This window comes from Salmo salar, chromosome 19 (genome assembly GCF_965601325.2).
Source record: "Salmo salar chromosome 19, fSalSal1, whole genome shotgun sequence".
NCBI classification, from domain to species: Eukaryota; Metazoa; Chordata; class Actinopteri; order Salmoniformes; family Salmonidae; genus Salmo; species Salmo salar.
The window spans coordinates 29,175,187-29,463,544 of NC_138309.1; the positions used below are offsets into that span (position 1 = coordinate 29,175,187).

The 288,358-nt window shown below is 43.5% G+C and overlaps 5 protein-coding genes, 1 long non-coding RNA gene and 1 other non-coding gene across 13 annotated transcripts; 1 reads left to right on the plus strand and 6 right to left on the minus strand.

Moving 5' to 3' along the window:
- Nucleotides 1-13,349: 13,349 nt before the first annotated feature.
- Nucleotides 13,350-168,932, minus strand: LOC106578706 (voltage-dependent L-type calcium channel subunit beta-1). Of its 7 annotated transcripts, none has more exons than XM_014157831.3 (14): nucleotides 168,384-168,932; nucleotides 165,714-165,806; nucleotides 50,266-50,385; nucleotides 42,943-43,065; nucleotides 42,551-42,687; nucleotides 39,356-39,432; nucleotides 38,348-38,367; nucleotides 32,659-32,739; nucleotides 31,403-31,461; nucleotides 30,397-30,506; nucleotides 20,048-20,199; nucleotides 18,892-18,987; nucleotides 16,975-17,157; nucleotides 13,350-15,792 (listed from the first exon to the last, which is right to left on the minus strand). In XM_014157831.3, the coding sequence occupies exons 1-14, from the start codon at nucleotides 168,459-168,461 to the stop codon at nucleotides 15,016-15,018; spliced, it is 2,106 nt and encodes a 701-aa protein (XP_014013306.1). In that variant the 5' UTR covers nucleotides 168,462-168,932; the 3' UTR covers nucleotides 13,350-15,015. The 7 variants fall into 7 exon arrangements, with proteins under 7 accessions (XP_014013306.1, XP_014013300.1, XP_014013299.1 ...); XM_014157825.3 differs by lacking the exon at nucleotides 38,348-38,367 and adding an exon at nucleotides 38,631-38,770; XM_014157824.3 differs by lacking the exon at nucleotides 38,348-38,367 and adding an exon at nucleotides 38,631-38,770 and having other exon boundaries at nucleotides 20,048-20,202; nucleotides 168,384-168,931.
- On the minus strand, nucleotides 71,623-82,509 carry LOC145862294 (uncharacterized). The gene is made up of 2 exons (XR_014381610.1): nucleotides 72,861-82,509; nucleotides 71,623-72,456 (listed from the first exon to the last, which is right to left on the minus strand). It is a non-coding gene; the product is annotated as an uncharacterized LOC145862294 (long non-coding RNA).
- Nucleotides 168,933-180,973: 12,041 nt separating the features above from the next.
- Nucleotides 180,974-182,239, minus strand: LOC106578724 (zinc transporter ZIP12). Its single transcript, XM_045702889.2, has 3 exons — nucleotides 182,084-182,239; nucleotides 181,703-181,878; nucleotides 180,974-181,468 (listed from the first exon to the last, which is right to left on the minus strand). The coding sequence occupies exons 1-3, from the start codon at nucleotides 182,214-182,216 to the stop codon at nucleotides 181,340-181,342; spliced, it is 438 nt and encodes a 145-aa protein (XP_045558845.2). The 5' UTR covers nucleotides 182,217-182,239; the 3' UTR covers nucleotides 180,974-181,339.
- Nucleotides 182,240-197,489: 15,250 nt separating this feature from the next.
- On the minus strand, nucleotides 197,490-197,545 carry LOC123729058 (U7 small nuclear RNA). Its single transcript, XR_006760841.1, has one exon. It is a non-coding gene; the product is annotated as a U7 small nuclear RNA (small nuclear RNA).
- A 6,171-nt stretch (nucleotides 197,546-203,716) lies between these two features.
- Nucleotides 203,717-209,267, minus strand: LOC106578723 (transmembrane protein 236). Its single transcript, XM_014157850.3, has 4 exons — nucleotides 208,671-209,267; nucleotides 208,192-208,264; nucleotides 205,771-205,894; nucleotides 203,717-205,230 (listed from the first exon to the last, which is right to left on the minus strand). The coding sequence occupies exons 1-4, from the start codon at nucleotides 209,078-209,080 to the stop codon at nucleotides 204,491-204,493; spliced, it is 1,347 nt and encodes a 448-aa protein (XP_014013325.2). The 5' UTR covers nucleotides 209,081-209,267; the 3' UTR covers nucleotides 203,717-204,490.
- Nucleotides 209,268-214,193: 4,926 nt separating this feature from the next.
- On the plus strand, nucleotides 214,194-231,594 carry LOC106578705 (very-long-chain (3R)-3-hydroxyacyl-CoA dehydratase 1). The gene is made up of 7 exons (XM_014157823.3): nucleotides 214,194-214,418; nucleotides 221,964-222,081; nucleotides 222,285-222,303; nucleotides 222,867-222,955; nucleotides 223,259-223,380; nucleotides 229,850-230,028; nucleotides 230,689-231,594. The coding sequence occupies exons 1-7, from the start codon at nucleotides 214,300-214,302 to the stop codon at nucleotides 230,769-230,771; spliced, it is 729 nt and encodes a 242-aa protein (XP_014013298.1). The 5' UTR covers nucleotides 214,194-214,299; the 3' UTR covers nucleotides 230,772-231,594.
- Nucleotides 231,595-233,354: 1,760 nt separating this feature from the next.
- On the minus strand, nucleotides 233,355-284,521 carry LOC106578704 (collectin-12). Its single transcript, XM_014157822.3, has 10 exons — nucleotides 283,977-284,521; nucleotides 277,213-277,263; nucleotides 253,840-253,962; nucleotides 236,858-236,944; nucleotides 235,593-236,636; nucleotides 234,980-235,477; nucleotides 234,714-234,850; nucleotides 234,500-234,609; nucleotides 234,189-234,334; nucleotides 233,355-234,040 (listed from the first exon to the last, which is right to left on the minus strand). Exons 1-10 carry the CDS (start codon nucleotides 283,981-283,983, stop codon nucleotides 234,021-234,023), a joined length of 2,223 nt encoding a protein of 740 aa, XP_014013297.1. The 5' UTR covers nucleotides 283,984-284,521; the 3' UTR covers nucleotides 233,355-234,020.
- Nucleotides 284,522-288,358: the final 3,837 nt, after the last annotated feature.

The window sequence follows — 288,358 nt, forward strand, 5'->3', positions numbered from 1 at the left end:
TGTGCTAGGTTGAGAAGACTCAAAGGAAGCACTAAGGACTGTTATTATAAATTTGGGTTGGATCATTTATAAAATGTTTAGGTTATGATTTGGATACAGCGAAAAGTAGTTGCTTTCGAACGGTGAGTGGTGGAGGCGCTGCTCAAATTTATGAGGCATAGGGAGGCTGTAGAAACCTTAGCTACGTATCCTGAGACAGGGGGGTTGTTTGAGAACTCACTGGATGAAGGTTTTTTTGGTTCTCTTTGTTTTACCATGTCATCAGAATTGTAATGTGTAATCGCATGGATAAATGGAGATGGCTGGATAAAACGGTACAATTAATTGCATACAAGGCTCATAGTTTTGCGATAACACCCAAGGATGAAAATGAAGGAGAGGGCATGGAGACCAGCATAACCTGGGCATTGAATGTAACGGAGGGACGGTTCTTTCCCCAATTTTAGTAGCATCAAGGGTGGTGTGAAGTTATTAAACATGTACTTTTTTCTCTGTCCTTTTCAAGTGAATATGTTTTTAAGTTTCGTGGAACATAAGAGTGATCATTGTTCCAGAGGAGGGACTGATGTACAGTAGTGGCCAAAAGTGTTGAGAATGACACAAATGTTAATTTTCACAAAGTCTGCTGCCTCAGTTTGTATGATGGCAATTTGCATATACTCCAGAATGTTATGAAGAGTGGTCAGATGAATTGCAATCAATTGCAAAGTCCCTCTTTGCCATGCAAATTAACTGAATCCCCCCAAAAACATTTCCACTGCATTTCAGCCCTGCCACAAAAGGACCAGCTGACATCATGTCAATGATTCTCTCGTTAACACAGGTGTGAGTGTTGACGAGGACAAGGCTGGAGATCACTCTGTCATGCTGATTGAGTTCTAGTAACAGACTGGAAGCTTCAAAAGGAGTGTGGTGCTTGGAATCATTGTTCTTCCTGTGTCAATCATGGTTACCTACAAGGAAACATGTGCCATCATCATTGCTTTGCACAAAAAAGGGCTTCACAGGCAAGGATATTGCTGCCAGTAAGAATGCACCTAAATCAACCATTTATCGGATCATCAAGAACTTCAAGGAGAGCGGTTCAATTCTTTGGAAGAAGGCTTCAGGGTGCCCAAGAATGTCCAGCACGCTCCAGAACCGTTTCCTAAAGTTGATTCAGCTGTGGAATAGGGGCACCACCAGTACAGAGCTTGCTCAGGAATGGCAGCAGGGAGGTGTGAGTGCATCTGCATGCACAGTGAGGCAAAGACTTTTGGAGGATGGCCTGGTGTCAAGAAGGGCAGCAAAGAAGCCACTTCTCTCCAGGAAAAACATCAGGGACAGACTGATATTCTGCAAAAGGTACAGGGATTGGACTGCTGAGGACTGTGGTAAAGTCATTTTCTCTGATGAATCCCCTTTCCGATTGTTTGGGGCATCCGGAAAAAAGCTTGTCCGGAGAAGACAAGGTGAGCGCTACCATCAGTCCTGTGTCATGCCAACAGTAAAGCATCCTGAGACCATTCATGTGTGGGGTTGCTTCTCAGCCAAGGGAGTGGGCTCACTCACAATTTTTCCTAAGAACACAGCCATGAATAAAGAATGGTACCAACACATCCTCCGAGAGCAACTTCTCCCAACCATCCAGGAACAGTTTGGTGACGAGCAATGCATTTTCCAACATGATGGAGCACCTTGCCATAATTCAAAAGTGATAACTAAGTGGCTCGGGGAACAGAACATTGATATTTTGGGTCCATGGCCAGGAAACTCCCCAGACCTTAATCCCATTGAGAACTTGTGGTCGATCCTCAAGAGGCGGGTGGACAAAGAAAAACCCACAAATTCTGACAAACTCCAAGCATTGATTATGCAAGAATGGGCTGCCATCAGTCAGGATGTGGCCCAGAAGTTAATTGACAGCATGCCAGGGTGGATTGAAGAGGTCTTGAAAAAGAAGTGTCAACACTGCAAATATTGACTCTTTGCATCAACTTCATGTAATTGTCAATAAAAGCCTTTGACACTTATGAAATGCTTGTAATTATACTTCAGTATTCCATAGTAACATCTGACAAAAATATCTAAAGACACTGAAGCAGCAAACTTTGTGGAAATTCATTTTGTGTCATTCTCAAAACTTTTGGCCAAGACTGTATATTGACTAATTGATTTAAGAATGTTTTTGTATGTTTATAACTATAGAAGTGCATTAGGAGTAGTGACTAGTGTGTTATGGGATAGATGCATTGATATATGTGCAGATGTATCTGTAGCAAGAGGTGAGGTGTTTGAGATAGAATGTTTACATAGGGCTGTTAAAGCTCTCTGGGATATGTGGGACGCTAGCGTCCCACCTCGCCAACAGCCAGTGAAATTGCAGGGCGCCAAATTCAAACAACAGAAATCTCATAATTAAAATTCCTCAAACATACAAGTATACCATGCGATTATGTTAGGTCAGCGCCTAGCCACAGAAAACCATACAGCCATTTTCCAAAGAAGGAGAGGTGTCACAAAAGACAGAAATAGTGTTAAAATTAATCACTAACCATTGATGATCTTCACCGGATGGCACTCCCAGGACTCCATGTTAGACAATAAATGTGTGTTTTGTTCGATAAAGTTCATCTTTATGTCCAAAAACCTAATTTGAAATTGGCGCGTTATGTTCAGAAATGTATTGTCTCAAACAAACATCCGGTGAAAGTGTAGAGAGCCACATCAAATTACAGAAATACTCATCATAAACATTGATGAAAGATACAAGTACGATTGAAGATAAAAAAAAGTATTTGATCCCCTGCTGATTTTGTACATTTGCCCACTGACAAAGAAATGATCAGTCTATAATTTTAATGGTAGGTTTATTTGAACAGTGAGAGACAGAATAACAACAAAAAAATCCAGAAAAATGCATGTCAAAAATGTTATAAATTGATTTGCATTTTAATGAGGGAAATAAGTGTTTGACCCCTCTGCAAAACATGACTTAGTACTTGGTGGCAAAACCCTTGTTGGCAATCACAATCGTCAGACGTTTCTTGTAGTTGGCCACCAGGTTTGCACAGATCTCAGGAGGTGTAACGGGCATCGTATAGAGGGGACCAAGGCGCAGCGTGTTGAGTGCTCATAATTGAATTTTAATGAAAACGAACACTTGGACAAAAGAAACAAAATGACAGCCAACAGTTCTGTCAGGTTACCTAAATGAAACAGAAAACAACTACCCACGAAAACCAAGTGGGAAAAGGCTGCGTTTGTATGGCTTCCAATCAGAGACAACGATAGACAGCTGCCTCTGATTGGAAACCATACCCGGCCAAAACATAGAAATACAAACATAGAATGCCCACACCCTATCACACCCCGACCTAACTAAACAGAGAAAACACAGCTCTCCTAGATCAGGGCGTGACAGTACCCCCCCCCCCCCCCCCAAAGGTGCGGACTCCCGGCCGCAAACCTGAACCTATAGCGGAGGGTCCGGGTGGGCATCTGTACTTGGCGGCGGCTCTGGTTCGGGGTGTTGCACCCCCACTGCCTGCTGATCCCCCCGCTTCTGTGTGTCCGGAGGAACCAGACCGTGGATCATCGCCGGAGTTCGCAGTGGTGGGTTGTGTATGGGGCTTTGGTGACAAAACGGATGGCGCTGTGATAGACTCGATCCAGTTTGTTGAGTAGAGTGTTGGAGGCTATTTTGCAAATGACATCGCTGAAATCGAGGATCGGTAGAATGGTCAGTTCTACGAGGGTATGTTTGGCAGCATGAGTGAAGGATGCTTTGTTAGCAAAATAGGAAGCCGATTCTAGATTTAATTTTGGATTGGAGATGCTTAATGTGAGTCTGGAAGGAGAATTTACAGTCTAACCAGACACCTAGGTATTTGTAATTGTCCACATATTCTAAGTCAGAACCGTCTAGAGTAGTGATGCTGGACTGAAGGAGGCTATAGTCATGGGCCATGTTAGTAGTAGCAGGGGTTACTTCAGTAGCATTGTTGGGATATCAGTTTGTAAAGACTCATGCCACATGGCTTGGTAACTGGGAGACCGATGGGAGTACAGGGGGGGCTGTTAATCAAATGTCACAAATAAGTGATCTTGCCATAAGAGGAGAGTCTTTGTTGTCAGGAAATGCCCCATGTGTTGCAGTGTGTATATGCTCAGCTGAAAGCAGCACATGAGGAGCCAGAGATAACTGAGGGCACGGGCTGAATTCTGGAGATTGAGTATACATCAAGATACACCAGGCGGGGTGTTTAGGACAGTGTTGGTCTGGTCCACACACAGTACTCTTTACAGCACCCGCAGCGGTAAATATAGTCATGTCTCTCCTCTGTGGGTGCATAGTTCTCATGTGAAGTGGGGTCCAGCTGCATAATGGGAGAGCTTGAAGACACCATGGCAGAGAAAGCGGAGCTAAAGAGAGAGAGCGAGAGACTAGATTCCACAGTAAGACATGCAGATGGGCTGAGTCTAGGAGCTACTTTAAACATCATAGTTGGGTTGGGGTAGCTGCTTTATTGGTTAATACATCATATGAAAGAGGATAGATGTTGGGGTAATTGTACTCTAAACAACATTTTGAAGGCATTGACGTGAAAGCATATACAGTGCTGAGTTACCTCAAGAGGATGTAGCGTTGATTAGGGATACGCACTTGCCTATCAGGTGACGTGCCTATCAGCTGGCAATGGAGGAGATGGGGAACAAAGTGAAAATTACGTGGCTTGGGAACACCTCTCGGAACCTGGGGCCGGAAAGGGGAAGACTGGGTGAAAGCATGAGGAGGCTTTTTAACCTGTTAGGGCTAGGGGGCAGCATTGACACGGCTGGATAAAAAACATACCCGATTTAATCTGGTTACCACTCCTACCCAGTAACTAGAATATGCATATACTTATTACATATGGATAGAAAACACCCTAAATTTTCTAAAACTGTTTAAATGGTGTCTGTGAGTATAACAGAACTCAAATGGCAGGTCAAAACCTGAGAGATTCCTTTACAGGAAGTGGCCTGTCTGACCATTTGTTGAACTTCTTTTCCATCTCTATCATTTACTAAGGATCTCTGCTCTAACGTGACACTTCCCACGTCGTCCATAGACGCTCAGAGCCCGGGAAAAAACAGAATGTCGTCATTCCAGCCCCAGGCTGAAACACATTATCGCCTTTCTCAAGTGGCCGATCAAGGGACACTAGCTTATGCGCGTGACCCCGACCGCCCCCGCCTTTGGGATTTTTTCCTCTGTTTGCCGAAAAGGAGATTCCCTGTCGGAATATTATCGCTTTTCTACGAGAAAAATGTCGTAAAAATTGATTTTAAACAGCGGTTGACATGCTTCGAAGTACGGTAATGGAATACTTAGAATTTTATTGTCACGAATTGCGCCATGCGCGTGACACTTCTTTACTATTTCGGATAGTGTCTGGAACGCACGAACAAAACGCCGCTATTCGGATATAACGATGGATTATTTTGGACCAAACCAACATTTGTTATTGAAGTAGCAGTCCTGGGTGTGTATTCTGACGAAGACAACAAAAGGTAATGAAACTTTTATAATAGTAAATATGATTATGGTGAGTGCTAAACTTGCCGGGTGTCGAAATAGCGAGCCCGTGATGCCTGGGCTATGTACTTAGAATATTGCAAAATGTGCTTTCACCAAAAAGCTATTTTAAAATCGGACATATCGAGTGCATAGAGGAGGTCTGTATCTATAATTCTTAAAATAATTGTTATGCTTTTTGTGAACGTTTATCGTGAGTAATTTAGTATAATGTTAGCGAATTCCCCGGAAGTTTGCGGGGGGTATGCTAGTTCTGAACGTCACATGCTAATGTAAAAAGCTGTTTTTTGATATAAATATGAACTTGATTGAACAAAACATGCATGTATTGTATAACATAATGTCCTAGGGTTGTCATCTGATGAAGATCATCAAAGGTGAGTGCTGCATTTAGCTGTCTTCTGGGTTTTGGTGACATTATATGCTGGCTTGAAAAATGGGTGTCTGATTATTTCTGGCTTGGTACTCTGCTGACATAATCTAATGTTTTGCTTTCGTTGTAAAGCCTTTTTGAAATCGGACAGTGTGGTTAGATTAACCTCTTGGGGCTAGGTGGGACGCTAGCGTGCCACCCGTGGTGCACTCCATCAACAGCAGGTGCATTTCAAGAGCGGCAAATTTGAATCCAAATAAATGTCAAAATTCAAATTTTTCAAAAATACAACTATTTTACACCATTTGAAAGATAAACATCTCCTTAATCTAACCACGTTTTACAACTTCAAAAAGGTTTTACGGCGAAAGCATAAATTTAGAGTATGTTAGGACAGTACATTTACAAGAGTTGTGTGTAATGTTTTGTCAAGTCAAAGACAGGGTCACCAAAACCATAAAACCAGCTAAAATGATGCACTAACCTTTTACAATCTCCATCAGATGACACTCCTAGGACATTATGTTAGACAATGCATGCATTTTTAGTTCTATCAAGTTCATATTTATATCCAAAAACAGCGTTTTACTATGGCATTGATGTTGAGGAAATCGTTTCCCTCCAATAACCGACAGTCAAGTCAGCGTAACAAATTAAATAATTAAAATTAGAAAACATTGGTAAAATATTATATTGTCATTTAAAGAATTATAGATTTACATCTCTTGAACGCAATCAACTTGCCAGATTTAAAAATAACCTTACTGGGAAATCACACTTTGCAATAATCTGAGCACTGCGCCCAGAAAAATACGCGTTGCGATACAGACTAGACGTCATGTTGGGGAGATCTAAAATCGAAAATACTATGTAAATAATCCATTACCTTTGATTCTCTTCATCAGATGTCACTTCCAGGTATCACAGGTCCATAACGAATGTAGTTTTGTTCAAAAAAGCTCATCATTTATGTCCAAAAATCTCCGTCTCGTTAGCACATGATGTAAGCCAGCCGGACTTCTCGTCATGAACGAGGGGAAAAAATATATTTCCGTTCGTTCAAACATGTCAAACGTTGTATAGCATAAATCATTAGGGCCTTTTTTAACCAGAACATGAATAATATTCAAGGTGGACGAATGCATACTCTTTTATAACGTATTGGAACGAGGGTACCCAACATGAACTCGCGCGCCAGGTGTCTAATGGGACATCATCGTTCCATGGCTCTTGTTCGGTCAGATCTCCCTCCAGAAGACTCAAAACACTTTGTAAAGGCTGGTGACATCTAGTGGAAGCAATAGGAAGTGCCAAAATATTCCTAAACCCCTGTGTTTTTCAATGGGATAGGTTTAAAGTCAATACAACACATCAGGTATCCACTTCCTGTCAGAAAATGTCTCAGGGTTTTGCCTGCCAAATGAGTTCTGTTATACTCACAGACACCATTCAAACAGTTTTGGAAACTTTAGAGTGTTTTCTATCCATATATAATAAGTATATGCATATTCTAGTTACTGGGTAGGATTAGTAACCAGATTAAATCGGGTACATTTTTTTTATCCAGACGTGCAAATGCTGCCCCCTAGACCCAACAGGTTAACGAGAGTCTTGTCTTTAAATGGCTGTAAAATAGTCATATGTTTGAGAAATTGAAGTAATAGGATTTTTAAGGTTTTGAAAATCGCGCCACAGGATAGCAGTGGCTGTTACGTAGGTGGGACGAATTCGTCCCGCCTAGCCTAGAGAGGTTAAGGCTTTCATTTTTGTGGAATCCAACAGAAAAGTATCCTGGAGGCATACAGTCAGGTGAAGAGAGAATGGGAATTGTCATGGTTTCAGACTTTGGTTTTCATGCATATATAATTATGCATAGCTTACCACATTGTTAATAGTGTTATGTTTTGTGTGTCTTTGTGTTGCTTTCCAAGTCTTATGCTATCAGTCTCTTGGGAACCAGAAGGAGAAAGTGGAGAAACTAAAAGCAGCTCCAGCTGGAGGGGAGGAAGCCAACAGATTCAGCTGGAATGGCATTCTGTTGTGTGATGAGAGATGGAAATAAGACTGTGCATTTAGAACAGAGGCCATAAGCCAAACTGTGAATGTTAATCATGTTTTATTTTTTGTTCATGTTTTATTATTATTGTTTGTCCATTTAGAAGTAATTTCCAAGTGTATGTAATGTTGAACAGAATGGAGTTAAAATGTTAAAGACGGGGGACTGTTAGATTCTGTGTTAAACTTGGAACATTGTTATACTCAGAAGTATCGTATCTAAGGAGTGATAGAGACTGGTTATCTGTAGGAGCCAGATGGCTTTGGAATGTGTTGGGTGGACGGGAGGAAGTCACAGGATTGCCATAGGGGATACAGTTGGACATCTGTGGATTAGGCAAATGAGGGGTTGAGGTCAGGTCAGATCCACTTAACCTCTTACATCTAGACGTTCCGCTAGCGGAACACCTGCTCCTATATCCAATGATAAGCGTGGCGCGAATTACAAATTCCTCAAAAATACAAAAACTTCAATTTTTCAAACATATGACTATTTCACAGCATTTTAAAGACAAGACTCTCCTTTATCTAACCACACTGTCCGATTTCAAAAAGGCTTTACAGCGAAAGCAAAACATTAGATTATGTCAGCAGAGTACCCAGCCAGAAATAATCAGACACCCATTTTTCAAGCTAGCATATAATGTCACAAAAACCCAGAAGACAGCTAAATGCAGCACTAACCTTTGATGATCTTCATCAGATGACAAATCGGGTACGTTTTTTATCCAGCCGTGAAAATACTGCCCCCTAGCCATAACAGGTTAACCTCTATGGGCTAGGCGCGACGTAATCGTCCCACCTACGTAACAGCCAGTGTAATCCAGTGGCGCGATTTTCAAATACCTTAAAAATCCTATTACTTCAATTTCTCAAACATATGACTATTTTACAGCTATTTAAAGACAAGACTCTCGTTAATCTAACCACACTGTCCGATTTCAAAAAGGCTTTACAACGAAAGCAAAACATTAGATTATGTCAGCAGAGTACCCAGACAGAAATAATCAGACACCCATTTTTCAAGCTAGCATATAATGTCACAAAAACCCAGAAGACAGCTAAATGCAGCACTAACCTTTGATGATCTTCATCAGATGACAACCCTAGGACATTATGTTATACAATACATGCATGTTTTGTTCAATCAAGTTCATATTTATATCAAAAAACAGCTTTTTACATTAGCACATTTTACTAAATTACTCACGATAAACGTTCACAAAAAGCATAACAATTATTTTAAGAATTATAGATACAGACCTCCTCTATGCACTCGATATGTCCGATTTTAAAATAGCTTTTTGGTGAAAGCACATTTTGCAATATTCTAAGTACATAGCCCAGCCATCACGGGCTAGCTATTTAGACACCCGGCAAGTTTAGCCTTCACCAAAATCAGATTTACTATTGTAAAAGTTTGATTACCTTTTGTTGTCTTCGTCAGAATGCACTCCCAGGACTGCTACTTCAATAACAAATGTTGGTTTGCTCCCAAATAATCCATCGTTATATCCGAATAGCGGCGTTTTGTTCGTGCGTCCCAGACACTATCCGAAATGGTAAATCAGGGTCGCGCGCATGGCGCAATTCGTGACAAAAATTTTCTAAATATTCCATTACCGTACTTCGAAGCATGTCAACCGCTGTTTAAAATCAATTTTTATGCAATTTATCTCGTAGAAAAGCGATAATATTCCGACCGGGAATCTCCTTTTCGGCAAACAGAGGAAAAATCACAAAGACGAGGGCGGCCAGGGCACGCGCCTAAACCCACAGTCCCTTGATCGGCCACTTGAGAAAGGCGATAATGTGTTTCAGCCTGGGGCTGGGATGACGACATTCAGGTTTTTCCCGGGCTCTGAGCGCCCATGGAAGACGTAGGAAGTGTCACGTTAGAGATCCTTTGTAAAAGATAGAGATGGCAAAGAAGTTCAAGAAATGGTCAGACAGGCCACTTCCTGTAAAGGAATCTCTCAGGTTTTGACCTGCCATTTGAGTTCTGTTATACTCACAGACACCATTCAAACAGTTTTAGAAACTTTGGAGTGTTTTCTATCCAAAGCCAATAATTATATGCATATTCTAGTTACTGGGCAGGAGTAGTAACCAGATTAAATCGGGTACGTTTTTTATCCCGCCGTGAAAATACTGCCACCTAGCCATAACAGGTTAAGGGAGAAATTATGGTTTATTACCCTATTCCTTCATCTTCCTGTTGAACCGTAAAAGATGTAAGGATTAGAGAGAAGGAGGAGTGCCTAAATTATAGTGTATATATACTTCTGGTGGTGGAAACATGTTTTGTCTGAATGCAGCTGTATTGACCCTCTGGGAATAATTAAACTTGGTTAACTTCTTATGGGTACCTGGGACGGTAGCATCCCACCTGGCCAACATCCAGTGAAATTGCAGAGCGCGAAATTCAAAAATACTCAATTCAAATATTCTTGAAAATATATGTGTTATGCATCAAAATAAAGCTTAACTTCTTGTTAACCCATCCGCCGTGTCAGATTTCAAAAAGGCTTTACGGTGAAAGCAAACCATGTGATTATCTGAGGACAGCGCCCCGCATACAAAAGCATGAAAATCATATTTCAACCAGGCAGGTGCAACACAAAAGTCAGAAATAGCGATATAAAAAATGCCTTACCTTTGATGATCTTCATATGGTTGCACTCACAAGACTCCCAGTTACACAATAAATGTTTGTTTTGCTCGATAAAGTCCCTCTTTATATCCAAAAACCTCTGTTTTGTTGGCGCGTTTTGTTCAGAAATCCAATGGCTCCAAGGCAGTCACAACAGGCAGATGAAAAATCCAAATGGTTTCCGTGAAGTTCGTAGAAACATGTCAAACGATGTTTATAATCAATCCTCAGGTTGTTTTTTGCCTAAATAATCGATAATATTTCAACTGGACAATAGCGTCGTCAATATAAAAGAAAAACAAGAAAGGTGCGCTCTCGGTCGCACGCAGAAAACAGGTCTGGCGACTTCCCAGGGTCCACTCACTCAGAGTGGTCTTACTCCCTCATTTTTCAGAATACAAGCCTGAAACAACTTCTAAAGGCTGTTGACATCTAGTGGAACCCATAGGAAGTGCAATTTGAGTCCTAAGTCAATGGATACTGTAATGGCATTCAATACAAAACTACAAACAAAAAAGATCCCACTTCCTGGATGGATTTTTCTCAGGTTTTCGCCTGCCATATCAGTTCTGTTATACTCACAGACATTATTTTAACAGTTTTGGAAACTTCAACTCTATCTATTATATGCATATCCTAGCTTCTGGGCCTGAGTAGCAGGCAGTTTACTTTGGGCACGCTTTTCATCCAGAGGTGAAAATACTGCCCCCTACCCTAGTGAGGTTAAGCTTTCATAATGAGTGAGTGTTTTACTCTGAGAATTAGAACCCAACACTGGTTAGAAAAGAAAAATAGACATATTTCTTGAATTGTGTATAGGAGAGTGGTGGTAATCCAGCCAACTTCTGGAAAGTGGTCAAATCTTTTAAACAAAACTCAGACTCACATACTATATTTTAATTTCAACGAATTATTAAGTGGTTTGCTAAAGATTGAGGTTTAAAAAAGCCGTAAGGGCTGATTCACTTGATCACTTCTTACTGCAGCTCTCTGCCCCACTTATTGCAGAACCAGTGACCTATATTTTTTACTTGACAATTGTCTGTAGTGTTATCCCTACAATCTGGAAAGTGGCACATGTCCTTCCCTTACATAAAGGGGGAGATTCTCCTGACTTAGATAACTACAGTCCAATTTCAAACTGATCTTGTCTTTCAAAAGTTTTAGAATTCCTGGCCAACTCTCAGCTAAGAACTTTAACTTTCACTCTATTCTTAATGTGCACCAATACAGTTTTAGACCTTGACATAGCTCCGGTTCAGCTGCTACGCTTGTTTTAGATATATTAAATTGCTTAGCTCATGAAAATCATTGTGTTGCCTTATTTATTGACCTTTCCAAAGCCTTCGACACTATTGGCCATCACATTCAAAGGTTGACTGAAGTAGGCCTGGATCAGGCTTCTCGCAAGTGGTTTGAGAATTATCTGTCAGACAGGATAGGATACAATGTGTGATTTCTGATGGTGTTAAGTCTAATTTCCTGGATATTATGAAAGGTGTGCAGTACAGGGGTCGGTTTTGGGAGCTGTCTTTACTATTTATAGAAATACTATTGGTCTATCTGTTAAAACTTGTAATATTCATCTGTATGCAGATGATACTATTATGTATGCCATTGCCCCAACTGTAGACCAGGCGTTGTTAGAGATGCGATCTGACTTTGTTGACTTACAAAAATCACTGGTTGGTTTAAAACAAATTCTCAACAACTAAAAATCAGATAGACCACATAATTATTAATTGAATGGTTCTCCCATCGATCGGGTTCCCGCTTATAAATATCTGGGTATTTGTATTATCAAGGATTTGTTTAAAAAATATACTGATGAGCTAGTAGTTTTTTTTTTAAGTGGGCTTCTTTTTTAGAAATAGAACTTGCATCTCCCTCAACAGCAGGAAGAATATTGTACAGTCAACTTTCCTGACAGTCATTGACTATGGTGACACCACTTACCAGAATGCAGCAGCTTCTACTCTTAAACCTTTGGATGCCGTCTCCCATAGCACCATTCGCTTTAGCACAGGTGACAGTTTTAATATGCATCACTGCATCCTGTATCAAAAATTTGTCTGGCACTCATTAAAGTCCCGTATATCATTTCACTATTCCCTTTTTTGTTTACAAAGCTCTATTACAAAAGCTTCCGACTTAACTTCGTTGTTGAAGTATAAGAACATGGGTTACCAAACCCGTTCCATGGGGTTTGAGGTTTCTCGGGTCTCCACCGAATGAATAAGTAAATCCCCCCCATTTTTGGAATAACCTGCAGATCTCCCTGCATCTTGATTCCCTGGTGCCACTAAGGCAGTTTAGTAGTCCAATGTTGATTTAGTTAAATGAGAATTGCATTTGTCTTGATTAAATGTGAAAATGTATTGTAGTGTTGAAATTGTAGTTTTTGAAAGTGTAACCTGTAATTTTTAAATAATTTATTGGCATTTTCGTGTTGAATTTGTTGTCCTGAGGGCACCATTGAAAATGAAACTATGGTGTCAATGGGCTCCCTTGATTAAATACAAGTTTAATAAAACATTTATAAAAATAAAACATTCCTGGTCAGAGTACTAACGTCAGCTACGAATGTCATTCTCAGAGGGAGCAGTTACTTTTAGACACACACACGCAGACAGTAAAGACAGACAGCACAGCTGTGTAAGAAACAGCATTTCATGAAAAATATTTCAAATAGATCCAAGACCAATTGATTTTCTTGTACATCAATTCTTTGTTGCCAAGTTTATTTTTTGTATTTATACATATGTACATACAAATGTACACTCTTAAAAATGTGTAGTGCTACTAAAGTAGCATATAAATGGATAATCATAATATTTTAGGCAAAAATAAAACCAAAAACTGAAAGATGTTCTAGGGGACTGGCTGGTTGGTGGTAATGTAAACAGAGGGCCAGAGTATGTGACCTCAGATGCATCTCAAATTGTACCCTATTCCCTAAATAGTGCACTACTTTTGAGTAGATCTCTGTGGGCCCTGGTCAAAAGTAATGCACTATATATAGGGAGCAGAGTGACATTTGGGGCACATACCCCTAACCTCCTTACAGAGGGCAGCCTGAACTAAGAAACCTCACTAGGGATCTAATTCTTATAACTCAGACATTCACCTAAATCAGACACATTTCCTCAAGTAAGGACTCAGCCCTAACCTCATCATCAATGCAAACCATATAACTAGCTCTTGTCCAGTGCGTTATGTGGGGCTTGCTGACACTGAGGCTCAGCGTTAGAAAGCCACATGTAACGCCCTGGACTGGAGCTATGTTATAACTAGGTTACTACAACTGTTCTTGAGCACCATAGCCTAGCAGAAAGGCTAACCTTTAGCATCCAGTTGATTTCACTCAGTGGTTGTGATTGATTTTCAATTAGACATCAAAATAAATATAATTCAAGGAAATATGTTTGGGGTACTTCATAACGCACATTTATAGCTAATTGGACTGTACTAAGTGCATGGAACTGTCCTTAAAAAGGGTTACACTTAAAAAGACATACCATCATGGAATAAAGTGGATTGATTTTACCCGATAACTATACTCTAAAATATAAAATAGTTGTACATCTGACACCAACAATGTGAATCAGTCTACAGTATGTTGTACTAAAAGTGCTAAACAGAGTGTGTATCAATGTTACAAAATGTTTCTGGACCCTTTATAAATTGAACAACAGTACTGTAATGTCATGTCACTATTATTTTTGTCTTGTAAGGCCAGACTAAGGTGTGCCCAATGGAGAGGCAGCATCAACATCAGAGGACCAAACACCGAAAATGAACAATGCAGAATTTTTTGAAATGCAAGCAAGAAAACAAGAACAATTAAATTAAACAAAAACAATTGCAAATATATAGCATTTAACCCAGTTACCTGGTTTCCCACTTCTCAGTCATTGCTAACAGTAGTCTGAATGAACAAATTCTTCTTTAAGTGGCAGCATACAAAAAATAAATAAAAAACCCTGACAAATATTGAAATACTTTTTTTAAATGCTAGTCACAGAAAGCACAGCTCAGTACAGAAGATAATTCTGCTGTTGTGTCATGCTTCATCAAACACAGGTTTAAAATATGCATATTTGAGAAGATCCACGCATATCCACACATAAACGACAATGTCTATGTATCGATACACACACACACACACACACACACACACACACACACATATATTTATTTACTATATATAATAAAAATACTGCCATTGCTAAGGATGCAACGGCCTTTACAAAGGAAGCATACATAAACGGGTGTAGCAGCAAGATGGGACAACAGAACGGTTTCAGAGAGGGGGGGGGGGTGAGTCCTACCACTGTCTCAGTGTGTGGGGGTTGGGGTCTCGGGGCTAGGCTGTCACTGGTGAATATAGGGGTCTCTGGCCCAGTCCTCTGTGTCACCCCTCTTTTTGAGGGCCACATTCCCCTCCCTGTCCCGGTCATAGCACTGGTGGTGGTGGTTGCGAGCCGGTCGTTGATGGTGGTGGTGACCGCGCGGCTTGTTGCGCTCGTTGTGGTCCTGCTCGTTACGCTCCTTAGAACGGTGGTGTCCTGTTGTGCCGTGGCCCGCCTCCTCGCCAGCGCGGTGATGGTGGTGGTGATGATGATGGTCCCTGGGTTGGGGCTGGGCCTCGTAGCGCCCCTGCTGCAGCTGCTGGGGGTGCCCCCCCTCTCCAAGCCCCTCCTCGTCATACTCCTCTCCAAAATCATCCTCCTCCTCCTGGTGTAGGAGCTGAGACAGGGGCTCTATGTACGCTGAGTCTCTGCTTTCTCTGCTCTCCCGGCTCTCTGGGGTCTCTGAGTCCTGTGTCTCCCCCCGGGAGAGACCCTTGCCCCGGCCACCACCACCACCACCATGATGATGGTGGTGGTGGTTGTGGTGCTGCTCAGTTCGCTGGGAGGAGGAGCGGTGGTGGATGTGCTGGGGTCTCCTGGAAGACTCTGTCCTTAGGGGCCTCTCCTCCTCCTCCTCCTCCCTCTCCTCCTCCTCCTCCTCTCCCTCCCCATCTGGCTGCTCCTGGCTCTGATGCTGGCTGTGGTGGTGGTGATGGTGGTGCTGGTGGTCCTCTCTGGAGCCCTTCCTCTCCCCACCTTGTCCTGCCTTGTCCCCTGCTTTCTCCTCTGCCCCGCTGCCCTGGGGTTAGCAACACAACACGCCTGTTAGTACAGTTAGACACACCAACACGCATATGCAGAGTAAAAAAGACAAACACACACCCTCAAACACATGCAAATCAAACACACATTTCAACCACTTCCAGACAATATTTCAAATTCACACACACGCAAACCCACATGCATGAAATTCAAACGGTACACTTGTACACATACACACATGTGCACTGCACACTCAAAGCTTGAATATAGGTTATCAACCAACCATTGAAGGTTGACTATGGTCCTGGAGAATACAGTTTCCCTAAAAATCCTCATATCCGTTTGCTTTCAGATTAATTTGGCCTGGTTTATTATTTTAAGTCTCCAGAACCAAGGCCGAATCCCCATGGTATACTAACACTTGGTCCGAGTCCCAAATGGCACCCTATTTCTTATTTAGTGTACTACTTCTGACCAGAGCCCTATGGGCAATGGTCTATAGTAGTGCACCATATAGGGAATAGGGTGCCATTTGAGACGCAACCCTGAAGTCCACACAGCTCTTATGACGGAGTATCTCACTCACCACAATCACAGACATGTTAACCTCACTCATCAGAAGCATTTTCATCAGCATTTTCAAGACTTTCAAAAGGACTTTCATTGTCAGGAGTTTCAGTCTTACATTTCCCAATGGGGAGCAATGGATGGGGAAAGACGTGGACATTTTAAATACAACTGAAACAGATCTGAATCAATCAAATTACCTAAACGAATTGTTCGCTGCTCAACATTAAATACAGAACCTTCAAATAGATCATTATTTTCAAACTGACAAATGTGCATAATGTAAAACACATCATGATCACCCTATTCATTCCTTTGCCTGTAAGTACTAGTTATTTCAAAGGAATTCATTATAGCAACCCACCATGTTAAACCAATTCAAATGACAAGCTCCTGAGTTGTCAGCGTACTTTCCAGACTTAATGATCTTGACTAGTCATGGTTAGCAGGCCCACCACCAGTCATGTCTCTCTATTCCTATTACTCTCTCTCTCTGCCCTGCTCTTTCCTACCGTGGTCAGTGTGTCATGACTCTGACTCAGTGGCAGTACAGGCTGCTCATAGCCAGTGAGCTACTGGTCTCCCTGCTCTCCCTGGCTGGGCCCTGGAGCAGGCTGCACATGTTGGCCTAAAGCCTGGTCAGCACCTGTACCTGCATGCTGGAGACGGGAGCGGGGCTGGAGGGCAGGGCGGCTGTGGCCAGCTTGGCCAGCAGCGGGTTGGGGGGGTTGCAGCTGGCGGGGTGGGTGCTCTTCCAGTAGGCCTCCAGGTAATCAGCCATGTGCTCACATGCATCCTCCAGTTGGTTCTCATCAAGGATGATGTCAAACATCTCCTATATGAGAGATAAAGAGAGAGATAAACAGAGGGAGGGAGGAGGGGAAAACGGTACACTCTTAGAAAAAAAAGATGCTATCTAGAACCTAAAAGGGTTCTTTGGCTGTCCCCATAAAATAACTCTTTGAAGAACCCTTTTTGGTTCCAAAAGCGTTCCAGGTAGAACCCAAAAGCGTTCTACCTGGAACCAAAAATAGCTCTCCTATGGGACAGCCAAAGAACCCTTTTGGAGCCCTTTTTTCTAAGAGTGTATTGTTAGTGTTTTATGTGCCCAAAACAGAGAGATAAAGAGAGGAGGATAGGAAAAAACTAAATTGTTAGTGTTTTAATGACTGAAAACAGAGATAAAGAGAGGGAGAAAGGAGGATAGGAAAAAACTCAATTGTTAGTGTTTTAAGGGCTGAAAAACAGCATGTGTATGTGCAATGTATGGGCGAAGAATAGCATCATAGCAATTTTAAAACAGTGGATCTACTTTTTCTTAGTGATAAAGAAAGGACAGACTTCGGGATTCTTTGGGAATAAATCCAAATTAGTTCAGCAAGAAACTGACCCGCTTCTCGGATTAAGAAAGTTAGACAAGAAATGTAAAAAAAACAAAAAAAACATTTAATAGCATTAAATATTAATTGGCAAGAATTTTCTGATCAGTGAGACTGTTAAACTAGGGATGCAATGGCGCTACAGAGGGTAGTGCGTACGGCCCAGTACATCACTGGGGCCAAGCTTCCTGACATCCACGACCTATGTACTAGGCGATGTCAGAGGAAGGCCCAAAAATGTTTGAAAGACTCCAGTCACCCAAGTCATATACTGTTCTCTCTGCTACAGCACGGCAAGCAGTACCGGAGTGCCAAGTCTAGGACTAAAAGGCTCCTTAACAGCTTCTACCCCCAAGCCATAAGACTAATTAATCAAAAGCCACCCAGACTATTTACATTGACCCCCCCCCCCCCCCCCCTGTTTTTACACTGCTACACTGATGCTACTCGCTGTTTATTATCTATGCATAGTCACTTTACAAATTACCTCGACTAACCTGTACCCCTGCACATTGACTCAACCGCCACCCCCTGTATATAGCCTCATTATTGTAATTTTCTTGTTACTTTTTTTCTCATATACATTTTTTTCACTTCAGTCTATTTAGTAAATATTTTCTTAACACTATTTCTTGAACTGTATTGTTGGTTAAGGGTTTGTAAGTAAGTATTTCACGGTAAGGTCGACACCTGTTGTATTTGACGCACGTGACAAATAAAATTTGATTTGATGCTATTGGATGTACATTAGGGCAGATTTTCCACAAGCCTGTAATGATTGCACTCATATTCTAAAAGAATATCCAAGAAGATCACAGAAGGACGGAAATAGAATTGGCAGGAGATATGAGTCTTTCTGAAGCATTCCACAACAGTATTATTAATATAAGGGCAGAATCCTACCGGGAGACATACGCACACGACTCAAAACCTCCACGCACATCAGTGGCAATACACATAAGACTTCAAGTAACTCGAGTGTGTCTTTTCAGTGTGAGTTCGCAAGTTAGGATTCAGCCCTCGATACTCTCCTTTACAGTATCAATAGAGGCTTGATGCACGGAAACACAAATCTTCAATCTGCATACAGAAACAGTATTACGAAATGTCCAGGATGTATTAGATGTGGTATGTGGTGGGTGTCATCCAGGTAACAGTGATCTCCGGTCAGGTGGTGTGGCTATACTCACGGCAGGGCATTGGGCCAGTTTGTCTGCGGCAACCATCTGGACGTTGAGGTGCTTAGCCTGGGACTTCCCTCTGGACTTGATGAGCCTCTGCAGGACCTGTGGGACATATGAAAGAGGGACATGAGAGGCATGGCGCCATCAGCACCATAACAAAGTCAACTCGATCCCATTAAAGCGTTGTCAACGCCGTGACAGAGTCAACTCTATAGCGTGAAAGCAGGTCAACACCGCAACGAAAGTCAACTCCATCAGATGGAAGCGTCGTCGGCACTGAAACTAAGTCAACTCCAACACATCACAGCATCATCAGCACTGTAAGAAAGTCAACTCCGATGTAGCAGCAATGTGGGAACTTGAACCAAACATCAGCACTAAAGTAGAACTGTGATTTTACTGATTCACAGCAGCAGTAGTTGATAAAAGGAGTAAAATAGACCCAGGTTTATCCCATCGAGGTGTGATTCAGACTGCCGACACTTTGATTTAGAGCCATAATTCACAATCCTTCAGCTACGCCTTCTTTCCCTTTCTATCTTACTCAAATGCCAGAGTTTTTTAAGGATATTTGAATCATGGGTGTTATTTACACTAAGGCTGAAGGTCAGCGTGATGAATCAGTCGCCTCACGCACTTCACTCTCTCCCATTCAGATGAGCGGAGTAGTCAGCGCTGACAGGCCGTATTTAATAACCCGAACAGGACACCGTTCAGTTAGAAAAATGCGATGTGAGCAGTGACAAGACATCCATACACCAGTTGCTCCCCAGTGCATCAGGGACATCCATAGACCTCCATAAACCAGTTGGAGACTACTTCCCTACTCAGGAGACTTTCACTTCAGCTCTGTTTACTTCATCAATCTGTCACTCACTCACCCAAAAGGGCTCATTCACACTGGACCATTTACCAGTGTTCTCCTGGCCTGCATCTACCTTTACACAATTACACATAATATTACTATGTGTGAGATGGAAGGTCGGCTGAATACATTACTAGAAAATAAAAGTTAGTATTAGAATATGAACCATGTAATACACCTGGGCACACTGTACACTAGTACACTGCAATTCAGTTTGACATGTCAAGTTTAAACTACCAAAGTGCATTTTGTGGAATGGAAATGTAAGTTGCCATTTTTTGCATTGCTTGGCCTCACCTTAGGAGAGGAGATCTTGACGTAGACGATGATAGGAGCCAGGGATGTCTTGCCCAGTTGGGCCGGGTGGTTGATGGTGTCTGCGTCCAGAACCACCAGCTGTAAGGTTCGAGCCAGTTCAAAGATACGCTCTATCTCACTCTGCACTTCAGCTACTAAGAGAGAACGAGAGGGGCAGAGGGAGGGACAGACGAGTCACAGACAGAGAGAGAGAGAGCGAGAACGAAAGTAAAACCATAGATCCACTTCCATTCTGCCCTTCAGTTAGGTGGCAGTGAGAGAAGGAGAGATTAGCAAGACAATGGAAATAAATAAAACATTTAAGTGAAATATTAGCTTTTCCCCCAAAAAAAGGAAATTCAAAAGCTAATTTGACCTATGTACTAACAAGGATTTTCAGCATAAGCAGCTTGACTACTGCTAGACTACTGCAAAATTGGTGGACCAAGAGTGATTGGTCAGATTAGGAAGGAAGAGGTTGTGTTTGCTTGGTTGCGTCTAGGACACTGTACAATGAACTCATCATTACATCTGGTTGACAAGCATGTGAACGGCTTGTGCACGGAGTGTATGGTTGATGAAACAGTGAAGCATGTGTTTGTTTCTTTATTCATTTAGATATCCTAACCGCCATCGATAAAAGACAGTACTGTGCAGCCGTCTTCATCGACCTGGCCAAGGCTTCGACTCAATCACTGTATTCTTATCGGCAGACAGCCTTGGTTTCTCAAATGACTGCCTCGCCTGGTTCACCAGCTACTTCTCAGATACAGTTCAGTGTGTGAAATCGGAGGGCCTGTTGTCCGGACCTCAGGCAGTCTCTATGGGAGTACCACAGGGTTAAATTCTCGGGCCGACTCTTTTCTCTGTATATATCAACGATTTCGCTCTTGCTGCAGGTGATTCCTTGATCCACCTCTACGCAGATGACACAATTCTGTATACATCTGGCCCTTCTTTGGACCCTGTGTTAACAAACCTCCAAATGAGCTTCAATGCCATACAACACTCATTCCGTGGCCTCCAAGTGCTCTTAAATTCCCAAAAGGGCTCATTTACAGTGCATTCGAAAAGTATCAAGACCCCTTGACTTTTTCCACATTTTGTTAAGTTACAGCATTCTTCTAAAATGGATACAATAATTTTTTCCCCCTCGTCAATCTACACACAATACCCCACAATGACAAAGCAAAAACAGGATTTAGAAATGTTAGAAATGTATTAAAAATAAAAAAACAGATACCTTATTTACATTTGCTATGAGACACATAATTGAGCTCAGGTGCATCCTGTTTCCATTGATCGTCTTTAAGATGTTTCTACAACTTGATTGGAGTCCACCTGTGGTAAATTCAATTGATTGGACATGATTTAGAAAGGCTCACACCTGCCTATATAAGGTCCCACAGTTGACAGTGCATGTCAGAGCAAAAACCAAGCCATGAGGTCGAAGGAATTGTCCATAGAGCTCTGAGACAGGATTGTGTCGAGGGACAGATCTGGGGAAGTGTACCAAACCATTTCTGCAGCATTGAAGGTCCCCAAGAACACATTGGCCTCCATCATTATTAAATGGAAGAATTTTGGAACCACCAGGACTATTCCTAGAGCTGGACGCCTGGCCAAACTGAGCAATCGGGGGAAAAGGGCCTTGGTCAGGGAGGTGACCAAGAACCCGTTGGTCACTCTGACAGAGCTCCAGAGTTCTTCTGTGGAGATGGGAAAACCTTACAGGGAAAACCTTACAGGAGGACAAGCATCTATGCAGCACTCCACCAATCAGGCCTTTATGGTAGAGTGGCCAGAAGGAAGCCACTCCTTAGTAAAAGACACATTGCCAAAAGGCAAACTCCAAGTGGAGTTTCTGGTCTGATGAAACGAAGATTGAACTCTTTGACCTGAATGCCAAGCGTCACATCTGGAGGAAATATGGCACCATCCCTACGGTGAAGCATGGTGGTGGCAGCATCATAGTCAGGATCGAGGGAAAGATGAACAGAGCAAAGTCCAGAGAGATCCTTGATAAAAACCTGCCCCAGAGTGCTCAGGACCTCAGACTGGAACAATGGTTCACCTTCCAACAGGACAATGACCCTAAGCACACAGCCAAGACAACGCAGGAGTGGCTTTGGGAAAAGTCTCTTAACGTCCTTGAGTAGACCAACCTGAGCCCGGACTTGAACCCGATTGAACATCTCTGGAGAGACCTGAAAATAGCTGTGCAGCAACGCTCCCCATCCAACATGACATAGCTTGAGAGGATCTGCAGATAAGAATGGGAAAAACTCCCCAAATACAGTTGTGTCAAGCTTGTAGTGTCATACCCAAGAAGAATTACTACCAAAGGTGTTTCAACAAAGTACTGAGTAAAGGGTCTGAATACATATGTAAATGTGATATTTCAGTTTTTAAAATGTATTTAATTTGCAAAAATGTCTACCTGTTTTTGCTTTATCATTGTGGAGTATTCTGTGTAGATTGGGCGGCAGATAGCCTAGTGGTTAGAGCGTGGGGCCAGTAACCGAAAGGTTGCTAGATCGAATCCCCGAGCTAAGGTAAACATCTGTCACTCTGGCCCTGAACAAGTCAGTTAACCCACTGTTTCTAGGCCGTCATTGTAAATAAGAATTTGTTCTTAACTGACTTGCTTACTTAAAGAAAGGTTAAATAAAATAAAAAATTCATGAGGGAAATAAAATAATTGTATCCATTTTAGAAGGCTGTAACAAAATGTGGAAAAAGTCAAGGGGTCTGAATACTTTCCGAATGCACTGTATATTCCTACATTTGCCCATAGGCCTACTTCTATGTGTGTGCGTCCTTACTCAACATTGACAGGAGTGCTCCAAACAAAAGACAATGACTAAATTGACAAAACTCGTAAATGGAATTTAATAAACCAAAACATGTTTCTCACAAGTGTAGCATAGGTTGTGCACTCTGCAAACAATGTGTCCACTCCAACAATGAGAATGGGAAGACTGGAATAATAATATTGAATGCATTAAAATTAATTACCGTAACTAAAGTAACAAACGTTGTAGATTAGGAATTATAGGAATTAACGGTAAATGAACTACTGGTGATATACACTACCGTTCAAAAGTTTGGGGTCACTTTGAAATTTCCTTGTTTTCCATGAAAAAATACATTAAATGAGTTGCAAAATGAATGGGAAATATAGTCAAGACGTTGACGAGGTTATAAATAATGACCTTTAATTGAAATAATAATTGTGTCCTTCAAACTTTGCTTTCGTCAAAGAATCCTCCATTTGCAGCAATTACAGCCTTGCAGACCTTTGGCATTCTAGCTGTTGATTTGTTGAGGTAATCTGAAGAGATTTCACTCCATGCTTCCTGAAGAACCTCCCACAAATTGGATTGGCTTGATGGGCACTTTTCACGTACCATACGGTCAAGATGCTCCCACAACAGCTCAATAGGGTTGAGATCCGGTGACTGTGCCGGCCACTCCATTATAGACAGAATACCAGCTGACTGCTTCTTCCCTAAATAATTCTTGCATAGTTTGGAGCTGTGTTTTGGGTCATTGTCCTGTTGTAGGAGGAAATTGGCTCCAATTAAGCACCGTCCACAGGGTATGGCATGGCATTGCAAATTGGAGTGATAGCCTTCCTTCTTCAAGATCCCTTTTACCCTGTACAAATCTCCCACTTTACCACCACCAACAAACCCCAGACCATCATATTTCCTCCACCATGCTTGACAGATGGCATCAAGCACTCCTCCAGCATCTTTAAATTTGTTCTGCGTCTCACAAATGTTCTTCTTTGTGATCCGAACACCTCAAACTTAGATTCATCTGTCCATAAGACTTTTTTCCAATCTTCCTCTGTCCAGTGTCTATGTTCTTTTCCCCATTTTAATCTTTTATTTTTATTGGCCAGTCTGAGGTATGGCTTTTTCTTTGCAACTCTGCCTTGAAGGCCAGGATGCCAGAGTCACCTCTTCACTGTTTATTTATTTTACCAGGTAAGTTGACTGAGAACACATTCTCATTTACAGCAACAACCTGGGGAATAGTTTCAGGGGAGAGGAGGGGAACAAATTAGCCAATTGTAAGCTGGGGATGATTAGATGGCCGTGATGGTATGAGGGCCAGATTGGGAATTTAGCCAGGACACCAGGGTTAACACCCCTACTCTTACAATAAGTGCAATGGGATCTTTAATGACCTCAGAGAGTCAGGACACCCATTTAACGTCCCAGCCGAAAGACGGCACCCTACACAGGGCAGTGTGTACTGCCCTGGGGAATTGGGATTTTTTTTAGACAGGAGGGAAGAGTGCCTCCTACTGGCCCTCCATCACCACTTCCAGCAGCATCTGGTCTCCCATCCAGGGACTGACCAGGACCAACCCTGCTTAGCTTCAGAAGCAAGCCAGCAGTGGGATGTTGACGTTGAGACTGGTGTTTTGCGGGTACTATTTCATGAAGCTGCCAGTTGAGTAGTAAACAGCGTTGTATGAGATCTTCCGTTTCTTGCCAATTTCTCACATGGAATAGCTTTCATTTCTCAGAACAAGAATACACTGACGAGTTTCAGAAGAAAGTTCTTTGTTTCTGGCCATTTTGAGCCTGTAATCGAACCCACAAATGCTGATGCTCCAGATACTCAACTAGTCTAAAGAAGGCCAGTTTTATTGCTTCTTTAATCAGGACAACAGTTTTCAGCTGTGCTAACATAATTGCAAAAGGGTTTTCTAATGATCAATTAGCCTTTTAAAATTATAAACTTGGATTAGCTAACACAACGTGCCATTGGAACACAGGAGTGATGGTTGCTGATAATGGGCCTCTGTACGCCTATGTAGATTTACAACATTAACAATGTCTACACTGTATTTCTGATCAATTTGATGTTATTTTAATGGACAAAAAATTTGCTTTTCTTTCAAAAACAAGGACATTTCTAAGTGACCCCAAACTTTTGAACGGTAGTGTATGTAATGGGGAATTGATATACACTAACAATCAAAGCAAACAATTCACACAATAAAGTTATGGTGGAAGAGAGCACATTTTGGAGGGAGAAGTGCATTGTGCATCCGGGCGAATGATCAATCCGACGTCTGCATTGGCCATGCAGAAGTCAGGGCATACATTCTTGTGCTATCGCAGAGCAGTGCAGAGCCGTTGTCAAGGAAGTGAGTTTGTGTTTATACAGGATGTACCGCCCCCACCTACCGTCAACCAATCATCTCAATGCAGAGCTATACAGCGCCCTCCGCATTGTTACATTTGGGAGCCGCATGGCAATATGGTATGGGAGCTTGACTTGGCCTCTGCGTATCCCTGGAGGCTCCGCAATTGCGTCACACCCTCCATGGAGCCTCCGACCACATTTTCGAATCAAGCATAGAAATTGGCTTTTAGCCTCCGCAGTGGATTAATTAGTTCACTGAGATGGATGCAAAATATTTGTTACTGCTCGACTAAAACAATCTCAGTCGACCAACAGCCTAATGACCAAACAATCGACCTGTCAACTAATTGGGGTCAACCCTAGGCCAGATTGTTCTTTAAGATGGTCAAGCGTTCATAGATGACCAGCAGGGACAAATAGCCCAACCAAAGTTGCTAGCGGCCAGTCGCTAATGGCCTAGTATTCAGCGCTTTATTGTCCCTCCAATCACTGACATCAATGCAAATGCAATCGAAAAGCAAATCAATCAGTTCATGAGAGCCCTGGCATTCAGAGTTTGAGCGGAATAGGATCACCTGTTGCGCAGCGACAGCCAGCTCCTCATAGTTGGCTGAATCATAGAATAAAATGTGTTCCTGTTGCTCAACATTTCTATAGGCTATGCTATGAATTGTGTGAGAAAACAGAATTTTGATGGCCTCTATTAAAAAGAGGATCCACCAGCTTTCTGTAGGCTAAGCCTACAGTATTTATTTCTCAACTTTACATATATTTACAACCGGAGTAGCCTACCTGGCTGGTATGAAAATTAACTGGGGGAAAATCATCCTCCATTTGCTATTCAAGTGCCTATAGATGACATGTATTTTTTTTTACCCTGCCCCTGTTCCGACAGGTGCATGATAATGGCCCATTCTAAATCAAAACTAATTTCACAAATATTTGATTTAGTATATGTAGACAAGATTAAATTGAGAATAGTCTGAATGGCGAGAATATTATCACGTGTGAATGATGCCCAGCGTGTACAATCTTAGGCAAGAAACAGCGTATGCATGTTACGCTCGTCGTTTGAATGAGACCAAGGTGCAGCATGGTAGGCATACATTTTATTTTATTAACAATGACACCGGGAAAAACAACACAATACAAAAACGAACGTAAAGCTACATGCAGTGCAGAAAGAAACTACACACAAACAAGATCCTACAATCACAGGTGGGAAAAAGGGCTGCCTAAGTATGATCCCCAATCAGAGACAAAGATAAACAGCTGCCTCTGATTGGGAACCATACTAGGCCGACAAAGAAATAGAAACATAGATATGCCCACCCAAGTCACACCCTGACCTAACAAAATAGAGAATAAAAAAGGCTATCTAAGGTCAGGGTGTGACAATGCATTTTTTTTTTCAAATCCTAGTCACATGCATCATATTGCATAGCACATAGGCCTATACTGTATGTTTTGATAAGGTTTGTATCACAACTAACGTGGACAAATAACTTCAAACATAGCCTATAGGCCCAAGACCCCTTGAACACGGTTGGAGAGCCCATAGCCAACAGAGCCTAGTGAAACATTAGTTATTTTAGTCCCAGTCATTGTGCAATTGCATGTGAAAACAGAGTTTTGACTAGCCACTATTTAAAAGCGGGTCCCAGGTTTCTCGTGCTGCTATATTTATTGCTCAATTCTTAAAAATAAATGATTTAAGTCTGCTAAATGACTTAAATGTAAATGTAAAATAAAGCACATGAATCCGCTTTACAAACGATGTAGCCTACCTGGCATATTACAAACATAACAGCGCATAACCTCCATTCGCTATTCGAGTGCAGGCTGTGGATGACATGGTTTTTTTGTGGGCCATTCTAAATACAAAATAATTCCACACATACAGTACCAGTCAAAATTTGGACACACCTACTCATTCAAGGGTTTTTCTTAATTTTTTGACAACTTTTTACATTGTAGAATAATTGTGAAGACATCAAAACTATGAAATAACAAATATGGAATTATGTAGTATCCAAAAACGTGTTAAACAAATCAAAATAGATTTTATATTTGAAATTCTTCAAAGTAGCCACCCTTTGCCTTGATGACAGCTTTGCACACTCTGATTCCAAGAGCTCAGTGGTCTCCATCCTTGGGAAATGGAAAATATATGGAACTACGCAGACTTCGACTAGAGCTGGCCCAGGCTTCCGACCAAAATGAGCAACCGGGCAAGAAGGACCTTGGTCAGGGAGGTGACCAAGAACCCAATGACCACTCTGACAGAACTGCAGAGTTCCTTGGGTGAGACAGGAGAACCTGCCAGAAGGACAACAGTCTCAACAGCACTTCACCAATCTGGGCTTTATGGGAGAGTGGTCAGACGGAAGGCACTCCTGAGAAAAAGGCACATGACAGTACATCTGGAGTTTGCAAAAAGGCACGTGAAAGACTCTGAGATCATAAATCAAAAGATTCTATGATCTGATGAGACAAAAATTTTACTCTTTAGCCTAAATGCTAAGCACTATCTGGAGAAAACCAGGCACAGCTCATCACTCGTCTAACACCATCCCTACCATGAAGCATGGTGGTGGCAGCATCATGCTATGGGGATGCTTTTCAGTGGCAGGGACTGGGAGACTGGTAAGGATATAGGGAACAATGAATGGAGCCAAATCCAGGCAAATCCTTGATGAGAACCTGCTGCAGAGTGCAAAGAACCTTAGACTGGGGGGCGAAAATTTACGTTCCAACAGGACAATGACCCCAAACATACAGCCAAAACAATGCTGGAATGGCTTCAGAACAAGAATGTGAAAGTCCTTGAGTGGCCCAGCCAAAACAGAGACTTCTGACTTCTGAAATCTGTGGAAAGACTTGAAGATTGCTGTTCACCACCGCTTCCCATTTAACTTAACAGAGCTTGAGAAAATCTGAAAGGAAGAATGGGAGAAAATCCCCAAATCCAAATGTGCAAAGCTGATACAGACATACCCAAGATGACTCAAATCTGTAATCGCCGCCAGAGGTGCTTCTACAAAGTGCTGATTCAGAGGTGTGAATATTTATGTAAATTAGATATTTCTGTATTTCATTTTCAATACATTAGCAAACATTTCTAAAAACCTGTTTTTACTTTGTCATTATGGGATATTGTGTGACACCAAAAAGTGTGACACCAATCAGACCCCCGAGGGCTGGAGTACCAGATCGAGATGGAATCAACAGCCTCGACACAAGATCCAGCATGATCTGATGCAGGGCTCCCCTGGAGAGTTAGCGTCTTGTAGGTTTTTCTCCAAACCTAATCTAGTGCACCTGATTCTAATAACTATTTGATTGATAAGCTACAGGAGGGTAACTCTCCATGAGATCTGAACCTCCACCTAGTCCCCCCAGCCTTTTCTCTTGTAACCTCTCTCCCTCTAATATAGCTGTCTTTGGTGATTGAACTGAGAGAGATTTTAACACAGACAGCCGGCAGCTACGACATTTAACAATGTGCCATTCATTCGCCATTATATCATCATGTAAAATCAAGTGAATCTTTGTTTCATATTCTTGTTTGTTTGTGCTAAGGACGTCCAGTAGGTTAATCTGATGATTGTATTACAATCATGTTGGTAAGGTATTGTAATACTTTCTGTAACTGGTCTAATCACCTGCTGCTTGCATTTCAATAGGTAATTTGTTTTTGAATTATACAATTGCCAGAAAGTGAGAATAAATCAGGCTAAGAGCCATTGTTGCTCTATGGTGAAGTAGGTCAGGGTGTGACTGGGGGGTATTCTAGTTTATTATTTCTATATGTGGGGTTCTAGGTTACTATTTCTATGTTGGCGATTTGTATGATTCCCAATTAGAGGCAGCTGGTAATCGTTGTCTCTAATCGGGGATCATATTTAAGTAGTTATTTTTCGCACCTGTGTTTGTGGGATCTTGTTTATGTGGAGTTGCCTGTGACCATGCCATAGCGCCACGTGTTCTTTGCGCTTTATTGTTTTTGTGAGTTTCATTTAATAAAGATGTGGAACTCTACGTACGCTGCGCCTTGGTCTGAGTATGATTACAACGACGATCGTGACAATGAGGGGACCAAAGAAGTATGCTGAGGGTCAATGTTGTCACAACGAGTTAGCTAGCTAGCCAACTTGTGCCATAGTTGGGCTGCTCAGACGAGATGTGAACCCAGGAGCCTGGAAAGCAAGCAAGCTATCTAGCTAGTAGCTAACGTTACAATGTCAACTAATTAAACAGATACAATTTCAATACTTCGATCCCTGAAGTGACAAAATAATTATCCAATTGCATTGGCTTCAAGTTAAAAAGCTTTTAGTCAAAAGAGGAGCACAAAGATTAAAGTTGTGCAGTGTTTTGAGTGTGTCCCAGTGCTAATGTATCTTTAAAGATGAGTGGGTTTATCCCATAACTACTCTCTTAGAAAAAAGGATTCCACCTGGAACCCAAAAAAAACATTTTAGTTTTCTAAGAGTGTAATGGAGCAACCGGTACACCAGGTTGCATCCCAAATGGCAGCCTACTCCCTATTAAGTACACTACTTTTGACCCGTGCCCATACGTCTCTGGTCAAAAGTAGTGCCCTAAGAAGTGAATAGTGTGCCATTTGGGACGCAACCCACGAGTAATGTTACAGAGCACCACGGTGATCCAACACAAAGATTAGCTACATGGCTTCCGTAGTTTCGTTGGCTCTCCAGGCCACCACAGTGAGGTCATGTTTCATTATCGCAGCTTGTAACTCAAGCCTGGTTAAATCAGCTGTGTTCTTTACTTTGTTATCTGGCAGCAGGTATCTCTCCTTTCTTTCTCTCTCTTTTGTCCAAAAGGCAAACATTTTTAATCACAGGCCTGGCCAGGTCATTCTTCGCCTTCCAACATCTGTAGGTCTGCATTATAACTGTAGGTCTGCATTACAAATCTCCAAGGTTGCGCCCAAAATGCACCCTATTCCCTATATAATGCACTACTTTTGACTAGAGCCCTTTGGGCCATGGTCAAAAGTAGTCCACTATATAGGGAATAGGGTGCCTTTTGGGAAACATCCGAAGACATTCTTTTACTCTTTCCCTTGTCTCTATGCAATGAATTAGTCTCTCTACATATAATGGGCTCTAGAAGAGCACAGAGGTTTCCCAGCCTCATACTTCCAAACTTACCAAGGTTGGAGCGTGTGTTGGATCGCTCGATGATGGCGTGTTTACTAGGGTTGTTGAGGACAGAGCGTTTGGCAAGAGAGATGTCTGCAGTGACTCGAGTGATTGATATTCTGATAGGAAGGCAGAGAGAAAATAACTGGTCACCGAGAGACTAGAGTGTGCTCTGATTTCTGAAACAGCCTTATCAATCAAATATTTAACACTTGGAAAAAGTGCAGAATTAGAAACAAAAAGGCATAGCAGCAAAATCACAGTCCATAATGAAGAGGGGAGAGTTTTGTGATTTCTAAGCAAGGTTTGGTAGAAGAGGGAAGAGAGTGGTGAGAGTATGCTTTGTAAAACTCATTGTTGGTTATCAAAAGAGTTGCACTTTGAGAGGGATATAAAACAATGCATAGTATATGCTAATGATCCTATGTTTTGTAAAATAATTTCTCTACTGTGGATGGGAAAGTGGCCAGACAGCCGGAGAGGAGAGGAGCTGAGGAGAACCCTGCACTGCACTAGGGCCCACTATAGCCTATTAAGGACATGGAGAGGGCCTATTTAAAGTAGCAGCTAGCACACATCTCCAGGCCAAACAAACTTGTTACACACTCCCTCTGCAAAACATCTTTCGGATGGGACGTTAAAACGGGTGTCCTGACTCTCTGAGGTCATTAAAGATCCCATGGCACTTATCGTAAGAGTAGAGGTGTTAACCCCGGTGTCCTGGCTAAATTCCCAATCTGGCCCTCAAACCATCACGGTCACCTAATAATCCCCAGTTCACAATTGGCTCATTCATCCCCCTCCTCTCCCCTGTAACTATTCCCCAGGTCGTTTCTGTAAATGAGAACGTGTTCTCAGTCAACTTACCTGGTAAAATAATGGATAAATAAAATAAAAAACTCCAGGGATGACTAAATACCAGCCTATAGGACTCAGGCAAAGCATACTGAACAAGGATACAGAGATGGCGAGAAAGAGGGAGGGAAGAAAGGAAATCAGGGACAGCTCAACTTACCTTCCCTCAAATCTGTGTTTCAAAAAGTCAAACAATGCTTTTTGCATCATATCTGTCACCTGAAACCAAATGGGACAATAAAAACCATAGTGAACATTTTAGGAATCGCCATCATGAAAACAGACAATATGTGTGTGTGCATGGGTGGGTTAATCAAAGCAACCTCTTTGTTGCTGAAAAAGGGAGCCCCACAGCACAGATTGTTATTTCAGTATTGACTGAGGGCACTTCAGCCTTCCCCTTGTAAACAACTGTGATCCTCCTCAGCATAGTGTGTCCTGTTCTCACCAGGTTCCAGATACCCCTGCCCCTGTCCCTGTCTGCCTCCCACTAATGCACAGAGACAAAGCTCAACTCTGTCATTGTATCCATGTGTCCACAATGTAAACTAGTAGTAGAATTGTAGTTAGTTAAACAGTATGTATTAGTGAGTTGAGTAGTGGTGCAAGTAGAATGGAGGCAAAATTCATTTTCCAAAATGTCTAGGTTTTCCAGAAATCCCATTTGGCAGATTCATGGAAACAGGAAGGAATAAGCAGGACATCCAGAATCCTCCAACCAGGCTTTCTGGAAAACCTGGGTAGTTTGGGAATGTTACACATTGGTTTCCTTACCCTGTAAACAGTCTATGGACAAGGTATGACAGCAATCCATCGTTTGGTTTCGTTTCCCTGGCAGCAGCTTGCACAAGTCCCATTGAAGTCATGGGACCGATATTAGCATTTTCCAAATCATATATAAGTGACATTGTTGAGCTTCACAAAAAAATTGTAGTTACTTTCGAATGATTTGGACATGATGCGTGAAAAAAATGATAATATCAGTCCCATGACTTGAACGGGATTTGTGCCACAAATGCTAAAACGTTAATATTTGGAAACAGTGCCAGGGAAACTTAACCACCTCATTGGATTGCTGTCAGACCTTGTCCATAGACTGCTTACAGGGTAAGGAAACCAATATGTCATTTAAACATTTGGGTGAACTATCCCTTTAACAAGTAGGTCACATTCCACTGCTTAGACATTGCATGCATCAACCAATGGTTTCGTGCCACGTCATCAACTGTGTCATTGACTGACAGATTCGCTAACATATGATGTGGTTAGCTGATAGGTAAAATGCATATTCAGGTGATGTAAGATCTGGCAAAATAAGTAGTGATCTAAATAGAATGTCCATGTGAGTGTAGTAGTGGTAGTGTCAGTAATAACCGCTTATAAAAACCGTACAGCAATTTATAACAATTCTGTTACCTCATAGCCCTTCAGTGACGGTCCAACCAGGACCACAGGTCGCATGGAAGGCACAACGTCGTATGGAGGAATGTGTTCCGTCTGCCCAACGAGAGAAAACAAACCATCAGCTTCACATCCAGGGAGATTATTATACAAAGGATGCATCCCAAATGGCAACCTAATCCCTACACAGTGTAGGGCCCTGGTAAAAAGTAGTGCACTCAATAGGGAATGGGTGGCATTTGGTACGCATACACAGAATTACACACTATGTCCAGCAGGGAACCGCAAAGCACAACCCATTAGACCAGGGTTTCCCAAACTTGGTCCTGGGGCCCCCCTGGGAGACAGTTTCGGTTTTGCCTAGCAAAACTAACTCATCATCAAGCTTTAACTATATCAGCTGTGTAGTGCTAGGGCAAGTAAGAAAACGTGCACTCGGGGGAGGGGCAGGACCCAGTTTGGGAAGCACTGCACTAGACCATTTAATAGAACTGAAAGGAACTATGAAATTAGTTGTCCTAACTGCGAGTCCCAGTTTACACTCAACACACAAGGATGCCAGTTAGAATGTTCGGACCCATAGAGATGTTCTGTTTTCAAAAGTAACAAATGATACCAAATTATTTCACACACTGAGCAAATATTAAGATAATCTGTTAGTATTTGCTCTTAGAATACAACATTCTTATCTTCACCCAACCCCTAAATGAATTGACAAGAAGCTTAACATGAACAACAATCAATCAATGTGTGGAAGTCAAGGTATACAGTGGCTTGCGAAAGTATTCACCCCCCTTGGCATTTTTCCTACTCTGCTGCCTTACAACCTGGAATTCAAATCGATTTTGGAGAGGTTTGTATCTTTTTTTTACACAACATGCCTACCACTTTGAAGATGCAATTTTTTATTTATTGTGAAACAAATAAGAAAAAGGCACAAAAACGGAAAACTTAAGGGTGCATAACTACTCACCCCCCCCCCCCCCCCCCAAGTCAATACTTTGTAGAGACACCTTTTGCAGCAATTACAGCTGCAAGTCTCTTGGGGTATGTCTCTATAAGCTTGGCACATCTAGCCACTGGGATTTTTGCCCGTTCTTCAAGGCAAAACTGCTCTAGCTCCTTCAAGTTGGATGGCTTCCGCTGTTTCAATCTTTAAGTCATACCACAGATTCTCAATTGGATTGAGGTCTGGGCTTTGACTAGGCTATTCCAAGAAATGTCAATGTTTCCCCTTAAACCACTCGAGTGTTGCTTTAGCAGTATGCTTAGGGTCATTGTCCTGCTGGAAGGTGAAACTCCGTCCCAGTCTCAAATCTCTGGAAGACTGAAACAGGTTTCCCTCAAGAATTACCCTGTATTTAGCGCCATCCATCATTCCTCCAATTCTGACCAGTTTCCCAGTCCCTGCCAATGAAAAACATCCCCAAAGCATGACGTTGCCACCACCATGCTTCACTGTGGGGATGTTAATCTCGGGGTGATGTGAGGTGTTGGGTTTGCACCAGACATAGCATTTTCCTTGATGGCCAAAAAGCTCAATGTTAGTCTCATCTGACCAGAGTACCTTCTTCCATATGTTTGGGGAATCTCCTACATGCCTTTTGAAGAACCCCAAACTTGCTTATTTTTTCTTTGAGCAATGGCTTTTTTATGGCCACTCTTCCGTAAAGCCCAGCTCTGTGGAGTGTACGGTTTAAAGTGGTCCTATGGACAGATACTCCAATCTCCACTGTGGAGCTTTGCAGCTCCTTCAGAGTTATCTTTGGTCTCTTTGTTGCCTCTCTGATTTATGCCCTCCTTGCCTGGTCTGTGAGTTTTGGTGGGCGGACCTCTCTTGGCAGGTTTGTTGTGCTGCCATATTCTTTCTATTTTTTAATAATGGACTTAATGGTTCTCCGTGGGATGTTCAAAGTTTCTTATAACCCAACCCTGATCTGTACTTCTCCACAACCTTGTCTCTGACCTGTTTGGTGAGCTCCTTGGTCTTCATGGTGCCCCTTGCTTAGTGGTGTTGCAGACTCTGGGGTCTTTCAGAACAGGTGTATAAATACTAAGATCATGTGACAGATCATGTGACACTTAGATTGCACACAGGTGGACTTTATTTAACTAATTAAGTGACTTCTGAAGGTAATTGGTATTACCAGATCTTATTTAGGGGCTTCATAGCAAAGGGGGTGAATACATAGGCACGCATCACTTTTACGTTTCTATTTTTTAGCATTTTTTAAACAAGTAATTTTTTTTATTTCACTTCACCAATTTGGACTATTTTGTGTATGTCCATTACACGAAATCCAAATAAAAATCCATTTAAATTACAGGTTGTAATGCAACAAAATAGGAAAAATGCCAAGGGGGGTAAATACTTTTGCAAGGCACTATACTTGTGTGGAGTGTGGAGACAGCAGAATCTCTAATTTCACAATTCTTATCTATTCAAAGGGGAATGTCAGTAGAGGAACTCGTTCGTCAGAACAGGGATAATCATAACAGAAGGCTAGAAATGCAAACTAGAGAGGAGCAGACTAGCAGAATAAAAAACACACAGTCACACAGTGACAGAGTAGGAGCTCAGTGTATCTCAGTGACAGCTTCAGAGGGATCTGTCTGTGTGTGTGTGTGTGTGTGGTGTGTGTGTGTGTGTGACAGTGAGGCAGTAGACCTCTAATGCCACATCTGCGTGTGCTGTCACAGTGGTGTGACAGTGCAGTATGAGGAACACTTCGACAGACTGACAGACAGACACGCCATTGCTTTGCAGGGAAATGAAAGCAGAGAGAGCAAGCGAGAGAGAGAGAGGCAGACGTTGCACTGAGTCGGTTTGTCACACTTCTACCTTCTCTTCTGTGCAAAAGTAATGGACAATAACGTTTTCAAATGTAATTTAATCTTCTTTCACGGCTCTGTATTACTGCTAACTACACTGAACAAAAATATATACGCAATTTCAAATATTTTACTGAGTTACAGTTCATATAAGGAAATCGGTCAATTCAAATAAATTAATTAGGCCCTAATCTATTGATTTCACTTGACTGTGAATACAGATATGCATCTGTTGGTCACAGATACCTTAAAAAAAGGTAGGGGCGTGGATCAGAAAACCAGTCAGTATCTAGTGTGACCACCATTTACCTCATACAGCACGACATCTCCTTCACATACAGTTGATCAGGCTGTTGATTGTGGCCTGTGGAATGTTTTCCCACTCCTCTTCAATGGCTGTGTGAAGTTGCTGGATATTGTCTGGAACTGGAACACGCTGTCGTACACGTCAATCCAGAGCATCCCAAACATGCTCAATGAGTGATGTGTCTGGTGAGTATGCAGGCCATGGAAGACCTGGGACATTTTCAACTTCCAGGAATTGTGTGTACAGATCCTCGCGACATGAGGTGATGGTGGCGGATGAATGGCACGACAATGGGCCTCAGGATCTCGTCACAGTATCTCTGTGCATTCAAATTGCCATTGATAAAATGCAATTGTGTTTGTTGTTCATAGCTCATGCCTGCCCATACCATAACCCCAGCGCCACTACTCTGTTCACAATGTTGACATCACCAAACCACTCACCCACACAACGCCATATACACTGTCTGCCATCTGCCTGGTACAGTTGAAACCGGGATTCATCCGATACTCCAGCATGCCAGTGGCCATGTAAGGTGAGCATTTGCCCACTGAAGTCTGTTACGACGCCGAACTGCAGAACTGAGGTTCTGGGCTGGCGTGGTTACACGTGGTCTGCAGTTGAGAGGCCGGTTGGACGTACTGCCAAATTCTCTAAAACTACGTGGTTGAGAAATTAACATTAAATTCTCTGGCAACAGCTCTGGTGGACATTCCTGGGTCAGCATTCCAATTCCACGCTCCCTCAACACTTGTGTTGTGTGACAAAACTGCACATTTTAGAGTGGCCTTTTATTGTCCCCAGCACAAGGTACACCTGTGTAACGATAATTCTGTTTAATCAACTTCTTGATATGCCACACCTGTCAGGTGCATGGATTCTCTTGGCAAAGAATACATGCTCACTAACAGGGACGTAAACAAATTTGTGTACAACATTTTACAGATAAGCTTTTTGTGCGTATTGACCATTTCTGGGATCTTTTATTTCAGCTCATGAAACATTGGAACAACAATTTACATGTTATATTATATTTATATTTTTGTTCAGTGTACCTATTGCTCTTGCAGTTTTTTTCTCCATCTCACCCTTTTTCTATATCTTAAGTCTCTCTGCTGTCTACCTGTCTTTTCCTCTCTCCATCTCTTTTCCTCTCTACATCTCTTTTCCTCTTTTCATCTCTTTTCATCTCTCCATCTCTTTCCCTCTCTCCATTTTTTTTCCTATTTTCCTCTCTCCATCTCTTTTCATCTTTCCCTCTCTCCATCTCTTTCCCTCTCCATCTCTTTTCCTCTCTCTCTTCCTCTGTTCCTCTCTCCATCTCTTTCCCTCTCTCTCTTTTCCTCTCTCTCTCTTTTCCTCTCTCCATCTCTTTTCCTTTCTCCATCTCTTTTCCTCTCCCCATCTCTTTCCCTCTCTCCATCTCTCCATCTCTTTTCCTCTTTTCTTCTCTCCATCTCTTTCTCTCTCTCCCCCCTTCCCCTCGCTCTTGTTATCTTTCCAGCTCTGTCTTTCTAAGTCTCCATCTCTTTTCCTCTCTCCATCTCTTTCTTTCTCTCTGTCTCTCTCTCTCCCTTGCTCTCTCTCTCCAGCTCTCTGTCTTTCTAGGTCTCTAACTCTGTCTCTCTCCCTGTATCTGTCTCTCTCTCTGTCTCTCTCACTTTCATTTTTCTTCTGCTGCCGTCATTGACGGTCCCTGGGGAACTCCCGTTACATCTGAGTGGGGAAAGTGCTGCTAGATGCAGGCCAAAGCTGACCACTTCTGGAGAACTACCGGTCACTGTAGTCACAGATATTTTAGGCCATATTTTCCTGGCCTAGAATACAGGGTTATTGTTACAAAAAAATGCATGCTGCTAGATGATTGAAAATGGTGGCTATTGTTGCCATAGTTGTTGTAGTTGTTTGGTCTTAGAAAGGACATTAGACGGTACCTCTGTCTCCATTTTGTATGCTGATTATTGTAAAAAGAAAACTAAATTTTAAAAATGGTTTAAAGAAAGAGAATGGAGATGAATTGGGGTTTGACAAGATTTGCTCCAAGTCAAGACATGGAGTGCACACTAGGACTGAGAACGCTTGTGTTTGTTATGTGTATAAGGTATGCCTACACACACATCCCATCATGTGCCAAGAAAGCCCTTACAGGATGTTCCTAACTCCTTTTGAATGGTGTATTAAATATAGCAGTGCTTTACATAAGAATAGATTTACGTAAGTCGTTTCATAATAAGAAAAACACAAGAATAGTTGTTGTATTTATTCTAAAAGAGGTCACACTTGATACATGTTGCTGTGTGATAAACACAACCAAACCAACATGAGGACAGCAATAGCTGTTACTGTGCATATACACTTCTGGTTTAAGAGCTGGATACGCTGAGTTCCCACTAAATTTGCATCACGCACGTACACACGCACACACAGAGACCACAGCAACGACAGTGAGTAAGAGGGGAGTCAAGAACAACCACAACCACTGCAGAGAAATCACAGAGGCACATCCCCCAGACGCCCAAGGCCCTGTTGGGGGTTTGAGGTGTGCTGCATGCTAACTTAACTTACCGACTTCTGCTTCTGCTTAGCTACAGCCCAGATGGAAGAGGAGAGAGAAAGAGCGTTAAGAAACAGGCAACATGCATGCTAATGGCTCAAACGCCCAGCGGGGGGAAGAGACACGGACTGCGGCAGTAAGACACGTAGGATAAACAGAACGGACAGACAAACGGATTTTGGACAGAGTGATGCTGAGCAGCCACAGTCAGGCAGTTGTCATGGGTAGCCGTGCGGACGGACGGAGAGAGGAGATACAGGTAGAGAAAGAATACCAGCGTAGTGCCATGTTTACCTTCTTAAAGAAGGGCATTCGTTTGTCTTTGGCTAGGGTGGGTGACATGACAGTATTTGGCTGACTGACTTTAGAGGAGCGAAGGTGGACTGGAAGCTCATTGTCCTCGGGGTCTAAGCCTGTGGCGTCTATGTCAACGGCTATGCAAACAGACATACAAGGCCACCGTCACACAGAGGCAATACACAGAAGGCTACAGAGGTAACAATGAACACCTAACACTGAACAGATACACAGGTTATTCCAGCACATATAAAAACTATACAAACCATAAACAAGCCATAGCCAACTATAGTCATACTATGGTTTGACTATACAGAAAAAGAGCACTGACAGTAACGAATAGCACATCAGTAAAGCAAACATTTAAGGCCACAGTAAAACAAAAATACCATTCTAACATTTTTACTATGGGCCTACATCCTGTTGATTTAACTACTGATTGGTCAAATTTCCTGAAGTGTACTAATGACAGGTCAGCAGTAAAGTCAAAATAATGACCTTACTAATAAAACTTACCATCGTCTTCTATTTCTGTCCCCCTTCATACTCAAGCCCTCTTAGAGGTTGATGGAAGTTTGATAATACTCAAGTGTTAGAGTAAAGAGTTTGTGTTAGTGGAAAACATGTCGACCACTGTCAAAACCCTGCTCCAAAACCCTGCTCCAAAACCCTGCTCCAAAACCCTGCTCCAAAACCCTGCTCCAAGGGCCTCCTTTACTCACCAGAGGAAGGGGGGGTGGATTTCCGCGAGTTAGGAACCACTTCACCTAAACTGGTAGAGGAGTTTGCTCCCGATTTACTGCGAAGATAAATCATTCATATCAGTATATCATTCATATCAGTATATCATTCATATCAGCATATTTGAGGTGTTGCTAGTTGATAGTGTGGGATATCTCAAGCAGGGCTTGACATTAACTTTTTTAGCCACTTGTCTTTCGGACAAATAGGACTGATTTTTTACTTGTCCGAAAGCTGAAGTCACTTGTATGGTCTTTAATACCATGGGCCAAACAGTGACTGAAAATGGTGTTCTATGATGCAAGGAACCACTTCACAATATACATTCATTATTGTCACTGGTATGGAATGGAAGGCTGCTGGTTTCTGATCCCATGTATTACATCTCCTGCCGTTGTGGCCTTGAGCAAGGCACTTAACCCCCCCACAAAATAAAATACTTCACTGATAGGCTACTGTATAAAGACACGTGTGGTCCGTTATCTGGAGAGCTACTGGGTGTGCAGACTTTTGAGCCAACCCTGCTCAAACACACCAGAGTCAGCTTATCAAGGTCCTGTTGAGCAGCTGATTTTTTACAATGTGCTGTGTTCATGCAGGACTGGAGCAAAAGCCTAAAGTAGCTCTCCTGGACTCTCCAGGAGGAAGGTTGGCCACCCTGAAACATTACAACTATCACCAAATACTTTTTATGTCTTTATAAAATAATTCCCTCACTCACTGAACCAGGGATCAGATGGCTAAGGTCGGTGAGGTAGCTAACTAAGATGTTTTTCTATTTGTAAGGCTAACATATTCAGTGTTCAGGCCAGGGAGATATTGTCACGTCCTGACCAGCAGATGGAGCTGGTGTAGTAGTTTGGGGGTCAGGACGTGGCAGTCTTGTGTGTGTGTCTTGTGACTCCTGATCAGGAACAGCTGGGAATCGTTGTTCCTGATTGGGAGTCATATATGTAGGAGTTGTTTGTCACTGGGGTTTGTGGGTAATTGTTTCTATTTTGAGTATTTTCCTAACAGGACTGTTTGCTGTCATTTTGTTCATTTTGTAGTGTTCTCTTGTTTTTTGAATTAAAATTCTAATGATGAACACATCCTCTGCTGCACCTTGGTTCCCTCTTCCAGACAGCCGTTACAGATATTGACAGCATAGGAGTTAGGCTACTTGTCAATTAGGCTATTCTTTAAAAAAAAATACTTTGTCAGAATGACATGGCCAGTATTGAATAGAGGCGAATCCTAGACTATTTTGAGTGCTTGAGAGACTGTTTTACAACCGGGGTATTCGGCATTGGTTTCATCAACTGCACACCTACAAAGTATGCGGACACTTGCGCATCGAACATCTCATTCCAAAATTATGGGAATTAATATGGAGTTGGTCCCCCTTTGCTGCTATAACAGCCTCCATTCTTCTGGGCAGGGTTTCCACAGATGTTGGAACATTGCTGCAGGGGCTTGCTTCCGTTCAGCCACAGGAGAATTAGTGAGGTCGGGCACTGATGTTGGGGGATTAGGCCTGGCTCGCAGTTGGCGTTCCAATTCATCCCGATGGGGTTGAGGTCAGGGCTCTGTGCAGGCCAGTCTAGTTCTTCCACACCGATCTTGACAAACCATTTCTGTATGGACCTCACTTTGTGCACGGGGGCATTGTCATGCTGAAACAGGAAAGGGCCTTCCCCAAACTGTTGCCACAAAGTTGTAAGCACAGAATCATTTAAAATATAATTTTATGCTTTAGCATTAAGATTTCCCTTCACTGGAACTAAGGGGCCTAGCCTGAACCATGAAAAACAGCCCCAGACCATTGTTTATCCTCCACCAAACTTTAGTTGGCACTATGCATTGCAACAGGTAGCGTTCTCCTGGCATCCACCAAACCCAGATTCGTCCATTGGACTGCCAGATGGTGAAGCGTGATTCATCACTCCAGAGAACGTGTTTCCACTGCTCCAGAGTCCAATGGCGAAAAGCTTTACACCACTCCAACCGACGCATGGCATTGAGCATGTCGATTTTAGTCTTGTGTGCGAATGCTCGGCCATGGAAACCCATTTCATGAAGCTTCCGGCGAACAGTTCTTGTGCTGACGTTGCTTCCAGAGGCAGTTTGGAGCTCGGAAGTGAGTGTTGCAACTGAGAACAGACGATGTTTACGCACATCAGCCTCAGCGGTACCATTCTGTGAGCTTGCGTGGCCTATCACTTCGCGGCTGAGCCATTGTTGCTCCTAGATGTTTCCACTTCACAATGTCAGCACTTACAGTTGACCGGGGCAGCTCTAGCAGGGCATACATTTGACCAACTGACTTGTTGGAAAGCTGGCATCCTATGACGGTGCCACTTTGAAAGTCACTGAGCTCTTCAGTACGGGCCATTCTACTGCCAATGTTTGGCTATGGAGATTGCCTGGCTTTGTGCTCATTGTATACACCTGTCAGCAATGGGTGTGGCTGAAATAGCCGAATCCACTAAATTGAAGGGGTGTCCACATACTTTTGGCCATGTATGGTATATCAACTGCGTGTTGGCCATTTGCGGTTATAGCCTACACGAGTGTCGGTGGAAATTTATTTTAGGACATTGGACATGACAATGACATTAATACATTCCAATAGCGAAATAGTTAGTCTGTTATTTTACCTGCTGCGCAATGTCTCTCGCTCTCCCTCTCCTTTGACAATGGCCCACTGGTAAACAGGTGATGCACACACCATGACTTTTCCAGGACTTCAGTGCTGACCAAAAATGGGCTATAACTGTGCAAATAACTCTCTAACTAACAATGAATATCAATAAATGTGCAAATGCAGCTAGGCTCACTTTGATCTCAAAAACGCATCTGGCGACTGCATGATTGAAATACCGCTCGGGCCTGTCAGAGCAGGCCTACAATAATTATACCCCAATGCGCTCTGCAGAGATTGGGAGGTAAGTGCGTAATTTACCTCCCAATCTCTGATACAATTCTCATAGAAGTAGCTTAATTGCTTGATATTGTGATTTTTTCATGATTTTTCTGTACTTGTCCATGCGGACAATTTCATCTATAACCTGCTTGTCAGGCAATTACTTCTACTTGAGTCCTGTCAAGTGTTGGCTCCATGGCAGCATCATGATTGGGTGAGGTGCATGTTCGTTTCCGTGATGATTTCAATGAGCGAGGGGGCTGGTAGCTACCTGGAGTGGAACTTGCCCTGTTTGGCTCTCTGCTCGTGTTGTACCCGAGTGTTCTCGATCTTCACAGGACTGGGGATGAAACCGATTTCACAGCCTTCCTTCACCAGACGACCTATCCACCAGTCATTATTAAATTTCTACAACAGTGGGACAGATGTAAGGGGTTAATAAATCAGCCTTCTTCTTTTGCTCATCATCACCAACATCATTGTTATCATTGTTATTGTCATCATGGTTATCGTCATCATTGTTATCATCATCATCACCACCTTTATCAATCATATTTAACCCCACCCTCCTCCTCATTGTCATCATTGTTATCGCCATCATCATAATCATCATCATCATCCTTCTCCACCACATCATCATGTGATATTACTTTGACCCCTGACCTCTTTGACGTGGAGGAAGTCTTTAGCTTCAAAGGAGATGGCCATGCCCGGCACGGGGACGCCATCATCATTGGTGGCGCAGTAGTTGACATTTGTGCGGACAGCAAACGCAACTGGTTTAGTCTGCCAAAGAAAGAAAACGGAGAGGTTAAAAGTTTTGGTTACACAAGACATGATACTTATGGGTGTGCATATCGATTAACGATTAAAGTAAATTGGGATCCTTAACTTTAAGAAAAAAATCCCTAACTGAAAAATTATGTTAGTGGGTCAATTTGTGGGTAAAAGTGGGTCGAGTTCCTCAACAACTAAGAGTGTTGAAGCGCGAGGCTCCACTTCTCTGCTGTTTTGGTGCCCTGGCTACCAAGCTGAAGTGAACCTGTGCACATGCGTACATACTGTGTGTGACTGTGTGAGAAAGAAGTGTTGCATCTCGCTCATCTCAATATCCTAGCCTATTAATTGAAGTTGAGAGACATTGCAAGCAAAGAAATTACAAGATACAGCATTCAGATACAGATAGGCATAGTGCACGGGTTCAGACTGTCTGTCTGTTGGCGGACCTGCCTATACTGTGCTCCTTCCCTCTCTCTCCGTCCCTCGCTAGCTTGCTATGAAAGTTGCAAGTGTTTGCGTTCTCAGAAGTACGACAACTAATTCGTCTCCTCAGTTCCAAAACTACTGAATCTTAGGAGTCGATTCCTAGCGGAATCCAATCTTAACATTTAGAAATGGGAGTCGACACCGGAAGTCAATGTGCAAGGAGTTGAGGAATCAATTATAGAAAAGAAGGGTGATATGCACATCCTAAACTTGAGAATACCAGTGCTGGACAAAAAAGTTCTACTGAGATATACACTAGAAATGAGAGGACTGTACACATAATTTTGCTGCTCTGCAGTGCTTTATTCCTGCACTCAAATACAGTACACAACATTTCCACTTCACATAAGTCTTCATCAGGAGACAAAGCTGAATTCCACGGAATCGGGAGACGGCAGCGTTCGTTCCCTGAATGTAATTCTGCATGATGTTTTTTATAGCTGAGAAGAGAGTTGTGCTATTCGCGGGGCTATTTTCTCCCCCATTGTGTGAGGTGTAAAAATAACTGCAGTCAGAGATGCTGCCTGGCAGGCAGGTTGTGACTCACGCACACTCACTTATTTCTTTATCAATGACCATGCTGATGTGCCGGTTGCGTTCCAAATGACACCCTATTCCCTATATAGTGTGTTACTTTTGACGAGAGTCTGGTCAAAAGTAGTGCACTAGATAGGGAATAGAGTGCCATTTGGGATGTAGAGATTCTCTGCCCCTTCCTCTATCACCCTGCTATAGCAGGGTGATAGAGATTCACAGCCTGGATGACAATCAATTGGAGAAAAGCAACACAACATGAGTTAGTGACATAACCAACATACTGTATGAGCAAAAAGATCAACTAGGGTTGGAGCCTTGGAGTGATTAGACAGTTTCATAACTAAGCTTTGTTTTTGTCTTGTGTTTCCTTCTGACTAACAATGAGCCAACTGTACTTGTGCGAATGATCGGTAAATATAATCTGTACAATGGCTGGATCAATGTGTCCCAACATGAAATCATTTATGACTTTTCCCCTCTGGGACCGCCATTCATCCAGGGTGTGTCCCAAATGGCATCCTATTCCCTTTTTAGTGCACTTCTTTTGATCAGGGCTCATAGGGCCAAAAGTATAGGGAATAGGGTGAGATTTGGGATGCAATGCCAGTCCATCTGAATAAAACAAACTGAATAAAATGTTTTCCCTCCTAGGGCCTGACATAACCGCTTTAAGACAGAGAGAGATCGATCCAATGCAAGAGAATGCAACGAGGTCAAATCCCCCCCCCCCCAAACTTTCTAAGAGACAGCAACATGTCGTGCAAATCCAACCCCACCGTAGTAAGGCATTACACTTTCTGCAAAAATGAATTTAGAACATAAAGACTTAAAACATAGGTCACTGACAACAGAAAAGAGACAGAGAAAAAATCGTAACCTGACCGTGGCCTTAAAGAATATCCTTTTTTATAACTTGTTTGGAGAATTACATAAAATGTTATTGGACATTATAGTAATCTGTGCTGAGTCTGGCCGTGGCAACGGTAGCGGCAGTTGGTAACATGGACATGGCCCTATCCGGATTACATTTCCTCTGCCTGTGAAAGCATGACAAGCCCCTCGGCCACTGGCGGTCGACAGAGAGCCAAGCCAAATGCACAATGATACAACCCACATTAATCTCCACTGGCCCTTTGCTAAATGTTTACCTGAAGATGAAAGGTAGAGGGAAGGGGAGTTGGAGTGGGAAATGGATGGCTTAGCCTACCACTAGTCAAAAAAATATCAGAGATTCATACAGCATAAACCCAAAGTAAAACCTTGAAAAAATGTTATGCAAACACCAAAGGAATGATAAAGCAAAATCTGACTAGCCATTGTGCAGTTTGGGAAAATCCCAGAAGGGCTGGTCAATCTATAGCACAGTGTAACTGACTAAATGTAGTTTCTTTGCATAGAATGATAATTAATTTGCTAATAATTGGGGCCTGCATGGTGTGTACAGATGTTGGATCATAATTTGAGCCAGTTTGCTACAAATAATCCTGCAGCAACAGGAAATGTGAATTATTATGTGTATTATAATTACTGGACATTTTTGCAAGGGTTGATACATTTTTCTTAAGGGAAATTTAAAAGTGGAAATTACAAACTTCAGAAGCCTTTTTAAGCCTCAAATACACTACACATTTTAAATAGTTCTCCTGCAACAGGGCGACCCAATTAAGATCCTACATCTGTAATGCCCAGACTCATTTCTGGTCCCAGTCCTTCCCTGTGTTGAAGAAGCCATACAAATGGCCCTGGAAAGCACTAAGCCTGTATTAAAACCCATAGATGTTGCAACGACTGTTAGGTAAGAATCCTCCGCCAAGAAAAGGGGGCATCAAGAACACTTGGAGGAGGGAGTGTAATTCTTCCCAGTCACCTTCAGCCTTCACCTAGCTAATGGGACCCAGGGCCGTCACCAGGGTTTGGTAACATTCGGGGCTCAGTCTTGAAGACCAGGGGCTGGGGGGTTTGTGGGTCCAAGAAAATAAGTGCCTTATCTAAAGTCATTTCCTGCAATTCTACGTCATTTTACATGACTGGAGACATTACAAGGATATTTATTTCTACCACACAAATGATCCAAATGACAAGCTACTCTGACACGTACATACTGAGATCAATAAAACGAACGACCCCATGTCTTAAACGCAACCAATAGCATAGGCCAATGAAAACAGTGGCTACACAGCTTTTAGGCCTACAATATGAGGAGGAAATTTTAGTCTACCATCTTCCCAGTGGCACTCACTTATTCTAGCAGATTTTTCCAGCCTTTGTGTTTTGAAATATTGCGAAATACCTTCTAGCTGCTGCCTGCTGTTTATTGACAGCCACAACTCAACAATCAGCTGTTTTATATTTGCTGCCCAATTGCGGGATTCCCGACTCTACAGCAATTTGTAATAATAAGCTAGTGTTCCTCTGTGGCTAAATTCTGCTGGTGTAGTATTTTCAATGATTTCATTTATTTTTACAGAGAAAGGAGTAGTTAGGTAATTTGGCAAATGTATTTCAATTTATCTGCACCCCTTCCTGCAGCGCTATGTTTTCTTCCATGTTCCAAGGCCAAATAAATGAATCAACACTTCTTTATTATTCATTAAATCGATTGTGGTCAGTAACCCCATATGAGGTTGTGTAGGTAGGCCTACTGTTACAATTATTTAAAATAATCTATCCGCAAGTAGCCTAGCCTACAATTACAAAAGAATAAATTCACTAAATCAATGAAGCCAATAGTGGTTTGAGCTATATTGTTATTGAAACAATGTAGGCCTTATGAACTTTTTAAACAATGAAACTAATTTGTGTCAAATGACTTGAATAGTCTATGGGAAAAGCGCACAAAATGTGTATTCGCAAAAGTAGACTAAATGACCGAAATGCATCATAAAAGTATTCGAAAGTTCAGGAAAACATCAGGGAAGCTTATCAGGTAAGCTATAGGCATAATGTGTGTGTGTGTGTGTGTGTGTGTGTGTGTGTGTGTGTGTGTGTGTGTGTGTAGAGAAAATCTGTATTGCTGTCAATTGCTAGACTAATGATCATGAGCACTCACCTCAACTTAGATAACAGTTCCCAGTCTAATTGTGACCAAACATCCAAGCGGAGATTCAGTGAAAACAGAAATATGAGTTCCCATGCTTGTCTCAAAGCAGCACATTGAAGCTGTCCCAATTAAAACGGTGCTCGAAATATCAGTTGACCGCACATGGCAACTGCTTAATGTTTTTTTAGGTAGGCTACCGGAGCACCATTTTCATATTGACATGGGGTTTTTGGTATAACAGTACCCAGACATTATCATGCTATTATATTCGGTTTGTTACGTAGAATACTAATTCATCATTAAGTGATCTTGCGAGACATAGCACCATTATGAAAAGTGGCGGAGCGTCGCTCTGCTGCGCACCGGCAGCACCTTACCCTACTTCGGGAGTTTCACGTAACCACAGCTCTATGAACTAAGTGGCGCATTCAGTAACTACAATTCGTTTTTACACCATTGCAGCAGCGCAAAAGATTCAGGGCTGACCCAAAATCATTAGGGAATAGTGCCCCGAAAGCCATGTCCTGGTGACGTCCATGATGGGACCATCTACCATTAATGAGCACCATTAGACTGATTGCCCAGTTTTATCTTGATCTGTAAATGGGTTTTTCCCCAGTAACAAACATGTTTTTTTCCCAAATGGCACCCTGTTCCCTATATATGCACTACTTTTGGTCCTGGTGAAAGTAGCACACTATAAAATGGAATGAAGTACCATTTAGAACACAGTCAAGGAGTGTGTGCCTGTGTGGTCTGGAGAACTGGGACTACCTTCCTCATGCTCCACTGCTTCTCTCCATGCAGGGATCAATTACCTGGTCTGTGATGTCAGTAGCCCATGCTAGCCCAATCATATGATGCAAAACTCTTTCTACCAGCTGTATTTCTGCCTGCTTGAGCAGCAACAGCTCAGATACACATGAAAACATGAAATGACCCCGGAAATCGATGGAATATCGTTCAGAGATGCACAAAAACGATATAGCATTCAAAATGTGTGAATCTTTCTTTTAATACAGATACCTGTGTGCATCTCCCTGTTCCTCTCCCCTCCTATCCATCCCCCTGTTCCTCTCATCTCCTGTCCATCCCGCTGTTCCTCTCCTGTCATCCCCTTGTTCCTCTCCTGTCATCCCCCTGTTCCTCTCCTGTCCATCCCCCTGTTCCTCTCCTCTCCTGTCCATCCCCCTGTTCCTCTCCTGTCATCCCCCTGTTCCTTTCCTGTCCATCCCCCTGTTCCTCTCCTCTCCTGTCCATCCCCCTGTTCCTCTCCTGTCATCCCCCTGTTCCTCTCCTCTCCTGTCCATCCCCCTGTTCCTCTCCTGTCATCCCCCTGTTCCTTTCCTGTCCATCCCCATGTTCCTCTCCTGTCATCCCCCTGTTCCTTTCCTGTCCATCCCCCTGTTCCTCTCCTGTCATCCCCCTGTTCCTTTCCTGTCCATCCCCATGTTCCTCTCCTGTCATCCCCCTGTTCCTTTCCTGTCCATCCCCATGTTCCTCTCCTGTCCATCCCCCTGTTCCTCTCCTGTCATCCCCCTGTTCCTTTCCTGTCATTCCCCTGTTCCTCTCTTTATCTCCTCTCCTGTCCATCCCCATGTTCCTCTCCTGTCATCCCCCTGTTCCTCTCCTCATCTCCTCTCCTGTCCATCCTCCTGTTCCTCCCCTCCCCTCTCCTCATCTCTCCCCTCCCATCCATCCCCTTGTTGCTCTCCTCATCGCTCCTCTCCTGTCCATCCCCCAGTTCTTCTCCTCTCCTGTCATCCCCCTGTTCCTCTCCTCATCTCCTCTCCTATCCATCCCCCTGTTGCTCTCCTGTCCTCATCTCCTGTCCATCCTCCTGTTCCTCTCATCGCTCCTCTCCTGTCCATCACCCTGTTCCTCTCCTCTCCTTTATGTAACACAGGAAGACCTTCATTAGGCATGCAGTATTGACCGCAGCTAGAGGGAGGGTGGGAGAAAGGAAGGGAGGGGAAGAGAAAGAAGGCTGGTGAGAGTGAGTGAGGGGAGAGAAAGAGAGACAGGGATGAAGAGGGAGAGAATAGGATAGAGGGAGGAAAGGCCGGTGAGAGAATGAGGGGTTGGAGAAGAGCGAGTGAGGGTATAGGAAAAATAATAGGGAAAGAGAAAGAAAAGAGGAAGAGAGTGGAATAAAGAGTGGACCGACGGAAAAGAGAAAGCGAGATAGCAGGTTTAAGAGGAGCCAGATCTTTAACTGGGAACCCTGGCAGGTTGTGCTGTGGTTGACGGCCAATTAACACCACAGAGACCTCTCTCTCTCTTTCTCTCTCTCTCTCTTCCTTGTCTTTCTCTCTCTCTCTCTCTGTCAACATGACTCTATTTTATGCATATTTCATTGGCTAATAACCTGAAGCCTTCTCTGTGCCTGTACTGACAGTGTTATTAGACACCTGCTCTGTGTGTTGCTGTGCCCACCTTGTAGCTTGTAATCTGGCACCGTCATTGCATAAGCATGCAACGGTGGATCTCGCAACATAAATAAAGATTCTCGTATCATTTCACCCTGCACAGAGCGGGCACAATGTGCTAGCTGTGAAGTAGGAACCCGTAAAATGTGTCAAGGTAAGGTCCCCTTAACCTTCATCAATCCAGCAATTTATTTTTTTGGTTTCATAAATGAGCAGAGCCATATGGCCATTTCAGCACTGCCTATGCATAATGCAATAGATAATGAGGACAGTTTTCTGAAGTCCAGACAATTGAATATTTTACATTCATATTGTACGTAATTGGGTGACATTGATTGATTGTTGGGGGTATTTTTACAGAGGAAAAGAGAGGTCCGCCTTGGTTTGAATCTGGGGTTATGTCTGAGATTGAGCCTCATTCCCTATAGTGCAGTACTTTTAACCAGAGCCCTCTCTCTTTAACACTATCATTTTCACTCTCCCTCTGTCACTCGCTCTCCCTCTGTGTTTTACTCCGTTTTGCTGACTCCAGTGTATCACTGACTCCTTGGTATTGCTCTGAGGTGATGGAGGGCAGACAGACAGTGTTGGTTTGCTGTCAGAGTGTGTTTTGGGAACAGCCTGTAGAGATGATTAGAGCTGTGCAGTCAGATAGAGGGGCTCAAAGGCATGTGAGGGGCTACTGATGAGAGATAGAGAGAGAGAGTGTAGTACCTTGGCCTTCTCGAGCTGTGCCTGAGCCTGCCGCTCTGCCTCTCGTCGCACTGCCTCCTTATCCTCCTCCAGGGAAACATCGGAGTCTGATGGACGGCTGGTGTAGGAGTCCGCCGAACCCTGCAGAGTAGAGGGAAACACACATTAAGGAAAGATACATGACAGATTAACGCTTCCGACCTCAATAACACACAACAGAGACTAACTCTTCAGCCCTCAACATCAAACAACAGACTTACTCTTCAGATCTTAACATCAAACAACAGACTTACTCTTCAGATCTTAACATCAAACAACAGACTTACTCTTCAGCCCTCAGCATCAAACAACAGACTTACTCTTCAGATCTTAACATCAAACAACAGACTTACTCTTCAGATCTTATCAAACAAAAGACTTACTCTTCAGATCTCAACATCACACAAGAGATGAACTCTTCAGACTCACACTCATCATACACACCAACACTCACTGTCACAGAATCTATACACCATGTCCCTGCTGTCAGTGAGGCACCATAGTTGAAAGGTCCAGATTTGAAGACAATTGCTGGTAAACTAGTTTGCAATGGACATTCCTGCCTTGTTCAGCAGTGTCTCACTGAAACTCAAGCAGAAGCCCTATTTTTTGGAGAGGGGTTCTGTCAAAAACAAAAAACTAGTACAAAACACTATGAGGCCACAAATAAAGTAATGGCCACACTCAACTCCAGAGGTACAATGAATCTTTGGAGAGCATCAGAGCCTAGTTAGTGAACTTAGTGAACAGGCACACACGTCTCAATCACACAATATTCAAACCCAGAGGGAGGAGAGGCAGAAATAAATCACAACAGCTAATTGGATGCATGTTTCAAATGGACATTCCCGTGCTTCTCATAAAGCAGCGGGACACCCACTATCTCACATAGCCTCAGGATACATCAGTAACTATAGTGTACTATAGCTGTAGGTTTGTCTTCCATGATGTGAGCTCAAAGGTTTGGACACACCTACTCATTCAAGGGTTTTCTTTATTTTTACTGTTTTCTACATTGTAGAATAATAGTGAAGACATCAAAACTATGAAATAACACATATGGAATCATGTAGTAACCAAAAAAAGTGTTAAACAAATCAAAATGTATTTTATATTTGAGATTCTTCAAAGTAGCCACCCTTTGCCTTGATGACAGCTTTGCACACTCTTGGCATTCTCTCAACCAGATTCATGAGGAATGCTTTTCCAACAGTCTTGAAGGAGTTCCCACATATGCTGATCACTTGTTGGCTGCTTTTCCTTCACTCTGCGTCCAACTCATCACAAACCATCTCAATTGGGATGAGGTCGGGTGATTGTGGATGCCAGATCATCTGATGCAGCACTCCGTCACTCTCCTTGAGATGTGTTTTGGGTCATTGTCCTGATGAAAAACAAATGATAGTCCCACTAAGCGCAAACCAGATTGGAAGGGGTATTGCTGCAGAATGCTGAGGTATCCATGCTGGTTAAGTGTGCCTTGAATTCTAAATAAATCACTGACAGTGTCACCAGCAAAGCACATCCACACCATAACACCTCCTCCTCCATGCTTCACAGTCGGAACCACACAGTTTATACACACAGGCAGGCACAGACAAGCTGGAACACGCGCACACGCTCAGCACACACACACACACACACACACACACACACACACACACACACACACACACACACACACACTCTGCAAAGCTACAACGCGGGCAGGCAGCCCAGTATGTTTATAGCCCTGTTTTGTTATTGTCAGACTCAGAGGGGCTTTTTGAACAGAAGGAAGGGTGATGCATTCTTTTACCTGCACAGAGAGGCATGCCACTGCCAGCCACACAAGATCCTCACTGCACCATTACACTGCTCTCTGTTCTCCTCTGTCTGGGTTCAAAATAATAATAAATAACCTCAAACTCTACCAGGCTGATTTAAAACTACCCAAGCATCCCGTAACCCCTACAAAAAATATCCATGTATTATAATCCACTTAATAATTGACATTTCCTGTTGCTACAGGATAGTTTTACTGCTATAGCAAACTGGCTCACATTAAGATCCTACATCTGTAGATGAGATTCTGTGTAACGGCTGTCTTCTGTAGAAATGGACCAAGGCGCAGCAGGTATGTGAATACTCATCTTTAATTAAAATAAAGGAGTAGAGCATCCACTTAACAATTCAAACAATATATACGACAGGAACAGTTTTGCAGGCACACAACACGCAGTGCAAAAACAACTACCCACGAAAACCAAACAAACACACACCTACTTATGGGACTCCCAATCAGAGGCAACTAGAAACACCTGCCTCCAATTGAGAGTCCAGCACCCAAAACTACACATAGAAAAACAAACCTAGAACCTATACCAAACTAATACACCCCACTACACCACACACAAAACCCCATAATACAAAACAAATATACCTCTGCCACGTCCTGACCAAATATAATAGAAATAATACCTAAATATTGGTCAGGACGTGACATTACCCCCCCCTAAAGGTGCAGACCCCGGAATGCACCTTAAAAGAAAACACAAAAAATCCCCATTACCCCAACAAAACCAAAAAGCAATACCCCCTAAACAATAAGGGAGGGAAGGGAGGGTGGCTGCCGTCAACGACGGCACTGTGCTACACCCTCCCTCCCCAACCCACCTATCCTGGAGGTGGCTCCGGTGCAGGACGTGGACCCTGCTCCACCCTCGGCGTCGCCCACTTCGGTGGAGCCGATAGCTGCGCCAGGCAGACGGACCCCTCGAGCCGGGCCGGAGGACAGGAGGGCCCCTCGGGCTGGGCCGGGGGACAGGAGGGCCCCTCGGGCTGGGCCGGGGGGCAGGAGGGCCCCTCGGGCTGGGCCGGGGGGCAGGAGGGCCCCTCGGGCTGGGCCGGGGAGCAGGAGGGCCCCTCGGGCTGGGCCGGGGAGCAGGAGGGCCACTCGGGCTGGACCGGAGGGCAGGAGGACCACTCGGGCTGGACCGGAGGGCAGGAGGACCACTCGGGCTGGACCGGAGGGCAGGAGGACCACTCGGGCTGGACCGGAGGGCAGGAGGACCACTCGGGCTGGACCGGAGGGCAGGAGGACCACTCGGGCTGGACCGGAGGGCAGGAGGACCACTCGGGCTGGACCGGAGGGCAGGAGGACCACTCGGGCTGATCCTGACAGGCCGGGCACCCTGGCAGATCAGGGCAGGCGGGCACCTCTGGCAGAACAGGGCAGTCCGGCCACTCTGGCAGAACAGGGCAGTCCGGCCACTCTGGCAGAACAGGGCAGTCCGGCCACTCTGGCAGAACAGGGCAGTCCGGCCACTCTGGCAGAACAGGGCAGTCCGGCCACTCTGGCAGAACAGGGCAGTCCGGCCACTCTGGCAGAACAGGGCAGTCCGGCCACTCTGGCAGAACAGGGCAGTCCGGCCACTCCGGCAGAACAGGGCAGTCCGGCCACTCCGGCAGTTCAGGGCAGTCCGGCCACTCCGGCAGTTCAGGGCAGTCTGGCCACTCCGGCAGTTCAGGGCAGTCTGGCCACTCCGGCAGTTCAGGGCAGTCTGGCCACTCCGGCAGTTCAGGGCAGTCTGACCTCTCTGGCGACTGTTGACTGGCGGGCAGCTCTGACGACTGTTGACTGGCGGGCAGCTCTGACGACTGTTGACTGGTTGGGCAGCTCTGACGACTGTTGACTGGCGGGCAGCTCTGACGACTGTTGACTGGCGGGCAGCTCTGACGACTGTTGACTGGCGGGCAGCTCTGGTGATGGTTGACTGGCGGGCAGCTCTGGTGACTGTTGACTGGCGAGGCTGGGTTGACACACTAGACTCCTGATGCGTGGGGCTGGTATAGGACGTGCCAGCCTGGAGACACGCACCTCCATGCTAGTGCGTCTGGCGGGAAACACCGGACCGAAAGGGCGCACTGGCGGTCTTGAGTGCAGGGTTGGCATCACCCCTTCCGGCTCGATGCTCCCCTTGCCCTGGCACCTGCGGGGCGCTGGTACTGGGCGAACTGGGCTGTGCGTCCGTATAGGCGAGATGGTGCGCACCTCAGCGTAACATGACGCCCTCCACCTCGTACGCACCTCCCTGTAGTCACGGGTAGCTGGCTTACGACTCTTCCCTGGCCTGGCCAAACTACCCGTGTGCCCCCCCAAAAAAAAATCTTGGGGCTGCCTCTCGGGTTTCCTAGCCAACCGTGTTCCAGCGTAACGTTCCCGATGGTTCCTCTGTCCAGCTGCCTCCACTCTCCTGAGTGCCTCCACCTGTTCCCATGGGAGGCGATCCCTTCCGGCCAGGATCTCTTCCCAGGTGTAGGCTCCCTTGCCGTCCAGGACGTCCTCCCATGTCTATTGTTCCCTTTTTCTCTCCTGTGGCTTCCTCCTCTTCTGCTGCTTGGTCCTTTGGTGGTGGGTAGTTCTGTAACGGCTGTCTTCTGTAGAAATGGACCAAGGCGCAGCAGGTATGTGAATACTCATCTTTAATTAAAATAAAGGAGTAGAGCATCCACTTAACAATTCAAACAATATATACGACAGGAACAGTTTTGCAGGCACACAACACGCAGTGCAAAAACAACTACCCACGAAAACCAAACAAACACACACCTACTTATGGGACTCCCAATCAGAGGCAACTAGAAACACCTGCCTCCAATTGAGAGTCCAGCACCCAAAACTACACATAGAAAAACAAACCTAGAACCTATACCAAACTAATACACCCCACTACACCACACACAAAACCCCATAATACAAAACAAATATACCTCTGCCACGTCCTGACCAAATATAATAGAAATAATACCTAAATATTGGTCAGGACGTGACATTCTGCTCATTAATTAACTATCCATGTTTCTTCTCCTACGTTGTACCTGAGACACCGTCTATAAATAACTCTCTACTCTTTATCTGAAACACAGCTTATGTTTCATGCATTTTTCTTAATGCTTTGGATGTCGGTGTCTTACCTCGTTCATTAAAGCCTACCTAAAAATACTTTTAGTACCCACACCTCACCATCACAGTAGCTATGCACACACATGCACACATAGTCGTGCACTTAACCACGCACGCGCCAACTGCACATGGTTGTGTAGGTTACTTTCCAAATATATTCTGTTACAGTTACTAGTGACCTATGATTACCCTCAGTTACTTATGGATTACTTTCCCCTTGGAACGAGACAAAAAAAGGATCCATCAAACACATGTGGTGTGTCATTAGAGTGGTCTCTGGCTTGTGGTCAGACTCGTTCAGGCTGAACAAACTTTGCGCTTTTTTTCAATGCTGAATTGAATGTCATTGAGAAAATGACATTCCTTTCTGAATGTAAAAGTAATCCAAGAAGTAATCTAGTTTTTCAAAAGTATCTGTAATCTGATTACAAAATATTTGCTGGTAATGTAACTGATTACTGTAATAATTTTTCGGGTAATCAGTTACTCCCCAACCCCTAGTTTTTCAAAAGTATCTAATCTCATTACAAAATATTTTCTGGTAATGTAACCGATTACTGTTAGCGTTTTTTAGGTAATCAGTTACTCCCCAACCCACACAAACACTCGCACACATGCACACACACATGGACTAGGCTACAGTTTAACATACAACCACACCAACCTCATGTATACTTGTATTCTCATGTGACTGACACTGTTCAATTCATCATTCCATTATGTCCAGAGTAAAGCAGGGGTCTGACCAAGAGAGTTACTGCACAATGGGTCAGAGAGAGGTGATGACATAATGAGGACTCTGACAGTGATGACGGACAACCCACTAACCCTTATCATCACTAACTCAGCATGACAATACCACCCCCTGACCCCTATACAGGCACGCACAGGTACATGCGATGATGTCCATTCAGTACACACACCCACAGACACATACATTCACGCACACACAAATGTGTGCACACACACACAAACAGGAGATAAGAAAGCATGTTTGAATAATCGGCTTACACAGTCATCGGAGCTCTTGACACGACCTCCCTTGGATCTTTTCAGCAGCCGAATCCAGGTGGCCTTCATCAGTCACACTTGTCATTCAGTGTCCTGGGCCACTGTTAAGTATCCCTACTATGACTAAAGATACCTGGACTGCTATTGTTACGAATACCTCTACAGCTATGGCTACCTTTGCTGTGAAAGCTACCTTTGTTAGGGCTACCTTTGGTGTGGCTGCCAATACTGCAGCAACAGATGTGCTACCTTTGCTCCTGCTACTGCTGTTGCTACAGTTAGGTCAAAAGCTACTGATACATGTAATGCTCCAACTACCGTTAATGGTGCTGCTACGCTGTCCACATGAGCTCTCCAATCTCAGTAGCTGCCTGCCTCTCCTATAGCCTAGTCTATCTGCCGGCGTCGGTGCTGAAGCCGCCTGGCCAGTGTGAGCTGAGCGGCCGCGATGCTGCTCCTCTCCCCTGCTTCTCATGCCTCAGTCCCCCAGCCCCAGCTCCAGCCCCAGCCCTGTTGTCCTTCCTCCACAGGCTGGGCTGCCATGCTCCTTCCTCGGGGACAGATAAGAGCACGCCTGCCTGGATCCTGGATGATCAGTGTGAGGATGCTAATTTTAATGCTACTGCTGCTACTTAGGTGGTGCCTGCTGCATGCAATCTCAGCTCTCTTTAGCCTATAAATATATATATCCCACACTCTCTCTCGCTTTCTCTCAACAGATTTTTTGCATTTTGTTTCTACTTCTGTGGTTCTGCCTGTCACTCACTCTCTTCCCCCCTCTCTCTATCTGGCTCCCTTCCGTATCGCTCCCCCTCCTCCTTGCTTGTTCTCTCATTTTCCCCTGTTCCTCCTCACAGTTCCTCTATCTGTTCGGGTGTCTCCGCTGTGATTATCGCTGCCCAATACAGAGGGCCTGTTTGTGTGCGTGTGTCATGTTTGTAAACTATGCATTGATTTATGCATAGATGCAAACATTAAATGTTGCAAAGATATTTCAAATCAAATCAAATTGTATTTGTCACATGTGCCGAATACAACTGGTGTAGACTTTACCATGAAATGCATGCTTACGAGCCATTCCCAACAATACAGAGTTTAAAAGTAAAATAGCAACACGAGGAATCAAATAAAATACACAAGAATGGAGATATATACAGTTGAAGTCGGCAGTTTACATACACTTAGGTTGGAGTCATTAAAACTCGTTTTTCAACCACCCCACAAATTTCTTGTTAACAATCTATAGTTTTGGCAAGTCAGTTAGGACATCTACTTTGTGCATGACACAAGTAATACTTCCAACAATTGTTTACAGACAGATTATTTCACTTATAATTCACTGTATCACAATTCCAGTGGGTCAGAAGTTTACATACACTAAGTTGACTGTGCCTTTATACAGCTTGGAGAATTCCAGAAAATTATGTCGTGGCTTTAGAAGCTTCTGATAGGCTAATTGACATCATTTGAGTCAATTGGAGGTGTACCTGTGGATGTATTTCAAGGCCTACCTTCAAACTCAGTACCTCTTTGCTTGACATCATGGGAAAATCAAAAGAAATCAGCCAAGACCTCAGAAAAGAAATTGTAGACCTCCACAAGTCTGGTTCATCCTTGGGAGCAATTTCCAAATGCCTGAAGGTACCATGTTCATCTGTGCAAACAATAGTACGCAGTATAAACACCATGGGACCACGCAGCCGTCATACCGCTCAAGAAAGAGATGCGTTCTGTCTCCTAGAGATGAACATACTTTGGTGCGAAAAGTGCAAATCAATCCCAGAACAACAGCAAAGGACCTTGTGAAGATGCTGGAGGAAACAGTTACAAAAGTATCTATATCCACAGTAAAACGAGTCCTATATCGACATAACCTGAAAGGCCGCTCAGCAAGGAAGAAGCCACTGCTCCAAAACCTCCATAAAAAAGTCAGACTACAGTTTGCAACTGCACATGAGGACAAAGATCGTACTTTTTGGAGAAATGTCCTCTGGTTTGATGAAACAAAAATAGAACTGTTTGGCCATAATGACTATCATTATGTTTGGAGGAAAAAGGGAGAGGCTTGCATGCCGAAGAACACCATCCCAACCATGAAGCATGGGGGTGGCAGCTTCATGTTGTGGGGATGCTTTGCTGCAGGAGGGACTGGTGCACTTCACAAAATAGATGGCATTATGAGGAAGAAAAATAGGTGGATATACTGAAGCAACATCTCAAGACATCAGTCAGGAAGTTAAAGCTTGGTCACAAATGGGTCTTCCAAATGAACAATGACCCCAAGTATACTTCCAAATTTGTGGCAAAATGGCTTAAGGACAACAAAGTCAAGGTATTGGAGTGGCCATCACAAAGCCCTGACCTCAATCCTATAGAAAATTTGTGGGCAGAACTGAAAAGTGTGTGCGAGCAAGGAGGCCTACAAACCTGACTCTGACAGGAGGAATGGGCCAAAATTCACCAAACTTATTGTGGAAAAGTGGGGAAGGCAACCCGAAATGTTTGACCCAAGTTAAAAACATTTTAAAGGCAATGCTATCAAATACTAATTGAGTGTATGTAAACTTCTGACCCACTGGGAATGTGAAGAAGGAAATAAAAGCTGAAATAAATCATTCTATCCACAATTATTCTGACATTTCACATTCCTAAAATAAAGTGGTGGTTCTAACTGACCTAAGACAGGGAATTTCTACTAGGATTAAATGTCAGGAATTGTTAAAAACTGAGTTTAAATGTATTTGGCGAAGCGGAATGTAAACTTCAGACTAACCCATCTGTACAAGGACTACCAGTATCATATCACTGTAGAGCTATATACAGGGAGTACCAGTACCAGATCAATGTGGAGCTGTATATAGGGAGTACCAGTACCAGATCCTTGTGAGGATACATACAGGGTGTACCAGTACCAGATCACGGTGGAGCTATATACAGGGAGTATCAGTACCAGATTACTGTGGAGCTATATACAAGGATTACCAGTACCAGATCAATGTCGAGCTATATACAGGGAGTACCTGCACCAGATCAATGTGGAGCTATATACAGGGAGTACCAGTGTAACCGATGTGAAATGGCTAGTTAGTTAGCGGTGGTGCGCGCTAATAGCGTTTCAATCAGTGACGTCACTCGCTCTGAGACCTGAAGTGGTTGTTCCACTTGCGTTGCAAGGGCCTCGGCTTTTGTGGCGCGATGGGTAACAATGCTTCGTGGGGTGTCAGTTGTTGATGTGCGCAGAGGGTCCCTGGTTCAAGCCCAGGATGGGGCGAGGAGAGGGACTGAAGCTATACTGTTACACCAGTACCAGATCACTGTGGAGCTATATACAAGGAGTACCAGTACCAGATCACTGTGGAGCTATATACAGGGAGTACAAGTACCAGATCACTGTGGAGCTATATACAGGGAGTACAAGTACCAGATCACTGTGGAGCTATATACAGGGAGTATCAGTACCAGATCACTGTGAAGCTATATACAGGGAGTACCAGTACCCAATCACTGTGGAGCTATATAGAGGGAGTACCAGTACCAGATCACTGTGGAGCTATATACAGCGAGTACCTGTACCAGATCAATGTGGAGCTATATACAGGGAGTACCTGCACCAGATCAATGTGGAGCTATATACAGGGAATACAAGTACCAGATCACTGTGGAGCTATATACAGGGAGTACCAGTACCCGATCACTGTGGAGCTATATACAGGGAGTACCAGTACCAGATCACTGTGGAGCTATATACAGGGAGTACCTGTACCAGATCACTGTGGAGCTATATACAGGGAGTACCAGTACCAGATCACTGTGGAGCTATATACAGTATAGAGAAGTAGATATACACATGAAGGCATCAGGATAGATAATAATAAGAGTAAAATAAAGAACAGAGCAGCATCAGCAAAAGGTGACTGTAAAAGTGTGTGTGTGTGTGTGTGTGTGTGTGTGTGTGTGTGTGTGTGTGTGTGTGTGTGTAACGTGTACGTATGTGTGTTTGTGTTGTGTCAATCTGCGTGTGTGTGTTGCGTGTGTGTGCTCCTTGGTCTTACTGACATTGAGGGAGAGGTTGTTGTCCTGGCACCACACTGCTAAGTCTCTGACCTCCTCCCTGTAGGCTGACTCATCGCCGTCGGTGATCAGGCCTACCCCCGTCGCGTCGTCAACAAACTTGATGATCGTGTTTGGAATTGAGCGTGGCCACACAGTCGTGGGTGAACAGGGAGTCCAGGAGGGGACTAAGCACACACCCCTGAGATGCCTCCGTGTTGAGGGTCAGCGTGGCGGAGGTGTTGTTACCTACCCTCACCACCTGGGACCGGTACATCCGGAAATCCAGGATCCAGTTGCAGAGGGAGGGTTTCAGTCCCAGGGTCCCTAGCTTAGAGATGAGTTTGTAGAGGAATATACTGTTGAATAGCTGTAGTCTATGAACAGCATTCTCACATAGCTATGTCCCCTCTTGTTCAGGTGAGAGAGGGAAGTGTGAAGTGCAATTGAGATTGTGTCATCTGTGGATCTGAATTGGAGTGGGTCCAGGTGCCTGGGATGATGGTGTTGATGTGTGTCATACCATCCTTTCAAAGAACTTCATAATTACAGATGTGAGTGCTACAGGCTGATAGTCATTTAGGCCGGTTACCTTGGAGCTCTTGGGAACTGAGACAAGGATAGATTAAACATGTCTGTGAAGACACTTGCCAGCTAGTCTGCGCATGCTTTGAGAACGCGCCCTGGTATTCTGTCTGGCCCGGCGGCCTTGTGATTATTAACGTGTTTAAACATTTTGCTCACACCGGCCACTGAGAGCGAGATCACACAGTCATCTGGAAAAACGGGGGCTTTCATTCGAGGCACAGTGTTATTTATATGCCTCGAATCGAGCATAGGAGGCATTTAGCTGGTTTGGGAGTTCTGCATCGCTGGGCAACTCATGGCTGGGTTTCCCTTTGCAATCCGTTATCGTCTGCAAGCCCTACCACATACAACGAGCGTCTGAGCTGGTGTAGTAGAATTCCACCTTCCTCCTATATTGTCCTTTTGCATGTTTGTTGTCTCGTCGGAGGTCGTTGCGGGCTTTCTTGTATGCTTCCATGTCAGTGTCCCGTTCCTTGTAAGCAGTAGCTCCAGCCTTTAGCCCAACGCGTATATCCCAAAAGTAAACCCAGTCTGTAATAGCAATACAGTCTTGTAGCCTTGCGTCTGCTTTATCCAACCTCTTCCGTATTGAGCGCATCACTGGTACATCCTGTTTGAGCTGTTGTTTATACACAGGAAGCAGGAGAATGGAGTCATGGTCAGATTTTCAGAAGAGAGGACGAGGGAGGGCCTTGTATGCGTTTCTGTGGGTAGAATTAAAGTGGTCTAGAGTTTTATCGCCCCTAGTGGCACAGAAGACATGTTGGTTGATGTGAGGTAGGAGGGTTTTACGTCTCCCTGCGTTAAAGTCTCCGCCCACCAGAAACGCTGCCTCTGGGTGAACGGTTTCTTGTTTGTTTATGGCCCCATACAGTTCGTAGAGTGCTAGAGTGGTGTTGGCTTGGGGCGTAATGTAGACAGTGGTGATAATTACGGATGAGAACTCTCTAATGGTAACTGGTTGAGGCAGAGATTGGAGCAGTGAAACTGATCCAGGACTAATAGGTCAGCAACCCCATTCCAGAGGTCAGCACAGGTCAGGAGAGCAGGAAGAGGTCAGTGGTCCCCACCATGCAAGTCAGCACTGTGATGGGTTTAGCGGTTTGTCTAATGGCTAGCAGTCATTCCCCTAGGGGACGCTAACCGCTAACCGCACAGCAAAGGATATTACACGCATATCAGTCCTGCTTATCATAAGCAATCAATGACATAGTTCCATCCGCCCAGGGGTCACCTCAACCAGCTCTGGGTTGCGTTCCAAAAAGCACCCTATTCCTTATTAAGTGCACTACTTTTAACCAGAGCCCATCGGGCTCTGGTCAAAAGTAGTGTACTACAGTATATAGGGAATAGGGTGCTTTTTGGGACGAAGCCTAGTGTTGAAGATGATGTGCTGATTTAGCTGTGTCCTACAAGAAAAGAAAGGCTGGCGGAGAAAATAATATAATTGTAGCTCGTTAAGACCAATTAGCCTAATGACAAAGGCAATTACCACAGTCATATTCAGATTTGGACAGACACAGATTGGAATTACTATGCAAGTAGCAAGTTTTATGTACTATTACAACATCCATTACAAATTGGCCTACTGTATGGAATACTTTCAAATGTAGCCAGAGTGCCAGTCTGTTTGTGTCATCATGTTTGGCTTGACAATGAGCAATGGTGATGACAAGAGCACAAACACATCTGGGACCAGGCTACTTTAGATGGACCTAATATAACTTGTAAAAACAGCTGAGAAAATATACAGTTTCATGAGAAACTGTTTCAAAAAAAAATTCTATACAGTTGCCTAACTACACTGCACCTCAAGTGAAACAGGTCCCAATAAAATAAGAGCAGGCAGTAGTGTTGCGAAAGCCTCTACCAATGCATAGTCTTAGGTGAAGCGACCTTCCAGGGCATTGTGTGTGTCACACATGGCTTGAACATTGTCTAATCGGGGTGAGCTAGTGTGATGGGAAGTGTTGCTAGCCTCCAGAGTGCGGCACAGATGTTTTCCATGTAGAGCTAGGTGCCCACTGCCACTGCCCAGAGTAAGGGGCCCTCAGACCGGGCTTGTGTCAATCTGTGAACACTGGGAACAGTGGCCAGTGAGGGAGGTTGACATGGACTCAGACTGACAGAGAGAGCCTCTGGCTTCATGACACAGCTGCCCTAAGGTCCGACTCACACACTGAGAATTTAGAGAACAGAACATAGAGAGTTCACTGTAGCCACCCTGAGGAGAGAGAAAGGGTGGGGAGAGAGTGAGGGAGAGAGGGGTGGAGGAAGGGTGGGTTTGTTTTTGTGCGCATACGTGCATCATGTGTCTTGTGTGTGTATGTATGTATGTATGTGCGTGAGTGTGTGTGTGTGTATGGCGATGGAGTCAATGTTGCTTTAGGGTCCCATTTTGTGTGTGTGTGTGTGTGTGTGTGTGTGTGTGTGTGTGTGTGTGTGTGTGTGTGTGTGTGTGTGTGTGTGTGTGTGTGTGTGTCCGCGTGTGTGTGTGTGTGTGTGTGTGTGTGTGTGTGTGTGTGTGTGTGTGTGTGTGTGTGTGTGTGTGTGTGTGTGTGTCCGCGTGTGTGTGTGTGTGTGTGTGTGTGTGTGTGTGTGTGTGTGTGTGTGTGTGTGTGTGTGTGTGTGGGGGGGGGACGGCGGTGCTCCTGTGGTCTGCTGTAATGGACTTATTGATCCCTCTGGGCTGCTCTGCCTGCAAAACCCCAAACCATCGCTACATATGGCGGTCACATGACGGTCAACGCATTAGAACAGCACAAATCACTAAGGCTAATTACATACATCCAACGGCTGGGTGGCTGTACAGAGGTAGGTAGTAGCCTCAGTCCCAGGGCAATGTCAGCATTCCCTTCAGAAGAGGGCATACACACATCACTGGGGAATCGCAATTGTTTTCTATATGTTATAAGCATTGGTAGCTATTACCTGGAAAATAGGGGTTATTCTAAAAGGTGTACGCAGTTTAAAAACAGAGTTGAGGTACCATCATGTTACATCAAATGTTTGAAAATAAAGCTTTGTTAAATAAAGGATAAATAAAAAATATGTAAAATGATTTAGTCTTCCTAAACCAGATTGATCATGGTCCATCACTCCTTGTTCACCTCTCCACACACCTTAGCCCCCTCTCTTCCCCTTTCCTTGACCCTCTGCTAGCACACTCTCTCCACTCTGTCTCTCTCTCACTTATACTCATCTTCCATTCTCCATCACATCCCCATCCCACTGCCTCTCTCCTCTCTTTGTCTCCGCCTCCCCTAGTTTCCCATTATATTGCCCGCATTCTCCCTCTCTCTCCCTCCAACTTTCCCCCTCTCTCCATCTTATAACACCTTCCCATCACAGCACTGCCCTCCCCTCTCCTCTCCTCTCTTGTGGGACAGTCGGTGGTTTTCTAGCCCTCCCAGTATTCCTCAGAAAGAGAAGAGCAGAAGGGAAAAGTGCATCTCTGGCATTTTCTGCTCATTAATACGCTCTGAATAATGTGTCACGGCAGCAGGAATGTATAACAATGCACAGATTTTTATGGGGTTTCACTTTTAGCATGCATCACTAATGTAGCCTACATGAAAGGTTAAGAATATAAGAATGCTCTGAGATAAGCTACAACCTATCACCTGCAAAGGATAGATTGGATGTACGCAAAACAGACAGATGTATTGCAAAAGGAAATAGTAAAATGGTAGTGTACAGGAAAGATTGGTTAGTCTGTGGACATCTAAGAGTTGGAATTAAGATTGGAGTGGTTGATTGGTTGACCGATACACTTGGAGTCCAGTGAGATTAGGAAATAAAATGTATATATATTTAATTGTAATATTTTCCACCAAGTTCTCCAACCAGGGGAGAGGGGGGTAGGGGCATAATAACAGATATATACAGTACCAGTCAAAAGTTTGGGCACACCTACTCATTCAAGGGATTTTCTTTATTTTTACTATTGTCTACATTGTAGAATAATAGTGAAGACATCAAAACAATGAAATAACACATATGGAATCATGTATTAAACTAAAAAGTGTTAACCAAATCAAAATATATTTTTGATTTTAGATTCTTCAAAGTAGACACCCTTTGCCTTGATGACAGCTTTGCACACTCTTGACATTCTCTCAACCAGCTTCATAAGGTAGTCACCTGGAATGCATTTAAATGAACAGGTGAGCATTGTTAAAAGTGAATTTGAGGAATTTATTTCCTTCTTAATGCATTTGACCCAATCAGTTGTGTTGTGACAAGGTAGGGTTGTTATACACAAGATAGCCCTATTTGGTAAAAGACCAAGTCCATATTATGGCAAGAACAGCTCTAATAAACAAAGAGAAATGGAGTTGGTTCCCCATGTGGTGCTATAACAGCCTCCACTCTTCTGGGAAGGTTTTCCGCTAGATGTTGGAACATTGCTGCAGGGACTTGCATTCATTCAGCCACGAGCATTAGTGAGGTCGGGCACTGATGTTGGGCAGAATAGGCCTGGCTCGCAGTCGGTGTTCCAATTCTTCCCAAAGGTGTTCGATGGTGTTGAGGTCAGGGCTATGTGCAGGCCAGTCAAGTTCTTTCACACCAATCTCGACAAACCATTTCTGTATGGACCTCGCTTTGTGCATTGGCATGCTGAAACAGGAAAGGGCCTACCCAAACTGTTGAAAGCACAGAATCATCTAGAATGTCATTGTGTGCTGTAGCGTTAAGATTTCCCTTCACTGGAACCAAGGGGCCTAGCCCAAACCATGAAAAACAGTCCCAGACCATTATTCCTACTCCACCAAAATATATACTCTATATATACAAAAGTATGTGGACACCCCTTCAAATTAGTGGATTTGGCTATTTCAGACACACCTGTTGCTGACAGGTGTATAAAATCGAGCACACAGCCATGCAATCTCCATAGACAAACATTGGCAGTAGAATGGCCTTCATTGACTTTCAACGTGCCACCGTCATAGGATACCAGCTTTCCAACAAATCAGTTTGTCAAATTTCTGCCCTGCTAGAGCTGTAACGGTATATATATATATATATATATATATTGTATATTTTTTTCTGAGGACTTGGCTGATTTCTTTAGATTTTCCCATGATGTCAAGCAAAGAGGCACTGAGTTTGAAGGTAGGCCTTGAAATACATACACAGGTACACCTCCAATTGACTCAAATTATGTAAATTAGCCTCTCAGAAGCTTCTAAAGCCATGACATAATTTTCTTGGAATTTTACACTAAGTTGACTGTGCCTTTAAACAGCTTGTATGTAAACTTCTGACCCACTGGAATTGTGATACAGTGAATTATAAGTTAAATAATCTGTCTGTTAAAATATATATATATTTTTTTTAAAAAGGTGAATAGAAATGATGCAGGTAATTGTATTTTAAATATTTAAATTTGATCTGCCAATTTTATATCCGCAAAAAAAATTGTCCATGAATCCATTGATTCAGGCTCTGCCGCAGCCGGCCGTGACCGGGAGACCCATGGTGCGGCGCACAATTGGCCCAGCGTCGTCCGGGTTAGGGGAGGGTCTGGAAGGCAGGGATGTCCTTGTCCCATCGAGCTCTAGCGACTCCAGTGGCGGGCCGGGCGCAGTGCACGCTGACACGATCGCCAGGTGTACGGTGTTTCCTCCGACACATTGGTGTGGCTGTCTTCCGGGTTAAGCAGGCATTGTGTCAAGAAGCAATGCGGCTTGGTTGGGTTGTGTTTCGGAGGACGCATGGCTCTCGACCTTCGCCTCTCCCGAGTCCGTACAGGAGTTGCAGCGATGAGACAAGACTGTAACTACCAATTGCATACCAGGAAATTGGGAAGAAAAAGGGGTAAAAAAAATAAATAAATAAATAAATAAAATAAATAAATAAATATCCTATTCCTAGAACCAGTACTATGAAGATGGAAATGACTTTATCTTGGAACATATCTTTCCCTGGTCCATTTATCAGATGTCCGTATCTTGGATTGCTGCTTTTTTTTCTAGTCTCCTGTGACAGACTGTAGTGTTGACATTCAGAAATACAGGCTAGCATCCCAAATGGAACCCTATTCCCTACATAGTGCACTACTTTTGACCAGATCCTGGTCAAAAGTAGTGCACTATACAAGGAATAGTGTGCCATTTGGGACCTACACAGTTGTTTGTCTCATCCTGTAACTGTGTTCATTCTTTAGCTGGAACAAAAGGTTGCTGCTTCACAGCCATCTGCCTGTAAATGTCACATCACTGACAGGAACAGAAAGTCTATCAAATCATCATCCTATACACTATGACTGCCTTCTCCTTCTACTGCACAAAGACAATGGCACACAAAAAAAGACATGACAAAAGATGCACTGTTAGAACATGTGTTTGACTCCTGCCACTGCTTCCCACTCGAACTGACAATGAAGAACGGAAGCAGAGAAAAAAGGGTGAGGGTGTGAGAGAGAGGGAGAGAAAATGAGAGATAAAGGGGAGAAAGAAAAGAAAATGTGAGGGGGTAATTGAGAGATTGATAGAACGAGTGAATGAATATGTGCGCGTGTGTAAGTGCGCTCCTGCATGCGTACGTGCGTTTCCATAATCCATATCTATGTCGAAGTGTGAGTGCGCGGGAGAGATCGGTCAGTACTGAAGTAATGGCTTCTCTGGCGTGGGGAGCAGGATTTGCTGCTTGGACCTCAAGGTGACACTCAGGGAACAGGGAGGAACAGGGGAATGTGTTTACCCAGCATTCCACGTGCCAAGCGATTTTATCTTAAATAAGTGCATCATCCCATCCAGGTGTTGGTATCACCGGCGTTCGATAAAACCACACTGTCTCAGGGAGCAGCGCTGTGTCTCAAATAGCACCCTATTCTCCATGTGGTACATAGGGCTCGGTCAAAAGCAGTGCACTATATAGGCAGTAGGGTGCCATCCCCTGGTCAAAAGTGTTGCACTATATAGGCAGTAGGGTGCCATCCCCTGGTCAAAAGTTGTGCACTATGTAGGGAATATACTCTGCCATATCAGTCACAACCCAGGATGGTTAAAGCCAGCATAGAAGCACACTGCAGGAACACAGCACTACAGAAAGCATAGAGGGAATAATCAAACCTTAATAGGCAGGGAGCTGATGAAGGGATATGATTTGATGAAGGGAATACGGTTAGGGAGAGACAGGAGGGCCATGGGGGTGTGCTGCACTCGTTCATTGTGAATACTGTGGCAGGAGCTGGGGGTAGGGGGCAACCGGTACCTGTGGATGATTGATGAGCGCTGGGCTGGTTATGAGAGGACTCATTCTGTTGAGACCTCAAGTTCCATCCTCAGAAATGGATTGGGCATAGTACAGTTTGGGCAAATGTCAGATGGGCTGCTGCATCTTTAGCCCAGTGGGCCTGTCTAAATTTGTGTTTTTGTGCTGAATGATCTCTAGTGAGGATGGACAGGGTAGGACTGGGACCAGCAAACAGCCCGGGACCATATTTTTTACTCTCTCTCGAGGCCCCCTGAGAGAGTAAAAAAGAGAATAAATAATATGGGCCCGGGCTGTTTTCTGGTCCCAGTCCTTCCCTGTCCATCCTCACTACAGTAGCAGACAACACCAGGACCATTAGAATGACTGCCAGTACTGTGAGTGTCTGTCCTAGCAGTCTGGACAGTGTGAATTGCACTCTGTACTACTGCTGTTTAGGCCCATTCTGCTCCCCCGCAGCCATGTGTGTTGTAACAACACTGTAATGTAATACATATCCATATCAGCCATGTGTGCTGTAACAACACTGTAATGTAATACATATCCATATCAGCCATGTGTGTTGTAATAGGATTTCAATATTGAAGATGTTTTATTGTATGTGTTGTTTTACAGGGTCAAATACGGTAGTTAATAGAGTAGGCTATTGATTAAGCAAGCTAGGTTAGCGTGAGCTAGCACCTAGCACCTAGCGAACTAACGTTTAACCACATAATAGTTACCAGTATGGTTTAACCAAGAGAACTGTAGCTTGCTAGCTAAGTTAACGAGGGTTTAGTAGAGATGGAGGACTTGGAAGACCAGCATGACTGGGAAGGAGTGGCAGAGGAGTGAGAGGCAGGGTGAGAACAGACAGGGAAGGCTTTCACTAGGGAAGATGCCCTTGATTGAGATGTGGTGAGGGGGAGCCAAGAGAGATCAAACTACGAACTAAATAGCCAATATTGGAAACCGCTAATGGCATACTTTGAGATACAGTCTATTTGAAATACAGATTTTACTACTTTTGATTACTTTTTAGGGGCTCCCGTGTGGCACAGCGGTCTAAGGCACTGCATCTCAGTGCTAGAGGCATCACTACAGACCCTGGTTCGATTCCAGGCAGTATCACAACTGGCTGCGATTGGGAGTCCCATAGGGTGGCACACAATTGGCCCAGTGTCGTCCGGGTTAAGGTTTGGCCTGGGTAAGCCAAGTCTTAACTGACTTGCCTAGTTAAATAAAGGTTAAATAAAATACTCAGCAGTTTTTGGGTGGTTACATTGAAAGAGAATTACCTCTAACCATCTTCTATTTGGTGGGGAAGTTGTTCTCTGCTTAGTTGATAGAGATAGGAGATACAGGAGTCCACTGTTTAAAGTACCTCGGGTCTCTTCTATGCACAGCACTCTGGGGACTTGCTGCAGGTAACCATGTCTTCCACCAATCACCCCCGTAACTTAATCATTGGTGGTACTAAGTTCCTCTAATTGCTTTGATGCTGTATGGAGGCATTGTTATGAGGACATCTGTCACGCAGAGAGGATGACATATTATTGACTTTGACCACCTGCTGTCTTTTTGGTTAGAAATATGGTTCTATACAGAGGATGGTTCTATACTGAATGTGTACAAGTAGGTTAGGTAAGGGATGAAGTGAAAACTAATAGGAGGATAGCTCCCCACGGCGAGGGTCAGGCATGAAATGACAGCAGGCTGTTCGATACTGAGCCATACTGACTGACAAGTGGTGTAGATTAGTACAGCTTGGCTCAGTCCCGCATAGTATGTTATCACTTATTTGGTTAAATGATTATCCATAGTTGCCTCTTTTAATCCATCTGCAATCTTAAAATGGATCGTTACCTTGAATGCAACACTAAGATGTTAATAAAACTTTTCAACTCCAATTGAACTCTGTCTATTTTTAGTCTATCTGTTCATTACAAAATTAATGGGGAAAAATATATGCCGATAGGTATGCTATTAGCAATAAGTATTATCACCTGCAGCCCATCTGATGCAGTATAGTGGCTATAAATAACTAGGCTGAAGCATGGAGTTGCCTACCTGCGTTTAACATTGTGCTAATCATTAGCTAGATCCCCAATGGGATATTTTAACTAGTTAGCATGTCCAGTGTTGATACATTTTATCTCCCAAAAACACTTGTATAAACAATATGTAACTTTTGGGCGACCCGACCAAATTCACATAGAAATGTGTGTTTATAGATCTGTCATTGGTATTGAAAGCACGACTATGTGCGCAATTTCTATGCTCCCCATTATTAAAGCTGCAATATGTTACTTTTTGGGCAACCCGGCCAAATTCACATATAAAATGTATGTTAAAGATATGACATTCTCATTGAAAGCAAGTCTGAGGGTGTTTTCACATATAGTCCTCTTTAAAAGAACCGATATCAGTCCTCTTTAAAGTGAGCTCTAGGGTAAAAAAAAAAGTGAAAGAACTCGGTTCTCTTTGCATTCACACTGTCCTTGACTTTGAATGAGGACTCAGACCTCTTGCTGGTTTATTTCACCTCTGTTGAGTTCTCAGTCCTCTTTGCATTCACATTGCCATGATTCATGAGAACTGAGACCATTTACAGAAGTGCATTTTGGGTAAGAGATGTGCATTTTGGGTATTCAAATCAAATAACGTCTTAAAATTAAGCACATTATACCGCTTTACAAGGGGTGTAAGCCTAACTGGCATACGTACGCAGCGCGTGAGTTTCAAATTTGGTGAAGATCCTTTAGATTTGCCCATAGAAAAAGATGGCAGCCCCTGCGAATTAAAAGCAGGGACAGGAACAAGCTAAACACAAAATTTGCCTGCACCAACTGAGGAAGAAACAAGATTGAAGAGGGTTTTTGATGAACCAAAGCCAAAAACTGTACAGACGTGATGCTGCTAGCAACACTGGCAGTCCAATGCTCTCCAGATAGGAAGGTTAGCCAAGTAAAAGCGGCTCTCCTGAGTAGAGCTTGTTTATATTTATTAAATTATTTTTTAATATATGGCAAACTCTGTTTTCTCACGCAATTGCATAGCCTACAGAAATGTTGCGCAACATGAGCTCATGGGCTCTCATGAAATGTTTGATTAGATTTTCCATTACATTTGCATTGATGTCAGATTGATTAGAGTGCTGAGTACCAGGCAGTTAGTATGCTTGGTAGGCTACTAATGACCATCAGCAGCACTCGAGCTTGGAGAAACCTAATTAGTCACGTGGAATTTGACTGCGGTCATGACTTGTGACCGCCGGTGTGGCGGTGGTAAGAGCCTTAATAATGCCACGGTGTTCATATTTTATTAACCCTAATTACACTAAGAACTTATTTTCAGTTTATGCCCAATTAGATTAGTTCACATTTATACTTGTTTTGACGCACTGAATACTTGAGTTGATGCACTGTAGACATTGTGTATGCTGACAGCACATGACAATAACTTTTATGTCCAATGCTCACCATGTATTAGCATGAAACTGATTTATAAGTCCATGTCAAATAAAATCAATTCAAGTCATCATAGAGTTTGTTGAAAAGTTATTTATTCAAACACTTCAATATTAACAAGACATCAGGATTTCTTACAACTAAAAACTGGTAATCTGCACTACCACTTCACTCAAGCAGGATTCCGTTCCACTGCTCTTTCTACCTACAGTACCTATCACTTCAACATCACAAAAAAAACACAAACCAGTTAGTTGATCACAGTGAAACAAATTACAATTGTGTCAGCAATAGAATAACACAAACATTGAAATGCTATGTTGACAAACTTCAACATGAAGATTGAAATATGAAGAACTCAAAAGTAATGGCAGTAACATAACATTTAAAACTTGTACTGATGGCATATGTTTTCTGACTATGACCTGTTGGCTGGTGCATGGGGGTAAGACAGTGGAAAGTTAAGTCTTCAGTTAGAGAGCTTTGAGGAGGAGCCATGTCATTTGGGTATTATGATGAAGGGGGAGCAGGAGCACTGCGTGAAGAAACAACATTGCTCATCACGTGAGTGAGCATCCTCATCATGGCTTGGACATGTTTATCCTGGGCTTGTTGCCGCTTTCCTTCCGCTTCCATCTGCATTCGGTACCTCTCTCTAGTTCCATTTCCTGCTGGTGCCTGGCATCTTCTTTGCGCCAAAATTCATCATGATCTTTTCCTCTGTTTCGAAGACCGCTGTGATCATCCCTACGAATTGTTGAAGAATGTTTTCTTGCCCTTTTTTCCTGCCGTCTTCGTCACTGGAGTCTGGGGATGGGCTTCCACTGGAGCTTTTCTCCCCACTCTCGTCTGCAGTAGGCCCTTCACAGGTGCTTGAACTTTCATTGAGACTGCTGCTTTCCATGAGCTCTGAGGAGAGATAATTCAATGCTAAGTATTACAATTAATTCACACACAGCTTTGGATATTGATAGCTATGTACAATATTTTGTACAGGTTGTCATGATTGCTAGCTAGTATTGGATCCTATTCACAGTCACACACACACTAGATGGTGTTAGCTGCTAGTAGATCCTCTCTCCTGACACACACACACACACACACACACACACACACACACACACACACACACACACACACACACACACACACACACACACACACACACACACACACACACACACACACACACACACACACACACACACACACACACCCCAGAACTCCATTCATCCCCACCAGCTGGCCAGCTAGCTACTACTAGTCCCCTTGCCCCTGCAAGTAACGTTAGCATGGCCTGAAAGTTACTTTACCAGTTTGAGCCATGTCGCAGGTTCCTCCCTCGATGATGATTGCTGGGTCGGAGCAAGGACTTGCTCTGAGGATGTCGTGAAGTTTTTGGTAGAAAGGGCACTCATCTTTTACATCACCAGATTTTCCGCTGCACCGAAGCATATCACAAGTTTTCATATATAGTTGGCGCATTTAAAAAAAACAATTGGACATTGGAGTTGGGTCCTGTCAAAGCCTAGGGCTTTCATTCTCACAGAAAACTTAACATAAATCTCTGAGTTTTTGTGTGTTGTTACGAGCTGTTGCTTGATATTATCATCCCTCTGAAGGCAAACATGAAATCTGAAGGAGGACACTGGTTTCCTCATCCGACCAAACAACCCGTCTTGCAGCCATAACAACTAGCTAGCTAATAATGAACAATTTCACAGTGTTCACTTCTTGTAAGAGCGCACAGTGGGAGCAGAAATGTATGGTAGGCCCAAAGATTCAAAAGGGAAATAATGCAGTTCTCTTGACAAGTGAACCTGGAGAGCTTTGTATTCACATTGCGCTAAAAAAGGGAGGCGAGCTGTGGACTTCAAGCAAACCGAACTCAGACCACGTCTTGCTTCGGGGGATCTTTTGAGTGTTCACACTTGACAAAAATGTAATCAAACCACACTGAGTTCACAAAAACTGGCTGAAAGGAACCAAGTGTCAAAACACCCTAAGAAGCGGTAGATCTGTTCTATGTGCACTATTTCTATGCCTCCCGTTCTTTTGTTTAGTTTTTGCGTCTTTTACTTCTGGTTTTGTACACCAGCTTCAAACAGCTGAAAATACATTATTTTTGGTTATGGAAAATATATTTCACAGTTTAGATGGTACAATGATTCTCTACACTATACTTTTGTTTTGTCACAAACTGAAATTAGGAGAACTATTATAATTTTAGCAACCAGGAAATGGAGGAGCGATTTCTGCATAGTGCATCTTTAAGTCATTCCCCAAAAAATATTTTGAGGTAGGATGACGTTTTATCCGAAGTTACCCTACAATTGACCCGTGTTACATTTAGCCCCAATCTCCCCTATGCACTCAAGGCGAATTGCAGAGTGGTAACGTGCTTAACCATGCCACCGCTAAAAACTGTGGGTTAAAAATGGTGCAGTTCACACATATTTAGGAGTTGAGAAATAAAGTAGGAATGGAAAGCTGGGATCCACCTCTTTTAAACAAATGCCATTAAAACTGCTGTGTTAGCTGCAATTGTTGTGATCAATTGTTGTGTATTGACTGATTGTTAGAATGCATGTTTGCCTCCCTAGTATGACACTCACAACTTGAATACGCATTAATAGGAATATTTGTCTTGCTTAGAACGCACAACAACAAGCCGACTAGGTAAATTGATAAACTATTCTACTATGGGGTTGTCTGGTTTTTCTAGTCATTATTAGTTTTACTTGCAGAGGAAAAGTACATGTGGACTGTTCTTGCGTCTTCAAAGCGCACCTGGCAGAAATATTGGTTTTGGGCATGGTGGAAATAATTGCAACGGAGACACTGTTGTGTACTCACATGTTATTCCTAACAATGGAGTCATTATATTTAGCTATATAAAATTATGTCCAGTAGCTAGTGTACAGTAGGATGAATAAACTTGTTAGATCACAGCCACATTATGTCCATACTCCATCTATTATTTAATAACCTGGGGTTAACTCCCTCATATCAAGCAAACTGTCACGACTTCCACCGAAGTCAGTTCCTCTCCTTGTTCGGGCGGCGTTCAGCGGTCGACGTCACCGGTCTTCTAGCCATCGTCGCGAAGAGTGCTCGGGGAGGTGTTTAGGGGTTTCCGTTGGTGCTACTACGGTGGAAAGTCCAGACCAGGTCTCCACCGTGCGCATTCCCCCTGAATATGCCGATTTGGCTCTCGCCTTCTCCAAAAGGAAGGCGACTCAATTACCACACCATCGACGGGGGGATTGTGCGATAAATCTCCTGGTAGACGCCGCACCTCCCAGGAGTCATGTGTATCCCCTGTCACAGGTGGAGAAGGCGGCTATGGAAACATATGTCTCCGAATCCCTGCGTCAGGGGTACATTCTGTCCTCCACTTCACCCGCCTCCTCAAGTTTCTTTTTTGTGAAGAAGAAGGAGGGAGGTCTGCGCCTGTGTATTGACTATCGAGGTACAGTTACCCGCTACCTCTCATAGCAACAGCGATTGAGTCAATGCACGGGGCGCGCTTCTTCACCAAACTAGATCTCTGGATCGCTTACAACCTGGTGCGTATCCGGGAGGGAGACGAGTGGAAGACGGCTTTCAGTATTACCTCAGGGCATTATGAGTACCTCGTCATGCCATACGGGTTGATGAATGCTCCATCAGTCTTCAAAGCCTTTGTAGACAAGATTTTCAGGGACCTGCACGGGCAGGGTGTAGTGGTTTATATTGATGACATTCTGATATACTCCGCTGCACGTGCCGAGCATGTGTCCCTGGTGCGCAGGGTGCTTGGTCGTCTGTTGGAGCATGACCTGTACGTCAAGGCTGAGAAATGCCTGTTCTTCCAACAATCTGTCTCCTTCCTAGGGTACCGCATTTCCACCTCAGGGGTGGAGATGGAGAGTGACCGCATTTCAGACGTGCGTAATTGGCCGACTCCCACCACGGTAAAGGAGGTGCAGCGGTTTCTAGGGTTTGCCAATTACTACCGGAGGTTTTTCCGGGGTTTTGGTCAGGTAGCGGCTCCCATTACCTCACTGCTGAAGGGGGGACCAGTACGTTTGCAGTGGTCGGCTGAGGCGGACAGGTCTTTTGGTCACCTGAGGGCTCTGTTTACCTCGGCTCCCGTGCTGGCCCGTCTAGATCCCTCTTTGGCGTTCATAGTGGAGGTAGACGCGTCCGAGGCTGGGATAGGAGCCGTGCTCTCTCAGCACTCGGGTACGCCACCAAAGCTCCGCCACCGAAGCTCCACGAAACTATGACGTAGGGGACCGGGAGCTGGCTGTCGTCAAGGCTTTAAGCTTGGAGACATTGACTTGAGGGGGCTAAACACCCTTTTCTCATCTGGACTGACCACCGCAATCTGGAGTACATCCGGGCGGTGAGGAGACTGAACCCTCGCCAGGCAAGGTGGGCCATGTTTTTCACCCATTTTGTTTTCACCGTTTCTTACAGACCAGGTTCCCAGAACGTGAAGGCAGACGCACTGTCCCGGCTGTATGACACAGAGGAGCGGCCCATGGATCCCACCCCCATACTCCCTGCCTGGTGGCGCCGGTACTGTGGGAGCTGGACGCGGACATTGAGCAGGTGCTACGTGCAGAGCCCACTACCCTCCAGTGTCCTGCTGGGAGTCTGTACGTTCCGTCTGCTGTCCGTGACCGGCTGATCTATTGGGCCCACACGTCACCCTCCTCTGGTCATCCAGGCATCGGTCGGACGGTGCGCTGTCTGAGTGGGAAGTACTGGTGGCCCACTTTGGCTAAGGACGTGAGGGTTTATGTTTCCTCCTGCTCGGTGTGTGCTCAGTGTAAGACTCCTAGGCACCTGCCCAGAGGTAAGCTACACCCCTTACCATTCCACAACAGCCTTGGTTGCATCTGTCGGTGGATTTCCTTACCGATCTTCGTCCCTCACAGGGTAACACCACGATCCTGGTCGTTGTGGACCGTTTATCTAAGTCCAGCCGTCTCCTCCTTCTGCCCGGTCTCCCTACGGCCCTACAGACTGCGGAGGCCTTGTTTACACACGTCTTCCGGCACCACGGGGTGCGTCTGAGGGGTTTCACCCCGAGAGTAACAGGCAGGTGGAGAGAGTTAATCAGGATGTGGGTAGGTTTCTGATATCTTATTGCCAGGACCGGCCGGGGGAGTGAGCGTTCGTGCCCTGGGCAGAGATGGCCCAGAGCTCGCTCCGCCACTCCTCTACTAACCTCTCCCCCTTCCAGTGCGCACTGGGGTATCAGCCGGTTCTGGCTCCTTGGCATCAGAGTCAGACCGAGGCTCCTGCGGTGGACGACTGGTTCCGGCGCGTGGAGGAGACATGGGACACTGCCCATGTTCACCTTCAGCGCACAGTGCTGCACCAGAAAGCCAGTGCTGACCGTCACCGCAGTGAGGGGACCAGGTCTGGCTCTCGACCCTCCACCTGCCCCTCCACCTGCCCTGCCGGAAGCTGGGCCAGCGGTTTGTGGGGCCATTTAAAGTCCTGAGGAGACTGAAGGAGGTGAGTTACAGGTTACAGCTTCCCTCCGATTACTGTATTAACCCCTCGTTCTATGCGTCTCTCCTCAGGCCGGTGGTGGCTGGCCCGCTCCAGGAGTCTGAGGTGCGGGAGGTTCTTCCCGCCCCTCTGGATATCGAGGGGGCTCCGGCATACTCTGTTCGCTCCATACGGGATTTGAGGTGTCGGGCGAGGGGCCTTCAGTACCTCGTTGACTGGGAGGGGTACGGTCCGGAGGAGAGATGCTGGGTTCCGGTGGAGGACGTGTTGGACCCTTCAATGCTGCGGGAGTTCCAACGTCTCCGTCCGGATCGCCCTGCACCTCGCCCTCCGGGTCGTCCCCAAGGCCGGTGTCGGTGCGCTGCTAGAGACGGGAGTCAAGGGGGAGGGGTACTGTCACGACCTCCACCAAAGTCGATTCCTCTCCTTGTTCGGGCGGCGTTCGGCGGTCAATGTCACCGGTCTTCTAGCCATCGCCGATCCACCTTTCATTTTTCATTTGTTTTGTCTTGTCTTCCTGCACACCTGGTTTACATCTCCTACTAATTAACATGTGTATTTAGCCCTAAGTTCCCTCCATGTCTGTGTGGGGTATTGTTTATTGTCAAGGTTGGCACGCTTCCGACTGGTTTGCGCCGGGTTTTGTTTTATACCCGTGCTTTGTGGCAGCCGGTACTTTGTACTTGGGTTTTGTACTTTGTGCTGCCTCACTTGTTGTTTGGGCATTTGTGTTGTGACGCAGTTGCATTCTGTATTATGATTGCCTTAGTAACGTGCTTTGTCCATTCATCTCTGCTCTCCTGCGCCTGACTTCCATGCACCAGCTACACCCACCATTGACAGAAACACATATCAGACACCTTATGAAAAGGTGAAGAAAAACAATTAGCTACTGGTGGACTATGGTGTTACTTAGCTAGAGGTAGGCTAGACAATAGAACGAGTCAGAATTCATACAAGGTTGAAAAATGGCAAAAGAACGTTGGCTAACTGGAACACTAGCGCAAGCCTATAGCATATGAATGGAATCAAACGTTCACAGAGACTGTTTTGACTGGAGTGAAGCTTAGAATTCCATTTAACCTAAATGGCACCAAAAAATGTATCCCTTTTTATTTTACCACTACATTCTGTTCTTAGGACGAAACTGAAAAAGAACAACTTGTGTAGAAAGTCAACATCATCACCTCGATGGTGCCAAGTGTGCTTATGTCTGCATAACGAGGAAGTAGGAAATAAATGGCAACTTCTGACCATTTCTGGTCTAGCGTTTGATGACAACGGAATTCACTGCCCAGCCTTACATAATTAGAAAGAGGAGATTCTCATGATTAAAATGGTGTCCAATTTAAAACAAAATCTAAATATACACATTGCGAGATATTTGCCAAAATAGACAGACATACCTGTATTTCCCTAAAGGAAACAACGGGACGACCTCAGGAGTTCCATGAGTAATTTTTTGTTGATGTTTACATTTTATCTACAAACAACGTGGGCAGGTCTCATTGCCAACAATAGCAAAGCAGGCATTGTGATGTAGAACAATAAGCTGGGAATAGAACGTTCGGAAGGGGAGTTGGTGCCATGGTGCTCAATAGAACTAATAGGAGCTGGCAGGGTGAAAAATGCCCTAAAATAAGGCCTCGTTTTTCATGATTACTTCAAAACTACAGCAAGTAGCTGGGACATATGGTAATATTATGAAACTGGGCTCTACGGCGGATGCAATGAACTCGTTTTTATCCGAAAAAAAGCATTGTTAAAAATGTGATGTGTCCAGCCTACTAGAGGCGACTGTCTGCTTTTCATCTTACAGACAAACGTTGCTTGCTAACAAGCAATTAGCTAGCTAGCTTACTTTAGCAAGTAGATTCCACTCACCTCAAGGTATAGTATAGCTAATTAATTTATGCGTATGTATGAAGTTCAAGCTGGGTTTCCCAAGTCGCTCGGTGCTTACTGTTCAAGCTGGCTAGCAAGCTAAACAGACAGCTCAGAAGCACAACTGTTTAATGTCATGCAGCCAAGAAGACACAACCAATCACAAGATACAACACTGGATTGGCCAACGGTCATGGCTAGATGGGATACAGCTTGTCAAATGAACGTCTAAAATATATTTTTTTTCATTTTAGCTCATTCTAACCCTAACCCTTTACCTAAGAATAACCTAAATCTCCTATCCTGCAACATTAATTATCCTTACCTGCTGCATAAATTCTCCTAACCTGCTACGAAAAGTCTAATCTGACAAAATCAGTATGCTATCTAGTCCACACCCTACCCTGGCAAGCATTTGTTAGTTCGTCCATCACTGCAGTGAAAATGACCAATCTAAAGTTTCTAGACACGCACCTGCCTCTATGCCCGCCCCCCACCAACCTGAAATCCAATTCGAGAAAAAAGAGAACTTAAAACCCAAAGGTGCTAAGACTTGAGAGAGTGCAATTTGAGAAATTGAGAGTGAAAAGTAGACAATTTGATGCTTTCACGTGTATTTTTTACACATTTGAACCATGTTTCTTGGCTTGCAGTTCTATATTTTTTTATTCCGACATTTTTATGTTCTGCTCACGGGACATGCTCTTCTATCTCGACTAAGTTTCTTTGTGGACCCATCCTCTGCGCTCTCGACAATGTGTTTGCTTCATCGTGCTCGACAGCGGTATCATGCGGGCAATGGACTTTAGAGGCTGATTTGACGCGATACATCCTCAAAACACATATTCCCCATGGAGGCAGCGGTTCGATCCCCATTCCACCACTCACTTTCTCTGCTATATCCCTCTCATCTGTCCCCCCATCTACATTTCTAAAATATGTGTGTCATTGGTATTTGCAGGCCAGTTTGAGTGGAACAGCAAACAGCAGCAGATTGGGAAGAGACAGCTGTTCAGGTACTCCCCTGTCTGTCTCCATCTCTCTCTTACACCCCAAAGAATAAACTAGTGAGCAGGAAGATAGACAACAGCATCTGTCACAGACACACACTCCCAGACTCATAAGGACAGACAGAGACAGAGGCACAGACACAAAACAAAGTAGCACAGAAAGGTAATAGATTTTTAGTGATGATCCAGTGTCAGTAATGCCCTTTAAGGCCAACCTTTCACATGGACAGAGTTAATTAGGAGTGCAGAAGTTGATGACAGCATCCCAAATGGCACCCTATTCCCTATATAGTGAGCCCATGGGGCTCTGATAAAATGTAGTGCACAAAATAGGGAATAGGCAGACATTTGGGATGCATCATGTCTTATGTGAGGATACTCTTTGTAGTAAGATGGGTTATTAGAGGATAACGCATGATGGCAGTGTGTTTATGTGACATGACCCCACACACACACACACACACACACATTCACATTCCTTCACACTCTTCACATACGTTGCTGCTACTCTCTGTTTATTATCTATGCATAGTTGCTATACCCCTAGCTACATGTACATATTACCTCAACTACCTCGACTAACCCGTACCCCTATACATTGACTCGGAACTGGTACCCCCTGTATATAGCCTCATTATTGTTGTTTTAATGTGTTACTATTTATCCTTCAGTTTATTAAGTACATTTTTCAAATAAATTGGTTAAGAAAGCCTTTCACGTTAAGGTCTACTCTTGTTGTATTCGGCGCATGTGACAAATCACATTTGACTTAGTGTCTATTTCTGACTGTCATCAACACACAGAGGGTTCTGCCAGCTTTCAGCACCGTATACTCGCACACATCAAACACCATTTAATATATACACAACGCACACGCATGTAGAGACATTCCTAAAACACACAAACAGGCACACACACACGCACAGGATTGTGTCGAGGCACAGATCTGGGGAAGCGTACTAATACATTTCTGCTGTATTGAAGGTCCCCAAGAACACAGTGCCTTTCATCATTCTTGAATGGAAGAAGTTTGGAACCAACAAGACTCTTCCTAGAGTTGGCCGCCCGGAAAAACTGAGCATGTTTTTCAGCGGTAGGGACTGGGAGACTAGTCAGGATCGAAGGAAAGATGAACGGAGCAAAGTAAAGAGAGATCCCTGATGAAAACCTGCTCCAGAGCCCTCAGGACCTCAGACTGGGGCAAAGGTTCACCTTCCAACAGGACAACGATCCTAAGCACACAGCCAAGACAACGCATGAGTGGCTTCGGGACAAGTCTCGGAATGTCCTTGAGGGGCCCAGCCAGAGCCCAGACTTGAACCCCATCGAACATCTCTGGAGAAACCTGAAAATAGCTGTGCAGCGACGTTCCACATCCAACCTGACAGAGCTTGAGAGGATCTGCAGAGAACAATGGGAGAAACTCCCCAAATACAGGTGTGCCAAGCTTGTAGCGTCATACCGAAGAAGACTCAGGGCTGTAATCGCTGCCAAAGGTGCTTCAACAAAGTACTGAGTAAAGGGTCTGAATAGATATGTAAATGTGATATTTCCGTTTTTATTTTGAATACATTTTGCAAACATTTCTAAAAACATGTTTTTGCTTTTCATTATGGGGTATTGTGTGTAGATTGATGAGGAAAACAAACTATTTAATCAGTTTTAGAATAAGGCTGTAATGTAACAAAATGTGGAAAAAGTAAAGGGGTCTGAATACTTTCCGAATGCATTGTAGCTGACTAACTGACGTTCATTCAAGTTAAGGGGTTACAAACAAAGAGTTAGCTTAATGAACTAGAGTGTAAGAAATTCACTACAGAAGTTTTGCATGCACTAAAAGGATGTCAGTAAAGTCTCATCGAATCAAAACTATGTAGTAAACCTTGAAATGGTCCGTTCATGTTTTATATCAAATTACTGTAGATGTTGCTTTAATAGTCTCCATTAAAGAAATACAGTCAGACTATAATTAATATGATACGGAGAGCTTTACAGTGACACAGACTTGGATGAACAAACTGTACCGCTAGAAAGCAGAGGTAGAGAAACAAAATACAAGGAGTTCTGAACAGCCACGGTTAAAGAAAGGGGGCCTTTTGAAAGGCGTTCACTAACTAAACAGTCTCTGTAACCGGAGGACCAGGCATGTCCCATGTCCCAGGTGTTTATTTTCCTAACTTCACATCAGCCATTAATAACTGACGCAGCTTTCCACCTTTGGCTAGTAACGTTGAGATGCAAATTCAGACAAGATGCCCAAACGATCAACTACCCGCAAAATGACCTCCGTTGCACGCTACATAAGAGCCAGAGTCGCAACACTCTCAAGCAACAAACTGACTTCCAGGAAAAGTTCTAAGGAAAGAAAATAGGAAGCTTAACATTACGCCCTTTGGAATTTGGTCTAAAAACAACATTCTCCGAGATTCCAGAACTCTCCTCCATTGTTCAGAGAGGAGAGTGAGAAAGAACAAGATAAGTATTGCTGAATCTGCATCGTACAGATTCAGAATATGTAGGCTAAGTATGTTTACAGTACGTGTCTGTGTTGCGAAGACTTTAAAGGACTTACCACGTCGGACTCCTCACTTCCAGAGAGATACATATCTGCCCTAACCGGCTCTGCTGTTGCTCTGCTCTCCTCTGCCCAGCTCGGGAGAAAAACTCATCAACTGCTGCCCATCTCCTCCCAGTCCCAGCACAGACAGACAAACTCTTACTTACTACTCCTTGTCTCCTTTCAGTAAAACCCACTGAAACTACATAGAGGAGAGGCCTCTTGCTCTTCCACTTTCTAACTACAGTCAAGTGAACCACAGAGAGTTGGGAGTTTCAGCCCTTGTATGACCCAGTCCTGTCCTGTATTTCTCAAGCTGGGAGAACACTCCTTCGGTGCTCTGTGACCGTTCTCCAGTCCCCGAAAACAAGCCCCCCGCCCCCTGAACCCCTCCCACACACACACACACACACACACACACACACACACACACACACACACACACACACACACACACACACACACACACACACACACACACACACACACACAGAGCTAGGAAGTAAGAACTCTGGCCAACAGGGCAGGCCTGAAAATTCCAGAATGCAATGAAAGCAGCTGCAATAGCTTTTAATGTCTCTGTGTGTGTCTTTGTGTGTGTGTGTGTGTGTGTGTGTGTGTGTGTGTGTGTGTGTGTGTGTGTGTGTGTGTGTGTGTGTGTGTGTGTGTGTGTGTGTGTGTGTGTGTGTGTGTGTGTGTGTGTGTGTGTGTGTGTGTGTGTGTGTGTGTGATCCTGAGAGTTTACATGTGTTCGGCTATGTCTTGAAGAGGTTACACTTTTAGGAGAGGAAGGGTAAAGACTTAACTTAATGTACGTAGAGGCCCAACACATGTTCCTGAAACCAAACTTCAGGAAATAATTATCTTTACTATGTTGAAAATATGCCATTTACCAGAGGCTTGATCAATTTAGAATAGGACACAAAAACAGGTGAATGTACTTTGAACATGTTTCAATCATCAAGATAATGAAATGTGTGATGGTTCTCAAAGAATTTGATGAAATAGTTTTATAATATATAGCATATCTTGCTTTCTTTCATCATAGTTAAAACATAGTTCTAACAACCACCAATTGAGTACAAAATGTTCCTAACATACGTGTATCCTAAACCTGATAGAGATCCTATTGTTCTATTTAATTATTGTTCTATTTCAGTTTGTATTTAATCATCAAATTAAAGCTTATTTGTTTTATAAACAGATTTGCAGATATTAACGCAGGTGCTGAAAAAAAAAATTATGTATTTGATTTAACAAGTCATAAATTCTTATTTTACAATGACCCCATCCAAACCCTCCCCTAACCCGGACGATGCTGGGCCAATTGTGCGCTGCCCTATGGGACTCCTGATCACGGCCGGTTGAGATACAGCCTGGGATCGATCCAGGGTCTGTAGTGATGCCTCTAGCACTGAGATGCAGTGACTTAGAACGCTGTGCATCTCGGGAGACCTTGAAATACGTGAAATACTTGTTTCTAGCTCCAGCGATGCAGTAAATGTCTAACAGTACAATACTAGTACACAAATACCTATGAAATATTTAGCAACAATCACAAGAGTGGGTGATATTGTAGTCAGTAACCAATATTGTATTCAGTCAATAGCTGACAGTCAAATTCGGTGATTGGCAGTCAGTGTCCCAGCTAGAAAATATGTGATGATGATGATTTTCATTGGTGGCCATGAAGCCTTTAGTTTGTTTTCAGTCTCTAGTTTGGGCATGCCTTTGGTATTTTTCCTATTGATGTTTTGTCACCATCTGAACAAATAGTAATCTGCTTGGACTGGCTGACCAAGAGGTCAAGAAGTAGCTGGCCCTGGACCTACGGTAAGGTAGCTGTCTCCTGGGTACATGTACATTCAAAACCTGGTCGCATATGCTTACTTCTCACATTTATGCACAGATCAAATCAGGTTACAGACCATGTAGCTAGGCCTAAAAAAAATCAATAAAGTGTGCCACCAGATGAGCAAATCCCATGATTCACCACTCTTCCTCAGCCTCCTGGCATTGCCCAGATGTTTGAAAGCCATGGAGAGAACCACGTGTTTGGTGGGTAAATCCTACTAGATTATGTGACCACGTTTGGTCTGCTTTAACCCCTTTACAAGGATTATGTTACGTTCCCCAGTTTCTGTTGTGGTTTGTGTATTATCATGTATGTATTTCAGGAGATGGATTCCTGAAGTTCTCTACGAGCAGCTGATTGGTCAATCAACATTGATTGTTTGGAGAGCTGACCCCGCCCCCTCATCAGGAAGCAGCTGTCTCCAATTACTAACTTCTTCTGAAGCTATATAAGCCCCAGTTCTGTTGCTCAGAAGGGAGATGATTGCTGAGAGACAAGGCTAATGGCTGAGGGTTATAGCATGTTGGTTGTTTCCAAGAATTTTGGTATGTACTGTGTCCGTTGTTGCTGAGGGAGCTGATTGGTTGTGTGTGTCAATAGGATGCAGTGTTTTGATTATTGACTTACATTTGTGTAATTCTGTTTCATTTGTTCCCAGGGGGGAAGGGGAAGGCACCTAGGGAGTGTTTAGGCAAGAGGCCCGCGGGCATACATATACCCGTAGTAGTTTGCTGTCTATGCACACTAGGAAAGACCTGGGCGGACCATCCCCTGTATTTTGGTTAGTGCACCAGGTGGTGCTAAATAGGTAAGTAGTGGGTAGTCAGGTAAGGTAGGAGAGGGGGCTTTGATATTTACTTTCTTTGCTTTGGTTCCGTCCAGCCCCTTTTTCCCAAACCTTATCACGTGAAGGAATAAATTCCCTGTTAACGGTATTCTCTGCCTATTCGTCATACTTGTTCACACCTACATTTTCCTACCTTATTCACAACAAGGAGAGTTGAGTTGTAGCAGGGTGTTGCGTTCCCTCTTTCTAGAGGCGTGCGTAACAGATTATAATCCAGAGTATGTGCTGGGCACGTGGATCAGTGTTAGAGACCGTTGCCTTGTCAGGACAGTGATCCATGACCACCACCTAAGCCCCTTTTTGAGCCAGGAAAAACCCTGAGGTACTCTACAGAACACACCTGGTAACCTGGTTATATATCTGTATAACACTTCCTGTTATACCTGATCTAAGATTTGAAAATTGTCTTCAATCGCTAGTGCACACTAACACAAAGGTCTGCTCACATTGACTAGACACTGTTCCCCAGACTCAGGCCCTATGTCTAAAACATCTATCTTAAAACAGTGCCATACCTCAACATATTGCCCTAGTTAGCTCATGGTCAGAGGCCCACAAGCAGAACTAATAGTAACCTGGGGTGAGCGAGGGTGAATCTGCTGCTGGAGAGGAGAGCAGGGCCATGGCTAATTAGGCTCTATCTGCCCTCAGGTGGACCAGGGGGTGTGTCCCAAATGGCACACTATTCCCTATGTAGTGCATTACTTTTACCAGAGCCATATGGGCTCTGGAAAAAGTAGTAAACTCACTATAAAGGCAATAGGCTGCCATTTGGGACGCAAGGAAGGTCTGTTCACACATAGTGTGAAGACAGTAGATTGGAGGTGTGATCTGGGAGGTGAGTCCTCACTCTTAGCCATATTTTATTTATTTACCTTTATTTAACTAGACTTGTCAGTTAAGAACAAATTCTTATTTTCAATGACAGCCTAGGAACAGTAGGTTAACTGCCTTGTTCAGGGGCAGAACAACAGATTTTTAGCTTGTCAGCTCGGGGATTCGATTTTGCAACCTTCCGGTTACTAGTCCAACGCCCTAACCACTAGGCTACCTAATTCCTGTTGTTGGAGTGAATGACTGCTTTATTCTCATACTCATCTCATGTAACATCTGTAGCGTTGCAACATTCCGATAATGTACCCCAAATTCCCAGGTGTTCCAGAAATACCAGTTGGAATATTCCTGGAAGAATTTCCCTACCCTAAACATCTGGAGTATGTAACATGTAGCTTATTTAGGATTACATATGCCCTAGTGCCTTTCATTTGATGGAGAAAGAATTCTGTTCATTCTGTACATTCTCTTTTCTTTATTAGAAAAACATTTATGTGATTTCATTCTTGGGTTTTTATTAGGAGGATGTGGGTGAGTTCTCTGTGATTGACTAACTAGTGGACGGGGTGTGTGTGTGTGAGTGCGATCGTGCGTGCGTGACATATATCAATCATTCGTGTGGGTTGAGCCAAACTTTGAATAGATCAAATGCCCACTCGCTCTGCCAGTGTCGGGTAACAAATGCCCTAGTTACCTTTGGCTTATTGATTCACACACATACTGATGCAGTGACGTTGACAAGCATACAGCAAAGTCTCTCCACAACAGCTCATAAAAGAAAAAGGCAGACACTTTTATCCAGGTGAGTAGTGTGTGCATACATTATAGTATGGGTTTCCCCACACAGCTCATGGTGAATATTTACAAAATATGAACTCTCATGAACAAACTGGCATAACGTCATCCTCTCTAAAGTACATGTAAAATGGATGGAGACTTGTCCCAGTTAGCCTACATCTGCATCAATACTGAGGCTGTGTCTCAAATGGCAGCCTATTCCCTATATAGTTCATTACTTTTGACCAGGGCATTAGGGCACAGGGAATAGGGTTCCATTTGGGACAGATCCTGAGAGAGTAGGTGACTGACTGGGAGGTGTGGTAAGTGGAAAACACACATTCCCACTCAGATTCTGGCTGCTCTCATTGGGTAAAATAATAATGTGGACAGGTGGTAGGCCCGTGGCATTCCTCTACATGGCTGCCATTCCATCCAAAAATAAACTACCCGGAAAAGATTGTGTCACCATCCACTGTGGAAGAGACACTGGTAATCAATATGAGTTACTGTATAGATCATGAAAGGTGTTTTTGTACACCCTCTTTTACCTCAGAAGTTTACATATTGACTCAATATCCCAAAATTAGGGACAATATACATTAAGCGTCTCAGAGTACGAGTGATGATCTAGGATCAGGGCCCCCCTGTCCGTGTAATTTTATTCATTATTATCTAAAAAGCTAAACTGATCCTAGATCAGCACTCCTACTCTGTGACGATTTGTGAATACGGACCCTGAACATACAAAATCAAATCTGTCTCGTTTAACCACCCAAACAAGTCCAAAGAGCTCTAAGTGACCAATTGCACAATGATGTAATACATCATAATGAATTATTTGTTTTCATCCATTGTAAATCTGTACAATCGCAGTAAATGAGAGTGGACACTTTTTTAACGTCAACAATACCAATGGTGTCACACTAATGGGCTAGAAGAGGCCTCTATTAGATTATTGGAGAGTTTGCGCTAATCTCTAGAACTTCTTCCTAGGTGGTTTCAGCTTGCCAACAATCTTATTATACAAATTAAACGCTCCAAGATTACAATCTGTGCAATAAAGCTAGCAAGGGACGGAGCGAGAGGGGAGGGACACAGTATAGGCAGGTCGGTCACAAGGCAGATAGGCATAGTGCACGGTTATGACTATCTGTATCTCGCAATGGAATGCTGTATCTCGCAATATCTTAGCTTGCAATGTCTCGCAACTTCAGTAAAGCAGGGCCTATCATCAATGAATAGGCTAGGATATTCTACACGCAACACACTGAATTTTTCTGAACATTAAGGATCCAAGTTTTGTTTAAACGTTTTAACCTTCACACCCGTAACTACTACACACTTCCCGGATCTTAACCTTTTCACGTGTGAGTTCCAAATATCTCTAACGGTCGCCCCAGCGTGAGATATTTTATGCGTGTCAGAATGCACTCACTATTCCAAAATGTGATTGTTACGCAACAGGACAGTTAACCCGCGCTGCCATCAAACCAAGGCACGCTGCCTGCTAATTATCTATAGGCTATATTTAAACTTGTCAATTTTCTACAACAACACGTTTTGTTTTCGAACAACAGTTTGAATTGAGGTGTGTTCCGCCTCCTCATTAATTCATATAAAAAGTAGCCCATTTCACTGTTGTGGACAATTTATGTTTGAGGCTTTACTGAGCTGGACAAACTTATATCTTTAACGCGAGCCCAAGCACTTTCCCAATGTTTCCCATGTATGAATACATTGCGCATCTCTAGGCAGAACAGGCCTTGCACAATCTTTTTCCCCCTGGCACATCATTGTTTTCCTAACAAATAATAACTGTGTGCGTACCTATGAAAGTAAGGGTCTTATTTTCTCTATATCGTGTTTCTACTGTAGCATACCGTATGCATGTATGGAGCATAAAGTATTTACTGTTTTATTCACGTTTTCAAGTACTGGTGTCAAATCATGCAGGGAGATTCTTGCATAGATGTAATGGACACATATGATATGTGTAAAATACTTTTTTGAAGGTTGTACTGATTATGATGAGCAAATTCTAAGCTATTTGCCAGCTATGTGCGGTGCCATGTTTGTGGACATCATACAATGCAATCTGGTTGTCACGTAAGTGTCTGTCAGACCAAAGAGGTTATAACAAAAAAGAGGTGAAGCGATAGTTCACTCGACTGACTTATGGTGCTTTCAAGACAACTGGGAACTCTGAAAAATGATCTTGTGATCTTCAGGTCGGAAAGTCTGAGCTCTAGAAAGAGGCCCGAGATCCCGAGTTGGAATTCCGAGTTGGATGACCTCTCAAAACTATTTTTCCCAAGTTGTTTTGAACGCGGCATCAGATTGTAACTATGGTATCTCAGGGTTGCCAGCTCAGACCCTCCCTTCCCAGGGGTTTTATTTAGCTTATACACTTCTCCTGTATTTGCCCCCCATTTACTGATAAATCCCCCATAATAGTAATATTTCCCCCCACAATACCTTCCCACATTTCTAACCCCCATGGACATGAAAACCCCCGACAAATGAAATGAACCTCCCCCCACAAACCCCCCTAAAATGGTTTCATCCCTGTTTAGCTTTCACACTATGGTTAGGGTAGGCAGTAGGCTTGTATTTGGGGTGATGATCTGTGAGGTGATAACATTTTATTTGCTTTGTGATTTGTCAAAAACTGTAAAAGTCTTGTCAAGTCATGTGCTCCAGTTCTAGTATACACTGTAACAAGTACATCGAAGACTTGTAATATGCTGAAAAGTGGCCAAACTAAGTTCATATTCTTAGGCAAATGGCGTAGCAATCTTTGACGTTGTTAATTTGCATCTTACAGTGAATGGCATTCTGGGATTAAGGAGTTTTCACTTATTAAACATAAACAAACATGGCTGCCATCATAACAAATTTAGCTGCTGTTAACTTAGCTGACACTAATCTCTTTTCTAAAAAATATTACATTTCTCTTCTGTGCTCACCAGAGATGTGGTACATTGTAAAGAAGTTTAGGTGTTAGGTTGCTAACTTAGGTTTACCGTAATTTCCGGACTATTAAGTGTACCTCAATATAAGCCGAACCCACTGAATTAAAAAGAAAATATTATTTTGAACATAAATAAGCCGCACATGTCTATAAGCCGCAGGTGCCTACCGGTACATTGAAACAAATGAACTTTACACAGGCTTTAACAAAACACGGCTTGTAACGAAAATAAATAGGCTTTAACGAAACACGGCTTGTAACAAAAAATAAAAAATTAGCAGTAAGCTTTAGTTTTCTTTTTGCACTGAGTCAATTCCTCACGCTGCTGTTTCCAACGTCTTATCATCGACTCATTAAGACCAAGCTCCCGTGCAGCAGCTCTATTTCCTTTTCCAACAGCCAGATCAATCGCCTTCAACTTGAAAGCTGCATCATATGCATTTCTCCGTGTCTTTGCCATGATGAGGGTGACAAAATGACTACCGTAATCAGAATGATGGGAAGTTTGAGAGCGCTCGATTTAATCTAAACAGTAAACAAAAAAGTTGTTTGACCTTAACCCGTTCGGCAATTTCATTGGTCTAATGAAAGCTTCATGCCACCAAAAAACTGTGCACGTCACAGAATGTGTTTTTTTGGAGAAAACAAATTTGAAAGCGGGAAAAATCCATATATTAGCCGCGTCATTGTTTAAGCTGCGAGGTTCAAAGCTGGGAAAAAAGTTGCAGCTTATAGTTCGGAATTTACAGTAGTTTTTTGTCAGTGCAACCTGTAATTTAGACTGGTTTATGGAATGGGTTTGGCTGTGGATGTATTCCATGTGATGCTTGGACGATGAAGTTCACATTTATCTTTTACAATAAAAGGTGAAATTGAGGAATAAAGTTGTGAAAACCTTAATTTCCCATCTGTACAAAACATTATTTAGATTATTTTCAGACAACAATGCTGTTTAGATGCGTTTGTTGCATCCTACTTTCTGTTGCTACTGTTCCAATCACATATATTTTACTTTCCGCAAATACTTTCCGCAAACACTTATTTTTCTTAACTGCATTGTAAGGGCTTGTAAGTAAGCATTTCACTGTAAGTCTACACCTGTTGTGTTCGGCACATGTGACAAATAAAATTTTATTAGATTTTGATTTCATTAGATTATTGATTTGATCTGAAAAAAATATTTGCGATGGTATGCTGCAGGGACCACTCAACAATGATCACAAATAATATTGACAGTTATCGCAATGACATCATGAACACATACTGACCAGCTCATGTTATAGACAGAAGCATGCTAAATGCTTCTTCCAATCCGAACTCCTCTCTCGGCAGGTCCAGCCCATCCATTATCTCAGCCAATCATGGCTAGCGGGAAGGTTCCTATCTTTTCCCGTGGGTAAACCAACTAGGCTTGTAATTTAACAATTGTATTTATATTTACAGATGGCATACAAGTTTGTTATTAAGGCACATGAAAGTTCACATATTCCAGAAAGCATTTCTGCCAAAAAAAAAAGTACATTCAAATGGCTCTCCTGTGAAGTAGTGACACGCGACATACACCTAGTTTCATGAAACGAGTCACACACAGTACCAGTCAAAAGTTTGGACACACCTACTAATTCAAGGGTTTTTCTTTATTTTTACTATTTTCTACATTGTTGAATAAAATGAAGACATCAAAACTATGAAAAAACACATCGAATCATGCGGTAACCAAAAACATTTTAAACAAATCTAAATATATTTTAGATTCTTCAAAGTAGCCACCCTTTGCCTTGATGACAGCTTTCCACACTCTTGGCATTCTCTCAATCAATTGGGTTGAGGTCGGGTGATTGTGGAGGCCAGGTCATCTGATGCAGCACTCCATCACTCTCCTTCTTGGTCAAATAGCCCTTACACAGCCTGGAGGTGTGTTTTGGGTCATTGTCCTGTTGAAAAACAAATGATAGTCCCACTAAGCGCAAAGCAGATGGGATGGCGTATCGCTGCAGGATGCTCTGGTAGCCATGCTGGTTAAGTGTGACTTGAATTCTAAATAAATAACGGACAGTGTCACCAGAAAAGCATTCCCTCACCAATACACCTCCATGCTTCATGGTGGGAACCACACATGCGGAGATCATCCGTTCACCTACTCTGCATCTTACAAAGACATAGCGGTTGGAACCAAAAATCTCAAATTTGGACTCCAGACCAAAGGACAGATTTCCACCGGTCTAATGTCCATTGCTCATGTTTCTTGGCCCAAGCAAGTCTCTTCTTATTATCGGTGTCCTTTAGTAGTGGTTTCTTTGCAGCAATTTGACCATGATTCTCGCAGTCTCCTCTGAACAGTTGATGTTGAGATGTGTTTGTTACTTAAACTCTGCGAAGCATTTATTTGGGCTGCAATCTGAGGTGCAGTTAACTCTAGTGAACTTATCCTCTGCAGCAGAGGTAACTCTGGGTCTTCCTTTCCTGTGGCGGTCATCATGAGAGCTAGTTTCATCATTGTGCTTGATGGTTTTTGCAACTGAACTTGAAGAAACTTTAAAAGTTCTTGAAATTTTCCGTATTGACTGAGCTTCATATCTTAAAGTAACAATGGACTGTAATTTCTCTTTGCTTATTTGAGCTGTTCTTTCCATAATATGGACTTACAGGCTGACTACAGCGCTCGTGTCGCGTTCGGTGTCGTCAATTTAGAAATCTGTTAGTCAATTATTGCACCCACATTGCTCGCGTGCGCCAACTAGTGCCAACGAGTGCCTGTGTTGCCAAGGGCTAAAATAGAAATCAGTTCTATTTCTGACGCAGATCATGCTGCAAGTCCTGCCTCTCCCCTCTCCTCGTTGGTTTATAGAAGCAGGTACCCACGTGCCACCTCATTATTGGTTATTCCCACGTGGGTGACTGAAGACGAACGAGGTCAGTGGCGGTAATGCACCTAATTTATGAAAGTTGCCAATTGCAATATAAAGTCAAGAAAAGAAAAGGCCTGGAAGGATGAGAGATGACTAGAAACGATTCGTTTGACCGTTTTACGTATGGATTAATTGGTGGAGTAGAGGATCTTGTGCATTTCAGGTAAAATAACAACTCAATGTTTATATCCCAGGATAAATTAGCTAGCAACAGCAAGCTAGCTAAAAAGGACAAATTAGCTAGCAAGTGCAAGCTAGCTAGCTAAATTGCCATAAATGTTTAATGCTTTTCAACCTGTCCCCAAATTGATATAATTGGTTCAGAGTTTGTTTTGATATTTTAACCTGCGTGTCGTGATCGCATTTGGTGTGGGGGGGACAAAATACATTTATGCACGATGGCACACGATGGCGCGCGCGCACAGCCGGTTTGGGTTCCGTGATTTTCTTTTACCAAATTGGCCTATCTTCTGTATACCCCCCATACCTTGTTCCAACACAACTGATTGGCTCAAATTCATTAACCTGTTGGGTCTAGGGGCAGCATTTTTAAGAAGGAAAGATATTCCTCAATTAACTTTTAACAAGACACACCTGTTAATTGAAATGCATTCCAGGTGACTACCTCATGAAGCTGGTTGAGAGAATGCCAAGAGTTTGCAAAGCTGTCATCAAGGCCACTTTGAAGAATCTCAAATATAAAGTATATTTGGATTTGTTTAACACTTTTTTGGTTACTACATGATTCCATGTGTTATTTCATAGTTTTGATGTCTTCACTACTATTCTACAATGTAGAAAATAGTCAAAAATAAAGATAAACCCTTGAGTTGGTGTGTCTGAACTTTTGATTGGTACTGTATGTGTTCGTTTGACCGTTTTATGTGTGGATTAATTGGTGGAGTAGAGGATCTTGTGCATTTCAGGTAAAATAACAACTCAGGACAATTAGCTAGCAACAGCAAGCTAGCTAAAAAGGACAAATTAGCTAGCAAGTGCAAGCTAGCTAGCTAAATTGCCATAAAGGTTTAATGTTTTTCGACCTGTCACAGGGTTAAAGCTTAAACATTCATAACCTACACCCTTCATTGAAACATACAAAATCACTGTAACCTCCTTTGATCTTTCCTTTATGACATCACAATACATGAACCACATAACTAGGATTCCATTTCTATGTCATGAACAAATGGTTTAAGAGAGAATTTCCTAGCTGAGAGGGAGTAACAGAAAAAGAAAGACCATGAAAGAGAGAGATAGAGAGAGAAATATATGGAAAATGGAGAGAGACCCAGCTGCTCACTGTGCTGCTGTCTCTCTCAGCTCTCAGTCACAGAAGAGCTGTGCTGCTGCTGCGGTTTCAGTACTCCCCCAGGCATCCTGCTAGCATAAGCGCTAACTCACACAATCACACTCAACTTGGTAACAAATATCACATGTAGCATGCCAACACTCATCATCTGTCCAATCTTACCAAATAGAGCGGGAAAAAGTTTAAAATGTCTAATTACGTTTACATTACACATAACATTTTCCAAATCACTTTTGTGTATTGATGCACTGCGCATTCAGCAAGGGCTGTCAAATCAAATCTATTCCCATTATTAGGCCTCCCGAAAAAGATCTGTGTTACCTCTCGATCAAACACTATGAAGGGGAGGAGAGGAAGAGAAACACGGAGAGCACACCTCCTGTAAGAACATTTTAACTCAACACGGCTGACAGACTGTGTAAACCACATGTATTATTCTAGCGAATGTCTCGTCTATACATAAACTGGGTCGGGTCCAATTCCAATTATCCTCAATACATTTCAATGGAATTGGAATTTCAGTTTACTTTCCAAATTGACTGAATTTAAATATGGAATAGAACCTAACCAGAAAAGCCATACAAAGCTCAATACCTAGGTCCATTATGAGGTCTCAGAAATCTCCAACAATCAGAAAGCAAAGCTTACCCTGACAACCAGGTGTTTGGTTCTTGAAGGCTTTAGTTCTACTGGAGGCTTGTCCAGCATCCCAAGGGAAATCAGAATCATGAGCACGGATAGGAGAGTTCCCCAATGCTTAATGACTAGAGACTAGGCTACTTACACTGCCTAAGCACAAGCACAGACTAGCCCAGACGATAGACTGCTATGCAGATCACTGCACCAGTGTGGCAGTGACTCTGTGCTGAACTGAACACAGAGTCACTTTACGCTTACTGAACACATCAACACATCGGCTGTCCCACATGGACTCGTAGGAAAAACTCTTCAGCCAGTAAATTAGTTGGGACTGCTGTCCCGATACAATCAAGCACGCAAACAAACAAACACACTCACACATGCATGCCAGACACACACACACACACACACACACACACACACACACACACACACACACACACACACACGCAGATGCTACCATCAGACAGACAGACACACTCCTATCCTCCTAGTAGTTTGAGGGCAGGTTGCCATGGCACTGCCATCATTAATTAGCTGGATGAGTGGGAGGACTGACTCTATTTTGCTGCTATGACGTGAAACACACACACACACCTGTGCACGCACACACATGCACACAAACCAGTGGTGAGCGGGTCAGCTGTTTGCTCACCCGCACCTGCCCGCAATTGCTAATAACCCATCTGCAACCGCCCGACTATATGTGATAAGGTGAAAATCTGAGGCTGCACCCAACCTTAACGCGTAAATATAGAAAATGCGATATATGACACATTCAATAACTGCATAATGATTTAGATTTTTTTTGGACGGGGGTGCAGGATTTTTTGTTGTTGCCTGATTTAGATATGTTTCTGCTTATAATTTGCAACATTTTGGTAGGCTATTTGTTAGTCAACTTGTCTATAATTAGATACATGTAACTTCTCTTTTGTCATTATACAGTATGTTCCGCTAGAAGACCAGACAAACCCTTGCTCAACAGAATCAAGTAATAGATCGATAAAATGAATGCTTCAATCTAGTTGACATCGGTGAAGTTTTATCTGTCATCTTTCGCGGACCATAGACATTTAGGGACAGGGGAGAAAAAACAATAAAGCAAAAAAAACGGAATGATTTTCTATGCAAAATGTCCAGTTTGACCGTTTTTAGGGAAAAAGAAATCTGTGAAAACGACCCAACATGTTGCTGATAAGATTTGAGTTCGGCTTCGATGCATATTTTATATGGTTGAAATACTATCAGGTTTAGTGATGCTTTTATGATGACGACAGCACCTCTATAGATGGTATCTAACTGAGCATTGCATTCTCTCAAGATGCAGAAAGAAAGAAATCATATTTCTCCACTCCTGTTCCCAAGTCCAAATTGTGCCTACAATTTTTCGTGTATCATTTTACTGCAAGAAAAGCTTAATTCTGCATGAGTTATTATTAAAGCTAGATAAACCTATTCGCACGGGACTAGTATTACTAGAGAACGTTGGTTATGTCTTTATTACCTCAGAAGGTCCGTTATTCCAGATGATAACGATGCATTTGGCGATGTTCAATTCATTCGCGCAAATGTATAAACACAAGCATTCACTGTGGATACATGTAGGCCCTTCAAATATAGGTTATGCACAGCAATTTGTTCAATTTATCGAATAATGTATTGTTTTCTTGCTCAAACCGCGAGCAACACCTTCCAAAAATGTTGATTCGCACGGGATTAGTATTATTGGTGTTTGCCAAAAAACAGTAGGTTATTCTACCTAGTCAATGTCCAGATTTCAGTTTCCATTTAACCCATTTAAACTGAAGGCTACAGTTCCCTTGACAAGCCATAGGCCTATTTGAAGTCCCGTCTTGTGACTTTCGAAATTGTGTAGAGCCTCACAATCACCACACATAACATCTTTTAACATTTCACCAAATATTTTCTAAACATTACTTTTCTGGCCTTCCCTTCTCTTTATTCTCAACTCTCCTTTCGCAGCTTTTGTCTTATTGAATTAAACTTTGACAATGTCCTTTCTGCCTCCGTGGATTGACGTTAACTTTTTCTGCCCGTTTCCAAATAATTATTTGGCAATTGGCTTGCTTGGCAATTTGGCGCGCGTACAGTTAAATCCTAAAGTTTAGGCTTATGCAGTAATGCAAGATAGCCTAAAATAATGAAAGAAAACCTCAATGTAGCCTATATAAATTGCACAATAATGATACATTCATTATTAGCCCAGCCGTACACTCCACAGAGCTGGGCTTTACGGAAGAGTGGCCAGAAAAAAGCCATTGCTTAAAGACAAAAATAAGCAAACACGTTTAGTGTTTGCCAAAAGGTATGTGGGAGACTCCCCAAAAATATGGGAAAAGGTACTCTGGTCAGATGAGACTGAAATTTAGCTTTTTAGCCATCAAGGAAAAGGCTATGTCTGGCGCAAACCCAACACCTCTCATCACCCCGAGAACAATATCCTCACAGTGAAGCATGGTGGTGGCAGCATCATGCTGGGACTGGTTCGACTGGTTTAAGGGAAAACATTTAAATGTCTCTGGAATGGCCTAGACAAAGCCCAGACCTCAATCCAATTGAGAATCTGTGGTATGACTTAAAGTTTGCTGTACACCAGCGGAACCCATCCTACTTGAAGGAGCTGGAGCAGTTTTGCCTTGAAGAATGGGCAAAAACCCAGTGGCTAGATGTGCCAAGCTTATAGAGACATACCCCAAGAGACTTGCAGCTGTAAAAGGTGGCTCTACAAAGTATTGATTTTGGGGGCGGGGGGGGGGGGGGGGGGGGGGTGAATTGTTATGCACACTCTGTTTCACAATAAAAAATATGTTGCATCTTCAAAGTGGTAGGCATGTTGTGTAAATCAAATGATACAACCCTCCAAAAAAAATCTATTGTAATTCCAGGTTGTAAGAACACAAAATAGGAAAAATGCCAAGGGGGGGTGAATACTTTCGCAAGGCACAGTAGCTATTACTCTTTCCAAAGTGTCAAGACAGAACTTAATTTATTGATAAGACAGAGCAGAAGTTGCCATCCATCGAGTTAGACTCAACCATTACTTCCAAGGTATCCGTCCTAGTCGTTTACTGGCAACGCAGTACTGCTCAATTAGCTGATGTAGCAACTATTGAATCTGGAATTACTATCTGAAAAAGGGGAATTACTATCAGAACCCAAATAAATCAAAGATTCACCCCAGTCTATAAAAAACTGTACATCTCTTTTTAAAATAATTAAGAACTCCTCCTCTCTCAACAGAAGAAGCCACCTCATTGGTAGCCCAAATATCTCTCAATGAACTCAAAGGGGCATTTGATAGCATGAATAAACGCAAATCACCTGGATGGGACAGTATTCCTCCTGAGGCTCGGTCATTAATAGATTAATTGGGAATCAACAAACTCAACTCTGTCGTCACTTCCGTCACACTTCTGTGTTGTCTCCGTGAAGGTGTGCTGTTTGTTGCTACTTGGCTACCTGCCAAACATTTAGCTTTGTACTTTTAATAACGTTTAATCAAACTCTGTATTTAATAAGTTTACCAACATCTTATTCTTTTTCTGATATATCTCTTGACACTTTCACGAAAATAGTCATGGCCTCTAAACCTTCCGGCTGTCTACTGGACCCTATTCCAACTAAACTACTGAAAGAGCTACTTCCTATGCTTGGCCCTCCTATGTTGAACATAATAAAGGGCTTCCCATCCTCAGGATGTGCATCAAACTCACTAAAAGTAGCAGTAATAAAGTCTCCTGAAAAAGCCGAACCTTGACCAGGAAAATAAAAAAAAACTAATCGGCCTATATCAAATCTCTTGTTCCTCAAAGATTTTTTGGGGAAAAAGCTGTTGCTCAGCAACTCACTGCCTTCCTGAAGACAAATAATGTATACGAAAAACTCTAGTCTGCTTTTAGACCCCATCATAGTACTGAGGCTGCACTCTTGAAGGTGGTAAATTACCTCTCTGTGCTCCTTGACCTTAGTGCCACTTTCGACACCATCAATCACTACATTGGGCGGCAGATAGCCTAGCGGTTAGAGTGTTGTGCCAGTAACCGAAAGGTTGCTAGATTGAATCCCTGAGCTGACTAGGTAAAACTCTGCCGTTCTGCCCCTGAACAAGGCAGTTAAACCACTGTTCCTAGGCCGTCATTGTTAAGAAGTTGTTCTTAACTGACTTGCCTAGTTAAATAAAAAATACATTATTTTGGAGATATTGGAAACCCTAATTGGTCTACGTGGACAAGTTCTTGCCTGGTTTAGATTTTATCTGTCGGAAAGATATCAGTTAGTCTCTGTGGATGGTTTGTCCTCTGACAAATCAATGGTAAGTTTCGGTGTTCCTCAAATGTTCTGTTATAGGACCACTATTGCTTTCACTATATATGCTACCTCTTGGTGATGCCATTCGGAAACACAATTTCAACTTTCACTGCTATGCAGACGACACACAGCTTTCCATTTCATTGAAACATGGTGAAGCCCCAAAATTGCTACAAAACAGAGATGCTAGTTCTAGGTCCCAAGAAACAAAGAGATCTGCTGTCTGATCTGACAATGAATCTCTATGGTTGTACAGTCCTCTCAAATAAAACTGTGAACGCCTCGGCCTTACTCTGGATCATGATCTCTTTTTATCCATCATTGTAAAATTGCAAAAATGTGACAATTTTGGTCCAAAAATGACGCTGAAAATCAAATCTATGCTTTTGTCATGTCAATATTAAACTACTGCAATGCTCTACTCTCCGGCTACCTGGATAAGGCACTGAATAAACTTTAACTAGTGCAAAATACGTCTGCTATAATCTTGACTAGAACCCCAAAATTGGATCATATAACTCCAGCGCTAGCTTCCTGTTAAGGCTAGGGCTGATTTCAAGGTTTTACTGTAAACCATCAAATCTCTCCGATTTGGTCCTGCCATACATACCTACACGTACACTACGGTCCCAAGACACGGGCCTCTGTATTGTTCCTAGAATTTCTAAGCAAACAGCTTGAAGCAGAGCTTTCTCCTATAGAACTAAATTTTTATGGAATGGTCTGCCAATCCATGTGAGAGACGCAGACTTCATAACCTTTAAATAACCTTTCATAACCTTTAAATCTTTACTGAATACTTATCTACCAAGGCAGCAGCTACTCTTCATGGGGTCCGTCAAAAATAAGGCAGTTATATAATTTTTTTAAACTTTACAATACATTCACAACATATTTCAGAACACATTAAGTGTGTGTACTCAGGCCCCTACTCTACTACCACATATCTACAACTCATAATCCATATGTACATGTGTGTATCGTGTGTATGTTATCGTGTGTGTGTATGCATATGTCTGTGCCTATGTTTGTGTTGCTTCACAGTCCCTGCTATTCCATAAGGTGTATTTTTAGGAGATTTTTAAATCTAATTTTACTGCTTGTATGAGTTACTTGATGTGGAATAGAGTTCCATGTAGCCATGGCTCTATGTAGTACTTTTCTGGACATGGGGACTGTGAAGAGACCTCCGGTGGCATGTCTTTTAAAGAAGTCGGATGTGGAAGTCCTTGGCTGGCGTGGTTTGCGGGTGTGAGGCCGGTTGGACATACTGTCAAATTCTCTAAAATTACATTGGAAGCAGCTTGTGGTTGAGAAATGAACATTAAATTATCTGGCAACAGCTCTGGTGGACATTCCTGCAGTCAGCATGCCAATTGCACACTCCCTCAAAACTTGAGACACTTGCAACTCTGCGGCTTTGTGTTGTGTGACAAAACTGCATATTTTAGAGTGCCCTTTTATTGTCCCCAGCACCTGTGTAACGATCATGCTGTTTAATCAGCTTCTTGATATGCCACACCTGTCAGGTGGATGGATTATCTTGGCAAAGGAGAAATGCTCTTTAACAGGGATCTAAACAAATTGGTGTACAAAATTTGAGAGAAATACACTTTTTTGTGCGTATGGAACATTTCTGGTATCTTTTATTTCAGCTCATGATACATGGGACCAACATTTGAAATGTTGTGTTTATATTTCGGTTCAGTATATATACCTAATATTTTTTACTTTCTTTGCTATCAGTTCCACGGGGAAGGGGTGGTATGGGGAGTGCTATTTTCTCTGGTCGCCGGAACGGGGTGGGGTGTCTGGGGGTGACTGACGATCAACCCTAGTTGGGGATGGGAAGCATCAAGCAAAAATAAATGACACAGAAGATGATACACGGCAGTGTGAAACTCTAGCCTCTGTAGAAGAGTAACACCCCACATAATACACAACACCCACGAGCGCAATTGCTCCATGTCTATCTGATCCCCTTCTCACTTTGTAATGATTGCTTCTCGGTAAGGAGATTAAAAGCGGCTTGCACCAATCCAGGATTTACAGAGAAAGAAACCATTGCCATCCTTCTTCTTGAAGGACAAACACTGTTTGTCTGTGTTTTGGTTGGCAAAGACACTTGTGATAAATTTAGCATAAAACAAGCGTAATAGAGGATTATATAAAGTATAATATCAAGTCCAATGGTGATGTTATGGAAATACCCATGAAAAGGCTTTGGTTTAGCTATAAGACAATACCCAGTTCTTCGAGCTAGATAGAAATGGAAAGATGAGCCTACAGCTCATCTTTCAGCCAAAGAGAGGTCTCATTCATACCTGGGTCGTATTCATTAGGCACCAAATGTACGAAAACGCAGTGACACAAGGATTTGTCCAATAAGAAATGCTAATTTCCCTTTTCTGCTGCAAAAACGTTTTCATTGCATTTCAAAGTTAGAGTTCACACACATTCTAGCACCACACGCAAAAACACACACACACACACACACACACACACACACACACACACACACACACACACACACACACACACACACACACACACACACACACACACACACACACACACACACACGCATACATCCAGGCCAAACTAAACAAAAACAAAAGCTAGGTACTGAAACACAAACATATGAAACAAAGAAGTGTGTTCTAAAGTAAAGTAATGTAGTAGTGTGTAGTAATGTAAACCTAACAAAAGAGAAAATAATTACTTATCTCGGTTAAAAATGAATCATCCCACCAACATAGATAGACATATACAATTCCGAATAGCTGTTGTTATTTTACCTTAGGCTTCTTTGACATGCTCGTTGTCCCAGACTGCCAGAGACACCTGTGTCCCCTCTCTGTTCCAGCGCGGCTGCAATGAATTATGCAAATCCCCTGGATTTGTTCAGAGTACCATGACCCATGGGTAAAAGCAGCTGACGCCTTACATAAAAAATACCCAACCTATTTAGCCTCAGTCAAATCGGAATTAAACGCTCAAAATGTAACGTTCTGCTGACAAATGGTTCTCCATTATAACAATCGACCAATCCCAAAACTATGGATGCTCTGCTGTTTGGGCAGTTAGCTTCCATAGTACCAGAGGGGATGAGACGGGCATGGGGTCAACCACGGTAAGGTCCGTTCTCAGGAGCGTCTCCAACTGAAAATGACATGCCTCATGTTGACGGAGCCCATCTGAGGATCTCTGGGGCAGATGCACACACACACACCACAGGGCAGGCGCCTCTGTTCAGTGTGCGTGCACACACCCATGCACACACACACAGAGCTGGGCAGACGGGACAGAGAGAGAGAGAGAGAGAGAGAGAGAGAGAGTGTGTGGAGGGAGGGAGGATCAGCGGTGTAATGGTTTGCTCCAGAGTGTTTTTCTTCAGCTCGCTGGGCATTAGGCTTTCATTTGATATTGTGACATCTGTCGCCTGGGCTGGACGGATACACTATGACCTCAGGCTGACCGCCGGCCTGAACTGAGCTGACTTACTTCCCCCCCCCCCCCCCACACACACACACACACACACACACACACACACACACACACACACACACACACACACGCACACACACACACACACACACACTTAATATGTTGTGAAATATGTTGTGAATGTATTGTAATGTTTTGAAAAATGTATGACTGCCTTCATTTTGCTGGACCCCAGGAAGAGTAGCTGCTGCCTTGTTTGTTAATTTCTCAATGATGTTTTAGTGAATTTGGAAGTACGTCCAACCGGCCTCACAACCGCAGACCATGTGTATAGCGTAGTGTGGGCGAGCGATTTGCTGATGTCAGCGTTGTGAACAGAGTGCTCCATGGTGGCGGTGGGGTTATGGTATGGGCAGGCATAAGCTACGGACAACGAACACCATTGCATTTTATCTATGTCAATTTGAATGCACAGAGATATCGTGACGCGATCCCGTGGCCCATTGTCGTGCAATTCATCTTCCGCCATAACCTCATGTTTCAGCATGGTAACACATGGCCGGATCCCACAAGGATCTGTACACAATTCCTGGAAGCTGAAAAGTTATTCCATGGCCCGCATACTCACCAGACATGTCACTATAAAAATCCATTAAAATTACAGGTTGTAATGCAACAAAATAGGAAAAACGCCAAGGGGGATGAATACTTTTGCAAGGCACTGTATATACAGGAGTATTTGTACATTGGATTTGGAGAAAGTGACTGGTACCAGGATAAATAATAATAATAAACAGTACGGCAGCAACAAAAAAACGCTTTCCCACGTTGAAAATCATATGATTTCACATGATGCACAGTAAATTTCAGCTACACAGAAGTATGTGGACAACTGCTCGTTGAACATCTCAATCCAAAATCATGGGCATCAATATGGAGTTGTCCCCCTTTGCTGCTATAACAGCCTCCACTATTCTGGGAAGGCTTTCCACTACATGTTGGAACATTGCTGCGGGCACTTGCTTCCATTCAGCCACAAAAGCATTAGTGAGGTCGGGCACGGATGTTGGGCGATTAGGCCTGGCTCGCAGTCGGCGTTCCAATTCAGCCCAAAGGTGTTCGATGGGGTTGAGGTCAGGGCTCTGTGCAGGCCAGTCAGTGCAAAAATGTCTAAAAACCAGTTTTCTCTTTGTTATTATGGGATATTGTGTTTAGATTGATAAGGAAAAAACTGTACACAACAAAATGTAGAAAAAGTCAAGGGGTCTGAATACTTTCCGACTGCACTGTACACCATTTAATACCCACCAAAAGCAGATCTTAACGGTAACGCAGTTGGTAATGGTATGGATTTTGAGAGAGGAAGCGCACCCAATCCAGCCGTAACACACAATGCCCATGGAACGAGAGATGAGCCTTTTGTGCTGGTGAATCTCATATTTAGAAACATTTAAAAAATATTGGTTTCCCTCAGTCTCTTTATATTGGATCTTTGTCCAGCTCCTGAGAAAAACTCCTCAATAGTCTACCTTAATATTACAGTGCTTTCAGAAAGTATTCATACCCCTTAACTTATTCAAAATTTTGTTGTGTTACAGCCTCAATTCTAAATGGATTAAATAAAAACAATTTCAGTGTACATTTGGCTTTGTGTTTAGGTTATTGTCCTGCTGAAAGGTGAATGTGTTTCCCAGTGTCTGTTGCAAAGCAGACTAAACCAGGGTTTCCTCTAGGATATTGCCTGGGCTTAGCTCTATTCTGTTTTTTTCATCCTACAAAACTCCCAAGTCCTTGCTGATGACAAGATACCCATAACATGATGCAGCCACCACCATGCTTGAAAATATGAAGAGTGCTACAGTGATGTGTTGTGGTGGATTTGCCCCAAGCATAATGGTTTGTATTCAGGACATGAAGTTCATTTCTTCGCAACATTTTTTGCAGTTTTACTTTAGTGCCGTATTGCAAGCTGGATACATGTTTTGGAATAGTTTTATTCTGTACAGGCTTCCTTCTTTTCACTCTGTCATTTAGGTTAGTATTGTGGAGTAACTGCAATGCTGTTGATCGCTTCGAGGCAAGTAACACTGAAACATGCATGAGAGCCCCAGCTGTTCCGGACGACTGTGTGATCACGCTCTCCGCAGCCGATGTGAGGAAGATCTTTAAACAGGTCAACATTCACAAGGCTGCAGGGCCAGACGGATTACCAGGACGTGTACTCCAAGCATGGGCTGACCAACTGGCAAGTGTCTTCACTGACATTTTCAACCTGTCTGAGTCTGTAATACCAACACGTTTCAAGCAGACCACCATAGTCCCTGTGTCCAAGAACACTAAGGTAACCTGCCTAAATGACTACCGACCCGTAGCACTCAAGTCTGTAGCCATGAAGTGCTTTGAAAGGCTGGTCATGGTTCACATCAACACCATTATCCCAGAAACCCTAGACCCACTCCAATTTGCATACTGTCCTAACAGATTCACAGATGATACAATCTCTATTGCACTCCACACGGCCCTTTCCCACCTGGACAAAAGGAACACCTATGTGAGAATGCTATTCATTGACTACAGCTCAGCGTTCAACACCATAGTGCCTTCAAAGCTCATCACTAAGCTAAGGACCCTGGGACTAAACACCTCCCTCTGCATCTGGATCCTGGACTTCCTGACGGGCCGCCCCCAGGTGGTAAGGGTAGGTAACAACACATCCGCCACACTGATCCTCAACACGGGGTCCCCTCAGTGGTGCGTGCTCAGTCCCCTCCTGTACTCCCTGTTCACTCATGACTGCACGGCCAGGCACGACTCCAACACCATAATTAAGTTTGTCAATGACACAACAGTGTTAGGCCTGACCACCGACAACGACGAGGTAGCCTATAGGGAGGTTGACAGAGACCTGGCCGTGTGGTGCCAGGACAACAACCTCTCCCTCAATGTGATCAAGACAATGGAGATGATAGTGGACTACAGGAAAAGGAGGTCCAAGCACATCCCCATTTTCATCGATGGGGCTGTAGTGGAGCAAGTTGACAGCTTCAAGTTCCTTGTTGTCCACATCACCAACAAACTAACATGGTCCAAGCACACCAAGACAGTTGAGAAGAGGGTACAACCAAACTTATTCCCCCTCAGGAGACTGAAAAAATTTGGCATGGGTCCTCAGATCCTCAAAAGGTTCTACAGCTGCACCATTGAGAGCATCCTGACTGGTTGCATCACTGCCTGGTATGGTAACTGCTCGGCCTTCGACCGCAAGGCACTACAGAGGGTACTGCGAACGGCCCAGTACATCACTGGGGCCAAGCTTCCTGCCATCCAGGACCTCTATACCAGGCGGTGTCAGAGGAAGACTCCAGCCACCCTAGTCATAGACTGTTCTCTCTGCTACCGCATGGCAAGCGGTGCCAGAGCGCGAAGTCTAGGTTCAAGAGGCTTCTAAACAGCTTCTACCCCCAAGCCATAAGACTGCTGAACATCTAATCAAATGGCTACCCCCCCCCCCCCCCCCCCCTCTTTTACACTGCTGCTACTCTCTGTTCTTATCTATGCACAGTCACTTTAATAACTCTACCTACATGTACATATTACCTCAATTACCTCGACTATCTGGTGCCCCCGAACATTGACTTTGTACCGGTTACCCCTGTATATAGCCTCACTATTGTTATTTTACTGATGCTTTTTAATTATTTGTTACTTTTATTTCTTATTTGTATTTCTTTATTTTTTTTAAACTGCACTGTTGGTTAGGGATTGTAAGTAAGCATTTCACTGTAAGGTCTACCTGTTGTATTTGGCTCATGTGACAAATAACATTTTATTTGATTTGATCCATTCTACATTTTCTGCTATCACAGCCATTAAACTGTTACTGTTTTAAAGTCACCATTGGCCTCATAGTGAAATCCCTGAGTGGTTTCCTTCCTCTCCGGCAACTGGATACGCCTGTATCTTTGTAGTGACTGGGTTTATTGAGCCACCATCCAAAGTGTAATGAATAACTTCACCATACCCATCTACCAATAGGTGCTCTGAATCTGTGTTTGAAATTCACTGAGGGACCTGACAGATCATTGTATGTGTGGGGTACCTAGATGAGGTAGTCATTCAAAAATCAGGTTAAACAATATTATTGAACACAGAGAGAGTCCATTCAACTAATTATGTGACTTGTTTAGCATACTTTTACTCCTGAACGTACTTAGGCTTGCCATAACAAAGGGGTTGAATACTTATTGACTCAAGACATTTCAGCTTTTCATTTTTTATTAACTTGTAAACATTTCTAAAAACATAATTCCACTTTGACATTATGGGGTATTGTGTGTAGGCCAGTGACACAACTTTTACATGTAATCAATTTTAAATTCAAGCTGCAACACAAAAAATTTCGAAAAAGTCAAGGGGTGTGAATACTTTTGAAGGCACTGTATATGCCTATGGGAAGCAATTATGGTGCCTGTAACTGTATTTAGATAGCCTATTCAAAACAAGTTGTTTAATTTTGATTCAAATTTTATTAGAATTATTCCCAATTTGTTAAAGCCTCATCAATAATAGATGAGATCTTATTTATTGATAATGTTTGGCATGTCCATGGCTCAGACATGTCAGACATAATGCAATTTACAGTAGGCCTAGCACCTATAACTGTGTGAATGCTATTTTTAACAATATATTTCCATATTGAAGCCCTGCATTTACGGTTCTTACAATGTAGACTGCAAACATGTTCAACATTTTTACCAAATATAGGACAGGCATACATACATTTTGTTATTTTGTTTCCGTAGGCTATTTAACAAACTAGGTTATAATGGACTAACATTCACATTGGAGTTAATGACAACGCAATAAATAAAGACCGTAAATACACAACTTGAAGAAACCACATATTTAGCCATGGAGCATGTTCTTATTGGCCAGTAAGGGGTCAAGCCTTGACACACCTACAACTTCATGTGAGCTATTGATGTGGCTGGCCATTAGTGTTAGGTACCAAAACATCACTGCGTCTGTATTGTAACTATTATTCAGATTGCATCACATAGAGATCTTATAACTCACTATTTAATTGTGTTGCGTCATATCTGTCCATGAAGGTCAGGGTAACTGACACCAACTGACTTTTGTCATGATGTAATAATGCAGTTTAATGGTGGTAGGATTTGAAGGTCAGGTCAGTCAGAGAAAGGGTTGAGCAATAGTTGATGGCTCGTTCATTTGCTGTCGTTTCATCTGTGAATGCCCACCTGTAGTATCTGGCAAGATGGCAGATTTGATGATGGCCCAAAACTATTGAAGACTACCTGATTCGATTGTAGATTTGTCCAGATTGTCTACTATTTTCTATCACCTACGGATTTCCCTGCTAACTTGACCAGACTCCACCCAATACTAAAATAAATGTGACTCGTTTCAGGAAACCAAGCATATGTCGCACGTCACTAGTTCACAGGAGATGCATTTGAACGTAAACTTTTTGGGCAGAAATGCCTTCTGCATAAACTTGTATGCCATCTGTAAATACAAATAAAATTACGAGCCTAGTTGGTTTAGACACAGAAAAAGACAGGGACCTTCCCCCTAGCCATGATTGGCTGAGATAATGGATGGGCTGGACATGCCGAGAGATGAGTTTGGTGTCACGGATCCCTCCGGAACTGTCATTACGCACACCTGGTCCCCATTTCCTTGATTAACGATTGTATAAGTGTGCCCTTTGATCACCATGGTCTTGTCGATTATTGTTACAATGTCCGTTGGTCGTCCCTGTGCTGTGTTGTTTTGGCTTTCGTGCCACTTGTTGTGTGCAGATGATTACTGGGTTTCGTCCCGTGTGGATTCATTGTGTGCGTGTATGTTACGGGTCTCGCCCTGGTGTATTTATCCAAGGTACTCCTCACTCTTGTTTGGTTTCAACGCTGTGCTTTGTATACGCATTTGTTTGGTCTTCGCCCCTGTGCCTTTTTATGGCATGTGGTAATTTGGGTCAATGAAAACCCCTATTACGCATTCATGCACCTGTCTCCCGATTCCTTCATACCAGCGTGATATTCGGATTGGTCTGCCATGTAGAACGCTTCTGTCTATAATATGAGCTGGTCAGTATGTGTAAGCAATTATTTCTAATGCCACTTTTTTGAAAGATACCACCTAGTAGAACTTCAAAAGTGCTGCTCTCCACTTTCTGGAGGACCGAGTTTAGAAGTCAGTGGAATGCCCGGTGGAATTAGAGTATGATAACTAAGGAAATGACAAATTCGGGCGTTTGCTTGCAAATATGCAGAAGGTGTCAAAGAGAACACACAGAAGGCTGTTGTATAAAACACGTCTCCAGATTTAATCTTCAAGCTAAGGGCAACAATGGCATCTGTGACAGAGGGAAAAGTATTAATCCGTGTATACTGGTAAGATGTCTAGCTAGCTACAATTCAGATATATGTTTCTGATTTTGTCAGAAAGTTGTTTTCATTTCAAGTTAAAGTGTACTGTTAGCAAGCTAGCTAAAGTTAGCTGGCTGGCTCGCTTGCTAACGTTACATGTATGATCTGCGTAGTAATATTATTTGTATCGCAAAGCCATTTGCATTGCTAGTTATAGCCTAATGTTAGCTAGGTAGCTAACATTGAACCTGGATGGTTACCTACCTGCAGATTCATGCAGGGTAGTAATGTTATGAGTTGGGGTTATGGTTCATTGTTTAGCTAGCTAACTACATGTCTAAACAAAAGACTCCACTATGGAAGAAACCATTTCACTACACATTCTGTATCCTGTGCATGTGACAAATAAACTTTGATTTTATTTGATATAGTATGTATTTACCAGAGATAGTAATGTGCAGAGTATGACCTGCACCAAAGTCATATTAGGATATAACGTTAGGACAATGAGACAGTGTCCAAGTTTTACAATTCTCCTGTAGAATGCACTGCCTTTATTTTTTCACAATCACAACCCGTAAGCTATTTTCTGTAATTGGCTCGCCATTAACTTGTAAATAATGATCTTGGTGTGAGTTTATTTTCCTGTAATAATGAAGACAAATGAGCTAAAGTGAAGATGTTGTCTGCTATAGGATATGGTCATTATTTGAACTGGCTAGCTAACGTTACGTTAACATGCTATAAATGAAGCAAAACATTGTTTAGAAAGGTGCTTTTAGTTGCCTGGTTGGCTAGATTGACAGATACTAAATTCATTTTCAAACGGGTGAGTTTATTGGTGTTAAAATGCACTAGTTATGTTATTTTGGACAACCAGGCTGCTGATGTCACGCAGCCTGTAGTTGTGTTCATACTTTTTCATAACGACAAGTTTAATGTCGGATGACAATAGAATGTTCATAATGTCACTGTGACCACTGTCGATAGACGTAGCATAAACCAGCCTTCAGTCTTGAAATCTTTGGTTGTTTAGTACATGGCCTCACATGTGAATCCTTAAAGAGATGGGTGGGGCTAAGGCTTAAGAGGGTGTGAACGATGCTGAATGGGTGTAGACAAAGAAGAGCTCTCCAGTAGGTACCAAAACATTCAAGGGCCATTTTCTCAAAAGTGAGGTTACAAGTTTATCAACTTTCAAAGCCGAAATACTTTCCCATTGTTCCTCAACTGCAGTGTATGATATACAATTTTCTAGCTCTGAGTCTCTACTTGTATCCAATCCTACGTCAGAGCGAATCAACTTGGTCAGTCAAAAATGTTACTGCACTGTTCCATATCCTTCCAGTGCAGCATGAGGGTAGAATGTAGAAAGCAGCATGTACACACCATATGGGTGGGCAGAAGAAAAGTGGAGCAGTGTTTTCCCTCTGGAGGAAAAAACACAAAATACATCCATGTTTATGCACACAGGCACATACGCTTTTAAGTGGAAAAGCACACACAAGAGTGTGAACTAACAGCATTACGTACCACCAGACAAGAGTGCATTTCTTAAAGCATATGCTATAAAGCTAGTATAGCCTCAAGTTCACCACATCCAATCGCTCAACATCATTTTATCCAAAGGTTACAATTAATTATAATACATTACATCATTAAATGGCTTAGTAGCCTAGTGGTTAGAGCATTGTGCCAGTAACTGGAAGGTTGCTGGATCGAATCCCCGAGCTGACGAGGTAAAAATCTGTCTGTCTGCTCCTGAGCAAGGCAGTTAACCCACTGTTCCCTGGGTGCCGTGGATGTTGATTAAGACAGTCCCCTGCACCTCTAATTCAGAGGGGTTGGGTTAAATGCAGAAGATACATTCAGTTGGACAACTGAATAGGTTTTCCCCTAATAAGTGAGGTTTAGGTTTTTGAGGCTGTGGTATCATAGCCATCTCTGCCTCATCATTGGGCTACTGCAGAGAGAGAGAGAAACTTATCCAACCAAAAATACAGACAACCAGAAAACCTTAGCTCACTATAGTGAAACACTAAAACAAAACAGAAATACACTAAGAAAAAAGAAAGAACAACATGACAAAAATTGTGATTGTGTTCATTGTGATTGAAGAATCCATAGATTCAAATCATTACTGGGAAATTGGAACACACTAAACAAACACCACAAAGAGCTATCTATCTAAAATGGAGATCTATGGATAAACCACTTCTCTAACCTTTTCGGCCATTTAACAAAGAACCAATTGCAAAAACATATACATGATAATTGTGGCCTTGATTCAGTCTTAGGTAGCAAAATTTGAAATTGTGTTTTTTACATTGGATAAAAGCAGAGACACAGAGCTACAACATGGTATATCATACACTGCATTTGAGGAACAATGGGAAAGTAATTCTGCTTTGAAAGTTGATAAACTTGTAACCTCACTTTTGAGAAAATTGCCTTTTTTATTTGGTAGCTACTAGAGAGCTCATCTTTGTCTACACCCATTTAGCATCATTCACACCCTCTTAAGCTTTAGCTAGACCAATCTCTAAGGGTTGATCCGAGCATTCTGTCCTAACAGCAGTCAAACACCCAAGCTAACTGGCTAACAGTTGTTGCAGTGACATTCTATTAAAACAAACACTTGCATAGTGCAGTATTTTGTTACAACATATAGCTAGTCTTTTTGTGAGACAAGGATGCAACTTGAGCCCCACACTCTTCAATATATATATCAATGAATTGGCGAGGGCACTAGAACAGTCTGCAGCACCCGGCCTCACCCTACTGGACCCAGACATCAAATGTATACTGTTTGCCGATGATCTGGTGCTTCTGTCCCCAACCAAGGAGAGCCTACAGTAGCACCTAGATCTTCTTCCCAGATTCTGTCAGACTTGGGCCCTGACAGTGAATCTCAGTAAGACTAAAATAATTATGTTCCAAAAAAGGTCTAGTAGCCAAGACAACAAATACAAATTCTATCTAGACACTGTTGCTCTAGAGCACACAAAGAATTACACCTACCTCCGCCTAAACATCAACACCACAGGTAACTTCCACAAAGCTGTGAATGATCTAAGAGACAAGGCAAGAAGGGCCTTCTATGCCATCAAAATTAACATAAAACTCAACATCTCAATTAGAATTTCGCTTAAAAATACTTAAATCAGTTATTGAACCCATTGCCCTCTATGGTTGTGAAGTCTGGGATCCACTCACCAACCAATAATTCACAAAATGGGACAAACACCTAATTGAGACTCTGCATGCAGAATTCTGCAAAAATATACAAAATCCCAAACAATTCATGCAGAGAAGAAGTAGGACTATACCCGCAATTTACCAAAATCCAGAAAAGAGCTGTTCAATTCTACAACCATCCAAAAGGAAGCAATGCCCACACATTCCACCACAAAGCCCTTACCTACAGAGAGATTAACCTAGAGAAGAGTCCCATCAGCCAGCTGGATCTGGGGCTCTGTTCACAAACACAAACAGACCTCACATAGCCCCAGGACAGAAACACATTTAGACCCAACCAAATTATGAGAAAGCCAAAAGATAAATATTTGACCTACCAGAAAGAATCAATCAAAAAACAGAGCAAATTGAAATGCTATCTGACCCTAAACAGAGAGTACACAGTGGCAGAATACCTGACGACCTTGACTGACCACAAATTAAGAAAATCCTTGACTATGTACAGACTCAGTGAGCATAGCCTTGCTATTGAGAGGCGAAATGTATGACCACATTAGAGACACATTTCGCACAGATCACACAGACCTACAAAAAATTTGAAAACAAATGAAACATTGATAAACTCCCATACCTCTTACGCAAAATACCACAGTGTGCAATCACAGCAGCAAGATTTGTGGCCCGTTGCCATGAGAAAAGGGCAACCAGTGGAGCACAAACATTGTAAATACAACCTACATCTGTTTATTTCTATTCCCTTTACATACTTCAACTACTTGCACATTGTTACAACACTGTACATAGCTAATAATATAACATTTGAAATGTGTATATTCTTTAAAAAAAAGTTGAGTGTAATGTTTACTAATGTGTCCCTTGTTTATCTCCCTTTTGTTTGTCTATTCCATTTGCTTTGGCAATGTAAACATATGTTTCCCATGCCAATAAAGCCCTTTGAATTGAATTGAGAAAGAGAGAGAGAGAGAGCAAGAGTGAGAGAGAGAGGGGGGAGAAAGTGAGCGAGAAAGAAAGAAAGCGTCTGAGGAAACAGAGGCCTGTGGGTAAACGGGCACCAGACTAAGCCACTCCCCCCTCCCCAACTAGTTGATTTCATCTGAGTAAAACCACTCTCTCTCTCTAATCTCCCCTGATCCATCTGCACTGGCCCAGAGTCAGAAATGACACTCCCACACACACGAACATAATACAGAGACACATTTTTGTAAATGCATATTCAGATAACAATTGTACACACAAAAATACTGTGCAAGACAATCCCTAAGGTAAATAAATTTAAATGTAAGCTAATAACAAGCTAACACGTATGCAACAATGTAACGATTCACCAATAGGCATCGGTCCTCGGTTCAAATGTTTAAGATGTGTAAGATGAGTGCATCTGTCCGTGAGACCCCAAACCGATCCAAATGTAGCATGCATCAACAGAAAATCGATTCAAACTTTACGAATCAACGGTTCACAAATTAGTTTTGCTCATATTACTTTTTCTACCTTCCGAAAATACCTCTCATCTTTTGTGACAACTGATGCGTCCTCTTATTTAGTGTTAAATTAAAACATGTAACTGTTGACAGTCATTGATCAGCAAGTCATTCTGCATGCCGAACAACCCAGGCAATATCAGAACAACCCAGGCAATATCAGTAGCCTAATCAAACTGTGCGCTGTCACCTTCAGTGTTCGAATGTTTGCAAAATGGCTTGCGCAATATTAGGCTTTATTAGTTGAGTGACAACCAATGTAATTTGCTAGGTTATTGTTATTATATGCACTGTTAAAAATGATGTTTTACTGGAATGAAGTAGCCTAAGCAACCACCTGCGACATGACTCTCCTTTGGCTATATGTTGATCTGTCAGTAGGCTAAATAAGATGTTATTTGATTGTTCAGTTTCACCATCAGAAATAGTTTCGGTCATTTTGTTAAAAAAAAAATCAGTGTATATGGTCATTTTTAGATATACAGGCTAAAGATGATAATTTCATAACGAGGACAACAATCAATCAAGAATCACTTTTTCTACCCGCACTGCAAGGTCGAAGCAGCAGGAAAATTTCACTCAGTGGAATCCAAAGTTGTGCTGTATCATTTAAAGATACATTTTTTAAAGATAAATATTGATACATTAATAGCTCAAACTAATTAGTGGGTGATGATTTCAGATCAAAAGTGGGTGGACAAAGAGCAAACATTACCCCCCTTATGTGATAGTGGGGTGGTAGATGCCAAGTTTCCCTTATGCCTCAGCTCAGGTGCCTAGATACAGCATTGACACACGCACACACACACACACACACACACACACCTAGGAAGGAAGTCAGCTCAGACAGAACCAGCTCAGAGAGGCCCAGCTCGAGAGCTCTATTTAGAATGGAAAATGAACGTGTGAATGCAGCAAATGTTAGTGCATCGTATCGTATCTTATCATATAGCATCAAACTAAATCCCATGAATTTGTCTATATTAAATTTCATGCCGGACTGAGTTCTTTGAAAATAAATACAAATAAAAAATCGTTTGCCGACCGCTCACGCCCCCTCCACAGTTTGGGAACAATCGATGTATACAAAGTTGCAACATTTCTCAGAATTCCCATGAATCACATGACTTGATCATCAGGAGGCTCATGGCAAACTTTCCACCTCCCTACCGAGTAAACTCATCAACTAATGGAGCCAATGCTTTTCCCACAAAAACATACATGCATCTACAATGTCATTGACTTTCAAGTTGACGTTATACTCTTTCACAAACATCGCCGTCATGAAAAGACAAAGTAGTGGACTGATAAAGTGGGTATGTAGTAGTTATATAATTCCAAAATCTCTAAGCCTCCCCTAAAATAGCCATTGGATGGGCTCAGGAGCAAACCAAAACCACAGCTATCTATCCCAGGCTTTAGTACTGCCACTATCAGCTGCCTCCAGGGAACCAGTGGGAATCTCAACATTCTCCTTCAGATCAAGTCCAAAGATTATAGAAATGCTTGAAAAATCCCAAACACAAATGTTATTGTTGCTTGTTACTTGTCATAACCATAATCTGGGCTAGAAGACTTAAATAATAACTATGTCAACTGTGGAATGCTTTTTTCATTAGTACTACATGCTTAGATAACAGCTGGTGATGGACGAACTGGGCTACATACAAATACTATGATTTCAGCAATAGTGCTTTTTGAAGAGTCTAGGTAGGAAAATAAATGCATATAACTTGCAGTCCCTTATAACAAAAGAGCTGAACAATCTGCTTTATGAATTTTTCACCTTTAAACACAATTGACTTCTGCTTAGATGTAGAGGTTCCAGAACAAACTCTCAAGCACTTTTAGAATGAACACTAAATGAACACAGTCCTTACAATTCATTCTCTCACAATCTTGATTGAAATACTTTTTAAATATCCATGTTCACCTATTGCTATGATTCAATGCGATATCTGACAGAGCAAATGCAGAACAAGTGATTGTACATGTGTTTTAAGAGTGCCTAGACAAAGCACAGAGATGAGTAATGGGTAAGGTGCCTTGCATCACCATCCCCACCACACCCTCACCCCACAACTCCCTACATCCCAGAGCACCTCCTGCACATAACCCACTTACCCAGGATACATTTTTATTCTTGGGTGGTTTGAGCATGGCAACAGGAGCAGCCTGGCAGCATGGATGGAGAGAGGAACCCTTCCTCAGTGACTCTTAGCCCCACAGTCGGTGCCTGTTCGGTGGGCAGGTGAGAGCGGGGCGGGGGTAAGGGCCAAGGGGCCACGGTGGAACTCAGCCATGGATTTTCTGCAAACTGTCAAATCCAAATCCTTGTCCGTTCTAGACGACTCCAACATCTGTCAGGAGTGGCGGACACATCCAATCTCAGTACCGCAAACACACCCACAGGAAAAAAAATGAAGAAGTGCAGGTAGAAAACAAGGCGTCAACACCTTCCTGACTCTCCAAGTGGTGTGATTGTTGCCATTATCAAGACCTGAGAAAATGTAGATAATTCCTTCAAAAAGTTATACTTCTTTTTCCTTCTTCTTACTCCTTCTGGTAGTTCTGAGTAACCTCCTGGACTGATTATGTATTTACACTGGCTATGAATATGCAATGCAAGTTTAAAACCCGCCCTCCTGCTGTGGCGAAGCAAACGTCCAATCGCTGATCAGGTCTTTGCCGGTGGCTCCCGCGGGTAGGCTTATGGAAGTATTATGAGGAAAACACTGATTCTGCTGGTAACGGAGACGGTTTTATGGAGTTCTCCTCAGACAGGCAGATCAGAGATCAGCAACACTCCCAGATAGGGTTGCAAAATTCCTTTCCCAAAATTCCCAGGTTTTCCTAAATAAACCAGGAAATCTGGAATCCTAAAACCAGGATTTCTGGAAAACCTGGGAATTTGGGGGAAATTACTGGAATTTTGCAACCCTACTCCCAGAGTTCTGAGAGGGTTAGAGAGTCAAGAGGGCGCCTGCTGGGGATGAGAAACCATATCTGCTGACTCACTATGGAAATCTATTGACAATTCTCTCTCTTTCTGAAGTAATCGCTCACTCTTTCAAGTAGATCCTCATCCTAAATTGTCTTGCTTAAGCTCCTCGATCACATCTCTTTTCACTCTCCTCCTTCCTCAATCTTTCTCTTCCTCCCTCCTCCCACATCTCTCTAAGGTATTGGATGTACTCTCACCTGGCTGGCACCTGTTGTCACGGCACCCCAATAGAGACTGGTACTCTGACAAGTCAATGGGGAGAGGGTAAACCACAGGGAATTAAATGTTATTTTGTCTTCCCTCTTCCTCTTTCCCTTTTCTTATCCTCTATCCACACAATTACACTCACTCCCTCCCACTATCTGACCACAATCTGGTATCTCAATTTTCTATTGACTCTTTCCCCCCCGCTCTCACTTTCAGTCCTTCTCTTACTCAATAAACCTCCTCTTTCATGCTCACCATTTCTCTCACTCAACCTCCCGCCTCTCTCTTTCCCTTTGCCGTCTGTCTATTTGTTTATACAACATGTCAATCCAGATTAACTGAGAAGATTGTCACTGAGTTTTGCAGCTATCACTGCTGATTTGCGTTAGGTCATTTAGATTGGATAGTGTAGGATCTTAAGTTACCCTCTATAGTGACACGCATGGAAGTGCACGCCCTCACACGCACACACCTTCCATAATGCCTTCTAAACAACCTAGACCTATTGTACATAATCATGAGCAAACAATTAAAACCCCATCCCATAAACGTATGGGTTCAGGTTTAATGGTAGCCTTTATGTAATGTTTTATGTAGCCCTAATACATTTTTAACGTCCGTCACTAATTAATTGTGCTCAAGTATCCATATGGGTTAATGACCCTCTCCCACTGCATGGAGGAGAGGAGAGGGAGTCCTCTTAATTGGATGCTAAGAGAACATCTGTTCCCTTTTTATGTGATGCTTGACTTAGTGTGGATGCTCAATCGGTCTGAGGTGTCCATTATTAAATGAGCATGAGCCGTGCCCAAGAACTGCTAGGCTGCTGTGTTTTTCACAGGGGTATCAAGAATGGTCCACCAACCAAAGGACATCCAGCCAACTTGACACCACTGTGGGAAGCATCGGAGTCAACATGGGCCAGCATCCATGTGGAATGCTTTCGACACCTTGTAGAGTCCATGCCCTGACAAATTGAAGCTGTTCTGAGGGCAAAAGGGGTTGCAACTCAATATTAGGAAAGTGTTCCTAATGTTTTGTACACAGTGTATATTGTGTGCACTTTCATCACACCTAGCCTACTGTACTCATTTATGAAACGCTGGTAGTAGCATAATTCCTCATATGCACCGAACCCAAGCTAGCAATGACTATTTCTACAGCTTATCAGCCCACATTGCATGTCATTATGATTAGTGTTGGGGAAGCTACTCTGAAAATATAGCATACCAAGCTACCAATTACTTCACACTGGAAGAAGTTAAGCGTAGCTTTAGTGTAGCAGTAAGAAAAATTAGTTTACTTAACCTGTTAGGGCTAGGGGGCAGTATTGACACGGCTGGATAAAAAACATACCCGATTTAATCTGGTTACCACTCCTACCCAGTAACTAGAATATGCATATACTTATTACATATGGATAGAAAACACCCTAAATTTTCTAAAACTGTTTGAATGGTGTCTGTGAGTATAACAGAACTCAAATGGCAGGTCAAAACCTGAGAGATTCCTTTACAGGAAGTGGCCTGTCTGACCATTTCTTGAACTTCTTTTCCATCTCTATCATTTACTAAGGATCTCTGCTCTAACGTGACACTTCCCACGTCGTCCATAGGCGCTCAGAGCCCGGGAAAAAACAGAATGTCGTCATTCCAGCCCCAGGCTGAAACACATTATCGCCTTTCTCAAGTGGCCGATCAAGGGACACTGGGCTTATGCGCGTGACCCCGACCGCCCTCGCCTTTGGGATTTTTTCCTCTGTTTGCCGAAAAGGAGATTCCCTGTCGGAATATTATCGCTTTTCTACGAGAAAAATGTCGTAAAAATTGATTTTAAACAGCGGTTGACATGCTTCGAAGTACGGTAATGGAATATTTAGAATTTTATTGTCACGAATTGCGCCATGCGTGCGACACTTCTTTACTATTTCGGATAGTGTCTGGAACGCATGAACAAAACGCCGCTATTCGGATATAACGATGGATTATTTTGGACCAAACCAACATTTGTTATTGAAGTAGCAGTCCTGGGTGTGCATTCTGACGAAGACAACAAAAGGTAATCAAACTTTTATAATAGTAAATATGATTATGGTGAGTGCTAAACTTGCCGGGTGTCTAAATAGCGAGCCCGTGATGCCTGGGCTATGTACTTAAAATATTGCAAAATGTGCTTTCACCAAAAAGCTATTTTAAAATCGGACATATCGAGTGCATAGAGGAGTTCTGTATCTATAATTCTTAAAATAATTGTTATGCTTTTTGTGAACGTTTATCGTGAGTAATTTAGTAAAATGTTAGCGAATTCCCCGGAAGTTTGCGGGGGGTATGCTAGTTCTGAACGTCACATGCTAATGTAAAAAGCTGGTTTTGATATAAATATGAACTTGATTGAACAAAACATGCATGTATTGTATAACATAATGTCCTAGGGTTGTCATCTGATGAAGATCATCAAAGGTGAGTGCTGCATTTAGCTGTCTTCTGGGTTTTGGTGACATTATATGCTGGCTTGAAAAATGGGTGTCTGATTATTTCTGTCTTGGTACTCTGCTGACATAATCTAATGTTTTGCTTTCGTTGTAAAGCCTTTTTGAAATCGGACAGTGTGGTTAGATTAACCTGTTGGGTCTAGGGGGCAGCATTTGCACGTCTGGATAAAAAAAATGTACCCGATTTAATCTGGTTACTAATCCTACCCAGTAACTAGAATATGCATATACTTATTATATATGGATAGAAAACACTCTAAAGTTTCCAAAACTGTTTGAATGGTGTCTGTGAGTATAACAGAACTCATTTGGCAGGCAAAACCCTGAGACATTTTCTGACAGGAAGTGGATACCTGATGTGTTGTATTGACTTTAAACCTATCCCATTGAAAAACACAGGGGTTTAGGAATATTTTGGCACTTCCTATTGCTTCCACTAGATGTCACCAGCCTTTACAAAGTGTTTTGAGTCTTCTGGAGGGAGATCTGACCGAACAAGAGCCATGGAACGATGATGGCCCATTAGACACCTTGCGCGCGAGTTCATCTTGGGTACCCTCGTTCCAATACGTTATAAAAGAGTATGCATTCGTCCACCTTGAATATTATTCATGTTCTGGTTAAAAAAGGCCCTAATGATTTATGCTATACAACGTTTGACATGTTTGAACGAACGGAAATATATTTTTTCCCCTCGTTCATGACGAGAAGTCCGGCTGGCTTACATCATGTGCTAACGAGACGGAGATTTTTGGACATAAATGATGAGCTTTTTTGAACAAAACTACATTCGTTATGGACCTGTGATACCTGGAAGTGACATCTGATGAAGAGAATCAAAGGTAATGGATTATTTACATAGTATTTTTGATTTTAGATCTCCCCAACATGACGTCTAGTCTGTATCGCAACGCGTATTTTTCTGGGGGCAGTGCTCAGATTATTGCAAAGTGTGATTTCCCAGTAAGGTTATTTTTAAATCTGGCAAGTTGATTGCGTTCAAGAGATGTAAATCTATAATTCTTTAAATGACAATATAATATTTTACCAATGTTTTCTAATTTTAATTATTTAATTTCTGACGCTGACTTGACTGCCGGTTATTGGAGGGAAACGATTTCCTCAACATCAATGCCATAGTAAAACGCTGTTTTTGGATATAAATATGAACTTGATAGAACTAAAAATGCATGCATTGTCTAACATAATGTCCTAGGAGTGTCATCTGATGGAGATTGTAAAAGGTTAGTGCATCATTTTAGCTGGTTTTATGGTTTTGGTGACCCTGTCTTTGACTTGACAAAACATTACACACAACTCTTGTAAATGTACTGTCCTAACATACTCTAAATTTATGCTTTCGCCGTAAAACCTTTTTGAAATCGTAAAACGTGGTTAGATTAAGGAGATGTTTATCTTTCAAATGGTGTAACATAGTTGTATTTTTGAAAAATTTGAATTTTGACATTTATTTGGATTCAAATTTGCCGCTCTTGAAATGCACCTGCTGTTGATGGAGTGCACCACGGGTGGCACGCTAGCGTCCCACCTAGCCCCAAGAGGTTAACGAGAGTCTTGTCTTTAAATGGCTGTAAAATAGTCATATGTTTGAGAAATTGAAGTAATAGGATTTTTAAGGTTTTGAAAATCGCGCCACAGGCTGGCAGTGGCTGTTACGTAGGTGGGACGAATTCGTCCCGCCTAGCCTAGAGAGGTTAACCTGTTTAGGATAGGGGGCAGTATTTTCACGGCCGGATAAAAAACGTACCCGATTTAATCTGGTTATTACTCCTGCCCAGAAACTAGAATATGCATATAATTGTTTGATTTGGATAGAAAGCACCCTAAAGTTTCTAAAACTGTTTGAATGGTGTCTGAGTATAACAGAACTCATATGGCAGGCCAAAACCTGAGAAGATTCTTAAAAGGAAGTGCCCTCTGACCATTTCTTGGCCTTCTATAGCCTCTTTATCGAAAACAGAGGATCTCTGCTGTAACGTGACATTTTCTAAGACTCCCATAGGCTCTCAGAAGGCGCCAGAACATTGAATGATGACTCTGCAGTCCCTGGCTGAAAAACAGTAGCGCATTTGGATAGTGGTCGATCTGAGAACAATGAAACGGGGGCGCGCGTGCACGTGAAGAGTCCATTTTACATTTTCAGTCTTTGAACGAAAACAACGTCGCCCGGTCGGAATATTATCGCTATTTTACGAGAAAAATCGCATAAAAATTGATTTTAAACAGCGTTTGACATTCTTCGAAGTACGGTAATGGAATATTTTGACATTTTGTCACGATACGCACCCTTCGGATAGTGTCTTGAACGCAAGAACAAACGCAGCTATTTGGAAATAACTATGGATTATTTGGAACCAAACCAACATTTGTTGTTGAAGTAGAAGTCCTGGGAGTGCATTCTGACAAAGAACAGCAAAGGTAATCCAATTTTTCTTATAGTAAATCGGAGTTTGGTGAGTGCCAAACTTGGTGGGTGTCAAAATAGCTAGCCATGATGGCCGGGCTATCTACTCAGAATATTGCAAAATGTGCTTTCACCGTAAAGCTATTTTAAAATCGGACATAGCGATTGCATAAAGGAGTTCTGTATCTATAATTCTTAAAATAATTTGTTTTTTGTGAACGTTTATCGTGAGTAATTTAGTAAAGTCACCAGAAGTGTTCGGTGGGTATGCTAGTTCTGAACGTCACATGCTAATGTAAAAAGCTGGTATTTGATATAAATATGAACTTGATTGAACAAAACATGCATGTATTGTATAACATAATGTCCTAGGCGTGTCATCTGATGAAGATCAAAGGTTAGTGCTGCATTTAGCTGTGGTTTTGGTTTTTGTGACATTATATGCTAGCTTGAAAAATGGGTGTCTGATTATTTCTGGCTGGGTACTCTCCTGACATAATCTAATGTTTTGCTTTCGTTGTAAAGCCTTTTTGAAATCGGACAATGTGGTTAGATAAAGGAGAGTCTTGTCTTTAAAATGGTGTAAAATAGTCATGTTTGAAACATTGAAGTTTTTGGATTTTGAGGAGTTTGTAATTCGCGCCACGCCCTATCATTGGATATTGGAGCTGTGTTCCGCTAGCGGAACATCTAGATGTAAGAGGTTAACTAAAGTTACTTTGAAAAAGTAGTTTACTACATCCAAAATACTAATAGGGAAAAAGATCATATGTATATCTGAAATGCCATAGACTACAAATTGCAAGACAGATCACATGTAATTTTGCCTAAACAAAAACAATGTTTCCAATGAGAATCAGGCAGGACGGAGTCAGGAAAAAAAGTGTGCATACTTCACCCATATTTTTTTTGTGTGCAGATAGTGTGTAGTTCCAGTAGTTAGTTACCATGTAGCGGTGTAACTACTGAAAACACTACCAAGATTTGAATTTAGCTCAACTACCACCAAGCTACTGCAAAATGTAGTTAAATTACTAGTTGAACTAAAATGTAGTTCACTACCCCAATACTAATGATTCTGGTAAATAGCCTACGATGAATCAAAAATATGTCAGAAAGTGCAAACTCTACAAAATGTGGCTGCATTCTCCAAACAGATGCTTCTACTGACAGCAGTGAGCCAATGTCCTGTGCTAGTGGTCAGAGACATTCCTGAAATTAGTTGGGGGGGGTAAAAATAACTTCATATGCATCATAAGTTAACATGTCAGGGGTTCCCAAAATTTCAATCAGGGCCCCCCCTTCCAGCATTGGGGAACAGCTATAAATAGCTCTAAGGTAGGCAATGACTAACATGACAAGAGGAACTGATGATGCACTACCCACATTCGAAATTGCACCTTGTGCATTCTACTATTACAACTTTCAAGAGTAAATTTAATGCCGGACTGAGTTCTTTAACCTGTTAGGGCTAGGGGGCAGTATTGACACGGCTGGATAAAAAACGTACCCAATTTAATCTGGTTACTACTCCTGCCCAGTAACTAGAATATGCATATAATTATTGGCTTTGGATAGAAAACACCCTAAAGTTTCTAAAACTGTTTGAATGGTGTCTGTGTATAAGAGAACTCATATGGCAGGCCAAAACCTGAGAAGATTCCATGCAGGAAGTGGCCTGTCTGACAATTTCTTGCCCTTCTTGATTATCTCTATCCATTACAGAGGATCTCTGCTGTTACGTGACACTTCCTACGGCTCCCATGGGCTCTCAGAAGGCAGCAAAAAGCTGAATCGTGGCTTTGCAGGCTCTGGCTGAAAAAAAGTAGCGCGTTTGGGTAGTGGCTGGTTACAGTACTGTGAGACTCAGGCGCGTGCCCGAGTCGACCTCATGCTTTGTTTTCTTTCGTCTGTTTACCTAAACGCAGATTCCCGGTCGGAATATTATCGCTTTTTTACGAGAAAAATTGCATAAAAATGGATTTTAAACAGCGGTTGACATGCTTCGAAGTACGGTAATGGAATATTTAGAATTTTTTTGTCACGAATTGCGCCATGCTCGTGACCCTTATTTACACTTCGGATAGTGTCTTGAACACACGAACAAAACGCCGCTATTTGGATATAACGATTGATTATTTTGGACCAAACCAACATTTGTTATTGAAGTAGCAGTCCTGGGAGTGCATTCTGACGAAGAACACCAAAGGTAATCAAACTTTTGTAATAGTAAATCGGAGTTTGGTCAGGGCTAAACTTGGTGGGTGTCTAAATAGCTAGCCGTGATGGCTGGGCTATGTACTCAGAATATTGCAAAATGTGCTTTCACCGAAAAGCTATTTTAAAATCGGACACCTCGATTGCACAAAGGAGTTCTGCATCTATAATTCTTAAAATAAGTGTTTTTTGTGAACGTTTATCGTGAGTAATTTAGTAAATTCACCGGAGGTTTGCGGGGGGTATGCTAGTTCTGAACGTCACATGCTAATGTAAAAAAGCTGTTTTTTGATATAAATATGAACTTGATTGAACAAAACATGCATGTATTGTATAACATAATGTCCTAGGTGTGTCATCTGATGAAGATCAAAGGTTAGTGCTGCATTTAGCTGTCTTCTGGGTTGTGACATTATATGCTAGCTTGAAAAATGGGTGTGATTATTTCTGGCTGGGTACTCTGACGACATAATCTAATGTTTTGCTTTCGTTGTAAAGCCTTTTTGAAATCAGACAGTGTGGTTAGATTAACGAGAGTCTTGTCTTTAAAATGCTGTAAAAGAGTCATATGTTTGAGAAATTGAAGTAATAGCATTTCTAAGGTATTTGAAAAATCGCGCCACGGGATTACTCTGGCAGTTGCGTAGGTGGGACAATTCCGTCCCACCTAGCCCAGAGAGGTTAATTAAAAATGTTTGCCGACCGATGTTTGGGAACCAGTGATGTATGCAAAGTTGCAACATTTCTCAGAGTTTCCATGTTTATTCCCTACCGATCTTCCAATTGGGATTTCTGAAATACCTGGGCATTTTAGGAATAACTGGAATTTTACAACCCTACTGCAAAACTCACAGAAATGACAACAGTGTATACATATTAATAAATGACCATGAGCACTCAATCACTAGTGAGTATATTCTAAGAAAAAGCAATTTAAGGATGAGTTGATATTATCAAGGCACAAGGTAAGACCCAAATGCAGACACAGGAAGCAGATGGTTGGAGCCTTACAATGTTTATTAATCCAAAGGTTTGGGCAAGAGAATGGTTTTGGACAGGCATAAAGGTCAAAACCAAATCAGAGTCCAGGAGGTACAGAGTGGCAGACAGGCTCGTGGTCGGGCAGGCGGCTACAAAGTCCAGAACAGGCAAGGCTCAAAACCGGGAGGACTAGGAAAAAGGAGAATGCAAAAAGCAGAACGAGAAAAATGCTGGTTGACTTGGAAACCTACAAGACAAACTGGCACAGAGAGACAGGAAACATGGATAAATACACAGGGGAAAATAAGCGACACCTGGAGGGGGTGGAGACAATCACAAGGACAGGTGAAACAGATCAGGGCATGACAGTACCACCCACCCCTAGGGGGAAATGGGCCTGAGAAGACAAAGGTTTAGTGAGACAGGCTTAATCCTAGACACATGGAAAGTAGGGTGAATAGAGGGTACAGGGTAACACAACACAGACAGCAGTGGAACTCAGGTCTCTTGAGATGGGAAAAGGACCAATGAACCAGGGAGACAGCTTGCGGGACTCTACCCGAAGGGGCAGATCGAGTGGAAAGCCATAACCTCTGCCCAATGCGTAGCGGGGAGCTGGGGACTGGCGACGGTCCGCTTGTCGACGATACCTGGGGTTGGTCTTGAGAATAGCCACCCTGGTTCTTCTCCAGGCATGTCGACAGCGGCGGACAAACATCTGGGCCAAGGGTACACTGACCTCCTGCACAGGGAAGAGTGGAGGCTGATAGCCCATGGAGCACTCATGGCAGAACTGTTCCGTGCATACTCCACCCAGACCAGTTGACGACTCCAGGTAGTGGGGTTAGTTGAGACCAGGCACCTTAACCTCATCACTATAGGGGGCAGTATTTTCACGGCTGGATGAAAAACATACCCAAATTAAACTTCCTCCTACTCAGACGGTAGGATATGCATATTATTAGTAGATGGATAGAAAACTCACGTTTCTAAAACTGTTTGAATGGTGTCTGAGTATAACAGAACTCATATGGCAGGCAAAAACCTGAGAAAAATCCAACCAGGAAGTTTGACCTCACATGGTTGTAGTCATGTCAAATGATGTTCTGCCTAAACTACAGTGTCTGTGATGTCATATTGCACTTCCTAAGGCTTCCACTAGATGTCAGTTATTAGAACCTTGTTTGAGGCTTCTAGAATACAATTTGATTGAATAACACCCGGAAGAGTATGTGGTCGACCTGGGGTCGTTGCCTTACCTCGCTCACGAAGGATTAGCCATTTTTCTTTTGTAATGAATCTGCTATTGTCCGGTTGGAATATTGTCGCAATTCTACGATTATAACACCCTAAAGATTGATTGTGAACATGGTTTGACATGTTACCACAAACGCTGAAGGAACTTTAACTTTGTCGACGGTGGATAGATACATTTTGGAATGGGGATCTGGACGCGCCATCAAAACGGATTTCGACAAATTATGGACTTTATCGAACATTTCTTGTGGAAGTGGGAGACCTTCCGAGTGCATTCAGCCAAAGATCAGCAAAAGTAAGATATTTAACATATTTCAGCGTTTTGGGGATGCCGTGGCTGGACGGCTAACTGAATAGCATGGTGCTCAGTACATTGAACAATGTGCTTTCTACGTAAAGTTATTTTGAAATCTGACACAGCGGATGCATAAAAGACTACTGTATCTATAATTCTTAAAATAATTGTTATGTATTTTGTCAACGTTTATGATGAGTATTTTTGTAAATACACCGGGAATTTTGGTGGGAATACATTTTCTGAACGTCACGCGCCAATGTAAAATGTTTTTTTTTATATATAAATATGAACTTGATGGAACAAAAAAAATTCATGTATTGTCTAACATAATGTCCTAGGAGTGTCATCTGATGAAGATCGTCAAAGGTTAGTGCATAATTTTAGCTGGTTTTGTGCTTTTGGACGGCTAACCTTGCTTTGAAAATGGCTGTCCTTGCTAAGAAAATGGCTGTGATGTTTTTTTGCTGTGGTTGCATCCTAACATAATCTAATGTTTTGCTTTCGCTGTAAAGCCTTTTTGAAAAAAATAAATAAAAAGGACAACGTGGTTGGATTCAGGAGAAGTTTCTTTTAAAATGGTGTAAAATAGTTGTATGTTTGAGAAAATTTAATTGTGGTACATTAGTTGTTTTTGTATTTCGCGCCATGCGATCCCATTGGCTGTTGGCTAGGGGTTCCGCTGGCGGAACGGGGTTCCGCTAGCGGAACGTCTAGATGCAAGAGGTTTTAAGGTGGTGTCCAGGTCTTGGTTGGCTCGCTCCGACTGACCGTTAGTTTGTGGATGGAATCCGGATGACCCAATAAGGGTGCAGAATGCCTTCCAGAACTGAGATGAGAACGTTGAATGGAGACCATGTCTACCGGGTGTCCATGGATCCAGAAGACATGCTGCACCCTAAGCTGGGCTGTCTCCTTGCCAGGAGGTAGTTTGAGAGAGGAATGAAATGGGCGGCCTTGGAGAACCGGTTGACTACCATTAGAATGACAGTGTTGCAATCAGACAGAGGGAGCCCAGTGGCAAAGTCCAGAGACCTATGAGAACAGGGACGATGAGGAGCCAGTAGTGGCTGCAGGAGGCCAGAAGGAGCTTGCCGTGGAGTCTTGTTTTGAGCACACAGTGCATGTGGTGATGAAGGCAGAGACGTCAGGGACCGTTGTGGGCCACCAGAAACATTGTTGAAGGAAGGCTAGTGTACGACAGGACCCTGGATGACAGGTCAGCCTGGAGGAATGAGCCCGTTCCAGGACCCAGGACCAGGTTAGGGACAAACAGCCGGTTAGCCGGGCCCCCCTTCAGGTCCAGGTTGGAGCATTGCGCCAGATTATCAATACCCCAATCCACATTGGCAGCAAGGCATGAGGTAGGGAGAATGGTTTCGAAGGGCGAGGGTGTGGCAGAGGAACTGTATAGGCGAGGCATTTTAGGCGGGAACTGTATAGGCTTCACATTTTTTAGACCCAGGACAGTAGGAAATGGTAAAGTTGAATCTGGTAAACAGGAGGGCCCACCGGGCCTGCCTTGATGCGCTTGGCTGAATGGAGATATTCCAAGGTATGGTCGGTTCAGACCAGGAATGGCTATTCTGCTCCTTCCAGCCAGTGCCTCCACTCTTCCAACGCCATCTTCACTGCCCGGAGTTCTCGGTTGCTAAGATCGTAGTTCCTCTCAGCAGGATTGAGACGATGGGACAGGAAGGCACAGGGATGAAGCTTCTGGGCAGATCGCTGGGACAGGATGGCTCCCACTCCAACAGCCGAAGCAGCCACTTCCACCACAAATTGACGTGAGGGGTCCGGATGGATGCTGTTGTGAACCGATGCTTAAGGTCCACAAAGGCTTTGTCAAAAGCTGGAGACCATTTGAACGGTACCTTGGGGGAGGTGAGTGCCGAGAGGGGGGCCACCAGGGTGCTCTAATCCCGAATGAAATGGCAGTAAAACCCAAGAAACCGTTGCAACTGCACATTGGTTGATGCCAATCCACCACTGATTTCACCTTTCCAAGATCCATCTGAACATTTCCCTCAGCAATGACATATCCAAGAAAGGTGATAGAAGAGCAGTGGAAGTCATACTTCGGCTTTCATAAACAATTGGTTCTCCAGGAGGCGCTGAAGGACCTGTCTGACATGGAGTACATGTTCTTGGGCAGATCGGGAAAAAGAAACAGAATGTCGTCCAGATAGACGAACACAAACCGGTTTAGCATGTCCCAAAGCACATCATTGACCAAAGCCTGAGTTCAAATGGCATGACCTGATACGCATAATGTCCACTGGTGGTGTTGAAGGCTGTCTTCCGCTCATCCCTCGCGTATCCGAACCAGGTGGTAAGCATCCCGAAGATCCAACTTGGAAAACATGGTAGCCCCCTGGAGGGGTTCAAATGCAGAGGAGAGGTGGGGGGGGGGGGGGTAACGATTTTTGACAGCGATATCGTTAAGTCCCCGGTAGTCAATGCACAGGGTCTTGTCCTCCACAAAGGACCCTGCACCGGCAAGAGATGCAGAAGGATGGACGGCCCCAGTGGCCAGAGACTCCTCCATAGCTTTGGTCTCTGGTCCAGACAGATAATGCAACCAACCCCGAGGTGGTGTTGTGCCTGGGAGAAGGTCAATGGCACAATCATAAGGACGGTGCAGGGGAAGGGAAGTAGAACATGCCTTACTGAACCCTTCCAGGAGGTCATAATATTCAGTAGGAATAGCAGAGACAACAGTCTTGCTAACATCCTGAGGAGGACGACTTGGGGAAGGCTGTGCTGCTTGAAGGCAGTTTGAATGGCAAAAAGGACTCCAACCCAGGATGGAGCTTGTGGTCCAGTCAATAACAGGGTTGTGTTTTTGGAGCCAGGCAAATGCCAACACAACCAGAACATGGGGAGACGCAATGAGGAGTAACTGTGGTCTCACTGGTTACCAGAAACCCGTAATTGAACAGGCACAGTACTATGGGTGACTTCCCCTATAGGAGCAGCTGTTCAGTGCCCTAGCATCCATGGGCACAGAGAGAGGCTGAGCGGGAACACCAAGCTCCGAAGCTATTGTGGCATCCATAAGACATTCATCAGGCCCAGAGTCAATGAGCACTCGGAGAGACTTAGATTGGTGTGCAGGGGATGGGAATTAGGGAACTCCCAGTCTGACTCACCATAGTACTGGTACCCACTAGACAAAAGGGTTTCCTAATAGGGCAGGTAGCTATAAAATGTCCTGCCACGCAACAGTACAGACAACCGTTATTATTCATCCTCTGAACATTCCCAAACTGATAGCCTAGTTATTCCCAACTGCATAGGCTCAGGAGTATCCAACTCACCCGTCGTAGATTCACAAGAGCTCGGGTGACTTCGACTCCTCAGAAGAGCTGACTTTGGAAACTTCCGGATTCCATAGGAGCTGAACACGCCATATCGGGTGCACGAGTGTGCCCGAGACCATACCTTCTCTAACTACTGCGTTCCCTTAGGCATCCATCAATTTTAATGCTTAAGGAGATAAGAGAGTCGAGGTCCACCGGTAGTTCTCAAGCAGCTAGCTCATCTTTTACCTCAGATAATCTGTGCAGAAAAGTATCGAAGAGAGACTCTGGATTCCAGGCACTCTCAGCGATCCACCGCGTAGTCTGCCACACTAGGGGAGTTTTGACGTAAGTCAAGCAGTTTGCTGGCCACCGCCTTTCTCCCAGATACCTAAAAACTTCTCACTTCTGCCATGAATTCCTCCAAATGACCGCAAATGGCAGATTGTTGTTCCCAAACTGCCGTAGCCCAGGACAGCACCCTTCCCAAAATTAGCATAATTATAGACGCCATCTTCTATTGGTCTGAAGGAAACAAAGATGGCTGTAGCTCAAAAATAAGCAAGCACTGAGAAAGAAAACCCCAGCAGGTACCAGGATTCCCCGAATATCGCTCTGGGGGAGGTAAGCAGGGTTCACAGGGAGTCAAGATAGGCTGTACAAACTCACCACTCATAGGAGGGAAAAAAATTACTGGGTCGTTGGGGTTTCTCAGAGGTGGCAGACAGTCTCTGAACTAACTCCCTGATTTGCTCCATAATAGCCTTTAACCCGTGGTTGTGGCATTCCATCAAGGAACTGAGCCCTTCCAAAAGGCCATGTAGCAACTCCTGATGTCTCCCAATGGTAGGCAAGAGAATGGTCGTGGACAGGCAAAAAGGTAAAAACCAGATCAGAGTCCAGGAGGTATAGAGTGGCAGATAGACTCGTGGTCAAGGCAGGCAGAATGGTCAGGCAGGCGGGTACAAAGTCCAGAAACAGGCAAGGGTCAAAAGCGGGAGAACTAGAAAAAGGAGAAACATACAAGACGAACTGGCACAGAGAGACAGGAAACACAGGGATAAATACACTGGGGAAAATAAGTGACACCTGGAGGGGGTGGAGACAATCACAAGGACAGGTGAAACAGATCAGGGTGTGACAGATATAGGAAAGAGAGGGAAGCTGTATTTTGAGAAGAGCCTGACCAGACACCACCAGTATGCGATTACATATTACATGTTCAGCATCAATCTTGTAAAAGCCAAAGGAGAGTGGTGCCACTGCGCCATCATCATTACTTCACTGTTTCCAGGGTTGTATTAATTAGGAACCAAACAGAAGCAAGCCAAAATGGGGAGAGGCCTACCTGAATTAGTCCACGAATGTATACCACCCAGGACTGTAGGGCTATTTACAAAGCAGCACCTACAGACAGATCCCACTGATCCAGGATCTGTCCACATCACACTCACACCCACTCTTAGTGAGGTATGTTACACACACAAGGCCTCGACAGACATATATCACAGTTTCCACTAGTCCGAGGGTGAGATGATAGATTATGTAACAAGCCTGTAAAAACTGTGAAACTAAGACATTCTGTTATGAGTCCCGTTTTACTGGATGTTTCCCTACTACACTCTGGAAAAGTGGAGGCGCGCACATCCACTGCCAAGGAAGCCCAGCTCCAGATAAAGTGTCCACAGTGGTCCAACGTTCAGGCTCTGGGCTCTGATCCTATAGCTTGGAAAACTGGGAATTCCAGGCCACACACTCATCAGGGGAGATAGCATTCATGAATTTAAATGCAGTTACAGGTAAAAATTAAGTATTTTTTTTAAATGCTCTGTCTCATTTACATTGTGTAATTTATTAATGGTCCTTAACTAGCCCCGGAGATAGGCTATCCAAAGTCAAACCAATTTTTCTACGGTAGCACATCAGCCAGTTGAAGCTAGTTGGCGAAAGAATTTGGCTAACTCTTAAGAAACACACACACAAAACCAACTCACGTTTGAATTCAGTCATGGCCGCTAGCATTTCTTAATGAACCAAATCCAAAAACGAGGCAAATCAGGAAGTTCAGCCACCCTTTCAAATCACAAGCACACACATCAAACCACCTACAGTATCAAAACCCCACACTTCCCATGAGAAAGTAAGGGGCGGATTCGTAGACACAGATTAAGCCCCTGAAATAATAAACACTTTCAATGGTATGTCCCCTAAAACCCACCCAAACTTTTACAGATGCACAATTGAGAGCATCCTGTCGGGCTGTATCACCACCTGGTACAGCAACTGCACCGCCCACAACCGCAAGGCTCTCCAGAGGGTGGTGCGGTCTGCACAATGCATTACCGGTGGCAAACTACCTGCCCTCCAGGACACCTACAACACTCGATGGCACAGGAAGGCCAAAAAGATCATCAAGGACAACAACCACCCAAGCCACTGCCTGTTCACTCTGCTACCATCCAGAAGGCGATGTCAGTACAGGTAAATCAAAGCTGGGACCGGGAGACTGAAAAACAGCTTCTATCTCAAGGCCATCAGACTGTTAAACAGCCATCACTAACACAGAGAGGCTGCTGCCTACATACAGACTTGAAATCATTGGCCACTTTAATAAATGGATCACTAGACACTTTAATAATGCCACTTTAATAATGTTTACATATCTTGCATTACTCATCTAATATGTATATACTGTATTTTATACCATCTATTGCATCTTGCCTATGCTGCTCTGTCAATACTCATCCATATATTTATATGTATATATTCTTATTCCATTCCTTTACTTAGATTTGTGTGTATTAGGTAGTTGTTGTGGAATTGTTCGATTACATGTTAGATATTGCAGCACTGTCGGAACTAGAAGCACAAGCATTTCACTACACTCGCAATAACATCTGCTAACGACGTGTATATGACCAATACAATTTGATTTGAAATTCTCCCTTAGTCCAGGACTAGGCTTAACCTGTGTCCAGGAAACAGGCCTTATGAGTAGTTGCTACTCTGTTGCTGCTACGCTGGCTTGGTTGCCGTCTCTATTCAGCGATTATATTCCACTCCTTGCCACGCCTGTCATTTGCCAAAGAGGCTGACCTATCGGCAATCTTCAAATATGAACATTCTATCATGAATGAGCTTGAGGAGATTTGATCCGGATTCAATATCCCTCAGAGATATCATCCAATGACAATGTTTATGCAAATTAGACTGTTAGGAAACACTGGGCATTCTTACATAATACATGTCATTGTAAACATAAACATTAGACGCAAGGAGGAAAGAGGATTCCCGTTTATTGCATTTTTACCACCAGCCAATTTGATCACAAATATATATTTTTTGGATTGTTCAAAATAAGTGACAAAATTATAGCTTATTGCTACTTCTGGGACACGCATTTGGTTAGGCTACTGGTTCAAGAGCTATAAAAGGGAATACACAGTGGATAGAAGAGAGAGAGGCCAGTGGAGATGCCAGGTTAGATGGATGAATTGCAAAAGAAGGAAACAGAGAAGACATATGTGTAAGTTAGAAGTTAATGTATTCAGTAGGTTGGGCTATTAATCCACCATTTGTGTGCTAGCCAATATATTAGGCCCAGCCTACTACAGTGAATTTAGGTGACCAACTCCACCTTTGCTATGCAAGCCAGAGATAAAACAATATGTCTAAGGTATGTTTTGTGCCAATTAATTGAAGTTGAACATTGCTAAATGTGTCAATTTAATCAAATAAATGAAATACAAAAAGTATAGTGCCTACTGTCTAGGCCTATTTAATGAAACCCTGGCTGTTGACGTGGGGAACAGATTGCAAAGCAGGCAATCACCGATTCTCCTCTGAGCTACTTCACGTTCTCATCCATAAACACATCAAGTGCAAGTGTGCTGTCCAGCAGCTCACAGCAGGGTGGCCTTTTCATTAGGAGGGGCGTCCACTGTCCATGGCCTTTTCATTAGGAGGGGTGTCAACTATGGATTGAAAAATAATGATTATGATCACATTACCTCAATTTAAATATTAGGCCTATGTGGACATCTATAAATTTGGCAGCGAAGCATGAGTGATCAGTGTAGCCTTTTATCATCTAGACATGATGTTGAAATATCTTCGTGCCTAGAATAGAAACCACTAGGTTTCCGTCATAAGACTCAATTGAATGAAGAAAAAAAAGTATAATTACAGTGGGCAGATTGGGAAAACAAATGTCCATTCTGAAAGTATCCTAAAGTATCCTGTCTGGACTCCATCTGGACTCCAAGGTAGGAGGGACAAATAATATAACTGAAATGAGCATAACAACATTTTAGAAATGTAAGCAACTCATTAATGGTATGCAACTGAAGCAAACCTATCTCGATTGAATCTTGCAGGCTAATACTTTCCGTGTCATTATTTATCTTTCTCTCATTTACAGTCCTCTCTTGCCACTTTGATCAACATGATCTTGCATTGACACTGCCTTCTCACAAAGGAATGGCCGCAGCAGGTCGTAACGGTATTGTTTATTGTTGTTCTTAAAATTATAATTCTAGATTGCGACAAATTTGCACACACCTCATGTTCCATAACGTTGATTTACGGCGCAACTGCGCCGTAAATCTGTCTGCATATTGAACGTTGAGATTGACAAAAGGCCAATGTCTTTGGCAAATGACATGAGTGGCAAGGAGTGGAATTCTAGCTAAAAAGACCAGTACCCAGACTACTGCTATGCTGAATGTGCTGCTAAGCTCTTATACAGGCTACAAATGCACTACTCTCCAGTCCCGTTGCACGATGGGAACCAGTAAGAGCGGACAGAACAGTTAGGCTGGGCCTGCTGTCTTCAATTAGCCCAGTTTCCGTGCAGAGTGTCTGAGACTGCCATGGCTCTTTAGTCTGCTGCTTGTCAGAGTCAGAACGAGTCCCATTCAGCAAGGTCTCCCTCCGTGCTCTAAATTCCATCGCGAGCGGAATTGTGTTCCGCCCCATTTCCGACGTAAAACAGCGGTTTGGGACTCCATATTGGAAACATGTGAGAGGAGTGTCATAGAAAGAGTGGTGTGTCACGGAAGGAAGCAGTCTCAGAGTTCAAAAGCAGATAGAATCACATGAACGTGCTTGGGCTCTTACCACACCATATGCACCATATACTTCATACTTTTGGCCATAGTGTACACGGAATGTACAAAACATTAGGAACACCAGCTCTTTCCATGACATAGACTGATCTGGTGAATCCAGGTGAACGCTATGATCCCTTATTGATGTCACTTGTTAAATCCACTTCAATCAGTGTAGATGAAGGGGAGGAGACAGGTTAAAGAAGGATGTTTAAGCCTTGAGACAATTGAGACATGGATTGTGTATGTGTGCCATTCAGAGGGTGAATGGGCAAGACAAAATATGTAAGTGCCTTTGAACAGGGTATGGTAGTAGGTGCCAGGCACACCAGTTTGTGTCAAGAACTGCTACGCTGCTGTGTTTTTCACGCTCAACAGTTTCCCAGGTGTATCAAGAATGGTCCACCACCCAAAGGACATCAAGCCAACTTGACACAACTGTGGGAAACATTGGAGTCAACATGGGCCAGCATCCATGTGGAACGCTTTCAATACCTTGTAGAGTACATGACCCGCAAAAGGGGGTGCAACGCAATATTAGGAAGGTGTTTCTGGTCTGCTTGGGAGGGAATATACACGACTGTGATTATTCTCTTCAATCATAATCACAGTCATGTATATTCCCCCCCAAGCAGACACATCGACGGCCCTGAACAAACTTCATTTGACTCTATGTAAACTGAAAACCACATATCCTGAGGCTGCATTTATTGTAGCTGGGGATTTTAAAAAGGCTAATCTGAAAACAAGGCTCCCTAAATTTTATCAGCATATCGATTGCACGACCCGGGCTGGCAAAACCCTGGATCATTGTTATTCTAACTTCCGCAACGCATATAAGGCCCTCCCCCGCCCTCCTTTCGGAAAAGCTGACCACGACTCCATTTTGTTGCTCCCAGCCTATAGACAGAAACTATGTAATAAATGTATCACTAGCCACTCTAAACAATGTTTACATACCCTACATTACTCATCTCATATGTATATACTGTACTCAATTACATCTACTGCATCTTGCCATCTTGATGTAATGTATCACTAGCCACATTAAACAATGTTTACATACCCTACATTACTCATCTCATATGTATATACTGTACCCTATACCATCTACTGCATCTTGCCTATGCCGTTCGGCCATCACTCATTCATATATTTTTCTGTACATATTCTTATTCATTCCTTTACACTTGTGTGTATAAGGTAGTTGTTGTGAAATTGTTAGGTTAGATTACTTGTTAGATATTACTGCATGGTCGGAACTAGAAGCACAAGCATTTCGCTACACTCGCATTAACATCTGCTAACCATGTGTATGTGACAAATAACATTTGATTTGATTTGATGTTTTGTACTCTCAGTGTATACACAAACGAAATCATTACATTATTTATTAGTTTCACCCTTCCACAAGGAATGCCTTTTGCATTTTTAAAAGCATCCCACACACAGAGGGTTCTTGGCCTCTGCTCAGAGCATCCTGCAGAGTAGGGTGTAGGACAACAGCCATCTCTCCAGCTGTACAGGGGCAGTAAGCCTAAACCCTGCCTGCAGTCATGCACTAATCCACTCATCACTCAGATTAAAATCCACTCTTTTGTAAATGTTAATCCAGACCACAGCAGCATGAGTGTGCATGCCGCTCAGACATGGTCAAATTGACTTAGACAGAGACCACTGAGGAAGAGCGGTAATGAGGATTTTGTTGTTGTCGTTGCAGTGGATAATTTACAACCCTTATGTCAGCAAAAATACTTAAGTTGTCTGATATAACAGCTATAACAACTGTACTGGGAGCACATTGCATGTGTTGAATGCTGATTGGACTGGAGTAATTTGTCCATAGAAATTAATGTAGAACCTCTATGGCTTTGTCCTAAATTATACCCTATTCCCCATATAGTGACTAAACTATACTAAATAGGGAATACGGTGTAATTTGGGACGAACTCTGTATGTATGTAGCCTACTATAAGCACTTAGCTATGGTTGGCTCTGATTTGGACCAGTGAAAGAAAGTATCATAATGGAATGACATACTATAGGCCAATTCTAAGAATATTCTATTCACATTAACAACCAAGCTCTGTCTGAGATCTGGGGTGACATCATAATTCATACAAAGGTGAACCCAATGAAACTCCACTACTGCACTATTGCATCAGCAGTTGATTATAGTAACATAAAAGCTGCGGTACTAGGTGCATGTGTAAAATGTGTGTGTGTGTGTGTGTGTGTGTGTGTGTGTGTGTGTGTGTGTGTGTGTGTGTGTGTGTTTGTGTGTGTGTGTGTGTGTGTGTGTGTGTGTGTGTGTGTGTGTGTGTGTGTGTGTGTGTGTGTGTGTGTGTGTGTGTGTGTGTGTGTATGTGTGTGTATATAAAACATCTAATCTGAAAGGTGCTATAGGGGCATCTAGTGGTGACAGTAGTCATGCAATAAAACGGTTATCTCTGTTTTCTCTGCAGTCCTTGTGTTGTAAAGGGGGGGGGGGGGGGGGGGGGGGGGGGGGGTGTGTGTGTGTGTGTGTGTGTGTGTGTGTGTGTGTGTGTGTGTGTGTGTGTGTGTGTGTGTGTGTGTGTGTGTGTGTGTGTGTGTGTGTGTGTGTGTGTGTGTGGCAAAAACAGTTGCTACTGTGTCAGAGTATACTGTTCAGGCCCAGAGACTTCTGTCTATAACTGGGCATGAGTCCACCCAAACACTCATACCATGACAATCAGACACTGTTAGAGACGTGAACCAGCCCAAAGTCAAATTTGGGGGACAAAGCAACACAAATGGCAGATATTTAAACATGTTGGTTGCACCTCGTCTCATGTTGACCAAGTCTGCCGCTGCCCTGCCATTCCCCCCCTTCGGCAGACATAAAGGCCAGGGAGGAACCCTTGAATGTTTCTCCCACTGCGCTCCATTAGGCTGAAGTACAAAAGAAAAGCCTGTCCCCTTTAAACTCATTCTATCTGTTAGACAGCATTACAGCCCAGACGCTCACACACAAAGAAGAGAGATGAAATAAACGGAGTAAAGCCCATTAAAAACTCTGCCGTCAGCCAAGCATGAGCCCAGAGTCTGCAGCCATGTGGACATCGCTCTGTACCACCCACTGACTGCATCCTAAGCTCTCTCCGTCCATCCCCATATAAACATGGGATAAAAGATCAATCGAGTTCTGTAGAGAGAGCTGCCGGTCCACTAAGTGTCGATAGAGAAAAAAAAAAATGTTTCTCGGTAAACCGTGTAGTCTCAGTTAGACAGGGTGCAGAGAAATCTGCAAGGTTGCAGATAAACAGGGGGTGTGTGTGTGTGTGTGTGTGTGTGTGTGTGTGTGTGTGTGTGTGTGTGTGTGTGTGTGTGTGTGTGTGTGTGTGTGTGTGTGTGCGCGTGCATGTGTGTGTGTTTACTCTTTCAGGCAAACATGTACATACATACACTCCGAAAACAGGTGCATGTGCCTGCATGTACACACACGCATGCGCACATACACACGACTTTTGAACGAGCTACAGGTATTCCTAGAAAGAGTCATTACATGAACCGTTTCCTCAGTGTATCTGTCATTGACAACAGCAGAACATTACTAAGACTCATGCAGTATGCAGTGTTCCCTCTCTGTCTCTGTCCTAAATTGAGAGAATTAGGCAGCAGACTCACGTATGGAAGCTGTGCTCTCCGGCGATGGCCCAGCCCACAGCACGGCATGAAGGGAACCAGGGGGGTTCAGGAACGGACGGCAGCCGCCTCACAAACACCGTGTCAGGCAGCAGCATCCACTCAGCCTCGGTCCATGGCTTTACACTCTGCCCGCAGGGGGGAGCAGGAGAGGAGGGGCGGAGGTGGAGGGAGAGAGAGCGAGAGAGCGAGGGAACGAAGGAAGGAGACGGAGGGACGGAGTAGCAATAGAGAGCAGAGGAGACGTATCCACGCCGAGTCCCCCTCCTCCCCCTCCACACGTGCACTTAGATCCTCACAGACAGACCCAAGCACTATCTAACTCTCGGCAGGGCATTTTCCACGGTGGATTCCACTCAGTGCCTCCTTAGCCCTCCAGCCCGCCCACATGTCCCACAGCACAGCAGAGAGGCAAAGAGAGTAGAGTGCCTCTGAGTGAGGCACAGGTCTGTTACAACACTGCCAGTTACCCCACCTTAAATCCTTATTCTCTTCAGCACCCCGGGGTTGCTCCTCTGTCTAGCTTTAACCAAATCCTCTGCAGTGCTGCTGCTTTCTAGCTCCCTGCTGTGTCTGGCAGGCTCCCTTGGTTCTGGTGTGTGTACTGTGACAATGTCCTGTAGAGGCTCCTAGGGGACACACGGTGCAGACAGGGGTTCTGACTCAGATGCGGAGGTGGAGCTACCAGTGTCCTTTATTGACCGCTGTTCTTCCTGATGGGGGGCGCCGCCTTCTCCACTTCTCCCTCTCTGCCACCTTGGGTTCAGTCAGATGGATGGACAGGAAAGAGTCAACAGGGCTATTTCTCTTTCTTCTTCCTCTTTCTCTCTCTTCTGTAGAAAGTGTTTTGCTGACAGGGAGAGGGCAGTGGTCAGGGCAGAGGCTCAGACAGAGTGCTGGCTGCTGGGCTGGCTGGTGAGAACAGAAACTGTGTGTCTTGTTGTGTCTGTTTGTCTGGTGCAGAGAGCAGCAGCAGTAGCAGGACTCTCTCTCTCTTTCTCTCTCCCTGTGGTGCAGAGAGCAGTCACAGATTCTCTGGCTCAGTCATGTCTGAGCACTGAGTGGAACGCTGGCTTCATCACTCCTCTTCCCCCCCTCTCTCTCCTCTCCTCCTCCCTTGCCCTGCCCAGTGCACTCTGCCTAACAGATGATTAAGTCCAGACCTTCCACTGCTGTGTCTCTTCTGTGATCAAGCCTTCCATCTCCTTACCCCCCCCCCCCTCTCAACCTACCCTTCCCCGAGAGGAGAGGGGCATAACAGAAAGATAGGGAAGGAGACGGAGAGAGAAGCATAGAGAGGAAAGGGGCATAGCAGAGGGATATGGAAGGAGAGGGAGAGAGAGACTGTTGCTGTGCGTTTCTCCTATCTTTACCATTGTCTCCTCCCTGCATTGAAGAGACACAGAATGAATTTCAATTGGCCACCGGCACTACCAGCTTATAACATTAGCTTTACCCTCACGTTCTCTCCCTCTGCCTCCATCAACCCTGACGGCACACACCAACTTCATTTCTTTATTTCTCCCTCCCTCTACTATCTGTCTCTCCCTCATTCTTGTTCCCTCTCTCTCTCTATCTCTCATCTCTTTTACTTTCTCTCCCTCTCTCTCTCTCACATTGATGGGAATTCTCTCTCTTTCGGTGTCTCAAAGGCTGGTATTTATGAGCACATTCGCTCTGCCTTTTCCTCTCCAGGGGAGAGTCGTGCTGTTAACATCCTACACTTTCGGTAAGCAACAGCATTTCTTCAGACTCTCTTCATTCTACAGGAACCTCAGTGTTTTTATTCCTTCTGCCAGGGAGTCACTTCAAATCCAAATAAAATAAAATCAAAGTTTACTGGCCGCGTACACAGTTTAGCAGATGTTATAGCGGGTGCTGCAACATGCTTATGTTACTAGCTCCTAACGATGCAGTAAAATATCAACAAGTGTCTTCAGTGTCCGCCGTCCTTATAGCACAATGTTGCTCTTTGTTTGATTCCGCTAATACAGGCTAATGTATTAATTGTATGCAGAGATTACATCTGCTGTGCTGTGACTAAAACAGACAGCGGTAACCACTGGTGTCCCCTACACCGCTCCACGGGGCAAGGGCAGCCACTGATGGTGTCTCTCTCTCCTCTCCTCCACTGCTGCTGCTAATATACAGAGACTTCGGAAAGTATTCAGACCCCTTTACTTTTTCCACATTTTGTTACGTTACCACATTATTCTAAAATGGATTAAATAAAATACATTCCTAAGCAATCTACACAAAACACCCCACAATGACAAAGCAAAACAGTTTTAAAAAAGAATAATAATACAAAAAACATATGTAAATAAGGTTATTTACATAAGTATTCAGACTCAAAATTGAGCTCAAGTGCATCCTGTTTTCATTGATCACCCTTGAGATGTTTCTACAACTAGGATTGGAGTCCACCTGTGGTAAATTCAATTGATGGTACAGGATTTGGAAAGGCACACACCTGTCTATATAAGGTCCCACAGTTGACAGTGCATGTCAGAGCAAAAGCCATGAGTTTGAAGGAATTGTCCGCAGCGCTCCAAGACAAGACTGTGTCGAGCACAGATCTGGCAAAGGGTACCAAAACATTTCTGCAGCATTGAAGGTCCCCAAGAATGAAAGAAGTTTGGAACCACCAAGACTCTTCCTAGAGCTGGCTGTCCGGCGAAACTGAGCAACCGGGGGAGAAGGGACTTGGTCAGGGAGGTGACCAAGAACCCGATGGTCACTGACAGAGCTTTAGAGTTCCTAAATAATCTTCCAGAAGGACAACCATCTCTGCAGCACTCCACCAATCAGGCCTTTATGGTAGAACAGTCTGACGGAAGCCACTCCTCAATAAAAGGCACATGACAGCCCGCTTGGAGTCAATGTAAATAGTCTGGGTGGGTATTTGATAAATTGTTCAGCAGTATTATTGATTGGGCGAATAAGCTGTTAAGGAGCCTTTTGCACCTAGACTTGGCACTCCGGTACGGCTAGCATAGAGAACAGTCTATGACTTGGGTGACAGGAGTCTTTGACAATTTATTTTGGCACCGGATAGTATATAGGTCCTGGATGGCAGGAAGCTTGGCCCCAGTGATGTACTGGGCTGTACACACTACCCTCTGTAGTGGCTTATGGTCAGATGCCGAGCAGCTGCCATACCAAGTGGGGATGTAACCGGTCAGGATGCTCTCGATGGTGCAGCTGTAGAACTTTATGAGGATCTGGGGACCCATAACAAATCTTTTCTTCACGACTGTCTTGGTGTGTTTGGACCATGATAGTTTGTTGGTGATGTGGACACCAAGGAACTTGAAAGTCTCGACCCACTTCACTACAGCCACATCGATGTTAATTGGTGGCCTGTTTGGCCCTCCTTTTCCTGTTGTCCACAATCAGCTCCTTTGTCTTGCTCACATTGAGGGAGAGGTTGTTATCGTGGCACCACATGGCCAGGTCTCTGACCTGCTCCCTATAGACTGTCTCATCGTTGTCAGTGATCAGGCCTACCACTGTTGTGTCGTCAGCAAACTTAATGATGGTGTTGGAGTCATGCTTGGCCATGCAGTCGTGGGTGAACAGAGAGTCCAGGAGGGGACAAAGCCTACCCTTACCACCTGGGGGCGGACCATCAGGAAGTCCCGGATCCAGTTGCAGAGGGAGGTGTTTAGTCCCAGGGTCCTTAGCTTAGTGAGATTTCATCATATGTGTATTTATTGGGGCTACTGATGTGAGTGCTATGGGGCGGTAGTCATTTAGGCAAGTTACCTTCGCATTCTTGGGCATTACAAACTCGGTCAGAGAGAGGTTGAAAATGTCAGTGAAGACACTTGCCAGTTGGCCAGCGCATGCTTTGAGTACACATCCTAGTAATCCGTTTGGCCCTGTGAATGGTGACCTGTTTAAAGGTCTTGCTCACATCGGCTACAGAGAGCATGATCACACAGTTGTCCGGAACAGCTGGTGCTCTTATGCACGCTTCAGTGTTGCTTGCCTTGATGCTAGCATTAAAGACATTTAGCTCATCTCGTAAACTTGCGTCACTGGGCAGCTCGCGGCTGGGTTTCCCTTTGTAGTTTGCAAGCCCTGCCTTATCCGACCAGTGTCAGAGCCGGTGTAGTAGGATTCAATCTTAGTCCTATATTGTTGCATTGCCTGTTTGATGGTTCATCTGAGGGCATAGCGGGATTTCTCATAAGCATCCGGATTAGTGTCCCGCTCCTTGAAAGCGGCAGCTCTAGCCTTTAGCTTGGTGTGGATGTTGCCTGTAATCAAATCAAATCAAAGTTTATTTGTCACGTGCGCCGAATACAACAGGTGTAGACCTTACAGTGAAATGCTTACTTACAGGCTCTAACCAATAGTGCGAAAAAAAGTGTGTGTGTGTGTGTGTGTGTGTGTGTGTGTGTGTGTGTGTGTGTGTGTGTGTGTGTGTGTGTGTGTGTGTGTAGGTAAGTAAAGAAATAAAACAACAGTAAAAAGACATTTGACAATGTGAGTAGCAAGGCTATATACAGACACCGGTTAGTCAGGCTTATGAGGTAGTATGTACATGTGGGTATGGTTAAAACCTCTTGAGGATACCGTAGGATAGGGGGCGCCACAGCGCATTTTGAAAAAAAATCGTTCCCATTTTCAACGGCCTACTAATCAAACTCAGAAGATAGGGCATGCATATACTTATTATATATGGATAGAAAACACTCTAAAGTTTCTAAAACTGTTTGAATGGTGTCTGTGAGTATAACAGAACTCAAATGGCAGTCAAAACCCCGAGACCGATTGAAACAGGAAGTGGAATTCTGAATTGTGGACTCGACTTCTCATCTTTCCTTATTAATCACACCGTTAACCATGGTTCAGTGAGCACTTCCTATTGCTTCCACTAGATGTCGCCAGTCCTTTCACAGTGGTTTGAGCCTTATAGAGTCAAAACTCAGTGAATGACACGAGTTTGAAATTGGTCACAGGGGATGGGCCATCACCATTATGACGCCGGCGGCCATGTCTGCCCCCACCTTTGGATACGGTTTTAAAGGCCATGACATCATCCCCCTCGAATCTTATTGGCTCTCTTGGTGTTAGAGGCCCTGAAGATTTATTTTATACAACGTTTGACATGTTTGAACGAACCTACATGCGCGAGCATTGCATTTATTCTGAACTTCAGCCCTGAGCTTGGAGAGAGCCATAGGACGCGCTACCAACATCAGGCTAATGGAACGTGAAGTATGGACTTTTTGACCGAAAATACATCTGTTGTGGACCTGGGATGCTTTCTGATGAAGACAACTAAAGGTAGGCGATTATTGACAATATTATACAAGATGAGATGTGACATGCGATTCTTTCCAAGATGGCGCCGAGCTCTGTATATTAGCTAATTTTCTGAGTATCGCATCTCCTTTTATCGCAAAGTGTGATTACCCAGTAAAGTTAATTTAAAATCTGGTATGACGGGTGTTCTCAAGAGATATTCATCTATAAATGTTAGATTGACAATATACATTTAAAAAATCGTTATAGGATAGTAATTTAGGGAAATGTAGCATTGTTTACCGGGACGCTTTTGAGGGGAAATTATGTAGTCAACCTCAGACAGAGATGTAAAATGCTGTTTTTATATATAAATATGACCTTTATTGAACAAAAGAATGCATGCATTGTATAACATGATGTCCTAGGGGTGCCATCTGATGAAGTTTGTAAAAGGTTAGTGCTGCATTTAGCTGTTTTTTGATTATATGTGATGCAAGTGGTTGGTCGGAAAATGGCTATGAAGCTGCTTTTTACGATGGACTCATCTAATATAATCTAATGATTTGCTTTTCCTGTAAAACCTTTTTGAAATCGGACGACGTGGGTCGATTCAGGAGAGGTGTATCTATAAAAAAATATATATATATTATATTTTCTTTTTTTAAATTATGATTTTTTTTTAATGCTAATTGGCGATATGATTTTTCGCTGGATTTTGATCCCGCTAACGGGATCAGACGCTGAAGAGGTTTTAAAGTGACTATGCATATATGATGAACAGAGAGTAGCAGTAGCGTAAAAATAGGGGTTGGCGGGTGGTGGGACACAATGCAGATAGCCCGGTTAGCCAATGTGTGGGAGCACTGGTTGGTCGGGACAATTGAGGTCGTATGTACATGAATGTGTAGTTAAAGTGACTATGCATATATGATAAACAGAGAGTAGCGGGGGGGCAGGGGGAGGTCACACAATGCAAATAGTCCGGGTAACCATTTGGTTACCTGTTCAGGAGTCTTATGGCTTGGGGGTAAAAACTGTTGAGAAGCCTTTTTGTCCTAGACTTGGCACTCCGGTACCGCTTGCCATGCGGTAGTAGAGAGAACAGTCTATGACTGGGGTGGCTGGGGTCTTTGACAATTTTCAGGGCCTTCCTCTGACACCGCCTGGTGTAGAGGTCCTGGATGGCAGGCAGCTTTGCCCCAGTGATGTACTGAGCCGTACGCACTACCCTCTGAAGTGCCTTGCGGTCGGAGGCCGAGCAATTGCTGTACCAGGCAGTGATGCAACCGGTCAGGATGCTCTCGATGTTGCAGCTGTAGAACCTTTTGAGGATCTCAGGACCCATGCCAAATCATTTTAGTTTCCTGAGGGGGAATAGCCCTCTTCACGACTGTCTTGGTGTGTTTGGACCATTCTAATTTGTTGTTGATGTGGACACCAAGGAATCTGAAGCTCTCAACCTGCTCCACTACAGCCCCGTCGATGAGAATGGGACGTGCTCGGTGCTCCTTTTCCTGTAGACCACAATCATCTCCTCAGTCTTGGTTACATTGAGGGATAGGTTGTTATTCTGGCACCACCCGGCCAGGTCGCTGACCTCCTCCCTACAGGCTGTCTCGTCATTGTCGGTGATCAGGCCTACCACTGTTGTGTTGTCAGCAAACTTAATGATGGTGTTGGAGTCGTGCCTGGCCATGGGTGAACACGTCCTGGTAATCCATCTGGCCCCGCAGCCTTGGGAATGTTGACCTGTTTAAAGGTCTTACTCACGTCGGCTATGGAGAGCGTGATCACACAGTCGTCCGGAACAGCTGCTGCTCTCATGCATGTCTCAGTGTTTCTTGCCTCGAAGCGAGCATAGAAGTGATTTAGCTCGTCTGGTAGGCTCGTGTCACTGGGCAGCTTGCGGCTGTGCTTCCCTTTGTAGTCTGTAATAGTTTGCAAGCCCTTCCACATCAGACGAGCGTCGGAGCTGGTGTAGTATGATTCAATCTTAGCCCTGTATTGACGCTTTGCCTGTTTGATGGTTCGTCGCAGGGCATAGCAGGATTTCTTGTAAGCTTCCGGGTTAGAGTCCCGCACCTTGAAAGCGGCAGCTCTACCCTTTAGCTCAGTGCGAATGTTGCCTGTAATCCATGGCTTCTGGTTGGGGTATGTACGTACAGTCACTGTGGGGACGACATCCTCAATGCACTTATTGATAAAGCCAGTGGTGTGGTGTATTCCTCAATATCATCGGAAGAATCCCGGAACATGTTCCAGTCTGTGATAGCAAAGCAGTCCTGTAGTTTAGCATCTGCTTCATCTGACCATGGCTTCTGGTTGGGATATGTACACACGGTCACTGTGGGGACAACGTCGTCGATGCACTTATTGATGAAGCCGGTGACTGAGGTGCTATACTCCTCAATAGCATTGGATGAATCCCGGAACATATTCCAGTCTGCGCTAACAAAACAGTCCTGTAGCATAGCATCTGCGTGATCTGACCATGTCCGTATTGAGCGAGTCACTGGTACTTCCAGCTTCAGTTTGTTCTTGTAAGCAGGAATCAGGAGGATAGAATTATGGTCATATTTGCCAAATGGACGGTGAGGGAGAGCTTTGTATGCGTCTCTGTGTGTGGAGTAAGGTGGTCTATAGTTTTTTTCCCTCTGGTTGGACGTGACATGCTGGTAGAAATTAGCTAAGTTTGCCTGCATTAAAGTCCCCGGCCACTAGGAGAGCCGCTTCTGGATGAGAATTTTCTTGTTTGGTTATGGCCTTACACAGCTCGTTGAATGCGGTCTTAGTGCCAGTATCGGCTTGTGGTGGTAAATAGACAGCTACAAATAATATAGATGGAAAAACTCTTGGTAGAATGGGTTGTCTACAGTTTATCATGAGTTACTCTACCTCAGGCGAGCAATACCTCAAGACTTCTTTAATATTAGACATGGCGCACCAGCTGTTATTGACAAATAGACACACACCCCCAACCCACGTCTTACTAGACGTAGCTGTTCTGTCCTGCCGATGCATGGAATACCCAGACAGCTCTATATTATCCGTGCTGTCGATCAGCCACAACTCGGTGAAACATAAAATATTACAGTTTTAATATCCCGTTGGTAGGATAATCTCGAACGGAGATCATCCAGTTTATTTTCCAGTGATTGCACGTTGACCAATAGAATGGATGGTAAAGGTGGGTTACCCACTAACTGACAAATTCTCACAAGGGACCCCGATCTTCGCCCCCTATATTTCCGTCTTTACTTCGCGTGAATGACAGGGATTTGGGCCTGGTCTTGAGGAAGCAGTATATCCTTCGCGTCGGGCTCATTAAAGAAAAATTCTTTGTCCCGTTCGAGGTGACTAAAACAAACAAACAAAACAGTTGGTTAGGAGTCTGTAAAACAGCAGCTATCCCCTCTGGCGCAATATAGTGCACTACTATCTTTTTGTTTAGTTTTTTAACCCTTTTTCTCCCCAATTTCATGGTATGCAATTGGTAGTTACAGTCTTGTCTCATCACCTGTACTCCCATACGGACTCAGGGGAGGCAAAGGTCGAGAGCTGTCCATCCACCGAAACACAACCCAACCAAGCTACATTGCTTCTTAATGCAATGCCCGCTTAACCCAGAAACCAACCTCACCAATGTGTCAGAGGAAACACCATACACCTGGTCAACCGTGTCAGCATGCATGCACCCGGCCCGCCACAGGAGTCGCTAGAGCCCGATGGAACAAAAAGGCTTTACAACGAAAGCAAAACATTAGATTATGTCAGCAGAGTACCCAGCCAGAAATAATCAGACACCCATTTTTCAAGCTAGCATAGAATGTCACATAAACCCAAATCACAGCTAAATGCAGCACTAACCTTTGATGATCTTCATCAGATGGCAATCTTAGGACATTATGTTATACAATACATGCATGTTTTGTTCAATCAAGTTCATATTTATATCAAAAACCAGCTTTTTACATTAGCATGTGACGTTCAGAACTAGCATACCCCCCGCAAACTTCCGGTGAATTTACTAAATTACTCACGATAAACGTTCACAAAAAACATAACAATTATTTTAAGAATTATAGATACAGAACTCCTCTATGCACTCGCTATGTCCGATTTTAAAATAGCTTTTCGGTGAAAGCACATTTTGCAATATTCTGAGTAGATAGCCCGGCATCACAGGGCTAGCTATTTAGACACCCACCAAGTTTAGCCCTCACCAAAGTCAGATTTACTATAAGAAAAATGTTATTACCTTTGCTGTTCTTCGTCAGAATGCACTCCCAGGACTTCTACTTCAATAACAAATGTTGGTTTGGTTCAAAATAATCCATAGTTATATCCAAATAGCGGCGTTTTGTTCGTGCGTTCAAGACACTATCCGAAAGGGTAAAGAAGGGTGACGCGCCCGACGCGTTTCGTGACCAAAAAATTCTAAATATTCCATTACCGTACTTCGAAGCATGTCAACCGCTGTTTAAAATCAATTTTTATGCCATTTTTCTCGTAAAAAAAGCGATAATATTCCGACCGGGAAATCGTGTTTTAGTACAAAGAGAAAATAAAAACATGGAGTCGCCCCGTGCACGCGCCTCAGTCTGATGGTCCTCTGATCGACCACTTACCATAGGCGCTAATGTGTTTCAGCCAGCGGCTGGAATTACATCATTCAGCTTTTTCCCGGGTTCTGAGAGCCTATGGGAGCCGTAGGAAGTGTCACGTTACAGCAAAGATCCTAAGTTTTCAATAAACAGAGCCAAGAAGCCCAAGGAATGGTCAGAGAGGGCACTTCCTGTACAGAATCTTCTCAGGTTTTTGCCTGCCATATGAGTTCTATTATACTCACAGACACCATTCAAATAGATTTAGAAACTTTAGGGTGTTTTCTATCCAAAGCCAATAATTATATGCATATTTTAGTTTCTGGGCAGTAGTAATAACCAGATTAAATCGGGTACGTTTTTTATCCGGCCGTGTAAATACTGCCCCCTAGCCCTAACAGGATAATCTCCCTGTGACGCTCCCCTCTCCTTGTTCATTCTGCTCCATCTAGTACGCGCCATTGGTTCCAAAGAGCCATTTGTCACAAGGACAATCACAATGTGACTTCTACTGTCAAATCGTAGGCCAGAGAGCTGGTTTGGGACAAGGGGCAAACACTGTTCTCTATAGGCCAGGCCAGTTTGACCAAAGAAATGTGTCTGCGTCCCAAATGGTACCGCATTCCCTATACAGTGCATTCGGAAAGTATTCAGACCCCTTGACTTTTCCCACATTTTGTTACGTTACAGCCTTATTCTAAAATGGATTACATTGTTTTTTTTCACTCATCAATCTACACACATATCCCATTATGACAAAGTAAAAACAGGTTTTTAGAATTATTTTTGGAAATGTATTAAAAATCTAAAACAAAAATTTGATATTTACATAAGTATTCAGACACTTTACTCAGTACTTTGTTGAAGCACCTTTGGCAGCGATTACACAGTCTTCTTCGGTATGACGCTACAAGTTTGAAACACCTGTATTTGGGGAGTTTCTCCCATTCTTCATTGCAGATCCTCTCAAGCTCTGTCAGGTTGGATGGGGAGCGTCGCTGCACAGATATTTTCAGGTCTCTCCAGAGATGTTCGATCGGGTTCAAGTCTGAGCTCTGGCTGGGCCACTCAAGGACATTCAAAGACTTGTCCCGAAGCCACTCCTGCATTGTCTTGGCTGTGTGCTTAGGGTCGTTGTCCTGTTGGAAGGTGAATCTTTGCCCCAGTCTGAGGCCTTGATGCTTTGGAGCAGGTTTTCATCAAGGATCTCTCTGTACTATGCTCCGTTCATCTTTCCCTTGATCCTGATTAGTCTCTCAATCCCTGCCGCTGAAAAATATCCCCACAGCATGATGCTGCCACCACCATGCTTCACCGTAGAGACGGTGCCAGGTTTCCTCCACAAGTGACCCTTGGCATTCAGGCCAAATAGTTCAATCTTTGTTTCATCAAACCAGAGAATCTTGTTTCTCATGGTCTGAGAGTCCTTTATGTGCCTTTTGGCAAACTCCAAGCGGGCTGTCATGTGTCTTTTACTGAGGAGTGGCTTCCCTCTGACCACTCTACCATAAAGGCCTGATTGGTATAGTGCTGCAGAGATGGTTGCCCTTCTGGAAGGTTTCCCCATCTCCACAGAGGAACTCTGGAGCTCTGTCAGAGTGACCATCGGGTTCTTGGTCACCTCCCTGACCAAGGCCCTTCTCCCCCAATTGCTCAGTTTGGCCGGACGGCCAGCTCTAGGAAGAGTCTTGGTGGTTCCAAACCTCTTCCATTTAAGGATGATGGAGGCCAATGTGTTCTTGGGAAACTTCAACGCCGCAGGAATGTTTTGGTACCCTTCCCCAGATCTGTGCCTCAACACAATCCTGTCTCAGAGATCTACGGTCAATATCTTATGGCTTGGTTTTTGCTCTGACATGCACGGTCAACTGTGGGACCTTATATAGACAGGTGTGTGCCTTTCCAAATCATGTCCGATCAATTGAATTTACCACAGGTGGACTCCAATCAAGTTGTAAAAATATCTCAAGGATGATCAATCGAAGCAGGATGCACCTGAGCTCAGTCCCATAGCAAAGGTTCTGAATACTTATGTAAATAATGTATTTAAGTTTTTTCTTTGTAATAAATGTGCTACAATTTCTAAAAACCTGTTTTCACTTTTTCATTTTGCTGTATTTTTTTTATTTAATCTATTTTAGAATAAGGCTGTAACGTAACAAAACGTGCAAAAAAAGGAAGGGGTCTGAATACTTTCCGAATGCACTGTAACAGTACGTACGGATAACCTCCAGTGATGCTTTCACATCTACTGTAATCAATCAATATATATTAATCCCCTATCTGGACTGGGTAAACCTTTTTAGAGCTCACTCGTCAGAATTAAACACGGCACATTCTTTCCTCGATGCGTTGATAAATCACGTCAATGCTTCATTCTGTGGCAGGTGTCACTGTTTTGATGGAGGAGCATCATTGCAGGCAGAGACCTCTCCACCTTTCGGAGGCAATGGGAGGAGGGTAGAGGAGGGGGGAGGAAGAGGGGGGTAATTTCACGTTCTATCAGAGAAGTGATCATCACTCACTCTCTGGTGACACAGTGACCATGACAAATAGCTGAGGGTCGTGATACGCCGCTCTGCAACACAATCTGTACTATCTGAATAAGAACACATGCAAATGAATACCGTTGTGAGAGTGCAGAGTATCTTTCAGGGACATGGACCTAACAGGTACTATACTATACCACTTGAGGCCACTAGTTACAGTGGAAGTTGGAAGTTTACATACACCTTAGCCAAATACATTTAAACTCAGTTTTTCACATTTCCTGACATTTAATCTGAGAAAAACTTCCCTGTCTTAAGTCAGTTAGGATCACCACTTGATTTTAAGAATGTGAAACGTGAGAATAATTGTAGAGAGAATGGGTCAGAAGTTTACATAAAGTCAATTAGTATTTGGTAGCAATGCCTTTAAATTGTTTAACTTGGGTCAAACGTTTCAGGTAGCCTTCCACAAGCTTCCCACAATAAGTTGTGTGAATTTTGGCCCATTCCTCCAGACAGAGCTGGTGTAACTGAGTCAGGTTTGTAGGTCTCCTTGCTCGCACAAACTTTTTCAGATCTGCGCACAAATTTTCAATAGGATTGAGGTCAGGGCTTTGTGATGCCCATTCCAATACCTTGACTTTGTTGTCCTTGAGCCATTTTGCCACAACTTTGGAAGTATGCTTGGGGTCATTGTCCATTTGGAAGACCCATTTGCGACCAAGCTTTAAATTCCTGACTGATGTCTTGAGATGTTGCGTCAATATATCCACATAATTTTCCTCCCTCATGATGCCATCTATTTTGTGAAGTGCACTAGTCCCTCTTGCAGCAAAGCACCCACACAACATGATGCTGCCACCCCCGTGCTTCACGGTTGGGATGGTGTTCTTCGGCTTGCAAGCCTCCCCTTTTTCCTCCAAACATAACGATGGTCATTATGGCCAAACTGTTTTATTTTTGTTTCATCAGACCAGAGGACATTTCTCCAAAAAGTACGATCTTTGTCCCCATGTGCAGTTGCAAACCATAGTCTGGCTTTTTTTCTGGCGGTTTTGGAGCAGTGGCATCTTTCTTGCTAAGCGGCCTTTCAGGTTATGTCGATATAGGACTCGTTTTACTGTGGCTATAGATACTTTTGTACCTGTTTCCTCCAGCATGTTCACAAGGTCCTTTGCTGTTGTTCTGGGATTGATTTGCACTTTTCGCACCAAAGTACGTTCATCACTAGGAGACAGAACGCATCCCCTTCCTGAGCGGTATGAGGGCTGCGTGGTCCCATGGTGTTTATACTTGCGTACTATTGTTTGTACAGATGAACGTGGTACCTTCAGGCATTTGGAAATTGTTCCCAAGGATGACACCAACTTGTGGAGGTCTACAATTTTTTTCCCATGATGTCAAGCAAAGAGGCACTGAGTTTGAAGGTAGGCCTTGAAATACATCCACATGTACACCTCCAATTGACTCAATTTATGTCAATTATCCTATCAGAAGCTTCTAAAGCAATGACATAATTTTCTGGAATTTTCCAAGCTGTTTAAAGGCACAGTCAACTTAGTGTATGTAAACTTCTGACCCACTGGAATTGTGATACAGTGAATTATAAGTAAAATAATCTGTCTGTGTGTCACGCCCTGACCTTAGAGTGACGTTTTATTTCTCTATTTGGTTAGGTCAGGGTGTGATGTGCGGTGGGCATTCTATGTTGTTTATTTCTTTGTTTTTGGCCGAGTATGGTTCCTAATCAGAGGCAGCTGTCTATCGTTGTCTCTGATTGGGAATCATACTTAGGCAGCCCTTTTCCCACCTGTGATTGTGGGATCTTGTTTTTGTGTAGCTGCCTGTGAGCAGCCAAGAACGTCATGCGTCATGTTTTGGTTTTCTTCTGTTTGGTTTTCATCTTCATTAAAAGATGTGGAATTCCATGCACGCTGCGCCTTGGTTTATTTATTTTCGGGAGTTTGAAGACAGTGAACGTGACACTGTAAACAATTGTTGGAAATATTACTTGTCTCATGCACAAAGTAGATGTCCTAACCGACTTGCCAAGACTATAGTTTGTTAACAAGAAATTTGTGGAGTGGTTGAAAGACGAGTTTTAAATAATGACCAAAACCTAAGTGTATGTAAACTTCCGACTTCAACTGTATAAATACTACAAGCTGCCACAGGTTTAATGAAAATACCAGCACACCACTATTTATCAGAAATGCAAAGTAATGATTCACAGCGATAAAAAAATACAAGGACACAGAGGATTCAGATTCAAGGATGTCATTGTCTATTATTCTGAGGAAAGTACAAAGCGACTTGGCAGGTCTCGGTCAATGTCTGTCCTGCAGACATTCTCAATCAATCACTGATAATGCATCCCAAATGGCACCCTCTTCCCTATACAGTACACTACTTTTGACATGATCCCATGGGGCTCTGGTCAAAAATGTTGCACTATATCGGGAATATGGTGCCATTTCGGACGCACAAATCCTGAAACAGCAGGTGCCTAAAGATAAAAACTGCCCTGCTTGTAACAGAGGGCACTGTTCTCTAATGCTTCCTCTCCTGACAGGACAGAGGAAGGAAGGAGAATATGCAGGCATCCATCTTACATTTTGCACTCAGATAAACCAAACAAGGTTACTCCTGCATATATTTCCCTGATTCTATGCTGTTCATGGGCCTGAATGACCATACTATTAACATAGAAACAATCTACTCTAATACTGCAACAGAAACAAAACATTTTCTATTTTAATTTTGTCTCCTAGATAGCTTAGTACCTATTCACAATGGTGACCCCGTCATTCAGGGCAGAGCCTGTTTTGAGACCCACATTTTTAGCAAAAAAATGAAATAAGAAGGCCAGCATCCCGGAGTCGCCTCTTCACTGTTGACGTTAAGACTGGTGTTTTACGGGTACTATTTAATGAAACTGACAGTTGAGGACTTGTGAGGCGTCTGTTTCTCAAACTAGACACTCTAATGTTCTTGTCCTCTTGCTCAGTTGTTCACTGGGGCCTCCCACTCCTCTTCCTATTCTGGTTAGAGCCAGTTTGCGCTGTTCTGTGAAGGGAGTAGTACACAGCATTGTACGAGATCTTCAGTTTCTTGGCAATTTCTCGCATGGAATAGCCTTCATTTCTCAGAACAAGAATAGACTGATGAGTTTCAGAAGAAAGTTGTTTGTTTCTGGACATTTTGACCCTGTAATCGAACCCACAAATGCTGATGCTCCAGATACTGAACTAGTCTAAAGAAGGCCAGTTTTATTGCTTCTTTAATCAACACAATAGTTTTCAGCTGTGCTAACATAATTGCAAAATAATTTTCTAATGATCAATTAGCCTTTTAAAATGATAAACTTGGATTAGCTAACACAACGTGCCATTGGAACAAAGGAGTGATGGTTGCTGATAATGGGCCTCTGTAAGCCTATGTAGAAATAAGCCGTTTCCAGCTACAATAGTCATTTACAACATTAACAATGTCTACACTGTATTTCTGATAAATGTAATGTTATTTTAATATACAAAAAATGTGCTTTTCTTTCAAAAACAAGGACATTTCTAAGTGACCCCAAACTTTTAAACGGTAGTGTATGTATACTGTAGCTGAGAAAGTAATACTAAGTGCATGTTGTGTAGTAAGCTGTTAGTAGACCATGTGCCTCACCCTAATCATTTGGTCTATTTTAACCAACTCGGTATTGTAAACACATTGTTTGTGGCCAGTGTGTGCTTGTTTGGCTACTGTTTTGTACAGCTTTGACAGTGCTACTGATAGCAGTGGTGGCGCGTGGCTTGCACGTGCAAATTCATCATACACAACATTCTAAAATAGAATTGTGTTATTTGACGTGTCAAATTAAAAGCATATTTAATGGGTCAAATAGTGTTATTTCACATGTATCTGTTTTGACACGCAAAGACCCAAACGGCGTTCAATGTGCCTCACCCTAATAATTTGGTCTATTTTCACCTCTTAATTTCGCCTACTGTTCTAACTTGGTGGTGCACATGTAGCCTATAACCTGTTTTAGAGAAATGTAATCATTGAATATTGTAAGATCTTTCATTGTCTGCTTATATATCTCCTCACTATATGTTTCCGGTCACAACTTGCAGACTTGTTTACGCTGCTGTGCGTTTTTGTTGCCGATCTTACTTTGATACCTGACGGTTTTTTACTTTTTCATTACCGTATATTTTTACTTTTTCCCTCACTCAACTTTTTTCATTCAACTTTTTCACCCCGGAGGTTTTATCTGGACATGGTTCGTCAGGACTTCAAACAGCCGAAGCTCAGTAACATTAACATGATGCCTTCTAATTGCAGTCGTTGTACTTATAATATACAGGAGAACGATCGCCTTACGGCAAGGATAGCTGTGCTGCAAGCCCAGCTTCAGACGCGATCGTTAGGCAAGGGTAATTTCAGTGTAGGAAAGGATGAAACAGCGTCTGTGCCACCAGTAAGTACAGATAGTAACGTTAGTATAAACCCCCTCGCACGGTCCCCGCAGCCGGACATCTTTCTCATGGCTTCTGGAGGGAAACGCTGTAGGAATGCTCAACCGGTGTCGCTTATTCAGCCGACAGAAACTTTCAACCGGTTCTCCCCATTAAGCGAGTCGGAGTCGGAGGCCGAGACTTCTCTGGTCTCTAATCCTCCCGTTGTGGGGTCTGAGACGCCGACGGCTCCCACCATTAGCTCTGACAAATTGAAAACCCTAGTCATTGGCGACTCCATTACCCGCAGTATTAGACTTAAAACTAATCATCCAGCGATCATACACTGTTTACCAGGGGGCAGGGCTACCGACGTTAAGGCTAATCTAAAGACGGTGCTGGCTAAAGCTAAAACTGGCGAGTGTAGAGAGTATAGAGATATTGTTATCCACGTCGGCACCAACGATGTTAGGATGAAACAGTCAGAGGTCACCAAGCGCAACATAGCTTCAGCGTGTAAATCAGCTAGAAAGACATTTACATTTACGATAGCAAATTTCAATTTACAAAAAAAAAACAACAATGACGTTTTCGTCTTTTGAGCTTCTAGTCATGAAATCTATGCAGCCTACTCACTCACTTTTTATAGCTACTGTTTATAGGCCTCCTGGGCCATATGCAGTGTTCCTCACTGAGTTCCCTGAATTCCTATCGGATCTTGTAGTCATAGCAGATAATATTCTAATTTTTGGTGACTTTAACATTCACATGGAAAAGTCCACAGACCCACTCCAAAAGGCTTTCGGAGCCATCATCAACTCAGTGGGTTTTGTCCAACATGTCTCTGGACCTACTCACTGCCACAGTCATACTCTGGACCTAGTTTTGTCCCATGGAATAAATGTTGTGGATCTAAATGTTTTTCCTCATAATCCTGGACTATCGGACCACCATTTTATTACGTTTGCAATTGCAACAAATAATCTGCTCAGACCCCAACCAAGGAGCATTAAAAGTCGTGCTATAAATTCTCAGACAACCCAAAGATTCCTTGATGCCCTTCCAGACTGCCTCTGCCTACCCAAGGACGTCAGAGGACAAAAATCAGTTAACCACCTAACCGAGGAACTCAATTTAACCTTGCGCAATACCCTAGATGCAGTTGCACCCCTAAAAACTAAAAACATCTGTCATAAGAAACTAGCTCCCTGGTATACAGAAAATACACGAGCTCTGAAGCAAGCTTCCAGAAAATTGGAACGGAAATGGCGCCACACCAAACTGGAAGTCTTCCGACTAGCTTGGAAAGACAGTACCGTGCAGTATCGAAGAGCCCTTACTGCTGCTCGATCATCCTATTTTTCCAACTTAATTGAGGAAAATAAGAACAATCCGAAATTTCTTTTTGATACTGTCGCAAAGCTAACTAAAAAGCAGCCTTCGCAAATGGAGGATGGCTTTCACTTCAGCAGTAATAAATTTATGAACTTCTTTGAGGAAAAGATCATGATCATTAGAAAGCAAATTACAGACTCCTCTTTAAATCTGGGTATTCCTCCAAAGCTCCATTGTCCTGAGTCTGCACAACTCTGCCAGGACCTAGGATCAAGGGAGATACTAAAGTGTTTTAGTACTATATCTCTTGACGCAATGATGAAAATAATCATGGCCTCCAAACCCTCAAGCTGCATACTGGACCCTATTCCAACTAAACTACTGAAAGAGCTGCTTCCTGTGCTTGGCCCTCCTATGTTGAACATAATAAACGGCTCTCTATCCACCGGATGTGTACCAAGCTCACTAAAAGTGGCAGTAATAAAGCCTCTCTTGAAAAAGCCGAATCTTGATCCAGAAATTATAAAAAACTATCGGCCTATATCGAATCTTCCATTCCTTTCCAAAATTTTAGAAAAAGCTGTTGCACAGCAACTGACTGCCTTCCTGAAGACAAACAATGTATACGAAACGCTTCAGTCTGGTTTTAGACCCCATCATAGCACTGAGACTGCACTTGTGAAGGTGGTAAATGACCTTTTAATGACGTCAGACCGAGGCTCTGCATCTGTCCTCGTGCTCCTAGATCTTAGTGCCGCTTTTGATACCATCGATCACCACATTCTTTTGGAGAGATTGGAAACCCAAATTGGTCTACATGGACAAGTTCTGGCCTGGTTTAGATCTTATCTGTCGGAAAGATATCAGTTTGTCTCTGTGAATGGTTTGTCCTCTGACAAATCAATTGTAAATTTCGGTGTTCCTCAAGGTTCCGTTTTAGTACCACTATTGTTTTCACTATATATTTTACCTCTTGGGGATGTCATTCGAAAACATAATGTTAAATTTCACTGCTATGCGGACGACACACAGCTGTACATTTCAATGAAACATGGTGAAGCCCCAAAATTGCCCTCGCTAGAAGCCTGTGTTTCAGACATAAAGAAGTGGATGGCTGCAAACTTTCTACTTTTAAACTCGGACAAAACAGAGATGCTTGTTCTAGGTCCCAAGAAACAAAGAGATCTTCTGTTGAATCTGACAATTAATCTGGATGGTTGTACAGTCGTCTCAAATAAAACTGTGAAGGACCTCGGCGTTACTCTGGACCCTGATCTCTCTTTTGAAGAACATATCAAGACTGTTTCAAGGACAGCTTTTTTCCATCTACGTAACATTGCAAAAATCAGAAATTTTCTGTCCAAAAATGACGCAGAAAAATTAATCCATGCTTTTGTTACTTCTAGGCTGGACTACTGCAATGCTCTACTTTCCGGCTACCCGGATAAAGCACTAAATAAACTTCAGTTAGTGCTAAATACGGCTGCTAGAATCCTGACTAGAACCAAAAAATTTGATCATATTACTCCAGTGTTAGCCTCCCTACACTGGCTTCCTGTTAAGGCAAGGGCTGATTTCAAGGTTTTACTGCTAACCTACAAAGCATTACATGGGCTTGCTCCTACCTATCTTTCCGATTTGGTCCTGCCGTACATACCTACACGTACGCTATGGTCACAAGACGCAGGCCTCCTAATTGTCCCTAGAATTTCTAAGCAAACGGCTGGAGGTAGGGCTTTCTCCTATAGAGCTCCATTTTTATGGAATGGTCTGCCTACCAATGTGAGAGACGCAGACTCAGTCTCAACCTTTAAGTCTTTACTGAAGACTTATCTCTTCAGTAGGTCCTATGATTAAGTATAGTCTGGCCCAGGAGTGTGAAGGTGAACGGAAAGGCTGGAGCAACGAACCGCCCTTGCTGTCTCTGCCTTGCCGGTTCCCCTCTTTCCACTGGGATTCTCTGCCTCTAACCCTTTTACAGAGGCTGAGTCACTGGCCTACTGGTGTTCTTCCATGCCGTCCATGGGAGGGGTGCGTCACTTGAGTGGGTTGAGTCACTGACGTGGTCTTCCTGTCTGGGTTGGCGCCCCCCCCCCCTTGGGTTGTGCCATGGCGGAGATCGTTGTGGGCTATACTCGGCCTTGTCTTAGGACGGTAAGTTGGTGGTTGGAGACATCCCTCTAGTGGTGTGGGGGCTGTGCTTTGGCAAAGTGGGTGGGGTTATATCCTGCCTGTTTGGCCCTGTCCGGGGGTATCATCGGATGGGGCCACAGTGTCTTCTGATCCCTCCTGTCTCAGCCTCCAGTATTTATGCTGCAGTAGTTTATGTGTCGGGGGGCTAGGGTCAGTCTGTTACATCTGGAGTATTTCTCTTGTCTTATCCGGTGTCCTGTGTGTATTTAAATATGCTCTCTCTAATTCTCTCTTTCTCTCTTTCTGTCTTTCTCTCGGAGGACCTGAGCCCTAGGACCATGCCTCAGGACTACCTGGTATGATGACTCCTTGCTGTCCCCAGTCCACCTGGCCGTGCTGCTGCTCCAGTTTCAACTGTTCTGCCTGCGGCTATGGAACCCTGACCTGTTCACCGGACGTGCTTGTTGCACCCTCGACAACTACTATGATTATTATTATTTGACCATGCTGGTCATTTATGAACATTTTAACATTTTAACATTTTGACCATGTTCTGTTATAATATCCACCCTGCACAGCCAGAAGAGGACTGGCCACCCCTCATAGCCTGGTTCCTCTCTAGGTTTCTTCCTAGGTTTTTGGCCTTTCTAGGGAGTTTTTCCTAGGGAGTTTTTCCTAGCCACCGTGCTTCTTTCACATGCTTTGCTTGCTGTTTGGGGTTTTAGGCTGGGTTTCTGTACAGCACTTTGAGAATATCAGCTGATGTACGAAGGGCTATATAAAAATAAATGTGTTTGTTTGTTTGTTTGTTGTTTGTTTGTTTGTTGTTTGTTGTTTGTTTGTTTGTTTGTTTGTTGTTTGTTTGTTTGTTGTTGTTGGTTGTTTGTTGTTTGTTGTTTGTTGTTTGTTTGTTTGTTTGTTTGTTGTTGTTTGTTTGTTTGTTTGTTTGTTTGTTTGTTGTTTGTGTTTGTTGTTATATACACCCTTTATTTATCCTACAGTTTTGACTTGGTGTACAGCGACTACACTGTAAGAATGGCCCATGTTCTGAATTCTGTCGCTGTACATTTCAAATGTGCTGAACAAATAGTTATATTGACTACGTCCATCGTCGCTCGCTCATTAATGTCTTAATCAAAATTACGGATTGCCTCTTATCCGCTTGTAGTCCTCTTATGCCATAGTTTGTACATTTCAATTGTCAGTAGAAACCACATTTGTTTAAGCAAGTCAACCATATCAGCTATGTTTTTTTAAAGCCAGTAAATGAGGCTGAATGAACTGTTCACTGCCAGACATAGTTCCGCTGATGTAGCAGTGCTAAGGTGTTGGGACTGCTGTTGGGACAGCTTTACGTAGGCCCTAACAGTTTGTGGGCACCGTTTGCCACCGTTATAGTGCAATTAATGTATTGTTTAGTGTTGTGTAGTGGCTTTTCTGGCATCCATCCCACATTTTTGTATAATGTAAATGTAATGTAATGTAAATTTTTGGTTTGTTTGCCCCACCAAGACATAAATGTTAAAATGGCCACTGCCTATTCATATAACTTCAACTCTAAGGATAGGTCAAACATGCATGCAAACACTGACTGACAGTCATTAGCTCATAGTCATGATGGATATATTACTCTCTTTATTTCTTACCACCTGGTGGCAGTCTTGCTGTTCTGTGCCGGTAGCTTAAACTGTCAGAGGAGCCAAGTGAAATGATGTGCTACCATAAACCGGCTTTCAGCACCCAGCCCATCTGTCCTTCCCTAAGCCATTTATTTAGTATTCATGTGCTTTTAAAACAAATGGTTATTCTGTTATTATGATAAAAACATAAGCACTGCATATGTAACAAACAAGAAGCATCATGCTCGAGTCAGTTGTCTTTGGCTCATAGATCACAAAAAATAAGTACAGTTGGAGACTTTGGTACATTCTCTCCACATTTGGTGTATCCCTAAACATTGTCAGCAGGGCTCAGGTCTATAAGGTTGTCAGTGGCCTGAACAGAGGTGACTAGGTTACTCCATGCCCTGTCTGTGTCCCTGGTATCCATTACATAAAACCCCGTGGGCTTGCCAGATCTGATAAGGAAAACAGCCAATACGTCGCTTACGTAACCCCTTCCCCTCATTAACGGGAGAAAACATAATCTGGCGGATGAAAAGAAAATAAAAAAGTCTGTAATCAAGATAACGAAAAAGGGGTTTCCTGCGACCACACCACACCCTGCCTTTTAGACACCCCACCAACACTACCTCCACTCCTATCCATATGGAGAGAGGGTCAGCATCCCAAATGGCATCCTATTCCCTACTTAGATAGTGCACAAATTATTACCAGGGCCCATAGGGTGCATCATAGTGCACTATATAGGGCACTTTGTAGGTTATAGGATGAAATTTGGGATGCAACCTTAGAATCATTCCATTTTGGACGAACACAGGGCCTAAAATCTCAAACAAATTAGACTGCGATGCCCTTCAAGCTTTTATCCCTGCAATTATACAGTATCAGTTACCATCCCCTCAATGACATTCAGCTCAGTTCCACTTTATTTATGGAATCCATGATGCAGTTTAGTCCTATAGAAACTACTCCTTCTTCCCCCAGAGCTGGGCTGTGAGTTAAAACAGATAGTGACCACACCACCACTACTCCCACTGCTGACTGAGTGATCCAGACCGCCACTGCTCTCAACTTCCTCCATCCTATACTGTAAATCCCATGGGCAGTAAGAGTCAGAGGGCACCTCTTTCTTTCTTTCTTTCTTTGCCCTCTCGCTCTTCTCTCTCTCTCTCTCTCTCTCTCTCTCTCTCTCTCTCCCACTGTCAATTCAATTCAAAAGGGGCTTTATTGGCATGGGAAACATATGTTTACCAATGATATATACACTAGATGACTGCCAGGGGCACTGTTTTCAAGCCAAGGCGCCTCCATGTTGGTACTCCTCCTCTGTTGTAAAATAGATTTTTGAAGCTATAGAAATGCATTTATTAATGTCTACATTAGTTTATGCCACATTTATTATATTACAGACACCTTAATGCATACGTTTAAATTATATGTGAGCTAAACATAACATGTTTTCTATAGAAATCCTTAAAGTATATTTTTTAAGAGTTCTAATGTTACTGTCCCCTCTACAACAGCAAAAAAACTGAAATATGTGTAACTTTGTCCCTGAAACATTTAATTGAAATACTGTAGAATTCCATTTATTCTGAAGAGTTCCAATATGGCCGACCGGCGGCTTCAAAGCCTCTTATTGGCCAATACATAGCATCAGAAATCTAGTGTTTATATACATCATTGATTGTTTATTTCGCCTGCTTTGGCAATGTAAACAAACAAAATTGAGAAGAAAAAAATAACTACAATAAAAAAAACTATTTGAAATTAACAGTAAACATTGAACTCAAAAAGATAAAGACATTTGAAATGTTATTTTATCAGCGGTGTAAAGTGTTTGAACAATGTGCAAATAGTTGAAGTACGAATAGTAAGGAAATATAAATAAAACAGATAAATATTGGTGGTAATTACAATGTTGTTTGTGCTCCATGATTGCTCTTTTCTCTGTCTCTCCTCTTATTTCACCCACTCTCTCTGTCTGCCCTCTCTCTGTGTAAACATTTGTAAAGGAATACTGTTCTTACAGAAGCAGTTTGACTGCAGGAACGAGAGTTGAGAGCGGTAATGGATGGTACAGTAACCCTGATGAGCCTCCAATATACTGAACACTGAACACTCACCCACATGAATGCTGGGATTGAGTCACCATTGCAACAGGTGTGGTGTTGAGGGAGATGGGAGAAGAGTAGAAGGCACTCAACCAATGTCAGACAAGTCACAAACCAAAATAATATGAGCATTTGGAAGGAATAGGAGAGACTCCCCACTTAGCACACAATGGTTGAATCAACGTTGTTTTAGAGCTGGGCGATATGGATAAAAATCCATATCGCAATAAATTGACCAATGTTTTTGGCTCTAGAGACATTTTTTTCCAGCACCAAGTAAGACAGCTGAGATGGTAAATAAGCTACACTGAAATTTTCCATACGCACAAAAAGCTTATTTCTCAAAAATGTTGCACAAATGTATTTAGATCTCTGATAGTGACCATTTCTCCTTTGCCAAGATAATGCATCCACCTGAAAGGTGTGGCATATCAAGAAGCTGTGGATAATAAAAGGCCACTCTAAAATGTGCAGTTTTGTCACACAACACTATGCCACAGATGTCTCAAGTTTTGAGGGAGCATGCAATTGGCATGCAGACTGCAAGAATGTCCAACAGAGCTATTGCCAGAGAACTGAATGTTCATTTCTCTACCATAAGCTGCCTCCAATGTCGTTTTAGAGAATTTGGCAGTATGTCCAAGCGGCCTCACAACCGCAGACCACGTGTAACCACGCCTGCCCAGGACCTCCACTGCCCAGGACCTCATCTGTGGGATCGTCTAAGACCAGCCACTCGGACAGCTGATGAAACTGAGCAGTATTTCTGTCTGTAATAGAGTTCTTTTGTGGGGAAAAACTCATTCTGATTGGCTGGGCCTGACTCCCAAGTGGGTGGGCATATGCCCTCCCAGGCCCACCAATGGCTGCGCCCCTGCCCAGTCATGTGAAATCCATAGATTAGGGCCTAATGAATTTATTTCAATTGACGGATTTCCTTCAATTAACCCTAACTCAGTAAAATCATTGAAATTGTTGCATGTTGCATTTATATTTTTGTTCATAATAAATGAAAAACAGTACTGGTTGATTACTTTTTCAAATCCAATGTATTTTCCACGTCAGGGCCTGTTCCAGGCATAAGTGACAAAAGCAGGGGTCGCTTAGAATACACTAGGTGCAATTTCGAAGTTTGGTTGTGAATCAGCAGTTTTTCTCTTGTTATGTCCGTCACTGACAGTCCCTCAATTAGCCATGTCAGCTAACAATTTTTTGATTGGTAGTTAGTCTAGCCAGCTTTCTAAACTTGTAGTAATCATGGCCGAATACCGACCGGGCACGCAGGGCACATGCCCTGCATGACCTCCAGGTGGCCCCCCTCCAGGTGGCCCCCCATGATTTTGACAGTCATTCTCACTCAGATATCATATTTATATGGCATAAATCACAAAATGTACCTCAACTATTATTATAGTCTTAAAAAGATATCTCATTTCAATATGTATACATTTGGGGCTGGACATGGTGAGGGTCCTGATAACAAAGAGTGAAGATGATTAGACAATAAAAAAAAATGTCTGAGAATATAAAAAAGAACTTGACAGCTTGATGAATAGGCTAGTGAAACATCACATTTTCCTCCTCATATTTGAAACCCAGTTCCCAGTATGGTGTTAGTTTAAAGTTTTAAACACTGCAGCCTCATACTTGTGTGAGAAGTGAAAATAATCATGTCCAACAAGATGGAGAGAGTGAGGAGAAGGGAAAGAAGGTCAGCTTAACCACTGTTATGATAAAACAATTCAAAACGGTGTATTTATGTTAGTTCCTAACAGTGTTCCTGGAATGGCTGCTATTCCTGGTGTCCTCTTCCAGCAAACATCTAAAAGGGGATACTATGTCTGCTCTGCGCTGTGCCCGTCTGATCGTGTTAGAACCTTTCCCCCCCTCTCTGTTTTTTTTATTTCGCTCTCTACTTTTCTCTCGCTCCCCATCCTACTTGCTACATCATGTCTGGGTATCTCTCTCAGTAGTGTCAGATATACTGTAGTTGCTTGTCTGACCCTCGTACTGAACAACATTCCTGCCTCTCTCTTTTTTCTTTTTCTCTCTCCTACTTTTCTTTCTTCTTCCCTATCCTAATTTCCACGTAAATCCTGGTATCTCCTGCAGTGTTGTGTCTCAGATGTAAGTTACTGTAGTTGCTCTCAGTCTACTTGAGTTTAGCCATGATGACTCAGAGATGTTAAAGGGGGGTGGGCCTAATGAGCCTGTTGGAATACCCAGGGGGACTGTGGGAATGGACATGTGACAGCTTCACAGGACCAGTCTTCCGGGGGGTCGAGGGGGAAGGGCATGACATATCACTGCAGAGAAGACCTTCATCACCACCCCCTAATCTACCCAGCAGGTCCTCACTGATCAGCTGTCAGTGCAATATAAACACATGGAAAAAGCAAATGCGAACATCTCGTAGCCTCAATTCAAACACCTTTTCTGTCTGAGCGAAAGGAGGTGGCAATTCCACAGCGTGCCATATTGGTCCGATCCACTTCGATTGGCAACAAAGAGGAGGCGATCTTAATCTCCTCCAAAAAAGGCAGAAATATTTCGGCAGAGGCGCCTATCCTTAACCCGGTCTCTCCCACTCTGTCCCTGCAGGTCTGCTGCTCAACAAAGACCAGACACCGTGAGTGCTTCACATACACACTGTGTAGCTCAGAGGGTCTGCTTTATAACAGGCCACAGTGTCAGCAGCCACTCTTAAGCACTTTGACTGCTAAGCTAAAGAGCCGCCTGCAGTTCACAGAGACCACTAACATACTGAACCCAAGCTATGTTTATAACGGGGCTTTCATTGCAACATGCATTGATTTATATCAATGACTTTGCATTTTTTGCTCTTACGCCAGTCTGAACATACTGGCTATGTATAAACCATAGAAATAGAATGTTCTAATGACAGTATATGCTGTAAACATCCAGTGCAGACATGATGTCATAAGTGTCCGATGAACGGTTATTGAATCATATATGCCTTGAGATATCATCACATTCATTCCATTAAGGTTACACTCACGGCCCATCTCTAACACAGTCACAGTCAGATCACTCTCACACCACACACTTTCACTTCAGCTCAGATTCTCACTGCTAACAATTGAAATCACTGCCTTCACAGAAAAGTATAGACCTCCAAGATACCCAGGTGGTAAACGCCTTGTAAATGGAATGTGTCTTCCCTTTAGATAAGCTGAACACAGTGTGCTACAGCTCCCCATACCTGTCGCACAAAGCTGTTGGTTGTTGCATCTGAAGAGGTGCTGCCGTCTGATCCTTTGAATCTGCCTTTTCTCCGTGCTCCTTTTCCATGTGACTTTAGCAGAAGGAGAAAACAGAAAAATAACATGAAAGGACCTTTATCAGCAGGTAACACAGTAGAACCTAGACAACAAAGACATATTGGGAATTAATTGTTAATAGAGTGCGTTGAGCAAAGATTCTGGTGACGTTGAGACTGGTGTTCTGCGGGTACTATTTAATGAAGCAGCCAGTTGAGCACTTGTGAGCCGTCTGTTTCTCAAACTAGACACTCTAATGTACTTGTCCTATTGCCCAGTTGTGCACCGGGGCCTCCCACTCCTCTTCCTATTCTGGTTAGAGACAGTTTGCGCTGTTCTATGAAGGGAGTAGTACACAGCGTTGTATGAGATCTTCAGTTTCTTGGCAATTTCTCGCATGGAATAGCCTTCATTTCTCAGAACAAGAATAGACTGACAAGTTTCAGAAGAAAGTTATTTGTTTCTGGACATTTTGAGCCCGTAATCGAACCCACAAATGCTGATGCTCCAGATTTTCAACTAGTCTAAAGAAGGCCAGTTTTATTGCTTTTTTAATCAGAAAAACAGTTTCAGCTGTGCTAACATAATTGCAAAAGGGTTTTCTAATGATCAATTAGCCTTTTAAAATTATAAATTTAGATGAGCTAACACAACATGCCATTGGAACACAGGAGTGGTGATTGCTGAAAATGGGCCTCTGTACACCTACAGTATGTAGATAGATATTCCATTTAAAAAATCTGTCGTTTCCAGCTACAATAGTCATTTACAACATTAACAATGTCTACACTGTATTTCTGATAAATGTTATGTTATTTTAATGGACCAAAAAATTAGCTTTTCTTTAAAAAAACAAGGACATTTCTAAGTGACCCCAAACGTTTGAACAGTAGTTTACATATTACCTCAATTACCTCGACTAACCTGTGCCCCTGCACATTGACTCTGTACCGGTACCCCCTGTATATAGCCTTGCTACTGTTATTTTACCGTTGCTCTTTAATTATTTGTTATGTTTATTTTGTTACTTAAAACGTATTTTTCTTAACTACATTGTTGGTTAAGGGCTTGTAAAATAAGCATTTCACTGTTGTATTCGGCACATCTCACAAATACAATTTGATTTGACTTATCGGGAATATACAGTGCTGTATTACAGGGATGAGGTGCTCATGTTGTTAGTAGCAACTGAAAAACACCCAACCATCCAAAGCTGCTTTTTTTCATTCTCACCCATTCCCCCAGGACATGTAAAAGGATGAATATAAAAATAAAGCTATTCTGTTGGTTACTTAGAAACCGGGTATGTATGCTCGTCCCAGGTGTGCCTCATTGCGCGAGAGGCAAGCTGAGCCGGGCATGCTCCTTTTAAAAGAGTAGTAGTCATTGAATATTCTGAATTGAATTCACTACATTCATAAAGAGACAGGCAAGTAGAAATAGTGCAGCTTCCAGTAGGCTACTTCCAGCAATTTGCTCTTTCAGTAAATCAAAACCAAGGCTATTATACCGTGTACTGTAATGTAATAAAATTACACCATGTCATTGGACCACTGACCTGGTCAAGACCATCTATTTACTTAATCAAAGCATGGCTGGGAGACAAACCTCAGCTTAGCTGTGAATCAACACCAACCCCTAGGCTACTGTAGCAGACTAAACGGCACTCCATGATGAAGGAAGGTTCTGATGAACTTCACCAACGGCATGGAGCCGAAACCAGGCTTTGTGGAATCTAGCTCCGCCTACATCGATAGCCCAAAAAATGTCAATTATGAAACGGCAACCTTGTAACTATATTTGTCCTCTGTAGTCGCAGTGCCTTTCTTTGTTTGCTGAAAGACATACTTTTTCAATAAACATTAATTAAATACCACCACTGACTGTTTCCTTGTTGAGATTCAATGAGATGCCACCTTAGTGCAACAGCAGTAAGCAAACAGTCGGTGGTTGTCTTTGAATAATGTTTATTGAAAAAGTATGGGTTTCAGCAAAAAAAGAAAGGCAAGCAACTACAGAGGATAAACATAGGTACAAGGTGAGCGTTTCATAATTTACATTTTTTGAAGTATTGACCTAAGGCAAATCGATGTAGTCAGAGCTAGATTCCACAAAGCCTCGTCTTGGCTCCACACCGTTGGTAAAGTTCATCATAAACTTCCTTCACCATGGAGTGGAGTTTAGTCTGCTAAGACTACTGTAGCCTACTGGACTGGCCTTGCAAACATCTACATATTTACTGACGCAAAAAATGTATTTCTAATTTAATAAACCAGTTGGCCATATAGGGTTCACCAGGTAAAATAATCAGGCAGCTGCAATTCAATTGACTTTAACTAAATACAAGTTGTCCAAATTACAGTTATAACTGTGTAACACGCCTGAAACAACTGTAACCTAACTGTTCACATTACAGATAAACATTCGTCCTAATTAGCAGGTTATACCACCTGACATAACGCAGACTCCACCAACTTCCGGTTGGAGTTTACTTTATGGCGTTACATTTGTCGCCAAGACGAGAGAAATTGAAATTAGGTATTTGCTGCTATTTATTACCATACACATGCGAACTAGGCATAGAAATAACAAAATACAACAACTGTGCATACTTGTAGTCCAGGGTTTTCGAGCGAATCCATGTGTCTGTCCAAAAGTGAGTGCGTATTTTGCAAGTTATTATGGACCATTTGACATCCAACCGTTGGTCTATCGTTGAGATAGAAAATACACCTTTTCAAGGTTCGGTGGTCATGCGTGACTCCCGATCTCTTCAAAATTTAGAGCCGATTTTTGTTTGACACGAAGTAACGTCCAGATTAATAGAAATAGTTGTGTGAAAGAGACTTTGGTGGCGCAGAAGTGAAGTGACTCGCTCCTATTTTTCTCAGCCTCTGCTTTTCAGTCTTAAATTGAGTCGGACCACAATCGGGAAGGCTTGGGAAGGAGGAGCAGTTTGCGTAAAAAGCTTTTTCCTAAAGGATTTGTTTCCTCCGCTTAGGTACACAAATAAAATATGACTGCATGTCATTCAAAAGCTAAGTCCCTTTACCGAGTCTCTGCCCCTCACTCCCACGTTATCTCACAGGCAGTGTTTCCCCCCAACTGATAATAGCTGCTGGAAGCAGGTAAACTCGCGCATATCCAGCAAAGGCACAGGCATAGCCTAAGCATTGTCTCAATTTACGGTAAGTATGACTAATCATAGCTGCTGGAGTTTTTAGTATAACAATAGTTAGTTTTATGATGGGGTTGAAACTAAAGGAGGAGTTTTATGCTGGGGTTGAAACCAAAGGGGATTGATAGGTGTGTTTGTAGACTAATAGATCTTGTTGACCAGACACTTCCGCCAATGGACAATTACACTGAACAAAAAGGTAAATGAAAAATGTAAAGGATTGGTCCCATGTTTCATGAGCTAAAATAAAAGATCACAGAAATTTTCCATGTGCACAAAAAACGTATTTCTCTCAAATATTGTGCACAAATGTGTTTACATGTTAGTGAGCATTTCTTATTTGCCAAAATAATCCATTCTCCTAACAGGTGTGGCATATCAAGAAGTTGATTAAACAGCATGGTCATTACACAGATGCACCTTGTGCTGGGGACAATAAAAGGCCACTCTAATATGTGCAGTTTTTTAGATACTTTTGAATTTGGCGCTCTGATTTTCCACTGGCTGTTGTCAAAATCAATCCCGTTAACTGGATAAGAACGGGAAGGGGTCCCCTAGAGGTTAGACAATTGCAACGTGAAACATGGTCTTTTGCCTGCTAATGCCTGCAATGCAGTGAAGAAAACGATATGACAACAATAACGTCTAATGTAACTGGCCCCTCTAACAGTACAACTGGCCCCAGCTTGGCCCCCCCAGTTGAAATGGTCTAAAACCGCCACTGATTAGACCAAGCAGGGTGGTTGTAGGCATTTGCATATTACAGCATATTACTGAATACTTGGTGTTTTATATCTACACTATATATACATAAGTATGTGGACACCCCTTCAAATGAGTGGATTTGGCTATTTCAGCCAAACCAGTTGCTGACAGGTGTATAAAATCGAGCACACGGCCATGCAATCTCTATAGACAAACATTTTCAGTAGAATGGGCCGTACTGAAGAGCTCCGTGACTTTCAACGTGGCACCGTCATAGGATGCCACCTTTCCAACAAGTCAGTTCGAGACATTTCTGCCCTGCTAGAGCTTCCCCGGTCAAATCAAATCAAATGTATTTATAAAGCCCTTCTTACATCAGCTGATGTCACAAAGTGCTGTACAGAAACCCCGCCTAAAACCCCAAACAGCAAGCAATGCAGGTGTAGAAGCACGGTGGCTAGGAAAAACTCCCTAGAAAGGCCAGAACCTAGGAAAAAACCTAGAGAGGAACCAGGCTATGAGGGGTGGCCAGTCCTCTTCTGGCTGTGCCAGGTGGAGATTATAACACGGGGGGCCAGCACAGAAAAAAAAATTATAATAATTAAATGAAATGTATGCATTCACTACTGTAAGTCGCTCTGGATAAGAGCGTCTGCTAAATGACTAAAATGTAAAATGTAACATGGCCAAGATGTTGAAATGTTTATAGATGACCAGCAGGGTCAAATAATCATAATCACAGTGGTTGTCGAGGGTGCAACAGGTCAGTACCTCAGGAGTAAATGTCAGTTGGCTTTTCATAGCCGATCATTCAGAGTATCTCTACCACTCCTGCTGTCTCTAGAGAGTTAAAAACAGCATGTCTGGAACAGGTAGCACGTCCGGTGAACAGGTTAGGGTTCCATAGCTGCAGGCAGAACAGTTGAAAATGGAGCAGCAGCATAGCCAGGTGGACTGGGGACAGCAATTAGTCATCAGGCCAGGTAGTCCTGAGGCATGGTCCTAGGGCTCAGGTCCTCCAAAAGAGAGAAAGAAAGAGAGAAAGAAAAAAAGAGAGAGAAAGAGAGAGAGAATTAGAGAGAGCATACTTAAATTCACACAGGATACTGGATAAGACAGGATAAATAGTTCAGATATAACAGACTGATTGTCACGTCCTGACCAGTAGAGGGTGTAGTTGGATCAGGACGTGGCAGAAGAGAAGTGTGTGTTTTCATTGTTTCGTTTATTTTGGCCGCGGGACTTCCAATCAGGCACAGCTGTAGAGGGTTGTGGCTGATTGGGAGTCATACATAAGTAGCCAACTTTTCATTTGGGGGTTGTGGGTAATTGTTATTGTTACAGTGTTTGCACCTGACAGGACTGTGTTGGCTGTCAGTTTATTGTTTTTGTAATTGTATAGTGTTCCGTTTTCATTAAATATATCATGAACACTAACTCCGCTGCATTTTGGTCCACTCTCTCTAAAGACAGCCGTTACACTGATCCTAGCCCCCTGACATATAAACTACTGCAGCATAAATACTGGAGGCCCCGGTCAACTGTAAGTGCTGTTATTGTGAAGTGGAAACGTCTAGGAGCTACAACCTCTCAGCTGTGAAGTGGTAGGCCACATAAGTTCACAGAACGGGACCGCCGAGTGCTGAAGCGCATAACCCGTAAAAATTGTCTGTCCTCGGTTCCAACACTCACTACCGAGTTCCAAACTGCCTCTGGAAGCAACGTCAGCTTCATGAAATGGGTTTCCATAGCCGAGCAGCCGCACACAAGCCTAAGCTCACCATGGGCAATGCCAAGCGTTGGCTGGAGTGGTGTAAAGCTTGCCGTCATTAGACTCTGGAGCAGTGGAAACGCGTTCTCTGGAGTGATGAATCACGCTTCAACATCTTGCAGGGTTTGGCTGGTAGGGATGTTCTTGTCCCATCGCGCACTAGTGACTCCTGTAGCGGGCCGGGCGCAGTGCACGCTGACACTGTCGCCAGGTGTACGGTGTTTCCTCCAACACGTTGGTGCTGCTGGCTTCCGTGTTAAGAGGGCATTGTGTCAAGAAGCAGTGTTGGCTTGGCTGGGTTGTGTTTTGGAGGATGCACGGCTCACAACCTTTGCCTCTCCCGAATCCGTACGGGAGTTGCAGCGATGGGACAAGACTGTAACTATCAATAAAATACCACAGAATTGGGAAGACAAAGGGGTATAATATATATTTTTATAAATAAAAATAATTATTAAAAAAAAACAGTAGATTTGCCCAAAAGGAAAGTAGAGTCTATCATGTCAGATATCCATATACAGGGCAGGCGCGTGGATGAACAAAACAACAAAATTGGCCATCTGGAAACAGGTGTAAACTTAACAAGATGAACTGGATCAGCTAGAAAATAGGGAGAGACAAGATAATATGAGAATGTTGTCCTCACCGGAGGATGAGGAAAAAGGGGACCTTTCCAGCCACGTGATCAAGCTGATATCGGAGGAGCTTGGCGTAGATGTGTCGCCAGAGGATCTGGAGCGATGCCCTTGCATGGTAATCTTTAAACTGTGGAACTATCAGAGCAAAGTCAACATTCTGAGGGCACAGGGGGGAAAGGAGATCAAGGGCCAGGACCAGTCATTCGATTTGTTCAGGACCTGTCTGCCAGACTGAGAAAAAAACACCAGCAATTAATTTCGATCAGACAGTCACTGGAGGAAAAAGGAATCAAGTCTCAAGTCCGATTCCCGGCAGTATTGTGGGTATGGAAGGGAACACAGAGAATGGAGTTCACAAGCGCTGATGAATCCCTAAGCAAGCTGCAGGAAACATTTCCAGTTGAAAGAGAGCCCAGTGCCCTGAGGAGAGGCAGATGTGGAAAAAACTTATAAGCACACTAGGCTACATATACTGATGCCCAAATTCAGCTTATCGTACATTTAGACAATACTCCTTCCCCCACAATACAATGTAGACTCTATTGTCCCTAAGTAACTGTTTTTCTCTATAAAGTAAAGATCGAATTTGCCGATGCCAATGAGATACATGGACACTGAAAAAACTATTTAAAAGAGGAATTATATACAAAAATATACAACACTGCAGAGCTCCCCCTGTCCTCTACTGTTGCCCCATCTACTGTTGCTAGCCCCAATTCTGACTTGTACTCTATCTGTTTCACTGATTTCTGCTCTCGTAAAAGCCTGGGTTTTCTGCACGTTAACCTCACTAGGGTAGGGGGCACTATTTTCACCTCCGGATGAAAAGCGTGCCCAAATTAAACTGCCTGCTACTCAGGCCCAGAAGATAGGATATGCATGTAATTAGTAGATTTAGATAGAAAACACTCCAGTTTCTAAAACTGTTATAATGTCTGTGAGTATAACAGAACTGAAATGGCAGGCGAAAACCTGAGGAAAATCCATCCAGGAAGTGCCATTACTTTGAAATGGCTGTTTTTCCAATGAAAGCCTATCCGGCATTTAAAGGGATAGGACCCAGATTCCGTTCCCTATGGCTTCCACTAGTTGTGAACAGTCTTTAGACATTGTTTCAGGATTTTATTCTGAAAAATTAGGGAGAATGACTACATTGAGTGAGTGGATCCTGGGATGTCCTCAGAGCCGGTTACTGCGCGCGACTGAGAGCTCGCCTTTCTTGTTTTTCTTTTATATTGATGACGCTATTGTCCGGTTGAAATACTATTGATTATTTAGGCTAAAAACAACCTGAGGATTGATTATAAACATCGTTTGACATGTTTCTACGAACTTTACGGATCCTATTTTGAATTTTCGTCTGCCTCTTGTGACCGCATTTGAGCCATTGGATTACTGAACAAAACACGCCAACAAAATGGAGGTTTTGGATATAAAGAGGGACTTTATCGAACAAAACGAACATTTATTGTGTAACATGGAGTCTTGTGAGTGCAACCATATGAAGATCATCAAAGGTAAGTGATTAATTTTATTGCTATTTCTGACTTTCGTGACTAATCTACTTCTCTGGTAACTGTACGTAATGTTTTGTGTGCTGAGCGCTGTCCTCAGATAATTGCATAGTTTGCTTTCGCCGTAAAGCCTTTTTGAAATCTGACACGGCGGCTGGATTAACAAGAAGTTAAGCTTTATTTTGATGTATAACACATATATTTTCAAGAATGTCAAATATGTGAATTGTGTATTTTTGAATTTCGTGCTCTGCAATTTCACTGGATGTTGGCCAGGTGAGACGCTACTGTCCCACACCCCCTAGAGCGGTTAACACTAGAAACGTATTACCTAAAATGAATCAATTGTAAGTGTGGGTTCACAGCTCCAATCCAGATGTGTTGGTCATTACTAAGACATGGTTAAGAAAGAGTGTTCTGAACACTGATGTTAACCTTTATTGTTATAACCCTTTTCGGGCAAGACAGATCTTCCAAAGGTGGGGGAGTGGTTATCTTTACCAAGGATCACCTTCAGTGCTCGGTCGTCTCCACCAAGTCTGTCCCCAAACAATTTGATTTGCTGGTTTTAAGCATTAAACTTTCAAATAGCTCTTCGTTGACTGTTGCTGGGTCTTATTGTCCTCCATCAGTACCCTACCTGACCAAAGGTCTGTCATGGCCCCTTATACTAAGTCTGAATTTGTCATGCTAGGTGACCTAAACTGGGACATGCTTAAACCACCTGACCAAGTCCTAAAGCAATGGGACTCCCTAAATCTTTCTCAGATTATTACCAATCCCACAAGGTATGACTCCCAGACACACAGAAAAGGCTACTCTTCTCGATGTTATCCTCACAAATAATCAGTTGTGGCTGATTTGCGTGATGTATTGCTATCTCTACCTTTTTGCCCTTTGTGCTGTTGTCTGTGCCCAAGAATGTTTGTACCCTGTTTTGTGCTGTTACTATGTTGTGTTGCTACCATGTTGGTGTCATGTTGTGTTGCTACCATGCTGTGTTGTCATGTGTTGCTGCCATGCTATGTTGTTGTCTTAGGTCTCTCTTAATATAGAGTTGATTTGTCTCTCTTGTCGTGATGTGTGTTTTGTCCTATATTTTTATTTAAATTATTTAGATTTTTAATCCCAGCCCCCATCCCCGTAGGAGGCCTTTTGCCTTTTGGTAGGCCATCATTGACTTGGCTAGTTAAAGAAAGGTTAAATGAAAAAAAAAGTAAACTGTTGGTCCCATGTTTAATAAGCTGAAATAAAAGATCCCAGAAATTTTCCATACACACAAAAAGCTTATTTCTAAATTATTTGTGGCACAAATTTGTTTACATCATTTCTCCTTCACCAAGATAATCCATCCACCTGACAGGTGTGGCATATCAAGAAGCTAATTGAACAGCATGATCATTACACAGGTGCACCTTGTGCTGAAGATAATTAAAGGCCACTCTAAAATGTGAAGTTTTGTCACACAACACCATGCCACAGATAACTCAAGTTTTGAGGGAGTGTACAATTGGCATGCTGACTGCAGGAATGCCCACCAGAGCTGTTGCCAGAAAATGTAATGTTGTTTTATAGAATTTGGCAGTACATCCATCCGGCCTCACAACCGGTAATCACGCAGCTTCTTCACCTGCCGGATCGTCTGAAAACACCCACCTGGACAGCTGATGAAACTGAGTACTTATGTCTGTAATAAAGCCCTTTTGTGGGGAAAAACTGATTCTGATTGGCTGGGCCTCGCTCTCCAGTCGGTGGGCCTGGCTCCCAAATGGGTGGGCTTATGCCCTCCCAGGTCCACATATCGCTGCGCCCCTGCCCAGTCGTGAAATCCATAGATTAGGGCTTAATGAATTGATTTAAATTGACTGATTTCCTTATATGAATTGTAACTCAGTAAAATCATTGAAATTGTTGCATGTTGCGTTTAAATTTTAGTTCAGTATAAAACACAGGACAAACTGAATTTTGACTGTACTGGGCCTTTAATAGACAAATAATAAAGAGTTCCAAACCTCTGCCAATAAGAGCAAATGTTCTGTTTTGCCCTCCCCACTCAGACCACTCCCAGACATTCCGAGCAAAATTCTTTGTATGAGAAATTGCTTTTTGGTAAGAAGCTAAATTCAGCAAGAAAAGAAACCTCACTGTCAACTGCGTCTATTTTCAACAAACTTAACATGTGTAAATATTTGTATGAATACATCAAGATTCAACAACTGAGACATAAACTGAACAAGTTCCACAGACGTGTGACCAACAGAAATGGAATAATGTGTCCCTGAACAAAGGGGTGGTCAAATCAAAAGTAACAGTCAGTATCTGGTGTGGCCACCAGCTGCATTAAGTACTGCAGTGCATCTCCTCCTCATGGACTGCACCAGATTTGCCAGGTCTTGCTGTGAGATGTTACACCACTCTTCCACCAAGGCACCTGCAAGTTCCTGGACATTTCTGGGGGGAATGGCCCTAGCCCTCACCCTCCGATCCAACAGGTTCCAGACAAGCTCAATGGGATTGAGATCCGGGCTCTTCGCTGGCAATGGCAGAACACTGACATTCCTGTCTTGCAGGAAATCACGCACAGAATGAGCAGTATGGCTGGTGGCATTGTCATGCTGGAGGGTCATGTCAGGATGAGCCTGCAGGAAGGGTACCACATAAGGGAGGAGGAGGTCTTCCCTGTAACGCACAGCGTTGAGATTGCCTGCAATGACAACAAGCTCAGTCCGATGATGCTGTGACACACCGCCTCAGACCATGACGGACCCTCCACCTCCAAATCGGTCCTGCTCCAGAGTACTGGCCTCGGTGTAACACTCATTCCTTCGACGATGAACGCGAATCCGACCATCAATAGGACTTTTTTGCCATTCATGCCTGGTCCAGACTTTACCGACAACAACGTCGCATATGGGTTTGTGCCGAGCCAAATCCTCATGGGTCTCCCGGTCACGGCCGGCACAGGTCTCGAACCAGCATCTGTAGCAGCACAGTTTGCACTGCGACACAGTGTCTTAGACAGCTGCGCCACTCAGGAGGCTGCAGCCACAAAGATTTTAATGCTTATCAATTGCCTTGCATTTTTGATCACAGAAACAATGAGAAAATATGGAAAAAATTATATAATGTTATATAATTTTAATTATATAAAGCAGCCCATGTAATCATCTGCCAGAGAGTAGCCCCAATCAGCCCGAGCCCATAGTAATACATTTGGGCCAGATAACTCACACCGGAATCGGTCTGAGCTCAATCCCCCGCATCCTAGCCATAAGTAATACTGCCGAAGGCGGCCAAAACTCGGGCCACATGACGTCAGCCGAGTTTGACTCAGCCGAGTACCCCAACTCTCAGCCGGAATCGGCCCAGATCCACTGTGCTAGCTGGGAATATTTCACATTACACATTTAGTAATGACATAATGCATTTTAAACTTCACTCAATATAACACTTTTGGATGATTTAATAATCAAAATAATATTGATAGGAGAGGGAAAAAAAGTCATTGTGCATTGATAAGTACACCAAAGACTGTTTAACAATAAGCAATAAAGTTAAAGTTCAACTTTATGACCATAATTATCCTATTTACACTTTGAAGTCAATTTTGGCGCTAGAATAACTGTTACTGACTCATATCGATGCTTTTTAAAAGTAGTCGCTCTTTAAAGCTAGAATCCTTAATTGAAACAACAACAAAGCCGTACCCCGCCTGTGTTTTGGTAAAAAGCTGAGGGATGGGCCTTAAGAAATGTAACCACTCTCAAATTCATAGACATACACTACTGTTCAAAAGTTTGGGGTCACTTAGAAATGTCCTTGGATGAAAGGACTGACCATCCATGGTTATAGTTTAACCATGCTGTGAAGCTATACAGTGTTTGTTTACGTTAATAGTGTTTACAGACATTGGAGTAAAACAAGTTTGTATGTTGGGTTCTGACTCTGAAGCTCATGAGTCATATATAAATTATATTCTTCAAGAATCAATGGGTATATATCAATAATTTATAAATCCAAAAATGGATGATGTAGAACTAAGAATTCCAGAGAGCATCTCATCAGAATTGTACATAAACTTGATCTTGTAAAATATTGAATCATAGTTGTGGCATCATACAGTACACTAGGTTCAAGATCACAAATGCATCAATTGTCTCATTAATATAGTTTAAGTTAGTATTTTGTATACAGTAGGTTTCTCTCATTCTTTCTTTGTCCATCTTATGCCCCTCTTATACCTCTTCCTCCACCTCATTCTCTAGACCCACTCTGGCCTTAGAAAGAGGGAGCGCAGTACAGCACTGTGTGGCCAGGATCCCTATGGAGTCTCCAGCTTGTTGAGTGTGGATTTATCAGCCCAGACCAAATATGAACAGAGCAGTACAGAGAGGTCCTTGATGAAAACCTGCTCCAGATTGCTCAGGACCTCAGACTGGGGCGAAGGTTCACCTTCCAACAGGACAACGACCCTAAGAACATAGCCAAGACAATGCAGGAGTGGCTTCGGGACAAGTGTCTGAATGTCCTTGAGTGGCCCAGCCAGAGCCCGGACTTGAACCCGATCTAACATCTCTTGAGAGGCCTTAAAATAGCTGTGTAGCAACGCTCCCCATCCCACCTGGCAGAGCTTGAGAGGATCTGCAGGGAAGAATGGGAGAAACTCCCCAAATACAGGTGTGCTAAGCTTGTAACATCATACCCAAGAAGACCCAGGGCTGTAATTGCTGCCAATGGTGCTTTAACCAAGTGCTGAGTAAAGGGTCTGAATACTTACAAAAATGTGATATTTCAATTTATTTTTATTTGTATAAATTAGCAAACATTTCTAAAAACCTGTTTTTGCTTTGTCATTATGGGGTATTGTGCGTAGATTGATTAGGGGAAAAAATTAAAAAGCCAAGCGGTCTGAATTCTTTCCGATTGCACTACCTGCCAAAATAAAGGAAACACCAACATAAAGCATCATAATAGGGCATTGGGCCACCACGAGCCAGAACAGATTCAATGCACCATGAAATAGATTCTACAAGTATCTGGAACTCTATTGGAAGGATTCCATCATTTGGTGTTTTGTTGGTGGTGTTGGAAAACGCTGTCTCAGGTGCCACTCCAGAATCTCCCATAATTGTTCAATTGAGTTGAGATCTGGTGACTGAGATCGCCATGGCATATGGCTTACACTGTTTTAATGTTCATCATACCATTCAGTGACCACTAATGCACTGTGGATGGGGGAATTGTCATCCCATGGCGGCATAGCCATGGTAGGCAAAATAATGGCCTGCCCAGCCTTTTTATACATGACCCTAAGCATGATGTGTTGTTAATCGCTTAATCAACTCAGGAACCTCACCTGTGTGGAAGCACCTGCTTTTAATATAATTTATATCCCTCATTTACATTATATTGGCAAGTTACTTGTACATACCGTAATTTCCGGACTATTAAGCGCACCTGAATATAAGCCTGAATTAAAAAAATATATATATTTTGAACATAAATAAGCCGCACATGTCTATAAGCCACAGGTGCCTACCGGTACATTGAAACCAATGAACTTTACACAGGCTTTAACGAAACACGGCTTGTAACAAAAATAAATAGGCTTTAATGAAACACGGCTTGTAACAAAAATAAATAGGCTTTAACGAAACACGGCTTGTAAAAAAAAAAAAAAATTAGCAGTAAGCTTTAGTTGTCTTTTTGCACTGAGTCAATTCCTCACGCTGCTGTTTCCAACGTCTAATCATTGACTCATTAAGACCAAGCTCCCATGCAGCAGCTCTATTTCCTTTTCCAACAGCCAGATCAATCGCCTTCAACTTGAAAGCTGCATCATATGCATTTCTCCGTGTCTTTGCCATGATGAGGGTGACAAAATGACTACCGTAATAAGTTTGAGAGCGCTCGATTTAATCTAAACAGTAAACAAAAAAGTTGTTTGACCTTAACCCGTTGGGCAATTTCATTGGTCTAATGAAAGCTTCATGCCGCCAAAAAACTGAGCACGTCACAGAATGTGTTTTTTGGAGAAAAAAAAATTGAAAGTGGGAAAAATCCATATATTAGCCGCGTCATTGTTTAAGCCGCGAGGTTCGAAGTGTGAGAAAAAAGTTGCGGCTTATAGTCCAGAATTTACGGTACATACAATGTACCTGTTATAAAGGTTTTGTCTAAAAATAGAGCTCTTTGGCCACACACACCAGTGGAAGCATATGCAGAAAGTACCCCATACCTACGGTAAAATATGGTGGTGCATCTTTGATGTTATGGGGCTATTTTGCTTCCACTGGTCCTGGGGCCCCTGTTAAGGCCAACGGCATCATGAACTTTACCAAGTACCAGGACATTTTAGCCAAAAACCTAGTTGCTGACACTTGGCCGAAAGTGGATCTTTCAGCAAGACAATAACCCCAAGCACTAATAAAAATCCATAAAGAAATGGTTAATTGACATAAAAATCTACATTTTACAATGGTCATCTCAGTCTCCGGACCCCATTGAAAACCTGTGGTTTGAATTGAAGAGGGCAGTACACAAGAGCAGATTAAGGATATCAAGGATCTGGAAAGATTCTGTATGGAGGAATGGTCTAAGATCCCTCTCAACGTGTTCTCCAATCTCACAAAACGTTTTAGAAAAGGCTTAGTGTTATTATCCTCGCAAGGGGAGGGTGCTAGAGTATTGAAAACAGGGGTGCCAAGGTTTATTTTATTTTTTATGTTATTAGTTGTTAAACAAACTCCCTTTCTCGGAGCAATTGTATTAGTATAAAATAACATTTCCTTTATTTTTTAATACATCTCAGTATTTGTATAATTTATTTTTTACAATATTTTTGCTCATTTTTATCAAGGATGACTGTAACGGTTGTCGTCGGGAATGGAGGACCAAAACACAGCAGGAATGTGGATGCTCATCTTGTATTTATTTTTAAATCAAGAAAACACCAAAATAACAAACAAAGAACTCACGAACAACAAAACAGTCTTGTCATGCTCACACACGCAAAACAAGAAACAATCTCCCACAAACACTAAACCAAACACATACCCATATATAGGACTCTCAATCAGAGGCAACGAGAAAGCACCTGCCTCCAATTGAGAGTCCAAACCCCCATTAACCTAAACATAGAAATACATTAACATAGAACAGTGCCCAAAAACCCCGGAATACATAAATCAAATACCCTTATACAAAATCACCACCCCGAACCACATAAACCAAATACCCTCTGCCACGTCCTGACCAAACTACAATAACAAATAACCCTTATACTGGTCAGGACGTGACAATGACAATTATGGACCTGACTGTAGGTGTGCCAGACATACTGTAAGCTAGCTATGTGCCCTATGATACACAGTACATCAAACTAAATAAATCATCACATAGAAAATGTGTGCATGTCCTAAATCTCACATGCAGGCATCTGATTTAAACAAATCAGATGCGTAACTACTGGATCAAAAATGACATTTGTTTGTCACAGCTATTATTCACCTTACTTTAATATCGCTATCACTTGCATAAAATGCCTTGTGGCATTTCAAATAGGCAGTTCGATGCCTTCTTCTAGTGTAATTCTTACACAATTATGACAAGTAGCAGTAAATAATATATATAGTAATAATAATCAACAAGATGTCTAAATGATAAGAAGCAAGACCAGAAAGTACTGTCAACATTGCCATCAATTACACATATTGTATGGCAGATACCATTAGTAGGATGTGCCTGCGTGTGTGTCCTGTCATCAAAACTTGAGTTTGTGCTCAAGCAGGGTGAGGAGCAGGAGGCAGGCCCAGCCCATTAGGAGACCAAGGTTCTGCAGAAGGAACATGAGACTGGGCCTGTTGGTCTTCACACGACTCATCTCTGGAAGCTGAAAGAGAGAAAGGGGAGGAAGAGAGAGAAATTAGGGTTTGGGAGTTTGAGTAGAGGGCACATCTCTCTATCCCTTGTCTCCTGTGAATTGTAACAATCTATTACCTATCAATAGGGCCAGAAGATTTTCTTGACTGTGTGAGCTGACTGATCGGGGGGGACACGGTCTGGTCAAACTCCAGTCCATACCTATCACTGTGTTTTACTAAGAACAGCAGTAGCCCAGTCTCACCATCTCTACCAGTGACAGATAGAGGAAGATCCCTATGGTAACTATAAAGATCCATTGCTGGATCTCTGGTTCTGTGGAGACGAAGAGGCCGACAAAGGCCGTCAGAGCACTGAGTAAGTTCATCATCACTGCATTCCTCACAGAGAGACCTGAGCTGAGCAACACCGCAAAGTCACCTGAGATAGAGAAAGAAGAAGAAGAAGATGCTATTTAAGGTCATTTGGGACCAGCGTTTTCAGTTCTTCGCAACTGGGACACAAATTACTCAAGTCGTGTTTGGTTTGGTTTGAGAAAGGGACCCAGAGAAGAACAACAACACTGCCAACCCATACCAACAACCTTGACATTTGAGCCGCTGCTCTGTGACTTGTGACCTCTCACCCATTTCATGAGGGATTTCGTGGCAGAGGATGGCTACGGTGGTTGCCATGCTCGTCTCGGCGGATGAGGAGATGGCCGCCCCCACCACTAGGCCATCACCAAAGTTATGGAGGCTGTCTCCCACGATGACCATCACAGACAGTATAGGAATACCCTGTCCTGGGAACACAAAGAAAGCCTGTTTGTGTGGCGGCTCATCTACTACGCTTCCTAGCCATAGTAATTACACACAACACAATGGACAGAACTAAACAGAACAGGATCAAATTAAACAGGGAGAGAACTGTGGGACAATGAGTGAAGATGAATGAAAAAGGAGGATGAGGAAATATCTTACTTACTTGTCTGATGTGTAAGGGTTCTTGGTTCAGGCTCCTCTGATGGGATTTCTGTGCATTCTAAGTTCTCCACAGTTCCCTGTAGGGGAGCGACAATTAATAGGATTTTCCCTTTCAATACACATCATTACAATTACACGTAATTACTCCCATCCATACCAAAATCAGCAAATCAGTGACCACAGTTCCCCCTGCCTATATTAAAAACAGTCTAGAGGAAGTTGACCAAAACCGTTCAGTTTCTCTATCTCCTCCTACACTATCTGCATAAGGCCTGAATGATTCAACAGCAGCATCAAGGTCTCCTACACAATAGTCTGTTTCACATTTACTCCCACCCACACCACTCTTCACTTTCCCTGCAATGCAACACTCTGTAGATGTCTACATCAAAGCTCAAACTGTTCAAGATTTTGCCAAAATAATTGTGAATCTTGTAGGCCTACCGCTTTAGAATTCCTGTGCTTTTATATTAGCCTCCCACCCCCACACAGTGATGACAGCACATTGTCAGATAAAGACTGCTACTCCCACTCCAAACCTCCTCCAGGTTTGTCTTGTCTGTGACAATGAGGGCTGGTAAGTATGACACATTTTGTAACAACAATTGTGTTTAACCAGGTGGGTTTATTTTATTTTTTATTTTTTATAAGCTCTAATTTTAATCATGTGAACAGGAACACAGTCATACCACTGCAGTCTGCCATCTTCAAAGCACAAACCTCAAAAGCTTAAAAAAAAACACTGTTTTCCTTTCACAATTCCAAACAAGCCTAAAAAGAGACATTTGCGTGAGGCTGCACCTTCAATTGAGTTATCTATTTCTGCTTTCATTTGAGGAAGTGAAATAGGGTTAATACCATATAGCTTCTGCCCTCCATTGATGCAGTCACTGAATTTCTTTTTTAAGAGCTGCCAATTACACTTTTGGAGTAGAGTATGGGTGCCAGATAGAGACAAACAGACTCACCAGCTGCATGGTGGAGACGGACTTGCCCCTTTGTGAGTGGCCATTGCAGTTGTGCTCCAGGGGGAGGTCATGGGAATGGCCCTGGCCCCCGTGACCCTGCCGGAGAAAAAGAGACTCAGTCTCCAGTCACTCTGTGGCAATGAGCCATCAGCCACCTGCACAGTCAGCTCATCCTGTGTCCCAAATGGTAACCTATTCCCTATATAGTGCACTACGTTTGACCTGGACCCATTGGGCTCTGCTCAAATGTAGTGCACTAAGTACGGAATAGGGTGCCATTTGCGATGCAACTTTAGTCCGGGTTCAGCCAGAGCCAATGGGAACCCACAGATAAGCACCATCATGACAAACTGTAATGAATGACTTAGATGGATTTCCAAAGCAAACGTTTAGACATAGACATGCTGGTTATGCTGAAGAGTGAAACCGTTATTGTTATAAGGAGTTATTACCTCTTGTGTTTTGTTGAGTTACCACAGGATGTGGAATTTGTCTTACCGTGGACTGATGAACATCAAGGCTTTTAGAGATACTTTTGTAACCCTTTCTAGCTTTATGCAAGTCAACAATTCTTAATCTTAGGTCTTCTGAGATCTCTTTTGTTGTTTCACATCAGGCAATGCTTCTTGTGAATAGCAAACTCAAATTTTGTGAGTGTTTTTTTATAGGGCAGGGCAGCTCTAACCAACATCTCCAATCTCGTCTCATTGATTGGACTATAATTAGCTTTTGGAAACGTCATTAGCCTAGAGGTTCACATACTTTTTCCAACTGAAACTGTGAATGTTTAAATTATGTATTCAATACAGACAAGATAAATACATTAATGTATGCGTTATTAGTTTAAGCACACTATTGTTGTGACTAAGATGAAGATCAGATCAAATTTTATGACTAATTCATGCAGAAATCCAGGTAATTCAAAAGGGTTCACATACTTTTTCTTGTCACTGTAAAACCTTCTGGAAACTTACAAAATGAGTCAGGCAGATATGACTACAGTACAATTGACTTTCCCAAGTGAATTTACTGTGACTAATTTTAATCCAGATTAAACTGATCAGTCATACGTGAATATGGATAGAGTGATTAATAAGAAATCAGTAAATGTGACTTAATTTTGGTTCTGGTACTGGTTCGGACAGACATTTACGATTATAAATCTATCTGTGGATAACGTTGGTCGAAATGGCTTGAATTGAGCAATAGCTCTTGTTCCCAAGGACACAGGAGTATTTTTTCTGAGCCTGTGTGACATAGGATGTGGAATCTGACACCACTTGAAGCTAGAATGTCCCTCCTACCATTTCATTCCCTCTTCTGACTGTCCATCAACTCCTGGCTGAACCCTACATCACAGCCACTGACAAAGCACATACCTGCAATCATTACATCATAGTGCAGCAGGAGAGAGAGGTATCATCTCGGTAGCACATTCAGAAATCAATTTATAGCCATTAATCTAAAATAATTCATAGAGTTTAAAGAAAAATACTCTCTGTTTGTCATAGACAGACAAGATAAATATGAGATGAACGGCAAGTTCAGGAAGCTCTGTGAGATGTTCACAGCGATGGGGGCAGACGTTTTGATCAAGAAAGACCTTTAGAAAATATGCACATTTTCTCTAACACTAAACATACAAATATGTATTTTACTGTTATAAGGAAGGTGAAATCTTATAGTTAGCCGTTTTAGAATTTGATTATGCTATATTTGGAAGCATATGTGTCAGGGATCATCAACTGAATTTAGCAGCGGGCCAATTTTTTCTGGAGCGGATCGTCAGGGGGCCAGAACATAATTTGAAATAATTTGTAGATTGCAAATTGACCGCAACAAGCCCAAACAGATATATTTGACTAAAACATAATAATAATTTTAAACCTTGTATACGATCACATATATCACTATTATGCGTAGGAATACTTTGGAACAGATTTCCCAAATTCAAATCCCTTGGAGATGATTTGCTGGTGTTTTTACAGTCTTTTATGTCCAAGAATAAATCAGTAAAACATTTATTTGCCAATAAAATCACTCACCAGTTGGGGAACCCTGATATAAGTAATTTCAAGCCTTATTCATACTGTTTTGTTGAATAGGAAATATTTCATATATTCATATTTGTATCATACTTGTACTGTGTACTTGAGCTTGTGTCCTCGAAAGTGACTACAACTCAGCAATTTATAACAATTTTTACTAGAATGGTCAGATAAAAATATAATTTTTTTTGTTGATTGATGCACCGGTGCATCAATCTAAGTAACATAATTAAATAAATCCCCATCAAAGTTTGACAGTTTAAGCTAGAGATGTCTGGGTTTTTTTTGCATTGGATGCGTCTCAATCCACTGCATCCACCGATGTTCGTAGGTGGCAGAGCTAAAGCAAAATCAAATAGCTAAATGATCCATAGTATCATTTTTTTTTTTTTTATAATTCCATGTGTCAGTTTAGAACCCCCCCTTCCCCTTGGGGATTACGTAGATTACATTTTCCATTACATTTAGTAACATTTATTATAGAACTAAAAGCAGTTTGTGCTAAATATCCAATGCATGTTCTTTATCACATTATTTGTTCTGTTGTGAGGTGATATCAATTACGAGGTACTCTAATGTGCTGTCCCCCTGTGAAATGCAATTAAATTCACATGTATATTTTTCTCTTTCCGTCCCTTCATCATCTGATAATAAGCCTCTTTTACCCATTTAGTGGCTTTGTGTTAGTGTGAATACAGCCCTGGCCAGACACACACAAAAACCACACAAAAATCCACAGGGGCGAGAGTGGGTGAAGCACTAACCCTTGCAAATATTTTCAATGCACAAGTCAATGGTGAACAAAACCCACATTTTTCAGGGTCATAAGAGTCTGTTTTCAATTAATTAGTTGCTTTCCTAATTTCTAAATACACTGTTCAACTGAGAGCTTCATTCTGTGCTTCTTACACACACACACACACACACACACACACACACACACACACACACACACACACACACACACACACACACACACACACACACACACACACACACACACACACACACACACACACACACACACACACACACACACACACACACACACACACACACACACACACACACACTGTTATCCCGAAAAACTTCAGAGACCAACCTGTCAAATTGACTGACCTCTAAAGCCACTCAGCATGAGTGCTGCACAGGGGTCAAGCCCTTAAAGGGTGACTGCACTTCCTGATTTGGTCAAATTTTTCATCATCCTCATTAAGAAATGCTGAATGACTGAAGGCAGACAATAGTTGTCTTGGGGATGTGGTTTGATGTAGGTGTCTTTGCCATTCAATCACAACGAACAAGTGCAATAGTGAGTACAGCGAGGTAAGCTAAGAGCTAAGAGAAAAACATTTTGAAGTTGAGGACTTCTCCCCTCCTGACTGACTCGCCTTGTTTTGATCTTGTGCTTGGCACCATAGCTGTGTTCGAAATACCATACTAACATACTGTATACTACATACTTAATGAGTATACACTACATACTAAATACTAATACTTTATTTCAGTATACTGTAAACAAACAGTATCCTTTCAGTTGAGTGTACTAGCGCATCTACCGGAAGTTGATGCCGTTGCTAAACAACTTCTTGCTAGCATAGCTAACAAATTACTAGCTAGACATCGAACGACTTCATTAACAATGTCCATTGAGAACGCACAACGAAACCAAGTCAATAAACATTGGGTAGTTAGTTAGATAGCATATAGTTAATATACTGGCAAGTTCGATGTATTAGTAGCCAACTAATGGTACATACAAGCAACTGCTGTAATGATATGCTACGCAGTTCGTAAGGCTAGCATAGTTAACAAATCCCTGAGCCAACATAACGTGTGACGTAACTTATTTGTAAAGTCATTAATTTATTACATTGCTCAACATTTTCTTAACATTTGTCATAATTAGTTAAATCAATTAATTTTTATCCACTCTCGTCAGACTTATGCAGCATATTTTCCGCCATTTTCTTAAAATCTGAAAATGTTGTGAAGCCACGCCCATTTTATGAAGAATTGCATTATGGGCCCTAAAAGCACGGAAATCGTGTCCACTGCTTGTATACTTTGGATTTTGGCAAATGTAGTATGACATCTGGGAACTTTTGGCATACTAACTATATCCATACTATCACCAATACGTGTACTACATACTCTATTTAGTCACAAATAGTACATTTATACCTGCGTTTCTGTTTGTCTTTTGCCAGTTCATCTTGTGTTGTCAGGTCTTACCAGTGTGTTTCCCAGTTCTCTAGTTCTTGTTTTCGAGTCTTCCTGGATCTGACCTTTCTGCCTGTCTTGACCCTGAGTCTGCCTCCCGTTCTGTCCCTGATTGACTCTACCTTGGATTACGAACCTCTGCCTGCCCTCAATCTGCCCTTTGCCTGCCCCTTTGTTTATAATAAATATTCTGAGAACCAAACTATCCACCTCCTGTGTCTGCATCTGGGTCATATCCTTGAGTTGTGATAGTATTTGGCTTGCAATATTTCTCTACTGCACACATCATGGCAGAGTTTGCAAAACAAATGTGAACTGGATTGATACAAATAAGCATGCTATCATTCTGTCAGGTAGGCCTACTATGTAGTTAACATTTTATTGAGAAGATTCTGGGGAAAGCTTTTCTGTCTACCCACAAGACAGTTGTCATTAACACAACACTGATAGTCAGGGGCGATATTGCTGTAAATTTATTTATTGACAGATATATTGTTATGTTTGGCTTTTTAAGCCAATAGTGTGTCTAACCAGGGGTAGGATTGTGATAATGTGGCTTTGATTGGATAGCAGCAGGGAGCTTGCAGTGGCTGATATTTGTGAGATGTGTTTATGACAGTTTTTGGTGGAATCCATGGAATGTGTATGCTCTTTCAGAATAGTTTGGCAAGCTACTCATAGGTGGGCTGAGAGCTACTCATAGGTGGGCTGAGAGCTACTCATAGGTGGGCTGAGAGCTACTCATAGGTGGACTGAGAGCTACTCATAGGTGGGCTGAGAGTTACTCATAGGTGGGCTGAGAGCTACTCATAGGTGGGCTGAGAGCTACTCATAGGTGGGCTGAGAGCTACTCATAGGTGGGCTGAGAGCTACTCATAGGTGGGCTGAGAGCTGATTGTAGCTCGTGATCTACCTGTTGGAGACCCCTGACCTATAGAGTAATATGAGAAGAATGTAATTGCTTAACGTATGTAGATATTTTAAAGAAAGTGTTTTGATAACTTTCAAGTGTAACAATTCCATGTAGAATAAACCATATTTCACATAATACTGTCGCAGTGTTCTGCTAATATAACAATATGCAAATATTACACTTGTCTTCCATATTTTATTTTCATTCACAACCGATAGATACTGTACCTATCAAAATTTTTTCTGGTGGTGCTGGGGCTACCTTGCCAAACATGTCAGATGTCATACCTTCCTGTACGGTGTCCCATACACACTGACTGTTTGGCATTACTCACCCTGGCCCAGAAGTAGTCCATAGATTGGGGGGAATCCCCTTACAACATACAAGACACAAACAGCACTGATTACATTTCCAATGGTGGTTATGTCCTCCATTACTTTGAAACAGGACTGGTTTCTGACCACTGCCTCCTTATTTGGTGATCTGTCATTATAATTTTTGGCCCAGAAAATACTGTACACAATAATATTGTTGATTGTTGGTATCTTTTTGGGGGGTTAGCTAGTTTGCTTGATTATTTAGCAGGGATCTTACAATCGTTAGCCAGTTCGAGTTCAAACATTGAAAAAAGCTTGCAACATGCACCAAACATGTCGTCAGGTTTACTTTATTATGAGCCAAATAGCTAGCTAAAATTAGCTAGCAGGGATCAAACCTAGCTTCAAGTGCAACGTTAGCTATGCAAATCTTCCTCTCACATTACACGTTAGGGAGAGGCTATGCATTTAGCAAGTCACATCACAGTATCATTATGGAATGCCGTTTGGTTCTTTACGTGTCAAAAAAGATACACATCAAATAACACTATCTGACGTGTCAAATAAGCTTATAATTTGTCACATCAAATAATTCTATTATAGAATGTTGTGTGTGATGAATTTGCACGTGCAAGCCACGCGACACCACTGGTATCAGTAGCACTGTCAAAACTGTACAAAAAGTCTGCAAACAAGCACACACTGGCCACGAACGATGTGTTTACAATACCACGTTGGTAGTAAGGCATTATTCGTTCGACCGCAACTTCTGGGGTACCTAGATAGCAACAATACAACCAGCCTGAAAACAGCCTGTTTTGCATGTTATTTTGGCATTAATACGTGTCACATATCAGTTTGCAAACAATGTAAAAAATATATTAAAAATCATTGAGTTAATAAAGCCTCCATAAAAACGCAAACTCTTTTTTGCTTTCTTGAGTAAGGCAGCTCCAAAATGCAGGTGTTTCAGCCTAGCTCAGTGCTTTCTGTTGTAGTGGGGTAGCCAACGGAAAATACAGAGTGTAGGGGTTGGTAATGTTCTTTAGTTGCACCGTGATTGTCTCAGTGTTCTGTCACTCATGGGGACACTACAGCACTGCCAAATCTAAGGGTAGAGCTAAAACATTCAAGCCCCTTGGGTGCTGCCATAGAGTTATTGATCATGTCAACATCATATTTTCAAAATCTTAGCTACAGTCATCATCAAGAATCAAGTCGACAATCTACTGGCAAATCCTTTTTAATCCTTGTCATATGAAGATAAATAATAGATAAAACGTATCGGTGCTCATCGGCTATTGGACATAAATATTACACAACAAGTTGGAAATCGCAAATTCAACAATGAGTGGTTTGGAAGGAATCAGTGGCTAACTGCATTGCAAAGCGATCACTAGCCTGCTATTCAGTGGAATGGGTGTGTGGGCCCAAATCTCGGTTTAAGGGTCTCTTTACCAAGCTTTGTTTAAGGAATCTGAAAGTGCAAATCAATTTGTTATTTTAAAGAATTAGAGAAGTTATGCTGTTACTTATTACATATTTTCACTAGTTAGTAGGTTATGCATATAAACCCTTAACAGATAGAGAGTAACAGTTTGAGGCCCAAAAAAATTCCAGGCCTTACCCTGTCACAGAGCTCCTGCGATCCCCCAGTCGGCTCTTCACAGTGCACAGCATGGAGGACAGTGGAGAGTAGAACCCCTGTCTGGTCCCTCTGGAGCTGGGGTAGGGCCATATTGGCCATCTGCAGGTAGCTCCCCTCCTGGCTCTGTTCCTGGGCCTGGCCCTCCACAATCCTCCCCAGCAGACACAGGTGTAGAAGGAGCAACGTGATGGCCCCAGAAGTGTATGGCCCCAGCTGAGCATCCCATCTCCCTGCTGGGACTCCTGCCACCGACTTAGGGCTGGATGGGGAGATGACAAGGAGGAGAGGAAAGCAGAGTGAAGGATAGAGTGCAGCGAAGAGTTCAGGAAAGACAGAGAGGAAGAAAGATGTTTTATCAGGCAGGGATAGTAGGAGCCAGAAAGACAGACAGAGAAAGAGAGAGTGAGAGAAATGAGTGTTCCTAGCGAGGCCAGAAGCAAGGAGAGAGAATGTGTCCAGGCTGAGGGAGGCATTAATAATGGGCCCACCTGCCTAATCTAGTTCAGGATGGCCGGCAGGAGGGCTGGCAGGGCACCCTTCACCCGAATTAGTCACCACCACACAGGGATGACCAGTCAGCCTAGAGCTCTGGCCCCCCAGTCCTCCAAAACAAAGAAATAAGTGCAAGCAAGTGAGAGAGAACTGGGGACAGGGATAGGGTGTGAGAGGGGGAGAAAAAGAGGGGGACAGGGGAGAGAGCATGGAGGGAAGGGCTTTGAGTTTAAATACAGTAATTGGTCCATATGGACAGAGCCTGCTAGAGTATGTTGGTAATGATACAAGTGCAAAATGGCCAGAGAAACCCGCCCGAGTGGATACCCAAAGCAGTAACTTGTGTAATATTTTGGGGAAAGCGTCCCTCTGTGTGAGCTATTAACTGAGGATCAGACAGACAGATTTTCGAAACTTCTGGCTTCACATCTGAGCAACAACATTCCTCAGAGGGCTACAGAAAATGTTGCAGATTAGAGAGTTAAGCCATATTATAGGAGCACAGAGGCTAGAACTCCTTTATTATTATTAAACCATTATTTATTTAACTAGGCAAGTCAGTTAAGAACAAATCCTTATTTACAATTACGACCTATACCGGCCAAACCCGGACGACGCTGGGCCAATTGTGCGCCGCCCTATGGGACTCCCAATAACAGCTGGTTGTGATACAGCCTGGAATCGAACCAGGGTGTCTGTAGTGATGCCTCTAGCACTGAGATGCAGTGCCTCAGACCACTGCTCCACTCGGGAGCCCGAGCTCTTACTGTATAGAAATTGAAGTTCAAGTAACTTTTTTTTTTTTTAAATCTCCACCTGCTCACAAATGAGTCAGATTACCATTAAACATCTAAACAATAATAATAGCTACAGAATAGCTACAGATGAATCCCACAACATGAGCATAGGAGGAATTCTAATACAGGAAGCCGCATGCTGTGTAACAGTCCCAGATGCCTGTAGCAGCTCCCCAGACATCAACATACAAAGTATTTATGCTGTATGATCCCTGAGTCATCACAGATGAAACGCACAAGTGCATGCACGCCAACGCTACCTCTGAACACTTGCACAAGACTCCAATATCTCTCCAACGTCCTCCCACGCACCATGTACCATGCATGTCAGACAAACCTGAACAATACACACTTCTGTAAAACTCAACTGATATAAAACTGTATACCCGTCCAAAACTACAATTGGAAATAAATGGAACAAAACAAAATCATAAAACATGAAGAGACCTACCTACTGTTGTTCCCTCTCCAGCTTTCAGCAGCTGTAGTATCTAGACCTGTTGTTGTTTTCCTCCTCCGGTGGATGGAGAGGAAGGGTTTATGTTGTTTGGAGGAGAATTCTTGGGCACCCTCTTACTGAGAATTAGTAAGAATTGTGTAATATCTTGAGGATTAGCTGCCAGTGCCACTGCCTTAGATGGCTCCGGTTGCCATGGAGAAACTTGCCTCCTTTCAAATATGAGGGCACTGGGAGCAGCACACCACAGGCTGGGGTTGGGCGAGAGAGAGGGAGAGCGTTGAAGGAGGGGTAGGCAGAGGAGCGTGGAGGGTTGGAGGTGGTCTGGTTGAATGATTGACGCCTGAGAGAGCACTGTTCTGAGAACTGCTCATTCCTGCAAGCTGGAGACCCCCTCTGAGCCACAGAGCAATCAGTAGGCACACTCTGAATATATGTAACAGTATAACCTCTGTCCCTTTCCTCGCCCCTACCTGGGCTTGAACCAGGGACCCTCTGCACACATCGACAACAGCCACCATTGAAGCATCGTTACCCATCGCACCACAAAAGCCGCGGCCCTTGCAGAGCAAGGGGAACAACTACTTCAAGGTCTCAGAGTGAGTGACGTCGCCAATTGAAACGCTATTAGCGTGCACCACCGCTAACTAGCTAGCCATTTCACATCGGTTCCATATACAGCAGTCTGCTGTTATGTAAAGCAGTAATACATTTTATTTGCAGATTAACTTACGTTGCATGTAACTGAATGTAACTGAGAGAGTGACTGAATGACTGACTGATTGACTGACAGACAGACAGATAGACTGGCTAAGTGAGCCAGTGACTGATTGATTGAATGACAGACTGACTGACTGTGTTTGATATAAAGTTTGTTCATATTCTCAGAGGTTGTTACCATAACTGGAGTGTGTCGTTTAGGACCTGCTGACAGTAATGACTGAGTGGGTTTTGAGGCACCGTGTTTCCTTTATGGTGTTGGACAGGGTTGACAGGCTTGGACAGCTTCAATTCCACACTGCTCTCCTTTCTGAGACTCTTTGTGGTGGTCATGGTAACATTAATTTGACCCTTCTACATCTCTTCCTGTTCTAGTAAATACAGTATGTGTAGTAGCCTCTTTAATCTGCGTCATACACGCTAAGAAAAAAAGTTGCAAAAGGGTCCTTTGGCTGTCCCCATAGGAGAACCATTTTTTGTTCAAGATAGAACCCTTTTTTGTGTAGTGATGGAGCTGTGTTTCATTATAGTTGAGGTCCAATTATATAGTTCTTAATACTGTGTGTCATATTAAACCCCTACCTGACCATTTTATTTACATTAACCCCCTAAAAACCTGTTGATTCAGTATGTATTGATTTAGCATGCACTGTAAGTCAGAAGTGTGAGTAAAAGTATAATTCAAAACTTTATTTCTCTCTCTTTTTGGGCATCTATTTACAATATAATTTTGCAAAAACAAAGCAAATTACATTGATTGTATTTTGATCTTCATTTTTACACATCAAACCGATCTGTACAGGACTCAATTAAACTAAATTACAGAAATGGTTTATTTTATATTGTAATGTCGTCAATTCTACATTTTGTGCAGAGGTTGCATTAGCAAAATTTTAGCTGTAAATCTGGACTATATGCTTGACAAATGATGCTGATATGCACGAGTGTTCACTCATTATTTACAGAACAAGAAATTGAACAAAGATTTAGTTGCAGTCTCTCAGTTTGGGTTAGAGTTGGTCAGAGTTGGTAGGCCTGACCACAGCAGCATGCTTGTTGTTCTTGTGCTCCAAAGTTTGTTTTATACCAAAGCTCGTCCTAACAATGTTTTCACCCGTTGGTGGTTCTTGGTGTCTATCATGGCTGTTTCGTTCTGCTCTATGTTGGCCACCAGGCCCTTTGTGTCCACTGTAGTTGTTTGGCGGGTGGGGTTGTTGAAGTACAAGGTGTTGCGGAATATACACTCTCCCAGGACGGGGATAGTAATCCGTTTGCGGAGTAGGACGGCAACGAGTCCTACCACAATGATTATCACCAAGACGACGGCCACAGCGATGTTGTCATATCCATGGGGAGCTTTCTCCACTAGGGGAGCTGGAGGACAGTCAGAAAATCCCAGTGTTATTGGGTGAATTGTTGGTGGGATTGGTTTATTTATAATGTACAGAAAACGGAATAGGGTGAAATTGCCCCTAGATGCTGATCTTGGGTTAGTTTAGCATTTTCCCCAGTAATGGGGAGGGCTCTGTACCCAAGAGCCAGAAAATGGTTGATTTGATTGTCACAACTACAGAATTTGTCACGCTTTACTCTAGCCAATTATATCTGCTATGAGACACCCACCAGCAACTTGTTGCTTCTCTTTTGGTGTGATGACTGCAAAAGAAAGAGATAAAGATGTACAGACAACATAAATGCAAGACAATTCTAAGCAAACATCAACACAGAATAATTTGAATAATGACTCTGATATCATCCCATCTTAAATACCGGACTTTATCTGCTGAGTCCGACTCACCTTTGGCTGTTTTGCAGATGGTATAGTATAGTCCACCACACTGTTGTCAATCCACACCCAGTCACCTGAGCCAAGAACAATGGGTCAAACAGTGGAGGCTCCTCAGAGAAGTAAGGGGAGGACCATCCTCACTGTGAATTTCAGAACAATTTAAATAGTGAAACATTAATAAAGTTATCCTTTTTAGATACAACTATAAATATATTCACTTCACCAAATAATTGATTAAAACACATTGTTTTGCAATGAACGTCTACCAGTAGCCTCAACAGCACTCTGTAGGGTAGCACCATCGTGTAGTTGGAGGACCGTCCTCCCTCTGGGTGCATTGACTTCAATACAAAACCTACGAGGCTCGTGGTTCTCACCCCCTTCTATAGACTTACACGTGGCCAAGACCAAAGAGCTCTCCAAGGATGTCAGGGACAAGATTGTAGACCTACACAAGGCTGGAATGGGCTACAAGACCATCGCCAAGCAGCTTGGTAAGAAGGTGACAACATTTGGTGCGATTATTCGCAAATAGAAGAAACACAAAATAACTGTCAATATCCCTCGGCCTGGGGCTCCATGCAAGATCTCACCTCGTGGGGTTGCAATGATCATGAGAACAGTGAGGAATCAGCCCAGAACTACACGGGAGGATCTTGTCAATGATCTCAAGGCAGCTGGGACCATAGTCACCAAGAAAACAATTGGTAACACACTACGCCGTGAAGGACTGAAATTCTGCAGCGCCCGCAAGGTCCCCCTGCTCAAGAATACATATACATGCCCGTCTGAAGTTTGCCAATGTACATCTGAATGATTCAGACGACAACTGGTGAAAGTGTTGTGGTCAGATGAGACCAAAATGGAGCTCTTTGGCATCAACTCAACTCGCCGTGTTTGGAGGAGGAGGAATGCTGCCTATGACCCCAAGAACACCATCTCCACCTTCAAACATGGAGGTGGAAACATGATTTGGGGGTGTTTTTCTGCTAAGGGGACAGGACAACTTCACCGCATCATTTGACGGGGCCATGTACTGGCAAATCTTGGGTGAGAACCTCCTTCCCTCAACCAAGGCATTGAAAATGGGTCGTGGATGGGTATTCCAGCATGTCAATGACCCAAAACACACGGCCAAGGCAACAAAGGAGTGGCTCAAGAAGAAGCACATTAAGGTCCTGGAGTGGCCTAGCCAGTCTCCAGACCTTAATCCCATAGAAAATCTGTGGAGGGAGCTGAAGGTTCGAGTTGCCAAACGTCAGCCTCGAAACCTTAATGACTTGGAGAAGATCTGCAAAGAGGAGTGGGACAAAATCCCTCCTGAGATGTGTGCAAACCTAGTGGCCAACTACAAGAAACGTCTGACCTCTGTGATTCCCAACAAGGGTTTTGCCACCAAGTACTAAGTCATGTTTTGCAGAGGGGTCAAATACTTATTTCCCTCATTAAAATGCAAATCATTTTATAACATTTTTGACATGCGTTTTTCTGGATTTTTTTGTTGTTATTCTGTCTCTCACTGTTCAAATAAACCTACCATTAAAATTATAGACTGATAATTTCTTTGTAAGTGGGCAAATGTACAAAATCAGCAGGGGATCAAATACTTTTTTCCCCCACTGTACGTTGTAAACTTTCATTCGTAGGCTAGGTTCTAGCAACCTCATGATGGGTATAGGGAACATTTGAGTATCATGTAGTAGCCTAAACTTATTGATGTTACATTGAACTCGGTGAATGGAATATGAATAACAGTCATCCAACATGCTGTAATAGAAATAAGACTAATAAAAAAATATATTGTCCTCCCTCATCTCAAACGGCATCGACCGCCCCTGGGGTCAAACCAATATCCTTTGATAGGGGGGATTCATTGTCATTGAACAACTATTAATAGATAAACAAGGTTCAGAAATTGGGACATAATCTTTGAATTGCAAGAGACAGGTACTTGCACTTTGTTCATTGAAAGTGATTTTGCTAGTTAAAAATGTTTCATATTCGAGGGCACAGGGTTTTTGCTTAAGTAGCCTGCTTAATGTTATGGGTTGTCAGTAAGAGGTACTGATTGGGTTGCAAAATTCCGGTAATAAAAAAAAAAAATGGTTTTCCAGAAATCCTTATTGGGAAAGTTACCAGAATTTTGGAACCATAGATACTGACCTTCGTGGCTCTTGTACATGCGGATCCAGAAGGACTTGGATCCATCCTGCAGTAGCTCAAGGTTCTCCTGGATGAAGCTGGCCTCCAAGGGATCCTCGATACTCACCAGGGATGCTCCTGTTGTCAGAGAACCATGCTCTTATTTCTTATATTCATCATCATCACCATCAATCACTTTGAATATTTTTCATTCAATTCATGAGTTCATCTGCATTCAATTGAAAACATTAGGTATGTCCCAAATGGCACCCCATTCCCTATATACCCACATAAAAAACTACGTAAAAAATACTATAGTATTCACTGTAGTGTTTTTTGCAGACTACAGTGTATACTGTATTATTTACTGTAGTATTTAAAGTTTACTATAGTATACATACTGTAGTAAAAAAAATAGTAGTATATACTCTAGTAATTACTGTAGTATTTTTGCGGAATGTAGTATACTGTATTATTTACTGTACTGTTTTTGGGTACATTACAGTAGTATTTACTAAAGTGTTTTAGTTTTATTATCTTTGACAAAGAAGTGAAGGTCTTCCTCCTTAAGGAAACCTACTGGAGAAATACTAAAAAAGCAAATTTTCCATAACTTCTAGGTAGGACTGGGTTCTGAACAGAGAGTTCAGAGCTTCTGCTCTTTCCTATAACCTGTAGGGGCGACTATGAACTTTGGGACTTGTAGGGACATCTCAGGGCTTCATGTCCCCTTCTATCCCTCTTCTCCATGTATCTGTTTAGTGAAGGTCAGGTTTGGCAAGGTACAAGGGTGAGGGGGGTGTGGAGTTCAAATTCTTTCTTCCTCAACTTGATTTGGTTAAAACCAACTTTAATGTACTTAAAATGTAAAGAAGTGTATATATATATTATATATACACTGCTCAAAAAAATAAAGGGAACACTTAAACAACACATCCTAGATCTGAATGAAATAAATAATCTTATTAAATACTTTTTTCTTTACATAGTTGAATGTGCTGACAACAAAATCACACAAAAATAATCAATGGAAATCCAATTTATCAACCCATGGAGGTCTGGATTTGGAGTCACACTCAAAATTAAAGTGGAAACCAACACTACAGGCTGATCCAACTTTGATGTAATGTCCTTAAAACAAGTCAAAATGAGGCTCAGTAGTGTGTGTGGCCTCCACGTGCCTGTATGACCTCCCTAAAACGCCTGGGCATGCTCCTGATGAGGTGGCGGATGGTCTCCTGAGGGATCTCCTCCCAGACCTGGACTAAGGCATCCGCCAACTTCTGGACAGTCTGTGGTGCAACGTGGCGTTGGTGGATGGAGCGAGACATGATGTCCCAGATGTGCTCAATTGGATTCAGGTCTGGGGAACGGGCGGGCCAGTCCATAGCATCAATGCCTTCCTCTTGCAGGAACTTCTGACACACTCCAACCACATGAGGTCTAGCATTGTCTTGCATTAGGAGGAACCCAGGGCCAACTGCACCAGCATATGGTCTCACAAGGGGTCTGAGGATCTCATCTCGGTACCTAATGGCAGTCAGGCTACCTCTGGCGAGCACATGGAGGGCTGTGCGGCCCCCCAAAGAAATGCCACCCCACATCATGACTGACCCACCGCCAAACCGGTCATGCTGGAGGATGTTGCAGGCAGCAGAGCGTTCTCCACGGCGTCTCCAGACTCTGTCACGTCTGTCACGTGCTCAGTGTGAACCTGCTTTCATCTGTGAAGAGCACAGGGCGCCAGTGGCAAATTTGCCAATCTTGGTGTTCTCTGGCAAATGCCAAACGTCCTGCACGGTGTTGGGCTGTAAGCACAACCCCCACCTGTGGACGTCGGGCCCTCATACCACCCTTATGGAGTCTGTTTCTGACCGTTTGAGCAGACACATGCACATTTGTGGCCTGCTGGAGGTCATTTTGCAGGACTCTGGCAGTGCTCCTCCTGCTCCTCCTTGCACAAAGGCGGAGGTAGCGGTCCTGCTGCTGGGTTGTTGCCCTCCTATGGCCTCCTCCGCGTCTCCTGATGTACTGGCCTGTCTCCTGGTAGCGCCTCCATGCTCTGGACACTACGCTGACAGACACAGCAAACCTTCTTGCCACAGCTCGCATTGATGTGCCATCCTGGATGAGCTGCACTACCTGAGCCACTTGTGTGGGATGTAGACTCTGTCTCATGCTACCACTAGAGTGAAAGCACCGCCAGCATTCAAAAGTGACCAAAACATCAGCCAGGAAGCATAGGAACTGAGAAGTGGTCTGTGGTCTCCACCTGCAGAACCACTCCTTTATTGGGGGTGTCTTGCTTATTGCCTATAATTTCCACCTGTTGTCTATTCCATTTGCACAACAGCATGTGAAATTTATTGTCAATCAGTGTTGCTTCCTAAGTGGACAGTTTAATTTCACAGAAGTGTGATTGACTTGGAGTTACATTGTGTTGTTTAAGTGTTCCCTTTATTTTTTGAGCAGTATATATTAATGAAGTCGGAAGTTTACATACACTTAGGTTGGAGTCATTAAAACTCGTTTTTCAACCCCTCCACAAATGTCTTGTTAACAAACTATAGTTTTGGGAAGTCAGTTAGGACATCTACTTCGTGCATGACACAAGTCATTTTTCCAACAATTGTTTACAGACAGATAATCTCACTTGATTGACTATCACAATTCCAGTGGGTCAGAAGTTTACGTACACTAAGTTGACTGTGCCTTTAAACAGCTTGGAAAATTCCAGAAAATGATGTCATGGCTTTAGAAGCTTCTGATCGGCTAATTGCATCGTTTGAGTCAATTGGAGGTGTACCAAGGCCTACCTTCAAACTCAGTGCCTCTTTGCTTGACATCATGGGAAAATCAAAAGAAATCAGCCAAGACCTCAGAAAAAGAATTGTAGACCTCCACAAGTCTGGTTCATCCTTGGGAGCAATTTGCAAACAGCTACAGGTACCACGTTCATCTGTACAAACAATAGTACGCAAGTATAAACACCTTGGGACCATGCAGCCGTCATACCGTTCAGGAAGGAGATGCGTTCTGTCTCCTAGAGATGAACGTACTTTGGTGCGAAAAGTGCAAATCAATCCCAGAAAAACAGCAAAGTACCTTGTGAAGATGCTGGAGGAAACGGGTCCAAAAATATCTATATCCACAGTAAAACGACTACTATATCGACATAACCTGAAAGGCCGCTCAGCAAGGAAGAAGCCACTGCTCCAAAACCTCCATAAAAAAAGCCAGACTACGGTTTGCAACTGCACATGGGGACAAAGATTGTACTTTTTGGAGAAATGTCCTCTGGTCTGAAGAAACAAAAATAGAACTGTTTGACCATAATGACCATCTTTATGTTTGGAGGAAAAAGGGGGAGGCTTGCAAGCCGAAGAACAACATCCCAACTGTGAAGAACGGGGGTGGCAGCATTGTGTTATTGGGGTGCTTTGCTGCAGGAGGGACTGGTGCACTTCACTAAATAGATGGCATGAGGCAGGAAAAGTACGTGGATATATTGAATCAACATCTCAAGACATCAGTCAGGAAGTTAAAGCTTGGTCGCGAATGGGTCTTCCAAATGGACAATGACCCCAAGCATACTTCCAAAGTTGTGGCAAAATGGCTTAAGGACAACAAAGTCAAGGTATTAACAGTGGTCATGGCAGTCTTCATCCTGTGATGTAGTGGTAACAAAATAGATGTGTAACCTCTGATCGCCAGTCGCACTGAAGAAAGCAACACTTCCTATACTTTCAATGCATTGACTAGGACAACAACGTCAAGCTATTGGAGTGGCCATCTCAAAGCCCTGACCTCAATCCTATAGAAAATTTGTGGGCAGAACTGAAAAAGCATGACTCAGTTACACCAAATAAATAAAAGCTGAAATAAATCATTCTCCCTACTATTATTCTGACATTTCACATTCTTAAAATAAAGTGGTGATCCTAACTGACCTAAGACAGGGAATTTTTACTAGGATTAAATGTTAGGAATTGTGAAAAACTGAGTTTAAATGTATTTGTCTAAGGTATATGCAAACTTCTGACTTCAACTGTGTATATATATATATATATATATACACACAGTTAAAGTCGGAAGTTTGCATATACCTTAGACAAATACATTTAAACTCAGTTTTTCACATATATATATATACACATCTACAGTGGTAAGAAAAAGTATGTGATCCCTTTGGAATTACCTGGATTTCTGCATAAATTGTCAGAAAATGTGATCTGACCTTCATCTAAGTCACAACAATAGACACACACAGTGTGCTGAAACTAATAACACACAAATTATTGTATTTGTCTCGTCTATATTGAATACATAATACAAAAATTCACGGTGTAGGTTGGGAAAAGTATGTGAATCCATAGGCTAATGACTTCTCCAAAAGCTCATTGGAGTCAGGAGTCAGCTAACCTGGAGTCCAATCAATGAGATGAGATTGGAGATGTTGGTTAGAGTTGCCCTACCCTATAAAAAACACTCACAAAATGTGAGTTTGCTATTCACAAGAAGCATTGCCTGATGTGAATCATGCCAAGAACAAATGAGATCTCAGAAGACCTAAGATTAAGAATTGTTGACTAGCTGGGAAGGGTTACAAAAGTATCTCTAAAAGCCTTGATGTTCATCAGTCCACGGTAAGACAAATTGTCTATAACTGGAGAAAGTTCAGCACTGTTGCTACTCTCCCTAGGACTGACCGTCCTGCAAAAATGACTGCTAAAGCACAGCACATAATGCTCAATGAGGTTAAGAAGAATCCTAGAGTGTCAGCTAAAGACTTACAGAAATCATGGAACATGCTAACATCTCTGTTGATGAGTCTACGATACGTAAAACACTAAACAAGAATGATGTGCATGGGAGGACACCACGAAATAAGCCACTGCTGTCCAAAAAAAAAACATTTCTGCACGTCTGAAGTTTGCAAAAGTGCACCTAGATGTTCCACAGCGCTACTGGCAAAACATTCTGTAGACAGATTAAACCTAAATTGAGTTGTTTGGAAGGAACACATAACACTACAGTATGTGTGGAGAAAAAAGGCATAGCACACCAACATCAAAACCTCATCCCAGCTGTAAAGTATGGTGGAGGGAGCATCATGGTTTGGGGCCGCTATGCTGCCTCAGGACCTGGACAGCTTGCTATCATCGATGGAAAAATAAATTCCCAAGTTGATCAAGACTTTTTGCAGGAGAATGTAAGGCTATCTGTCCGCCAATTGAAGGTCAACATAACTTGGGTGATGCAACAGGACAACGACCCAAAACACAGAAGTAAATCAACAACAGAATGGCTTCAACAGAAGAAAATATACTCATTCTGCAGTGGCCCAGTCAGAGTCCTGACCTCAACTCGATTAAGATGCAGTGGCATGACCTCAAGAGAGCGGTTCACACCAGACATCACAAGAATATTGCTGAACTGAAACAGTTTTGTAAAGAGGAATGGTCCAAAATTCCTCCTGACCGTTGTGCAGGTCTGATCCGCAACTACATCAAATGTTTGTTTGAGGTTATTGCTTCCAAAGGAGGGTCAACCAGTTATTACATCCAAGGGTTCACATACTTTTTCCACCCTGCACTGTGAATGTTTACACGGTGTGTTCAATAAAGACATGAAAACGTATAATTGTTTGTGAGTTATTAGTTTAAGCAGACTGTGTTTGTCTATTGTTGTGACCAATTTAAGCAGAAATCCAGGTAATTCCAAAGGGTTCACATACTTTTTCTTGCCACTGTATATACAGTACCAGTCAAAGGTTTGGACACACCTGCTCATTCCAGGATTTTTCTTTATTTTTACTATTTTCTACATTGTAGAATAATAGTGAAGACATCAAACTATGAAATAACACATATGGAATCATGTAGGAGGAGGTGTGATGGTGTGGGGGTGCTTTGCTGGTGACACTGTCAGTGATTTATTTAGAATTCAAGGCACACTTAAACAGCATGGCTACCACAGCATTATGCAGCGATACCCCATCCCATCTGGTTTGTACTTAGTGGGACTATCATTTGTTTTTCAAACAGAACAATGGCCCAACACACGTCCAGGCTGTGTAAGGGCTATTTGACCAAGAAGAAGAGTGATGGAGTGCTGCATCAGATGACCAGGCCTCTACAATCCCCCGACATCAACCAAATTGAGATGGTTTGAGATGAGTCGGACTGCAGAGTGAAGGAAAAGCAGACAAGTGCACAGCATATGTGGGAACTCCTTCAAGACTGTTGGAAAAGCATTCTAGGTGAAGCTGGTTGAGAGAATGCCAAAAGTGTTTAAAGCTGTCATCAAGGCAAAGGGGGGCTCTTTGAAGAATCTCAAATATAAAATATATTTTGATTTGTTTAACACTTTTTTTGGTTGCTATATTATATGTGTTATTTCATAGTTTTGATGTGTTCACTATTATTCTACAATATAAAAAATAATAAAAATAAACAAAAACCCATGAATGAGTAGCTGTTCTAAAACTTTTGACCGGTAGTGTACGTAGAAGAAAATAGACAATTGAAGAAGATAAAAAAATCTTCAGACTAAAGAAAGCGGCAGATCTTTGCAAGCGTAAACTTGTGTCCAATCTTTTTACTATTACAGGCCACCTACAGACAGGCCGGTAACACACGCATATAAATGCAGTCATACACAGTTCATGCTCACGTGAAATCATATCATAAAACAGATGTCTTTTTTTCTCAGATTTTCAATTTTTTTTAATTAATTTTTACACCCAAAAATATGTTTCATTTGTACAAACTCACGCTTTGTTTTAAATTTGTGGATATGATAACCTAGCAAGGGAAAAAATCTGGGATGTATAACAACATTGATGTATATTCTTACACAATTCACTGCACTTTATGGTAATAGAATAGAAACATCATATATTATCTGTTATCAAATCTGTAAGTGACATGACAGGTTCTTTACATTCTCAAAGTGCCATGGTTCAGGTTGGGGACAAGGGGCAAGGGGAGTAGGGGGGTAAAAAAAACAACGTTGAACAAAGAGGAATTAAGATAACACTAAGACAACACATAGTCCTCTGACAGTCAATGTCCTCCATCCCCTTTATGGGAACAAATTGCCAAAGAGTTCCCTTTTAGCCTGCAAAAAGCACCACAGTGTCATCCTGTCCCTCCTTTAATCAGAATCATCATTATGATATGGATCAATCTCTCTTTGCTGTGCTGAACACAGGAATCCACTCCAATTCTTCTCATCGCTGTGTGAGTCAGTTGTTGTTTTGGTTTGGTGTCTCTGTTATGAAGTCCATTTCCACTGGGCACAGACGTAATTTCAACGTCTAGTTTTGATTAACTTTTGATTGAGTTGTGAATTCAATGTGAAATCAACAAAAAATATCACCATGACATTGGATTTAGGTAAAAAAAAAGCTAAAAACAAATAAATAAATTCCCTTATGTTGATGACAACATCATCACATTTTTTGGGGGGGTTGAAATGATGTGGAAACCAGTTTTTGCCCAGTGAGTTGTAGTCCATTGTTTTTTCTCATCCTTGGCTGGCGACTCAGATCAGAACATCCTCTCGGTGTTGAAGACCCTCAGCTTGGTCATAAAGTTGAAGTAGATGAAGGCCAGGCAGACGAGCAGGTTCTTCATCAGGTAGAGGAGGGGCGTGACAAAGCCGAAGAAGGCGATGAGGCCGATACGCACAAACAGGAAGGGCAGATCCTGCAAGGCCACACCTAGTGATGATAGCAGGGGACTGTGGGGCATGACCACCAGCCGCAGGCATGACAGGTAGCTGAAGATGTAGATAGGGAACACCCAGCCTGAGTAGTAGACCGCTGGGTGCCCAGCCACCCTCACCATCTCCACTGTGTCCATCCAGAACAGAAAGCTGTCCACAAATACCTCGGCTCGGGCATCGCTGGCACACAGGAAGTGCAGTGGCCCTGTGTAGGCGTATGGTGAGACGCCACGGTCCACCGACGTGCTGACAGAGTGTGCCGAACGTGCCGAGCGTGCCGAGCGTGAACTCAGGCCTGAGATGCTAAACTGTCTCCCTGGTATCTGGTTACCTGACATCCCCTGGAAAGTCCCATTGGCCTCTGGTCGAGAGGCCGCCCCGTTCTGGTCCTGCCCATTTGGACCACCAGGTTGCCCTGGTTGTGCAGGTTGCCCGGGCACAGCTAGCATTACAGGTGATGCAGGGTTTGCTGGGTTTACTGGTGTCACTGGGGTTCCACGTAGGTGCTCCACGTGTGTGAGGACAGTGGAAGGGATCTCAGCATCTCGGTCCAATTCATTAGCTGGATGGAAAGACAACAGCACATGAGTATGTTAGCCGTGAATGAATGACGCAGATCAGAACATCTCATTATGGCACAAACATGCACACCACACAGCCCAACAGTGTAGAACACAGGACAACACAGCGATTGTCTCTCTGGGCTCTATAGGCACTATATTTTACCATAATACAATAGCATTTGTGATCAGTGGAAAAGGACAGGATCTGGTTATTTCCTCGAATAAAGGGATTCCAAGAAAGTGACAGCCGTCCTTAGAACATGTCATGGTTTTTGCCAATTCAACACTGTGTTATGAAAAATCAATTGGGGGGTCGTACAGAGAATTTCCTGTTCATCTCCTGAGATACATACTATATCTCTTGATAGAACATATCCCCCGACACTATTGTTGTCGTAATGAAATGACACTAGGTCCAGCTGCATGTGACAGAGGTTGCGCTCAGTGAGTTGGCAGAGGATCGGGTAGTATTCAGACTACAGTAGCTAGCTAGTGTTCAGTTAAACGTGTGTGTGGAACACAGAGCTTTGCATTCTCACCGTGTCCAGTGAGTCGACAGTGGCGGATCCTCTCCAGGATATCGATGCAGATGAGGGAGAAGAGCATCAGCGACACGGGAAGCTCTGCGAACGTGTCCTGTCTTATACTGTTATTGATCTGCACCTGAGAGAAAACAAGGATCAAAACCAATCTGTGATTTGAATCAGATGACATTGACATTTTAGCAGACTCTTATCCAGAGCAACTTACAGTTAGTGCATTTATCTTACAATAGCTAGGTGGGACAACCACATCAGTCATAGTAAGAAAATTCTTCCTCAATAAAGTAGCTATCATTACAATTTCTAGCCCTGATTGTGATCTAATGAAACGGTCATGTGCCAGTCCTGTGACAGTCCTGTGCCAGCTTGGCTTCCCATCCAAACCTTCTCCAAATACTACATGGCACCCTATGAGTGCTATATACCCTCTGTGATACTGGGTAAGTGGGCTAATCACTTAGCTCTCGTATGTGCTTAACCCAGGACTACTTGCCTACAGGACACAGAACAAAAGAGACTGGGAGTCATCTGAGCCTAATTTATAGCTTCTCTTATGTGAAAGAGAGTAGATAAGCCAAGGTCCTGAGGTCACCCCTGGATCTTCAGGAACCTCTAGAAAGTGGGCTCATAGGAGGTGGGCTCTTCACAGACAGGAAGTGGGAAAGTGCCAGATGGACAGCTGGGACAGGAAGAGGAACTCAGCTGCTTATCAGTAGCCCCTTGGCCATAGGGCTGTAGATTGCTCCCCTGAGAACCTACATGTTCCTCTCAACTAGGTTTTCCAGCCAATAGTGTCAAAAATAGGTCCATTACCCTAGGCTTTGATCAACACAGTGTACACTAGTGGCACCTGCTGGTAAAAATAATTTAGAGCAGCCAAAGGATTATTTACGACGTCCCACACCCTGTGTAGCCTGTACGCAGTATAGCCTTTTTGTCGTCTACCAAACCAATGGTTGTTCGATGAAACGAGGCTCCGGACGTCATTAATCACGTGCTTCTGATAAAGTAATACAGGAATCAGCACACTGCTTCGAAGTACATTGCTTAGCAATTTCGACGTATGCCTCGAAGCTCCGGGATCAAACATACTATCACTAGTCTCAACTCATCAACTTTACCCCCTCCTCTCTCCTAAGACCCCTGCTAGGACACCACACTTCAAATAACTTCATTATCCCGTGGTTATGTCATGATGGTACACTCAGGTTTTTTTCTTATAGATTTGTCCCTAAAGGGGTACAAATGCTTGTCACTGGGTTGGTACCCTGTAGTACGCCCTTTGTACCTTTAGTTATAGATACATAATTGTACCCCAGTTCATACCTTTCTTACGTACAGTCCACAGGTACAAAAGCATGCTTTTAGAAAAGGAAAAATGTGCCTTTATAGGGAACCACCACAGTGACAAAGCCAATTGTTCCTTTAAAGTAGCAAAAGTGTACCTCTCACGGGTGGCCAAAAAATAACTAACTGAAAACCACGCCCACACTAAGCCATGCCTCCAATATCATTTACTGGTGTGCCTTGCCTTTTCGAGTGAGTAGTAGAGTTACCACCCATGACTGTATTTGTTAGTAACAGAGACATGATTGTTCAATTAATTCATTTTTAGTCCTGTGACCTTCACCAAGTGAGTTCCTAGATCAATGTTATCATTAAAATTAAACTAATTTGACCCTTATACAGTGGTGTGAACCTCATAGTTTACATGCCACATGGTGGGTACAATATGTACTTTTCTTCAATACATTGCTTTTATGGTAAGCAAAGGTACAGATCAGTACCATCAAGAGTTAATGGTACACAAAATACGTTTGTACCCTGGGAAACAGAAATTTACCTTCACCGTACGTTGAGAGTAAGAGTGTCATGATTGTACATTTATGTTCAAAATATTGGGTACAAAAATGTACCATTATACTCTTTATCACACAGTACCCTAAAAGGTACCGTACAGTACCTTGTAAGATCATACTGTGTGTGTACCTCTGAAGGTACATTATGTGTATTTTGATGTACTTATACTCCAGGGAACAATATTGTACCCTTAATTCTAAGAGTGTAGACGATAGTCTGCATCGTGCTCAGTAGGGTTCGATATGCATGGAATCATCTAGACTGATTCGCACCTGGTACATCAAGTGAGTGGACTGGAACTAATCAAAAGCATAATTAATCTATGAATTAACTACCAGGGGTACCAGGAAACAAGCAATAATGTAGACCTCAAGGCCTGGATGTGAATACCTCTGAGTTAGAATGTCTCTCTGTAAGTGTCACTCTCATTTCAGAGGTAACCAACAGGTTGAGTGTCAAAGGTTCACCTACAACGGTGAATCGTCAGGTCACGGAAACATAGACACACTGAGACGAGCATAAACAAATGATGTATAACACCAGGGTCACATGGTTTACCTCTGAGCTGGCGATGAGAAAGGCAAAGCAGGGTAATGTGGAGAGGATCACATAGACCAGGGCCACTGGCCTCCTGAGAGAGGGAGAAGGAAAGAGAGAAAGGAGCGATAGTTATAGGCTAGACGTTATGAAAAAGGAAAATATCAATGCATTTGGAAATGCTCAATGTTGGCATGATAGACGTGGCCCAGCTACAGCCAAACCAATTGCAGGCCAGTTGAGTCAGACACAGCACAGGTACCGGTCAGGTTCATGCCACACAGACCAGACAACCATTGCTACACTGCAAGGCTCAGGTCCAGAAAACACTGTGCTGTTATATTAAAAATCAAATCACATTGTATTTGTCACATACGCCGAATACAACAGGTGTAGACCTTACAGTGAAATGCTTACAGAAAATACAGATACAGCTCAGACAGCTCCTAGCATAGATTTCCAGCTAGGTGGCAGAACAAACAGACCAGAAAGACACTAACCATTTCTTCCTGCCGACAAGAAACTTCTTATTTGTGAACACCATGTACTTCATGGGCACCCAGACCAGCAGGGCTGTGGAGGTGACATAGGCGATGGAGGAGGCCACGATGAGCCAGTAGGCAGTGCTGGCATCGCCAGGAGGCTGCGCCATGCTCTTGACCCGCGCCACGATGAGGGCGAACCTTTGCATGACGATGAAGAGCGGCACGCACAGGCCTACAAACTGCAGCACCTCGCACAGGGCGAACTTCAGCGTCCTCCCCGAGGCCATGCTGTGGCAGCCCCTGCGCTGGCTAGCCCTCAGAGGGAGGGAGGGAGAGAGGGGGCTGTTGTCCGCAGTGAGGCGACCCCTGTCCCTCTGAGGGCTAGTCAGGCCTGAGCCTGTTGCATTGTCTGTGTCCACTAGCATTTTCCACACGCCACAGCTCCCGCTCGCTGTTCTGCCGTTTGCTTACACTGCACTAGGCATTGTGTACCTTTATCGCCGCAGTCATGACGGTGTGATGTGACTGCCCCGCTAACCTCTTTATATATGAATGTTACAAACAATTTGTCTCTCTCTCTCTAGCCCTTCAAGGGTACTATATTTCAGTAGGAGTGTGACACCTGGGAAGAGATGTGAAACCTAGAGGAAAATATACCTATGGAGCAGAATCGTCAAGGACCACGCCAAACACTTGCAGTCCCATGTTATTTAAAGGAGCAGTGAGAGAGCACACTCTTTTTAGCATTTGGCTGTCCTGTGAGTTGCATGTTCATTCTGCCATGACTACACATCCCCATCTAGTGGTACTCTGCAACACTCTGCCAGCAGTGTGGCACAACAGTGTTGGACTGCAACCAAAAGCCATGAAGCAGATGTAGAGATTATGTATCCCCTTCCAGACCAGACAGAAATGAGTGTAGGGGAGACAGGAAGAGAAGAACAAGGGAAGGAGGGAGGAATAGAAAGCCTGGGAGAAGAGAGAGGAGAGATAATACACTTTTAAGACAAGCTCAATCAAGTGTTACTGATGAGAAATTGAGTTATATTTTTAATGCATGCAGATTATTACATTTCAAATAAAATGATAATAAAGAGTAACTCTTATCTGACTGAGAAGAAGTTATGAGAGAGATAATCCGACAGGCAATCTGGAGTCGTGAACCTAACCATGCAAATTAACCTACTAAACTCAGCCAAAAAAGAAACGGCCCTTTTTCAGGACCCTGTATTTCAAAGATAATTCGTAAAAATCCAAATAACTTCATAGATCTTCATTGTAAAGGGTTTAAACACTGTTTCCCATGCTTGTTCATAAACAATTAATGAATATGCACCCGTGGAATGGTCGTTAAGACATTAACAGCTTACAGACGGTAGGCAATTAAGGTTACAGTTATGAAAGCTTAGGACACTAAAGAGGCCTTTCTACTGACTCTGAAAAACACCAAAAGAAAGATGGCCAGGGTCCCTGCTCATCTGCATGAATGTGCCTTGGGCATGCTGCAAGGAGGCATGAGGACTGCAGATGTGGCCAGGGCAATAAATTGCAATGTCTGTACTGTGAGACATCAAAGACAGTGCTACAGGGAGACAGGACGGACAGCTGATCGTCCTAGCAGTGGCAGACCACGTGTAACACCTGTACAGGATCGGTACATCCGAATATCACACCTGCGGGACAGGTACAGGATGACAACAACAACTGCCAGAGTTACACCAGGAACGCACAATCCCTATATCAGTGCCCAGACTGTCCGCAATAGGCTGAGAGAGGCTGGACTGAGGGCTTGTAGGCCTGTTGTAAGGCAGGTCCTCACCAGACATAACCGGCCACAACATCGCCTATGTGCACAAACCCACCGTCGCTGGACCAGACGGGACTGGCAAAAAGTGTTCTTCACTGACGAGTCGTGGTCTTGTCTCACCAGGGGTGATGGTTACACTGAGGCCTGTACTCTGGAGCGGGATCGATTTGGAGGTGGAGGGTCCGTCATGGTCTGGTGCAGTGTGTCACAGCATCATCGGACTGAGCTTGTTGTCATTGTAGGCAATCTCAACGCTGTGCGTTACAGGGAAGACATCCTCCTCCCTCATGTGGTACCCTTCCTGCAGGCTCATCCTGACATGACCCTCCAGCTTGACACTGCCACCAGCCATACTGCTCGTTCTGTGCGTGATTTCCTGAAAGACAGGAATGTCAGTGTTCTGCCAAGGGCCAGCGAAGAGCCCGGATCTCAATTCCATTGAGCACGTCGGGGACCTGTTGGATCGGAGGATGAGGGGTGGGGCCATTCCCCCCAGAAATGTCCGGGAACTTGCAGGTGCCTTGGTGGAAGAGTGGTGTAACATCTCACAGCAAGAACTGGCAAATCTGATGCAGTCCATGAGGAGGAGATGCACTGCAGTACGTAATACAGCTGGTGGCCACACCAGGTACTGACTGTTACTTTTGATTTGACCCCCCTTTGTTCAGGGACACATTATTCCATTTCTGTTAGCCACATGTCTGTGGAACCTGTTCAGTTTATGTTTCAGTTGTTGAATCTTATGTTCATACAAAAATATACACATGTATTGTTTGCTGAAAATAAACGCAGTTGACAGTGAGAGGACGAATTCTTTTTATAATGAGACATGCACTAGGCAGACTTTAACACAAACATTGGCAATTATGGCCCGTGTCCCAATTGCATTTACATGCATCGGGTTACTCTCCAGTGACCCTTTACTGGCTGTGAGGTATTCGCTAGCCGTGTGAAGACACACTGCTCGGAATAATAAGCATGTCACTATGTTCCTCCTGCCAATTCACTACAGCTAAAACACAAATACACTGCATGAATCAAAAGTGAATTACCCCCCTGGTTATATCTGCTGAGCATGCATGCTGGCTGTCAGTTTCAGATGTTGATGATAGCCTCCCCTCCTCATCAGGTCAAATGCATTCTTTGAACATGAGGACATACTTGGCAACAGATTACTCTAAGGAGATGAGATGTGTGTGATTCAAACACTGACGTGTGAATGATGCCCACGATCGCCACATTGTTCAGACACAGAGAGGAGTAGAGAAAGGATTGCGACATGAACACACACTCACGTGTGCGTACACAGACACACACTGTAACCCTCTCTCAGGTAGTCATTGTTGAGTCCGACCCTGAGACACAGCAATTTAAACACTTGTAACTGGATCAGGATTAGGAGGCCTGCACTATATTTGGTGGTGTCTTTAGTTTACAAACATTTCTGCTGGGGACTACGAGAGGAGCTAATTTTAGATCCTACAGTGAGGCACTTTCTCAAGCTGTGCCTCCAATTCTGAGTGCAGGGCTCTAGTCCAAACACTGCCCCCTTACCCAGCCCAACACTGCCCCCTTACCCAGCCCAACACTGCCCCCTTACCCAGCCCAACACTGCCCCCTTACCCAGCTTAACACTACCTCCTTACCCAGCCCAGCACAACACTGCTCCCTTACCCAGCCCAACACTACCCCCTTACCCAGCCCAGCACAACACTGCCCCCTTACCCAGCACAAAACTGCCCCTTACTCAGCCCAACACTGCCCCCTTACCCAGCCCAACACTGCCCCCTTACCCAGCCCAGCACTGCCTCCTTACCCAGCCCAACACTGCCCCCTTACCCAGCCCAACACTGCCTCCTTACCCAGCCCAACACTGCCCCCTTACCCAGCCCAACACTACCCCCTTACCCAGCCCAACACTACCCCCTAACCCAGCCCAGCACAACACTGCTTCCTTACCCAGCCCAACACTGCCCCCTTACCCAGCCCAACACTACCCCCTTACCCAGCCCAACACTACCCCCTAACCCAGCCCAGCACAACACTGCTTCCTTACCCAGCCCAACACTGCCCCCTTACCCAGCCCAACACTGCCCCCTTACCCAGCCCAACACTGCCCCCTTACCCAGCTCAACACTACCCCCTAACCCAGCCCAGCACAACACAGCCCCCTTACCCAGCCCAGCCCAACAAAGCCCCCTTACCCAGCCAAGCCCAACACAGCCCCCATACCCAGCCCAGCAAAGCCCCCTTACCCAGCCCAACACTGCCCCCTTACCCAGCCCAGCACAACACTGCCCCCTTACCCAGCCCAACACTGCCACCTTACCAAGCTCAACACAACACTGCCCCCTTACCCAGCTCAACACTGCCCCCTTACTCAGCCCAACACTGCCCCCTTACCAGCCCAGCACAACACTGCCCCCTTACCCAGCCCAACACTACCTCCTTACCCAGGCCAGCACAACACTGCCCCCTTACCCAGCCCAGCTCAACACTGCACCCTTACCCAGCCCAACACTGCCCCCTTACCAGCCCAGCACAACACTGCCCCCATACCCAGCCCAACACTACCCCCTAACCCAGCCCAGCACAACACTGCCCCCTTACCCAGCCCAACACTACCTCCTTACCCAGCCCAGCACAACACTTCCCCCTTACCCAGCCCAGCTCAACACTGCCCCCTAACCCAGCCTAGCACAACACTGCCCCCTTACCCAGCCACACACTGCCCCCTTACCCAGCCCAACACAACACTGCCACCCCAACCCAGGCCAACAATGCCCACCTAGTCTAGCCCACCACCACCCCGCTAACTACCAACCCCCTAACTAACCTTACAACATTGCCCCTTTAAGAAAGTCCAACACTGTCCCACTAACCCAGAACTAGATTGTTCTTTTAACCAAGTCTAACCCTGCCCCTTTAACCCCGGTCACCACTGTCCCTTTAACTTGGGACAACACCAGCCCTTTAACCCAGTCCAAACACCTTTCAAAACAGGATAGTCAAAGCTTTGCGGTTTTGAATGCAACTCCTTCCAGCCCCTGCAGGCAGAGGGCAGTACCCTACTGTAAATCTGAAACAGATCAAAGGAATTGGAAAGAGCTCTGAAATACAATTAAACATCAAGTGGAGACCATTTGGGTTAGTGACTTGGACTGAAATAGGTGTCGGTACTCATGTTGGGTGCCGGTACTGTTTATATTTAGGTGCAGGAGCTCCACAATACTTTTGAGCTAATATTCTATAAGAGGAACAGGAGCTTAACCAGTAGAACATTTTAGGCGCCAGTACTGATTTTTCCTGCCCAAATCAAGCAGTGGTTAGTGACATTGAGGCCTTAAAGATGTTGAATGCCCAAGTTGGCTTACTATTTCGTATTTATGCACACTTAAAATAAGCTGGAGCTATTTAAATGGGGAGTATTTATAGTTTACACCACCCTAATATTAAAGGCATAGAGGATTAGGATGGCATCATATGTATGGTTATCAATGTAGGCCACCGTTGTTCATCACTGTACAAAACTACTTTTATAACTATTATTACCCTAATATCCAAGTGAAATGATTATAGTCAAGAATTCATGAACAGTTACAGCTACATTAAATTGATCTAATGAAGGCAGTGCCACTACCGGGGCAAATGCTTGATTGAATGACTCATTGACAGCGGGACTTTTCTTAGGGACATGCCACCACGCACTTGTTGCAGCAATAGTCCCGCGAGAGGGGTGCGGTGGGTACATTGACGGATGACCCTGCTGCTCCCAGTCCCAGCTGTCAGCTGCGCTCGTGCACCGTTTCTGACTTTCCCCACTCTGTCCCCGGTACCATGGCGTCCATGGAGGAGGACGGCTCGGTTGAGGAGAAGGATAACAACAACAAGAAGAGAACGAAAAGTGCAATCGCTGTCGCATGGCTTACATTTTACAACATCGCCATGACGGCCGGGTATGTGGATTATTCTACCCTATAGCTGATTATAAAGTAGCCACTCCCTGAAAACTTCGCTATGCACCAGAGCGCTGTGAGCAAGCATGTGTTGCTTTGAGCAAGCGTGTGTTGCTGTTTATAGGTCCGTGGTGTCTCTGACACTGCAAGTGTCCCATTCAGTTGCAGTCAGCAAAATAAAAGTAAGGGACTTGAAATGAAAGGGGTCCAAGAAGTCATATTGATTATTTGAGAATTGTCTATCTTTTTTTTTTTTTTTTTTAAATAACGGCGGTGGAAGTGCGGCACCAGGCGGGAGTTCAGCCTGTCCAAATACGGTCGATTACACGATGTCAGCGTCATACCCAGCCTTACCTTCACAGTTGCAGTGATAAGTATAGCCGGAGCGCTGACACTGGAGCTCCGATCTCGGAGAATGAAATGCGCAATTGGCATATTTTTATAACTGCAATTGTATGCGTTTCAAACCGCTCGGGCGCGACTATGCAATTATTTTACTCAAGTGTTCTTAGTTATTTTAGTGAACTCACTAAACGAACTTACTTTATTGGTTGCCAAGTTTTCAATAATTTATTAATCTGTTGATGGTGTCTTACATTAATTTGCATTGATCTGAGCCACTTTAACGAGGAATGTGCCTTTTTGGAGATATGCATAAAATGCGCATTATATTGGATATATTGGATCCACTTCCACTCAGTGATCTCCACTTCCACTCAATGTAGTTTATTGTCTGTTCTACACATAATGGCTATTTTGGAATTATATGAAGGTGTGAAAACAAGGTTCAGTTTGTCTAGACTTTTGTTCACAATGACCAAGAGGTGGTTGGTTATAAGCCCCTGTACCTGATCTCCCTCATACAGAGTAAACAGATACCAGACTTTTGATTCAAACGTTCAAAGAGCTGTTAAAATATTGACTATTGCATTAAAACTATTATTTTTGTTGTCCCTTCTCTCCATATGATAGCACAAACCTACACCCATATTATTCGATCATCCTTATATGACAGTAACTGTTAGTAACGGAACAGTTTTGCAAGTCCTAAACCCAGTTAATGTAATTAGCATCAAACAAACCCTAATTAATTATAGTGCTGAGACTGAGAGATAATATATTTACAATAAAATAGGAATATAGACCCAAGGAATGCACCTCTGTCCTGGTAAACAGCTGTTTCTTTTTTAAACGGCTTGTGGTTTGAAGCAGATAATGTTGAGTTTTTCATGTAATCAAATAAGAGTTAGGCAAACCTTTGCAATATAGGTAAATATTTGTCCACAGCTTGTGCACCTGTCCGACCAACCACCTGAGGTCAAACAGTGAACAGTAGCCACTAGGCTACAACGGTAGCCACTAGGCTACCACTAGGCTATAATGGTAGCCACTAGGCTACAACGGTAGCTACAACAGTTCCAGGTCAACCTGGTTTAACAGTACCATTCCTTTATAACAGACTGTAGCAGTAGTGTATCTCTCACTAATCCCTGACAAGGTTTGAGTTAACTTCAAGGTACACTATAAAATGTCACATAAACTGAGATTTACAAGTAACATACAGTACCAGTCAAAAGTTTGGACTCACCTACTCATTCAAGGGTTTTTCTTTATTGTTTATTTATCTACATTGTAGAATAATAGTGAAGACATCCAAACTATGAAATAACACAAATGGAATCATATAGTAACCCAAAAAGTGTTAAACAAATCAAAATATATTTTATATTCTTCAAAGTAGCCACTCTTTGCCTTGATGACAGCTTTGCACACTCTTGGCATTCTCTCAACCAGCTTCATGAGGAATGCCTTTCCAAGTGTTGAAGGAGTTCCCACAAATGCTGAGCACCAAACCATCTCAATTGGGTTGAGGTCGGGTGATTGTGGTGGAGGCCAGGTCATCTGATGCAGCACTCCATCACTCTCCTTGGTCAAATAGCCCGTACACAGCCTGGAGGTGTGTTTTGGGTCATTGTCCTGTTGAAAAACAAATGATAGTCCCACTAAGCGCAAACCAGATGGGATGGCGTATTGCTGCAGAATGCTGTGGTAGCCATGCTGGTTAAGTGTGCCTTGAATTTTAAATAAATCACGATAGTGTCACCAGCAAAGCACCATCACACCTTCTCCTCTATGCTTCACGGTGGGAACCATACATGCGGAGATCATCCGTTCACCTACTTTGCGGCTCACAAAGACATGGCAGTCAAAACCAAAAATCTAAAATTTGGACTCATCAGACCAAAGGACAGATTTCCACCTGTCTAATGTCCATTGCGCGTGTTTCTTGGCCCAAGCAAGTCTCTTCTTCTTATTGGTGTCCTTTAGTAGTGATTTCTCTGCAGCAATTTGACCATGAAGGCCTGATTCACACAGTCTCCTCTGAACAGTTGATGTTGAGATGTGTCTGTTACTTGAACTCTGTGAAGCATTTATTTGGGCTGCAATCTGAGGTGCAGTTAACACTTAAAAACTTTTCCTCTGCAGCAGAGGTATCTCTGGGTCTTCCTTTCCTGTGGCGCTCCTCATGCCAGTTTCATCATAGCGCTTGATGGTTTTTGCGACTGCAATTGAAGAAACTTTAAAAGTTCTGGAAATGTTCCTTATTGACTGACCTTCATGTCTTAAAGTAATGATGCACTGTTGTTTCTTTTTGCTTATTTGAGCTGTCTTGCCATAATATGGACTTGGTCTTTTACCAAATAGGGCAATCTTCTGTATACCATCCCTACCTTGTCACAACAAAACTGATTGGCTCAAACACATTAAGAAGAAAATAAATTCCAGAAATGAACTTTTAACAAGGCACACCTGTTCATTTAAATGCATTCCAGGTGACTACCTCATTAAGATGGTTGAGAGAATGCCAAGAGTGTTCAAAGCTGTCATCAAGACAAAGGGTGGCTACTTTGAAGAATCTCAAATATAAAATATATTTTGATTTGTTTAACACTTTTTGGGTTCCTACAGTGGGGGGGAAAAGTATTTGATCCCCTGCTGATTTTGTACGTTTGCCCACTGATAAAGAAAGGAGCAGTCTATAATTTTAATGGTAGGTTAATTTGAACAGTGAGAGACAGAATAACAACAAAAATATTGAGAAAAACGCATGTCAAAGATGTTATAAATTGATTTACATTTTAATGAGGGAAATAAGTATTTGACCCCCTCTCAATCAGAAAGATTTCTGGCTCCCAGGTGTCTTTTATACAGGTAACGAGCTGAGATTAGGAGCACACTCTTAAAGGGAGTGCTCCTAACCACAGCTTGTTACCTGTAAAAAATAAACCTGTCCACAGAAGCAATCAAACAATCAGATTCCAAACTCTCCACCATGGCCAAGACCAAAGAGCTCTCCAAGGATGTCAGGGACAAGACTGTAGACCTACGCAAGGCTGGAATGGGCTACAAGACCATCGCCAAGCAGCTTGGTGAGAAGGTGACAACAGTTGGTGCGATTATTCGCAAATGGAAGAAACACAAAATAACTGTCAATATCCCTCGGCCTGGGGCTCCATGCAAGATCTCATCTCGTGGGGTTGCAATGATCATGAGAACAGTGAGGAATCAGCCCAGAACTACACGGGAGGATCTTGTCAATGATCTCAAGGCAGCTGGGAACACACTACGCCATGAAGGACTGAAATTCTGCAGCGCCCGCAAGGTCCCCCTGCTCAAGAATACATATACATGCCCGTCTGAAGTTTGCCAATGAACATCTGAATGATTCAGAGGACAAGTGGTGAAAGTGTTGTGGTCAGATGAGACCAAAATGGAGCTCTTTGGCATCAACTCAACTCGCCGTGTTTGGAGGAGGAGGAATGCTGCCTATGACCCTAAGAACACCATCTCCACTATCAAACATGGAGGTGGAAACATTATGCTTTGGGGGTGTTTTTCTGCTAAGGGGACAGGACAACTTCACTGCATCATTTGACGGGGCCATGTACTGGCAAATCTTGGGTGAGAACCTCCTTCCCTCAGCCAGGGCATTGAAAATGGGTCGTGGATGGGTATTCCAGCATGACAATGACCCAAAACACACGGCCAAGGCAACAAAGGAGTGGCTCAAGAAGAAGCACATTAAGGTCCTGGAGTGGCCTAGCCAGTCTCCAGACCTTAATCCCATAGAAAATCTGTGGAGGGAGCTCAAGGTTCGAGTTGCCAAACATCAGCCTCGAAACCTTAATGACTTGGAGAAGATCTGCAAAGAGGAGTGGGACAAAATCCCTCCTGAGATGTGTGCAAACCTGGTGGCCAACTACAAGAAACGTCTGACCTCTGTGATTGCCAACAAGGGTTTTGCCACCAAGTACTAAGTCATGTTTTGCAGAGGGTTCAAATACTTATTTCCCTCATCAAAATGCAAATCATTTTATAACATTTTTGACATGTGTTTTTCTGGATTTTTTGTTGTTATTCTGTCTCTCACTGTTCAAATAAACCTACCATTAAAATTATAGACTGATAATTTCTTTGTAAGTGGGCAAACGTACAAAATCAGCAGGGGATCAAATACTTTTTTCCCCCACTGTACATGATTCCAGGGTGTGTGATTTCACAGTTTTGATGTCTTCACTATTATTCTAAAATGTAGAAAATAGAAAAAAGAAAGAAAACCCCTAGAATGAGTAGGTGTGTCCAAACTTTTGACTGGTACTGTATCTCATGGGCACTTAGATGATGTCGGTGTAATGTCCAGGGACTATTCCTGCTATGAGCCCATTTAGCCATGAATACTGAATCAAGGGACCAAGTGTGATCTAATGGGGATTTTAAAATGGCACTGTAAAATAATAGTTATCTCAATTTAGTGGAATATGGAATATGGTTGAGGAAACTATGCAACTTTGGCCTGCCTCATTACTAATACTGTAAGTTTTTGTGATCCTATGACAAACATTTTTGTAAAGTTACACATTTTAGAGGAAAAGAGAACAGCTGTATGCCAACACCCACAAAGACTCCATCACAGACAAACCTTTACAGAGATCCGTAACACTGCTGACCTAGTCGACGTGTGAATGTAAAGACAACACAGACCATTTCCCCCAAGTCATACATAGTTTAAAAAGCAAATGGTGAAAACCAGGGGCGGTATTTATCAAGCGTCTCAGTGTAAAGGATTGCCAATTTAGGTTCAGTTTTGCCTTTTAGATCACATTGAATAAGATTACAAGGACAGGGAGGACCTGATCCTAGATCAGCACTCCTACTCTGAGACTCTTGATCCATACGGCCCGCGATATTCTGTGTAAGTTCTGTACAAGAACTCTCACACCTCTCTGTTGTTTAACCTGATCTTTACTCATGACTAAAGCCACAGAGAAGTAGCTTTAAATGGTCCTCAAAATGGATCTGCAATTAAATAGTAAAACATGTAGTATTGATTTTAATTCAAACATATAAAGGTCACAAGGCCCAATTAGGCATATTACTGTGATTGCAAAAACTTACATATTTTTGTTGTATCCTGTGTGTAATGGACCAACAAAGATTGTATTGTATTAGTATAGTGCTCTACAAATAGTATCTGCACGTGATGGTTCAGGGATTTAATTTTGAAAAATGAATCTTCAGTTCCTCCTGAATGTAGTTTTGGCAGTAGCAGGGTTGCTGCTAGTTCAGAGAGACAACAAGATGAACAGCTTTTCCCAGAATTCTGTCTTTACGTTCTGTCTGGCGTATAGCTGTGCTGTAGAGACTGATGTATAGCCAGATTAGTGTGTGCAGTACCAGGCTAGAGACAATTATCTTCTCTGTAGAAAGGACTTGGTTCTCCCTGTTTCACCAACTGACGCTGTCTGTGTGTCCCAAATAGCACCCTTTTCCCTACATAGTACACTACTTTTGACTAGAGCCCTGGTCAATAGGTCAATAGGGAGCCATTTGGGACTTATCGTGGGTGATGAGGAGGCAAACAAGTTTAGTTGGTGTCCATTCTGCTTTTGCTTACAATAGGACTATAAAAGCCTTACAGAAAAAAAAACATTAATTTCATGTGGCAGTATGTGATCATGTGATCTTATGTGACGTAAATGTGATAACGTGAAACTACAAATTTGAGCATGTGAAAACATGATCTCGTGAAATAAATGTCAACCGTTCTTCACATATTAACGCAATTCCATATGTTTAGAGTTAGAGTTCCAAGTTGAATTGAACAGTATAAAACAATTGGAATGGAGAAAGACCCATTGAAATCACTTAAGGAATATGTTGCCGCCCAAGGGTCACCCATTACTCATAAAGCAAATGTTTTACTTTTATTATTTAAAATCATAAAATACCGTCAAATACCGTCATACTGCCTAATTAAAGTACTATGATAGGATATTTTGTCCATATCGCCCAGACCTACATGTGAATCTGTAATTCACATGTGAGGTGAAAACAGGTTATTCTTCACTTAGTTCTCTGTGAAAAGGTGGTGCTAACATGTGAACTCTACATTTAATACATGTCAACATATTTAATAAAAATGTCACGTTTTTTGTAGGGGAATGAAATTATATAGGGGTTTTAATGTAAATGGTAAGCTGTTCAGCTAAAACAGTGTAAAAAATCTTTAATCAATGACGGTATGATCACATTTGACATGACCACTTGGGATTTGAACTCATAACATCAGAATTTGGGGTATGCTGATCTTTCTGTTGCGCCGCAGTCTGTAGCATTCCTCTACACGTTCATTACCTATAATACATCTCTGCACCCAGCAAAAGAGTGCCATCTGCACTACTATTTTACTTATCAGTTAATCTGACTATTCTCTCATCATTGATTTAATTATCTTATTTCAGCAATTTCAGGGTTTTCTGTATAGTTGTCTAATGTTGGTGGGACATATTATTCCGTTTTAATGTTACACCTCATTATGATAAATATAATAGTTTTTCTTGAGTGTATTTTTAACAAAGCTGAGATTTACTTTACTTAAATCCAAAGTGTAGGAATACAGGTGAAATCAGTCATTGACACAGATATGGTGGCGTAGCAGGAAGATCGTTATTCCGTGAACCAAGAGGTTGTTAGTTCAAATGTTAAATAATAATTACTGAATGAATAAACACACACAATTTAATCATGTAGTTCAAAGTGTGTCAAATATGTCAATTGAAAACACTGTATGTTAAAAGCCCTGGTTGTATGTGTATCCTAACTAATCATTTTTGTTTGCAGGACATCACCTGTGAAATCTCGTGAAAAATATTCACATGTGAAAAATGTGATCCACGCGAAAGGTTATGTGATCACATGTGAAAGTCCACGTGACACTTCATGTTAAATATAATCACATGTGAAGTGTTCCAAAAACAAATGATTTCACATGATTTCACGTTTTTCTGTAAAGGAAGTAGGCGAAGTCAAAAAGACGAGACTGAAGAAGCTAAAAGCAGAACTATGGAAACAGTGATTGAACTGTGTACTTTTATACTGTAACTCTAAAGTGGTATCTATTCAGTAATCTATGTCATTTTCGTGCACACTCTAATGTAAAATACAGTTATTCAGCTGTTATAAATATTTTATCTTCTTTTCCAGGTGGCTGGTTTTGGCTATGGCAATGATGCGCTTTTACATCCAGAAAGGCACACACAAGGGTCTGTACAAAAGTATAGCAAGGACACTCAAGTTTTTCCAGACAGTTGCGTTAGTTGAGGTGAGTTTCTGGAATATTGGCATAGTTCTCTATACAGCCGTATTCAAATAAAGTATTCAACGAAGACAGTTGGGAAAATAGGCAAATGTTGAAATTACTGGTAAGATCCCTCTGTGTGCTTTAAATACTTTGATGCTGAGAGCTTTGATGCAGAGAAGTGAGGAGAGGCGATTCATTGATTCTGATTTGTTATCTTCTTTCAGGTGGGGCACTGTGCAATCGGTACGTATTGTCTTGAATAACAACCATGTAATGTGAGTGCCTCCCAAGTGGCGCAGCGGTCTAAGGCGTCACTACAGACTCGGGTTCGATCCCAGGCTGTGTCACAGCCGGCCGTGACTGGGAGACCCATGAGGCGGCGCACAATTGGCCCAGCGTCGTCTGGGTTAGGGGAGGGTTTGGCCGGCTGGGATTTTCTTGTCCCATCATGCTCTAGCAACTCCTTGTGGCGGACTGGGCGCCCGCAAGCTGACCTCAGTCGCCAGATGGACGGTGTTTCCTCTGACACATTGGTGCAGCTGGCTTCCGTGTCAAGCGAGCAGTGTGTCAAGAAGCAGTGCGGCTTGGCAGGGTCGTGTTTCGGAGGACACATGGCTCTCGACCTTCGCCTCTCCCGAGTCCATAGGGGAGTTACAGCGATGGGACAAGACTGTAACCACCAATTGGATATCACGAAATTGGGGAGAAAAATGGGTAAAAGTACAAAAAACAAACAAACAAACATATAATGTGAATATCTCCTAGCTCTGACAGCAATGTTTATTTCCTCGGGTCTGACCCTCTAGGAATCGTGAGGACCTCTGTAATTGTGACCGGGGTTCAAGTGTGTTCACGAATCTTCATGGTGTGGTTCATCACCAACAGTATCAAACAGGTGACTATCACATTTATCACCAAAGAGGTGTTTTGTAACCCAGGTTACTACATTAAGATGCCTTGGAGTGGGTGAGGTTAAGTTGCCCCTAGACACTGATCTTGGATCAGTTTAGCATTTTCCCCACCAATGGTTAAGTTTAGGATTGGGGGACGGGAAGCTGATCCTAGATCTGTACGTATGGGAAACTTCACACCGGAGCGCAACTGTAGTAATATCCTACTATACAACTTGGACCCCATTAACTGTTAACTATCTTCTCCGCCCTTGTTTTGTCCCTATCTTTGTTGACTTTTTTGGAAGATCCAGAACGAAGAAAGTGTAATCCTCTTCCTGGTCGTTTGGACGTTGACAGAGATTACCAGATATTCATTCTATACATTCAATCTGCTCAACCACCTGCCATACTTCATCAAATGGGCCAGGTGGAGATGGGGATGGGAGGGCCGGGTTTGGGTAGCTCTGGTTCAGTGAGTTTACATGCGGCTTGCTGATGCAGAGCCTTCTCAGCATCAGAAAGCTACACGTAAACGCCCTGGACAAGAGCTAGGGTTTGCGGTGCTGTTACAGTTCTGTGCATGCCGGTTTGGTTTGATTGGCGTCCCCTGGCATGCTTCCCAGTATTAGCCTACAGCCATGCATAAGGTATCTCCTGGCTCATAGCCAGACAGCATGTGCTCAGCATGAGTGTGTTGTGTTTATTGATTAGCCCGTTCAATATGGATGTTGGTTGACCTAACTGCTAACACTTAGTACTCTGGCATTATCACTTTGATTTATGGGCTAGGACAGTTGTGGGTAACCAATGGATTACATGCTAGGTGATCAGGCATTGATAAGCATACAGATCAGAGATTGGAGAAAAGGTGGTGACACCATCATTGCAGGGATTGGGATTTATTCTCGGGCCATATGTATGAATCATCTCAGAGTAGGAGTGATGAATAAGAACAACAATGAATAAGAATACATGGACAGGGGACATGATCCTAGATCAGCATTCATACTCTGAGATAATAAGGTTTCGCCTCATATTCAGCTCTGAGTCAAACTGTTATTGTCTTTCCAGATGTGGATGACGTAAGGATGGTGTCATCTTTTCTCTCATACTTTCAACATTCCTTCACACCTCTTTGATGCAGACTCACAGCTTGTGTGGACCATAGCACCACTGATTTTGAGTCTTTCATACACTGCACCAGACCTGGGTTCAAATACTATTTTAAATAATTTCAAATACTTTATCTGTGCTTGATCAAGCTTCCCTGACTTCCAATGGAATAGTCCCAAAGCTGCAAACCCCACCTATCTGGCACGCGAAGCAAGCTTAAGCAAACGCTACAAGTATTTTAACGATTTCAAATAGTATTTGAACCCAGGTTTGTAATTCACAATCTCAGACATACACAACTACTGTAACACATGGCATTAGCTGATGGTGACAGGGGGTTAGGTGTCGGTGTTACCTCCCAGTCCAACAGCTAGCAGTACTGTAGTAAAAATACCTATTTCTTATGTGTATATCATTATACAGAACACTCATCATTATACACAAACACTCTATTTACCACCGCTGTCAGCAGACCGGTGACATAACGTGGGACTATCAGGAACACTAGTGAAGTGTAACTGTCTGGCTCTCATATGAAGGCCCTCAGATGAAATGTGAGCACTGGTGAAGAATGCCTACTACATACATGGGGAGCAATCTGACCGACCTAGAGTCCTGGGATCCTATGGCTAAGAGCTTGCTGCTTTCTGTTCAAAATCTGAATGTCTAGAAATCAGATTAGCGACCAACCCCATTTTTTGCATGGCTGTGCGGTGGCTATGAGTTTCGGTGACAGTGAGTGACAATGAGACTCCAGTTTTTTCAATGACTTCAGCAAGTCAGATCTTGTTCCTGTTACCACAGTACTGTACATTCAGTATGTTTGTTTACATGTACGACAAATCTGTTGGGTTTGCGGGTTTGCTTCACTGGTCTTGATCGGTCAGGGTAACCCCTGTTCTCCTCCGCTCTCGTCCACCCCCATTCCTCGTCCCCCTCTGAGTGATCTCAAGGGTTCCTTTAAGCAGGGAGGGTAGGGGCGCAGCCAGGTCCCCCAGTGGGAGGGAAGAGGGTCTCATGTTCAGCTGCTCCTGTTTTTAAGACCATCTGTTTTGGGAATGGAATGCTCGCCCAACATTTCACTCACATCCGCCAAGATGCTCCGCCGAGCCGCCACCACGTTCTTGAGTAAATCAGGGATTCTTACGCACCAACATCACCACATATATAGATCCCTCTCCTTTGATAACCGACTCGTTTTAATCCCCCATACATTTTTGTTCCCTTTTGAAGTGGAATACAGTAGTGTAATTACCGGTATATTAATCCTTCCTTTCTGGGTTGTTTATTAACCAATATTAAACACTGTGGCACGGTTTCCTGGACACAGATTAAGCCTAGTTCTGGACTGAAAACCAAGCTCAATGGAGAATCTCCATTGAAAGTGCTTTTTAGTCCAGGGCTAGGCATAACCTTTGTCCGGGAAACAGCCAATGTACATTTTGAATAATGATGTGCAGAAATCCAGTAATGTTAAAACACTTAGAAAATCGTTAATTGAGCTGGTCCTTTGGGGTGCATTCAGACTTGTTGGTGTTCAAATATCTAAATAATTTTTTAAATGCCAACTGTATTTAAAAAAAAAAATCCAATCTGGTTTTAATGCCCACCACAGCACAGAGACGGCCTTAGTTAACGTGATAAATTATCTTAGAGCCAACACAGATGCCAAACAGCTCACTGTCCTTGTACTTTCAGTGCTGCATTCAACACTGTTGACCGTGATTTCCTTTTGGACAGACTGGAGAGTTGGATTGGCCTCTCCGGTACAGTTCTAAATTGGTTTAGGATCTATTTAACCAGTCAAGAGTTTTTTTGTCACCCTTTGTGAACATAACTCAGAGAATACATAATACATATTATATGTGGCGTTGCACAAGTTTCAATTGTAGGTCTGGTACTGACCAACTTATATGTGTTACCCCTTGGCAGCGTTATCAGAAAGCACAGTAGCTGCTATGCAGACGATACACAACTTTACATCTCTATGTCATCAGAGGAATTTTTGCTCCTTGGATAAATTATTAGACTGTATTAGTATTTAATTACTTGGATGGCTCACAACTTCCTCTGGCCAAATCAAGACAAGACCGAGGTACTTATTGTTGGAGCTGAAGCACAGAGAGTGAATCTAGCCACACATTTTAATTCACAGGCAATAAAGATAGAGCACCAGGTAAAATAACCTAAGTGTTATTTTAGATTCTTAACTCAACTGGAATCACACATTAGGAATGTGACGAAAATAGCTTTTTATCACCTGAGGAACATTGGCAAGGTAGGGTTGTTTCTCTCTCAGGCTGATACAGAGAGACTTATCCATGCTTTTGTTACAAGGTTTGACTTCTGTCATGCTCTCCTATCTGGTCTACCCAAGAAAGCCATATGTCAACTGCAAAACATCCAGAATGCTGCAGCACAGGTACTGACCAAGACCAGACAGAGAGCACACATTACACCGGTTTTAAGGTCTCTTCATTAGCTGCCTGTGAGTTTTTGAATACATTTTAAGATTATTCTATTGGTTTTTAAATCAATCCACAATTGTGCACCCCAATACATGTCAGATGCTTTTAAGTTATGTACCCAGTAGGTCCCTTAGGTCCTCTGGTTAATGGCTTTTTACAGTGCCTTGCGAAAGTATTCGGCCCCCTTGAACTTTTCAAACTTTTGCCACATTTCAGGCTTCAAACATAAAGATATAAAACTGTAATTTTTGGTGAAGAATCAACAACAAGTGGGAAACAATCATGAAGTGGAACGAAATTTATTGGATATTTCTAACTTTTTTAACAAATAAAAAACTGAAAAATTGGGCGTGCATAATTATTCAGCCCCCTTAAGTTAATACTTTGTAGCACCACCTTTCGCTGCGATTACAGCTGTAAGTCGCTTGGGGTATGTCTCTATCAGTTTTGCACATCGAGAGACTGACATTTTTGCCCATTCCTCCTTGCAAAACAGCTCGAGCTCAGTGAGGTTGGATGGAGAGCGTTTGTGAACAGCAGTTTTCAGTTCTTTCCACAGATTCTCGATTGGATTCAGGTCTGGACTTTGACTTGGCCATTCTAACACCTGGATATGTTTATTTGTGAACCATTCCATTGTAGATTTTGCTTTATGTTTTGGATCATTGTCTTGTTGGAAGACAAATCTCTGTCCCAGTCTCAGGTCTTTTGCAGACTCCATCAGGTTTTCTTCCAGAATGGTCCTGTATTTGGCTCCATCCATCTTCCCATCAATTTTAACCATCTTCCCTGCCCCTGCTGAAGAAAAGCAGGCCCAAACCATGATGCTGCTACCACCATGTTTGACAGTGGGGATGGTGTGTTCAGGGGGTTGGGCTGTGTTGCTTATACGCCAAACATAACGTTTTGCATTGTTGCCAAAAAGTTCGATTTTGGTTTCATCTGACCAGAGCACCTTCTTCCACATGTTTGGTGTGTCTCCCAGGTGGCTAGTGGCAAACGTTAAACAACACTTTTTATGGATATCGTTAAGAAATGGCTTTCTTCTTGCCACTCTTCCATAAAGGCCAGATTTGTGCAGTATACGACTGATTGTTGTCCTATGGACAGAGTCTCCCACCTCAGCTGTAGATCTCTGCAGTTCATCCAGAGTGATCATGGGCCTCTTGGCTGCATCTCTGATCAGTCTTCTCCTTGTATGAGCTGAAAGTTTAGAGGGACGGCCGGGTCTTCGTAGATTTGCAGTGGTCTGATACTCCTTCCATTTCAATATTATCGCTTGCACAGTGCTCCTTGGGATGTTTAAAGCTTGGGAAATCTTTTTGTATCCAAATCCGGCTTTAAACTTCTCCACAACAGTATCTCGGACCTGCCTGGTGTGTTCCTTGTTCTTCATGATGCTCTCTGCGCTTTAAACGGACCTCTGAGACTATCACAGAGCAGGTGCATTTATACGGAGACTTGATTACACACAGGTGGATTCTATTTACCATCATTAGTCATTTAGGTCAACATTGGATCATTCAGAGATCCTCACTGAACTTCTGGAGAGAGTTTGCTGCACTGAAAGTAAAGGGGCTGAATAATTTTGCACGGCCAATTTTTCAGTTTTTTATTTGTTAAAAAGGTTTGAAATATCCAATAAATTTCGTTCCACTTCATAATTGTGTCCCACTTGTTGTTGATTCTTCACAAAAAAATACAGTTTTATATCTTTATGTTTGAAGCCTGAAATGTGGCAAAAGGTCGAAAAGTTCAAGGGGGCCGAATACTTTCGCAAGGCACTGTAACTACCCCAAAGCCTAGGACCAAGAGGCATGGAGAGGCAGCCTTTAGTTATAATGCCCTCGTCCTCTGGAATAGCCTGCCAGAGAACCTGAGGGGGGCCGAAACTGTGGACATGTTTAAAAGAGATGTTAAAATACATATTTTTAGCTTTGCTTTTCCTTAGGGTGCTTTTTAGTTGTTCAGTTTGTTTCATTCTTTTGTTTTTTAACTTATGTTTGTTGTGTAGTACATTTTCAGCTTTTATTTTCATTGTTTCATTTGTTTTTTCCTGTAAAGCACATTGCGTTGCATTCCATGTCTGAAATGTGCTGTATAAATAAAGCTTGATTTGATTTGTTATACACTACCGTTCAAAAGTTTGGGGTCTCTAAGAAATGTCCTTGTTTTTGAAAGAAAGGCAATTTTTTGTCCATTAAGAAATACAAAGTAGACATTGTTAATGTTGTAAATGACTATTGTAGCTGGAAACTGATTTTTTTTAATGGAATATCTACATAGGTGTACAGAGGCCCATAATCAGCAACCATCACTCCTGTGTTCCAATGACACGTTGTGTTAGCTAATCCAAGTTTATCATTTTAAAAGGCTAATTGATCATTAGAAAACCCTTTTGCAATTATGTTAGCACAGCTGAAAACTGTTGTCCTGATTAAAGAAGCAATAAAACTGACCTTCTTCAAACTAGTTGAATATCTGGAGCATCAGCATTTGTGGGTTCGATTACACGCTCAAAATAGCCAGAAACAGAGAACTTTCTTCTGAAACTCGTTAGTCTATTCTTGTTCTGAGAAATTAAGGCTATTCCATGCGAGAAATTGCCTAGAAACTGATGATCTCGTACAACGCTGTGTACTACTCCCTTCACAGAACAGCGCAAACTGTCTCTAACCAGAATAGAAAGAGGAGTGAGAGGCCCTGGTGCACAACTGAGTAAGAGGACAAGTACATTAGAGTGAACTGGCCTAGAAGGCCAGCATCCCGGAATCGCCTCTTCACTGTTGATGTTGAGACTGGTGTTTTGCGGGTACTATTTAACGAAGCTGCCAGTTGAGGATTTGTGAGGCGTCCGTTTCTCAAACTAGACACTCTAATGTACTTGTCCTCTTGAACAGATGTGCACCGGGGCCTCCCACTCTTCTTTCTATTCTGGTTAGAGCCAGTTTGCACTATTCTGTGAAGGAAGTAGTACACAGTGTTGTACGAGATCTTCAGTTTCTTGGCAATTTCTCGCATGGAATAGCCTTAATATCTCAGAACAGGAGTAGATACTAAAAACATGTCAGCCGTCACTATGGTAAATCAGCCATTTAGTGGCCTAATTCATTGGCAAATGCTACAAGACACTCTTTCAAGATGGCATACATTTTTCCCCTTCATTTTGCAGGGTATGCATTCGAACGTAGTGTGAAGTTAAATTTTTTTGTCGTTCTTTGCTGCACGGCCCTTAAGCTGAAGTGCGTGTGTATGTGTGCGCGTGTGCATGCCTCTGTGTGTTTGTGTTATTGATGACTATCCTCTCCCTGTCAGATACAATATGTTTATCATCATGTACCCTCTCGGAGTGGCCGGAGAACTCCTGACTATTTACGCTGCTCTGCCGTTCGTTCGCAAAACCGGAATGTTGTCCATGAGGCTCCCCAACAAGTATAACGTCTCCTTCGACTACTACTACTTCCTCATCATCGTTATGCTCTCCTACATCCCATGTAAGCAGCTACGTACAGCGTGTTTGTATGTTCAGCCTATAGCTGGATGTTAGTTACTCATGGGTGTTGATTGTCTCTTGTTTTGACAAGCAGAATTGTTCAGGAGTTCAATAGTTTGTGATGGCTGTTGTTAAATTGAGGTTTTGGGGTAGTTTGTGATAGCTGTTGTTAATTTGGGTTGTTTGGGTTACGTTTGTGGTGGCTGTTGTTAATTTGGGTTGTTTGGGTTACGTTTGTGGTGGCTGTTGTTAATTTGGGTTGTTTGGGTTACGTTTGTGGTGGCTGTTGTTAATTTGGGTTGTTTGGGTTACGTTTGTGGTGGCTGTTGTTAATTTGGGTTGTTTGGGTTACGTTTGTGGTGGCTGTTGTTAATTTGGGTTGTTTGGGTTACTTTTGTGGTGGCTGTTGTTAATTTGGGTTGTTTGGGGTAGTTTGTGGTGGCTGTTTTGGGTTAATTTGGGTTGTTTGGGGTAGTTTGTGGTGGCTGTTTTGGGGTATTTTGGGGATGGTTTGGGTTGTTTTGGGTTGTTTTGGATAATTAGTAGGACCCAGTGTTTGATGGTTAAGTGCCTTTCACTCTTTGAAGGCTTTTTGTTAAAATATTGATCTGGACCGGATAATTCTTTAGATTGGTGGGTAAAATCTCTGTCTCTCTCCTAGTGTTCCCACAGCTCTTTTTCCACATGCTCCGTCAGAGGAGAAAGGTTCTTCTTGGGGAGATCATAGTGGAGAAGGACGAGTAGAGCCGCCTCACAGTCCAGCACCTGGCGTTCGTTTTGGAACAGCGAGCCCAAGTTCTCCACACTGCAACGCAAGTGACCGGGAGAGTCAGACCACTACAGACATCACGGGATTAACCAAGTAATAATCACGGAAACAGGATTATGACATTCACCACAATAACCCAACTGGAATAAATACAAGATAACTCATTACCCAACAGGAATAACCTTCATCAGAATCATCACGAACAGACATCAGTCAACCAGAAGAATCATTACAGAACAGGAATAGTCAGCGGAATAGTCATTCATGTGGAAAAAGGAATAAGTACAATCTATAGCTTGAATAATCATCATCATCGCAAAACTGGAACACTGTCCCAGTGCAGATAGCTAGATCCCCAGAGAGAGAGAGAGAGAGAGAGCACTGATTCCACTAGCCAGCATGGCCACAACATGCTGTCCTAAACCTCTGCAACCTGATAGCATACTGCACTGATTACCTGCTCTCAACTGCAACAGTACAATATTGGAAGGCGCTTGCTGTGCATTGGGTCAACCACACAGCAGATACATACTGAACCCACCATCAGTACAACATACAGTGAGTTTGAGGGAACCAGGGACGGGTGATATGTATGAAAGGAGGGATGAGGCCCCTGAGCAGTTTTTTTTTCTTTTAAATTGGAAATACATTTTTTTAAGCATTTTTAAGCGTTTTCCACCACAGTGATTTTATACATAAATAGCATGTTGCAACAATGACTAGACAGAAGCTCAAAAAAGAGAAAAAGTTCTGCATAGACATATTATACCTCGACAATAAATATGCTGCTTCCTCGGAGTATGTGTGTTGTAATTTATTTGACAACAATGAAATGTGAAACGCTACCGTTAGTAGGTTATTTTATGCACAGATCGGCTCATTTGAAGAATTACTTAATTTATTCACATATCACATAATTGGCAATTCTATGGTTTTTAACAGTAAAACACTTGTATTGAATGTTATTAGTACTTTAGGTGTAGCTTAGACTAAACAAATATTTTTGTTGTTGCTTTGCTCAGCTCTAATGTTCTCTCCATGTTGTTTTAATGTTTACCAAGAGCTCAGTCAAATGTATTTACAAGTGTACATCTTAAACAAGGTTGAATCTTTGCAGAAAAACGCTTTCTTTTGAAAGTTCAAGCCAACATAGGAGACACGCAGAGAAGATACGAGATAATACATTATATCTGAGCACTCACAGTCTTCAGTTAGTCACTGTTTTGTTCTTTAAGTTTAAAAATCTGTGTTCAGGATCCATTGTCCTTGTTGGTAATGTACTGGTAGTTAGCGTTAGATTCCCTCTACTAAAAGGTGCTACTGTGTCAGATCGTTTCAATCTTCTGTGCAGCTGAAAGGGTAGATTGGGATTGGGGTCATCTAATTGTATGCACTGCGATACCTAACGCTGTGGTACAGTGTGCTGAATGAATCAATATCATGCTATGAATCAGGGCTAGACAAGAAGGAAAGAAACAATAAAATTCAATGTCAAAAATCACTGGACTATTATTGTTTGTCCAGTCACAAATGTACGTGTGGCGATACAGTACAGTATCATGGATCCGAGGATGGAATTAACTTCCTGGCACCATAAAGGCAAATGTACCTCTGGTATGAGCTCCAGTAAAACAGACTTGCTGCGTTCCAGGCGGACTACATTGCACTGCCAGAACTCACAACACCTGGATAGGTGTTCAGCAGCCACATAATAACCACATCATGTGATATAGCAATCTGATGCCTGACTGCTCAGTCGATGGCGTGGTATTGGTTGATGTAACGCAACGCCTGCAATGTAGTCATCCTGGAACACGACCAGTAGGGTTGTTATGGTCATGGAATTTTGGATGCTGTAATGGCCAGCCAAATGACCACGGTCTCCGTAATAACCATTAGAATAGTAGCAACATTTTTATAACATTTTTTTTAGACCCACATTTTCTCCTCTCCTTCGTTACTCCTGATCACATGTGCTGCCATATAAATAGAACGACTAGAATGGGTGTCCTCAATCAAGTCAATGATGGCATATGGGTGGACTGGCGGCCATTGTGAGTGTACACATAGGAGCAAAGCAGGAAGTAAAAGCAGGAAGTAAAAGCAGGATGTGCTGTGATTTGTTGATTCAAACTCAACTGACGTTACAAAAAATACATTCCATTGCATGAGCCACATCAGCTAACATCATTTGAATGAACATTATAAATTACCATGACAATTATTGCATCACAATACCAGGCAGCCATTGCGAGTTTACCCATGAGTTCATCAGTCAAATTGCCAGGGTTAAAGGTTCCAAGCCCGTTCTATTCTTCCTATTTCTATGTGTGCTGCTGCTGCATTTTGGGCGGCGTCGTGCGCAACCATTGGTTGATGCAATGCAACGTTTGCAATGTAGTCAGCCTGGAACGTGACCACAGACTATTGCTACTTTGTGGAAAGTTCACGCTCATACAACAATACAGGCACCATAAGCAAACATACAGTACCCTAAAGAAACACTAACATGTACACTTGTGCAATCTTGACTTACAACCAAGCAGACTTTCTGACTGTTATGTGTAAATACATCATTTATTCAAATTCATGTGTATAATAACATAGTTATATATATATAGCTAGACAGTTCTTGAGGTTTGAGAAAGGACTGGTGTTCCTCAAGGATAGCATATCAGCGACATTTCTTCATTTTTTTGCGCATCATTTTGCACCTTACATAATTGTGGAACTAGACTTTAAACCGTGAAAGGCACTGTGGTGATTCCCATTGGCACTGCTAAAATAATGATCTACATTGAAAAAAACTGCAATATGAAAATATACATTCAGATAATCAGATATAAATGGACTAAAGTCGTACAAAAAAACAGCATTAAAAACAATGAGACCAATCTATGAGTCAATTACTTGGGTCATTATTTAAAAACAATATGGATCCTCTCAGCTCTTGATTGTCATGTTGTTGTAATGCAAATGCTGGAAATAATGGTCTGGATTCACTTTGGAGGATAGCTGAATGTGGCCACTAGAGGGGGAAAGCTCAGTGAATGCAGCCTTAGTCCCGATTCAGGCATGTGCAGTTTGTCCCTCGTCTCTCTCCATGCAGCATATCCATGCAAAAGTGTGTCAGAGGGCTAGTTACACTTGTGGGTGGAACATAATGTTGCTCACCACACCGCCTCTGATTCACCGTGCTTCTTTTTCTTCTTCCCCAGAGGGCGCTATAACCCTGGAGTTTTTGCTGTAGAAAATGATATCACTTATAGATTATACAAATATTTTTGAATGCAAACAATATAACTATGACTTAGACAGAAAAACCAATGCGGATAGAAAACTTCAGAGACAGACAAACAGACACACAAAGAGACAGGCAGACGGATACTCACAGCTCTCCATGGCTTTCTCACAGATGTAGCTGATGAGATCTTCACAGAAGAAATCATTCCACAGTCCCTCGTGGATGAGGCCTGCGCAGTCCTCTCCTCTCTCATGCCCGTGGCTCCAGTTGTCTGGCTGGCCCGGCTTCCACTTCCTACAATCACACAGCAGAGTGCACTCACACACTGAATTCCTTCCAACTATAGAAACAAATTCAGTGAGGACAAACCTAACTTCAGACAACTTCCCTTCAGTCACACATTGATGTCAATGCGAGGTCTCAAGTGGATCAGTCTTGTCACTGAGGTACTATACTCACGTGAAGGCAGGTTCGGTTCCATCCAGCCAGTGCCAAACATTCTCCTTCTCCCTATCTGTCAGACCCATCCAGAAGTAGCCCTTTCCAGAGGTCTGCTTCTGCAGCCATTTCTGAGTGAAAACAAGAAAACATGATGTCAGTAATGTCACTAATTTTATGACTGTTCAAACAGATGTGAATTGTATTACAAAAGGCTTATAAGAAGGACTATCACCTGTTCAGCTATATCGTTAATGATCACCATTGACGCAGTCTGGGCATCGCAGCTTTTCTTTGCATCGTCAAAGTTGTGCAGCTCCCTGGAGAAGTGGTAGCATTTGTCTCTGAAGCCAACCCACTCACGAGGACAACCTGAAGTTAATTTGGTTATATTTTCAAACTATCACCAATTAACTCATGTCCTGTCAACTCATAGGTGGTGTTGACAGAGTGATACAGAGATATTAATGGTGTATAAAGAGTATTATGAGTGAGTCTTACCTGGGGCCATCACTGTAGGGGCCGGGGAGTCACTCTTCAGAGAGACAGAGGCCAAAGGCACTGCTGCTACTGCTGCAGGTCGGGCAGGATGTCCTGGTAGTCCAGGTGGCCCTGGGGCCCCCTGGGGCCCCATCACTCCCCTGGGTCCCTGTACCCCAGCCGGCCCCACCTGTCCTAGGTCTCCCGGCGGGCCCTGGGGCCCCTGAGGACCGGGCTGTCCGTCTCTCCCAAGGAGCCCAGCCGTTCCTGGCTCACCCTTCGCCCCCGGAGGTCCTGCCCTGCCGCCTGACCCTCGGGAGCCCTTTGAACCTGGGTTTCCCCGTGAGCCTTGTTGACCTTTGGAACCTGGTAGTCCCGGTGGTCCTGGAGATCCCTTCTCTCCACGGAGCCCCTGCACCCCAGGCCCACCTTTATCCCCTTTCTCCCCCTTCTGACCGGCCTGACCGGCCGCTCCCTGGGGTCCTTTGTCTCCCCGCGGGCCTCTGGGACCAGGTGGACCTGAAACAAGAAACAATATGTTTTCTTTTGAAACGTGTCTGTTCAACTGTATACTGTTTACAACACACTTCTACGTGAACAAAATAAAAAGCTACTATTTAGTGTGTGCCCTCACCCTGGAGAATGGTGAAGTTGGTGATTAGCTGTGAGTGCTTGCTGTCCACTAGTTTCATCTCCTCCATGACTATGGAGAGGCTGGTGACCTCCTTGTCGAGGCGGGCCGCCAGGTCGTCCTGCTGCAACCTTAGCGTGCTGGTGTCCGACCTCACGTCCAAAACCGTGGAGTTCAGGTCAGCCAGGTAGTCGGAGTGGCGTCCCACCGTCTCAGCGCAGGTGCGCAGCTCGTTGAGGTTGAGATTGATGGCGCCCAGGAGTTGGGTTGTAAAGCTGATGTTGCCAGTCACACGGTCAATGCTCCCCTCCGACTCGTCCAGGCGTATCTCCAGCTGGTCGAACTTGGAGGAGGTGAGGTTGTCATGGTCCCTCTGCTGGTCCATGATCTCCCTGAGGGTCTGGTCGTGGTTCTCCGCCAGGCTGGAGGTGTTCTGTAGCTGTCCGGACAGCGAGGCCAGCTGAGAACCCACGTCCTCCAGAATGTCGTTGTTGGCCTTGGCCAGGACCGAGGCGTTGGAGGCCAGCACCTGGAGGTTCTGCACCTTCTCCCGCAGCCAATCTGCGTCCGACTTAGTCTGCCTGGCCGTCTGCTCTATACTCTGGAAGTCATTGCGGATCTTCTGGATTGCCTGGCTGGTGTCGTCCACTGACCTCTGCAAAGCCAAGATCAGGCCCCTTTGTTGTGCCTGGGTGAGGTTGAGATTCCCGATGCTGAACAGGGCCTGGCTCTGCTGCCGAACCTGCTCCTGGAGCTCCGTCTGCAGCCGAGCCGTGTCGTCCTGAAGACCCTCCATGGTGCCGCCGTAGGCCTGCAAGGTGCCATTGACGGACCTCAGCATGGCTGTGTTGGCATCCAGCAGACCCTGGATGGAGCCCTGGCTGCCTTGCATGTCCTGGCCAGCATCCTGCAGACGACCCAGGGCTGCCCGGTTACTACTGCTCCTTTCAGCCACCTCGGACAGCTGCCTCTGCAGAGCCCAGATGTTGTTCTTAAAGGCCTGGATTTCTGTGGTGGTGTTCTCCGACTTCTCGCCAGTCTGGTCATCTGGGAACATGGGATGAAATTGACTTGGACTTTGTAACTGAGAGTTGGATGAAGTTACACTTCTCTCAATGATGAATGTTTCTAAAAACAGCTATTCTGATTAATTTGATATATTCAAGATAATGCATAGACCCATAATACAAGGGATACTGTATGATCAACTGGCTAGCGTATATGCTCCGTACTGCTGTGACCATGTGGTAGGTAGGGGTGAAACTCACCTAGCTTTTTCAAGTCTGTTTCCACAGCAATGATCTTCCCCCCATAGCTCTCGATACCTTCGGACACATTGTCAACCTTTTGCACCACTGCAAAACAAACAACACAACACGATCAGGGTTAGGTCTTCAGCACAGTTGTTGGCTCCATACAATATTAACAGTCTGAGAAGGATGGGCAGAATAGCCTGAAACTATACAAAAGGGATCAGAAAGGATACTTATGAAAACTCACTCAGACACAATATATAAGATATCATATAAGATGTACATTTATCTGGTGGGTATGTAATAATGGTTGCCTCGGCAATCACAAGCTCTAAGATTAGGAAATGGTAATGTAATACACAATAACGTCTCAATGACTTGGTGTGTCCATGAAGACTGAGCATGAGACACTGAAGACACTGGAAAATGAGTGCAGAGGGGGTGGGTGGTCAGAGGGAGTAGGATCTGGAGATGATCAAAGTGGGGCAGAGACAGAGGGACCCTGGGGGACAGGAAGAGACCCAAGTGGGGGTCCTCAGTAAACAGGGGGTTCAAAGCGTACCCTAAGGAGACAGACGCTGCGTCAGGCAGGGTCTTTACGCCCCCACAGGCGACAGGACCCTTCATTTCCTATGGAATGTGTCTGGGAATCATCCCACCACCACCACCACAGGCTATGGAGGCATCTCTAACCATCTAATTGGAGACCACAGGGGTTCCAACCAGTGGTGAAAACTGCACACCATGCTATTTCTGTTATTTCTATCCTCCACAGGTAAAGACCAACCAACCCATCAAGCTCAAAGACCCCACCATGCTCAACCTTTAATGGGTATAATCATCTATTTTATTCAAGGGCCAAATCATCGTAAAGACACAGGATGAGAAGATTTAGCACCACCTCATTCCCTCCCTCTGACTGAGAGCATGGGAGGACATGGATAGATAGATCCCACTGTTATGACTGGGTGTGTTTCCCTGGGCACGCTGTATGTGCTTATGATCTTCATAGCTTTCAATGTGTAAGGTGTAGTCGCAGAGTACTTTCTACTGTATGCCAGTCACAGACAGTGAGGGGTGAGGAAGCTTTCCAGCAGAGCCCCGCCTGTTTTTCATGTTATTTTGGCATTAATACGTATCAAATATCAGTTTGCAAACAATGTAAAAAAAAATAACACATCTTTGAGTTAACAAACATGATCTATTTTTTGCTTTCTTGAGTAAAGCATAGAAAAATGGAGGTGTTTCAGCCTAGCTCAGTGCTTTCTGTGGTGGAGGGGCAGACAGAGGAAAATACGGAGCGTAGGGGTTGGTAATGTTCTTTAGTTGTGCCATAATTGGCTCAGTGTTCTGTCACTCATGGGGACACTATGTCACTGCAAAATCTGTGGGTAGAGCTCGAAAATTCAAGCCCCTTGGGCGCTGCCATACATTTACATTAGAAGTGCCCATCCATGAAGGCTCAAGGTCATTGGCCACGGATAAAATTACATCAAATCACGTTATATCTACCGTAGCTTTGATTGGACTGATCATGTCAACATCATACTTTCAAAATCTTAGCTAGCAAGCTAGACAAGCAGTCGTCTTCATGCATGAAGTCACCAATCTACTGGCAAATCCTTTTCAATCATTGTCACATGAAGAGAAATGATAGATAAAACTCATCGGCCATTGGACATAAACATTACACAACAAGTTGGAAATCGCTAATTCAAAAATGAGTGCTAAGGCGCCACTGCAGCCACGGGTTCGATCCCAGGCCGTGTTACAGCCGGCTGTGACCGGGAGACCCATGAGGCGACGTACATTTGGCCCAGCGTCATCTGGGTTAGGGAAGGGTTTGGCCGGCCGAGATGTCCTTGTCTCATCGTGCTCTAGCGACTCCTTTTGGCGGGCCGGGTGCGTGTTTCCTCTGACACATTGGTGCGGCTGGCTTCCGGGTTAAGCAAGAACTAGTGCAGCTCTCGACCTTCTCCAAGTCCGTAGGAGAGTTGCAACGATAAGACAAGATTGTAACTACCAATTGGATATTACGAAAAAAAAAAGGGTAATGCCATGGGCCAGAAAAGTTTGAATACATTGGCCATGCTGTCAATCCAGCATGACTTCTGCTGTGTTCAAAACTACTGGAGACTCGGAACTGGGAAATCTCAGTTCCGACATTTCAAGTCGTGATTTCGGTCCTCTTTCTAGAGCCCAAAAGAAGGACCGTCGCGCCACCTTCCTGTTTAAGTGAGCACAGCACAACAAGGTGAGTCCAAAAATGTATTGTATGCTGCTGCATAAATGATGTAATATGCAAAGGTGATACTGTATGTTTACATGTAGCCAAGAATAGAATACTAAGTGTATGTTGTGTAGTAAGCTGTTAGTAGCCCATGTGCCTTACCCTAATAATTTGGTAGAAACCACATTTGTTTAACCTAGTCAGCCACATAAGCAATGTTTTTTTTAAGGCAATAAATGAGGCTGAATGAACTGTTTTGTTTCCAGACAAGGCTCCGCTGATAGCCAGGTGTAGCAGTGGTAAGATGTTGGGACTGTTGTTGGGACTCTGCTGTTGGGACAGCTTTATGTAGGCCCTAACAGTTTGTGGGCACCGTTTGTCACCGTTATAGTCCAATTCATTTATTGTTTGGTGTTGTGTTGTGTAGTGGCTTTGCTGGCATGCATCTAAAAAAAGTATGCCCGAACAAGATTTATGCTAAAATCACCACTGAATCTTACATGTTTCTATGGCACAGTTGTAATAAAGGAAAAATAAATACACTACAACATTGCAAGTTAAACATTGTGATAGCCACAACAATGTAGAAGAGGGCTCCGTAATTAAAGTATAGTGATGATAGAACGTCTAACTGACAATGAAAAGGCAACTTTGACTGGAAATGAGAGACGAGAGACAGAGAAACATTCTTCAAACCGCCGAGGATGAGTGTACTTTTCTCATTGTCAACAAACAATAGAAAAATGTCTGAAAATAGAAACCCAGAAGTTTCATGCAAGCATTTAATGACTTGCATGTGTTCCATCTATAATTATGGTCAACAAAAAGTCAAGTAGACTGAATCTCTCGATTTGTGCCATATTCGCTTGCATGCATAGCAGGGAATTCATCCCAACAGGACAGTATGTACATTTAGATGGAATTTGTTTCAGGTGAGTGTCCTGTGTTAGAATCACTCCTACTGTAGCTGATAGCGTTGACTGGGGTCCATATTCACAAAGCGGCTCAGAGTAGGAGTGCTGATGTTGTTCATAATGATTTAAGGCAAAACTGATCCTAGATCAGCATTCCTACTCTGAGACGCTTTCTGAATATGGGCCTGGTATGGGTAGCCTCATAGACGTGTGTGTGGAACGCAGGAGTAAATGCTTCCACATGTTTGAGAAACCGTTTACTACATACACTCACTGAACGTCTAATTCTCCCAGCATCCCTCTCTTTCCAGTACAGGAAACAACGAATCAAAACAACATTCCTTACCATTCACAGACATGTATCCAGACTTGAAACAGAGAGAATATAATTCTGATGGAAAATGGTTTTGTACAGAGTAGACATCCTAATGTTTTGGGAAACTCAAGTTGCCTGTATACGGAAAACAAATGCCACTAGGGATGTACAGTAGCCTTTTCATGGTGGAAAGATGTTTAAAATGTTTACCCTCATAGATGACTATTCGCCCCAAAATACTCAAAAAAAATAAAATAAATAAAATAAAAACATATGAACTAGAAAAACACCCTCTCGATTGAAAGAGTAGTATTAGCTCAGAGTGGAGAGGCATGGCCAGTCTGAAATGAAACGTTCCGCTGCAAACTAAATGAGACACATTTCCAGACACCACAAACTACTGTACCACACAGAGCACAAAAGACGCATTCAGCTCAGGTCTGCAGACCAAAACGTACACCTACTGCACATTGTTTCTCTCTATAACAATTCCACCACCACACACACACACACACACACACACACACACACACACACACACACACACACACACACACACACACACACACACACACACACACACACACACACACACACACACACACACACACACACACACACACACACTTGTTTCTATGTCTGGGGGACAACCCATGTGGGACCCCATGTGGGACGTGACTCAGCGCTGTGTTTTTAATTGCACTCATCCTCTCTGTTAAACTTTAATCACTTTGGTGTGATGCTCTCTGTACTAATGTATTAATTCCTCTCTGTCTAGATGTTGGATTCAAATAGATGTTAATGCAGAACGCTGTGGATAAAAACACAACTTTGGGAAACTCTCTTCTAAGTTATGAAATAATTATCATCCTAAATGACAAACATACGCTACTAGCCTGCTACTCTGGAACGACAGTGATGCTTTACATGGTTTAGCTGAACGCTGGAGAATCACAGGGAGAGTACACACACACACACAGATGGATGCTCTTCGTGGTTGGAATCCATTTTATCCTGCTCAATTATATAAATATTTAAATATCTTTAATACTATGTTGATACACGCACGCACGCACACACACACTGTATAATATCTGGTCCCCAGAGCTATGCCCTAGGCCAGCTGTGCTGCGCGGGTTTCTGGGTGTCATCCCTTCCTCACAATACACACAACACATGCAAGCACACGACAAACTCACACACACACACACACACACACACACACACACACACACACACACACACACACACACACACACACACACACACACACACACACACACACACACACACACACACACACACACACACACACACACACACACACACACACACACACCCTGACACCTCTGCTTATTTTTGCTAAAGCTCAATATTATAGCCGAGAATGTAGTGACACATTCCATGTACACAGCTGGAGCAGAGGGAGAGAGAGGGAGAATGCAGCATGAGTGCTGAGTGAGGCCAAAGAGAGCGCGAGACTCCCCCTACACCCTCTTATTCTCTTCTCTGATTCCTCTCCCTCCTCATATTCACCTGTGTCTAATCCCTCCCTCATATAGCCTGGGTCGTGTCTCAAATGACACCCTATTCCCTATAGAGTGCACTACTTTTGTCCAGGGCCCCCATAGGGGACGCAACACTAGTCTTTCCTGCCAGGACAATGTCCGAGAGCTGGAGAAGAGGTTTTCACAGCCTATCATGGAGGTTCTATACTGTAGTTCAGTGGAGATCACATACACACCATAAAGAGATCAGGTGATGAAGCGAGAACATTGCTATGGGTGAGAGTAGAGAGCATAGGGTCAGCTCGATGTTAAGATATCTGGCCACACTTCATCATACACTGCATCCTACAGTACAGAATACAGATGTGAAGTGAATAGAACATTGGGGTCTCACTTACGGCTGTTGCGCGTGACTGTATTACCGCCACACTGGCAGTCCTGAGTCATGAAGGCGGTCAAATTCCACGTTACCGTTTAGTCACGGTAATTAGGCTTCTCCAAGCTCTGATGCTGCTGTGTGTGTGTGTGTGTGTGTGATGGTCATTAGTAGCCTATCAAACTTGCTAATTGCCTGGTACTCAGCACTCTATTGTCCCTCTAATCACTCTGACATCAATGCAAATGTAATCGAAAATCTACTCAAACCCTTCATGAGAGCCCATGAGCTCTAGTTGCACAACATTTATATAGGCTATGCAATTGAGCGAGAAAACAGAGTGATGGCCTCTATTAAATAGAGGAGGATCGCATCAGCTTTCTATAGGTTAGGCCGACTATATTTATTTCTCAACTTTCCTAATAATCAGCACACCTGGCTGGCCTGAAAATGAAACGCAGGAATTATGTATTTTTTCCCGCTGCCCCGGTTTCGAGACAGGTGCGTGATAATGGTCCATTCTAAATCAAAACAAATTTCACACATATATTATTTGGTATACAGTTGAAGTCGGAAGTTTACATACACCTTAGCCAAATACATTTAATCTCAGTTTTTCACAATTCCTGACATTTAACCTGTTAGGGCTAGGGGGCAGTATTTACACGGCCGGATAAAAAACGTACCCGATTTAATCTGGTTATTACTACTGCCCAGAAACTAGAATATGCATATAATTATTGGCTTTGGATAGAAAACACCCTAAAGTTTCTAAAACTGTTTGAATGGTGTCTGTGAGTATAACAGAACTCATATGGCAGGCAAAAACCTGAGAAGATTCTGTACAGGAAGTGCCCTCTCTGACAATTCCTTGGGCTTCTTGACTCTCTTTATTGAAAACTTAGGATCTTTACTGTAACGTGACACTTCCTACGGCTCCCATAGGCTCTCAGAACCCGGGAAAAAGCTGAATGACGTCTTTGCAGCCCCTGGCTGAAAAACATTAGCGCCTTTGGTAAGTGGTCTATCAGAGGACAATGAGAATGAGGCGCGTGCACGAGGCGACCCCATGTTTTTATTTTCTCTCTCTTTGAACTAAAACACAGATTCCCGGTCGGAATATTATCGCTTTTTTACGAGAAAAATGGCATAAAAATTTATTTTAAACAGCGGTTGACATGCTTCGAAGTACGGTAATGGAATATTTAGAATTTTTTTGTTACGAAACGCGTCGAGCGCGTCACCCTTCTTTACACTTCGGATAGTGTCTTGAACGCACAAACAAAACAGAGGATATTTGAACATAACTATGGATTATTTTGAACCAAACCAACATTTGTTATTGAAGTAGAAGTCCTGGGAGTGCATTCTGACGAAGAACAGCAAAGGTAATAACATTTTTCTTATAGTAAATCTGACTTTGGTGAGGGCTAAACTTGGTGGGTGTCTAAATAGCTAGCCCTGTGATGCCGGGCTATCTACAAAGAATATTGCAAAATGTGCTTTCACCGAAAAGCTATTTTAAAATCGGACATAGCAAGTGCATAGAGGAGTTCTGTATCTATAATTCTTAAAATAATTATGTTTTTTGTGAACGTTTATCGTGAGTAATTTAGTAAATTCACCGGAAGTTTGCGGGGGGTATGCTAGTTCTGAACGTCACATGCTAATGTAAAAAGCTGTTTTTTGATATAAATATGAACTTGATTGAACAAAACATGCATGTATTGTATAACATAATGTCCTAAGATTGTCATCTGATGAAGATCATCAAAGGTTAGTGCTGCATTTAGCCCACATTTGGGTTTATGTGACATTATATGCTAGCTTGAAAAATGGGTGTCTGATTATTTCTGGCTGGGTACTCTCCTGACATAATCTAATGTTTTGCTTACATTGTAAAGCCTTTTTGAAATCGGACAGTGTGGTTAGATTAATGAGAGTCTTGTCTTTAAAATGGTGTAAAATAGTCATATGTTTGAGAAATTGAAGTAATAGCATTTCTAAGGTATTTGAATAATGCGCCACAGGATTCCACTGGCTGTTACGTAGGTGGGACGATTTCATCCCACCTTCCCTAGAGAGGTTAATCCTAGTAAAAAAATCCCTGTTTTAGGTCAGTTAGGATCACCACTTTATTTTAAGAATGAGAAATGTCAGAATAATAGTAGAGAGAATGATTTATTTCAGCTTTATTTCTTTCATCACATTCCCAGGGGGTCAGAAGTTTACATATATTCAATTAGTATTTGGTAGCATTGCCTTTAAATTGTTTAACTTGGGTCAAACGTTTCGGGTAGCCTTCCACAAGCTTCCCACAATAAGTTGGGTGAATTTTGGCCCATTCCTCCTGACAGAGCTCGTGTAACTGAGTTAGGTTTGTAGGCCTCCTTGCTTTGCACAGTTTTTCAGTTCTGCCCACAAGTGTTCTATAGGATTGAGGTCAGGGCTTTGTGATGGCCACTCCAATACCTTGACTTTGTTGTCTTTAAGCCATTTTGCCACAACTTTGGAAGTATACTTGTGGTCATTGTCCATTTGGAAGACCCATTTGCGACCAAGCTTTAACTTCCTGACTGATGTCTTGAGATGTTGCTTCAATATATCCACATCATTTTCCTGCCTCATGATGCCATCTATTTAGTGAAGTGCTCCAGTCCCTCCTGCAGCAAAGCACCCCCACAACATGATGCTGCCACCCCCTTGCTTCACGGTTGGGATGGTGTTCTTCGGCTTGCAAGCATCCCCCTTTTTCCTCCAAACATAATGATGGTCATTATGGCCAAACAGTTGTATTTTTGATTCATCAGACCAGAGGACATTTCTCCACAAAGTACGATCTTTGTCCCCATGTGCAGTTGCAAACCATAGTCTGGCTTTTTTTATGGAGGTTTTGGAGCAGTGGCTTCTTGCTTGCTGAGCGGCCTTTCAGGTTATGTTGATATCGGACTCGTTTTACTGTGGACATAGATACTTTGTACCTGTTTCCTCCAGTATCTTCACATGGTCCTTTGCTGTTGTTCTGGGTTTGATTTACACATTTTGCACCAAGGTACGTTCATCTCTAGGAGACAGAACACGTCTCTTTCCTGAGCAGTATGACGGCTGCGTGGTCCCATGGTGTTTATACTTGCGTACTATTGTTTGTACAGATGAACGTAGTACATTCAGGTGTTTGCAAATTGCTCCCAAGGATGAACCAGACTTGTGGAGGTCTACAGTTTTTTTCTGAGGTCTTGGCTAATTTCTTTTGATTTTCCCATGATGTCAAGCAAAGAGGCACTGAGTTTGAAGGTAGGCCTTGAAACACATCCACAGGTACACCTCCAATTGACTCAAATGATGTCAATTAGCCTATCAGAAGCTTATAAAGCCATGACATCATTTTCTGGAATTTTCCAAGCTGTTTAAAGGCAAAGTCAACTTAGTGTATATAAACTTCTGACCCATAGGAATTGTGATACAGTGAATTATTGTCACGACACCGACGGAAGGTGGCGCCCCTCCTCGCCCGGGCGGCGCTCATCGTCGCCGGCCTACGTGCGTGATTGTTCTGTGTGAGGACATATTTCGTTTGAGGAACAAATGTTTCCCTCTGCCTGTTTTTTTTTTGCAGAGGTTATTGTGGTCTGTGTCCCCGCTTTGTGTTGTGCTGGGTTTTTGGAGCATTTGTTTTATGCGCCCTGCCCTACCTTGCTTTGTTCTGAGTGGATGCCCATTAAAAGTGTGTTCACGGATTTTCTGGCTCCTGTGCTTGACTCTACCTCTCCTGCTTCCTTGAGCCAACCTTGACAGAATCATGCACCAGAATTGATGGAGTCAGCAGGAGCTTCAGCGCCAGCCCCATCCATGGAAGAAAGGGTTGCCCAACACACGCGCATGGAGAGTTGGGACCGAAGCGCTCCCGGCCCCACTAACACGGTGGTTCAACAGCTTGCACCTCAACCAGCACCCACAGCACCCAGTACCAGCGGAGTGAAACTCGCCCCCCCCCCCAGGGAGTATGAAGGGACGGCCGCTGGGTGTAAGGGTTTCCTACTCCAGCTGGAGTTATACCTGGCGACCGTCCGTCCCCCTCCCTCGGGGGAGGAGAGTGTCAGCGTCCTCGTCTCGTGTCTCACGGGTAGAGCCCTGGTATGGGCCAACGCCGTGTGGGACAGTCCGGACTCAGCCAGGGACAACTACCCGGAGTTCACCCACCGCTTCTGGGCAGTGTTCGATCATCCCCCGGAGGGTAAAGCGGCAGGTGAGCGGCTATTTCACCTGAGAAAGGAGACGAGGAGCACGCAGGACTTTGCTCTAGAGTTCCGGACCCTGGCCGCTGGAGCGGGGTGGAATGAGAGGGCCCTTATAGATCACTACCGGCGTAGTCTGAGGGAGGATGTCCACTGGGAGTTAGCCTGTCGGGACACGACCATCCCCCTGGACCAGCTGATTGACCTGTCCATCCGACTGGACAATCTGCTGGCCGCCCGCGGGCATCCGAACCGGGCCCTGCTCATTCCACCTCCCAGCCTTCCTGCTCACCCGCCTATGGAGATAGGGGGGGTCTGCAGCCAGGAAGACTGGATGGGGAGTCCTCTCCTGCACCTCCTGTGGTTGCAGAGGGCACACTGTGGACCGGTGCTGGAGAAGCTCACCCGAGAGTCCAGAAGGCAGGCAGAGCACTCCTTTGACATCTCAGGTGAGTCAGCACCAGCCTCACCCAGAGCCTCCTGTCAGTCACATGTATGCGTTAGTGTCCTTTCCTGCTTTTTCCCCTCACACCCGGCTAAAGGCGCTAGTCGATTCAGGCGCGGCAGAGAGTTTTATGGACCGTGGGGTCAACGCTAAGTTAGGGATTCCCCTGCTCCAGTTGGACCAACCTTTCCCCGTGCATGCCTTAAACAGTCGACCATTAGGGTCAGGGCTGGTCAGGGAGGTCACCGTGCCACTGGTCATGGTAATGCGTGGGGGGGGGGGGGGGGGGGTCATGAGGAGAGTATCAGTCTCTTCCTCATTGATTCCCCGGTGTTTCCGGTGGTACTAGGGATCCCCTGGCTAGCCACTCACAACCCTACGATTTCGTGGAGACAGGGGGCTCTTAAGGGGTGGTCAAAGGAGTGCTCGGGCAGATGCATAGGGGTTTCCGTCGGTCCGACTACGGTGGAGAGTCCAGACCAAGTCTCTACCATGCACATTCCCTCAGAGTATGCCGATTTGGCTATCGCCTTCGGCGACCCAATTACCACCTCATCGACGAGGAGACTGTGCGATAAACCTCCAGGTGGGCGCTGCACTTCCCCGTAGTCACGTGTATCCCCTGTCTCAGGAGGAGACAGTGGCTATGGAGACATACGTCACTGTGTCCTTGAGGCAGGGATACATTCGGCCATCCAACTCACCTGTCTCCTCAAGCTTCTTTTTTGTGAAGAAGAAGGAGGGGGGTCTCCGCCCGTGCATTGACTATAGAGGTCTAAATTCTATCACGGTGGGTTTTAGTTACCCACTACCTCTCATCGACACGACGGTGGAGTCATTTCACGGGGCGCGCTTCTTCACGAAATTGGATCTCAGGAGTGCGTATAATTTGGTGCGTATCCGAGGAGGGGACGAGTGGAAAACTGCATTTAGTTCCACATCTGGCCACTATCAGTACCTCGTCATGTCGTATGGGTTAAAGAATGCTCCCGCCGTCTTCCAATCCTTTGTGGACGAGATTCTCCAGGACCTGCTCGGTCAGGGTGTAGTGGTGTAAATCGATGATATTCTGATCTACTCCACTACACATGCCGTGCATGTGTCTCTGGTGCGTAAAGTGCTTGGGCGACTGGTGGAGCATGACCTATACGTCAAGGCTGAGAAATGTGAGTTCTCCAAGCCAGCCGTCTCTTTTCTGGGGTATCGCATTTCCACATCCGGGGTGGTGATGGAATGTGACCACATTTCAGCCGTGCGTAATTGGCCGACTCCCACCACGGTGAAGGAGGTGCAGCGGTTCTTGGGGTTTGCCAATTACTACCGGAGGTTTATCCGGGGCTTTGGGCAGGTGGCGGCTCCCATTACCTCACTGATGAAGGGGGGTCCGGTGCGGTTGCGGTGGTCAGCGGAGGCAGACAGGGCCTTTAGTCGTCTGAAGGCGCTGTTCACCGATGCTCCAGTGCTGGCGCATCCGGATCCCTCTTTGCCATTCATAGTGGAGGTGGATGCGTCCAAGGCTGGGGTAGGAGCCGTGCTATCACAGCACTCGGGCACGCCCCCCAAGCTTCGCCCCTGTACCTTCTTCTCTAAGAAGTTGAGTCCGGCGGAGCATAACTATGATGTGGGGGACAGGGAGTTGCTGGCTGTGGTAAGAGCCCTGAAGGTGTGGAGACATTGGCTTGAGGGGGCGCGTCACCCATTTCTCATCTGGACCGACCACCGTAATCTGGAGTACATCCGGGCGGCGAGGAGACTGAACCCTCGTCAAGCCAGGTGGGCGATGTTCTTTATGAGATTTCAGTTTACAATCTCGTACATCCCAGGTTCCCGGAACACTAAGGCCGACGCACTGTCTCGTCTCCATGACACCGAGGAACGGTCCACCGATCCCACTCCCATACTTCCAACCTCCTGCCTGGTGGCACCGGTGGTCTGGGAGGTGGATGCGGATATCGAGCGGGCGTTATGGGCGGAACCTACTCCTCCTCAGTGTCCCGTGGGTCGTAAGTACGGCCCGCTCGGTGTCCGGGATCGGTTGATCCGGTGGGCGCACACGCTACACTCCTCGGGTCACCCAGGGATTGAGCGGACGGTGTGTGGTCTTAGTGGGAAATACTGGTGGCCCACCTTGGTGAAGGACGTGAGGCGCTATGTCTCCTCCTGTTCGGTGTGCGCCCAGAGTAAGGCTCCTAGGCACCTGCCTAGAGGGAAATTACAGCCCCTCCCGGTTCCACAGCGACCATGGTCCCACCTGGCGGTGGATTTCCTCACTGATCTCCCGCCGTCTCAGGGCAACACTGCAATCCTGGTCGTTGTGGACCGGTTCTCTAAGTCCTGCCGTTTGCTCCCTTTACCCGGTCTTCCTACGGCCCTGCAGACCATGGAAGCTCTATTCACCCACGTCTTCTGGCACTACGGGGTGCCTGAGGACATCGTCTCAGATCGAGGCCCCCAGTTCACGTCCCGGGTGTGGCGGGCGTTTATGGAGCGACTGGAGGTTTCGGTCATTTTGACCTCAGGGTTTCACCCCGAAAGTAATGGACAGGTAGAGAGGATAAATCAGGATGTGGGCAGGTTTCTGCGGTCCTACTGCCGGGACCGGCCAGGGGAGTGGGCGAGGTTTGTGCCATGGGCCGAGATGGCTCAGAACTCTCTTCGCCACTCCTCTACCAACCTGTCGCCTTTTCAATGTGTGTTGGGTTATCAGCCGGTCCTGGGGCCCTGGCATCAGAGCCAGACGGAGGCCCCTGCGGTAGAGGACTGGGTCCAGCACTCTAGGGAGACCTGGAACGCCGTCCAGGAATCCCTGGAACGGGCCAGGGGACGACAAAAAGAGAGTGCTGACCGTCGCCGCAGTAAGGCCCCCGTGTTTACCCCAGGGGAGAGAGTCTGGCTCTCGACCCGGAACCTGCCTCTCCGCCTGCCCTACCCGAAACTGGGTCCGCGGTTTGTGGGGCCATTTAAAGTCCTGAGGAGAATAAATGAGGTGTGTTACAGGATACAACTTCCTTCTTATTATCGTATTAACCACTCGTTTCATGTCTCTCCTCAGGCCGATGGTAGCTGGTCCGCTACAGGACAATGAGGTGCAGGAGGTCCCTCTACCCCCCCTGGACATCGGGGGCCTGCAGTACCTCGTGGACTGGGAGGAGAGGTGCTGGGTACCGGTGGAGGACATATTGGACCCAGTGCTAATCCGGGAGTACCACAGCCTCCATTCGGATCGCCCTGCGCCTTGCCCCCCAGGGCGTCCTCGAGGCCGGCGTCGGCGCGCTGCGGGAGCCGCGCGTCGGGGGGGGGGGGGTACTGTCACGACACCGACGGAAGGTGGCGCCCATCCTCGCCCAGGCGGCGCTCGGCGGTCATCGTCGCCGGCCTACTAGCTGCCACCGATCCTCTGTTTCACTTTCTGTTGGTTAGGTCTAGGTTAGGCATGCACCTGTTTTGTATTAGTTGTTAGTGGGGGGGGGGGGTATTTAGTCTACCTAGGTAGGTTTGTGTTTTGTGCGTGATTGTTCTGTGTCAGGACGTATTTCGTTTGAGGAACAAATGTTTCCCTATGCCTGTGTTTTTTTCGCAGGGGTTATTGTGGTCTGCGTCCCTGCTTTGTGTTGAGCTGGGTTTTTGGAGCATTTGTTTTATGTGCCCTGCCCTACCTTGCTTCGTTCTGAGTGGATGCCCATTAAAAGTGTGTTCACGGATTTTCTGTCTCCTGCGCTTGACTCTACCTCTCCTGCTTCCTTGAGCCAACCTTGACAATTATAAGTGAAATAATCTGTCTGTAAACAATTGTTGGAAAAAGTACTTGTGTCATGCACAAAGTAGATGTCCTAACAGACTTGCCAAAACTATAGTTTGTGAATAAGACATTTGTGGAGTGGTTGAAAAACGAGTTTAATGACTCCAACATAAGTGTATGTAAACTACCGACTTCAACTTTATGTAAAGACAAGATTAAATCAAGAATAGTCTGATTGGTGACAATATTAGCCTATCACTTGTAAATTCTATATTATCACTTGTGAACAATGCCCAGCATAAGGCAAGAAATTATGCCTTTTTTTGTGACTTTTTAGAATTATAGTCGCACATCTCATATAGCCTAGCCCATAGGCCTATATGTTTTGATACGGTTTGTATCACAACTAAAGTGCCAAATAACTTCTTAAAAATACAAGGGGTGTAGAGTCTAACTGGCATACATAAGTAACGAGTACCTTTCAAGTTTGGGGAAGATAATTTTCCCCATAAAAATGCACCTTTATAATAAAAGCATTAAATGTATATTCGCATTTACGGTAACTTTTGATAAAGGTGTTTTCCTGCTAATGGAACATTTGTGTTTATAGCCTACTGCCATGTGGGCATTGCTGTGTTATAATGTGAAGAAACAGCCTAATAGTTGATCAACATTTAAAGCTAAACGTTCTGATCTGCTGCGTTAGCCACATTGCGTAAAAATATTTTGGGATGCTAGTGTTTGTATTAATTTGGGATCTATCGCATCCCACAACTGTCCCAGACTATGTTTGGAATATTTATTTCTCGCACAGGTCAAATCTTGTACTATGGGGGATAGTAGATTGACATTGGCTAGTGCTTTTGCTGTTCGTTAGCCCTACTCAGCTTGCTGGCTACCCGAAAAGTAAATGTGGACAGTTATTTCAATATCTTCACTATGTACCTCAGGATTAGATAAGGATGCGCGCAGTTGCGTCCCCGATGTGTCTGTCTTCACTTGTAGCCTGTGAGAAAGGCCTGATCCCGTGATGGAGAGCCATGTGAGTGAGAGGTGCTTCGGAGCATGCCGCACTCAGGGAGAAGAGCACAATGCAGCACTCCGGTCCAAGGACACAACGGCCACTGGCCGCAAAAGTCATGTATTTTTTTGGGGGTGCATTACGGTCACACAAAGAGATGCTGCCGTGAAATTCGAGGCATTATCAAGTACTTGCCAAAATGTGAATGAGAGACTGATAAAGTGTGTGCAGCCTGCGCAACAAAACTCATGCCTTTCAAGCGACTTTTTTCAAATGATCATTAGAGTCGCATCATGCAGCCTTACAATGTATTAAAAATCTAAACATAGAGACCAACGTTTGTAGAACAACTTAAGTTACATGAATAACTCTTAATTAAGCATATAGGAGTACATACACTACCAGTCCAAAGTTTTAGAACATCTACTCATTCAAGGGCCAGATCAGGACCAAACATAAGGACTACTCGGAGTATGCTATTCTGTTCTTCTGAAATAGACTTAAATAATGGATCTTTTGTGAAGATGTAGGCTATATTACATGGATTTATTCGACTTTTTAAAATGTAGCTGTTCCAAAGGTCTGCATCAGTGTATGTGGAAGCCAGGAGATGCTAAATGTGTTTATGTTAATTAACGTCAATTACCGTGAGACCAACAGATATTTTCGTGACTGCCACAACCCTAGTCTTACTTCACATAACCATCTAGTCCTGACTGCATGGTTAGGCTGTGGAGCTGTGGTTCCCTGGACAGCCCACTACTATAGCTCTGCCAGTAAAAAACTATTTTAGTGGGTTTTGCTAGAGTTGCAGTGAGTTTACCACTTATCTGGTCTTAATTAGGGCTGCATGAAAATGTGCAGTGTGGAACAAGGATGAGGATTGACTACTGACTGACTGAACCCAATTGTGTGTGTAAAGGACATCACTTTTAATTTAATCTAAAATCCCCAACAACCATGAGCGATGTTAAAACGGTTATTTGTGCACACATGAGAACAGTTAGCGTAATTATCACAGGAATAGTCTAAGTTCGGCCTTTGGACCGTTGCGGGACAGTTTTCCCAAAGCTGGAAAGATCAGAACACAGACCAGGAAGTGAAGCTCCACAAAACCACAGGTCGGTTCCTTGAGGTGTGAGCGTGGGGGAGTAAGTCCTTGGGTCCCGAGAGAGTAAGTCCTTGGATGGAGAGTAAGTCCTTGGGTCCCGAGAGAGGGGGAACGGGGGTGTGCAGGGGTGCAGGAAGGATGCAAGGGGGAGAACATACAACAGCGCTGAGGTTTTCAAAGAAAGGCAAAAAAGGGGGCGGGCTGCGGCTGAGTTAATGTCACTTTGGAGAGAACAGGGCTTGTTTTGGTTTCAGAGTGTGATGGTCTTACAGTCAGTGGGATCGCTCAGAGTTTCCATGACTCTTCCACTAGCCTGAATTAATAACAATGAAACATTGCCCAACAGCATCTATGTCATGTTTGGGCAGAACGTAAGGAGTCACTGGGGACATTAGCCCACACAAACACACACACACGCACACACATACATACACACACACACCCACACACACACAAACACACACATACAGCACACACCCACACCAAACACACACAGCACACACACGCACCACATACACAAACACACACACACACACACACACACACACACACACACACACACACACACACACACACACACACACACACACACACACACACACACACACACACACACACACACACAGCCTCACACTCCAAAGCAAACAAACACACTGTGCTCATGGTGATCAAACAGGGGTGATCTTATTTCCTGGCAGGATGTGGAGAAGGACCTCACGCACAGTTTGGACACTCACTTTCTCAATGTGAAGGCGTAATAAGGTTTGGTTGAGCAATGCTGGTCACCACGGTCCCAGTCAGCTTACACAGTGACATAGCTAGACTTTCCATTCTATGTCTCTAAAGTAGCAACCACTTTGACAGATACACAAGCATGAAGAGATGTCTCCCCCTACCTTACAAGTAGTAGAGCCTTAGTTTTATTATTACTTTTATTTTATGCATAATGTACTGAGTCATTGTAATTGTCTGTACCCTGGGGACTTTTATTTTGAAAGCAATATTATGTCCATAGACACCAGTGGAGGTAGTGTAAACTATCTACAGTCAGAAATACAGTTTACAGAAGCATGCACTTTGATTGACAGGTGTCCTTGCTTACCTTTATACCCGAGGACAGCAACAGCGATGGTGAGTAGCGTGCACAGCACGTAGAGCAGTGCTATGGAGGTCTTCAGTGCCCACTCATTCTTACACTTAGTACACTGGGTACCCTCCTGGATACCTACACAAGGGAGAGAAATGCAGATGAATAACAATGTGTATGTAAAAACATATTAAAATGAGTTCTCGACAGCATCATAGTTAGTTTGTTCACACTATTCAAACTGTAACCATACACACACACACACACACACACACACACACACACACACACACACACACACACACACACACACGCAACAGGTGGCCCGCCGACAAAAACAGGCCCCCAAGTGGGGGAGGTATTCCCACAAAAGAAATGAGATATTTGATCATGTCTCAATGTAATCAAGGTATACAACTATTGTTATTTTCAAATACAATGTATTTTTGGAATTGTGGCCAGTTGTGGCCAATTTGCAGTGTACAAATTATAATAATTATTTTCCAGCCCCCAGACAATTCACTCCAACAAAAAACAGCCTGCGGCTGAATCTAGTTGACTACTCTTGCCATAGGAAGTGAAAGGATTTTAAGTGCCTTTAAACGGTGTATGGTAGTAGGTGCCAGGCACACCGGTTTGTGTCAAGAACTGTAACAATGCTGGGTTTTTCACGCTCAAAAGTTTCCCGTGTGTATCAAGAATGGTCCACCACCCAAGGGACATCCAGCCAACTTGACACAACTGTGGGAAGCATTGGAGTCAACATGGGCCAGCATCCCTGTGGAATGCTTTCTACACCTTGTAGAGTGCAACTCAATATTAGGAAGGTGTTCTTAATGTTTTATACACTCAGTGTATATTCAATATATTATATCCTATGACTGGATATCCTGCATCTCTGCACTCTACCTAGGGGTGAGTCCCAAATGGCACCTATTCCCTATATAGTGCAAGTGCACTACTTTTGACCAGAGTCCTATGAGCTCTATGGGCCCTCGTCAAAAGTAGGGCGCTATAAGGGATTAGGGTGCATTGGGGTATATTATGGCTCAGGTGGCTACAGAGTCGGGCTATGTGGAGACAGCAGAGAGCCTGGTCAAAGCGTGGCCTGGCTGGCCCTATGTGGGCTGAGGTCTGGGGTTCTCCAGGCCCTGGGTCTGAATCTCCAGGTGCCCACATCTGGACAAACAGCCTGGAGGCCACATTAAAGGGCCCAGTTGTTCCCTGAGGCCCCGGGCAGTGAGGGGGCGAGGGACACCATAACAAGACCCCCCCAAACTGTTTACACTGTGCCACAGGCTTATTTTCCTGAGAAAGCCTTCACTTGGCAGACTCTATGACACACACACACATCATGCATAAATTCACACACACACACACACACACACACACCACACACACACACACACACACACACACACACACACACACACACACACACACACACACACACACACACACACACACACACACACACACACACACACACACACACACTCCTCATAATGAAACATAAACAAACAGTTCCTGGATTCAATAATCAACATCAGTATGTAGGAGTATTCAAACCAGGGACATTCAAGTGCCTCCAACCATCGGGGAAAGTCATGGAGGACTGTTGGCATTCTCTTACATTTTCCTGGAATATTTCTTTCCAAGGATATCTTTCCTGACAGATGAGTGCCGAGATCCACAGTGCTGACGGGAACACAGCTGCATTGCATTTGAATTCAGGAAGTGGGTGAAAAAAAGAAAGGTCCTGCGTTTCATGTACCTGAAATAAAACGTATTTGCATGCCCAGCTCAAGGAAAGCCACTTCCAACATTTCCATGGCAACACAAAGATGGCCTGTGCCAATGCAATCTTTGTGTTAAAACTTCTTGACCTATGGCTAATAAATGCCAATAGGGCTTGCTGTCTCATGTAGATTATGATAATTCATTATATAAGTGATAATGCCCGAGAAGCCGTTGTTTGGAGGATATATTGGCACGGTTGTTGTTAGGCCCAAGACCCCGTGCCAATATATCCTCCAAACAACAGCTTCTCGGGCATTATTACTTTTCTACAACAGGTTAACAACATATTCAAATAAGGATTGACATATTTTCATAAAACAATGTTACTTTGATGAATTTATTCATACTATTTCATCTTTCCACGAGATATAGTCACAACACAAATCTAGGGTTGCTACCCAAGCCGGCTGGTCGTTCGTTCTATCTGTTCATTTGCCAGAGACCCGACCCAGTCGTTTTGTTCTAATTCTATGGATGCCACCCAGTCATTCATTCTAAATGTTTCATTTCATGATAGCTGGCAATGTTCTTATCCCTTGCTTGCTAACACAGCCACGTCCAACAGTGCAGTCAGAATAACAGCGAAAGGAGCTGCATTTGCGTTTGTTTAAGCTGTTTTCTAGTGATTTTTTGGGGATACATCCATAACAATGAGCTAATGATGCGCGATTTCACCTGGCATAAAACATTTGCTCTATCGCCAGGACACACAGCTAACATAATCACTTCAAACTGAAGCTGCATTTCGTGTTTTTCCTTTGACATTTCTTTGTATATATCCATAAAAATGATGCTGATTCACGATTTCGCCTGGCAGAGAAAAGCTGCCAGCCTGTCTGTCTCGTCCTGACTCCTGACACGTTCATTACCATAGGACAGCTGGAGATCACATTTCAATATTCAGACAATATTGAAAATGTCAGTTGCAAATCTCCGTTGTTGAATACCAAATGCTAGTCTAAACAAAATGGAAGATAATGTCTAGATGCTTTTTACATTGTATATCTAGTAAATAAATGACCTGGCTGAGCTGATGAGACAGTGGATTGTGCAGTATCAGATGGAACAGAGTAAATAGGCATTTCAACGTCATGGATTTAACCAATGGTAATTTGTGGAATAGACACCGGCTGGAATGCAGTTTTAACCAAATAGCATTCAGGATTAGACCCACCCGTTGTATAAAGCCTAATAATTTCCTTTATAGAAAAGCATTGGTGTAGAATAGACTCTGGCACTCAAGTTCTCTGGCACCAAATAGATTTTCTAATTGGCTAAAGTTATCCCTTGCTAGCTATACTGCTCTTCAACTGCATGGGTGGCGACTCAAGTGCTCTGGCACCGAATGTGGCACCACAAATGTGGCACCACTCAAGTGCTCTCGCCACCCATGCAGTTGAAGAGCAGTATAGCTAGCGAGGGATAACTTTAGCCAATTAGAAAATACTGAAGTGATCAGCTAGTCAGGTTGCTCTGCTGCTATAGGGCCGCAGTGGGACTTTGGCCAGGATACCGAGGTTAACAGGCCTCCTCTTTCTATAGCTGTCCTGGGACCTGTAATGATCATTGGGAAGCAGACCTCAGTTTAACACCCTTTCCAGCTGGAAGATGCATTCTGTCTACTCAGCCAAGTCAAAGTGAAAAGGAGATTTACCGGAAGGAGTGTTGAGGCATGGAGCTGCCAAGAATATCTCTTAATATCACTGTGCCGGTTCTTTGTGTGCAGCCAGTCATACAGAATCACCTCAGACAGGCCTTATAGCAGCTGACCAAAGTATTGGTCGGTGAGATGTATTGGCCAGTGACAAAGCTCCTCTTCAATTTGCCTCTGTGCATGGATCATTGTAGAACATGGCAATGGTCATTCAGTTTGTAGCCGTTAGGGCTAAACACAATGGATTTCAAAGCTTCAAGAACATTTATAACGACTGACATGTGTTTGGAGTGCAAACCCAATGCCGGCTTTCACTGCTAAAAAAGAACATGACAACATACATCACTTCTAAGTAATCAAAAAGACTTGGGCCAGAAACTGCAGACCTATCTAAATATGTTGACAGATATTTTATAAATCTATTGTGCTAAAAGTAAATCAAAACACTATAAAAGGAATGTTTTACAATACACAGACAAGGCGTTCTAACTCTGTCATCATTAGAGAATGTCGACAGGATCAACTAAGCTCTCAGGGTTAGCTGTCCAAGTATCCAAAATGGAGGACAGCTGTCAAAACACAAACATGGCCGCCACCAACGACAAACAACAACAAAGCAAACCCGCTACCCCCTCCATTTCCTGCACTTTCCCCCCTCCCTCCCATTGATGGTCAGATATAGAGTCAAGGGGGCAGACTGGGTCGGAGGTTTCAGATGAAGCAGCTGTTCTGTTGGACCTGTGTTCTTTCTCAGTCCAGAGACCGTCTCAGTCCACGGTCATGATCCATATGTCATGGCTTAATTGTTTGTCTCCCAGTGGGTGACTTCCTGGATGGGCCCTGGGGTCTGGCAACAGGACAACAGACACAGACCCATAGGGCTCTATATCACTGGGAAAGCATCTGCATGTTTACTACTATAGGCGCCTGGGATACATACAAGGCCTCTAGATTCTCTGCTTGATTAAAGTAATAGCCATCTGACATATGGACATTGGACAATTCAAACAAACCAAGTGAAACATAAACTGTCTGTTCTCATATCAGATCAGAGAAGAAAATCCTCAAAACAGACCGCAACACTGAGGACAGAACCTCTGGATAGCTGATACTATTTAGACATTGAGGTTTGGGTGTATTGGACTGCAGCTAAATGTCTTCTAGTCTATGCATATCTGGACTGAAGACTTAACATGAACTGACAATTTTCTCTGTGAAAATCATTCTTAGACTGGTCTGTGATTATAAACATTTCCGAGGAAGGATCTGAGAGAAATCAGAGCAGACTCCAGAGAAATGGAGACAAGAGTGAAATCGGTGCTTCCTTGTTCACAGTTTAACGATAATGTGTTGTCTATATGTGGAGTTTCATGGTTCCTTCAGACTGGCTGCTGCTCATTCAACTGGACAATGGTTTGTCGTCACTTCCCTCAGCTGCGAGGTCAAACCTAGTTTAGCCTGGCCAACCACAACCACAAAACAACCAACATCTAAGATACTGAGACAATGCTGAGACCACAGGCTGACAAAAACACTTTTACTGCTCGTAGCAAAACACAATGTTGCTCCAAACACAAATAACTTCCATAACAAGTAATGAACAACCATCGCTTTTCAAAACTACAGTAAGTGGTTTTCCTGGTCGTGGACGTTTGGGATGAACAATGTATGCTATTGAGTTGATATGACATCCTGACAATGTCTACCTTGATCACATTGGATTACGCTGTTATGTCCCAGAGCTTTCTCTTTGACCAATGTTTGGTACATATACTGGAACTGTATCCTACCCAAGCCTCATCAACTTGTTCTCTTCTTCAAACTGACCATTAAAGGGGCACTCTGGGATTTTAAAAACATCAAACTGGTGAGGTGGTATTATTAACTTAACTGTCCAAAAATAGATCTACCAATCACATATTTCCCCTTTAATTCTTGCCCAGAAGGGTAAACGGGTGTCCATGGCGCAAACGTCCGAGCAGAACTGATACGGCCTTGCTCATTAGAAGACAGTGTTTATTTACAGTAAATATGAGGAGGAAGCTATAGTAACCGATGAGAACAGAGTGCTGTGAGCTGAGGTCAGTCCGAGAGTGTTCTGGAACTGTGCCCTGCCTAAAACACACTCAACCCTTTCCAGGAATCAGCGCAAATCAGCTCCAAGAAAGCAACCATTGCATTGTTATGTGAAAGTGAATTTCTGGTTCTCTATTTGAGAAATAGACTAGTTCAGGATAGACTCAGGAAGACAATGGACAGTCATGGATAACCTCGTTGTGCCAAAAATACCAAAATGGTGTAATTTAAAAAACAGCACAATATGGTTGGATGTTAAATTTGTTTTTGTAACTCATGCTAAACGCTGGACTTCTTTAAAGAAGGTTTAAAATATCTGAAATCCTGCAGCCCATTTGTGGCTCGTTACTCCAAATAGAAATTAGAAGTTTAATAAGATCATTTGATATACTGTAAAACAAGCCAAGATCTTTTTACAATTTCGAAGGGGAGGATGGCTCAATGAATGACTCATACGCAGCTCTGATTTCCTCAATAGCATAAAGAAGTAGTACAAAGTAGGAGACAAAGTGTGTGTGTGTCCGTCCATGTGTGTGTGTACAAGTGGGCGTGCGTGCTTACAGTATGCGTATGTATCTGTGTGTGAAAGAATAAACATGAATAAATGGCTTACACCAATGTTAAATCCTGTCATTAAATGAAAATGCAATAAAAGACTCAGCCAATGTATCAGTCTGTGACTGACTGGGAGGTATCACTGGGGTTGGCACAGCAGAGACTCAGCTCTGCTTCCCATTACCAGGATGCTGCTCTGTGGGCAGGGGGAGGTGACCCACCGTGCCTTAGGTTTATGCCCAGGCTCCAAACTGAGCCTTCAAGCTAAATGAGCTTAATGTGCTCAAAATACAATTCAGTCCAGCTCTCCCTACTACAGGGGAGGTCCTGGCAGTACGGCCTGCCTAATGACGGATTGTTTAACAACTTGAATTGAATGTGATCCAAAACATGCCCCCTGTGTTCACTTAGTTTCTACCTGTGAATTACGTAATACATAGGGAGTGGAGAAACCAAGTGGCCAGAGGGCTCTGAGTTCATGCGGTGTCTCTTGGGGGCCCTAGGAAACTGACACCATCTCTGACATCATGTGTGGCCTGATTTAGGCTCCATCTCTTTTATTGCATGTGATGGAAACTATTCGCATCTGCCACACGAGACAGGCGGACATGATGCGAGCGGTTATGTGTGGAGAGGATGGAGGGAGGGAGGGAGGGATTGACATACAGACGATGAGGGAAGAGAAAGAATTGGACAGGGAGAGAAATGGGGAATGAGAAATGTGGAGAGGGAGGATAGAGTGGAACAGAGAGGGAGGAACATGGAGAGAGGTGGAGAGAAAGCAGAGCGGCTGTAGCAGTGACAGTAAAGAACACAGACAGTAACTCCTGCCAAGCCAAAGGACAGTATGAGGAGCCAAGCAGGAAGCGTGACAACGTGTGACACTGTGACAGAAAGCTTAGGAGAGTCTGAGATAGGGATCTGCCACGTCCCCTTAGATGAACCCACTGCTCCTCCTACCAACCCACAAAGCCATTCTATCACATATCTACTGGTTTCTACTGGTCACATACTGATCTACTGGTCTCTACTGGTCACATACTGGTCTCTACTGGTCTAATGGTCTCTACTAGTCCACACTGGTCATATACTGGTCTTTATTGGTCTACTGATCACTTACTAGTCGCTACTGGTCCCTACTGGTCACATACTGGTGTACTGGTCTCTACTGGTCACCTACTGGTCTATACTGGTTTCTACTGGTCACATACTGGTTTCTTCTGGTCTCTACTGTTTACCTACTCGTCTCTAATGGTCAACTACTGGTCTCTTCTGGTTTCTACTGTTTACCTACTGGTCTCTACTGGTCACATACTGGTTTACTGGTTTATACTGGTCTCTACTGGTCTCCACTAGTAACCTAATGGTCTCTACTGGTTTCTACTGGTCACATATCGGTCTCTACTGGTCTCTACTGTTTACCTACTGGTCTCTATGGGTCACGTACTGGTTTACTGATTTATAATGGTCACGTACCGGCATATACCTGTCTCTACTGGTTATCTAAGAGGATCCTCAAATGTTGGGATATGACCAAAAAATACATACTCACAATCATTCAAATGCCTACATTCCACCATACTTCATGTTCCCATACGCCAAGCTTACATTCTCCCATGCTATTTCCCTGGTTCTGTTCTCATAAAGGGAGTCAGGTACATGTCTTTTACATGCTGCAATAATTTGTCAATCTCCCAGACAACCTTCTCTGATCTCCTGAGTAATGTCAAACAGGTAAAGGGAGTGTAGGGGACAGAAACATATCTGGGCTGCTCAATCTCCCTCACAGAAAAAAAATTTGCGAGAGAAAGAGAGAGAGAAATATAAATGGTGCCTCTACTGTAGATATAAAGTTGGTCAAATTCTTCACTCTTTACCATGCCTAATTACCCAGTAGAGGTAAATAAACATCTACAAAATGGTTCTCAGATGAGTTCATTAAGCCATGCAGGCAGGGAGGGCAGGCAAGCAGGAAGGCATGCAAGGAGGCAGGCAGGCAGAGAGGAAGGGAGGCAGGCAGTAGTATATACTGGGTTCCTGCTTAGCCAACCCCCTCCCCACCCCCAACCCCATCAGAGGCCCTCCCTGGGTCTGTACAGACTCAACTTTTTGCAGCAGTTACAAAAACAGGTCATCTTTCCATAAAACTACATCAACAAAGGTGTGGAGTGAGGGGGTGGAAAGGCCCCTTTCAGCTTTGGGATTTGAGATCCAAGGAATGACTATACTATAATGATGCTGTGTGTGTGTGTGTGTGGTGTGTGTGTGTGTGTGTGTGTGTGTGTGTGCGTGCGTGCGTGCGTGCGTGCGTGCGTGCGTGATATTAAACTCCTGTCACCATCACTGGTAGGAGTTTAATATCATACTCTCTAAGAAACATAAATACCTAACATTAGCAGAAAGAACGAGTGGAAGTAGTGTTGATGACTATAACATGACATAGCCAGAGGTAACATGGACTGAAGCAAGGAAACTTGCCATGAATGTCAACAGAAAAGTTAAGAAGTCCTTGGCTTAGCCTAAAAAAACGTCTTGCCATACAACTGTGGTCTAAAAAGACGTCTGCTAAACGACAAAACATGTAAAATGTATATGTCCACACTTGATTCAGCATCTTCTTTAAATAAAGGCCTAGATAGAAAAAGCTCAATCTGAAAAAGTGAGAATCACTTAAAGTCATCGTTTTCAACAGTAATATTTGGCAGAAATGTCTCTTTCCCCTTCTCTTTCGTAACCATCACACTGAGTTCCAAAGCCTTCCTGCAGTGTCTCTATGCTTCCCTTAGTGTTGTTGTAATGCTTGGAACCGGGTCTATGTCTCTGCCTCTTTAAAATTGACTCATCTCATTGGTCTCCGTCCCCTTGGGTCTCATCTCGTACTGGGTCCTTCAAGGGCCAATCAAAATTAACCGAGATGCCACAAAGACCCCAAGTGACGATAGAGAAAAGCCAGAATGTCAAACAGAAACAAACAAGCTAAATGTAACTAGAAAGGAAAGAAAACAAACAAGAGGACATTTTTCCTCTGATGCACACAGCTGGAACAATAAACCATGACCTGGTATTTGAGGCATGACATTTTCTGACTGGCTCCTTTTGTTGTCGATGTTGGACCTTCTGTAATGGCTACACTAGGAATAGCACCTTCCAGTGTGCTCTCTCCCTCCTCTGTTTCTCTTGCTCTCGGTCTCTCTCTCTCTCATTCTCTCTGTCTCCTCCTCTCCTAACTACCTGCCCCTCTCCTGACAGTAACCATGGCAGTATCCAGAGGCCTTGTTAGCCATGAACTATGCGCTCTGTGTCCAACAGTTCACGTTTACTTCCTAATACACCATAAACAAGACGCCGGTGGTCGTAAAGCATGTTTTATTGAGTAGCGCAAATAAACTCCCCCCTGTGCAAGATGACAGCATTCACATGTCCAGGCTGAGGTCATACCTCATAAAGAGGAAACGCTTGCTACTCTCTCTCCCAGCCCTCCTGACCCAACCCCACTCAATCTTAGTCCCGGTCCAACTCTAGACCCACTGTTACACTGTGAGTCTATCTATCATGGAGCACGTTCTATTCCACCATGGTTGCACCCCAAATGGCCTATGGGTCGTGGTCAAAAGCCGTGCGCTACATAGGGAATAGAGGGTCCCATTTGGGACACAGCCCATGAAAATGGCATACACAATCTTTCACTGCCCCAGTCAAACCCAACACTCATTACATGAATGGTTATGTCATAAGGTAATTAAATGGGTGAGTGTTTGACTTTAAGACATGTACAGTATGTGCGTGACCCATTGATTGCATGGTGTGCGTGTAAAATGCGGTGGTACAGGGAAATGGATGGAGAATAAACTCCTAACACAGCTCTGCCAGAAGTGATTTAACTTCAGAAAGAGCCATGAGATTCTACTTAAATCACCCCGGTCACACACACACACATTCACACATGCATGCACACGCACAAACACGCACACATTTTGGGGGGTATTTTCTTAAAACTGCATTATTGGTTAAGGGCTTGTAAGCAAGCATTTCACTGTTGTATTCGGCGCATGTGACAAATAAAATTTGATTTGATTTGATTTGACATGCACACACACACAGACAGACACACACACACACACACACGCTGCAGTGGATAGTAGCCATTTTATGGGCTCCTGACCAATTCTGCTAATTTGTGTATTTTTTTACGCTGATCTTAACTGTTTTTGTACATAATGTCTCCCCCATCATTTCCTATGAACGAAAACAGCTTCTGGACATCAGAACAATGATCAGTAAACTCGATTTGAATTAACATTTCTACTTCAAAGAGTTGGCAGCTCTGGATGTTCTGCTTACTCCAGACCAGGCCCTAATCCATGTGACTTGAAAGAGGAAGCAGCGGCGAACGAGAGGCAGGTGAAGCGGCACCCTGACGAGACTACCTCGGCAAGCAAATAAACTGCCATTGCCCTCTGTTCTATTGGCGAACGTGCAGTCACTGGAGAACAAACTAGATGAGCTCCGTTTGAGACTATCCTATCAACGGGACCTGAAAAACTGTAATATTCTATATTTCTCAGAGTCGTGGTTGAACGAGGACATGGATAATATACATCTAGCTGGTTTTCTATGCATCGTCAAGACCGGACAGCAGACGTGGGTAAGACAAAGGGAGGAGGTTGTGTCTCTCTGTTAACAACAGCTGGTGAGCAATCTCTAATTTGATTAGATTTTTTTCTTTAACCTTTATTTAACTACTGTTAAGAAAGTCTTGAGTTTTTGCTTGCCTGAGTTAGAATACTTCATGATAAACTGCAGACCACACTATTTACCAAGAGAGTTTTCATCTATATTTTCGTAGCTGTCTATTTACCACTACAACCGATGCTGGCACGTGGCCAGTGATTTTAATACAGGGAAACTAAAAATCCGTTTTACCAACATGTAACCTGTGCAACTAGAGGCGACAAAACTCTAGATCACTTTAACTCCACACACAGAAACACATACAAGGCCATTCCTCGCCCTCCCTTAGACAAATCAGACCATAATTCTATCCTCCTGCTTCCTGCTTACAAGCAAACATTCAAAAAGGAAGTACCAGTGAAGCGCTCAGTACGGAACTGGTCCGATGAAGCAGATGCTAAGCTACATGAATGTTTCACTGTTTTCATCTGCTAACATTCAGGAGTTTACCACATCAGTCACCGGCTTCATTAATAAAAGCATTGGCGATGACGTCCCCATAGTGACCGTACAGATACAGTTGAAGTCGGAAGTTTACATACACCTTAGCCAAATACATTTAAACTCAGTTTTTCACAATTCCTGACATCTAATCCTTTTAAAAATTCCCTGTCTTAGGTCAGTTAGGATCACCACTTTATTTTAAGAATGTGAAATGTCAGAATAATAGTAGAGAGAATGATTTATTTCAGGTTTTATTCATTTCATCACATTCCCAGTGGGTCAGAAGTTTGCATACACTCAATTAGTATTTGGTAGCATTGCCTTTATATTGTTCAACTTGGGTCAAACGTTTTGGGTTGCCTTCCACAAGCTTCCCACAATAAGTTGGGTAAAGTTTGTCCCATTCCTCCTGACAGAGCTGGTGTAACTGAGTCAGGTTTGCAGGCCTCCTTGCTCGCACACGCTTTTTCAGTTCTGCTCACAAATTTTCTTTAGGATTGAGGTCAGAGCTTTGTGATGGCCACTCCAATATCTTGACTTTGTTGTCCTTAAGCCAATTTGCCACAACTTTGGAAGTATGCTTGGTGTCATTGTCCATTTGGAAGACCCATTTGCGACCAAGCTTTAACTTCCTGACTGATGTCTTGAGATGTTGTGTCATTATATCTACATCGTTTTTCTGCTTCATGATGCCATCTATTTTGTGAAGTGCACCAGCCCCTCCTGCTGCAAAGCACCCCCACAACATGATGCTGCCACCCCCGTGCTTCATGGTTGGGAAGGTGTTCTTTGGCTTGCAAGCCTCCTCCATTTTCCTCCAAACATAATGATGGTCATTATGGCCAAACAGTTCAATTTTTGTTTCATAAGACCATTCGGCATTTCTCCAAAAAGTATGATCTTTGTCCCCATGTGCAGTTGCAAACCGTAGTCTGTTTTTTTTTATGGTGGCATTGGATCAGTGGCTTCTTCTTTGCTGAGCGGCCTTTCAGGTTATGTTGATATAGGACTCATTTTACTGTGGATATAGATACTTTTGTACATGTTTCCTCCAGCATCTTCTTTGATGTTGTTCTGGGATTGATTTGCACTTTTCGCACCAAAGTACGTTCATCTCTAGGAGACAAAATGCGTCTCCTTCCTGAGCGGTATGATGGCTGCGTGGTCCCATGGTGTTTATACTTGCGTACTTGTCACGTCCTGACCAGCAGAGGGAGTAATTGTATTAGTTTTGGTCAGGACGTGGCAGTGGGTTTGTGTTTTGTATGTATTTCTACGTTCTATCTAGTTTAGTTTTTCTATGTTTAGGTTTGGGTGTTGGACTCTCAATTGGAGGCAGGTGTTTCTAGTTGCCTCTGATTGAGAGTCCTATATATAGGTGTGTGTTTGGTTTGGGTTTTTGTGGGTAGTTGATTTTGCACTGCTGTATGTAAGTACTTAGCCTGTAAAACTGTCGGTCTGTCGTTCGCTTTTGTTTATTGTTTTTCCGTGTTCACGTTTATTTAATAAATTATCATGATGAACACGCAACCCGCTGCGTATTGGTCCACCTTTTCTGACAGTGATATTAACAGATCGTCAGATGAAGGAGAAGACTGTTACAGTACTATTGTTTGTACAGATGAACGTGGTACCTTCAGCATTTGGAAATTGCTCCCAAGGATGAACCAGAATTGTGTAGGTCTACAATCTTTTTTCTGAGGTCTTGGCTGATTTATTTTGATTTTCCCATGATGTCAAGCAGAGGCACTGAGTTTGAAGCTAGGCCTTGAAATACATCCACATGTACACCTCCAATTGACTCAAATGATGTCAATTAGCCTATCAAAAGCTTCTAAAGCCATGACATCATTTTCTGGAATTTTACAAGCTGTTTAAAGGCACAGTCAACTCAGTGTAATTAAACTTCTGACACACTGGAATTGTGATACAGTAAATTATAAGTGAAATAATCTGTCTGTAAACAATTGTTGGAAGAATTACTTGTGTCATGCACAAAGTAGATGTCCTAACCGACTTGCCAAACCTATAGTTTGTTAACAAGAAATGTGTGGAGTGGTTAAAAAACGAGTTTTAATGACTCCAACCTAAGTGTATGTAAACTTTCGACTTCAACTGTATACCCCAGCCAGAATTCATGGATTACTGGTAACATCCGCACTGAGCTAAAGGCTAGAGCTGCCGCTTTCAATAATTTGGACGCTTAAAAGAAATCCCGCTACGACATCTGACGAGCCACCAAACAGGCAAAGCATCAATACAGGACTAAGATCGAATCTTATAATGCCGGCTCTGACACTCGATGGATGTGGCAGGGCTTGCTAACTATCACGGATTACAAAGGGAAACCCAGCCGCGAGTTGCCCAGCAACGCAAGTCTCCCAGACGAGCTAAATGCCTTCTATGCTCTCTTCAAGGCAAGCAAAACTGAACCGTGCATGAGAGCACCAGTTGTTCCGGATGATTGTGTGATGTGTAGTCGATGTGAGTAAGACCTTTAAACAGGTTAACATTCACATACGGAATACCAGGACGCGTACTCAGTGCATGAGCTGACCAGCTTGTAAAAGACTCCAGTCACCCAAGCCATAGACTGTTCTCTCTGCTACCGAACAGCAAGCAGAACCAGTGCACCAAGACTGGAACCAACAGGAACCTGAACATCTTCTACCCCCAAGCCATAAGACTGCTAAACAAGACTACTAATCAAATGGCTACCTGGACTACGTGCATTGGCCCTTTTTTGCACTGCACTCTACCCACACACTCACACATACTTACACTGACAGTTTTCTACACTCCAGCCAAAACAGCTCCAACAACGTAATGTCAACATATACAGGCACTGTGTACTGTACAGTCGATGTATTGTTCTGAAAGACTGTAACATAGTCCAAAAACACATGTGCAGGTAAAACTTCCCTTTCATGTCAAAAAGGGTGCACCAAATTACAGTGCGCCACACAAAGTTATCCAAACAAAAGGACCAAGCACATATGTCCTTGACGACGGAAAGACATGGAATGCGTTGCATCTCTCTCTGTGTCCTGAGCAGGCCACGCTATAAAACGGTGCTGCTGATCCCCAAGTGTCCTTGCACTCACAACAGATTATTCAAAAGGAGAGTCAGAAGATGCCCGGCTCGGCTAAAGGACTACATTCAGTAAAACCTGAAAGATTGTGAGTACAGTAATTGACTGCTAAAGTGTCAATGTGATATTCTGATGCTACTGTCGTTATGGTTACTATAGTGTGCGTTTTAACAGTGTTATTATTCTGTGCTTTGTATAAAAATAACTGTTAACTTGAAGAATTGTGGAATGCTTTAGTTGGGTTATTCTGAGAGAGAGCTTTACTTTCACAAGAGGGAAATGTGTTGTGTTCTGCTGCTCTACCCACGTTTACCACTAGAGACATACAGGTATTTTATTCTACGTATTCTGACACAGAACGGAAGTACAACGAGAACAGGATTTCAGATAGGGAGAAGAAGAGTATGCATGTGCTGATGATCTATGCTGTGATGGAGTGATGAGCTTGCCGAGTAATCTTACCCTTAATTATACCCATTGTGAATTCATGTTACTGAGCCTACTACACGACAGTCTGCTTCAATGTTGCAGATGCTCAATGTTTATGCCAGCAGCATACCACCCTGCATCCCGCTGCTGGCTTGTTTCTGAAGCTAAGCAGGGTTGGTTCTGTTTGGTCCATGGATGGAAGACCAGATGCTGCTGGAAGTGGTGTTGGAGGGCCAGTAGGAGGCAGTGATTGGGGAGATTTCCCTGTGTAGGGTGCTGTTTTTTGGATGGGATGATAAACAGGTGTCCTGGCTCTCCGTGGTCACTAAAGATTGCATGGCACTTATTCTAAGAGTAGGGGTGTTAACCTCGGTGTTCTTGATAAATTCCCAATCTGGCCCTCATATGGTCACTTAATCATCCCCAGCTTACAATTGGCTGCTTTATCCTTACTCCTGTAACTATTCCCCAGGCTGTTGCTGTAAATGAGAATGTGCTCTGTCAACTTACCTGGTAAAATAAAAAATGTGGGGGCCAGATAGAACCATGAGGCCATAAAAGTGTTGAGCAGATTCTTGGGCTAGTTCATAGGAAGCAGGTTGAGAAAGTCACAATGGACCAACTCTTTTACTGCCCAGGCTAACACACATCAGCCAAAGTCATCACTACCTTGGCCATATCGTTCAGTAACAGAGCCATATGGAGAGCTGACCTAATATACCTCTTTTACTATGGCATCACTGTAGTCATGTCCTCACAGCTTAGCCAATTACAGACAACTTCCTGCTTCTGGCAGCATCCCAAATGGCACCCCTATTCCCTTTATAGTGCACTACTTTTGAACTGGGCAATGAGCAGAGGCTTGCATTCCCATGTGACCTCATGTTCTTTTACTTTACTCTCCCACTATGGTGTTGGTTGTGGTTTGGTTTTGATGGTTTCTGGTCAATCTGAAAGAGGACACTTTTTGATTTGGGGGTTTAAGGTTAGGTTGTAATAAGTAGCTCTGTCATTCAGTGGAATAATGACTTTTACACAATATTGTGGTTTGCATAGTGACACTAAAACCAGTGTGGTCTGTATTATTGGTTGGATCAATACTGTAGCTTCTCAAGTGGTTTATGTCGTTTTCAGTCAAATGTCTCTTTAGGCAATGCATAAACCAGAAATAAATAATTGTGTTTCAGTGTCTCTTGGTGTGAAAGTAAGGAAGTGAGATTCATTCAATGGCATATAAGTGGTATTAAATTCTTACCTCTAAAGAGGCAAAGAAACTTCCATTATAAACACAGCGTTGCCTTGGACACAAATGACATCCGAAAGATTAAAAACCAGATTAGAATAACTCCTGAGTTGTGAGTGGGAGTACAATTCCACACAGACACATTTGAGTGACAGGAAACCACATGGACGATGATATATGACCAAAATATATGTTTTTCTCCCAAATCCTGAGAAATGTACAACTTCAACAGATGAACATGCAAAGGAAAGCAGGCATGGCCATAAAAGTGATGGCTGCATTCTGAGGGCTCCAACAATAGAGTCTGTCTCCTGTCTGCCTTGCTGTATCGTGGGTGATGGAAGTTTGATAGAGTTGCTCTGGGTGGCCTACCACATCTGTGGCTGGAAGCGAGGGAGTGGCCTGTCAGTTGCCATGACAGCAAGCCATCCACTGCAGCTAGTTGGACAGGAAGAGCATCTGCACGAAGGGATTCCAAAACCTGCGCAGACAGACAAACGCCATTCTGGAGAGTGGTAAGCTCTCTGCCGTCAAACATTTGTTTAACCAATTAGAGACAAGGGATTCAGAGCAGACATCTGACTGTCAGACATTTGGGCTTATGATCTGCCAAGTATATACCACTTACTGGAACAAACTCTAATCAACAACAGACAAAATGGTATTAAAATTAGATCCCACACTACGGAGTAGTCTGGTATCCGTGAGGACCTATAAATAGTCTTACAAACAATGTCCAAGCCTTGTGTATACAGTCCAGGGAAATGACCTTTTAGGATAACAATTGCTGAAAAAGACGGAACAAAACTAACCTCACAAATCTGTGAAGTGGAGAGCTGCTCTACGTGCGTAAGGGGTCTTCTCCTATCCAATGACAAAGCCGATGAGGCCTGACCAGACTGGGCTCTCTTGTTGTTGAGGCTGGCATGGTTGAGTTATGGTCAGAGTCTTACAAGTGGTTGACCACGTTAGTGTGAGGTCCAGATGTTGAGAGCTCTGACTAAAACGAGGAAAACAATCCCAACTCATGCCAAACTTTCTGACTTATGCCAACTCTTATTATGAAAATTGTGTTTCCTGTCATCATTGCTGTAAACCCACCCTTTTGCATTAGCAGTGGTGGGATAAGCAGATTAAGCAAAAGTAGGTATACTGGGTTCAGAAAAATGCCCTCGAAAATAAAATATAACACCACATTCTATGCGTCTCAGTCTTGGCAACGTCTGAAAATGTGATAGTCATTATGGGTTTGACTGGGATTTGGACCAGAATGCATCTGTTCTCCACTACAGCTCCGCTTTTCTAAACCAGGAAGCAGTAGGTTGATCTTGGCAGCTGGCTGGGTCAATTTCTTTCTTTCATTAAAATTTCAGACTTCCAAAAACAGACTCAGGATTTTTATTGGTAGGCTATGCTAAACGAGTAGAAATTAGAATCCCCAAATTCATCATTAACATGCGTGGGGTTTAGGGAGCCTGGGGTCTCTAGAACTTTCAAAACAAACACACACATACGTACGCACTCACACACAGACACACAACCCCAACACACACACCTTTAGCATGAAATCCTTTTAAAGAGGCATGGTTCTCCCCAGTACAGCAAGCGTGGTCTCTGGAACAAATTACTGCCTGCTTGCCAAGTGTAATATGCTCCTTTTCATAGGAGATCTTAAAGGTACACAGGTGGCCTGGCATGGACTCTACTTAGTCTGTTATTTTAAAGTTCATATTTGACCAGAGAAAAACCTTTAAAAATGCTCTCAAGAGGAGGCCATTTTGAACCTAACTCAAACATGAGAAAGTCTACTACAGCAAAAACGTGGGTCAGCCCAAGGACATGGTGGGGATATTATGGTGTGTTATGTGTGTGTGTGGAGGTTGGTGGGAGGAGAGATTAGGAAAACGGAGATTATACATTTTGGTAACAACAAAAAAAAACAAGGTTGAAAGGTTTTCAGAGATGTGGCACCCTTTTTCGTCCAACACAAATGGAAGCCAAAAGCATTGGCGAAAAAGAGAAGCTTCTTCCTCTCCGTCAGAATTAAACAGTAAATATTGTGAATTTAGGCGTCAAAGTGGGGGTTTGGAACACGGGTGAACAGTGATGTTTTTGCCAGGGTAACACGTGCATGTGCTTAAACCTTATTTTCATTTCATTCTGCAATTCAGTGACTCTGGTTCACCTGTGTGTGAGGAAAAACAGCCTCCCACTACACACGCATGCACACGCACAAACACACACGCCTGAGGAGGCTGGTGGGAGGAGCTATAGGAGGACAGGCTCATTGTAATGGCTGGAATGGAATAAATGGAACAAAGTCAAGCATGTGGTTGTGTATCAGTATCAAACATATGGAAACCACATGCTTGACTTTGTTCCATTTATTCCATTCCAGCCATTACAATGAGCCTGTCCGCCTATAGCTCCTCCCACCAGCCTCCTCAGGCGTGTGTGTGTGCGCACATGCTTGCGTGCGTGCATGTGTGTGTGTCTAGTGGGAGGCTGTTTTTCCTCACACACAGGTGAACCAGAGTCACTGATATATTGAATTGCAGAATGAAATGAAAATAAGGTTTAAGCACCACACATGTGTTACTCTGGCAAAAACATCACTGTTCATCCGTGTTCCAAACCCCCACTTTGACGCCTAAATTCACAATATTTACTGCAAGAATATGAACAACATTTTATAGGTTGCTTTATTGCATGGTTGTGCAATATTTTCGTAATGCAATGAACATAAATAGAATAAAGCCATTTCCAAGCTGCCTGAATAGAACCAAAGTACAATTAAACTGTATTACAGGCCAAAAGCATGCAAACGAAAAGAGAAAGGAAACAATAGAGAGGGAGAGAAAACGAACACGTCCCTCTCCCTCTACTCCTTATATAGCCCAAACAAACCTCGCAAATGCAGAAAAGGTGGTAAGCACATTTAAGACATTCCTTCATAACAATAATGGGTAAACAAAATCAATCATAGGCTCTTAACAGAGAGAGAGCAATATGGGGACTGGGGTGTGTTACTGCAACACCACAACTTCCGCAACAGAAGAGCCACATAAAAGTGCATTTCACTCCTTCATAGTGTTGCCTAACACGACATAGCATCAGCAGATAATTAATGACACAGCTTAATTAATTGAGATCAGTGGGAAAGATCCAGTGGCATACTATGTCTCATTCAATGTCAATGTCATTTGATATTGAATTAACTTCTATTCCCGACCTCACCAAGCATGGGGCTGGGACACTCATAAACGTTCTGTGGTGGGTGAGGATAGGAAGAGGGTGAGTCAGAGGGGTGAGGCTGGGTAGGGGGAGGGTTGCGTGAGGTGCGTCCCATGCCAGCCAAACCCATTGGAGCGAAACCACCAGTATGGCTTGTTATGCTGCTGCTGCTGACAAAGCTGGGCCCGGAACCCGACTACAGCACCACACCACACCGCTCTCCTGGAATATACCTGGCCGTGCCAACCGGGAGTGAAACCATAACAAGTGCAGGAAACTGATCAGTACACTCTGGGTTTAACGCCGTCAGCAGGATGCCTGGCCTGACTTCTCAAACCAAGATGTTTGAGAGAAGCAGAAGAGGTCTGCATCAAAATGGCGCTCTAGTCCCTTTATAGTGCACTAGATAGGGAATAGGGTGCCATTTGGGACTCAACTGAAGAGGAACCCTCCAACCTTAAGCCTCAGATCTCAGGAGTCCACCCACCATGACAAAAATGACTTATCTACATGTGCTCCTCTGACTGTTCCAAGCCTCTACCTGGACTGGAGAGACAGAGCTCACTCATCCACATCACTAACTGACAGCAGAAGATATGAAGGTAATGATGCTCAGGTTGGTGGTTGAAGTCCAAGATGGCTGACGGCTCCTCAGGCCTATGACAGATCCTCCTTTATTCCAGCTTTAAAAGAGTCTGTGAGGGTTCAGCCGAACAACAGAGTCCATTTATTTCCCTCCTTCTAATGACCTTCCTATGTCAACCCCCCCCCCCACACAGAAAAAATTTGACGTCAGAAACTTTGGGGACTGGGGAGGTCATGTTGAGAGACTGATGGGAATACAAGACTGATGGCGAGACTGATGGGAATACCATATGAATTCACTCAGCCCATATGTGCGTGTGTGAGAGGAAGAGAGAGAGGAAGAGAGAGAGAGGAAGAGAGAGAGAGAGAGAGAGAGAGAGAGAAAAGACGGCAAAAGGAGAAACAGTGAAACAGGACTATATCTGTTGAATATGTATCTGTGCCACAGGCCATATCCTCTCAGCTTCTTCTGACACAGAGAGAAAGAGAGTTAAAATGGTGACTCCACACATATGTCACCAATTGGGTCAAGACTTCACCAAAAGCACATAAACACATTTCAACATGTGGTTACAAAGTGTTAGTAGGACATGTGTTGATATTACACCTTCTAGCTTTCAATACCACGATCCCAAGTTCTTCATGCCGGAAAGAACACCAGAGGTAAGCCTGAGTTCACTCTGCTTTGTCTCACTCTGAAAATACAGCCATCTTGTCCTGAGAGAGTTAGGATATGCTGAGAAAAAGAAGAAAAAGTGTTTGGCCCGATGCTCTGCGAATTCTCTACCTGCCTTACGGATCAGCCAGCTTTTCATAAAAACATTGGGACTACTAGCACCAGCCGCTGTCTGGAATTCCCAAGCGAGGTTAAACGGAAGGACATACTGGAGCAGGAACGTCTGATAAACAACTTGAGACAGACGAGCTAAACAAAAGGGACGGAAGAACTTTCATAACCATCCGTTTAATTTTCAGTAAGACATCGTATTGTAAAATAACCACTAAAACTGTCACATCTACATGACACTAATAGTCGAGATCAGGATTGTCCTAAAATAACATGTTACCCACATTTCCCATATTTACAGTAACACCACCCCTCATCCCCACCTCTGGTCCTACAATTTTGAGGACATTGTCCCAAGTTTCACCAGTGCAGCAGTGGAAACACCCTATTTAGGTATTTTTGGGGCTAGTGTAGACAGTTTAGACAGTGTAGACCAAGAATCATAGCTGAAATCACAAAACTCTGTGTCTTTCGGCCAAACACCGGGGTAAAGTCTTATAGTGGAAATGCGGTAAAATGCCCTATGCTGGTTGAGACACCTCGACAACCCTCTCCATTGAGTCTCCATGGTGGCATCTCTACACAGGGGGCACTGGTTCCATGTAGCAGTGAACAAGCCTTTTCATTAAAACACATTGCACTACGGGGCATTAATACTAAACCTAGGCATAGAGCAAAATAAATGGTTCATAGTTCAAAGGTTACAAATGTTGCACTTAAAAAAACAAGGCTATACACTTTGTTATGATCCTCACACAGATAGTTCTGTTGCACAATAACAACTCCAGAGTGAGGAGGCGGGGCCAATAAGAGCAGAGCAGGCCAGGCCAACAGCTGCCATTGTCTGCGTCTGAAATAGAACCCTATTCCCTTTCATGGGGCTCTGGTGAAAAGGAGTGCACTATATAGGGTGCCATTTGGAACGCAAGCCCATGAGTGGAGGGCTGGCCGCTAGCGGCGCAGGGTACTCACACGAAGACAAACAGGACGCTTCCTCTCGGGTGACACTGTGATGAGAGAGATTGTGGTAAAGCACAGTTTGAGTTTGTCTCCGCTGGTGCTGGGGTAAACATCGGGGACCACTCCCTCCATCCCTTCATCCCTCCATCCTTACTGATGGACCAAGTCATTCTGGATTGGAGTAACTCTCTCCAGAGAGAGAGAGAGAGAGAGTGACAGAGAAGCTCCCAAATCCGTCCTTGGATCAGCAGTACAATGGTGCAGTACTCTCGCTCTCTCGTTCTCTCGTTCTCCATCACCGGGGGTGTGTTTCTGTCTTTCCCATTTCTTCTCGTTCCCTCTCTCGCTTTGTCTTTATATGTATGTGAGTTTGAGAGTGAGAGTGTGTAAGTATCTGTGTGTGTATGCATGTCTATCAGTGAATGAGTGTATGTGTTTATGAACTGGTGACCTCCTGACCCCATCAAGCTGTGAGTGCTGCTTTTGGTACGGGCTAAACAGCAAAGGCTGTCACCCAGAAAAAGCTGTTATGTTTAACCCCGCACTCTCCCAAAGGCAGTGAGTAGACACAGCTCATACTGCCTTGTGTCTGTCCTGACATGTAAACAATGGCTACATAACAGCTGATCCTCAACACGGGGGCCCCTCAGGGGTGCGTGCTCAGTCCCCTCCTGTACTCCCTGTTCACCCACGACTGCATGGCCAGGCACGACTCCAGCTCCATCATTAAGTTTGCAGACGACACAGCAGTGGGGGGCCTGATCACCGACAACAACGAGACAGCCTATAGGGAGGAGGTCAGAGACCTGGCCGTGTGGTGCCAGGACAACAACCTCTCCCTCAACATAACCAAGACTAAGGAGATGATTGTGGACTACAGGAAAAGGAGGACCGAGCACGCCCCCATTCTCATCGACGGGGCTGTAGTGGAGCAGGTTGAGAGCTTCAAGTTCCTTGGTGTCCACATCAGCAACAAACTAAAAGGGTCCAAACACACCAAAACAGTCGTGAAGAGGGCACGACAAAGCCTATTCCCCCTCAGGAAACTAAAAAGATTTGGCATGGGTCCTCAGATCCTCAAAAGGTTCTACAGCTGCAACATCGAGAGCATCCTGACTGGTTGTTTCACTGCCCAGTATGGCAACTGCTCAGCCTCCAACCACAAGGCACTACAGAGAGTAGTGCGTACGGCCCAGAATATCACTGGGGCTGAGCTGCCTGCCATCCAGGACTTCTACACCAGGCGGTGTCAGAGGAAGGACATAAAAATGGTCAAAGACCCCAGCCACCCCAGTCATAGACTGTTCTCTCTACTACCGCATGGCAAGCGGTACCGGAGCGCCAAGTCTAAGACCAAAAGGCTTCTCAACAGTTTTTACCCCCAAGCCATAAGACTTCTGAACAGGTAATCAAATGGCTACCCGGACTATTTGCATTGTGTCTTTGTAACTGTTGTTTTAATTTATTTACTTATCTATTGTTCACCTAATACCTTTTTTAACTTAAAAATTGCACTATTGGTTAGAGCCTGTAAGTAAGCATTTCACTGTAAGGTCTACTTACACCTGTTGTATTCGGCGCATGTGACAAATAAAATTTGATTTGCTTTGATTTACATCGCAAAAGAGACCCTACAGTATTCCCTATATAATGGCACTGCTTTTGACCAAGGCCCATCAAGAATATGGCACCATTTAGTACCCATGCAAAGTATTACTTGATGGTGATGAGAAAGATTGATATTTATCTCAGTTGGGTGTGGGAGTAAAGAGAGTGAAGAGAGTTGTGTTGTACTCACCGAACCGCTTGTATCCAAAAGACTGTACTTCCTCCTCGTCTGCAAAATCGTCTGTGGGAATAACAACAGATACACGTGTGTTAGAATGAGGTCCAGAGAAAAATCACACACTAGTACGGCAACAAATGAACAGTGTATACTCCATTGGTTCCAGAACAAATGCAATCGATATTTATCTAGAATATAGTGCCGCAGTCACACACTGAAATCCACAGCATGGAGTAATAAGCGTGTCATGAAACCTTCGTACACTGTATGTCTGCATCCCAAATGACAGCCTATTCTGTGTATATTGCATTACTTTTGGCCAGTCCTATGAGGAATAGGGTACCATTTGGGAAGCAGCCTATACGTATATCAACTCCCCAGCCACCATAGTTAACGATGCCTCATTGTACTGCAGGAGGAGTGAGTACCCCACCCCCACCTCAGCAGAGGTCAGGACAGAATGTTCTCCCAACAACTGTTCTGTTACTACTCTGGCTGAGAGACCTTATTATATAAATCAAGCCTTTAAAGCCTCAACTATCATACAAAATAAATCGCAAGATCCTGAAGGGACTGTTTCCATAATTATTGGCACCCTTGATGAAGATGAACAAAATAATGTATAAAACAAATAATACAAATACTAGGGAAATTATATTATTTTATACTAATACAATTGCTCAGAGAAATAGATTTTGTTTTACAAGTAATAAAAAAAATCTAAAAAAGATAGGTGTCAAAATTATTGGCACCCTGTTTTCAATTCTCTAGCACCCTCCTGTGCGAGGATAAAGACACTGAGCCTTTTTCTAAAAATGATTCATGAGATTGGAGTACATGTTGGGGGGGATCTTAGACCATTCCTTCATACAGAATCTTTCCAGATCCTTGATATCCTTCATCCGCTCTTATGGACTGCCCTCTTCAATTCAAATCACAAACCACATGTTTTCAATGGGGTTCAAGTCCGGAGACTTAGACGGCCATTGCAAAATGTTTATTTTGTGGTCAATTAACCATTTAGCTCTATTTCCATGTCATCTGACCATAGCACCTCCTGGAGTTTGATAAACGCATTGGCACTCGGATTGGAACGCACACCAGTAGAAGGTTTGGCATCGAAAAACAGAAGCATATGCAGAAAAGTACCTCATACCTACAGTTAAATATGGAGGTGGATCTTTGATGTTATGGGGCTATTTTGCTTCCACTGGTCCTGGGGCCCCTGTTAAGGTCAACGGCATCATGAACTTTACCATGTACCAGGACATTTTAGCCAAAAACCTGGTTGCCTCTGCCAGAAGGCTGATACTTGGCCGCAAGTGGATTTTCCAGCAAGACAATAACCCCAAGCACTAATCAAAATCCACAAAGAAATGGTTATTTGACGACAAAAATCAACATTAGGGTTCTGGTCAAATGTAGTGCACTATAGCGAATAGGGTGCCATTTGAGACACAGCCTAGGCAACCAAATGGATACAGGACACCAACAGGCATTTGTGGCAGCCAGGACACTAGACAAATGCCTTTCTCTATAGGAAGGATAAATAGGCCTTACTCAGCACATAGCTTTATCATCATGGTATGTCATGGAGGCTATAACTCCCCATCAAGTGCCTCTCTCTGTGTGGAAAGGAGACAGGAGGACTCAGGCCTGTATAAGCCACAGGCTGCGGTTTCTCTGGGTTGTTGACTGTAAACCCTAATTAAACTTCGCTACACGAGAACCAAGCGCAGGTCGGCTGCAGAGAAAGAAGAATATCACTCATAATGGCTGGCAGATGTACACTCTTAGGGAAAAAAAAGGCTATCTAGAACCTTAAAGGGTTATTTGGCTGTCCCTTTAGGAGAACCCGTTGAAGAACCCCGTTTGGCTCCAAGTAGAAACATTTTGGTTCCAGGTAGAAACTTTTTGGGTTCTACATGTAACCCAAAAGGGTTCTACCTGGAACCAAAAAGGGTTTTCCTATGGGGACAACCAAAGAACCCTTTTGAGGAGAGAGGCAGTGTCGTCTGGGGGCAGTGTGAGGGGGAGGGAAGGGGGACAGGGGTGAGATATGTTGGGCGTGGCGGTTATTATAATTAGCAAATAATGACGCCTGTTAGAGCCGATTCAGACATATTTGTATAAAAGACTGAACATACCGAGCTCCATGTATATTTGTGTAAATATATGAAATATGAATGTATATGATGAAATATTAGGTACCTTTATGATTTATATTTACTTGATTGAGATATATTCATTTGTTGTTAGTGTAACTTAGTTTTTGGCCCCCCCTCTTGCCCGTTCATTGTACTGTGGTAAGTGTGTTAGGATAAAGGCAGGAAGTTGGGCCTTCGGGGGAAGGAGTCCTTGCTAGATGCGGGAGCGGTATAGTTTTTTGACCATACAGACATACAGACAGGTCATATTATGTATTTTCCATATCAAGTAATCTATGTTTTAAGTTGATTGGATAATCATTTTCCTGTTAGATATAAGAAGAATAAACATTTTTGTTGCACCATATCCCTGGATCACATTGAATGTTTGGCTGTTAGGAAACCTTAAGTGTGGACTGTATGCGTACCAAACAACCCCGCTTCAGGCTTGGGCAGTGGCTATGGTAAAGAGGAAAGGAAGCCACTACAACGCCACTGCTTAGATAAACTAAGAGATGCTCACTAACACAAACTCTATGACCCTGGTTGCGTCCCTAATGGCATCATACAGTATACACCCCAAGAAGATGAAGAGGAACATGGGTATGTACATCTTCTCCTGTGTGTGATTAAAGTACCTGTGTGTGCTATCTCTTGGGCTGCTTTATTCCCCTCTTAACGGGGGCGGTGTCAGTGAACACAAACCAGTGAAATACGTAGAGCCAGGTCACTCTCTTTCATGGTCCTTCGAGTATGGTTCCAGGGGATCCAGTGGACTACTACCATGTGGGGCTACTACTACCCTCTCTGGAGCCAATGTGAACCCCACGCCTGCCGAGGTTCAGCTTGGACCCAATGTTCCCTCTCCTCCACCTGTGGGATACTATTCAGCACCAGGTGGGGCCGCATACCCAGCAACCCAGCACGTGGATTGTTCTTCTGCGTTGGAGTGCCGGGGAGCTGGAGTGCCGGGGAGTTGCAGCGCCGTGGACATCGCTGCATTTGTCATAGGGTGTGCAGGAGTCCCGTTTTGCCCATGTTGAGCGGAATATACAGTCTTCTCAAGTGATACTTCGCATTGTGCAGCAGCGAACCAGATCCCGGGCTTCCTCCTGTCAGGGGAGCCATTTCCACCGGTTTGCAGTGGAGAGCATGGGACAGTCATACGGAGAACAGCAGCAAGGGGGTTGTCTTTTCAGGCCTGTCACCGTTGCCAGATGTGACTGTGAGCATCTGGTGTGACTATATTGCCTCTCCAGCCCCGGCTACAACTGAGACCATGTCCTCGGCCCCCGCTGGTCCTCATGAGTTGCCTGCTACAGAGACTAAGCCCACACCAGATGTAATTCCCCGTCCCCCCTCCGCTGCTGTGGAGTCTGGGGGAGTCCTCTCCCGGGCTCGGGCGGCCTATGCGCTTCCAGTAGCATTGCCACACTGTAGTAAGCCTATGTTGCTGACTGGACCCTAGTCCTCACAGCCACCAGATCATCAACAGCCAAATCTACCCGGAAAGCCACCGCCAGCGGCAGAGGCCCTGTCTGCCTCTGACTCTCTGCCTGTCCCTGCACTAGGGGACCCTCCAGCAGCACCGGACCTGTCTGCTGATACCTGGGCCCATGGGGGGACCCAGCCACAGCCCTGTCACCATCTACTGACAGTACAGCTTCACCTGACAGAACCACAGTCCTGGGTCCGGTTCTGTGTGTTCAGGATTCTCCTGCCTAGCATGTACTACCTGACCCAGCTCCAGTCCTGGTCCTGCTGCCTCTGCACTCAACCCCCAACGTGACTGTGGGGGGGGGACCAGAACTCACCGGGGCCGACCACCCAGACTTCACCCTCCAGTGTCCTATCCCATGGGAACTACCTATTCCTGCTCCTGGCTGTGATCTTATTCACCATCTGCCCTGGTCTCACCAGCACTGCCTCCTGATCTGACCCTGTGTCTACCTTTGGGGCCTGCTCCGGGGCTTGCCCTGGGCACTCCTCTGGTTCCTGCACTGGGGGAATTGCCTGCCTCAGTTGGGGAACCGCCACCTCCATGCCTGCTCTCCTCTGCTGGGGCACAGCCCACCTCCGTGGGGGAACCACCGCTGCACCTACTCTCCACTACTGGGGCATGGCCCGCCTCTGTGAGGAAAACCCCCCTAGCACCTGGACTTGTTACAGTGGGCTGGCCATACTCCAAAGTGCCACCCGCATGGATGCCTTAAACCCTCTGTTCCCTGGCAGCTCCTGACCTGCAGTTGATGGAGTGACTGCATGGAATAACTACACGGGGTGGCGGGGAGCACCACTACTGACATTCCGGCAGGGGAATCCTTCCCTTTGTGAATATGCTGCACATATTTTAGGGGTCGCTGATACAGAATCCCCCTGCTGAGGGTGTTACATATCACTGTTTGTGTGAGCATTTGTTTATTTGCTTTCTGGAGCCACGCTGTCTGACTCACCCATCCTCAGCTTTTCAACCCCTCATGTGAGAGATCAATATCTCCTACAGCTCATGGCTTCAGCCAATCGAACAATATCCATGTGTCTTACCCCAGTGCAATGCTCTAGCCTTGCAGTCTCTCCAGGCCCAGATTGGCTAGCCAGCCTGACCCACACTCTCCAAGGGAGTAAATATTGCTCGTATCTGAATGGTGTTATTCCAGTCTGTGAGTGTGGGTGGATATAACACAGGAACTTTAATCACACACAGGGATGCGTGAACACAGAAAACATATCCATGTTCATCTTCTTCTGCCTGTGACTAAAGTTCATTAGTGTGTTACCTGGGGTGGCAGGTAGCCTAGTGGTTAGAGCGTCGGGCCAGTAACCGAAAGGTTGCTAGATTGAATCCCAGAGCCAACAAGGTAAAAAGCTGTTGTTCTGCCCCTGAACAAGGCAGTTAACCCAGACTAGGCTGTCATTGAAAATAATAATTTGTTCTTAACTGACTTGCCTAGTTAAATAAAGGAAAAAATATATATATATATATTGGACTGCTTTATTCCCCTCTAACCGGGGAGGGTGTCAGTGAGTCACAACCCAGTAAAATACGTGGAGCCGGATTTCTCTCTTTCAACTACTTATGACCAGAGCCCAAGGTTCCCTGGTCAAAAGTAGTACACTTGATAGGGAAATGTGTGCCATTTGGGACTCAAACTGTGTCTATGATAGAGAGAAGCCCACACACTAAAAAATGAGGGTTGTTTGGGAAGGTTGATGGTTCTATGTAGAACCATAATGACTCAAAGGACCGTTTGAGCTCTTCAGTGGTTCTATACAGTTCCCAAAAGGGTTCTTTGCTCTTTTAGTGGTAATTAAAATGTAGGGGCTGTGGCTTATTAGAATATTTTGGGGGCGTGGTTTGCGCACAGCTCTTTTTGTGCAACCGTGAGTGAGAGTGTCATTCCAGTTTATGTAATGTGTTGTGTTAGACACCATATATTTTATATGATCATGGAAAGTGATTGTGTTTTGTAAAAGACTCATATATGGCCTTGTGTCAATTGGGAATTGTTTCATAAATCAGTCCATGGTTCTTAATCTAAATTCTCTCCTCAGGGACCTGCAGGTGTTCCAGAGGTAGCTCACTTGATTAAATGTGTCAGTTAACACAATAATAACACCTATGGAATTTGAGCAATATAATATGGCTGACCAGAATCAAAAACCCTGTATGGTTATTCTAAAGGATCTACAAAGAACATTTCAGATTGAGAAAGATTCCTTATAGAACTATTGTCCCTAAAGGTTCTGTGAAGAACAATAAAACGGGTTCTATATAGCCCCAACAAGGGTTGTAACCATAGCGGAACCCTTTTTGGTGCAATATAGAACCTTTGTTAATGGTCCTTTATAGAACCTCAGGAAAAGGGTTCTTTATAACACCATACAATTTAGAACCTAATGAGCATTGTTCTTTATTGAACTTTCAAAACAGGGTTCTATATAGCACCAAAAGGGTTCCGCTTTGGTTACAAGACAAATAACCTCTATCCGGTACTATTTAGAATCATTATTTTGAATGTGCATATGAACATACTGAATGATGTGTTCCATTGTTCCTCGATCACTTCTGAATTTGAGAGACATATGAGATGAGTCCCCATCTATGGTGTTATTGATCATGTGTCACATGGGTAACAAAACGTTGGTGTTCCACAGGGGAGTTAACTGTTTGTAAATATGCAATTGGCTACATGAGGTCTATACATGGAATCATAAGGAGAGAATCAAATCAATGCAATACACCTCCCTGCATAAAATATGGTTAATATTTGCCTTTGAATAACAATTGAGCACACTGTCTTATTGTTAGTACAGGCTACAACAAAAGCATCACTGATATACAGTATATCACAAAGGACCTAAAGTAACCAAACAAAAACAGTTACTCAATCAATGCACTACTATAGAGAATCATGCGACTGGCGGAGAAAGGCCAAGTCGTTTCACAATACAGCTGAATTCCACACCACAGGCACTTAATCTCATCCAGATGTGCAACACTCAGGCCAGCGCACGCGCGCACAGATACAGAAAATCGTGAATTTATCGAAATCCTTTTTTGGCTACCACTTCAAAACTTCTCAAACCGATTTTAAAGATGAACAGCACCTTGCATAACACATACTGTACCTTTCATGGCGTTGTATAAATCTGTTAGGAGTGCAGAAGAGATGAGAGTCGCTATGTCACTTTTAGTTCATCTCAAAATTCAGTCCAACCGAGCAGGTTTGAATCAGTTGCTGGGAGAACAGCAAACTAAACGCTCGCACAAAAAGTTCCGATCCTCCAATTTCAAATTTTGAGGACTGCGCGCGACCGTAAAATGTTAATCCCGAACATCCAGTTAGAATCCCATTGTTCCGTTATTTGCCCACACTGTTGGATAAAATCTGGATAGAGAAAGTTCAATTTCTCCGTATTCGTAATATTTTGTGTTGCGCTGGAAAATGCACTCGTGGCTTGTGTTAGGTTATATTAAATATGTATCTTTCCAGTGCGCAGCGCTGACCACAATCACAAACTCACAAACATTTTAGAGCCGAAGGATGTCCCGCGTCTGCAGCCCAGTTCTACACACCCTACACACTCCTCACTCTCCTTAAAGGTGAGGATGCCTTTCAGCGCAGACTGTGGGATGCCTTGAGAAACTGCTGGCAAGAGATGAGATTAGATTACTGGGTGAAAAATCTGGTACCCATTAAAGACCATTTCAAAGGGGTTGGGCAGGGGGGCTAAACCAACGTCACTGGACCTGCCAGCGATTTTAATGCATTGTGTTTAGATGTTGCATTCTTTCTCACTCCAAGTAGGATTTTGATAGGCTATTAGACAACATATTTGGAATGTTGAATCTCCATCCATGCTCTCTCTTTTATGCCTTACAAAAAAATATTGCAGTTTTGAAACTGCCGTAAAAGTGCATTAACTGCAGTCAACTGTGATATTTTGATACAGTACTTGAAGAATAACTGCTGTGACTATTATCAAAATTGGGAGAACTTATCACATACTGCACTCTAACTGCAGTTACACTGCAAAATTACTGCAGTAAAAAAACTGTTATTGTTGGATGCAGTATTTGTAGCATACTGCAGTTATACTGCGTTCTACATGCAGTTATACTGCAGTGTAGTGCAGTTATACTGCACTCTGACTGCAAACTTTTTTCGTAAGGGATGAAGGTGTAAAATGTCTCCACTACTACCAATGACTATTATCACATTTGGGATAAGTTATCACAGCTGGGGATGTGGAATGCCATACCATTTAATTCAGCCTAATGGGAACCCAAGCATAGAACATGCCCTCTCTGGTTTGTGGCCCCTGAAACCTCTTTGCCCTGCAGAAGCAGTCCACTGATCAAAGACACATGGTTTTCTCAGGCTAATTAGCACATCAATGCAATATGACCCCCTTTTATCTTATGTTAAAGCCGCATGTTTTTCTGAGTGTCAGTGGGATGTTACTTTTAGGGCGGCAGGTAGCCTAGTGGGTAGAGCATCGGGCCAGTAACCGAAAGGTTGCTAGGTCGAATCCCTGAGCTGATAAGGTAAAAATCTGTCGTTCTGCCCCTGAACAAGGCAGTTAACCCACTGTTCCTAGGCCGTCATTGTAAATAAGAATTTGTTTTTAACTGACTTGCCTAGTTAAATAAAGGTTACATTTTTTTTTTTAAACACAGCTTTTCTGGTTGTCCCAAAATAAAACGTCCCAAAATAATAAACAGTCACCTATATTTGGCTCTTACATCCACATTGAACAAAGCATTTAGTGTCTGTGTGTGTGCAGTACGCTCCCTTGGTGTTCACCCTCAAGCTGATCCTCTGGTACGCACTAAGTCGCAATCTGATTCTCCAAAAAGATCGAACTCTGAAAAAAACAGGCAAGGTTGACTAGACTCTGAGCCCTGTAGAGCTCTTATCAAAAGTAGTGCACTATATAAGGAATGGAGTGAGATTTGGGTCTCATCCTTCTTCTCTTTCGATAACAGAGCCCATAACCCAGACTAACCCAGGCTCAGTGTTAAGGGCTTGGCTTATGACAGTCCGGAGTGTATCAGATTCCAGACCTGTCTGAAATAATTTTAGGGGTCATCCAGTGTTTTTCTTATGGCTGCAAAACTGTAGTTTTACTATCGGCCATAATTGCAGCTGCAGGCTGGTATTAGGGCCCAGGTAAAGATCAGAGTGGCAGGTAGTCTGTAGACCAGACTCCTGGTGGGCCTCTTTCAGAGGTTGGGACCTCATTTGCTGGGTCAGGGCTCTTAGTAGTACAGAGGGTTCATATTAACTTGGCTGGAGAAACCACATAGGCGCTACAAGTTCCACATTCTTCACTAAGTTAGTCAAGGAACGTGCTCTAACACCCTGGACCAGCGCTAGATAGTCACATGATCAGAATGATATAAACATGGTCAGAAAGTGAAAAGCAAACATCATTCACACACATAGACCGACTCACACAGAAGCACACACGCACAGAGCACAGCGGTGCTGCATGCATGGTGGCTATTGAGGGGCCTGAGTGAAAGGAGGTTCCCTTTCAGTAGGTCACTTCGTATAACATACTATGGGGAGTCAACAACCAATCATATACACCTGTAGGAAACTGAAATTACGCCCAACGGGCCAATGGATGCATCCATGTTGTAAGTTTGGGTCCTGGTATCGGTTTTTGTGTTTGCTAAAAGCTAACTACTTTCTGCTCTGCTTGTGTAGCTAATGCTTCCTTGCTTGGGTAGGATTTGTGTTTGCTAAAAACCCACTACTTTCTGCTCTGCTTGTGTAGTCAGTGCTTCCTTGCTTGAGCCAGTAGTGAGAGTAAATTCAAAAAGGCTAACCAGCTGAGTTTGAACCTGACGGTGCCCTAGGCCATGTGGCTTCACAATGAAAATGAAATATACTCACAAGTGCTGTCCTGTTTGCTTGCGGTTGAAACACGCTAAGAAGGCTTTGGCTTGGACCAGTTCATGTGACCATTGTCTCTGGCTCGGTTCGACTTCCATTGGGCGTCAGGTTGACTTTGTGAAAAAGATTGTGGCTGTTGGCGAAGGGTCTTCCGGTGAAGCGACCTCGGGAAAAGGGGTTGTCTGAGGCCGGGAGAGAGCAGCAACGGTGGTTAGAGTTGATATGAGGCTCATTACGGTTTCTCTGGCAGTGTTCAGAGTCCGGATTCCAGGAATGATATACAGCACTATCTCTGGTTGGCTCTGGAGGGTTTTCAGAGTGTGAATCGGATGACAGCCCATGGTAGCCTAAAGTCCCTGCTTTGGATTCGGGCGGGAGAGTGAACCATTGGTGGTTAATGCGCCTTTGATGGAGCTGTGTCGTAGGGCAGCAGATCACCTGGGGGGGATTGGTCATCTTCTCACCTGCAGTCGAGTTCCTCCAGGTTTGGGGGAAGGTATTTACCTATTGTCCCTGCAGCGGTGAAGCGTCGCTTAGCCCTGTTTAAAGATTTTGCCGATGAGCTAAAGGCAACCTGGGATTCCCCTCATTCAGCCAAGCTGGTGCTACCAAGTCATGGCGGGTTCATGAATGTAAAGGGTATGTATGGAGGCGGAGCTCGTTTGCACACCACTGATGGTGTGCAATTCAAATTTCTCAAACATACAACTATTATATCCCATTTTAAAGATACACTTCTCGTTAATCCAACCACATTGTCCGATTTCAAAAAGGCTTTATGGCGAAAGCATAACATTAGATTATGCTAGGACAGCACCTAACAAGAAAATACACACAGCCATTTTCCAAGCAAGGACAAGCGTCACAAAAATCAGAAATACAGCTAAAATTAATGACTAACCTTTGATGATCTTCATCAGATGGCACTCATAGGACTTCATGTTACACAATACATGTATGTTTTGCTCGATAAAGGTCATATTTATATCCAAAACCCCCATTTTACATTGGCGTGTAATGTTCAGAAATGTTTTGCCTCCCAAAACTTCTGTTGAATGAGCACATCAATTTACAGAAATACTCATCATAAACGTTGATAAAATATTAAACTGTTGTTCAAAGAATTATAGATAAACTTCTCCTTGATGCAACCGCTGTGTCAGATTTCAAAAAAACTTTACTGCGAAAGCACACTTTGCAATAATCTGAGTACAGCGCTCAGAGACGAAACCAAACCGCCATTTTGTGGAGTCAACAAAACTCAGAAATAACATTATAAATATTCACTTACCTTTGATGATCTTCATCAGAATGCACTCCCAGGAATCCCAGGTCCACAATAAATGTTTGTTTTGTTCGATAAAGTCCATCATTTATGTCCAAATACCTCCTTTTGTTTGCGCGTTCAGTCCACTACTCCAAATGCAGGAAGCGCATGCAAATGTCACGACGAAAAGTAAAAAAAAGTTATATTTACGTTCGTAGAAATATGTCAAACGATATAGCATAAATCTTTAGGACATTTTTAACCTGTTGGGGGTAGGGAGCAGTATTGACATGGCCGGATAAAAAACGTACCCGATTTAATCTGGTTACTACTCCTGC

What these genes read in the sequence shown, in the direction of transcription:
- LOC106578706 (XM_014157824.3), bottom strand. Translation starts at nt 168,461, where the DNA reads ATGGTCCATAATAACTTGCAAAATACGCACTCACTTTTGGACAGACAC. An exon ending in CCAACAGCTTTGTGCGACAG is followed by an intron (nt 50,386 to 165,713) that starts GTATGGGGAGCT and finishes TCTACTCTGCAG; the next exon opens with GGTTCGGCGGACTCCTACAC. An exon ending in CACAGCTCGAGAAGGCCAAG is followed by an intron (nt 43,066 to 50,265) that starts GTACTACACTCT and finishes TTTCTTTGGCAG; the next exon opens with ACTAAACCAGTTGCGTTTGC.
- LOC106578724 (XM_045702889.2), bottom strand. Translation starts at nt 182,216, where the DNA reads ATGGTCATCGTGGGAGACAGCCTCCATAACTTTGGTGATGGCCTAGTG. An exon ending in CGAAATCCCTCATGAAATGG is followed by an intron (nt 181,879 to 182,083) that starts GTGAGAGGTCAC and finishes TCTCTATCTCAG; the next exon opens with GTGACTTTGCGGTGTTGCTC. An exon ending in ATCTGTCACTGGTAGAGATG is followed by an intron (nt 181,469 to 181,702) that starts GTGAGACTGGGC and finishes TCTCTCTTTCAG; the next exon opens with CTTCCAGAGATGAGTCGTGT.
- LOC106578723 (XM_014157850.3), bottom strand. Translation starts at nt 209,080, where the DNA reads ATGCTAGTGGACACAGACAATGCAACAGGCTCAGGCCTGACTAGCCCT. An exon ending in CTTGTCGGCAGGAAGAAATG is followed by an intron (nt 208,265 to 208,670) that starts GTTAGTGTCTTT and finishes TCCCTCTCTCAG; the next exon opens with GAGGCCAGTGGCCCTGGTCT. An exon ending in TTCTCATCGCCAGCTCAGAG is followed by an intron (nt 205,895 to 208,191) that starts GTAAACCATGTG and finishes GTTTTCTCTCAG; the next exon opens with GTGCAGATCAATAACAGTAT.
- LOC106578705 (XM_014157823.3), top strand. Translation starts at nt 214,300, where the DNA reads ATGGCGTCCATGGAGGAGGACGGCTCGGTTGAGGAGAAGGATAACAAC. An exon ending in TACTTCATCAAATGGGCCAG is followed by an intron (nt 223,381 to 229,849) that starts GTGGAGATGGGG and finishes TCTCCCTGTCAG; the next exon opens with ATACAATATGTTTATCATCA. An exon ending in TATGCTCTCCTACATCCCAT is followed by an intron (nt 230,029 to 230,688) that starts GTAAGCAGCTAC and finishes TCTCTCTCCTAG; the next exon opens with TGTTCCCACAGCTCTTTTTC.
- LOC106578704 (XM_014157822.3), bottom strand. An exon ending in TGCTGTCCTCGGGTATAAAG is followed by an intron (nt 236,945 to 253,839) that starts GTAAGCAAGGAC and finishes TTTGTTTTGCAG; the next exon opens with TGGTGCAAAAGGTTGACAAT. An exon ending in TTAACGATATAGCTGAACAG is followed by an intron (nt 234,610 to 234,713) that starts GTGATAGTCCTT and finishes GTTTTCACTCAG; the next exon opens with AAATGGCTGCAGAAGCAGAC.